We start from the raw sequence: 250,295 nt of genomic DNA on the forward strand, positions 1-250,295 counted from the left end.
GATTCCGGCAGGAAACAGGTGTGGGCTGAGTGGCCTCCTTGTCAGCAGGAGCTACTGCAGCAGTTTGACTTTTTGGGTGAAGAGGGACTTAAATCTCAAATAGCATCCATTGACCTTGAGCCCAGACCCTTGGATCCATCAATGCCCTGTCAATCATCTTGGGCCAAAGAGAAAAAAAGGCAGGGCTGGACATAATTGACTCGCGCGTGACACCATGATGCGCGTGGGGGGCGGGGCGAACAGGTCTGGAGCTTTGACATATGCTGTTGTCAATCAACGGTTCATCAAGACCCACCCTTCACACTGGCCCCGCCCATTCCCGCCCCCATTCAACCAAAACCTCGCACACCATGCCGCACTCCCATGAGAGCCCCAAGCCCACAGATTTCCCCATCCCGAGCAGGTCCCGCCGTGCCCCGCCCCCATCGTCCGACTCTTTGTCCCTCCCCCAACCCCCGCGAAGTGAGACGATGCTCGCCGAGCTCTGTTTATAACTCGCTCGCTGGCAGGTTGTGCGCAGAATCATATCCAGCGCGAGTGGTACAGGTTCGAAGCTCGAGCGTTAGTGACTAACCGACAGAGTGACCCAGGTGAGATGTGTCCTCAGTGTGGGGAGGGGGAATCGGTGCACAGGTAAAGCACATACATAGACCAAAACGATCAGGAAACTTTATGCCTTACAGTTTTAGAAAAAAAAATGTTAGCCTCTTCATCTTGTCTCTGACACGTCGATTTCACTTCAAACCAGGAAACTTTTATTTTTCGCTGTTATTTCAAAACTCAGTCTGGTCCAATTCCTGAAGTTTGCAGATTTGGTGTTACTTTTTAGGTCTTTTGCAAAGTTGTTTTAACTTTTTTTTATTGACTTTTGGGAGTGAAAAGTAACTCTTTCGAATGTGAATGACGACATTCAGGTCCTGTGTTGCTTAAAGGAATCCAAAGGCAGTTTTTTCTAGAATTAGAATTTCTACAGTGTTTGGTCAGTTCCCTTTCTAAAGCTGGACTGCAAACCCCATTAAAGCGATGTTGATGCTTCTAATAAGCTAAAAATCACACAACACCAGGTTATAGTCCAACAGGTTTAATTGAAAGCATGAGCTAGTGCTTCCAATGAACCTGTTGAACTATAGCTGAAAATATGTTACTGGAAAAGCGCAGCAAGTCAGGCAGCATCCAGGGAACAGGAGAATCGACGTTTCGGGCATAAGCCCTTCTTCAGGCTTATGCCCGAAACGTTGATTCTCCTGTTCCTTGGATGCTGCCTGACCTGCTGCGCTTTTCCAGCAACACATTTTCAGCTCTGATCTCCAGCATCTGCAGTCCTCACTTTCTCCTGTTGAAGTATAACCTGCTGTTGTGTGATTTTTTTTTAAACTTTGTACACCCCAGTCCAACACCAGCATCTCCAAATCATGACTTGTAATAAGCCTTTCTGTTTGTTAACATGATCTGCAAAACGAAGAAGGATATTGTTAAGCTGGAGGAGGTTCAAGAGAGGATTTTGCTGGGAGTGGAGGGTTTGTGTTACAAGGATGGGCTGGAACATTTTTTACTGGAGTGTAGGAGGTTGAGGGGTAACCTTAGAGGTTTATAAAATCATGGGTGGGAGGGTGGTGGTAAAGATAAGGTGAACAGCAAGTGTCTTTTCCCCAGGATGGGGGATTTCAAGATGAGGGGGCATATTTTTAGGTGAGAGGTGAAGGATTTAGAAAAGACATGGACAGTGTTTTTACTGAGTGGTTCATGTGTGAAATGAACTTCCAGAGAAAATGGTGCACGCATTTACTGTTGCAATGTTTAAAAGACATTTGAATACATAAATGAAAGCAAATATTTGGAGGGATATGGGCCAAGTTCAGGCAGGTGGGACTAGTTTAGTTTGGGATTATGGTCAGCATGGACTGTTTGGACCAAAGGGTCTGTTTTCATGCTGTATAACTACTGTATATGACTCTGAATGCATTTTAAACTTTTAACTGGTCAGGGTTATGTTTTCAAACTCCAAGAGTCAGATGCTATTAAATGTAACTGCTTGAGTAAAACTGGGAGAGGCACTAACAAAAAAAGATTGTTTTAGAGGTGGGGATATTAACCCGCTAGTGATATAAACTTTAATGTAAGCAAAATATTGTGTAAGAAATTTCATCAGAGAAATTGGTGATTAAGCTGCTTTTGAATAGTTGCAGAGTGTGTGGTGTAAGTGTTCCCACAGTGCTGTAAGGCAAGGAGTTTCCATGATTTTGTCACAGTGGCAGTGAAGGAACACTTATTATGAATCCAAACCAGAATGAAATGTGGTTGGAGATGAATTGCCATTGGTGGTGTTACCATGAATCTGCTGCCCTTGATTGTCTAGGTGGTAGAAGTCTCTTGTTTAGAAGGAGCTGTCAAAACAGCCTTGTTGATATGCTGCAGTGAATTTGCAAATGCATTTTGTACATTGCTGTGCAGGAAGTTGGAATATAGTACAGTTGATAGATGAGTGTATCCCTACATCAATAAATTATGCTGTCTTCCAAATTTACAATGCTGATATGAAATAAAACTTGTATTCGACATGGTGCATTCAACACTGCTACTCATCATTGGTAGTGGAGGGAGTGGAGGCTTGTGGATGTGGTGCCGATCAAGTGGGCTGCTTTATCCAGGATGGTGTAAAGCTTTTTGAGTGTTGTTGGAGCAAGTGCACTGTTGACTTGTGTCTTGTAGATATACCACAGGCTCTGAGGAGTCAGGAGTGGGTTACTTGCTGCAGTGTTCCTAGCCTCTGATCTCCCCTTATAGCCACTGTATTTATGTGGTGAGTTCAGTTGAGTTTCTGGCCAGTGATAATCCACAGGATGTTTATAGTGGGGGATTCAGTGATGATAACACCATTGAATGTCATGGGGTGGTGGTTAGATTATCTCTTACTGGTGATGGTCATAAGCTGGCATTTGTGTGGCATGAATGTTATTTGCCACTTGTCAGCCCAAGCCTGGATATTGTCTAGATCTTTTTGCATTTGAACATGGACTGCTTCAGTATCTAAGAAGTCACGAATGGTGTTGAACATTGAGTGATCGTTGGCAAACATCCCACCTCTGATCTTTATGATGGAGGGAAGGTCATTAATGAAGCAACTGAGAATGGTTGAGCCTAGGATACTACTTAGGGATTCTTGCAGGGATGCCCTGGAGCTGAGATGACTGACTTCTTCCTATGCGCCAGGAATGAGAGGTTATCCCCTGATAGCCATTGATTCCAGTTTTGCTAGGACTCCTTGATGCCACACTGAGTTGAATGCATTCTTGATGTCAAGGGCTCTCAATCTCATCTCACCTCTGGAATTCAGCTCTTTTTGTTAATTTGCTCGCTGAGCTGGTGGGTTTGTACTCAGACGTTTCATCGTCATGCTAGGTAACATCATCAGTGAGCCTCTGGTGAAGCACTGGTGTTCTGTCCCACTTGCTGTTTATGTGTCTTGGTCTCTTAAGGTGGGTGATAGCATTTCCGGTTCTTTTTCTCAGAGGTTGGTAATTAGGGTCCAACTCAGTGTGTTTACTGATGGAGTTCCAGTTTGAATGCCTGGCCTCCAGGAATTCCCATGCATGTCTCTGTATTGCCTGTCCTAGGATGGATGTGTTGTCCCAGTCAAAGTGGTGCCCTTCTTCGTCTGTGTGTAAGGGTAGTAGTGATAGCTGGTCATGTCTTTTGGTGGCTAGTTGGTGTTTGTGTTTCGTGGTGGCTAGTTTCCTGCCTGTCTGTCTGATGCAGTGTTTGTTGCAGTCCTTGCAGGGTATTTTATAAATGACATTCATTTTGCTCTTTATTGGTACAGGGTACTTTAGGTTCATCAATAACTGTTTCAGTGTGTTGGTAGGTTTGTGGGCTACCATGATGCCAAGGGGTCGGAGTAGTCTGGTAGTCATCTCCGAGATGTCTTTGTATAGTTGTGTGGCTAGAGTCTTTGGGTGTGTTGTCGTCTTGTTTTGGTTAGTTGTTTAAGAATTGGTGGACTGTGTTTATCGGGTATTCATTGTTCTTGAATACACTGTGTAGGTATTTTTCTTCTGCTGCTCGTAGTTCCTGGGTGCTGCAGTTTGTTGTGGCCTGGTTAAATAATGTGCTGATGCAGCTCTGTTTGTGAGTGTTGGGATGAATGCTCCTGTAGTGAAGTATCTGGCTTATACAAAGTTTAAAAAATCTCACAACACCAGGTTATAGTACGACAGGTTTATTTGGAAGCACTAGCTTTTGGAGCACTGCTCTTCATCAGACAACTACCTGATGAAGGAGCAGTGCTCTGAAAGCTAGTGCTTCCAAATAAACCTGTTGGCCTATAACCTGGTATTGTGTGATTTTGAACTTTTGTCGACCCCAGTCTAACACCGGCACTGCCAAATCCAAATGTGTGTGTGTGTGTGTGTGTCTTTCCTGTGGATGCTGGTCTGCAGTTCTCTATTGCCTGTTCGTTCCACTGTGGATGCTGGTCTGCAGTTCTCTATTGCCTGTTCGTTCCACTGTGGATGCTGGTCTGCAGTTCTCTATTGCCTGTTCGTTCCACTGTAGATGCTGGTCTGCAGTTCTCTATCGCCTGTTCGTTCCACTGTAGATGCTGGTCTGCAGTTCTCTATTGCCTGTTCGTTCCACTGTAGATGCTGGTCTGCAGTTCTCTATTGCCTGTTCGTTCCACTGTAGATGCTGGTCTGCAGTTCTCTATTGCCTGTTCGTTCCACTGTGACATCTAAGAAGGGGAGTCTGTTGTTGTTCTCTTCCTCTTTGGTGAAATTTATGCCTGTGAGGATGTTGTTGACAATATTGTAGGTTTCTTCTAATCTGTTTTGTTTCGTGATGACAAAGGTGTCATTCACATAGCAGACCCAAAGCTTGTGTTGGATTTTGGAGAGGGCTATTCGTTTGAGTCTCTGCATTACTGCTTCTGCTAAGAATCCTGATATTTGTGATCGCATGGGAGTCCCGTTAATTTGTTTGTAGGTCTTGTCTTTGAAGGTGAAGTGGGTAGTGAGGCATAGGTCTACTAGCTTGAGTTTGCTGTCCTTGCTGATGGAGTTGGTGCTGTCTGGTGTTTGTATCCTTGGTTTGTCTAGGAGTGAGATCAGTGTTTCTTTGGCCAGGTTGATGTTAATTAATGTGAAGAGAGCCATTATGTCGAAGGAGACCATTACTTCATCCTCTTTATCTTGGTGTCTTTTGATCATGATGATTAGGAATTCTTGGGTGGAGTGGAGAGAGTAGCACAGTTTATGGTGAAGTTCCTTTATTAGTCTGTATGTTGGTGTGCCAGGGACTGAGACTATGGGCTTGAAAGGGGCCCCTGGCTTGTGTCCGTTAGGTAATCCATGGAAGTGGGGTGTGTTGGATCCATCGAGTTTCATTCTTTGGAGATCTGTCTTGTTAATTTCGCCTGATGTATAGATTTCTTCAGTGGTGCTGTGATATGGGTTTTTAGCTGTGGAGTCAGGTCTATCGTCTATTGGTAGGTGTCAGTATCTGTGAGCAGTAAGTTCACCTTTTCAAATAACTGTTCTGTTTAGGATGATGGTCATGAGCCTTTTGTCTGCAGGTAGGATTCCAATGTTTCTGTCTTTTCTGAGTCCTTCTAGGGCTTTCCTTTCCTGTGTTGAGGGTGTTCCATTCTTTTTCCCTGCTTAGTATTGTCTGTCTGGTGGTCTGCTGGGTTTCTTCCGTGAGTCCGTTGTCTTTCAAGGTTGGTTCTAATGCTGCTAGGAAGTCCTTTTTTGTCTGTGTCTCTGTAGTTGTAGTTCATCCCTCTTGCTAGGATAGCATTTTCTGTGTCTGTTAATGGTCGGTCCGATAGGTTCTTAATCCAAGCTTCTGAATTGTCTGCGTTGTTCTTTTGTGAGAGCTTGTCCAGTTTTTCTTGGAGGGATAGTTTTTTTTTTCCTTTTCTTGGTCTGCTGTTGTTTTGATGCTGATGGCTCATTTAATGTGCTTATCGATTCCTGTTGCATCAGTCGTGCTGGTGTACAAAGTGTTTTTTGGCATGAAATTTCCCATTCATACTGATGGAGTCGGCTGTGGGCATGATTTATCATTTCTCGCAACATTCTGTGGCTGTTCTGTTCTGCTATTCTTCTGGCTTGTGGGGTGTTGAGCGGTGGTTTGTACTTGACACATTTTGCTAATAACCTGTTTCCTGAGGCATTCATGTAGGAAATATAGATGTTTGTTGGTGGCACTCAGTCAGGTGGCATTGGGTTCCCATCTTCAGGCTAGTTTTGAGAGTATTGTCCCCATAGGTGGGTTTGCGATTTTTGAGAAGGTTTGTGTTGTAAATTTGCTTCTGAGCTGGTAGGTTTGTTTTCAGTATCCTTACGTACAGACAAAGAAGGACACCGCTTCGACACCACATCCATCCTAGGACAGGCAAAACGGAGACACACATGGGAATTCCTAAATGCCTGGCATTCAGACTGGAACTTCATCAATAAACGCATCGATTTGGACCCCATTTTCCAACATCTGAGTCAAAGAACCAGAAATGATATCACCCACCTTAACAGACCAAGACACATAAATAGAAAGCAGGACAGAACACCAGCGCTTCACCAGAGGCTCACTGATTATGTTACCTAGCAAGGTGAAATGTCTGAGAACCTACAAGCTCAGCAAGCAAACCTACAACCTACAACCTGAACCTCCACCTGAGCTACAAATCTTCTCAAAAAAATCTTTTGACAGTTTTTGAAACAAGTCTGTAATGAGGTCAGGAGCTGAGTGACTCTGGCAGAACCCAAACTGGGCGTCACTGAGCAGTTTACTGCTGAGCAGGTGCTGCATAATAGCGCTATTGATGACACCTTCTTCCTAACTTTACTGATCAAAATTAGACTGATAGGGCAGTAATTGGCTGGGTTAATTTCATCCTTTTTTATGTACAAGACAAACCTGGGCAATTTTCTCAATCCCCCTATCATCCTCCGTTCCCGGGGGAAAAAAAAAATTCAACACATGTTGTGACATCGAACACTTCTTCTGCTACCTCTGCCTCTGAACTTACTTTTTCTATCAAGACTCCAGCCCATCTTCTGAGGGCCCCTTCGCCCACCTCCAACACATCCCACCCACCTGGACAATCCGTGCTGGTCTGTTACCTCCCTTTGACCTCTTTATTTCCAATTACCACCAGGACATTGACTGCCTCAACCTGTCCACCCCTCTCACCCATTCCAACCGCGCAGCCCTCAACTCCATCTGCTGCAACCCCAACCTCACCATCAAACCAGCAGACAAGGAGGGGTGCAGTGGTAGTTTGGCGCACTAACCTCTACACCGCTGAAGCCAGGTGTCAACTTGAAGACACCTCCTTCTACCATCCCCTCGACCACAACCTCACCTGCCATACCAAACCGTCATCTCTCAGACCATACACAACCTCATCACCTCAGGGGATCTCTCACCCACAGCTTCCAACCTCATACTTTGGGAACCCCGGTTCTACCTCCTTCCCAAGATCCACAAACCTGACTACCCTGGCCGACCACTGTCACTCTAATTAATTTGGCTGAACTGGCCCTCACCCTCAACAATTTCTCCTTCGAATCCTCCCACTTCCTCCAGACAAAAAGGGTAGCCATGGGCATCCGCATGGGCCCTAGTGATGCCTGTCTCTTTGTCGGCTACGTGGAACAGTCTGTCTTTTGCAGTTACATCGGCACCACTCCCCACCTTTTCCTCCGCTGCATCGGCGCCACCTCGTGCTCCCACAAGGAGTTGAACAGTTCATCAACTTCACCAACACATTCCACCCCAACCTTAAATTCACCTGGACCATCCCTGACACCTCTATCCCCTTCCTGGACCTCTCCAATACCATCAACAGTGATCGACACAACACCAACATTTTCTACAAACCCACCAACTCTCACAGCTACCTGAATTACACCTCCTCCCACCCTGCCTCCTGCAAAAGTGCTATCCTTTATTCCCAATTCCTCTGCCTCTACCACATTCTCACAGCGCCAGAAACCCGGGTTGGATTCCTGCCTCTGGCGACTGTCTGTGTGGAGTTTGCACATTCTCCCTGTGTCTGCGTGGGTTTCCTCCAGGTGTTCCGGTTTCCTCCCACAATCGAAAAATGTACATGTCAGGTGAATGGGCAATTTAGCACGGCCACTAGTGTTAGGTGCATTAGTCAGGGGTAGGGGAATAGGTCTGGGTGGATTACTCTTCAGAGGCTTAGTGTGGACTTGTTGGGCTGAAGTGCCAGTTTCCATACTGTAAGGAATCTAATCTAATCTAATCTAATCTAATCTACTCCCAGGAGGACCAGTCCCACAGAACACATCAGATGACCTCCTCCTTTAAAGACCACAATTTCCCCTTCCATGTGGTGGTTCATGCACTCCAGCATCCAGTTGCTGCACCGCCGCGCTCACACCCCACCCCTCCAACCACAACAAGGACAGAACGTCCCTGGTCCTCACCTTCCACCCACCAACCTCTGTATACATCGCAAAATCCTCTGCCATTTTCACCACCTACAAATGGACCCTACCACGAGAGTTATATTTCCCTCCCCATCCCTATCCTCTTTCCATAAACACCATTCTCTACGCGAATACCTTGTCAGGTCCACTCCCTCCAACACCCTCCTCTCCCAGCACCTTCCCTGCCACCGCAGGAATTGCTAAATCTGTGCCCATACCTCCCCCCCCCCCCCCCCCTTCTCACCTCTGTCCTAGGCCCCAAGGGAGCCTTCCACATCCATCAAAGTTTCACCTGCACTTCCACATGTCGTTTACTGTACCCGTTGCTACTGATGCAGTCTCCTCTACATTGGGGAGACAAGACACCTACTTGCAGAGCGATTCAGAGAACATCTCCGAGACACCCACACTAACCAACCCCACTGTTCTGTGGCTGAACACTTAAACTCCCCCACCCACTCTGCCAAGGGCATGCAGGTCCTGGACCTCCTCCATCGCCACTCCTTTACCACCAAACGCCTGGAGGAAGAAAGCCTTATTTTCTGCCTTGGGATCCTCCAACTCCATGGCAGTAATGTGGATTTCACCAATTTCCTCAATTCCCCTCCCCCCACCTTACCCCAGTTCCAACCTTATAGCTCAGCGCTGCCCTCATGACCTGTTCCATCTGTCCATCTTCCTTCCCACCTATCCGCAACACCCTCCCCTCCAATCTATCACCATTACCCCCACCTCCATCCACCTATTGCACTCTCTGCTATCTTCCTCCCCGCCCTCCCAGCTCCACCCCTCTCCCAGTTATCTCTCCACCCCCAAGGCTCCCAGGCTCATACCTGATGAAGGGCTTTTGCTTGAAACGTCGCTTTTTCTGCTCCTCAGATGTGCTTTTCTAGCACCATACTCTTGACTCTGATCTCCAGCATCTGCAGTCCATTCTTCTGCTCAATTTTCCACATTGTCAGGTAGCTGTACTGGAAGAGCTTGGCTAGGGGAGCAACACGTTCTGGAGTGAGCTGTCAGTACTTTTGTCAGAATGTTGTCAGGGCTCGTAGTCTTGATCGCCAACCATTTCTTGATATATTGCGTGAACCGAATTGGATGGGGGAGATACTAAATGAGTATTTTGCATCACTATTTACTGTGGAAAAGGATATGGAAGATATAGACCGAAGGGAAATAGATGGTGACATCTTGCAAAATGTCCAGATTACAGAGTGCTCGATGTCTTGAAACGGTTAAAGGTGGATAACTCCCCAGGACCTGATCAGGTGCACCCGAGAACTCTGTGGGAAGCTAGAGAAGTGATTGCTGGGCCTCTTGCGGAGGTATTTGTATCATCGATAGTCACGAGTGAGGTGCCGGAAGACTGGAGGTTGGCAAACGCGGTGCCACTTTTAAGGAGGGTGGTAAGGACAAGCCAGGGAACTATAGACCAGTAAGCCTGACCTCGGTGGTGGGCAAGTTGTTGAAGGGAATCCTGAGGATGCACATGTATTTGGAAAGGCAAGGACTGATTAGGGATAGTCAACATGGCTTTGTGCATGGGAAATCATGTCTCACAAACTTGATTGAGTTTTTTGAAGAAGTAACAAAGAGGATTGAAGAGGGCAGAGCAGTAGATGTGATCTATATGGACTTCAGTAAGGCATTCGACAAGGTTCCCCATGGAAGACTGATTAGCAAGGTTAGATCTCATGGAATACAGGGACAACTAGCAATTTGGATATAGAACTGGCTCAAAGGTAGAAGACAGAGGGTGGTGGTGGAGGGTTGTTTTTCAGACTGGAGGCCTGTGACCAGTGGAGTGCCACAAGGATCGGTGCTGCATTTGGATGCGAGCATAAGAAGTACAGTTAACACCAAAATTGGAGGTGTAGTGGACAGCGAAGAGGGTTACCTCAGATTACAACAGAATCTTGATCAGATGGGCCAATGGGCTGATTTTTAAAGAACCATTTAATACAAAACCCATTTATACCGTTAAGAGGGAAAAGCTACACTTCACTGAAAGAACAGCCATAGACAACTAAAGAAGTAATGGATAGCATAAAAACTAAAATGCTAAAAACTAAAATGCAAAAAACAGCACATATCCTGCTGATGGGGAAAGATACAAAGACCAGCAAAGGGCCACAAAACAGTTTATAAGAGCTACTAAAGGGGATTAGATTAGATTAGTTAGATTCCCTACAGTGTGGAAACAGGCCCTTCGGCCCAACAAGTCCTCACCGACCCTCCGAAGAGCAACCCACCCAGACCCATTCCCTACATTTACCCCTTCACTTAACATTACGGGCAATTTAGCGTGGCCAATTCACCTAACCTGCATATCTTTGGACTGTGGGAGGAAACCGTAGCACCCGGAGGAAACCCATGCAGACACAGAGAATGTACAAACTCTACACACACAGTTGCCCAAGGCAGGAACTGAACCCAGATCTCTGGTGCTGTGAGACAGCAGTGCTGACCACTGTGCTTCCCCATGGCGATTATGAAAGGAAATGTGCAAGAGACATCAAAATCAATAAGAAATTTTATAATTATGTAAAAAGAAAACAGGTGATGAAGAGCCATGTTGGCCCACTAAAGACTGAAACTGGGGACATTGTCAATGACTACAGGGAAATGACAGAATAATTACTTTGCCTCAATATTTACAGTACCAAAGGAGGATAGCTTACCAGAGGTTCAGGGCAAATTAGTAGTGCAATGGAATCAGGGACTAAATAAAATTAAAGTAAATATTGGCAATGAGGAAATTAGAGTTTAAAGAGTAACAGATTCTTAGCAGTTTCCATGTAAGGGTATTAAAAGAAGTAGGGGAGCATATTGTAGATGTTCTAACTACAGTTTTGCAGACATCCCTAGATTTTGGAGTCCTCCTTTGGATTGGAAAATTGCAAGTGTACTCTGCTTTTTAGGAAGGCCATAAGAAGAAAACCAGGAATTACAGGCCAGTTAGCCTAATATCTGTGGTGGGGAAATTGTTGGAGTCTATAATCAAGAATGGGTAACTAAATCCAGCAGCACATTTTTCAGCTCATGCTAAATTGTCCATAGTGTTAGGTGCAGGGGTAAATGTAGGGGAATGGATCTGGTTGGGTGCGCTTCGGCGGGTCGGTGTGGACTTGTTGGGCCGAAGGGCCTGTTTCCACAGTGTAAGTAATCTAATCTAAATTTTCAATTAATTGTGGATTTGCCTGATAAATGTCATTGATTTTTTTTAAAGAGGTGACAAAGCTAGTGGATAGGAGAAAGCCAATGGATGTATTTTATATGGATTTCCAGAAGTCATTTGATAAAATGAGAGACTGTTAAGGGCAAATTACTGACATGGCTGGGAAAATAGTTGAGTGGCAGGAACAGCAATGAGAATAATAGGTGTGTTCTCACATTGGCAGGATGTGACTAATGGTGTCCCAAAGGATCTGTGTTAGGGCCTCAATTATTCACATTATTTATTAATAACTTGGTTTTCTGATGACAAAGTTAGGCAGTGTGCAGACACATTACAGAGGAACCTGGGTTACGCAAAGGACTAGGGTGGGGCGTTTTTCATTCAGTTAATTGGATACCATCAATAGAATGCAAGATAACAACATTGTTAACCAAGCATCAGGACCTTGCATTCTTGTTCAGATAATCTAAAATTCAGTTAATTGAATGCTGGATAATCGAGGTTCCTCTGTAGATGATAGCATAAAATTACAAAGGGATATGGATAGATTAAGTGAATGGGCAAAATTCTGGTAGATGGATTTTAATGTAAGCAAGTGTGAGGTTATCCATTTTGGACTGAAAAAGGTTAGATTAGGGTACTTTCTAGATGGAATGAAGTTAAATACAGTGGACTTCCAAAAAGAGAATTAGGGATTCAGGTGCATGGATCTTTCAAATGTCATGAGCAGGTGCAGAAAACAATCAAGAAGCTAATGAAATGCTGGCCTTTATATCAGGAGGACCAGAGTACAGGGATACTTGAGTAATACTGTTTATAATTTTCTTCCTTTTTTGAAGAAGGATGTCATGTTTGCAATTTTCTTGTCTGCTGGAACCCTCTTGAAATCCATGGAGTACTGGAATATTTCTACTCTACTATCTCTACAGCCACTTCCTTAAAAACCCTTGGGTGCAGGCCATCAGAACCTGGAGAATCGTCTGCCTTTAATTTGTCAAATACTTGACCCTTGGAAAGAGACTGTTACAAGATCTTTCCTCCCATTAGTGCCTTGATTATTTGTAATCTTTGGGGTGTTTGTAGTGTCCTTGACCTTGAAGATCAATGTATTGTTTTAAATTATCTGCCATTTCCTTGCAACCCAGTTATAGAGTCCTAGAGTTGTACAGTATGGAAACAGACCCATCAGTCCAACTCATCTATTCTGACCATATATCCTAAATTAATCTTGTCCCATTTGCCAGCATTTGGTCCATATCTGTCCAAATGTTTCCTATTCATGTACCCATGCATATATCTTTTACATGTTGTAATCGTACCAGCCTCTGCCACTCCTTCTGGCAGTAAATGCACCAACCTCTGTGTAAAAAAAAAAAAAGTTGTCCCAAAGATCCCTTATATATTTTTTCCCCTCTCACCTTTAAACCTATGCCCCCTAGCTTTGGACTCCCCTACTCTGGGGGACAAGACCTCACCTATTCCTGCTCTCCATGCCTGTCATGATTTTATAAACCTCCATAAGGTCACCCCTCAATTTCTGATCCTCCAGGAAAAATAGCCCCAGCCTATTCAGCGTCTTTCTATAGCTCAAACTCTCCAACCCCAGCAACATCCTTATAAACATTTTCTGCACCATTTCAAGTTTCACAGCATCTTTGGTATAATAAGGAGACCAGAATTGCATACAGTATTCCAAAAGTAGCCAAACCAATGTTCTGTACAGCTGTAACATGACATCCCAACTCCCTGAGTAGCTCTAGTAAATCTTCCTGCCAAGATATTTGTCCCTTTCCAATTCAGGAGAAAACCATCCTTCTTATACAGATCACGTACACCCCAGAAGAGATTACAATGATCCAGAAATTCAAATTCCTGCCCCTTGCACCAGTTCCTCAGCCATGCATTCTTCTGCTCTATCCTCCTTTTCCTAATCTTTCTAGCCTGTGGCACCAGGAGTAATCCAGATATTACTACCCTTGAGGACCTATTTTTTAATCTCCTGCCAAATTTTCTATGTTGTCTCTTCAGAACCTCATCCGTGGGGTGGCACGGTGGCTCAGTGGTTAGCACTGCTGCCTCACAGCACCAGGGTCCAAGGTTCTAATCTATGTCATTGTATACCAATGTATACAACGATCTGCTGGTTGCTCTTCCCATTGAGAATATTTTGCACCCTATCTGCGACATCCTTGTGCACCTGACTAGAGAGTCTCCTATCACGATCGATCTCTTGGAACCCGACATACTCCTCATTAAAATAGTGCCAGTCTCGGTACCAGGAATCTGGCTGCCAGTGCTACATTCCACTGAGAGTCCATCACCCCCTACATTTTCCAAAACAACATACTTGTTTGAGTTGGCACAGAAGTCTGCTGCACAACCCATCTACCTATCCTACCTTTCCTCGAGTTAACCGACTGACTGTGTCTGCAGTTTTTCTACTTTCCTGAAGCTTCCATCCATCATACTCCCTGGTTCTTTTAATTTCCTCATTGTCCCAAGCTGGCACTCCAAACAATCGATGTGCTCCAATAAGATTCACAGCCAACACTCTTCCTGCAGACGTAATCATCAGGATCATTTTAAATTCTTTCTCATCTCCCATATCAGACAGATAGAGCACATCACTTTACTAAAGGCTATCTCTGCACCTTAATCTACAAAATAGCACAGTCTTATTGTTCTTAAAAAAAAAAAAAATTGCTGATCAATGAAATTCTGACACTCACAGCATCGTTCAGAGGTCCATGCTTACTTCAGCTACTTCAATTTGAGAGAGAATGAGGAGAATTTCTTCCTCTATGTATTTTACAATTTTGGAGTGCACTGCTTTCCGTTTTGAACTTTCTTGCTGAAAACAAACCCAACAATTCACCAGACTGACTCCAAAGATGAGAGGTTTTTCTTATGAAGACAAACTGACCAGTTTAGGCCTATTCTCTGTGCTGCTGCACGAGTGTACTCCTTGCTCTCTGGTGGTGGAGTTCACAATAAATGTGGCCAATGGCAAAAGATCTTCTAGGAATCAAAGCAACAAGTGAGATTTGTGGCAGATTTGGGTGAGGCCTATCTTGATGTTGAGTGCAGTGAGGCCCATCTTGATGTTGAGATTGTTTTGCTCCATCCTTTATGCTTTTCACAAGTGGTGTGACTCTTTAGAAAGCAATAACATACTAATTAATAGTCATTAATAACACCGCATGTCTCATGATTAATATTCACACTCCCATCTAACCATATTTATCAAAGAAGGTGGTTGTTGGGGAAAAAAATTGACAAGGAAGCCAAAGCATGTACCTAGTGGATTCAGTCTACCTCTTGCTCTGAACCACCTCCGTGTTGGATACCGGGCAACGACATCTTGGGTCACAATGTGAGGACACCAGCAGAACGCAATGTCCTCTATAGATGTTTGCATTCACTGTCTGGCAATGCATGATGACCATCTGGCATTTCTAATATGCACTGGCAGTGCACTCTGGAAGTAAAGTCTTGCATTGCAAGGCACATTGGTAATTTGCATTGAAAGGCTGCACTGGGGCCACTGAGCACCAGGACAAGCACAATTTGCAGACTGCACTAGGCTGCATCTCGGGCTCTTGCTCCTTTAGCACTTGCTCACTCACTTAGATCCTACCAGCTTACTCACAGCATCTCTGCTTGACATGCTATGCCATGTCAATAACCGCAAATCACAGAAACTGACAACTTGCATTACCGATAAGCAGTTCTCAGTTCCAAGGGGTGCACATCTTATCGGACAGCTGTGAGCTATATCAGTCTTATACCTGCTTCCTGTGCTAGTAGCTTATATGGGAAATACCCTGAAGTTGTAGCAGGTGGGCAGTCATATATGCAACTCCAAAGAAAGTACTGAGTAATGCAGTCTGTGAAGTGACCGGTGAATCAGGCGCATCTTAGCACAGGAAGTTAAGGGGAGGGCAAGTGCAGCTGATGTGTAGCACTGAGCCACAGCAGCTTTCTGGTCAGGCTGGAGTTTAGTTGTGAAGAGGGCTGCAGGATTTTGAAGGAGTTGATACTGTAAAGCATGACTGGGAGGGTGTAATAGAGGAGGGATGTTGTCAAAAGGGAGACAGCGAATGTCCACCCCAGGCCTGTACACACCATATACCAGTGTCTGGATGGGAAGAGTTGGCAAATCTGGACTGGTTTGGTAGAGAAGCGTGATTCCTATGGAATTGATGGAATGGGCTATTAGGAGGGTACAGGGATATTGCTGGAGGCGCTGGTCACTGACTCAGTCAGGCTGAGGCTAGAATCTGCTGGAGTGGAGCTTGCAGTGTCACTTTGCATCGTGCTTGAAATCAAAAATGCACAATGGGAAGAAGGTGGTTGCAACCGCACTCTGAGTGGGTGGGGTAAGTAACTTGTGCTGTGAGGAAGGTAGCTGTACCAATGACTGCACTTGGGGCTTTAAAAGGGCAACAACTTGGGTTGCGGGCATGCAGCCTGCTTACTTTAGGGCACTTTGCAGCGTTGACCCTCCCTGGCACAGCCACTGCTGGACAAATCTGTCAAAGCTATATTTTTTTTTTGAGTAAAGAAGTATCCAGCCATTCAAGAAATTGAACCAGGAGGGCCAAAGGTGTCAGCTGGCTGCACGGACCTCTATATTTTTAGGCTCCGTGTGTCCCTGAACAGCTGCCAGCGAGTGTGTAAACACATAGTATTCATACAGGGAACGTCAAAAGCACATGCATGAAAATGAAAACCGTTAGTATTTATATACATCGTGCTATTTACAAATAACCTTCTTCACCCGTGCCATCTAAGTACCCTCAATATGTTTTATTCTTTTTCTGCCTCCCACTGTGTTTCAGTGAACTCCCTGTATCCACAGCTGGGGTGGGGGAACCCTGCTCTGAAGCAGAGGCAGTTGGCTGTGGAGGTTTGGTAAGGAGACTTTGGCAAGGCCTGTGAATAGACAGGCCAGCCATGCTGACGGTCTTTTTTTTCCAGATGCAAGTTGACTCTCGGCTATAACTTCCAAGCTGGTGGTGGTGGGCCTAGTGAATGTTTGTGGTGTGCTGACTGGAAACACCTGTGGAGCCTGTATGTGTTTCCACCTGTGCTTCCTGGCACTATTAAATCTCCTTGTGAGGATGGGTCACTTGGAGTGGTGTCAAGATGTTTCCTCTAATACCTCAGCACTATCATCCTTGGAGGTCTAGGAGTGCGATTCTTCCTCAGCCAAGCATACATAGGAGCAGAAGTGGATCATTTGGTTTCCTCAAGCTGGTTCTGCTATTCAATAAAATTATGATTGATCTCTGTGTTTCAAATTCCATATTCCCATTGACCTCCTATAACCTTTGATTCCCCTGCCTGACAAAAATGTGTCTACTTCTGCCTTTAAAAATATTCAAATATTCCTATTCCATCACCTCCTGAGGTAGACTTACACAGTCACATAACTAGCTGAGAGAAAACAATATTCCCTCATCTCTGTCCTCAAAGGGCATCCCCCAGTTATACAACAGGGTGAAACATCTGTCCCATGTCCACCTTGACAAGATCATTCAGGATCTTATGCACTCCATCAAGTTATCCCTCAGTATTCAAAGCTCCCATGAAAACAAGCCCAACTTGTTCAACCTGCAATAACTATTTAAATCCTGTCTGGCACACAAATAAAATGGGAAAGGTGGCTTGGCCATGGCTAACAAGGGAAACTTAAAGATGGTATTAGGTCCAAGGGAGGGCATGCAAAATTGACCAAAAGCAATAGCAGACCTGTGGATTGGGAGCAATTTAGAATTCAGCAAAAAAGGACAAAAGGATTAATTAAAAGTAGTACAAGTGAGCTTATGGGGAGCATGTAAATTGATTGTAAAAGTTTCTATAGCTATACAAAGAGAAAAAGATTAGTGAAGATAGATTTCTTACAATTAGAAATAAACAAGGTTATAATGGGGAACAAAGAGTTGGCAGATCACCTACGACATATTTTGATTCTGCCTTCACAAAGGTAGACACAAATAACATTCCAAAAATGGTGGGGAACACATGGACTAGTGAGAGAGAAGAACTGAAAAAAATCAGTAGCATTGGTCATGAAATGGTTTGGGAAATTGATGGACTGAGACCAACAAATCCCCTGGGTTTATTTACATCCTAACTTACTTAAGGAGTGGCCCTAGAAATAGTGGATGCATTGATGGTCATCTTTCAAGATTCTGTGGACTCTGAAACAGTTCCTATGGATTGGAGGGTGAGCAAGGATGCTCTGACTATGGAGGATGTGTATTGAAAGTTTCAGACAGACTGATCTCTGAAGAGAGACTAGCTCAATTAGGATTATATTCATTGGGGCTTAGAAGAATGAGGGGGAATCAAAAGAATCGCAATCTAAGGATAAAAGGGTAGGCCATTGGGACTGAGGTGAGGAGAAATTTCTTCACCCAGAGTGTTGAACCTGAGGAATTCTCTGCCACAGAAAGCAGTTGAGAACAATACAGCAAAGGCACAGGCTCCTCAGCCCTCCAAGCCTGTGCTGACACATTTTGTCTTTCCATACTAAACTGTTTTCACTTGCAGGATCCATATCCCTCTATTCCCTTCCTATTCGTGTATTCGTCCAAGTGCTTTTTGAATGCTGCTTTTGTGTCTGCTTCCGCCACCTACTCTGGCAGTGCATTCCAGGCACTCATCACCCTCTGTGAAAAACTTGCTTTGCACATCTCTTTTAAACTTCCCCCTGCATACCTTGAACCTGTGTCCCCTAATAATTGACCCCTCCACCCTGGGGGAAAAGCCTCATACTTTCCACGCCATTCACAATCTTATGTAATTCTATCATGTTGCCGCTCAGTCTCCTGCGTTCCAGTGAAAACAAATCCAGTCTATCCAACCATTCTTCATAGCTAAAATCCCCCATACCAGGTAACATCCTGGTCAACCTTCTTCTGTATCCTCTCCAAAGCATCCATATCCTTCTGATGGTGTGGTGACCAGAACTGCACACAATATCCAAGTGTGGCCTAACTGAAGTTCTATAAAACTACAGCATAACGTGCCTATCCTCATACTCTATGTCCCTTTCAATGAAGGCAAGCATGCCATTGGCCTTTTTTGCTACCTTATCTACCTGCGCTGCCACCTTCAGTGATCTCTGGACCTGTGCACACCCAAATCCCTATGCATATCAATACTACAAAGAGTTCTACCATTCACTGTGTAATTTCCACCTGTACTTGACCTTCCAAAATGCATCACCTCACATTTGTCTGGATTAAATTTATTCCATTTTCTCTGACAATTCTCACTATCTGCAACTCCACCAATCTTTTTATCACTTGCAAACTTACTGATTAGACCAGTCCCATTTTCCTCTGAATCGTTTATGCAGACCCCGAACAGCAGAGGTCCCAGCACTGATGCCTGTGGAACACCAGTAGTCATAACCCTCCATTCCGAAATCCTTCCACTGCTCCCCTCTGTCTCCATTTGAAGCCAAATGTTTTCAAGAAGCAGATAGGTATAATTCTTTGGACTAAAAGGATCAAAGTGTATGGGGAGAAAGCAGAAACAGGGTATTGAATAGTATTATCAGCCATGATCATATTAAATAAGCAGGGTATTTTCAGAAGAAGCAATTTTATGTAGTTTCCTTGCTAATTGCAGCAATGTGTAATGCCTTTGTTTGATTTTTCCCTTTTTTTTCTACAGGCACAATGTCTCAATCTAAAGGCACAGTTGTCTTAGCCTACAGTGGTGGATTGGACACCTCATGTATTCTGGTTTGGCTGAAAGAACAAGGATATGAAGTTATTGCATATCTGGTAAGATATTTGAATTTTTAATAAATTATGTAATTTATTTCGAAGATCAGCGATTTAACATAATTGCCCTCTGTGACTGAAAAATAAATTATACTGTCAGGTTATGGAAGTTAAACAATTATACTGCAGAATAAATTTACTGAAAGGTAATGTGAAGATGGCAGTTGGAATCAAACGCTAGAAGCATGAATACTGACCTATTTGTAGTAGGTGTGCTGCTGGAAAAGCACAGCAGGTCAGGCAGCATCCAAAGAGCAGGAGAATCGACGTTTCGGGCATAAACCCTATTCCTCTTGAAGGGCTTATGCCTGAAACATCGATTCTCCTGCTCCTTGGATGCTGCCTGACCTGCTACGCTTTTCCAGCACCACACTCTCGACTCTGATCTCCAGCATCTGCAGTCCTCACTTTCTCCTATTTGTAGTAGGTACCAAGTTCACTTGCACAGATACAAGGGTCCTTGGTACAGGGGTGGCATGGTAGCTGGCTCAATGGTTAGCACTGGTGGCTCAGTGGTTAGCACTGCTGCCTCACAGCACCAGGGACCCGGGTTCGATTCCAGCCTTGGGTGACTGTGCAAACTCCACACAGACATTCTCCCAGTGTCTGCATGGGTTTCCGCCAAGTGCTCTGGTTTCTTCCCACAATCCAAAGATGTGCCAGTTAAGTGAATTGGCTGTGCCAATAGTGTTCATGGATGTGTAGATTAGATGCAATAGTCAGGGGAAATGTAGGGGAATGGGTCTGGGTGGGTTACTCTTTGGAGGATTGGTGTGGATTTGTTGGGCCAAATGGCTTGTAGAGATTATATGATACTAGGTTATCTACATTTGAAAACCCTGAAATCAAAGAATCCCGACAGTGTAGAAGTAGGCCAATTATCCCTCCGAAGAGCATCCCACCCAGAACCACCACCTTACCTTGTCCCTGCATTTCCCATGGCTAACCCACCTAGCCTGCATATCCCTGGACATTACAGGCAATTTAGCATGGCCAATCCACCTAACCTGCACATCTTTGGACTTTGGGAGGAAACCAGAGCACTCAGAGGAAACCCACGCAGACACAGGGAGAATGTGCATACTCCATGTAGACGCTTGCCTGAGTCGGGAAATGCGCCCAGGTCCCTGGCAACGTGAGATAGTAGTGCTAACCACTGAGCCACCAGGCCGCCCCAAAGTGTAAAGTGGTTGTTGGGATGAGATCACAAGAGCACCTGGTCTTGTATTTGCTTGGCACTGATTATTGAAAATCACCAGACCAATACTTAAATTTACAAATTGATTACTTTTGTGGCTCATGGTGTTACTTTAGCTCCTTGTATTCTGCCTCACAAGCTGGTTAATTAGTCCTTTTCTGATTTATGAGGCATTCTCCTGCAGCCTTCAACTCCTTTTTTTTTAACAGAAAAGTACCATATAAGTTGCTGGATGTGGGAGCTGATAATGATACAGCTATAGCAACAGGCATCTAGTATATGTGTGAATGAACAAACAGTAAGTATTATATGCAAATGAGACGAACAGATTGAGAAATCAGCAAAATGCAAACTAAGTGGTTAATTCAGTTCACATAAAGAAGCTAAAAAGACAAAATTGAGAAAAAAAAATTACATCCATATATTTCCAATACTTCACAGCTGAAGGAATGAGAATGCAGACTTTTCATTGTTCACTTTCTGGAACAAAGTGTTTGCTTTTAATTCATTTAAGGGACATCTGTAATTGTCCTGGACAAGGTGCTGGTAAGTCACTTTGCAAACTGTATGCCTTACTGGTCATTTCAGAAGGCAGTTAAGAACCAAACACTCTGATGGGCATCTAGAGTTACATAAACATCCGATCAGGTTATGTTGCTGAAATAACTTCAGAGAGGCTGGCATCTCTTTACTTACACGTGGAGAGTTCTTGGCACTGGTCCAGCTCCCTCAGAGCCAGCTCTCCGAATGAACAGAATGTCTGACACTCCTGTTCTTTTTTTTTTATAATCTCCTGCTTTTTTTCTTTTTCCCACACTACCGCCTAACTGACACTCCTGTTCTTATCTGTCAGACAAGGCTCCCTGATTGGATCAGATTAGCAGGCCTACTCAGGGAGCTCCTATTCCATGAAATCCTTCTGGCTGATCTCATTGCAATCATTACTGTTACTGCAGATGTCTTTCCCCAAGGTACTTCACTGAAGCAGATGGGTTTTCAGGAAGCTCTTACGTGGAATGATATTTTTACTGCCAACAATATTGGGATATAAAACTGTGCATGGAGGATTAAGTAAAACAGCAGTATTGCTGGGACTATTTGAATAGTGGGTAGGGGGATTCCAAATTAAGAAAGGTAGAAAGGAATACTACATTGTTTGCCCTATCAGAGTTATGGGAGCTCTGCAGCCTCAGCAATGTCACTGAGAAAATGGTTACTGTTAAGGAAAAGGAAACGTGAGGACGCCTTTACTTTCAGTAGAGATTTGTTTTCTTGGCTAGGGCTGATTAACCAGCATGATCAGGTGTATGCAGCATTGAGGCCCGCAGTTGACTTCCTGCCTGGGCCATTGAGTCTCTGTCTCTGTCCCTTTTCATCAAGAAGCAGCATGGAGGCTGCTGCCTTGCAGTTGATGACCTTCCTATGTGGCACTGTCTGTGCTGCCACTGACATGATGCCAGCCAAGAAAATGCCACTTAAGTGTCTAAGATGCTATCTGCCTTCAGTTAGTGGACAGCCAAGCTGGTTTTTAAGAAAATATTGACTTGTTTGGTACCCTTTCAGTAATACCACTGGCTATGGAAGGATTTGTATTAACTGTATGTCAATACTTACTGAAGATTGAACATTTCCTTCTCCTGGTCCCACAGCTTCTTTCTGGACCAAATCTTGCTTTAAGTTTTCCTTCAAAAGTAAAGCTTTGACTAGACTCTTTTTGTCTAATAGTGTCTGAAGTTCTTAACCTTTTCAAATTATGCCCACTGAATACAAATCTTGCTCAGAAAAGAGTTATTCATGGAGTTTTAGAAAGTGACTAACTTTTTTTTTAAGATGGTCTACAGTGTGGAAACAGGCTCTTTGGCTCAACAAGTCCACACCAACCCTCCAAAGAGTAACCCACCCAGACCCATTTCCCTCTGACTAATGCACCAAACACTATGGGCAATCTAGCATGGCCAATTCACCTGACCTGCACATCTTTGGACTGTGGGGGAAACCGGAGCAAATCCGCACAGATGCAGGGAGAATGTGCAAACTCCGCACTGATAGTCACCCAAGGCTGGCATCAACCTGGGTCCCTGCTGCTGTGAGGCAGCAGTGCTAACCACTGAGCCACCTTGCCGCTCTAAATAATATCAGATGTCATTAATACTGCAAGGAACTCAGCCTCTAGAACTACAAACCTCTATGCTCCATATATGTTTAGCTTCTCAGGTACCTGTAATCTACCAGTATATCCCATAACTATTTTACGTCCTATTTCACAGCCTATCACTGTGTCCATAATCTTATTTGATCGATATCAAATGTCAATTTATTTCACTGTAATCACCAACAGTCAAACCTATGGATGGTGTTTGGTACGTTACCACAGATTTAAAAATATGTTAAATATGGTGGCATAAATGAAAAGACTTGAATTTACATAGTACTTTTCACAATCCCCAGACACCTTCAAAGCACTTTACAGCCAACAAAATACTTTTGAAGTGTAGCCAGTGTTGTAACCTAGGAAACATAGCAGCTGATTTAGCTCAGAAAACTCAGACATCTTTGTGAAAGTGACCAAATAATCCATATTTTGCCAAGTTCATTGATGGGTAAATATTGAACAGGATACCAGGGATAACTCCCACACACTACTTCACAACAGTGCTGCCAGATTTTGTTTTATATCCATCATGAAACAGGCAGATGGAGTCTTGGTTTAACATCTCATTTGACAGACAAGACCCATCAGTGCAGCGTTCACTCAGTGTTGCACTGGAGTGTCAATCTTAACTTTTGTGCTGAGTCTCAAAAGTGGGATTTAAACCTAGAATCTTGTGACTCAAAGGCAAATGTGCTCTGAATCACTGCTGACACCAAAAGAACGTGTGTCTGGGCTGTATTTTAATTACTCAGTGAAGGGGTGTGAGAGGGTTGCCGGAAGGAGTAGCACGCATTTCAGTCAGTGCTTTTCACAGTGCTGCAGTTAACACAGTTTGGGTATTCACTAATGCAATGGGAAGGAAACAGTCCAAACTCAAGGAACTTCCACATCTTAGACAAAAATCATTGTTCCGATTTAACATAAGCACGTATGATAGTGGAGCTTGAGAAGAAATAGAAGAAAAAAATATGCTAACATGTTCTATTTATGTACTGGAATTCCCATTTAATAAAAAGTGGCAGTAAAATGCCACTTCTAAGAAACATTGAAGCTCAATAAGAAATTAAGGATTTTGCAAGTTGCTATCTTGTTTGATGAAATTATTGATGAAATAAGACATTAGAGTTCCAAGGATAATACTTAAATTCATTTATCTCATAATCTCTCTTCTGCAATCTCTCTTTGAAAGATTTAATAAATACTATTTTAAGTCCCAATATGTTTATTTGTTCAAATGTTTAATAACCAATCTTATACTACTGTGTTTAGAAACAGGCACGAAGATAGTGCTTACTGTGGTGAAGGTTTTTTTTCAGTGATATCATGCTATCAGAACTACTCTGGTTTGAAATGGTTGTAAAATATGCAAAATATGATAAATGATTATTCATGATAAATAAATATTTAGGCTTTGTGATTTCTTAATTTCTTTTTGCTCCTTTGGTAGACTGAAATTTGATTAGTTAATTCCTTAGTATTGGATCCAGTAGCTGCATATCTATATTCTTAATATACAAGCACTTCAAGGAAATGAAATGTGATTCTCTTGAATGAATATTGGCTAAGTATAACACATTGCTGTGTACGTATAGAGATACATTCATGGAAGCCATCAGCATTTGTTTGCTATTAATAATCTCAGTCAAAACATCTATAAACATTTCAATGAATATGTGGAATAATTCATTTGAAATTCATGTTTGGTAATTTATTTTATCAAAAGTATAACTTTTTAAAATTTGTTTTGAAGTCACCAAGAATACTCACGGTATTAATACACACTTTTTTTTTCTAATTTTGATTCTTCTTCACCTTACATGTTCTTGAGGAACATAGACCTTAAATCTAACTTAGCAGCAGTGATTTTAATTGCTGAGTGAGAATATCTAGTGAGCAGCTGGCAGTGGGGATCCCCAATAGATATTCAAGGAGAAAGTGAGGACTGCAGTTGCTGGAGATCAGAGCTGATAATGTGTTGCTGGAAAAACGCAGAAGGTCAGGCAGCATCCAAGGAACAGAAGAATCGATGTTTCGGGCATAAGCCCTTCTTCAGGATTCTTGAATAGATATTCAAGCCTGGCCATTCTCAGCATGCCATTGACTAATATTCTGAGTTTACATTTACCTGCCCATTAACGATAGTTGCTGCCAGGGACCAAAGAGAAGGTTTCTGGTATGGATGGAAGACCATGAAAGTCTATTATTCTTTTGAAAGTACCAGAGGATTTCTCCTGGCTTACATTAAGACACATTAAATGGCAAATATTTTGCTATCTATCTTTGATCCCATGTCTCTTTTCTGAGAACTTTGGCCTGACTCTGAAACTACTCCTAATGTTTGCACTATGGTGTTCAAAGATATGATCACATATTAAAGAACGACCTCACTGGCTTTGACTGATATGTTTGCTGCCACTAATTTAAAATTACATAAAGGCAAAGTACAGCAGATGCTGTAAACCTGAAACAAACAGAAAGAATGCTGGAGAAGCTCAGCAGGTCTTGTAACATTTGTGAGAGAGAAAAACAGAGTTGATATTTTGGGTTCAGTATGACTTTTCTTCAGAACTTTTTAAAAAGCAGCTGACCAAATCAGAACACAGCAAGCCAGGCAGCATCAGGAGGTACAGAAGTTGACGTTTCGGGTGTAACCCTTCTTCAGGACAGGTTCTGATGCTGCCTGGCTTGCTGTATTAATCCAGCCTTCTGCTTATCTACTTTGGATTACAGTATCTGTAGTTTGTTTTTGTCTGATGCCAGATGATGTTATTGCCAGACAAGTCAGATCTCATGCAGAAATCTAGCCGAATAGATCATATTTTTATTTGTTTTGGTTTTAACAAAAACTGAAATATAAGCACGCAATGCTGTAGGCTTTGCTTTAACAACAAAACAGATTTTTTTTAAAAGAAGAAATGAATACAAAATAAAATAATCTGAACTGTCTACTTAAGCTTGCAATGAAATAATAATTCCAAAATGCTCCTTTACAAACTGAAAAGAACTCAACTCAAACAGCTTTTATATAGTCCTGAAAATGCACAGTACACAAAACGTGACTCTGGCATCCCTGTATCTAATGCCTTGGTTGGTTTTAAATAACTTCAATTTTTAGACTGGAACTGAAGATATATTCTTCCTGAAGCTATCACACGTCTACTAAATGTGGACAGCTTTAAGTAATCTCTCCATGGTTTGATCCCAACACTTCTGGTCTGATGGTAATGCTAGCTCTTCACTCTAAAGTAACTTAGTTCACTGTATAGCCTTCCTTTCTTTGGAGGTCTTTACAGAGCCATCAGATTCAAAAGACTTCACAGGATTGTCCCACTGAAAGTCAAAAGGAAACTAAAAGTTATCCCTCTTTGCTTTGGGAGTTTCTCTTAAACTGTTTTTTCTTACAGAAAGTTCCTGAACACTTGAAAAAACATTGAGGCCCCATTACCTACCGATCAATCTAAATAAATGAGAGTCCATTAGTGGTGCACAAAACCTACTCATTCTAAAGGCAAGCCCTAAAACTTGCTAAAGAAAATCACTATAGCTACAGAAATACTTACAAATTAAATTTTAACTTCAAAGATACATAAAACCCAGCAGTTGCAAAACTCAAAAACCAGAAACCCAAACTAACAGCAAACAATATTTTAAAAGTTATACATATAAATCCAACAGGTTACATTACACTCTGACCGGTTTGTGTTCAGGAAAGGAGGTTTACATTGCCCCAAACTGGTAGGCTGAAGCTGTGGTGTAGTGACCAATATAACTGTATCCTACTTTATCAATTCTGAAGGAATACTTTTACCTTTACCTCATTGCAATACCAAAAGTGCATTGTTGGAAACACCTCTTTCAGATGAAATATTAAACTGATACTTAGTGTCTGTTTAAGTGGATGTAAATGGAGCTCCAACAGTATATTTTTTTTAAAAACTGAAGGTTTTCATGCCAGACATTGGTCCAGTTCTTTCTTTCTTTCCACCTATTGAAGGTGACAAAGTATCCCTAAAGGAAATTAAGAATAGGAAATACCAACTTTTAGGAAGGATTACGACAGCTCAAGAAACGTGACACCATCCAGATAAATCAACCCATTTGATTAGCACAACATCCATAAACCAAAAACATCTATCACAGCAGTGTGCACTGCAGAAATTCACCAACATTCCTTAGACAGCCCCTTCCAAACTCACAGCCCCTTCCAAACTCACAACCCCTTCCTTCTAGAAGAACTAGGGCTGCCACCTGCAAGTTCTTCTGTAAGTCACTCACCATCCTGAGGTGGAAATATATAGTCTTCCTTTCACTGTCACTAGATCAAAATCCTGGAATTCCTGCTCTAAACGGCATTGTGGGTCTACTTACAGCACATGGGCTATAGCAGTTCAAGATATAGCTCACCACCACTTTCTTGAGGGCAACAAGGGATAGGCAGAAAATGCTGGCCCATGCAGTGACATCCACATCTATGACAAAATTTTAAGAAAAAAACTCCTACCAATATTCTGATTTTTTTTTTCCAGTTTATATCTGGAAAAAGGTTTAGGAGATGGCAATTTAGTATATTTCTGGTAGGAGAGCAATGTATAAGGTTTGTCAAAAGAAACGGTTGAAAGGCTATAAGCTAACAAAGTATACAAGATATATTCCTGAAAAGTTTCTTGTAGGAACAATATTGTATGAGCTATGAACACTTCATTATCAGTTTATTTGCAATTATATTCTGAAATGCATGTGGTGGTAACTAAAACATAAATACATGGCATTTTCAGGCAGAAAACTTGCATCTGTTGTACAGAACAATTTGATTGAAATTGGGAGGAGTTACTGAGAATAATTCTGCCATTGAGTTTCCAATGCGTGCTGTAAGCAGATTGCCACCTAGTGCACAACTTCCTTGCAGCAGATTCGATAGGAGAAACCAGCCAGTCTACCAATATTAGAAGATGAACACTCAAAGTTCAAGACAGGCTCTTGTTCTTTATATAAATTCAAATTTTTGCTTAAGAAATCCCGAATGCTAAACTGCATGCATTTTATAAAATATTCTTGCAGCATATTTGCAGAGGAGACAATATTTCTGAGTTCATAAAGTGCTAAGCATATACTGATGAGCAATAAAAAGCTGCCTGGCTTTTTTTGACTGGCAGCTCTCGGTGGACAGGACTTCTTCTGTCATCCTTGGTTTTATATATATGGTTGAGATCCCTATTGTTCTGATTGAATCTAGCCTCTTGTTTTCTTTGCTCTATTTAGTTGTCACTTGTTGTATGTAATTCATTATACAGTCAAGTCCACTGATTTAAAGTATTTTTTTAACGATATAATATGAGGAAATTTAGGATGTGGGTAAAATGATGGACAGAATAAAAAGGCATTCACTCAGTTTTATGGGCAGTTTTATGGAAAGTCAGCCAGTGTTTTAGAGGCAACTGTCAGTTATAATGGTTAGGGCCAGGCTATTGAGCTGATAAAAACCTGTCAAAGTTTGGAATGAAAGTTCATGGAATTGGTATTTCTAAAGGATGAGTTTGAATGGCCTGAAGTCTCAAAACTAATGATTTTGAATGGCTTCTTTTATCTATTCAATTACCAGAAACTTTAATGAACTTTCGGATCTCTATATTGTGTAGATTGTAATAAAGGTAGATAGACTTTTAAAAGCCGGATTCTTGGCAATATGGAGGAACAGAGGGATCTTGGAGTCCAGGTCCATAGATCTCTCAAAGTTACCACCTAAGTTGATAGGATTGTTAAGGCATTTGGTGTGTTGGCTTTCATTAGCAGGGGGATTGAGTTTAAGAGCCGCAAGGTTATGCTGCTACTCTATAGAGCCCTGGTTAGACCACTTGGAATATTGTGTTCTGTTCTGGTCACCTCATTGTAGGAAGATTGTGGAAGCTTTAGAGAGGATGCAGAGGGGATGTACCAGGATGTTGCCTGGACTGGAGGGCACGTCATAGTCATAGAGATGTACAGCATGGAAACAGACCCTTCGGTCCAACCTGTCCATGCCAACCAGATATCCCAACCCAATCTAGTCCCATCTGCCAGCACTTATCCCATATCCTTCTGAACCCTTCCGATTCATATACCCACCCAAATGCCTTTTAAATGTTGCAGTTGTACTAGCCTCCACCACTTCCTCTGGCAGCTCATTCAATATACATACCACCCTCTGCGTGGAAACGTTGCCCCTTGGGTCTCTTTTATATCTTTCCCCTCTCACCCTAAACCTATATCCTCTAGTTCTGGACTACCCCACCCCAGAGAAAAGACTTTGTCTATTTATCCTATCCATGCCCCTCATGATTTTGTAAACCTCTATAAGGTCACCCCTCAGCCTCCGACACTCCAGAGAAAACAGCCCCAGCCTGTTCAGCCTATAGCTCAAATCCTCGAGGAGAAAGTGAGGTCTGCAGATGCTGGAGATCAAAGTTGAAACTTTATTGCTGGAACAGCACAGCAGGTCAGGCAGCATCCAGGGAACAGGAGATTCGACGTTTCGGGCACAGGCCCTTCTTCAGGAATGAGCAGAGAGTGTTCAGCAGGAGAAGATAAAAGGTAGGGAGGAGGGACTTGGAGGAGGGGAGTTGGAAATGTGATAGGTGGAAAGAGGTCAAGGTGAGGGTGATAGGTCGGAGTAGGATGGAGGCGGAGAGGTCAAGAAGAAGACTGCAGGTCAGGAAGGCGGTGCCGGGCTGGAGGGATCCGGCTGAGACAAGGTGGGGGGAGGGGGGATGAAGAAACTGGTGAAGTCCAAGTTCATCCCCTGCGGTTGGAGGGTTCCCAGTCGGAAGATAAGACGCTCCTCCTCCGACCGTCGGGTTGTTGTGGTTTGGCGGTGGATGAGTCCAATGACCTGCATATCCTCGGTGGAGTGGGAGGGGGAGTTGAAATGCTGTGCCACAGGTTGGTTGGGTTGGTTCGTCCGGGTGGCCCAGAGGTGCTCTCTGAATCGCTCCGCAAGTAGGCGGCCTGTCTCCCCAATATAGAGGAGGCCACACCGGCTGCAGCGGATGCAGTAGATGATGTGGGTGGAGGTGCAGGTGAATCTGTGGCGGATATGGAAGTTTCCCTTGGGGCCTTGGAGAGAAGTGAGGGGGGAGGTGTGGGCGCAAGTGTTGCACCTCCTGCGGTTGCAAGGGAAGGTGTCGGGAGTGGAGGTTGGGTCGGTGGGGGGTGTGGATCTGACAAGGGAGTCGCGGAGGGAGTGGTCTCTACGGAAAGCTGATAGGGGAGGGAAATATATCCTTGGTGGTGGGGTCTGTTTGGAGGTGGCGGAAGTGACGGCGGATGATGCGCTGTACATGGAGATTGGTGGGGTGGTAGGTGAGGACCAGTGGGGTTCTGTCCTGGTGGCGGTTGGAGGGGCGGGGCTCAAGGGCGGAGGAGCGGGAAGTGGAGGAGATGCGGTGGAGGGCACCGTCGACCACGTCGGGGGGGAAATTGCGGTCCTTGAAGAAGGAGGCCATCTGTGTTGTACGTATTTTGAACTGGTCCTCCTGGGAGCAGATGCGGCGGAGACGAAGGAATTGGGAGAATGGGATGGCGTTTTTACAGGGGGCAGGATGGGAGGAGGTGTAGTCCAGGTAGCTGTGGGAGGTGGTTTCTACTACAAACCAACCGACTCCCACAGCTACCTGGACTACACCTCCTCCCATCCTGCCCCCTGTAAAAACGCCATCCCATTCTCCCAATTCCTTCGTCTCCGCCGCATCTGCTCCCAGGAGGACCAGTTCAAAATACGTATAACACAGATGGCCTCCCTCTTCAAGGACCGCAATTTCCCCCGCGACGTGGTCGACGGTGCCCTCCACCGCATCTCCTCCACTTCCCGCTCCTCCGCCCTTGAGCCCCGCCCCTCCAACCGCCACCAGGACAGAACCCCACTGGTCCTCACCTACCACCCCACCAATCTCCATGTACAGCGCATCATCCGCCGTCACTTCCACCACCTCCAAACAGACCCCAGCACCAAGGATATATTTCCCTCCCCTCCCCTATCAGCTTTCCGTAGAGACCACTCCCTCCGCGACTCCCTTGTCAGATCCACACCCCCCACCGACCCAACCTCCACTCCCGGCACCTTCCCTTGCAACCGCAGGAGGTGCAACACTTGCGCCCACACCTCCCCCCTCACTTCTCTCCAAGGCCCCAAGGGAAACTTCCATATCCGCCACAGATTCACCTGCACCTCCACCCACATCATCTACTGCATCCGCTGCAGCCGGTGTGGCCTCCTCTATATTGGGGAGACAGGCCGCCTACTTGCGGAGCGATTCAAAGAGCACCTCTGGGCCACCCGGACGAACCAACCCAACCAACCTGTGGCACAGCATTTCAACTCCCCCTCCCACTCCACCGAGGATATGCAGGTCATTGGACTCATCCACCGCCAAACCACAACAACCCGACGGTCGGAGGAGGAGCGTCTTATCTTCCGACTGGGAACCCTCCAACCGCAGGGGATGAACTTGGACTTCACCAGTTTCTTCATCCCCCCTCCCCCCACCTTGTCTCAGCCGGATCCCTCCAGCCCACTGAGGTCAGGCTCACTGGTCTATAGTTCCCTGGCTTGTCCTTACCACCCTTCTTGAACAGTGGCATCATGTTAGCCAACCTCCAGTCTTCTGGCACCTCACCTGTGACTATTGATGATACAGATACCTCAGCAAGAGGCCCAGCAATCACTTTCCTAGCTTCCCATAGAGTTCTCGGGTACACCTGACCAAGTCCTAGGGATTTATCCACCTTTTATGCGTTTCAAGACATCTTGCACTTCCTCCTCTGTAATATGGACATTTTTTAAGATGTCACCATCTATTTCCCTACATTTGATACCTTCCATGTCCTTTTCCACAGTAAATACTGATGCAAAATACTCGTTAGTATCTCCCTCATCTCTTGTAGCTCCACACAAAGGCTGCCTTACTGATCTTTGAGGGGCCCTGTTCTCTCCCTCTTTACCCTTTTGTTCTTAACATATATTTGTAAAAACCTTTTGAATTCTCCTTAATTATATTTGCCAAAGCTATTTCATGTCCCCTTTTTTGCCTTCCTGATTTCCCTCTTAAGTATACTCCCACTGCCTTTATACTCTTCTAAGGATTCACTCAATCTATCCGGTCTATACCTTACATATGCTTCCTTTATTTTTCTTAACCAAACCCTCAATTTCTTTAGTCATCCAGCATTCCCTATACCTACCAGTCTTTCCTTTCACCCTGACAGAAATATACTTTCTCTGGATTCTTGTTATCTCATTTCTGAAGATTTCCGTTTTCCAGCCATCCCTTTACCTGTGAATATCTGCCCCCAATCAGCTTTCGAAAGTTCTTGCCTAATAGTGTCAAAATTGGCCTTTCTCCAATTTAGAACTTTAACTTTTGGATCTGGTCTATCCTTTTCCATCACTGTTTTAAATCAAATAAAATTATGGTCGCTGGCCCCAAAGTGCTCCCCTACTGACCCCTCAGTCACCTGCCCTGCCTTATTTCCCAAGAGTAGGTCAAGAAGGGCTTATGCCCAAAACGTCGATTCTCCTGTTCCCTGGGTGCTGCCTGACCTGCTGCGCTTTTCCAGCAACACATTTTCAGCTCTGATCTCCAGCATCTGCAGACCTCACTTTCTCCACATTTTGCACCTTCTTTGGTAGGTACATCCACATACAGAATCAGAAAGTTTTCTTGTACACACTTAACAAATTCCTCTCCATCTAAACCCTTAACGCTGTGGCAGTCCCAGTCTATGATTGGAAAGTTAAAATCCCCTACCATAACCACCCTATTACTCTTAAAGATTACAGATTTGTTTCTCAATTTCCCTCTGACTATAATACAATCCCAGTAAGGTGATCATCCCTTTCTTATTTCTCATCTTTATAAAGAAAGATTGAGGGAGCTAGGGCTTTTCTCATTGGAGCAAAGAAGGATGACAGATGACTTGATAGAGGTGTACAAGATGATGAGAGGCAGAGATAGAGTGGAAAGCCAGAGACTTTTTCCTAGGACAGAAATGACTATCGGAAGGGAGCATAATTTTAAGGTGATTCTTTATGCAGAGAGTGGTGGGTGCTTGGAATGAACTGCCAGCAGTGGTAATACAGTCAGATATATAGGGACATTTAAGTGACTCTTGGATGATAGTAAAATAAAGGGTATGTAGGTTAGTCTGATCTTAAAGTAGGATAAAAAACATCGAAGGTCAAAGAGCCTGTACTGTGCTGTACTGTTCTATGTTCTAAACCGCTCTTTTTTTTAATCACAAATAGGCTGACGTAGGACAGGATGAAGATTTTGAGGCTGCTCGAGCAAAAGCAGTATCGCTGGGAGCTAAAAAGGTGAAGTTTTAAAAAATTCATTCATGTTTTGTTCATTCCTAATAGCCCTAGAGAAGAAAGTAGTGTGCAACTTTTTGAACTCAACTACGTGACTTGCTAGGCTAATTTGGAGGGCACTAAAAGTCAATCACATTTCTGTTAGTCTGGAGTCTCACAAAGACAGAACCAGTAAAGGCGACATCATGTAGAATAGTAAGTCAGATGGCTTTTTATGACAACCTGATAATTTATGATCTTCATTACTGATACTAGCTTTTTATTACATGTATTTTTAATAAACTGAAATTTAATTTTCCAGCTGTCACGATGGGATTTAAAAAGCCTGTCTGTGGAAAATTATTTCAGGTCTCTGGTAACATAACCACTGTGTTATAGTAGTCATATTGTCATATTTAAATAATCCAAAATAGAATGACTTTTGTGGCAGTACCTTGGTATTTCAAGTATGTTGCACTATGGAGTGGCAGAAAAGGTGGTTGCTTCCATAATAAGAACATGTGAAATAGAAGGTGAATGAGCTCAGATGGCTCCTCAAACCTGCTCAGAAATTGAATGTCATCCTTGCTATCCTACATCAGTCCACTTTCTTCCTCTATCCTCATCTCTTAATTCCCTTTTTGTGCAACAATATATCAATCTCATTCTTGAATATATTCCTCAAATTAGCATCCCCACAGCTCTCTGGGTTAGAGATTTACACCCTGAGTCAAGAAAATCTTCCTCATCCTAGTCCTAAATGACTGACTGATTCCTTTTCCTGACATTAAAACCCCTTTGCTTGAGAACTCTCAAATTGTGCAAGGGCAGAGATCTGAGAGCTCAAAAACGTGAGACGGGAGAAGTTCAAGAGCTCAAACTGCATGAAAAGGAGAGTCTGAGAGCTCTCAGTCATGTTTTTGAACTTGCACAAGAGTAATTAAAAGGCACGAAGATGCAGCTAGCTCCAAGTGTTGCCTGTCTCTGAGACACAACAGTAAATACATAGATGAAGTACAGCAGAGACACTTGGAGCTCTAAAAAAACCACAATTCATTTATTAAATAAACAAATAACACACCCTTTTAACTGAGATAAACCTCAATCACTGACTTTTACTACCCTGACTTCTGTAACTAAACCCAAATGTTATTACCCGGGAGAGTTTGCAGCTGGCCAGACTAAAACTCTGCTTGACATCTTTGCCACACCTCCTGTTGTACGATACTTCTTGTACAATGTGAATCTTTTGAAGTCCTGATGTGGAGGTGCCCTTGTTGACTGGGGTGGACAAAGTTTTAAAAAAAAATCACACAACACTAGGTTATAGTCCAAAGGGTTATTTGGGAGTACAAGCTTTCAGAGTACCATTCCATCAGGTAGCTAGCAGACTCTTGGCAGACCTAATTTCCTGCAGACTCTTAGCAAACCTGACTGACTCAGCATAACAGCCCACTGTTACGCTTCTTATCAGTTCCTGTTATCTTCAGCCTTATCCAAAACAAGTGACATTTTAAGGAGATAATTCAGAACACTCCGAAAAGTTACTTTGCAAAATAAAAGATTCTAAGGAAGGATCACAATCTGTGACCTACTAAGGAAGTGAAAGAGCAAATGAAATTGAAGGAAAAGATGTATAATTCTACAGAGATGAATATTGCATCAGAAGATTGAAGCAAATAAAAATAATGGCCAAGAATGACTAAATTACTATTCCCAAGGGGAAAACAATTAAGTACAGGACACTGGCTAGTAATATTAAAAATAAGATAGCAAGAGCTTCTGCAGGGATTTAATAAGGAAAAAGGTAACAGAAGTGACCTGGAAATTGAATTTGGGGGATTAATAAAGGAAAGTAAATGCAGATAAATTTAAGACATTATGCATCTATCTTCACTGTAGAGGATTTAAATTGTATCCAGAAATGATTATGAATCAAGAGATGAAAGGGAATGAGGAGCTACAAACAACTAAAATCACAATGAAATACTGAAAATTATGAGAATTAAATTAGGCTGACAATTAAGTCTCCAAATCTTGATGGACTGAATAATTAAAGAAGTAGCTGCTGCTATAGCGGGTACGTTGATTTTAATTTTCAAAAATCCCCAAGATCCCAGAAAAGGTTTCAACAGTTTGGAAAAGAGAGGGGAGATGGAAAACAGAACACTGCACATCAGTTAGTTTAATGTCTGCCACAGGAAACTGCTGGATTCTTTTAATAATGGAAGTTATTACTGGGCGTTTAGAAAACCTCAGTGCAATCAGGCAGAGTCAGCATGGTTTTGCAAAAGTGAAATCCTATTTTAAACAATTTGAATAAAGGGGTATCTGTGTTTGGATGAGCTAAGTACTGAGATTCCCCGAAGTTTATTACGCCAAATAAAAAATTGAGGGGTAGGGAATAAGACACGATCACAGATAGGAGATAGAACATTACAGTGCAGTGTCAGGGCCCTTCAGCCCTCAATGTTGCGCCGACCTGTGGAACCAATCTGAAGCCCATCTCAGAGTCATAGGGATGTACAGCACGGAAACAGACCCTTCGGTCAAACTCGTCCATGCTGACCTGATATCCCAAACCAATCTAGTCCCACCTTCCAGCATGCAAACACTTCCAAACCCTCCAAACCCTTCCTATTCATATATCTATCCAGATGCTTTTTAAATGTTGCAATTTACTAGTCTCCACCACTACTTCTGGCAGCTCATTACACACCCCACACACCCCACACACCCCACACACCCCACACACCCCACACACCCCACACACCCCACACACCCCACACACCCCACACACCCCACACACCCCACACACCCCACACACACACACACCACCCTCTCTGTGGAAAAGGTTGCCTCTTAGAGTCATAGAGATGTACAGCATGGAAACAGACCCTTCGGTCCAACCCGTCCATGCTGACCAGATATCCCAACCCAATCTAGTCCCACCTGCCAGCACCCAGCCCATATCCCTCCAAACCCTTCCTATTCATATACCCATCCAAATGCCTCTTAAATATTGCAATTGTACCAGCCTCCACCACTTCCTCTGGCAGCTCATGCCATACACGTACCACCCTCTGCGTGAAAAAAGTTGCCCCTTAGGTCTCTTTTATATCTTTCCCCTCTCACCCTAAACCTATGCCCTCTAGTTCTGGACTCCCCGACCCCAGGGAAAAGACTTTGTCTATTTATCCTATCCATGCTCCTCATAATTTTGTAAACCTCTATAAGGTCACCCCTCAGCCTCTGCCGCTCCAGGGAAAACAGCCCCAGCCTGTTCAGCCTCTCCCTATAGCTCAAATCCTCCAAACCTGGCAACATCCTTGTAAATCTTTTCTGAACCCTTTCAAGTTTCACAATATCTTTCCGATAGGAAGGAGACCAGAATTGCACGCAATATTCCAACAGTGGCCTAACCAATGTCCTGTAAAGCTGCAACATGACCTCCCAACTCCTGTACTCAATACTCTGACCAATAAAGGAAAGCATACCAAACGCTTTCTTCACTATCTTATCTACCTGCGATTCCACTTTCAAGGAGCTATGAACCTGCACTCCAAGGTCTCTTTGGGTCTCTTTTAAATCTTTCCCCTCTCACCCTAAACCTGTGCCCTCTAGTTCTAGACTCCCCCACCCCAGGGAAGAGAATTTGTCTATTTAACCTATCCATGCCCCTAATGATTTTATAAATCTCGATAAGGTCACCCCTCAGCCTCTGACACTCCAGGGACAACAGCCCCAGCTTATCCAACCTCTCCCTATAGCTCAAATCCTCCAACCTTGTCAACATCCTTGCAAATCTTTTCTGAAACCTTTCAAGTTTCACAACATCATTCTGATAGGAAGGAGACCAGAACCTGCACTCCAAGGTCCCTTTGTTCAGCAACACTCCCTAGGACCTTACCATTAAGTGTATAAGTCCTGCTAAGATTTGCTTTCCCAAAATGCAGCTCCTCACATTTATCTACATTACACTCTATCTGCCGCTCCTCAGCTCATTGGCTCATCTGATCAAGATCCAGTTGTAATCTGAGGTAACCTTCTACACTGTCCACTGCACCTTCAATTTTGGTGTCATCTGCAAATTTACTAACTCTTACTAACTACCTCTTATGCTCTCATCCAAATCATTTACATAAATGACGAAAAGTAATGGACCCAGCATCGATCCTTGTGGCACTCCACTACTCTCAGCCCCCCAGTCTGAAAAACAACCCTCCACCACCATCCTCTGTCTTCTGCCTTTGAGCCAGTTCTGTATCCAAATGTCTAGTTCTTCCTGGATTCCATGAGGTCTAACTTTGCTAACCAGTCTCTGGACTCTAGTTATCTCATTTCTGAAAGCTTCCCATTTTCCAGCCATTCCTTGACCCACGAACATCTGCCCCCAATCAGCTTTTGAAAGTTCTTGTCTAATACTGTCAGAATTAGCCTTTCTCCAATTTAGAACTTCAACTTTTAGATTGGGTCAATCCTTTTCCATCACTATTTTAAAACTAATAGAATTATGGTCACTAGCCCCCAAATGCTCCCCCACTAACACCTCCGTCATCTGCCCTGCCTTATTTCCCAAGAGTAGGTCAAGTTTTGCACCTTCTCCACATACTGAATCAGAAAATTTTCTTGTACACACTTAACAAATTCCTTGCCATTTAAACCCTTTTCACCATGGCAGTCCCAGTCTGTTTGCAAAGTTAAAATCCCCTACTATAACCATCCTATTATTCTTAAAGATAACTGCGATCTCCTTACAAATTTGTTTCTCAATTTCCCTCTGACTATTAGGGAGTCTATAATGCAACCCCAATCAGGTGATCAACCCTTTCTTATTTCTCAGTTCAATCCAGATAACTTCCCTGGATGCATTTCTGAGAATATCCTCCCTCAGCACAGTTGTAATGCTATCCTTATCAAAAATGCCACTCCCCCTCCTCTCTTGCCTCCCTTTCTATCCTTCCTGTAGCATTTGTATCCTGGAACATAAAGCTGCCAGTCCTGCCCATCCCTGAGCCATGTTTCTGTAATTGCTATGATATCCCAATCCCATGTTCCTAACCATGTCCTGAGTTCATCTGCCTTCCCTGTTAGGCCCCTTGCATTGAAATAAACGCTGTTTAATTAATCAGTCCTGACTTGTTCTCTGCTTTGTCCCTGACTGCTTGACTCGCTTATTTTATCAAGTGTAGCAGTTTCAGATTGGTCTCTTTCCTCACGATCTCCCTGGGTACCACCACCACCACCCCACCTCATACTAGCTTAAACCCTCCTGAACAAATCTCCCTGCCAGTAAATTAGTCCCTTTCCAATTCAGGTGCAATCCGTCCTTCTTGTACAGGTCACTTATACCCCAGAAGAGATTTCAGTAATCCAAAAATGTGAATCCTTCTCCTATAGACCAGCTCCTCAGCCACGCATTCATCTGCTCTATCCCCCTATCCCTGCCCTCACTGGCTCACAGAACCGGGAGTAATCCAGATATTACTACACTCAAGGATCTTCTTTTTAAACTCCTGCCTAACTCTCTATATTCTCCCTTCAGAATCTCAACCTTTTCCCTTCCTGTGTCATTGGTTCCAATGTGTATAATGACCTCCTGCTGGTCCCTCTCCCCTTTGAGAACATTCTGCACCCTCTCTGAGACATCCTTGATCCTGGCACCTGGGAGGCAACACACCATTCTGATTTTTCATTGCTGGCCACAGAAACATCTGTCTGTACCTCAGACTAGAGAGTGCCCTGACACAATTGACATACCCCTCCTTGCATTAGAGCCTGTCTTGATACCAGAATGTTTGCTGTTTGTGCTACATTCCCATGAGAATTCATCACCCCCTACATTTTCAAATACAGCATACTTGTTTGAAATGGGGATAGCCACAGAAGACTCATGCAATACCTGTCTTCCTCTCTTCCCTTTCTTAGAGTTAACCCATCTATGTAACCAAATCTGCAATGTTTCTTTCTTCCTATAACTGCTATCCATTACACCCCCCTTGCTCTTGTAAATTCCTCATTGCCTCTAACTGTCTCTCCAACTGATCCATTTGACATGGTAGGATTCGCAGCCAATGGCATTTATTGCAGATATAATCGTCACCTAACAGGTAAACTCTCCCTAAACTCCCATATCCAACAAGAAGAGCATATCACTCCACTAAAGGCCATTTTTGCTTCTTTCAATCTACAGACCCAGAAAATAGCACTATCTTATTCCTCTACAAAACACTGCTCCAGGCTAATGTAATACTTATATTTTTAAGTTTAATCAAGAGACATATCTCAATGAAACATATATTCAAGAAAGAACCCACTCTACTCACTACTGCAGACTTACTGTAAGGCCACACTTAAAAATGTTCACTTATCTGTTTCTGTGCTGTGACCTCTCCCAAATAGGTTCCTCGAAGATTAGTTGTGAATTTCATTATTTGTTAATTTTCCCATATGCTCTCCGATGTCCAGCAATACATGAATTCAAACAGCAAAGGCAGCAACTGCATAGATTCACTGCTGTGTCAGTTAGCAGTGTGGGTTTCTTCTCTCCTACATGAGTCCATTGTCATCCATGTGTTTTTCCAATGACCATTTAAATGCCTTTAAGGATGGCGAGTCTGCTACTGTTGCAGGCAGGGCTTTTCACGCCCCTACTACTCTCTAAGTGAAGAAACTACCTCTGACATCTGTCCCATATCTCTCATCCCTCAATTTAAGGATGGAGGGTTAATTAGCTAACTTTATGTTAGATTAGATTACTTACAGTGTGGAAACAGGCCCTTCGGCCCAACAAGTCCACACCGACCTGCCGAAGCGCACCCACCCAAACCCATTCCCCTACATTTACCCCTGCACCTAACACTACGGGCACTACGGATAAAACAGTAAACATAAATGGGTCATTTTTCAGGTTGGCAAGAAGTGATGAGTGGAGTGCCACAGCAATCTGTATTGGGGCATCAACCACATTTACAATTTACATCAATGACTTGAATGCAGGGATCGAGTGTATGGTTGCTACATTTGCTGACGATGCAAAGATAAGTAGGAAAGTAAGTTGTGAAAAGGAGATCAGTCTGCAAAGAGTTGTAGACCGGTTAAATGAGTGGGCAAAAGTTTGGCAGATGTCATATCATTTGGGAAAATATAGTCTTGTCCACTTTAGTAGGAGAAATAGAAAAGCTGCATTTTAAATTGAGGGAAATTGCTGAACTCTGAGTTACAGGGGATCTGGATGTTTTGCTGCATGAATTATGATGTAGGCAAGTATTTCAAATGAGTATGAAACCAAATGGACTTTGATTTTTATTGCAAAGGGAATATAACAGTAGAGATGTTATGCTCCACTTGTGATTTTACTGCCTTATGCATCTTGAGTACTAAGTACAGTATTGTAACTTTGATCAAAGTTTTCAGTGCATTTGAAACAGTGCAGAAAAGTTTCATTAGACTGATTGATTGCTGGAATGGGGGTGTTACCATAGAAGGAATGACTGAACAGCTATATCCATTGGAGCTTTGGAGAATGAGAGGTGATCTTTTTGGAGCATTCAAGGTTCTGAGAAATGTATTTGGAAACAAATTTTGGTTCACAAAGAATGGAAGTTCACCAGATTTCATCCTGGGAGAAGAGTCTCTATTTTAACGTGTGTTGTCTGGCAATTGATGCTTTGAAGGCCATCGTTTTGGGAAAGTTGTTTCCATTTACCGCAGCCAGATTCACAATTGTGATCTGAGCATGGAGAGCAAGATAGAGAAAGACCAGATAAACCTTTTTTTTGCAAAACACTTGCATTTGCCTGATCTTGTAAGGGCAAGGCGATTTTTCTACGCTGCTGTGACCCAGCAGTCATTATAGATCATAGGCAGGCATTTGTTCTGTGTTTCATCAGGCCAGTGGGTTGTGTACAGTGTTTACTGGAAACTCCTGTCAGCACAGGTAGGGCCTTAGTACCTGGTAACAGCCAGTTGTTCCAAGGTAGTGAGTTGATGTGACTATCTTTTTGCTATTAAAGTAAAGGCATTCAAACAGAAATTGGACAGCAGGTTTTCTTCTTTTTATGCTATTCTTACAAAAAATACATTATGAGTAGAAATGTGCTTTGTGCTTTGGTTACAGGTTTTTATTGAAGATTTGCGGAAAGAATTTGTAGAAGAGTTCATCTGGCCATGGGTTCAGTCAAATGCTGTTTATGAAGACAGATACTTCCTCGGAACATCACTAGCTAGACCCTGTATTGCTCGAGGCCAGGTTAAGATTGCAAAACAGGAGAAAGCTCAGTTTGTGTCCCATGGAGCCACTGGGAAGGTGAGTTGATGCCAATCCATTCCAAAAAAGTGTTACTCTCTCATTTTCTCCTCAAAGTTATAGTCTGTCACTATATCAATCTACCTTCATATCCAATAGCTCAAAATACTTGTTTTAGTATAACTACAACTGGTTTTCATGAAAATATTTACTTTAGTGGGTTTATAGACAAGGCTTGGTGGGGAAGGGCTTGAACCATGTAGATAACGAGTCTCATCCGATAAGGTATGGTGTTAGGGGAGGAAATCACTCTGAACTTTACAGGTATGGCATTGGTCATTGTAAATCTTCACCACTCCTTCCAGTTAACCTCACATATGCAGCTGATATTTCTTGTGGTTTAGTTTCTAATGGATAAGGATACTCTACAAACCTTTTTGCAAAAAGGAAAATGAGTAAAGCTAGTCAATTTTGGATTTGGACCTGATAATCAGATTGAATTGCTACATAGATAGTTTGGATGTCTTTGGTTGCAACAGGTAGTTTTAAAAATCTGATCCCTTCTTTTGTAGATATCTTTCTTCCACACCCAAATTAACTTGCTTTTCAAAAGGAGTTAGTTTCAATTAGGCTTAAATTAACAAGAAGAATGAGTTTATTCATTGCCATATCTGAGAAGAAATAATAACGCTGCACACAGATTATAAATAAGAGATGAATTCAAAGAAAATGTGATATGGAACAGTCTAAATTTTTCATGAAGAGCACAAAAGATGGATTGTGGTTGTTATTGTGTTGTATCAGTAATGCTGACTTTGACAGTTGAATAGTCAATTTCTCAAGATTCTTGATGTTGTGGGCTGATTGAAATTCCTTTGTCCTGATTCATTTCAAAATGGCTTCCAACACTTGGTGTGGAAAAAGATCTTTTCTTTGTTGTGGTTCTATTCATCGAGCTGGGAATTTGTGTTGCAGACGTTTCGTCCCCTGTCTAGGTGACATCCTCAGTGCTTGGGAGCCTCCTGTGAAGCGCTTCTGAGATCTTTCCTCCGGCATTTATAGTGGTTTGAATCTGCTGCTTCCGGTTGTCAGTTCCAGCTGTCCGTTGCAGTGGTCGGTATATTGGGTCCAGGTCGATGTGCTTATTGATTGAATCGGTGGATGAGTGCCATGCCTCTCGGAATTCCCTGGCTGTTCTCTGTTTGGCTTGTCCTATAATAGTAGTGTTGTCCCTGTCGAATTCATGTTGCTTGTCATCTGCGTGTGTGGCTACTAAGGATAGCTGGTCGTGTCGTTTCGTGGCTAGTTGGTGTTCATGGATGCAGATCATTAGCTGTCTTCCTGTTTTTCCAATGTAGTGTTTTGTGCAGTCCTTGCATGGGATTTTGTACACTACATTGGTTTTACTCATGCTGGGTATCGGGTCCTTCGTTCTGGTGAGTTGTTGTCTGAGAGTGGCTGTTGGTTTGTGTGCTGTTATGAGTCCTAGTGGTCGCAGTAGTCTGGCTGTCAGTTCAGAAATGCTCTTGACGTATGGTAGTGAGGCTAGTCCTTTGGGTTGCAGCATGTCCTCGTTCCGTTGCCTTTCCCTTAGGCATCTGTTGATGAAATTGCGCGGGTATCCGTTTTTGGCGAATACATTGTAGAGGTGTTCTTCTTCCTCTTTTTGCAGTTCTGGTGTACTGCAGTGTGTTGTGGCCCTTTTGAGCAGTGTCTTGATGCAACTTCTTTTGTGTATGTTGGGGTGGTTGCTTTCGTAGTTCCGGACTTGGTCTGTGTGTGTGTGGTTTTCCTGTATACCTTTGTGGTGAATTCTCCGTTCGGTGTTCTCTGTACCATCACGTCTAGGAATGGGAGTTGGTTGTCCTTTTCTTCCGCTCTAGTGAATCTGATTCCTGTGAGTGTGGCGTTGATGATCTGGTGTGTGTTCTCTATTTCTGTATTTTTAATTACAAAGGTGTCATCCACATATGAGTTTGGATTGAATTTGCGGTAAGACTGTTTGTTTGTTTGTTTGTTTGTTCTAATCTTTGCATTACCGCTTCTGCTATGAGTCCAGAGATGGGTGAGCCCATGGGTGTGCCGTTGATTTGTTCATATATTTGGTTGTTGAATGTGAAGTGTGTTGTGAGGCACAGATCCAGTAGTTTGAGTATGCCGTCTTTGTTAATAGGTTCACCGTCCTGTTGTCTGTTCTGTATGTCCAGCAGGTTGGCTATTGTTTCTTTGGCTAGGGTTTTGTCGATAGAGGTGAACAGTGCTGTTACATCAAATGAGACCATGGTTTCTTCCTTGTCTATGTGTGTATTTCTGATGATGTCCAAGAATTCCTGTGTTGATTGTATAGAGTGTCTGGATCCGCTGATTAGGTGTTTCAGTTCCTGTTGTAGTTCTTTAGCCAGTTTATGTAATGGTGTCCCTGGTAGTGATACTATGGGTCTGAGTGGGATGTCTGGTTTGTGCACTTTAGGTAGTCCATAGAATCTGGGGGTGTTGTTGCTTTCAGGTTTCATTCTTTGTAGGTCCGACCTGGTTATCTGTCCATTTTTGTTTTTGTAGGTTCCTCAGTGTGTTGCTTATCCTATTGGTGAGCTGTGGGGTGGGGTCAAACTCCCTCTTTTGGTAGGTGTTGATATCTGCAAGTAGTTGTTGCGCTTTTTGAATGTACTCTGCTTTGTCTAGGATGACCGTCATTCTGCCTTTGTCTGCTGATAGTATGATTATGTTCTTATCGTTTCTTAGCGAGTTTAGTGCTTCCCTCTCCTTTGTGTTGAGATTATCTGTTTGTCTTTTCCTTGTTATCAGAGGAATGATACTTTGTCTCACTGTCTGTTGTGTCTCTCCTGTCAGTCCATTGTTCCGGAGTGTGCATTCTAGTGCTGCTAGGAAGTCTGCTGTCTTGGCGTCCTTGTGGTTGTAATTGAGTCCCTTGGCCAGTATTGTTCTTTCCATGTCTGTGAGCTGTCTGTGGGAGAGGTTTCTAACCCAGGTGTGTGTTGTGGTGTCCTCTCTGTTGTGTGTTAGTTTGGCCATTTTTTCTTTTAGTGCCATTTTTTTTGCAGTGTGTGGTCCTGTTCTGTCCTGTGGTGATGGCCTGTTCTATGGTCCAGGCCCATTCCTGATTGGTGGTTTTTGAAATTAACAATTTTTGGTGCGCAATTTCTTGTCTGTATCTGTGAAGTCACCAACTCACCAGAACAAAGGACCCGATACCCAGCATGAGCAAAACCAATGTAGTGTACAAAATCCCATGCAAGGACTGCACAAAACACTACATAGGACAAACAGGAAGACAGCTAACGATCCGCATCCATGAACACAACTAGCCACGAAACGACACGACCAGCTATCCTTAGTAGCCACACACGCAGATGACAAGCAACATGAGTTCAACTGGGCCAACACTACTATTATAGGACAAGCCAAACAGAGAACAGCCAGGGAATTCCTAGAGGCATGGCACTCATCCACTGATTCAATCAATAAGCACATCGACCTGGACCCAATATACCAACCACTGCAACGGACAGCTGGAACTGACAACCGGAAGCAGCAGATTCAAATCACTACAAAAGCCGGAGGAAAGATCACAGAAGCGCTTCACAGGAGGCTCCCAAGCACTGAGGATGTCACCTAGATAGGGGACGAAACGTCTGCAACACAAATTCCCAGCTCGACGAACAGAACCACAACTACGAGCACCCGAGCTACAAATCTTCTCACAAACTTTGAAGATCTTTTCTTTACCTGCAGTGCAGGGGTGCTTACGCTTCCTGGCCATTCTCTAACTGTGACTTCCATGGCACAATAACTAGTATTGAAGCTCTCTTTTAAAAGCACAAAATGTCTGAAAGATGAGTTGGAACAGTCACCCCTTAATTATCTCAAGTCGTTCTTTCACTCTCTGTTTGAGGTTTCTTTGACATCTTTAGAAATCGCATTCCATCATTACTATAAAGAATATTTGCCTTTGAAACACTGAATTTATATCTGCAGTCATTTTGTCTTTGCAGCAGTGCACTTTAAAAAACAACACATTTTGGAATTAAAGGGTAAACATGCTCGTAGCATTTGAGTGTCTCCACCTGTTATTCTATCAATTAAAAAGTGGTTTTTGCTTCTTGTTTTGATCACCTAAATCCTTCCCATCAATGGGAATAATTTTTGCTGTTTTCTCTAGCCAGATTCTTCATGGTTTGGAATCAAATGTCTGAGTGGGTTTCCTCCGGGTGCTCCAGTATCCTCCCACAGTCCAAAAGATGTGCAGATCAGGTGAATTGGCCCTGCTAAATTGCCCATAGTGTTAGGTGCATTAGTCAGAGGGAAATGGGTCTGGGTGGGTTACTCTTCAGAGGGTCGGTATGGATTGGTTGGGCCGAAGGGCCTGTTTCCACACTCTAGGGAATCTAATCTTAAAAAAAAAAAAAAATTCTAATCTAATCTAAAATCTCCTCAACCTTTTCTTCTCTGAGGAAAACAATCCTAATTTGTCTATTTTTTCTGCAAAATTGAAGTTCCTTGTCTCTGAATCATGGTTATGAATCATTTCTGCACTCTTTCTAATGCTCTCAGACCCTCTTTTAATATGTGGTTCTCAGAATTTACAGAATACTCCAGTTGATTCTGAACTAGTGTTTTATGTAGTTTTATCATAATTTCCTTGCTTTTATATCTTTATAGTCTATTTATAAATTCCAGGATTCCAAATACTTTTTTTTAAACTGCTTTCTCAGTCTTCAACAGAAAGTGTTTCTCTTGGCTAAATTGTAGTTTTACTCAGTTAAAAAGTAAAGCTGCAATAAATTAGGACTTCAAATCTTTTACTGTTTTCATCTCCATTTTAAAGTTAGTGTGGTTTTTTGTATCCTTCATGACATGTCAGTTGAATGGATAGTCAAACTTTCGGAGCTGAGGGTCAGACTTTTGCTAAGTCAAGAGACCTTTAAAAATGGTGGGTGGTACCTGAATATAGAGGATCCAAAAACTTCTTAAATAACTGGAATGAAGTCCCAGAGAAATGAGGTTGGCCTCTTAACAAGCTTGCCTACAACTAGCTTGCAAAACTCACCTATCCCCATGTCTGCTTTGCTTTTGGGCTTTACTATGTCAAGTTAATGATGATGGTCGAATGATCAATCATTCATCAGGTATTGATGATAAACTCCCTGGGTTAGCTTATTTAAAATGGCAAAACATATTATTGGAGAATATGAACATTGGTGTACTGAAAATTCAAAGACCTTTCCCCAACCAAAAGTTGAGATCCAAGGACCGAAAAAAATGAGACTACTCACTCATGCATATTGATACTTACTTCTGTCCCTCACAAAGCTAAACAAGGTTTATTAAATGTATTACCCTGTATTCAAAACTTTCAAACTATTGTATATGAAAAGTTGAATTTTTAATTGTTTTTCTCACTGTCTGTTGGATTTGGCCGATAGATTAGCTCAGAGTGCACAGTACTGCTTTCCTGTTGAGTAGTATTGTGCTAAAGAGTGTGCCTGTTTTGTGTCATTCCACTTGGTGGCACTATGTATCCAGAGTATTCTGCAATGCAAGTGCTAATTGAGCAGCATCCAATTGCATCCTCAGAACAACACAATATTCTCAACAGCCAAAGAATGATAATCAGATTAAAATTGTACCGGCAAACTAAAACATTAGGATGGAGTGGGGCAGTTAAAATTCATTCATGAGGCGCCCTTCCACAGTTTCCTTCTTGCTTCTCACTGATCCTGATTTTAGCCTTCTCCTTTAAGTTGTCAACAAAAGCACCTGCAGGAAGCTGGTGTGACAATTCTTTAGTATATGTATTGGATCCATTAATAACATTGGGCCCCTTGACTAATATTTCAACTGTGGCTTTAGGATTAAAATCTAGCTATTATAAATTCAGCAGTTTTATCACCAGCTGCAGACAGCTACAAGCAGACTAACCGATGATATTTAAGATCTGCTCCCCTGAGTCCTCTAAGGATAATTCAGGCCTCTGTTGCCAAGTTCCAAACCCTCCCAGTAACCTAATTCTTGTTGAGCTTTTGGTGTCAAATTTCCACATCTATTCCTCACCAGCCAATGCATTCCATTCATTTCAGACAGGTAGTTAAGGCAGAATTCAGAGGAGCCCACCAGTTACCTTCAGACCATAAAATAAAGCAACAGACATAGGCCAGTCAACCCATTAATCTGCTCCACCATTCCATGAGATCATAGTTAATCTGCTAATCATCAACTCCACTCTCCTGTCTTTTCCTTATCATTTTTGATTTCCCCTACTGTTTTAAAAAAAATTCTCAAGGTCAAGTTCGTAGGAGAGTAGTCTGACACAGAACAAACGACCAAGAGGCGAGTCTGCTAGAATATGGGCATTTTATTCCCCGCAGCGTCGCCACAACGGGTCTGGCTTATACTCACTCTACATGTTACCGGAACTGGGAGCCGTCAGTTCTCGTAGAGCGGTTGCCAACAACCCACGCTCGGCGGTTAAACGTAACCCCGGAGCAGACTCACCGAACTGGAGACTTTTCCAGCTGATATACTCTTTTCCAGATATAAACATTCATGTGAACAGCAGAGCAAGGCTAAAAAACACATTCCATTCTGGTTACATACAGATAAGAAGATTCACACGGGGAGGTGTGTAATAAGATTCACACGGGACTAAGCAACACCTCCATTCCGGTTAGATTCACACATGTATTGGGACATAATTTTTAACCGTTTCACCACATTCCACTGCTTGGCCCAATACATGTGTTACATTATGATTCACACATGTATTGGGACATAATTTTACACCACACCTACTGATTAAAAATCTGCCTATCTCAGCCTTGAATGTATGTCATGACCCAGACTTGATAGTCTTCTGCGGCACAGATTCACTATCCTTCAAGAGAAGAACTTCCTCCTCATCTGTCTTTAAATAGGTGATCCCTTCCTGTCAGATCATGCCATCTGGTCCTGGACTCTCCGATCAAAAGAAACAACCTTTCTGCATCTGACCTGTCAAAACCCCTAAGAATTGATTATGTTACAATAAGGTTGTCTGTCATTCTTCTAAATTCCAATGGGTGTAGCCTCAAGCTACACAACCTCTCCTCATAAGACAGTCCCTCCTTAACCAGGATCAGCCCAGTGAACATATATATTTAAAGTGAAGTAATTCTGTTCTTTGCCACAACAGATAAGTTACGAACTACCCCGCCACCACCACCACCACCATCTGCCACTCATTTGAAACACCTTGGGCAGAATTTTTCATACCCTTGAGCAACACGGGCAATGCGGAGATAGTTGGGAGAATATGACGAAAGTGCAAATACAGATGTTATGAAAACGATTTTCTGATGTTCCCTTTAAGCTTTAAATAATAAGCTCAGTATCTGATTTTTAAGCAATGACTACCTTGTTTCCATGTATTCTCATTATTAGCCTGACTCCCTTTATTTATGTTCCACTTCCAATCCTCTGCTCCTTCCCTGAAAATCCAGTTCCCAGCTTGAAAGTCAGAATGATTCCCTGGCAGCAGCAGCTTGTTCTTGTGTGCATCATCCAACTCTGTTTTCTTCACAATTCCCCACCATCCTCCTCCAACCATTGTCCATGCAAGTCAGCATTGGCAAGCCACTACACCATCAACTGCTTTTGGACCAAATCTGGCAGACTCTGAGAACCATCCTTAGAGACAGCCAGGCATGCACATGCTGAAGCTAGCATAATATAGAAAATGCTCGTGGACTCTTCCATCTTTTGATGAAGTTTGCCAGTTCCCCCTCACAAACCCGCTTGCTGCCTCTGTGTTTGTCTTTGCATTTTGACAAAGTCCTGAATGGCCAAGCCCACGGGATTGTCTTCTGCCAGGTCTCCTGCAGTTCTGACAATGTCAGAGACCTGGGTATTTCTTCCTCAACCAGCTGATATCTGTCAGTGATGTGCTGACTAGATTATGCTCCCTAGTCTAATCTAGATAAAGAACCCACCAAGTGAAAGTCTCTGAGCTTGTGAAAGATCCAGGTGAAGGCTTTTTTGGTGCATATTCCTCTGTGGCCCAGGTGGAGCTGAATGTCTTTGGTACTGGTCACTTTTAGTGGAGATTTACTGGATGCAACTAGTGCCTGCACATGAAAAGAGAGACAGTTAGTTGTTTCAGAGGGGTAAAAGCTTCAGGATAAGAATGGGTCAGCTGTGGTAGGAATGCGATAGCCGAGTAGCATAATACAATGAAGCTTCCTGGGTTGGTTGCCCACGGAGGCCTCCCTGTCCCCGTGTGAATGGTTGCAGTCTTCTCTGGCTGCATTGAAGAGTTTCTCCTTGTGTCACGAGGGGCCTTATGGCACCTCTGGTCTGGTTCGGAGTTGTCTTTTCTTTCTTGCAATGAGCTAAAAGAAAGAATTGAGTGTGGTGGAAGTAGATAAAAGAACCGTTAGTATGAGCAGGAGAAATGATGAGGTGTCACGAGTGAGTGAATAGGAGCACAGATGACAGAAATGTTTTGTAATTTGGGAGGATTGGATTGTTGAGAACCATTGAATGGGCATAATTCTTGAAATATTGAGATGTGTAGTGTGTGTGTGTGTATGGGTGTATATATTAAGCCACTATCTTGGTTCAGGCCAGCTGAATCAGGTGGCATGGCTTCCTTTGCTAGTCAACAGGAGCACTTCTCCGCTCCACCACCTCATCCATCAGCGCCTTCAGCTGAACTGACTAGCCTGCCTTTCTGGGCCATATCTTTAGTCATGTTGGGTGAGCATGGTAGTAGAAAGCTGAAACAGTGTGCAACTATATTTTAAGTATGATGTCAGCAGCATGAGCACTGGAATAACCTGGAAGTAGTGAGCATTTCTGCCTCCTCTGTGTGATTCTGTGAGAACAGGTACCTTAGAGTCAAGATGCATAATCAATGGGATGATGAGCCAAAGATTGCACGTGAAAAATTGGTCTGAGCAACACTTTGCCTGAAAATGGGAAATTCAGTCTCTGGAGTTTAAAGGAATGCTGCAGCAGTGCAGATTAACCTATCGCTGAATTATATGTTGTCATGAACAGTATATAACTTAATGATCTGAAACTCTTTGTGTTGATTGAGGGTAGTGACATTGTCCTTTTGTTCCCATTCCTCTCGGACTGACCCATCTTGTGCTCTTTACTAGATACCTCCCTGTACATAGTTTGAGTTCTTGATCCCAACTAAGGGTTTAATAGTTCATGTTACTGTGGTAATGCTATAATATTGTGGCAATGGTCTTGTTTATGTAGGTGCTTATGCCAGTGAGGACAAGGCCTAGAAAGGTAGTTTAGTATTTATTACACATTGACATTAGAGACTGATGAACTGGAGTTGAGCAAAGCTTATGACAGTTCCCAAAGTATAAGTTATTCAAATTTAAAATGGAGGTAAACTTGCTGGCCTTTCAGGGTGTGAGCCATAGTGAATCCTGGCAAGTTTTCTTCTGAGTTGCATTGGATTATGTGGAATCTATGTGGCAAGAGCTGACACCACTTGTATCAGTCTAAACCACATCAGAACAGATTTGAGCCAAAATTGACACTTCTGTTTTAAACTATGCAAATGAATCAATGCAAGCAAATGAAAGTTCAAGTTAATAAATTCAAAACAAATAAACGGACTGAAATCTCACCCGAAGTGCTTTAAGTATCAGGGCATATATGAAGCTAATTATTGCTGTTAATACATAGTTTTGGACGTTGTTTCTCCATGCAGTTCAGTTATTGTACCTAATCAAGGGAAAAAGAAAAATACTGCCCACTCCTGTGTTTTTTGCTCACTGCCTATTTAACACTAACTTTGAACGTGTATTTGAAAGGTGAATTTTTCTCCAGATATCCTTGAGGTTTGACTGTATGGCATGTTTTCTTGCTGAGAAAAGATCCAACAAAATATGCCTGTTTGATGTGTCGTCCCAATGTGTAATTTCAGCAGGTTTTTGTTCCTTAAATGAGTAATTACATTAAATTTATTTGATCCTCACTCACTAAGCCCAGTACTAACAGGTATGTCTGCCCTCTGTAAGCTATCCTGAGGCTGCTGTGACTGGTTTTGCTGTAGAGAAGTTTCTCTATCTGTAGTGTTGGTACATTGTGGGGGAGCAGATGGGCATGTTTTGGTACATTGCAGAGGAAAAAAAAACAAATTGCCTCTGTACACTTATGATTCTACTAAAAGCACATATGTACAATGCTGAACAAGTTGGCTACAGATTAAATACAAAAGTACAATGAATCAAGTCTGATGCTGCCAGTATTATCAACCATTCAGCATTAATGAATATGTTACAAATAAACTATTGAACAGATGATGCAACCTAATCATCATGTGCTGTGCAGCAGGTGAGGCTTATTTCTTCCATCTGCTGAATACATAGCTCCTAAAATTACACTATGGGAAGCTGGTGCATGGATCTCAGACTCATTTGAAAAATTCCCTGCACACTATATCTGTGAAATATTTAATTGTTTAAAATAAGCAGGTGACAATTTCTGTTGAAGTAATGGAGTGAGTCATTTCAATTTATAACCATTTTATAATCTAGTAATTTCAAGACCTGGACACACAGTACGCATGTGCATGTCACTTTGAAAATGGCCTGATTGAAGTTGGTTTGACCATTCTAATATAAACAGTACTGGACAGAAACTGGCTGCTTTCATTCTTGCTCATTTACTGGAAAGGAAAAAGAAATGCAAAATATTAGAGAGTCACTTGTGAGCTGTTCATTTGAGTTCAAAGTAGCAATGGTGAAGGGCTGAAAGGTAACCTGCTTCTTGCATTGCTGCAGCTTCAATTATATTTGTTTTCTATATAAACTTAACCTTTACGTAAAGCTTCCTTTTGTGCTGTTTGAATTTTGGAAATTCTGGACAGTATTTATTGCTAATCCATACTGCACTGAGAGCGGTAAAATGTCACTACAAGGCTAGCCAGGCAAGGGCATTTGTGAATTAGTGCTACTTTTATGACAGCCCTGTAGTTTCCAAGTTTTTTGTTTTCATTCCTGGCAGCCCATAATTTATCATTTGTCTGGCAATTGAGAACGACTGACAGTCAGTTACCATGGGAACCAGAAAAAGGGGAGTTTATTGATAAGTTTTGTTGATCAGATAAGCTTGAAACAAATAGGAGATTGAGGAGGAACGGCAGAGAAAGGGAGTATGGAACTGGTGAATTGGAGAGGCTTAAATTAAGAGTAGTGAGGCACGGGAAGGATAGCGAAAACAATCACATTGATGCTCTCCATCTTGTAAATGAGCAAATATGAAAGTTTCTTGAATGTGTTAAATTTGAAACCGGAGCACTAAGAAAATAGGACTTGAGAACTGATTCTACAAATAAGAAGCTGCTTGGTGGCAACTCTACTGTTCAGTAAGATCCTGAAATGGTGGCTCTTCTAAGTTGCGGAAACTTAAGCATGGCATTGTTTGATAGGGTAAAGCTAATTCTAGTAATTACTAAGTTAGTTATACACTAACAACACACATATGTGTCTCCAGACTTGTAAAAATGAATTTGGAGACTGTGCATTTATATAGTAGAGAAGCAATAAGAGCAAGGAACTGATCATTTTGTGAGGGAACAAGAGAATCAAAAGTAAAGCTGAGGGAATATATTGCAAGTTAGCAGCTGAGGAATTGTCATGATGAGCGAGGGCTTTAAAATGATGAATTTTGGAAGTATTAAGCTTTGATCATAAATAACCTGGGGTTGTTTTTTTTTCTAGGAGAGTTGATAGATGTAGTGGGATTGTAGGAAAGCGGTGTGAGAAGTGAGTATAGTATTTTTTAAAGTTGAGAGAATGGGTGTAGGTAGGCGAAGAGAGATAGGCTGGGTATAAATTTGGGTGAATTAATTTTGGAGACTAAGATGGAGAGTGCAAGAGAATGATTAAACTTGCTGCCAGTCTCCAAATTCACCACAGTGCAAATTAAAGTTCACTGAGCAATCAAGCTGTGACTTTTGTTGTTATGCTTGGCATTTGTGGATACTTGTATTACTTATCCTGTGATTAAATAACTCATAGGTATAATGCTAAAAGGTGTGCAGGAGCAAAAAATTCACAGATCTATGTTCACAAATTGCTGAAAGTGGCAAAATAGATTGAAAACATAGTTAAAAAAGATGTGGGATCTTTGGTTTTATGTAGTGTAGAGCATAGAGAGGTCACACTAGATGGAGTATTCTGCTGTCATTGGGTGTGAGCTTGGAGGTGGGAAGGCTTTTAATTACATGATTATATTCTATTCAATAACTAAGAGCAAATTCCACCAGTGGAATAGTTTGTAGCAGTCTTGCCTCTGACTTAAAAGGACTTGCCTGTGTGTATAGTGGGGCATTAAAAAGTGTTTGAGTTTTGGGGGAGCACGGTGACTCAGTGGTTAGCACTGCTGTCTCACAGCACCAGGCACCAGGTTCAATTCCAGACTTGGGTGCTTGTCTGTATGGAGTTTGCACATTTTCACTGTTTCTGCATGGGTTTCCTCTAGTTTCCTCCCGCACTGCTATGATATGCACATGAGGTGGTTGGCCATGCTAAATTGCTCATAGTTTCCAGGTTAGGTGGATTAGCCACGGAAAGTGCAGGGTTACAGAGATAGAATAGGGGTTGGGATGGACTTCAGAGGGCTGGTGTAGATTTGATGGGCCAAATGGCCTGCTTCCACACTGTAGGGATTCGATGATTCTGACAGCATGGCGGCTCAGTGGTTAGCATTGCTGACTCACGTGCCAAGACCCAGGTTTGATTTCACCCTCCAGGCGACTTGCCTGTGTTGAGTTTACACATTCTCCCTTTTACTTATAAATTCTGTGTCCAATGTATTTTCTCTCATGAGCTATCTGAAGAAGAATCAGGACTCTAAGCTTGCGGTTTCAAATAAACCTGTTGGACATAATCTGGTGTCATATGATTTTTGACTTGCCCACCCCAGTACAACACCGGCACCTCCACATTATGGAACCATACTGGTTAACCTCTGCTTAAAACAATAAAAATGGAATGCCTCATGAAGCCGTTGTTAATCTCCTAAAATCTCAAATGTAGTTTCATACCTAAATTTTTTAGTTAGGAGTAAGCAATTGTATTCCTCAGTTTGCAAGAAATAAGAAGCTGCTTGCAAGTTTTGAAAATATACTGAATATTGGTGTGTGCACTTCTTTTTAAACTTTAGCATTTATTCCTTTGTCTTTCAGGGAAATGATCAGATTCGGTTTGAGTTGACTTGCTATGCTCTGTATCCTGAAGTCAAGGTAAGATATTTGTTCCATGCTGTTTATATATATTTCTCGTATCAAATGTGTTGTACCTTAATTTAATGTTCCTTGGATAACTTTGAATTATAAATACTAACAGTGATGAAAATGTTGCTAATGCACAGTAAGGAGTTGATTTGGAACCTTTATTAGAATTGGCAGCTAAAATATTAATTTTTTTCTTTCAGATGCTGACTATCTTGCTGTGAATTTTATAGCTTATTTTGTTTGCTTTAAAAATCTAGTCTTGTTTATTACTGTTTAAAAATGTGTTGCTGGAAAAGCGCAGCAGGTCAGGCAGCATCAAAGGAACAGGAGAATCGACGTTTCGGGCATAAGCCCTTCTTCAGGAATGAGGAGGCTGTGCCAAGCAGGCTAAGATAAAAGGTAGGGAGGAGGGACTTGGGGGAGAGGCGTTGGGAATACGATAGGTGGAAGGAGGTTAAGGTGAGGGTGATAGGCCGGAGAGGGGGTGGGGACGGAGAGATCGGGAAGAAGATTGCAGGTCAAGAAGGTGGTGCTGAGTCTGAGGGTTAGGACTGAGAAAAGGTGGGGGAGGGGAAATGAGAAAGCTGGAGAAATCTGCATTCATCCCTTGTGGTTGGAGGGTTCCTAGGCGGAAGATGAGGCGCTCTTCCTCCAGGCGTCATGTTGCCATGGTCTGGCGATGGAGGAGGCCAAGGACCTGTATGTCCTCTGCAGAGTAGGAGGGGGAATTAAAGTGTTCAGCCATGGGGTGGTTGGGTTGGTTGTGTGGGTGTCCCAGAGGTGTTCCCTGAAACGTTCCCCAAGTAGGCGGCCTGTCTCCCCAATGTATAGGAGGCCACATCGGGTGCAGCGGATGCAGTAAATGATGTGTGTGGAGGTGCAGGTGAATTTCTGATGGATATTCTCATTTCCCCTTCCTCCCCCCCCCCCCCCCCCCCTCCCCACCTTTTCTCAGTCCCAATTCTCAGACTCAGCACCGCCTTCTTGACCTGCAATCTTCTTCCCGACTTCTCTGCCCTCACCCCCTCTCCGGTCTATCACCTTACCTTAACCTCCTTCCACCTATCGTATTCCCAACACCCCTCCCCCAAGTCCCTCCTGACTACCTTTTATCTTAGTCTGCTTGGCACACCCTTCTCATTCCTGAAGTAAGGCTTATGCCCGAAATGTCGATTCTCCTGTTTCTTTGATGCTGCCTGACCTGCTGTGCTTTTTCAGCAACACATTTTTAAGCTCTGATCTCCAGAATCTGCAGTCCTCACTTTCTCCTTGTTTATTACTGTTTCATGTAAAATGAATAAATTGTAACTTATTTATCTCGATTAAATGATCCTTATATTAAGTCATATTCAAAGGGTATAGATAAGTGAGTTGGGTTTTTAAAATGTCATTTCTGTATATTGGAGGAGGGAAAGAGAAAATGACTCTCTGATGATGGAAAGTGAAGATTATGACCCTGCTTGGTTTCGCTTTGCATATAATGAGAAGCTGAAACATTTTTAATTAATCTTGCCCAATAACATTTAAGACAATAGAGCCTGGCACGCAAATGTTTGAGAACTACTGACATGGTAGATTCCTGCAGTTGCCTAAAGTAGGCTGTGTGATGTTCTTTGCTTGCAGCCTGAATAATCCTCCTTTTGTTTTATTGGATTTAGTTTTTAGAAAAGGATGGATTATCCCACTTTGAACCACAAAATTAATGTGCAGTTTATTTATCAATGCCGCCAGTCCTGAACCATGTAAATGAACAGACAAAAAAAGAAACACTTTGTCCGACTGGTTGACCTGATTCCTTTGCATTAGTTTATTTTCTCAATTCAAGTGACAAAGTTTGAGACCTGCTGTGTTTCTTCATATTGAGAAACCAAGGCGACAGACCAAAAACAATTTTTGCAGGATACCCAGCTTTGTTGAAAAGTTATATATAAGGTAGCCATAAACTGATGCATCGTTTTTAAAATGCTGAAGAATGAAAGGCTGAGTAAAACTTTATTGTGTAATTGACACAAACTTTTATATAAAAGTTTTATTTTACATCCATTTAAAGAATCTACTTTTCAATTTAACAAGAATTTAGTAGAATATCCTTTATCGTCACTTCCCGTACAGGAGTACAGTGAAAAGTGTTTACAATGGTTGCCTCTAATGGCACCATCTTAGGAACAAATACCTCGGTACAAATCTTGGATACAAATGAGGAATAAAAGGAAAAGTAGTAGCATTACTTACAGTATCTAAAACATAAGTTAGAAATAAGATAGTTATAACATAGTTAAAGGATTGACATTACAATCCAGTAAAGAATTTTAAACAGCAGCAACTCAGCACATGGTCTCATCGCCCGCGCCAAGGCCCAGTCCAACAGCTGTCGCACTCTGCTCTGCACCGGTGCTTAGCTGTACCAAGGTAGGTTGCGCTGCTCCGGGACTCTCTTCCCCTCGCGCTTCTCCAGGACTCTACTTACAGGTTTGAAGATCCTATGGTCATTCAGGCCTAAGTATTGGTGACGCTAGACTCTCTGACCCAGGACAGACCTATCGGCTTCCCACAGGATCGAAGAGGACACCGACCCTACCCGTGACCCTGCAACGATCCAGAATTGAATCAGCTCCAGCAGCTACTCAACCCAGCCTGGGCCCAGTCCCTATCCCCTGACTATCAGACCCCATGGAGGGCCCTACCCGACCAGATCCAAGTCACTGACCTGCAGGAAAAGAAGACTCGCTCCGGGATGGCCCAGTAACGAAAATTCCACCCGTCCGTGAGGAGACGAGCCCAACCCAGCCCAGGCCCAACCTACAACCTTGAGGCATTCTGCCCTGGGGGAGGCCCAGCCTGACAGGACCTGACTCACCTAGCTTCAGACTTGCACCACCAACTCCCAGGACCAGCCAGATGCAGGGAGCCTACAAGGAAACAGGGAAAATATTGCTGGCCTGAAGATGAGTTTGAAACAGCATGGTTTCAAGAACCTCTCCCCAGCGTACTCCAAACAAATGGCCAGGCTATCGAAAACAAAATGGATGAACTCTGATCTAGACTTAGCTACCATAAGGAATTGAGAAAATGTGTATGCTCTTTTTTAGGGAGACTTCACCTGAGCTATTTCCAATTGCACCCTAGAAGCTGGCAGGTTCTCTGTACATCACATGGACTACATGCCGTCCTCTGTTAAGGCAAAGGGCGGTAGGGTATCAACACTTCCTGGTCATTGGACAAAGCAACCCTCTCAAGCCATTGCTTCCTGGACCTAGAATACTTTACAGTAAAATGCTGTCTGTACCACCTCCTGTGAGAGTTCACCTCTGCCATCCTGTCAGCAGTCTACATACCACCCCATAGGGATGTGAAGAATGCCTTGGATGTGATTTACACCGTCACAACTCTCTACAGATGAAATTTCCAGAGGCCTTATTCATTATGGCCGATGACTTCAACCAAGCCAACCTCGAGGGTGCTGCCAAAGTACCACCAACACATCTCCTGCCCCACAAGAGGATCTCACATTCTGGACCATGCTATACAACCATCAAAGATGCCTACAGCTCCATCCCCTGCCCACACTTCTGAAAATCTGATAACAGCGCTGTGTTCCTCCTCCCGTTCAAAATGGGAGGACCCTTCACAAAAGGAAAGACAATGCTGGTCTGAGGCTGTAGCATACCATCACCAGGACTGCTTGGAATTGGTGGACTGGACTATGTTCAGGTACTCAGTGGAAAATCTGGATGAGTAGGTCACCACTGTCATGGACCTCATTAGCAAATGTGTGGAGGACTGTGTACCAAAGAAGTTAATGCAAGTGTTCCCCAACCATAAACCTTAGATGAACCAGGAAATCTCGTCATTACTGAAGATGAGATGTGCAGCATTCAAGTCAGATGATCCAGACCCCATATAGGATATCCAGATATGACCTCCACACAGCCACCAGGGATGCAAAGAGGCAATACTGGACTGAGTTAGAGGCCCAACCTACCAAACCGATTCCTGCCACCTCTGGCAAGGCGTAAACAACATAATCGAATACAAAATGAAGCAGGACAAGATAGTGAACAAAGAAATAACCCTCTCTGATATCCTCAATGTTTTCTATGCTTGTTTTGAGCAGAATGCCAGCGGCGCTATGATGCCTGCCCTGATAGCCGTGGACAAACCTGTTCCCTCGGTCACTGCTGCAGACGTCAGATCGGTCTTCTTGGGAAAGTAATGGGTCTGAATGGTGTCCCCAGCCAAACACTCAGACCCTGTGCATACCAACTGCTGGAGGTATTCACCGACATCTTCAACCTCTCCCTCCTACAAGCCAAAGTTTCCAAATTCTTCAAGAAGACTGCCATCATCCTGGAACCTAAGAAAGCACACGCAACACTCCTGTGGCTCTGACCTTAATAATCGTGAAGTGCTTCGAGAGGCTGGTCATAGTCCACATTAACCCCTGTCTCCCAACCTGCCTCAATCCCTTACAATTTGCCTATTGACATAACAGGTCCACAGTGGATGCCTGGCCCTGCACTCATCCCTGGAGCATCTGGACAACAAGGACATCTATGTCAGACTACAGCTTGGTCTTCAACACCATTCTCCCTTGCAGACTGATCTGAAAACTCTGTGACTTTGGTCTTGGTTCTGCCCTCTGCTACTGGATCCTCAGCTTCCTGACCTAGAGACTGCAATCAGTGAAGATAGGTAACTGCGCATCCTCTGTGATGACCCTCAGCACTGGACCCCCCTAGTATACTCCCTGTCCACCCACAACTGTGTTGCCAAATTCCAAATGAACATCACCTACAACCTCTTCTGTTGGGCAGAAGATAAAGTAGCCTGAACACACTCACCAGTAGGTTCAGAAACAGCTTTTTCACAGCTGTTGTTAGACTGATGAATGGACTCTCTAGCCTCAAATACTGCTGATCTTGCAAACATTGATCTCTCCTACGTGTCCCCTATGCAGTGTGACTTGTATACCTCTAAGTCTTTTTACAACCTCTGATCAGGACATCCTTGCTCACGATGATCTGCCTTTACTGTCCATAACCAAACCTTTCCGCTGTACTTTGGTACGTGTGACAATAAATATATAAATTAATCAATCAGGTCGCGCTTTCCATCAGCTGCTTGAGGACTCGCTTCCCCTCACATGCTGCACTGGGACTGGGTCCACCCGCACTGCCCCAGGATTGGTTCCCTCACATGCTGCACCGGGACTGGTTCTCCCCCTATCCCTGCACTGCACCAGGATTGGTTCCCCTCCCATGCTGCACCAGGACTGGTTCCCCTACCACGCTGCACCGGGACTCTGATTCCCCCCACACGCAACGCAGGAACAGATTCCTCCCAACCCCCCATGCGCACGCTGCTCCAGGATTTGGTTCCCCCTGCGCTGCTGTCTGATTCATTTACCTCCTGTTCTGCTCTGGGACCCATTTTCCCCCTGCGTTATTCCCACCCCCGCAGATTCTGGATATCAGAGTCGAGAGTGTGGTGCTGGAAAAGCACACCATGTCAGGCAGCATCTGAGGAGCAGGAGAATCTATGTTTTGGGCATAAGCCCTTCATCAGGAATGAGGCTTGTGAGCCAAGGGGGTAGAGAGATAAATGGGAGGGGGGTAGGGCTGGGGGAAGGTAGCTGAGAGTGTGATGGGTAGATGGAGGAAGGGGCAATGGTGATAGGTCGGAGAAGAGGGTGGAGCAGATAGTTGGGAAAGAAGATGGAGAGGTAGGACAGGTCATGAGGGCGGTGCTGAGCTGGAAAGTTGGTACTGGGATAAGGTGGGGGTCGGGGGAAATGAGGAAACTGGTGAAATCCACATTGATACAGGGGCTCAGGTTAGCATAGGGTTTATAAAGAGCCAGGCTGATAGATACAACCTTGTAAGTTGGCATAGGAAATATAAGGGACCTTGGAGGATTTATAGAAAATATGAAGGATCATGCGGTTAGTTGAGGGACATAGATATGGACTGTATCGGTTGCATGGGCATGGAATAAATGGCACATTGAGTGTGAAGGGGTGCAAGGGTTGGAAGAATATTGTTGGGATTTTTTTTAAACCAAACTGACGTATTGTGCTGGTGCAGGGAGGCAGGCCAGTAGCCTCATTCTATTCCAGGTTTGCCTGTCCTTTATCACAAGGAATCCTGCTATGCCAGAGCAAATATCCAGCCTTCCAGAGCACTTTTTCCCAGGTCAGGCTTGTGGAGCTGGGAAACATCCCAACTCTGTGCTTCTTTCTTGGTAGTAAAAGTCAGCGTCTGGTTTTCTAAAATGCATCGGACACTAATCGCTATTGATTTATTTGAACCCATGTGCTTTAAAGATAGCTGCTTTTGCAAAACGATTGTATTTCTTTTCCTAAAGCTTCTAGGGCTGAATAATTCTATTGCCTCACTAATTCTTACAAAGTTTGATATTAGAGGCAAACTGAATCAGGAAATAAAATTCAGTTTATATGGAACGGCATAAGTCCTTACAGGATGGTTTGATAATTCCAGGATCCTTAACATTGATTCATACAAACTTGAAAAGTAACACAGAACTTTTGTTGATTTCTTTTTATATCTTTTCTTTTGTATTGTTTACAGATAATTTCACCATGGAGGTTACCTGAATTTTACAACCGATTCATGGGCCGCACTGACTTGATGGAATATGCAAAGGTTTGTCAAAATGCTAACAATTGCAGAATATATTATTTTGGGGGTGTTAGTATCGTTAGTGGCTAGTAATCCAGAGGCCTAGAGTGGTTTCAAATCTCACCACAGTAGCTGGGAAATGTAAGTTCCATTAATTTAAAAAATCTAGAATAGAAAATGCAGAATCAGTAACAGTGAACATGAAATAAGTGGGATAATCATTTAAAACCATCTTGTTCAAGGATGTCCTTTCTCTGGATGAAGATCTGCTGTCCTAATCGTGTTTAACTTGCATCTGAATCTGGAACTGCAGCACTGTGATTGACTTCTAAGTGCCTTAAGGCCCTAGCATGTTAGCAATAGAGAAACAAATATCTTGGCAGGAATGGCCATATTCTCTGAACATGTTTGTACAAATCAGAAACTAGTTTGGGTTTAGATTTTATTGATGTAGAGAAGAGGTACCCCTGCCTTGCTCTCCTAATAATGACTGAAGGGTTCCTGTGTAAAGGCTTTGCAAATGGAAGAGTAATTAAAAAGCAGCCTTGCGTGGTTTTAGTATCAAGACTGTCTTAGATTTGATACAATTTGGGGGATATTTATCATTTGCTCGTTTGTGTAGTTTTAAACCTAAGACTGCCTATAGTTTTATTTCTAGTTGTCATTTTCACTTGGAGACCATAAGCCTATTTGATGTGAAAAGCTATGCAAAAATTGTGGTTTTGGGGCATTTACAGAATGTTGTGCTCAACAACTAACATGTGCAACAACTAACATGTGGTAACAATGATATTTGGAAAGAAAAATAAGAAAATATAAATGGTCATTCTTGCCCTTGACGAATGGGGTACGTCTCCAGTATTTCTCCAAATTCGAGGAAACATACTGTACACAAATTATTGGTCAGTTTTGATTTTATCTTGTGTTTTGAGTCAAGTTATAAATTCTTATAGGGTGCGTAGAATGGGTACCTGTGAGTGAGTTACAAACTTGTGGCATAGAACTCAAATTAAGTGTATGGTTAAAGTTGGTTATAAATCCGTAGATTCAAATGCTATGTCCGCCTGTGCACTCTGCTGCAAACCATCAAAATTAGCGTTTGTAAAGAGAGGTCATTTCATTTAAACAAAGCAGTTGGGTATTTCTTGCATTTCCAACTGCCTCAGGAGGCCACAACATGTGGTAAATCATGCTATAGAGTGCTAGATCAATTAAACAAAAAGTTATTGAACATTGGTTTGAAATTATAGAAGGAAAATAAGGGTACACTTGGAGCTGACTAGAAGTAGATGATTCCTAAAGAAGTAAATTATAGGAAATGATTTTGGTTTAAACCAAGAAGTCCTAGTAAAACAAACTCCAGGACAAAACATTAAGAGCTTTTTAATTTTGTAAAAACTGGGAAAAGTGAAAATGATTAAAAGCTGCAAATGTTGGAAATCTGAAGTAAAAACACAAAATGCTATAAATGTGGAACAGTCACACGCCATCAGTAAAGAGAAAAGACAACTTAATGCTTTAGGGGTATCAGAACTGTTAGCTAATATCTTTTTTCTTTCTAAAGATGTTGAACTGATCACTTTTTTTTGAGAATTTTGATCTTCCCATTTACTTGGTCATTGGACTGGCTGCGCAGGTCTTTGTGTAAATCTCTGAGCATTGGGCCAACATCATTATTTTAGATAAAAGCAGCAGGACAGACTGTATTCCATGTAATTTCAAACCCCATTATTTACACCAGCTTTTGGCTCCATATTGAGAGCATCAATTTATAAACCTCTTGTAGGAAAAAATATGATTTTGCTAAAATGGTAAAATTTTAGACAAAAAAACAAAAGGGTAGAAAATTGACCACTCATTATAGATATTCTGTAAACTGTATACATTCTATCACTGGTTGATTTATTTTGAAAACAATGAATAAACCGATCAAATTCTTGTTCCTGCCATTTTAAGCTCAAACAATGGTTTAAAAAAAATCAATAATTCTTCTTGCTCTTTCAGTGCCAGTTAATTGTTGAATATTGGTTTAGCAACGAGCTTGGATGTCGCAGTTTAATGAAATTGCTCAAGGAATGACTAAATCTGAATGAACTGCAGCTATCTAGCAGTTTTAATCTACCTTTACTTTACTTGTTTTAATTGCCATGTTGATGCTGTTGGCTGCTAATGTGCCATAATAGTCTGTTTACTTTGCCATTTTTCCTGATTATTTCACCCTTGATGTAATCAACACGCATAAATGTACTCTTGAAAATCACACTTGTTGACTATACTTACGAAAATCTTCAGTCTCTATAACTGGATGAAATTTTGATTTAGACCAACTTTTATGGCAGAATAAACTTGCATTGAAATCACAATGTACTGTAGCTACTTACCTCTAAAAGTCAGCTATAAAGTCTTCACCAAGACCTATTTGAATTGACACTCTAATTACAATAAACTGGGTCGAGCAATGCATATTAAAGATGCAGTGCACTTAATGGCAGGATTACAAAAATCATTATCCTCAGGCTGGTGATGTGCCAGATATAGCACAACTGTTATTCGGATTAGATGTGTTGAACTTTTCCTCTAAATCCTGAAGTACTACATTGGATTAGCAGTATGCTTGAACAAACTTAAGTTACTAGATATTACTTGTCATCTAGTTCTAAAATATTTTAGCAGTTTCCATTGACTTAAATGAAATGGTAAGTAAATGATCAATATACATTGTTTAATGTAATGGACTATTGTCTTAAATATTAAAAGTAGTCAACCATAGATACATTGCAGGTGACATTTCATTAAAACTGTTTTGTGAAAATCCAAAGTTAATCGACTGAATGGACCATTGCAGATTGGAATTCAAAATTGCAATCTTCGAGTCCTGACACTTCCAGGACAGTTTTGAATCTTCAAAAGGCTGATAAGGATGGGGAGGAGGTTGGCAATGTCTCAGTTGCCTATTAATGCCCTTTTAAGCATTTTTAAAGCTAACAAGCTTTGAAGGAACTGGTTATGAAGCATCTGGTAGATGCTGCAACTTCCAATGTTTTGCTCGCATGAGCCCTAAGAAATTTGTTGTCAGATTTGCTGCAAAGCCTACCTCGGTTTCCTTTTCATTTTTTTCCTTTTTGTATAATTGGAAATGTTATCACACACAACCAGTAGATTTTCCCACCAACAAATCAATGTGACTTTTTTTTTGTTTTTAAATATTAACCAGCACCACCAGCCAATTAGAAGTTTACATACAAAGCCCATTATGGACAATGGAAACCATCAAAAATGAGGGGTGGGGTGAGGAATGGGTGGGTAGAGTCAATTAAGCATTTTTGTAGTTGATCTGTATTCAAAATGTGGGAGCAATTAATGCTGACGTGAGTGATCCTTTTGTCTGTGTCCCCCATGGCCACATTCAATCTGCCTTTATGATAAGCTGCATATTTTAATTGTAAAGCAGTGGCAGCCGCCAACAAGGCCTCCATTAATTAGTTGTCTTTTAGTCTTTTCGGCCATCGCATTTCAAAATGGCATCCTGACAACCATACAGTTGATTGACAATTCAACTGCCTGTCAGATCCCTGATGCCTCTCTTAAATCCAGCCCACATGGCTCTTGTGGCCAACTAGTAGCACCCTTGCCTCTAGGCTAGAAGGCCTAATTCAAGTCACACCTGTCTCAATCACAACATGATTGAGCCAGTTAATTCAAAATTAAAAGGAAAAAGGAAGGGTAACTTAGGACATATCCTCATGACTTCCATCACCTCTAGTAATAAGAAAATTAGCATTTAGGTGCTTTATCTGAATGCTCGTAGTATTCGTAACAAAGGTGAATTAACGGCACAAATCATCGTGAATGATTATGATGTGGCAGGCATCACAGTGACATAGTTGCAGGGGGTTCAGGACTGGCAGTTAAACATCCGAGGATTTACAACTTACCGAAAAGACAGTTCGGTGGGCAGACAGTTAGGTGCCTTGTTAGTTAAGAATGGAATTAAATCTATGACACTAAATGACATAGGGTCAGAAGGTGTGGAGTCTGTGTGGGTGGAGTTGAGGAACCAAAAAGGCAAAAAAACCATAATGGAAGTTGTGTACAGACCTCCCAGCAGTGGTCAGGACCACGGGCGCAAGATGTACTAGGAAAAAGATAGGGCATGTCAGAAAGACAAAGTCACGGTGATCATGGGCTGACAAAGAAAGTCATGAAATGTATCACAGAAAAAGAAAGAGCCTATAAAGTGGCCAAGAGCACTGGGAAATCAGAAGATTGGGAAGGGTACAAAAACAGAGAATAACAAAGAGAGAAATAAGGAGAGGATCAAAAATGAAAATAAGCCAGCCAGTAATATTAGAAATGATAGGAAAGGTTTCTTTTAATACATAAGAAACAAATGAGAGGCAAAAGTAGAAATTGGGCCACTCCAAATTGATGCTGGAAGGCTAGTGATGGGCGATAAGGAAATAGCTGAAGCACTTAATAAATACCTTGTGTCAGTCTTCACAGTGGAAGACATGAGTAATATCCCAACAATTAAGGAGAGTCAAGGTGCAGAGTTGAGTATGGTAGCCATTACAAAAGAGAAAGTGCTAGACAGGCTAAAAGGTCTAAAAATCGATAAATCTCCTCGCCTGGATGGGCTGCATCCTAGAGTTCTGAGGGAGGTGGCTGAATAAATAGCGGAGGCGTTGGTTGTAATTTTTCGAAAATTACCGGAGTCAGGGAAAGCCCCAGATGACTGGAAAATTGCTGTTGTAACCCCCTTGTTCAAGAAAGGATCAAGACAAAAGATGGAAAATTATAGGCTGATTAGCCTAACCTCTGTTGTAGGTAAAATTCTAGAGTCCATCGTTAAGGAGGAGATTTCTAAATTGTTAAAAGTACAGGGTCAGATTAAAACAAGTCAGCATGGATTTAGTAAGGGGAGGTCATGCCTGACAAACCTGTTAGAAATCTTTGAAGAAGTAACAAGTAGGTTAGACCAGGGAAACCCTGTGGATGTTATCTACCTAGACTTCCAAAAGGTTTTTGAGGCTGCTGAGTAAGGTGAGGACCCATAGTGTTTGAGGTGAGCTACTGGCATGGATTGAGAATTGGCTGTGTGGCAGAAGGCAGAGAGTTGGGATAAAAGGTTCTTTTTCAGAATGGCAGCGAGTGACAGGTGGTGTCCCGCAGGGTTCAGTGTTGGGGCTGCAGCTGTTCACTTTATACATCAATGATCTGGATGAAGGGACTGGGGCATTCTGGCAAAGTTCGCTGATGCTATGAAGTTAGGCAGACAGGCAGGTAGTTCTGAGGAGGTGGGGAGAATACAGAAAGATTTAGACAGTTTAGGAGAGTGATCCAAGAAATTCAACGTGAGCAAAGTCTTGGACTTTGGAAAAACAAATACAGGCATGGACTATTTTCTGAACGGTGAAAAAATTCCAAAAGCCAAAGTACAAAGTGGAAGTGCTAGTCCAGGATTCTCTAAAGGTTAACGTACAGGTTGAGTCCATGGTTAAGAAAGCAAATGTAATGTTGTCATTTCTCTCGAGGGTCGGCATGTAAAAGCAGCAATGTGCTACTGAGACTTTATAAAGTTCTGGTTAGGCATCATTTAGAATACTGTGTCCTGTTTTGGTCCCCACACCTCAGGAAGGACATACTGGCACTGGAGCATGTCCAGAGGAGATTCACACTGATGATCCCTGGAATGGTAGGCCTAACATACGATGAACGGCTGAGGATCTTGGGATTGTATTCATTAGAGTTTAGAGGATTGAGGGAATACCTAATAGAATCTTACAAGATAATGCATGGCTTAAAAAGGGGGCGCACTGGGAATTTATTCCTGTCAGGTAGGGAATACTCGGACCCATGGGCACAGCCTTAGAATTAGAAGGTATCAATTTAAAACTGGAGTGAGGAGGCGTTTCTTCAGCCAGAGAGTGGTAGGCTTGTGGAATTCATTGCCACGGAGCGTAGTGGAGGCCGGGACGTTCAATGTCTTCAAGGCAGAAATTGATAAATTCTTAATCTCTCAAGGAATTAAGGGATACGGGAGAATGCAGGTAAGTGGCGTTGAAATGCCCATCAGCCATGATTGAATGGTGGAGTGGACTCAGTGGGCTGAATGGCCTTACTTCCGCTCCTATATCTTATGGTCTTAAAATACTCAATTCCAGCTGAATATGGCTGCAGTGAGAGCTGAAAGTCACAAGAGGGCAAACTTGCTGTATGATTCTGACTTGAGATAACATACAATTTGTCTAACAAGGGAAAGATGAGAGAGAAAAGTGAGTTGCATGTGTTATTTTACACTGTAGATTAAATTCCTGTTACCACAAATTAAATCTTCAGGAATCATGTGATACAAATATATTATTATTGATGTATATTGCACAAAAACAAAAGGTAGAAATTTCAATAATGGTGATTTCAGCATGGTTCAACTACTTTTGTTGTAATTTTGGAACAGATCATTAGACTTAGTTTCTTATATTCACTTCTGCTTACCTATTACTGTTTCTTTGTACTGAGGTAGCCATTTGTTAGCACCAGTTGGCCTGGCAGAATGCTGTATTTTTAAATGTTAATAATCCTTTTCCTTTGTTTGCATACTGTAGATACAGTCATGTGTGAATCACAAGCACTCAGCTATTCATAATGCCACCAAAGAATAAACCACCGACTTAAAATAGTCAATATTCTGAACCATGACATGAGTGAAAACATTTTTTGAGACTCTGATGGAGTCATGCCATGTTGATTTATTTCTTACAGATTTATTTTTTAACCCATGATGGAAAGGAAAACATTTTGGGGAAATCATTTAATATAGAATTTATTCAGTGAAGACCTGGGTCTGATTAAATATTAGGCAGAGGTGAGTACTGCAGATGCTGGAGGTTAGAGTCAAGATTAGAGTGGTGCAGGAAAAGCACAGCAGGTCAGCAGCATCCGAGGAACAGGCAAATCGATGTTTCGGGCAAAGGCCCTGCATCAGGAAAGAGGCTCAGAGCTCTCAGCCTCATCCTGACTCTGAAAATTAGATTAGATTAGATTAGATTAGATTAGATTACTTAGTGTGGAAACAGGCCCTTCGGCCCAACAAGTCCACACCGACCCGCCGAAGCGTAACCCACCCATACCCCTACATTTACCCCTTTACCTAACACTACGGGCAATTTAGCATGGCCAATTCACCTGACTTGCACATCTTTGGAGTGTGGGAGGAAACCGGAGCACCCGGAGGAAACCCACGCAGACACGGGGAGAATGTGCAAACTCCACACAGTCAGTCGCCTGAGGCGGGAATTGAACCCGGGTCTCTGGCGCTGCGAGGCAGCAGTGCTAACCACTGTGCCACCGTGCCGCCCACAAAATGTATTGCCTGTCTTTCTTGTACCTTTCACAAAAATTCCACATTTCCATAACTGATGATGTTACCTCATATGGTGACGAAATGTCTGAAAATGAACCTTCCAGCTCAGCAAGCAAACTTACAACCCATTTCCATTAGTTTTCAGTTGCTACAGTAATACATTAATAACATTGTACAGAAATGTATGTAGGTTTCTTAAATAATATTTACTTTTATTATTGTACTTTTAATTTTTAAATTTATTTGATATGCTGATGCACCTTCACCATGCAAATTTCACATTCATACCTTAACAATTGTAATGAAAAAGAACTCCGCTAAATCTGATCGTTCCCACGTATCAAATACTTTTTGTCATCTGAAAAATGTTCTCTTCAATTTCACTGTAGCCTTAGCTGTTTTTTGACTTAAACCCATGAATTCTGCCAACAATCTGAACACACATTGCATCAGATACTTAAAAATATCTGACAACTTGACAATTGATAATAAAAATTACAAGCAGTTAATAATTTCATTTATGGGAATAAAGATGTTCAATATTAACTTCAAATTGCATTTTGATTAGGGTGAGGGAAAGGATACTTTTTTTTTGTTATGCCATATTCAAAACCTATAATATATTGTAAATAACCTATTGGTTAGTTTCCTTTAACTGATTATTGGGAAGAGTTTAGCACACACCACAAATTGTGTATTTATCCCTCTCGCCATTGCTGAACCAGAATTTTTTTTTTATTCTTGATGTTGTATTCAATATGGAGTGAGTTCAGTACCACGCATCTGCTCTGCCACAAGATTACTTTCATTTCCATAACATTGCCTTTCTACCCTGTCACAGTTCATTTGCTGTTGAAATCCTCATTCATGCCTTTGCTTCTCAACCTGACCGTTGCAGTAAATAAAATTAAAATCTTGAAGATGCTGGAAATCTGAAACAAGCATAGAGAATGCTGGAGAAACTAGTTAGGTCTGGCGTCATGTGTGGAGAGAGAAACAGGAGTTGATGTTTCTAGTCTGGTCCGACTCTTCAGAACTGACAATTCCAATGCTGTTTTAGATAATCAAATATCTTCCAATTGGCATAAACTGAGAGCTCATTCAAAACTCGACTGCCCGTATCTTAACTCACAGCAAAACTGTCTTGTCTGTCACCCATTGTAATGACAGATAACGCTGCTCTGGCAATGCCCATATTTTAAAACTCTCTCATCCTTGTTTTCTAAACCCTTCATGGCCATTCTCCTTTCATCCTCTGTAATTCGTCCAAGCTCTATATCCTGTTCATAGCTGTGCTGCTTCAATGCTGATGGCTTGCAAGTACTTTACTTTCAGTAGTTGTGCCTTCACATTCCTGGCCCTAAGTTCTGGAAGCTGCTCTTTCGGTCGCTCTCTCGCGCTCTCGCTCTCGTTTTAACATAGTATTTCTCTCTCTCTCTCGCTTTAACATAGTATTTTGATCCAGCTTTCATGCACCTGTCCTAATTTCTCCTTATGTAACTCAATACCAAACATTGTTTCATGACACATCTGAAATGTCTTGACATGTCTTACAGAGTTAAAGGCACTGTATGAATGCAAATTAATATTTTGTAATCTGTTTCTTAAGTATTAGTTGAAATGTAGTAAATGCAAAATTTCTCATTGATTTCTCAAACTACAGTGATTACGTTAGAAGTACTCATTTTCAGTGGTTTTCATTGGGTAGAACTTTTGTTCTCTGGTTTTGACCTTGATGTTGGGATGAAACAGAGCTTACACCTAGATATGTTGGTGGAGTAAACCTGAGGGTGATTTTAAATGAGACAGTCAATTAAGTGGCTGTCCTGTCCAATCAAGGATAGCGGTCAGCAAAGAGCTCCTGCTGCAGCTACATGCCCTTGCCTCCTTCCCACGTCCCAATCTGCCATTGAGCCAAACAGATAGGGAGTACAATTCTATCTCCAAGGTGCCCATCATCATCTATCTAGTCTACAGAGTGCTGAGCCCAAAATGCAAACTGCCCAATAGTGTGTGTGTGTGTGTGTGTGTGTATGTATGTATATATATATATATATATGATTATGCAGGGTATAAGCAATAATGATTTCAATGCTGATATTTTAGTTAATTAGAATAAATTGCTAAAGCTTTTCTTCCTGTTTAGTAGCTGTACCCTAGAATTCACTCACTGCCTTGCAGTCACTTTTGGACATCCATTATTTTCTATATAAGCAATATATCAGTGATCGATTATAGGTTGTAACTCACTCAAAGGTGTACATAATTCAAAAACCATCGAGACTATATCAGTAATCATTCTCAAATAGCCATTATTTTCTAAGAAAAAATTGCTGACATGTCTGATTCAACTTCGTTACAAGACTTTCAAGTTATTAAGCCTTATAGTAAGAGCATTCTATTATTGCGTTGAAGAACATACATTGGTTTTCTGTCAACTAATTAATAAAAATATTTTCCATAAATTTCTAATATTGAATGTTTATAAATTACTTGAAGGCAAATATACTGAACTATACAACATGGCTGCAAGCAGAAGATGGACAAGAGAAAGAACTAGGAGAGTGTAGAAATATTTGACAAAGATAGTTCGACTGAGCTAGGCGAAGAACTGACATTATTGGTAAGATATAATGTAGCTTTTTAGAAAAGGAAATGATACATTGAGTAGAAATTTATTAACTGTGTAGAAATGGGTAATGGATTATTGAGGCAACCTTTGGTGAAACATGATTAAAATAAATTTAATATCAGGGATAAGATTGACAGATCTGACAAGTGAAAGAAATGTTTGCTGACACAGTTTGAACTTTGAAGAAGGAGGATGCTTTATGCAATCATATGCCTAACTCAATTCAATTTTTAGCAATAGTCTTACTGGTTTAGAACTCAGTAGCATTTTTAAAAGCGAGGGCAGAATAAGAAAACAGGCTGTGGAATGATAATGAGATACAATGTGGTTGAATTTAATTTAATGAATATCGATGCACAATAAATCCATAAGCGTATGAGAAAATTTTATCCAGTCATGCTGACTTGTCTTTTGCACACTACCATATCCCCAACCTGGAGTACTGAATTCAATTGCAATATCTCGCCTCAGAAGGAATGTTAATCTTGGAGAGGGTGCAGTTTATGCTCACCAGAATCATACTGGGAGTTAAATCATGTAGCCTGGTTAGATAAACTTGGTTTGTGTTCCCTAGAGTATAAAAAGTTGAAGGGTACTCTGATCAAGGTATATAAAATTCCAAAAGCATTATAGGCAAACTGGAACAAGGTGGCATAATCTTAAAATTAGAGCCAGGCATTGAGAATGTAATCAGGAAGCAGTTCAAAGAGTAGTAAGATTCTGGAACTCCCTTTCCCCAAAGGCTGTGAATACTAGGTCAGCTGAAGCTTTCAAAATTAAGATCAATAGATTTTATTGAATAAGGCTATCAAAGGATATTCAGTGTAGCCAGCAGCATGCTCATGTAGTACTCTTGCCACCAACATAAAGCTATTAATGCTAAAGGAAAAACATATCCCAAACCAGTCCTTTCCCAATAGACCAATATTACAGGTGGCTTGTTATTAAGGAAGTAATAGAAATGAGCACAGAGAAGTAAAACAATCCAATCGGAAAAGCTAATGTTCTATCAATGAACAGCATTGTATACAAAAGAATTGTATAGATATCCAGTCAAGAATGGAACTGAAAATACAATTCTTTGCAAAACGCTTGATCCATTGAAAAACCATGCCAAAAAATGCCAAGTGGTGCAGGAGGTTGCAAAGGTACATGAGAAGTCCACTCAGTATACCAATAGAAGGGCTTTATGGAGGTCTACAAAACCTTTTTAGGAGCAGGAGCAGGCTCTTCATTATCCCATCATTGTTCCATTCCTAACTGGACCACGCTACCACTGTTTTGAAACAAGCTCAGCAAACCGTAGTCCTGCACGAAGTAGAGAAGGCCGTCCACCAGCTTAAGAGCAACAAGACTTTTGGAGCAGACAGTATCCCTGCTGAGGCATTGAAGTGCAGAGGCAAAGAGCTCCTGCTGCAGCTAAGTGCTCTTGTCTGCCTTATCTGGAAGGAGAACATCCCAGGAGAGCTCTGAGATCTCACAATCTTGTGCATTTTTCAAAAAAGGGAACAAATCTGACTTGGTAACTACAGGGGAATCTCCCTGCTGTCAATATTTTGAAAAGTCATTGCCAAGGTCCTCCTTAACTGTCTCCTCTGTGGCTGAGGAACGTCTCCTGGAATTGCCGTGCAGCTGTCAGCCGCGGAGGGGCACAACGGAAATGATATTCACCACACGACAGCTGCAGGAGAAATGCAGAGAAAAGAGCCTACCCCTGTACAGGGCCTTCTTCCACCTTACAAAGGCCTTTGACACTGTCAATCGGGAAGCATTATGGAGCATCCTTCTCTGCTTTGGTTGCACCATGACGTTTTTCCCCATCCTTCGTCTACTCCACAATGATATGGAAGTTGTGGTAATGACAAATGGCCCCACCACTGACCCATTTCTTGTTTGGAGCGATGTCAAGCAGAGCTGTGTCATCACCCCAACACCGTTCTCGATCTACCTCGCTACAATGCTTCATCTCACCGCCGACAAGTTCCCCATTGGAGTGGAGCTATCTTACAGCACCTGTGGGAAATTATTCAACCTCTGCCGCATTCGAGACAAAACCAGTCACCCCAATCAATGTCATTGAGCTGCAGTACACAGATGATGCTTACGTATGTACAATCTCAAAGGATGTACTCCAGAACATTGTCAGCACCGTTATGGAGGCATACGAGAGCACGGGTCTCACCCTGAACATTCAAGACAAAGGTCCTCCACTAACCTGGCCCAGCAATGTGGAAAGAACCCTAATCATCAAGGTCCATGGGGGACCTTATAGAATATTGACCATTTCCAATACCTGTGCTAAAGTGGCTATTGAAGGAGAGATCCAGTACCGCTTTCAGTTTGATAGCGCAGCCTTCAGCTGCCTAAGGAAGAGGGTGTTTGAGGACAACAACATCTGATTCAACACCAAGCCCATGGTTTACAGAGCCGTGGTGGTTCCAGCCCTCCTATATGGCTCTGAGACATGGACTGTCTATAGCAGGCACCTAAGGGTGTTGGAGCAGTACGGCCAACGCTGGCTGCACAAGACCCTGTGAATATGCTGGGAAGAAAAACGCACCAACACCAGCGTCCTCAACCAAGCCAATATCCCCAGTATCGAGGCACTGACCCTTCCTTGATCTGCTGCAATGGACCGGGCACATTGTCTGTATGACCGACATAAGACTCCCCAGCTCTGAAATGGCAGGCGAGCCCTAGGTGGACTGAGGAAGCGCTTCATTGATGCCCTCAAGGCCTCACTGGCCAAGTATGGCATTCCTACAAACACCTGGGAATCACTGAAGAGCATCCAGAAAGGCGTTGAGCACTTTGTTTTTGCCTGGCTTCTGCCTTTACCCAATGGCAACTCTCCATGTAAGGAGCATGCTGCCATACCAACATCTCATCTATTCCTTCCTGCGACCACCTTTTGTCCCAAATGTAACAGTGCTTGCAGAAGCTGCATCAGACTGTACAGCCACCTATACACTGCCCCTGAGAATGGAAGAGGGTTATCCTTGTCTGCAAGGGGCTGCCAATGATGATGATGATGAATTGGAATGTTGTACCATGACATAACATTAACTGTTCTGGTCAAAGTTGCTTACTCTGAGCTCACCTTCTACAATGATTAAATTTGCCACCTTTTTTTTTTAAACTCAGCTCTCCTCCTTGGATGGTATTTAGTCTTTGAAACCTCAGTCCAAAAGCTTTAACTTCATGAGTAAGCATAGATGCCAGATGCTGGTGGTTTGATGTAAAAAGTATCACAATTGTGATGTAAATGCGCTCGCAAGATGCACATACGTGGCATCTTTTTGTTCAAGATGCCATTGGCAAAAGTTTTTGTCTTGCTTCACGGTAGAAGTGTCCAGTTTGCAAGGAATCAACATCACAACGAGATTCTTGCCCTGTTTTCAGCACACTGAAAATTACATAGTTCACTGAAAATAACCATAAACTACCATCACTGGGGATTAAAATTAATATTTCTTGCTAAGGAGTTGAAATAGCATTCTTAATTTCTAATGATCTGCCAATTTTTAAATTTATGCAAAGCTGCCATGTATTTTCTCAATTAAAATTTTTATAACATCTTAATACACAACAGTAGAGAATGAATGACTGAGCATTTGATTTGAATAATCATTGCTTGAATAAACTGCCAGAAACATAGTTTGATCTGCCATTACCCTATTTACTTTCTTACTGGCTAAAGATGTCTTGATTTTATACATGCTAAATAATGCTGTTTGTGAAAAACCACATGGTTGTAGTTGGTATTGTGGAAGATGTGGCAGTAGTTAATTCAACTGCCTGTACAGAAAAGATTTGATCAACACTGGTGCTTTTGTTTTCTGAGTGTAGATCAAGAACAATGTGGGGTTATATGAAAGGTATTGCATTAACCATGGATAATTTTAATTTTCACACAGTTTGGACAAATTAAAATGGCAAAAGGTAACATGGAGGATGAATTCATAATATATTCCGGACAGTTTCATAGAACACTACATTTTGGAACTAACCAAGAGGAAACTTTATTGGACTTTGTAATGTGTAACGATACAGGATTCATTAATTATCTAACAGTAATGGATTCTCTAGGCAAGAGGTATCATAACGTGATAGAATATCTTTTTTATTTGAAGGTGAACAAAATTGGTCTTAAACTTTTAAGCAAATTGCAAAAGTACACAGACAAATATGGCTGAAGTGGGCTGGGAAAATAAGATAAAATGATCGAGAATTATTGGCAGACATTTAAGGAGTTACCTCATAACTTTCAATAAAGATACAGATATTAAGAAAGAAAGTCTCGATGGAAAGGATACACCATCTGTAGCTAACTAAGGGAGTTAAGGATGGTAAAATTTCTCTTTTTCAATGTCCTGTTTTTCCATTTCTCTTTGCCATTCTTTCTCTTCTTTTGCTGATCCAAGTTTTCTTACTTCCATTTCTCCATTTTTTTTTCTTCTTTGTCCATTACTCTTCACTCACTACATTTTTAATTTCTCTTTTCTTCTCCTTTATCTTCTGTTTCAATTTTTTCTTTCGTTTCTAACTTAATTTTAGATACTTCTAGTGATGACATATCAATTTCAGATTTCTCTCCTTATTTTAATTACTGGACAATTACTTTAAACTTCTCATGCTTCCAACATCCTGTTTTTCTTTCAATCTACAATTCATCCACTAATTTTTCTAGTTTGGCCTTGGTCAAAGGTTTAAAATAATTGACAATTACATTTTTTAGGGGAGAAAGTGAGGACTGCAGATGCTGGAGATCAGAGCTGAAAATGTGTTGCTGGAAAAGCGCAGCAGGTCAGGCAGCATCCAAGGAACAGGAGAATCGACGTTTTGGGCATAAGCCTGAAAGAAGGGCTTATGCCCAAAACGTCGATTCTCCAATTACATTTTTTACTCTGAAAAATGTCATCAACAATCAAGCCATTTTGAAATTCCAATCTATGTAATATACTTTACAACAATTCTCCCAGTTTTATGATCAGGTCCTCCAATGTATATGCTTCAAATGATTCATAGATTCCTGTTAAATTCAACCAAGTTCTAATCCTGAAAGACCCCCCCCCCCCCATTTGTTTTGTTTTTGAATTTGATCACTGTGGTGGGCAGTCACTGAACAAGAGGATGTTTATGGATGTTTAACAAAATAACATTAAAGTTTATTACACAAAAAGGAACAACAACATATGCCATTTTCTGTTATACAAGAACTATTTGAAATGGTTTTATTACTCCTATCAGAATGAAAGAGTCAACCCTTTTACCCTCATCAATAACCTTACAGATGTTTGAGCCTCACTGAAGGGTCACTCTGGTTCTACTTTACATTTTGTTGTTCACTTGGTTTCTTTCTGGCAAGCTTCTCCATTCACTTGATGTCATCTTGTTTATTCTTTAGACTCAATGTGCTGCTAATGCAACTGATTTGCTCCTTAACATGTGTTTCTTAAATTTATGCAGTCAATGTATCTTCCTTTTTCACACCTCAAGCCTACTCTTTCTGGAGCTTTTTCTTATTAATTTATAAACTGTAACTTTGTAGTCCCACTTTGTATTCCTCACTCTATTCAATCGCCCTAGGATCATTGCATGTTATGATCTGCCTGTACTATGTATAAAACAAAACCTTTCACGAGGTACATGTGACAATAATAAATAAAATCAGACTGTTTGACTGACTGGAAAGATAGAGCAGGCCAGGCCCAAACTCAGTTTCAAAGGCTGAGATGTAATCTCAATGAAACTTACAAGATTTTGAGGGGGCTGCATTAGGAGAACCAATAGGAAGTTACGCCACATGGTGAATCTAGAACTAGGGGCATGGTTTAAAAAGTAATGGATCTCCAATTTAAGGCTAAAATCAGAATTTGTCTCTCAGAATGTTGTTAGATTTTGATATTTACTCATACGAAAAGCAGTGGTGGATATGTCATTAAATATATTTAAAGTTGAGTTAGACAGACTTTTGATCAACGTTGGTGTCAAGAGTCATGGAGAGCAGGTAGGAAAGTGGAGAGTTCCAATCAAATCAGCGGTTAACGTATTGAATGGCGGAACAGGCTGGAGGGGCCAAAGAATCTACTCCTGCTTTTTTTTTGTGTTTTTTGTTTACTGCATTTAATTAAGCAGAATAGGAACAATGTTCAAAATACATTCTCATGGAAATAAACCATATTTGTCAAGGTGCAGATTGATTTGTGGGTGTGTTCACTTGCTTCAAGAATGGAAAATCACAAGAAGGGTGCCCATTAATCCCTATTCTGAACATTCTTAGTATTGATTGAAGAGTTGCTAGCATAAATGAGATAAATGGAGAAATCATTGTGTGATGGCCTAGGTGTAATGCAATGCTTATATTATTATCAGATAATGAGTAGGTAATGTGTACATTCAGATAAATATTACAGTCTGAAAAATTCAAATCTGTATTATCTTAATGTTTTAGCCTATAAAGTTTAGTTTAATGCATGATGCAGATCCATGAGATACTAGAATCTTTACTGACAAAATTATAATTTAAGAAGTTCTTGTCTGCAGAAATTTAACAAAAGGCTGGTCTTGCCATCCTTGAAAAAATAAAATTCATGTTTGGAGCACTGCACAATGAATTTATGGCAATGGAATGAATGACTGCTGTATTACATGTGGTTTCCTGGAATATAGGAGAAGCATTCCAATTAAAAAGAATTTATTTTACCCTGAAAAACAGCTTTGCATTTGCACTTGCCTGAAAACCGTGCTTTTGCATGGCAAGTTATTGTTGGCTGATGATCCAAAAAGGGCCATACCTTCTATGAAATCTTTGGGATGTATGTGAACCAGGCAAGCAACTTTACATCTCCTTTAAACAATCAGGTTAAAAATTGTATGTGAGAAATGCAGAGTCTCAATCAGCAATTGTCAGTTAGAATATTGGATTTGATGTCAATCACATACAAAAACTTGAAAGAGAAAGGGAAATTGGAGTTAGAGGAATGAAGAAAAAGCATTCTTTAAAAAAAAAACTTCTAAAAATATCCAGCAATAATTTTAATTGAAGCAATCTGACTCCACACTTGATAATTTTCAGTGCAGGAGAGGTTTTTGTCTGCCAACCAACTTGCAATTTTAATTAAATTTACCTTTTAATTTGCACTTGAAGCTTATAATAATTTTTGTCTGTGTTCTGTCTAGCATATTGTGAAATGAAAACAGTGCATAAAGTTGCACAGGAAAAAAATTATGAATGCCAAATAGTAGAGCTAAACTTGCACATTTGTTATTTAACTAATTTTTCTATTAACAGAAATACAATTAAAATGTACAAATCCTTCTTGAAAAAAAATCATTTTTCTAATAAAGAATTTTCATTTCTATAGTGTCTTCTGTCTTTCCAGAATGTCACAAAGGATTTCATGAATAATGAGTTAATTTGAAGTATAGTCCACTGTTTTAAAGAGTAAATGTGAGAGGAAAAAGAAAATTTAATTTGCGAATGCAAATTTTAAGGTCTTTTAAAATCATGAATTCATGCATTCAAATACATTTATGAAAATTCAGTGTTTCCTATTACTCACCTTCATTGTAATTTCCAGTTTGTTTTATTTTGCAGTTATTTGAATTTTCTTTTGAAATGCAAAATGCCCATGGAGTTTATGAAATGTTTAATGCCTATAGATTACAACACTCCACATTGCCTACAAAACATAGAACAAATGAAAATTACAGAAATTGGATGTTTCAGTTTTCAATAAGCAAAAAGAGTGGAAGCAACTGCTAACAGTCTTTGCCCCAGACTATATCTAACATAGGTCTGAGACCACCACTTTGGGGCTGCACCCTGTGCTAATGATAACAACCCATTGAAGCTAAAAGGCATTCAATGAAAAAACAACCTCTTGAAACCTAATGAACCATTCAATGGCTTGGTTGCTCAAGCATTAACGATTGCTCCATCTTCTTGTGACATGAGGAAGACACTTTGTAACAGTGGGTAACCTGTTGACACTGCTCAGGGCTGATACAGAACTGCTTGAGGGAAGAAACATTTAGTCCAGGTAAAAGCGTCAGGTAAATAGCTACTAATTTAACATTTATTGTTGAAGAACAATAATACATAACTGCATTTGTCCAACCATAACTCATTAACCACTCATTAGCCATTATTGACCTTATCTTTTCATGTTTATTCTAGAACAAACCTATAGGATATTACTGACAGCAGCAGTTTATTATAGAAGTGAGTTCATGAGTGCAAACGACCCATAACGGCAAGTGAGTTATGCAGTCTTTCAAACTAGTGAGACCCACTGAAGCTTAAATCACAAGGCTCTCCTGTAAACTATGGTGCTGTCTATTCCATTGTCATTGATCAGCGCTGATATAAATCACAACATATATTGTTCTAGTAACATCAAAGATCCACTTTTCATGAGTTTTCACATGTATATTTTAGATTAAGAGAGTTAGTGGTAGGAATGCAAACGTGGACATCTACTGAGAGAATTACACTTCCTTTAATTTGAACTAAACAAATAAACATAGCTGAGGGGAAAATGAATATGAATCATGAGTCTTTCCAGTTTAAATTGTAGGGAGAAAAAAACATTTCTACCATGAATGCATCCCTTAAAAGCAGAACATTTCCTTAGTGACTGCTATCAGGTCACTTTATTGCTTCTGTGCTATTTGTTGAAGATGGTTCTATTTCATTTCTGTATTGCTCTGAAATATCATTTCTGCTTGCAATAGCATGGGAGTCCTAAACTGACAATCAAGACACCTGGAATAGGGTTTGGAATGGTTTAGAATGGTTTCTATTAGACCACTATTTTTGAAACATGGAGAAAGTAAAACAATTTTGTCGATCCAAGACCCATCCCTCTGTGGGTCAACTTGGTTGTTTCAGTAGTTCAGAAACTCTTCAGTTTTCCTTTTTCAAAAATGTATATTTCTAACCACTCATGGCAGTAAGATTATTGCACCCTATTAGTGCCAATTAGTGGAAACATTCTAGCATTCATTCATAACATTTATCTTCTCATGCTTTTGCCCTAAAATTGACCATTTAACCATAGAGTCCCAGAGATTTACAGCACGGAAATCAATCCTTTGGTCCAATTTGTCCATGTTGAACAGATATCCTAAATAAATCTAGTCCCATTTGCCAGCATTTGGCCCATATTCCTTGAAATGCTTCCTATTCATGTACCATCCAGATGCCTTTTAAATGTTGTAATTGTACCAGTCTCCACCGCTTCCTCTGGCAGCTCATTCCATACATAGATTCCTTTTAGATCTTTCCCCTTTCACGTTAAATCTATGCGCTGTAGTTGTGGATTCCCCCCATCCCAGGGAAAAGACCTTGTCTATTTACCCTACCCATGCCCCTCCTATGACAGTAAGAAATATGAGAAATTAAACCATTCGGCCCATAGAGTCTGCTCTGCCATTCAATCATAGATGATAAGTTTCTCAACCCTATTCTCCTGCTTTCTCCCTGTATCCTTTGATCCCCTTGACAATCAAAAACCTATCTATCTCTGTCTTAATTATACTCAATGGCCTGGCCTCCACAGCCTTCTGTGGCAATGAATTACATAGATTCACCACTCTCTGGCTAAAGAAGTTTCTCCTCATCTCTGTTCTAAAGGGTCTTTCTTTTACTCTAAGGCTGTGCCATCTGGTCCTAGTCTCTCTGCTAATGGAAACATCTTCCTAATGTCCTATCTGTTCAGCTGGTTCAATATTCTGTAAGTTTCAACTAGATTCCCCCCTCATCCTTCTAAACTCCACTGAGGATAGATGCAGAGCCCTCAAACATTCCTCCTATGTTAAGCCTTTCAGTCCTGCGATCATTCTTGTGAACCTTCTCTGGACCCGCTCCAGGGCCAGTACGTCCTTCCTCAGGTATGTGGCCCAAAATTGCTCATAATACTCTAAACGTGGTCTGACCGCAGCTTTATAAAGCCTCAGAAGTCCATCCCTGCTTTTATACTGTATCCCTCTCGAAATAAATGCCAACACTGCATTTGCCTTCCTAACTACCAACTTAACCTGCAAGTTAACCTTAAGGGAATTCTGGACGAGATATCCTAAGTCACTTTGTACTTAAGATTTCTGAATTTTCTCCCCATTTAGAAGTGCAAAGTGCCAAGACCTCTCACTTCCCTATGTTGTATTCCATCTGCCACTTTTTTGCCCACTCTCCTAACCTGTCTAGATTCTTCTGCAGCCTCCCTGCTTCCTCAATGCTACCTGTCCCTCCAACTATCTTTGTATCATCTGCAAACTTAGCCAGAATGCTCTCAGTTCCTTCATCTAGATCATTAATGCATAAAGTGAAAAGATGTGGTCTCAACACAGCATCACTTGTCACCGGCTGCCACCCTGAGAAAGACCCTTTTGTCCCCACTCTTGCTTTCTGCCAGACAGCCAAGCTTCTATCCATGCTACTACCTTGCCTCTAACGCAATAGGCTCTTATATTACTTAGCAGCCTCCTATGCAGCAGTTTGTCAAACACCTTCTGGAAGTCCATGTAGATAACATTCATTGGCTCTTTGTGGTCTAACCTGCTTGTTACCTCCTCAAATAATTCTAACAGATTTGTTGGGCCGAACCTCCCCTTGATGAACCAATGCTGACTTTGCCCTATTTTACCATGCACTTTCAAATATTCAAAAATCTCATCCTTCACGATGGACTCCGAAATCTTACCAATGGCTGAGGTCAGGCTAATCGGCCTATAATTTCCCATTATTTGCCTTACTCCCTTCTTAAACAGGGGACTTACATTAGCAATTTTTCCTTTCCTCTGGGACCCTTCCTGACTCCGGTGATTCCTGAAAGATCACCACTAATGCCTACAGTATCTCATCAGTTATTTCCTTCAGAACTCTGGTCCAGATGATTTAGCCACTTCAGACCTTTCAGTTTTTCTAGCCACTTCTCCTTGGTGATGGCTATCATACTCACGTCTGCCCCTGACTCTCTCATGATTTTATAAACCCCTCAGCTTCCAACTCCAGGGAAAATAGCCCCAGTAAATTCAGCTTCTCCCGATACTCAGCCCCTCCAACCATTTCCAAAATAACTGTAGATCTCATCCACTGACAATAGACTTTACAATTAAGCTGTTTTGGTGCCTAAATTAACTTTGTGTAGAACTCTGATACAATTTTGATTGAATGAAGAATTTTTATGTACCAAAAATGAATATAGATGTGTATGTATTTACATAATGACCTAATTTGGAATGTAGAACCTTGAAATTTGAATCTTAAAATTTTGAACAAATTTGGACCTGAAGTTTGACTACTTATTCTTCTTAAGCAGTGATAATAACTTTATCTGGATGTTGATGTAACAAGGTAAAACTGATTATAAAATAAATTGTTACTAAGTGGGTAAATGTCATGTGTATTGCACTAAGCTTTGTAAACTAAAGGTTTCTCAGTGTAGTCTGTTGTCAGACAAATCAAAATCAGAAAATGCCCAAAAAGTCGACCGTCCTCGTCCTCGTCCTCGTCCTCGTCCTCCTCGTCCTCGTCCTCGTCCTCGTCCTCGTCCTCCTCGTCCTCGTCCTCGTCCTCCTCGTCCTCGTCCTCGTCCTCCTCGTCCTCGTCCTCTTTCCCCCCCCCCCCCCCCCCCCCCCCCCCGCCACCCCATGCTGCCTGAGTGGCTGTGCTTATCCGGCGCCACATCCTTCGACTCTGGCTGTCCAGCATTTGCTTCCTAACGTTCAGTTTTTATTTTGTATGTTCTCAACACTAACCTAGATATATCGGTGCATGTGTAGTTATACTCTTGGTATCTTACCAGCATAGAATAATAGTTGGTGTTCTGAGTACATGGGTTTATCTAAGTAGGTTTAACTGGATTGCGATTTTACAAACTCAGTTTATTCAGAAGCCAAAGCTTCTGAAACATGTCACCTTTTCTGGGCCTGTGAAACTCCCAAATGGACGGCATCTTCTGACTATATTTTTAGAGGCAAACAAGAGAAGTCAAACCCCTAGTGTACTCTTTAAAGAGGAGTATACAAAATAAGATAATATTGAAATTTCAGTTCTTGTGGGAATTATTTCTTGTCTTATTTCAATAAACAAAACACCTATTAATTCTTAGACCACATAGAACACTGCAGTGCTCCATCTTGCATTGATATTTATCATAAATGCAGCCAAAATAAAACCAATGTCGGTCGTCCCTCCTGGCTGCATTTGTGGATGACATAAATAGAAGAGAAATGATGCACAGCTCCTAAGAATACATTTTCCAGTAGCACTTTTTTTTTAGCTTGTGAAGAGACCTCTATTTAATAAATTTGATTTGATTTCAAAGGAAACAAACCAACTAGTTTATAGAATGTTCAGGCTGGAAATATTACACCTTTAACAGGGTATGAAACTCTATTTGACTTTCCCCATATATTTAAAAAAAATTCAGAAATGCCTAAGTAGTGAAACCTGTTTTTGAAATTCAGTGAGTTTAGAAAAGCCTCTGGAAGGATATTTTGTTTTTTGAGTGGAATTTATTACTCTGAAAACAAAAACTAATTCTTTCACTTCAACACAGATCTCCATGAATAGTATCATTGTTTTGAGTAGTTTGAGTGTTATTCATTGCTGGAGCTTGTTTTCACGTGAAAAGTTCTATACTAAAGTTTTCTTTATGTTGGCCTAAGTAGCTGGTGGCATTTCTGCAAGACTGAGTTTCAGGAGCTGATGGTACTGGTCACCAGGGGTACTGTTCTGTTGAGGTGATTAGAGATAATTAGGGCTAAAGTAATGAATTTCTTCATAATGTTGTTTGTTATCTATGCTTCAGTGTATTGTGTATGATCTGAAGGAGGAGTCTCGCACTTGGAGGTTGGGAAATCATATCAGTTCACAAGAATAGATACTCCTCTTCTCTGCATCATTTTTGTCTCTTCTCCTGCCCATAATTCTTCCCATTTCCCCCCTCCCCCAATCCCTGTAAACCGATATTGATTGTCTCTTAGGATCTTAAATTATCCCTACATTTGTATAAAAATGACTCGGAAGTACCAGAAATATTAAATAATTCAATTGAAGATTCCTCTTTAATGCATTGATCACACATTAAGCTCCCCTGTGTAATCTTTTGTTCAGTCTTGAAGCTTGTCTCTAATTCGTTGATCATTTCTTACTAGTTTGTTCCCAGCGCAGCAGTGAACCTTGAGGGGAAATTGATGAGCAGTGTGTGGCTTTTAAAGCTGAGCTTAATTTGACAGCTGGAAATGGCACATGCCGAACAATTAGTCAAAACTACCATCCACAAAAAAAAAGTAGCCCAGTCAGTTTGAGCAATTAAAGTTCTACAAGGTGCTGCAAGATGGAAAAGCAAATGACTAGGTGCAGTATAGATAGTGCAGGCACACGTTGAACATTATCTTCAATGTATTTATGTAACAAAGAATTTGGAAGAAATTTCTTTATCCAGAGAATGGTTGAATTTAATCCTTGCTGTCAGGAGAGGGTAGAACAAGCAACATAAATGCATTTAGAGGGAAGCTTTATAATTACAAGGAGAAAAGATTAAAAGAATATGTTAATGGGGTTAGATGAAGTCAGGTGTGAGAGGATATTAAATAGTGACATGAATCAGTTGGATCAAATGGCCTGTTTCTGTGTTTTAAGTTTATAATAATTTATTATAATTATTTTTGTTGTTTGATCTCTGTGGTGATCTCAAAATAGTAGTAAAATTCTAAAATAAGCAGCAGCAAGGGATAATATATACCATGGGGACTATGAGATAAGATAGAAGCTTGAAATTATGATATTTCAATGAACTCATTAGGGTCTGTTACCTGTTAACATTACACTGCAATGTTAGCAAAAATGTGAAATGTTTATGAAATTCCTCTGCTTTTTTAAATGAAGACACTAACATTATTTAAATACTTTTCTGCCGTGAACACTTTTTGCGTCTGTAATTGGATTGTAGAAACATTGAGGAATATTTCACTGTAAAGAATGTTACTTGCATTTAGCAGAATTGTACAGTGGATGATGGCTTAAAATATCCCAAATGATTGGTAATTTGCTTTTTTTGATTATAGAGACACGGCATTCCTGTTCCTGTTACTCCCAAAAGCCCTTGGAGTATGGATGCTAACATCATGCATATCAGGTAAAATGCTGAATAGTGAAGTGAAAATTGGGACTTCACAAATATCCATTTATATCTGAAAGAGAACATACAATTTAATATTTTGTATGAAGTGTTTGTTAGAACCTGCCCGATGATGGGACTCATACTGGCAAACCAAATGTATATTTCCAACAATTTTCTGTTATTTTTATATTCCCAGCATTCATTTTAATCCATACTGAGTAATGTATATGTTTCAAATGCTTGTCATCTTAATATTGTTTCGTTCTTGCATGTTAAATATTTCATTGTTTACTTTTTAAAATTTTCTTTTATATTTTCCCACAGCTATGAGTCTGGGATCCTGGAAAACCCCAAGGTAATATATCATGACATTGAAATACTTTCAAATATGCCATTAAGGTTATAATGTGTTATGTGTGTGACCCATAATTTGAAATTTCATGGGGGTAGGAGGAATGGCAAGGCCAAGCCCTGGTAGTATTATCATTTGTGTTTTAAAGCTTTTTATTGCTGCTGAGATCAATGGGGAGGGAAACATTCTATGTGACATTGTACAATACAATGTCACATCGAAACAATAAAGAAGCAATTAGACAGATGAGCCACATTCACAGAGGAGCGCTTCAAAGTTGGCAGCTTGCAGCAGTGGTTTCTCTCATTGTGAAATGTAGGGTCTTGTTTGATCGAAGGTCATGAACTAATACAATTTTCAAAGGCAGTAGCAGCCAATAGACTGGCTTTTCCATTGCCATTAGCCATTTTCAAGTCTTCACTACAAGCTTTTATCCGGTTTTACTAGCATGTTTACTCATTTATATTAGAAAGGGGAAGCTAATGATGGGTTTTCTATAATCTGGAGGAAAGTACAATTTGCTTTAATGAAACTTTGCTTGAAAAATTTACAATGTTAAGTTTGAACTCAAATGATGTAACATGTTATCTTTTGATCATTAAACATTTAGGGACGGTTTTTACATCCCAGTCTGTGTGATGCACTTTGTGGATCTGTGCAGCCGCACTTCAAAAATTCATGGGAAGGCACTTGGTTTAAGAACTGTATTTGTGTTTACATGCTCATGCTCAATCTAGACTATATCGGAGGACTTGGAGTTTACCTCTAAGCTGATGTATTAGTACAAAACACAAGAATGAACTTGAATGCTGTAATGTCATCCCAACCTTGAGATGTTTACTTGCCTTGAAACACATCAGTCTACAATATATCCTAATTGAGAGAGAATTACTGATTTTTATTTTTTTTTTGCTGGTGACAATTGTCAGGTTTCTTTTGTGCAGTATGATTTAATGATAGTTCCAATATTTATTTTACTGACCTTAATTCTTGATATGAAGTTGTCCATACTGATGTATAGTGAAATTGTACTTTCATTGTAGCCTTTGAGTTCCTTTGTTTGCTTTTTGAAATGAAGCCATAACCCATCAAGGGATTTAATAATACTGTCATAATAGAGATCAACTGCCTGAGTTGATGGCGAACTACTGGACTCCCCAAATTGTTTTCCCACCATTAATTGATACCTTGCTTTGGCTGAGCAATTCAAAAGAAGCTATTAAATAGGCTATAAAGGTTACACATCACTCTGATTCTGCGTCTTGTTAGCCAACCTCAGTCTGGCAGTTATAGCTAACTTAAAATTTCAGGTTTAGTTAAGAAGTTGAAACTCAACCAAAGTTTTTGTATCTAACAAGTCGGTGGTCTTTGCTACTGTGAGTATAACTACTAGGGACCAGAGTTTGGTTTGGCTATGATGTCACCTTGGATTATATAGAATATAGACAAATGTCAGGTAGGAAAATAGTCGCATAGAACTCCAACAAGTTGCCTGATCCATGGAAATATCTTTCTCGGACTGTGGAGAAGAGGAAAATTACCCATCATAATTATATCTAATTCTCTCCTTGCATGATAGCCATATATTTTACCATGACAATGTCTGGGATGGAAGAACTAATTTTTTTTTCTCTCTGACCCTTCCTCAGGCTGAATGATGTAGTTGTCCTGTCATGTTAGAACAGATGGGAGACTGACTCTTATTGAAAGATATTAATAGCTGCTTTGACCATTTCACAAGGATTATTAACTGCTGAAAGGTGTACATAGAATAACAAAGGCTCCACAAAAACAAACCATTTGGGCCAAATATCTTATGCTGGTGTTTGCACCTCATACATGTTTCCTCACACCTCTCTTTATCTGATCCCATACCTTTCACTCTAATGTAATTATTTACTTTCCCCTGAGAGCCTTCTCATCTACTCTTGTGGTAGCATGATGCCACTTTCTTACCATTCTGGTTAAAAATAAAACATGGGGAACGTGATTCCAATCTGCTGCTTGGTGCCAGCTACCATTATTGATGGTACCAGTGATGGATGTGGAAGCATCTGATTGTTCTGACATGAAGAGGTGGGTCTCTTAGTCAACATATTTTAATGTGGCTCCCAAGGCACATTTGGAACCCCCAGTTAAAACTTGTACTCTTGCATTGTTTTCCAGGGGTTTTAGGAGATTCTACAGTAAAATTAAGATGGGAACTGTCAGGTCCTCAAGTAACAAAGAGGCTTCAGCACTCCTTTTGTACCAGAAAAGGCAGGCGTGCTCACCTAGGCCGTGCAAAGAAGCCTTCAAACTCTCCTTTGTCCCGGCAGACCTGACCTCCTGAAGGAAAGTGGGAATTAGTGTGTAATCAGTGTGGCACAAATAAGCACAGTGTTAGGATGCATGATCAGCATATGTCTGAAGTAAAAGTGCCAAAAATCAAAATAAGTCAATCCTCTGGCTTCATTATGATGTTTTACACAAGCTTCCACCACTGGCCATGGCTCCACAAATTACCATCAATTTCTAGCCTGCCACTGATAACATTTGAGTCAGACAGCAGAATATTCCCAGTCCCTGAACAATGTGGAACATAGTGAGAAGGTTGGGAAACACAGTGAGGAGCATCTCTACATTAAGTGTACAGTCCCATTCTGCACCTGAATATTGAAAGGCGAGAAGCCTATTAGCATGCACTAGCATTTATTATCACCTTTCATTTGTTGTTTAACTGCCTCATTAATATGCAGTTTTCTATTTTCCCATCAGCTGAATATAACCTTGATGCCAAGAATTCCTGCCTTGAAAGTCAAAACAGTTACTTGAAAGTCAAAACAGTTACCTGGAAACTTTATTTCATTGTTTTCTCCTTCAGCCCTCTATCTCGAACACCAAGCATCAACATCTCAGAGCACATCTGATGGGCGGTGACTGGATATACTGTATCCCCTGTTTCCAGACATTGATATTCAACGCATACCAGGCTCAACATAGCTCATCCCTGATCCACTTGCAAACTGTTCTGCATTTTAGTGCTGCACTTGTACCTCTTACTTTGCAATGCTGCAGCAAGGACATGATGTATGCAGTGCAAGGCACTCAGTTTGGACCAGGTGCATCTTGGGGATCCTTACTTATTCTCTTAGTGCTTGGTTTCTTAGCACTCATTCACTTTGAGCCTACTTGGATGCTCTGAAGGTTTGAAAGTGGATAAATCATCAGGACCAGATGGGCTATACCCTAGAGTTCTAACTGAGATAGCTGAAGAGATAGTGGACGCATTATTAGTGATCTTTCAGGTATCACTGGAGTCAGGGAGGGTCCCAGAGGACTGGAAGATTGCTAATGTAACCTCCCGTGTTTATGAAGGGAGCAAGGCAAAAGACAGGAAATTATAGGCCAATTAGCCTAACCTCAATCATTGATAATATTTTGGAGTCCATTGTGATGGATGAGATTTCTGAACACTTGGAAGTGCATGGTAAAATAGGGCACAGTCAGCATGGTTTCATTAAGGGGAGGGTATGCCTGGCAAATCTGTTAGAATTCTTTGAGGAGGTAACGTGCAGGTTAGACAAAGGGGAATCGAAGGATGTTATCTATCTGGACTTCCAGAAGGCCTTTGATAAGGTGCTACACAGTAGGCTGCTGAGTAAGATAAGGCCCACGGTGTTAGAGGCCAGGTTCTAGCATGGATAGAAGATTGGCTGTCTGGCAGAAGGCAGAGAGTGGGTATAAAAGGGTCCTTCTCAGAATGGAAGCCAGTGACTACTGGTGTTCCAAAAGGGTCAGTGTTGGGACATCAACTTCTCACTCTATACGTTAATGATTTGGATGAAGGAACTGAGGACATTCGAGCTAAATTTACAGATGATGCAAAGATAGGTGGAGGGGCAGGTAGTATTGAGGAGGCATGGAGGCTGCAGAAAGATTTAGACAGGTTAGGAGAGTGGGCTAGGAAGTGGCAGATGAAATACAATGTTGGAAGCCGTGAGGTCATGCACTTTAGTAGAAAGATTAGAAGTATGGACTATTTTCTAAATGAGAAAATTCAGAAATTGGAAGTGCAAAGGGATTTGGGAGTCCTAGTCCAAGTTTGTCTTAAGGTAAACTTGCAGGTTGAGTTGGTAGTTTGGGGAGCAAATACAATGTTGGCATTCATCTTGAGAAGACTATAATATAAAAGCAAGAATGTACTTCTGAGGCTTTAACTGGCCGTGGTCAGACCACATTTAGAGTATTGTGAGCAACTTTGGGCCCCATACCTCAGGAAAGATGTATTGGTCCTGGAGCGGTTCCAGAGGAGGTTCATGAGGATTACGCCAGGAATAAAAGGCTTAAAATATTAGGAATGTTTGAGAACTCTGTATCTATCCTCAATGGAGTTTAGAAGGATGATGGGAGATCTGATTGAAACTTACAGAATACTGAACCATCTGGACAGAGTGGATATTGGGATGATGTTTCCATTGACAGGAGAGTCTAGGACCTGAGGGCACAGCCTTACAGAAAAGAGAAGATCTTTCAGAATGGAGATAAGGAGAAACTTTTTCAACCAGAGAGTGGTGAATCTGTGGAACTTATTGCCACAGAAGGCTGTGGAGGCCAGGCTATTGAGTATATTTAAAACCGAGATAGTTAAGTTATTCATTGTCAAGGGGATCAAAGGTTAAGGGAGAAAGTAAGAAAATGGGTTTGAAAAACCTATCAGACATGACTGAATAGTGGAGCAAGCCCAATGGGCCTAATGGCCTAATTTCTGCTCCTATATCTTGTGGTCGTATATCTCACAGCATCTCTAGTTTGCCTTGTTTTGCCCACTTTTTTAATATCTTGTCACCTCAGCCAGAGCTGATGGGCTCACATGCATCTTTCTTGGCGCACACAAAGCCAGATGGCTAGTCATGTTTGTCAGCAGTCAACAGTGGTCTTTTTTTTTTTAGATTAGATTACTTATAGTGTGGAAACAGGCCCTTCGGCCCAACAAGTCGACACCAACCCGCCAAAGCGCAACCCACCCAGACCCATTCCCCTACGTTTATCCCTTCACCTAACACTACGGGCAATTTAGCATGGCCAATTCACCTAACCTGCACATTTTTGGACTGTGGGAGGAAACCGGAGCACCCAGAGGAAACCCACGCAGACTCGGGGAGAATGTGCAAACTCCACACAGTCGCCTGAGGCGGGAATTGAACCCGGGTCTCTGGCGCTGTTTGGCAGCAGTGCTAACCACTGTGCCACCGTGCTGCCCTTGTTGCTGTATGGCACCATGTTATATCAGTATCACACCTGTGGCAAACACATTGCATATGCTTCAATCAAACATGTTCCAAAGTCTAAGAGGAGTGGTCCTCAGTCAACACAGGGGAGACACCGTTCAGGCAGGGATTCCCAGTACGGTAAGTCAAGAACAGCTTCTGATATCAGTCCAGGGGCTTGGACAATCAGTCAGCCACTTGGAGCAGTCAGAGTCAGGATTCTTTCTTCACAGAAGTGAGGAGGCATATGTTGGACACCCCAAAACCTCTCCTTGTTCTTTGACCCTGTTATGGAATGACACTAAAGGAGGAATTTGTGAGATGAAAGTGGTGGTTGTACAAATGATAGTGTTGATGCAGGTGAGCTAGAAGTACTGAAGCATTCCAAATGAGTGAGTAGACAACATAAAGGCCATGGAGAAAGTGAGGACTGCAGATGCTGGTGATCAGAGTCAAGAGTGTGCTCGTCTGAAAGCACAGCAGGTCAGGCTGTCCTTGACTGAGTGGGGTGGGGTGGGGGAGTTGAAATATTCAGCCACAGGGCAGTGGGGCTGGTGGGTGTGGGTGTTCCAGAGATGTTCTCTGAAATGATCCGCAAGACAGAGTCCTGTCTCCCCAATGTAGAGGACACCACACAGGGTGCAACAGATGCAGTAGATGACATTGGTAGAGGTACAGGTAAATTTCTGACGCATGTAGAAGGATCCCTTGGGGCCTTGGACGGAGGTGAGGGGAGTGGTGTGGGTGCAGGTTTTGCACTTCCTGCAGTGGCAGGGAAAGGTGCCAGGAGTGGGATGTGGGCTAGTGGGGGGCCTGGACCTGACTAGGGAGTCGTGGAGGGAATGGTCTCTTCGGAACGCTGATAATAGTATCCTCCACCACCTTCACCACCTCCAAACGGAATCATCCTCCGCCACCTGCAAATGGACGGCGTATCTCCTCCACTTCACGGACACCGTCAAACCCCACCCCTCCCAATGCAACAAGGACAGAACCCCCCGTCCTCAACTTCCACCCCACCAACCACCATCGAATATATCGCATCATCCTCCGCCACTTCTGTCGCCTCCAAATGGACCCCACCACCAGACATATATTCCCCTTCCCACCCCTATCAGCATTCCTGGAGATTCCATTGTGGGTGAGCACTACCTGGTCATCAGGTTTTGAAAAAGGTGCTCAAGTGGGTGTTGAGACTTTCATTTAGGTTTTCAAGGGTCACCCAACAGTGGATTCCACATGTATAGCAGTGCAACTAGTGCCTGTGTAGTTTGTGTACACCCCATCCCGTTGTTAAATTGATGTGTAAGAGTGCAAAGCTTGGAATTTCTCCCCAGTTATAAAATCATTTAGGTTTACCTGAATCCAAAAATTGATAAACAGTTACTGATTCAATACCAAAACAGAAATTGCTGGAGAAACTTAGCAGGTAAGGCAGCATCTGTGGGGAGAAAGCAGAGTTAATATTTCAACTCTGGCGATTCTTCATCAGAACTGATTGGTTATCTTGTGCAGTAGTTTGTTTCTAATTAATCTTGGTGTGGGGCCAATTGTTAATCTGAATTTGTGGTACAAAAAAAACAATTTTTTCAAAACTTACTCTACGTGTACATTTTTAAAAATCTACTTGTTTCCATTTGATCACGCAAGTTTTGGTAACTACTCCGATGTAAGGATTCAAATTTTCAGAAGATCTGTTTTTGAAAAAAAATTAGAATGTCTTCAATTTATGTTTTGATTAAAAACCAGTCACAGTTACGCATTTGGAAGAATTTCACTTAATGCAGGTCCAAGTACAAAATAGTACAATTAAGCTCCTGTTTTAATGGAGAAACTGTTGCTCTTAGCACCCCACACTTGTCTGCTTCCATTTGAGATTTAGTAATTTTTGTTAAATGTATTGGGATAAAAGAGTGGAGTTAAATTGTTTATACTTTTATAAATCCAATTGTAATTCATCCTAAAAACAGAGTTAATTTTTTTTGTTATAAAGACAAACTTCTTTTAGCCAGGCTTATTTACTTTGCAATAGGCCTTTAGACATACCCAGAAGACTAATACTTGGTGGTGAGGGTTTTGGAGGTGGAGGGGGGAGCTAGCCTGAATGTGTGCAGTGGCGCAACAAGAACATTTGGCTACAGAGAATTGAAAGCAGATGGTATAACCATTTTCTGCTTTTGTGAGGCCGATTGAAGAGCAATGAGGCAGCTAATGCAGAAAAAGATAGAAATTTACTTGCTTTAACTTCATGCAGCACCCTGAAAGACTTCATTCAGGCCAAGCTCAACAATATCAGGCGATTGAATAAATGTTATCAGCATCGATAGCTCTACATGATGGTTTAGTTCACGGCCCATTTGCCTCCAATTTCTTCTGTTCACCCCTTTCTGGGTAGACTTTCTTCAGATTCTCTGAGGCTGACATTGCAGTCTGGCCTCCTACAGTGAGGGCTAAATGGAACGCAGTGATAGTGTACAAAACGATTTGTTTTTTTTGAACTAGAGCAAGCAGAACACCGAACAATCAAGGAAAGCTGATCGAGCGGTGGTATATTCTCATTTAAGAAGTAGTTGAGGTCAGATTCAAATTGGAGATGATTTGAATTTTTCTTTCAATGTTTGGTAAAGAGGAAAAAATAATTTAAGTAAACGTACTATATGCAGGAAGAGACTGGTTATTGTGTTTAAATAAAACAAAATATAAAGTATTTCAATTCAATATGTTCACATCATTTCTCTTTAATTTGTTTTTCTTGGCTCAGTACATGGTAACATTAACCCTGTATTTGCCTGTGAAGGTCACTGGTAGTAATTGTTTAACATTTATAAAATGACAGATTGGAACCTTAAACTGATACAATCAACTGAGTAAGTAAACTGCCCACTTCATTCTCAGTCTGAGTCTTTTAAACGTTACAGTATTTAAAAATTGTTATTTAGCAATTATCTTAATCTGTAAAACAATTAAAATCTCCAATTGAAGTCACAACACGGTCTAAAGTATCCAGGTAAACTTTCCTAAACGTAGATACTGCCACACTGCCTTGTAATGTGGCATTTGCTAAAACTGCTTTTCTCCCTTCTGTAACTTATTCATTGTCTGCCTTACAAAAATACATCAGGTAAACAAATTATGACACTCTATTGCTAACCTGAACATGTAACCTGGTGTTTTTATAAATGCTGCTTACTGCAGTTGGCATAGTGTCAAAAGTGTGAACAGCTGGAAAGTGGGTATCTCAGAAGAAAATAAGAAAGCTAGTTAATGTCAAGTTGCAGAATGGAACTGAACCAGTAGGTAGAAAACAGCATTGTATTATTTCAGTTGAAAGGTATTTTTCAAGGCATAATTTTGGAGCTATTTCTGATTTATTTGGTTTTTTGGGGAAAAATTTAACATTCCCCTGAAGCTGTCCGGGCATCCTTGATGCTACCACCATCTTCCCAACTCTCCATTACCAAGTTTTGGTAAGAGTTGAGAGCAGCCTTTCAACTGGAGATGAATTAAACCCCTCAAAAGTCACTGGCATTCTAATTGCAGCAGGCAGGTTTTCCTGCAGCATGGCGGGAAGGGCAGTAATATCCCTCATATGCAGTGGAGAAACCTGGTATCAGCAGCATACAGGAAACAATCCCCTGCCTTTGCTATTGAATAACCCCTACCCCTCTGCCGACACCAGGTCCCCTTTCTTCAGGTCCAACCTTGTCCCATGTGCCTGTCCCCTTAGGCTTTAATTTCAATCTATTGTGAAAGTCCACGTACAGTGTTGACATTAGTCAGTGCTTCATTGGTATTGCTGGTACTGGGGAGCTTTTGCTAACTTATCATCCAGCACTTCTTGGGGGTGGAATTTCTGCCTTGTAATGAACACAATTCCTTGAGAGATTTGCACTGTTCAGTTGGATGCCCGATTAGGACTAAAGTTTATTGGCCCACCTGAATAGGGCTGTGGTGGGATTGGCACTTGTTCTCAAGCTGATAGATGTACCCTTCCACAACAATTAAATTCTAGCCATGGTAAGCAGTGGTTTGCTCCTGTTTAAATACACATGATGTGGAGGAGCCGGTGTTAAACTCGGTGGACAAAGTTAAAAATCGCACAACTCCAGGTCATAATCCAACAGGTTTATTTGGAAGCACTAGCTTTCGGAACACTGCTCCTTCATCAGGTATTCATTCATTTTTATTCATTGATGGGGTTTGGGTTTCTGGCTTGGCCAGCATTTATTGCCAGAGGTTAGTTGAGAGTTAACGACATTGCTGTGGGTCTGGAGTCACATGTAGGCCAGACCTGGTAAGGACAGTGGTTTCCTTCCCCAAAGGGCATTAGCGAACCAGATGGGTTTTTCCAGCAGTTAACAGCAGTTACATGGTCGTCATTAAACTCCTAATTCCACATTTTGTATTGAATTCAGATTCAAATCTGGCTCCCTAGAACATAACCTGGGATTCTGGATTAAAAGTCCAGCGGTAATACTATTAGGCTATTACCTTCCAAATTGGCACCAGTTATTCCATGTCTCTCATTTTCAAGTGTGATGAAGCAGAAGCCACTTATTGCAATGGAGGGGGGGGAGGAAAAATTTGCAATAGTGGTGTCAGCAATTTAATGTTTACTGATGAAACACCTAAGATTGGCATAAAATAAAAGTATTCTGAATTCTTTATTACTATTTTGTTTTCCAAGCAATAGATCCCTCTGATTTGAAAATTCAGATAGCATCTTATTTGCTGCTGTGCTAGATTCTGTTAAAATATTTCTTGAGAACACGTCTTATTTATAAGACCCGTGGAAGGCTTTTTGGAATGATGGGCAGGGGATAAAAATAACAATACCAGTTGCCATGCCAGTCTCCCTTTGCTGTTGCTGGCAAGTTTCACCAAGGGGATGAGAGCTCAACCCTGGGAGCCCACCTGATTCAGTGATAATGGTAGTTAAGTTTGTCAAAGAGGCAATTGAGAGCTCATTGATGGCCATGTTCAGATTTTGTTGGTGCAGATGGGCAGCATGCAGAGTATGAAGCAAGTCAGAGGCTTGTGAGTTGGATACACAGTAGGTAACCAGATGTAACTGCTACAACAAATTTGGTAGACCTCATGAAAGGGAAAACGGCTCAGAGGAGGAATTGGCCATTGGCACACAACTGACATTGGGAGTCCAGAGCTTGCAGGGAAGAAGTGAATCATTACCTTTCTAATGTTGAATGGGAATAAAAGGAGAAGGCAAAGTTATCATAACTAGTTGGTCACCTGAGCAAAATGATGCTAACAGCAGGCAATGGTAACATGACTCTCAGATATTGGGTCCAGTGACAAAAAGGAACAACATCCAATGCAGGAAGGACAGAGTATAGGGATGAGGGACAACAAGCACAGAGACCATATTCTCAACACAGAATCTCCTTTTGAAGGTGGAGCTACCTTCACATAATTGAGAACCAGTGTGAGAAGAGATTACAACTCTCCAGAAAGATAGTCACAAATTTATGCCTTGTTGTGGAAGGTATGACACCGTGCATTACTGCACAATGTGTCTTGCTGATCAGCAGCACTGTAACTTTGAGATTTTTCTCCTCTGGCTCCTTCCAAGGATCAGCTGTGAATCTTAACTTTGGGTTACACTTGAAGAGATGGCTACTCACCCCAGTGCAGGAACCTGATACAAAGGCACACAACAATAGCAATCTGCTCAATGTGATAACCATTAAACAGGTTATCGGACTTCTAAAGATACAATTCTGGTGTCTAGAATGGTTAGGTAACATCCTACTGTACATTCGCAAAAGTATCTTGTACAAGCTGGTGGCACTGCTCATTGTAAGGCCCTCCAGAGAGGTGTCGACCTTTACAAGGGTGTAACCGTGACAGGAGATGACTAATTGGAGAAATTTCATGTTTTGCACTAAGACATTAAAATAAGAGAAAGGTGCAAAACATATGGGTTGTGCACAAGGAGGTGATAGCCACAGATATGGCACTCCAGGACTCTTCAGAAAGCTATTTGTGTGAGGAATGATCTGTTTTAGCTGCTCACTTTGTGTCCTCTGAGGAAGTGGAGGGTCTCAACTCCTGGCTGAAATGCACATGGTGATCAACCTCATCATTGTAGTGGCAATGGCCACACTGCAGAAGTGCCAGAGACCATTGTTATTGTAGGAGACACCACTGGACTTTTCAGCACAGATGCTCCTCAGAGGGACAAAAAATGTAGCTGATGATAATTGCACTTTGTGAGGGGTGACACCATCAGTGTCTAAGTGACTGCCTCTGCCTTTGGATGGCACTTCAGATGGGTGGAAAGGATTGCCAAATGGGGTGCAAATGGAATACTATCTCACATCCTTTGCATCAGATGTACCAGTGAACTTTCAAGGCAAACTTTGTGGCATGTATCCTGTGAACATTAGTGTGCAATTTCTCCATGCATTCCAGTTGCTGCTGCTGCCTTTATCTCTCCACGAGGTTGGCCATTCTATCAATGGAGGAAGTATATGTTCAAAGCTGTTAGCCATATGGAAATTCCTCCATTATCTGGTATGTCCATGACCCGGCATTGCTTCAGGGCATCTGACATGGGAGTACATCTGCTGCTGTTTGAAGCAGATCCTCCTTTCCTGTGACTCCAATGACCCTGTGTCTTTGCCCAGCTGAGCAGGCTTCTTGTAATCCTCCAATTTCCTCACATTCTCCTGTACACTCATGTGCTCATCACTCAATACCCCATATCTAATGAAGTGAGGGTATACAATATCTACGAGGAGAAAGTGAGGACTGCAGATGCTGGAGATCAGAGCTGAAAATGTGTTGCTGGAAAAGCGCAGCAGGTCAGGCAGCATCCAAGGAACAGGAGAATCGACGTTTTGGGCATAAGCCCTTCTTCCTGAAGAAGGGCTTATGCCCGAAACGTCGATTAACCTGTTCCTTGGATGCTGCCTGACCTGCTGCGCTTTACCAGCAACACATTTTCAGCAGTATACAATATCTATGCTAGTGGAGGCTTCACTTATAGGTTATAATGTTGCTTGGCCTGATCTCTGCTCTGAAATACTTAGGGTGGTAATGATGGATTCAAGATTAGCGCCCCAGCACTGGTACCTGTGAAAGACAAAATACATAGTCATATCACAAGAAATAACCTTTTAGAGTAAAAGCTTCTACAGTGCTGATGTTTCCTAAGGCAGCTAGGCCTTCAGTATGCTGTTGGATAGCCTGGAATGTAATGAACCCATTTAATGTATGCATTGTAGCATCTATGGCCATCTTGTCCACAGATGTTCATCTGTTCTTCCCCAACTTGCTTTTAATCCCATTTCTTCCTCTTCCATGTGGTGATGACGTGGACAGGAACTCTTCCTTTCTGCATCCTCTTGTAGACCTCCTTATTTTGTGACAAATATGATCAGGCACTGCTCATCTTGCTCAGGGGTTCTCGGTACCATGGCCAGACATTCATCCCATTTCAGGAGCAGCCTGCATCCTCAGGCTCTTCAGCTGGTGTGGCTGTTGGAGATTGATTACCCAGAGCTGTGTCCTGAGAATGGCAGATTTAAGTCAAGCCCACTTACATTCAGTCCCACCTCCATTCCTGTTCCTGCTGCCAATAATTGGATGTTCATTCTACCATCTCACCAATTAATAGTGTACCCTGTGGGTGCTGTGGCTGTTTGCTTCCTAAGGGCAGGATCAGGATTTTGGAACTCAACCACACCCCAAAGAAAAATCCTGGCCTTGATCACAATTGACCAGGTTTAGGAATAGTTCATGCTCTGCTACGTTGTAAAGTACAATGCATGAATTGCACATTTTCATGTTTTTATGCTCCTTAAATATTGAAGAACGATATGTGTCCTGCTGTACCTTTCAGAAACCTTCTGAAATTAATTACAAGGTAGAGGAGCAGCCTGTGTGCATGATTTGTGAATCAGGTTTTGCTATGCAAGAACACCATTGATTTGTTAAACTTATAGGTTATAATTTGCTTGGTCTGATCTCTGCTCCGAATTATTAGGGCGATGATGATGGAGTCAATCTTAGTGCCCCCTTAGTGAAGATTATTTTCTCAGCTAATGGAAAGGGCAAAATTTTACATAAGTGGACAGCTTTGACCCTACATGCTGCTAGTTAGTGTCGCAGTTTATTGGCACTAACCCACCTAGGACCATCTTCCCAAAGCCAGGATCTGAGTGAGCAAGTCTAGTGTTGAAAACCTATTAATGCCTATTTTCGGAGAGCAACTGGAATTGGTATGATATATAGATTTAATGAACAAAGATTTTATTCTGAAGAGAGGTCACTGGACTCAAAGCCTTAACTCTGTTTTCTTCACACAGATGCTGTGAGATCTGCTGAGTTTCTCCAGCAATTTCTGTTTTTTGTTTGGAATAGATCTCCAGCATCCACAGTTTTTGCTGTAGAAAATTACTTTATTTGTCAATTCATTTTAAACAATTTAATTATTTAGTTCTTCTAGATCTGCTTTGAAGATGATTTTTGGTTTTCAGTAAATTCCCAAAATGCTCATTATCATCTATTATTTTATTGCTTTGTTTATTCCCTAGTCATTTCATTAGAACCATTGCTAATGAAAGGATGTTTAATGTTTGCTTCGTGTTTGACACAACTTGCAATGGAGATTCGTCCCACACAGTCAAGCTATTAGTTTTTTTTAAAAGATGGTCCATCCCCCATGCTGTGATTGATGTTGGCACCTCAATAAAGCATTCTATTCTGTGACACATACTGTCCTTAATGGCTTCATCTTTGATATCCTATCAGAGGTGCACAAAGTGCCCACTTTTTTTTTAATAAACTTGGTGGTCAGACATCTGCCAAGATCATAGATCTGCATTGGTTTTCATTCAATACCAAATCAACTCAAATTTTATATCAACTGCAGTCTTTGCTTCTTGCTTGACTTGCTCCTCTAAGACTACTTTGACTCCAGCTGAGAACATGTCAAAGGATGAGATGAAATCAACTTGAGGGGAATTAAAGGCATGATTTTGTAGCCTTTAATAATGGCACAGGGATACCAGTTTTAAAGAAACAATTTATTTTTAGAATTTAAAACTGATATATTTAAGGAGATATTTTCAGCTTGAGGCAGGGTTTTTGCTTTTGTACTATGAGCACATTGACAGGGAAGAAAAGATCCTCTGAATGAATGATTTAAGTTTTTACAAAAATAAAGTTTTCATTTCTCTTGTTAAAGCAGAAAGTGCCAGGAATTACATTTTAGTTTGACATGATAGATCCTGATTTTTAGGGATAATAGTTTTTAAATTGCAGTAATTACTGCAACTTAATCCAGAATTACTGCAATGAAGATTTTCCTACAATTAAGTAAGCATGCTTCTGCTTTAAAAGGGACTAAAACCAATGAATCAAAATTTGTATTTTAGGTGAGTATGGTCAACACATTAAACCCTTATTAAACTATTGCCTTCTACAATTGAAAACTGTTCCTGCTGACAAAATTGTGGTTCAAGAGTAGGACTGAAAAGGCTAGAGTACACAGTTGGGATATGTTTAAATCTGTTCTCTAGTTTCAGTGCTATAGTATCATGAAGTGAGAAACCTAAGAATACAGAGAATTTTATTTAAAACAATTTTTTTTAGCTGATTTCATTTAAACTAGGAATGGGTCTTTCATATTTATTTCTACTGTCTTCTGAAAATAAATAGCATTTGTCACTAGATCACAAATAAAAGTAAGGATTAAACTACTAAATTAAACAAAATGTGCTTTCCCCCACCCCACCCTTTCCAATTTTGATGGTTGTGATAAGGTGCATAATTATTTCACCCAAGCTTTCCAGGTCACAATGCCCCAGTAAAGGGCAAGAATTCTGCTGAGACTTTGACAGCACTGTTTTTCAAGCTCACTGCTACAGAGGTGTAGAACAGCCTCTGGTGGGTGTTTTTATTTCCTCGTTATGTCTGTATTATTCTTTCCTTCTTCCCTTTTCTTTAATTTTCCCTCCTCATCTGTGTTATTTTCTTTCACACTTTGGCCTTTCTCTTTTTCTCCTTGGGAAAACATGTAAGTTTTGTTTACACTTTCAAAGTAACAGGAAGTTTGAATTTTTCACTTCTTTATAACTGCATATATGAATCTGCATCTCAACATTCCAAGGCATCGCAAGTAGGGTGCCAAGCAACATTGCAGAACTTGCACTGCATGGGGAACCAAATTGAAAACTACAAGGAATTTATTACCCGACACAAATGTTTTTCTTGTTTTTGTTTCATTACTTTCGGCTTATTTTGAACAGAGCAGCACCACAAGTGATGTAGAAGACTTCGGAGTACTGCATCTACTAGTCACTACATCTTGTACATAAACCTGGATTGTGACAAGGTTCCAAACTAGCTTTCATATAGGTCACTGCTGAGGATTTAAATGTGAAATCAGCTAAGCTAGCACATAAAACTGAAAGCAAGTTCTAATTATTGAAATCCATTTTAAGCTTTGCACTGCGAATGATATTTGTACTCAAATTTTCATAAAATAGTTACGTGAAAATTAATGGAATTCATTCATTATATTGCAAGGAAAGTGAATTGGAAAAATGCAGAAATTCATTCTTTCTGAACTATGTTCTGGGCTCCTTTATAACTGCTTTTTAAGGACAAAATGTATTTTTGCAAATGGGAGGGCTGGAGTATGGATAACAGTTGGTAAGGTACGTAAAACCCAGAATTCAGCATGATTTTCATTAAACTCAGCCCTTGTCAACTTACATGATTTCCATTTTGGAGAGTGGATATTTTCTGTTCATGTTATACAGATGCATATTACTGAATAAACCAAACGAGTTTGTGTTGCCTTCCAAAGAGGAAGAATGTGGAAAAATAAACAAAGAGGCAAACAGGATTGCTCAGGCAGCAACTAATATCATGCTATGGAGCAGCATTTTTAGAGACCTGACAATAAGCTTAAATATGCTTTGCAATGAGCAGTTGAATTGATTTTTGTTTTTTCAATAATCTGACAGAATCATGCACCAGATGGAATGTTTATGATGACAGTTGACCCATCGAAGTCTCCGAACACTCCTGATGAATTGGAGATTGAGTTCAAAAATGGTAAGTCCTTTTTCATCTTGGGTTGACGATGAGTAATGAAGGAAGAAATTAATGCAACCAAGAAACAGTTGGGCCATAATAAACTTCAGAATTGCAAGATCAAAATTAGCTTTGTTTCTTTGTCATGGAAGAATCGAACAGCATAATTGTCTGAATTATTGCTTGGTGGGTGTGCCAGTTAGAAATTTGGGCATGTATTGTCTATGATTTTCTGTCCATTGAAATTAATAGCAAGAACTGCAATTTGCATTTATATAGTATAATGCCCAGAACTAGATAAAGTACTCCAGCTGAGGTCTAATCTGTGATTTATAAAGGTTTGGAATAACTTCCTTGCTTTTGTATCCTATACCTCTAATTACAAAGATCATGATCCCACGTGTCTTTTCACCAAGTATCAATTTGTGCTGCCACTTTTAAGATTTGTATACGTGAACCTTGAGATCCATCAGATGTGACGAGTGGAAATCCACAAGGGACTCAAGTAGGGTTTCATTATTTACAATTTACATCAATAATTTAGATGAGAGGATTAAATACATAGTAGCTAAATTTGAAAACAGCACCAAAATGGTCAGAAAAGTATGTTGTGAAGAAGACAAGGAAGTAGAAAAAGGATCTAGACAGATTGAGTGGGCAAAAATCTGGTAGATCAGGTAAAATGTGGGAATATGTGAAGTTGTTCACTTTGGCAGGAAGAATAAAAAAAAAGCAGAGTATTATTTAAGCGGAGAACACCTGTCCAGTTCTGAGGTGCAAAAGGATTTGGGTGTTTTGGTGCTTGAGTCACAGTATTCAGATACAGCACGTAATCGAGAAACCTAAGGGGATTTTATTCTTCATTATGAGAGGAATCGAATACAAAGGTAAGTTGTGAAGAAGGCTTACTGTTAGTTAGAAAGGGCATTGGTGAAACCAAATATCGTGTGCAGCTTTGTTCTCCCTGAATGTAGTGGAGGCAGTTTGAAAGTTTATGATTGACACCTAGAAGTGCAGGTTGTCCTATGAGAATAGATTGGACCAGCTGAGCTTGTTATCACCGGAGTTTAAAAAAGTAGGAAATCACTTAATTGAAGTTGTCCAGACCATTTAGGTAATTACCAAGGTGGATGTGCAAAGGGTGTTTCTGTTTGTGGGTCAGTCCTGAACTGGTGGGCACTGTCTTAAAATTAGGGGTCATCCTTTTAGGAAAGATGTGAGGAAAAATGTTTTGAATGTTGTGCAACTTTAGAACACCCTGCCTCAGACGGTAGTGGAGGTGAAGTGATTGAATATTTTTAAGACGGGTGGTTGTTAGGCAAGGTCCTCGACGGTTATTGGTAGGTGGGAATTTGGAATTTGAAATGCAAACAGACCAGCCATAATGTTATTGTATGGTGGAGTAGGCTCAAGATGCCAAATGGTCTTAGGTCTCTCTGTTCTTCCACACTTTAAGATTGTACCATTTCTCTTCATTCTCTTTTTCAAAATATTTTGCTTTACATTTCTATAAATTAAATGTCTATAAGCTAAATGCCACTTGGCTCCATTTCATTAGTCCATGTCCTTCTGAAGTTTTTACTATTCTTGTCATGTGCACATTTTGAAACCATGCCCAATATGACAAAATCTAGGTCATTAATATATATTGAAAACTATAATGGTCCTAATACTAGTTTCTGGAAAACATCACTGCATTTTACCTTCCAGATTGAAAAACAACCCTCCACAATTTCTCTCTGCTTTGTGACTTGGCCACTTCCATATCCATGCAGGGCTTCAATTTCATTAAAATATATTTTTTATCAAAGGCTCTTTAAAGTGCATATACACTCCATGCAACATTTTCCCTGTGGATTTCAGAACCTTACTGTTACAGGTCAAAAGAAGGTAAGAAATCTGTACTGTCTGGTGAATCATAATGTGATTTTCTCCAGATCGGCAACTAAATGGGTAGTTCAGACTCATTATCCAAAGACAATGGTAGATGGATAGTTGAATCTGGAAAGCTAATTACAGACTATGCGACCCTGAAGAAACAGCAGACTGTCTTTCAGGCAGTTTCATATGAACTGCCCTTAGCGTCCAGGGCACTTTAAGCTTTGGATGTCCTTCCATTCCTCCACACAGTTTAATGTATACCTGAACTATCTTAGATTCGATTACTTACAGTGTGGAAACAGGCCCTTCGGCCCAACAAGTCCATACCGACCGCCGAAGCGCAACCCACCCAGACCCATTCCCCTACATTTACCCCTTCACCTAACACTACGGGCAATTTAGTATGGCCAATTTACCTAACCTGCACACATTTTTGGACGGTGGGAGGAAACCGGAGTACCCGGAGGAAACCCACGCAGACACTGGGAGAATGTGCAAACTCCACACAGACAGTCGCCTGAGGTGGGAATTGAACCGGGGTCTCTGGCGCTGTGAAGCAGCAGTGCTGCCCATACCACTGTGCCACTGTGCTGTCCATACCACTGTGTCGCCCATACCACTGTGCCACCATGCTGCCCATGCCACTGTGTCGCCCATTACCACTGTGCCACCATGCCGCCAAATCTTCTCAAGGCAAGCTTGAGGATTCCATCTCCAACACTTCAATTCCTTACCATTGGCCTAAGGCCTGGCCCTTGCACTCGCTGAGTCCCTATTATTATTATGTTTTCAAATAGTCTTGGGGATCTCGCTTCTAACATTTATTGAGCTCCTTATCATTATTTTGGACCCCTGCCTTGATGCCTTTACGTGGGTTCAAGGACCACAGCCTTAAAAGTTTTTTTTGTGTGACTGGATAACCCAGCCCCAAATGCTGTCACGTGGGCTTTCTTGAATTACAATATCTGCTTTGTATTTGGTGAAAATAATGTTGACATAATATATCCAATATAAATGATAGTATTATCATTATTTAAATTTTTTTATTAAAACTATGATGTCAACTTATTTTGTCATAATAGTTAAATAAACCTTGTTGCTACTGATGTGAAATAGAAACAGATATACATCTTGAAAGTGTTTCATATCGTGCTTTTCCTTTTAACACTGCATTTTATTGTGTTTTTATTTCAAAAAAGCAATGCATTGCTTCTCTACAGCACTATTATGTTAACGGTCCTTTGTGTCTGGGAATAGATGCCCTAAAATCTAATACATTTTAATGGCTGTAGTGGACTAAGCCCCCCTGCGATAACTATTCAGCTTAGAGTTAATTTATTTGAAGTTTTAATCTAATTATTAACTATTTTCAGACTTAAGTAGCTTTTTGGACAACAGAATGACTATGTTGGTGCTCGCGAGGCTGAGTGGAGGACAATACAACAGGCGCAAAAATTTGTCGGGGTTTAGTAATCATTAATGTGGAGCTTACATTTTATAGAGAAAAGGCTAAAAAGGCTATTTTACTCTGATTGGCAACTGATTGCTGTGCTATATGCTAATAAGGTAGACAGATGGATGTGAAGGAGATTAGAGACTGGCTTTCTGCTTCTCCTCCTTCCACACCCCCAACTGCTTCCTGTTTCATTTATTGCTCATTTCGTGCAGCTAATAAGAAGGCCAATGACATCTCCTTTTTTGCCTGTTTTGGGCAATGATTAATTCATGGGGTTATTCCTCTTGATGGACTACTACAGACATTCACCTTTGTAGGGCAGGATAATGTGGAGCATGTGTGCATGCCGACCGTGCAATGTGCGCTCCCCTCTATTTATCAGCCTGAAAAAGCCCATTCTATTCGCTCATTTGTCCAGCCTGCATGAGGTACTGGTGGGACAGAAGGTGCTGTGGCATACACAATGCTGAAGTGTGAAATTTAATTAGTAAAGGGCTTGGTCATGATTTCACGGCCCGAAAGAAAGGAGTTTTTATGTCTCTTGATGCAGCTTCCTTAGCCAAGGCCCACTGTGCTCTTAGTTACTAGGGTGTATTCATAGTTCATATATGTCAGCCCCATTTAATGCAACAGCCATGAAGTTAGCGATCCTTTGCCTTGAAATGCTTTCCTCTTTTTGCTCTGCTGCAGGTGTCCCTGTCAAGGTCACCAACCTGGGGGACAAGACTACTCACACCTCGCCCCTTGAACTGTTCATGTACCTCAATGACATTGGGTAAGTTTATTGCAAAATTTGTTTCCCTTAGCAATTTTCTATTCCTTGTCTTTGGGACTAAAAGGATTGATTGACTTTATTTAAATTTCTTTGTCTCCATATAAAATATCACCATTACCATGCTCCTGTGAATTCTATGTTCATTCTCAAAAGTGGTAAAATAGGTTGAGAATAAGTTCCACGTGAATAAGTTCTAAACATCAAGATTTGGAATACTATTTTCAAGTTTCTATCTGAGTTGCATTTTAAGTCATGCATTTGAAATCTATAAAATATCAATAATTTATACAGTAAATATGATACTTGACAGAGGTCCCTATGATTTGAATGAAAAGTATAGAGGCAAAAAAGGGTAATGTTAGCAGTTTGCTGGTACTATCCTCAGCAAAGTGAAGAAAATCTAGATAGAAAGTTGCACGTGGGAACAGGTCACTGTTTTACTCTGTGCCGTAGGTCAACTTGCAGAGAAAGAAAAGAAGGCTGGGAATTCAGTACACCAGAGCATTACATTTTTCATAAGGGTAACTGTCAGCTGAGATTTAGAACCCAAAAATAGTCGATGGTAGTCTTGAGTGGTGTGGAATGAAGGGCAGATTGTAGAGGTTAACCATTTTACTTTTGAATTCGTAGGCCACAGCAGGGTTAGAAACAAAAGATTTTAGTTTGTTTCCTAAATGTTGGGGCAGCTTTAAGTATCCCATGTCAGAAACTCCTAATACTATAGGGTTTCCAGTTCATGTTTGAATGCAGTGGTCAAGTTTATCTAACCAGCCATGCAAACGCTATTCAGATGCTAAATTCATTATTTTTAGACGCAGTGTACTTCATACCATATCCCAAAAACTGTGCGCTGAACTTTCCCTTTGGGGTAGGGGCTTCATACAGTTACTCCCTTTCTCCTGGAAGAAACCTCAGTCCTGAACTGAAACATTACAAAATGGCTGTGGGGTAACCTAATGTACTTCAGGCAGCCTCAAAAAGTTGAAGATCTGAATTCCACTCCTCACTGAGAGCAAGTCCCACCTGTCAGCTAATCAATGGTGACAGAACTCGGTTGTGGGTGCTGCAAGGATTGCATGTAGGCCTCAGGATAAAATTTATTTGAATCCGAGAGAGCTATTGCAAAGAGAGGATTTGGGAACACCAGAATTGAGGGGTGGGTCTGGTTTTGGTAACCAGCCCATAAGGAAAACCCAATAGAACTTGCAAATGAAACATATTGGTCCAATCAATCTTGTATATCTCAAAATGAATCTCCAGAATGACCAGAATATGACTTTTTTTAAAACTGATTTTTCCCTCTAGGATACAGAATGTAACAGAGGGGCAGGAGTGGGTGTGGGGATGTTGCCCCCACCAAGGGATATATGATCCCAACTTCTCTTCTTGTCTTTTTAACTAGTTGAGTTTTAAAAATAGCATTCCTAAACCCACTCATCTGCCCAAGTCGACCTTCTTATATTGTGTGGTCAGTTCAATATTCACTTAAGTTGACGTATTAACAAACTTAGTTGCCTATTGATTATAATTTTTTTTAAAATGGCCTCTGGAATGCCAGGTACCAAATGTACACCCAGCAAAGGGCAAATGAAAAAGTTTTAACTGAAAATGAAGAACACCCCTGCATCTTTGGCGCTGTAACTTGGGCCCCAGTTTGTTGACCACCTAACACAACTGCGGTGGGAAGTTGCAGTTGTTGCAAGATGTCATTAGTTACGCAAGATCGCTGCAATTTCTCAGATTTTCCAGAAGATAGAGCTTCTCGCTAGCACAGCTAGTAGCTGGTACTCTACCTGAGCATGCACAAATCCAATGACAGCACTCCTCACACAATAAAGATGGCATTACTTAATCACTCACAATCTAATAATTGGCAAATTCTATTCAGTGCATGTTTGCTTTTCATATTAATTCAGTTAAAAATTCCTTGTAATGTCCACCTGTCCCTTACACGATATGTGTGGATAAAAGGCTTCCAACTCAATTATTTTCTCCCATACTAACTCTTTGATTTATACAGTATGATTAGATAGGAGGAAGAGTACCCCACTGTTGATAGGTGGGTCCAAGTTAGACAAGTGGTCTGGATTCTGACCAATTTTTTTTTTAATTGTGAAAGTGTTTGGGTCTTACAGGTTGGAAAACCACAAGCTCCGACTGACGAAGCAATGGGTCATAGTAGCAGTTATACCTCAGTTTTATCCTACTGTGTCACAGCTACTACACCAAACATATCCTCAGATCCATGAACTGCAAATTTGTATAGCTCATTGTTAGTCCCATTTTTGTTTTCAAGTGTTTAAATGTAAAAATAGCCTACTGCAAAGCTTTCTGCTTTCAGTAAGACACAAGGTTAGGTTTTACAGGAATGTTGCTGAAAGATGTTTAAGGATAAAAAACTCAAATACAAATATAAAGATTCAAAGTACATGGGCATAAAAGTTATGTACAAAAGTCTGTATTACCATTGCTGACCTTGCTAAAGATTCTGTGCCTGAAATGAAGTGTTAAAACTTGCGATGAGATTCAGCGGCTATAATGGCTTCTGTAACCAAATAATTGGAGTTGGCCAAAATAATGATTATCGATGCTCTCAACATTTTGTTTTTTCCTTCTTTACATTTCTTTCCTTTAACTTTTTTCTGTCCCTTAGATTAGGAAAGACCATCCCACTCAACAGGTTTCTGGTTATGGTTCACATGAGCCTTCCACTACCTTACTTCAATACATCTGTCACCATACCCTCTATTCTGTCTGTCTTTAAGCACTTAACTAGTTTCTTTTTTAATATGTTGACACTTCTGCTTCAGATTTTAAAATGCCGATTTTAATCTGAGATGCCAACATATTTTAAAGCTATGAATTTGGTCCACAATGTGATATTGACCAAACAATGGCTATTTTTTCCTACTGCTAAGGAATTCCAGCAATGGTACTGAATATATGTGCTTCATAATTTGCTGCACCCTTAGCCAAGCTGTTCCAGTACAGCTACCCATGTGGAAAATTGCCCTGTTATGTCCTGTACACAAAAGTGGTGGTGAGCTTTCTGTTGGGACACCTACAATGCCAAAACCAACCTGGCAAATTGGCACCCATCAGTGCTCTTGATCATCAGGAAAGTATGGGAAGGTGTCATGCACATTGCCATCAAGCAGTATCAATAACCTGCTCAGTTTGGGTTCCTTCCACTCAGCTCCTGAACTCATTAGCCTGGAATCAAACATGAACCGAAGAGCTGAATCAGGGAAAGATTTCTCCATTGGTTGTCACCTTAACTGCCACAAAGGAAGATAGTTGTGGTTGTTGGAGGTCTGTCATCACAGCTTAAGGACGTCACTCAGGAGAGTGGTGTCCTCGGCCCAATCATCTTCAGCTGTTTCACCAATGACCTTCCTTCCATTGTTCGGTCAGCAAACAATGTTCAGCACCATTTATAGCTCCTCACCTGCTGAGGCAGTCCATGTCCAAATGCAGCAAGACTTGGATTATATCAAGCTAACAAGTGCAAGGCAATGAAAATATCCTACAAGATCGAATCTAAGCAGCACCCTATGACATTCAGTAGCATTACCATCATTGAATTATCCACTATCAATGTCCTAGGGGTTACCATTGACCAGAAACTGAACTGGATCAGCTGTATAAATGCAGTGGCTGCAAGAGCAGACCAGAATCTTGCAGTGAGTAACTCAACTCCTGACTCTCCAATGCCTGTCTATCATCTACAAGGCGCAAGTCAAGAGTGTAATAGAGTACTCCACACATGCCTTGAGAGTGTAGCTCCAACAACATTCAGGAAGCTTAACACCATTCACTCCCTCCACCACTGACCCTCAGTAGCAGCAGTGTGTACTAGGTTCTGAGAAAGGGTCACTCAAACTGAAATGTTGACTCTGATTTCTCTTCACAGATGTCACCTGAACTACTGAGCTTTTCCAGCAATTTCTGTTTTTGTCTATGATTTACAGCATCCCCAGTTCGGTTTTTATGTACCATCTACAAGATGCACTGCAGAAATTCATACAGTTTCTTAGATAGCACCTTCCAAACCCATGACCACTTCAAATAGAAGGGAACGGCAGCAGATGCACAGGAATACCACCACCTGCTTCCTCCTTAAGCCATTTTCCACCCTGATTTGGAAATATGTCTCCTTTCCTTCAGTTTCAAAATCCTGGAATTCCTTCCCTTGTGGGTGGCCCTACAGAAAGCTCACTACCACTTTCTCGAGGACAACTGTGAATGGGCAATAAATGCTGGCCCAGGCTGCAATGCTCACATCCCATGAATAAATAATGAAACAAGCATGGGTCGCCAATGAATCACTGGAAGCAGCAAGCTGCATACAAATTTAGCACAGCTATCTCCTCAACAGCCACAAAGGTAGGATGACCATCCACCTCTTTTGGGTTGCAGTCCTGTGCCAGTACTGACATAGTTCTTTTACATTGTCTTGGGACAGCTTGACTATGTGGCAGCAATTCACCTTGCTCATAGGAGGTAATAGCGTTGAGAACAATAGACTCTTGGCCTCCCCTATCTGCTGTGAATACTGAAGGGAACTTCCAGGTGAAATTTGCTCACATAGAAGCTGTTTGGCATCCACTAGAGGTTAATGCTGGTCCTGGGCTTCCTCCTCCATTTCTGCATCTTGGTATCACCCTGGCCACAGCAGCAATGATCCCTGCTGTGGCTGGGTGCATTTCTCAGTCCAATGAATCTATGTGGAAACATCAGAAACAGAGCATTTTCTTAGTAGTGTGAACAGTCAGCATTTGCATCACACACAAATGACAGTTTAGCATAGTTCTCCATGTAGTGTGACATGGGAGACTCTGACCAGAAGGGTCATGGATTACCTGTACTTGGGCCTTTGACATAGTGGCATTATTCCAATGTATGCAGCACAGGCCATCTTTTGCAATTACAGTAAGAATTGTATGTATACTGGGATAATTAATACCTTTCCCCTCCCCCACCCTCCATGAAGAAAGTCTGCATTGCATATAAGAATGTTGGCAAATAGATACAGGGGAAATCATTTCTGTGCCCTTGCTTTGCCTATGAGGTCTTGGATTTTCTTTGTGAATTGTGGCCCACAGTGAGACTTTTAAGATCACTTGTGATTACTCCTACTTCCCAAAGATGATTATGATCAATCTGTAATGGCCAAGATTGCTTGTGGATTTGTGTCCTGCACAGGTAGATACTACATGCATTTCACATGCAGAGTACCACGATTGCAAACTTCTTCCATCTGTATTGTGAAAGGACCAGATTAATGCAGTTGTCTCTTGAAGGGTCTTGCACTGCTCACAAGTCGAGCCTGGGCGCCCAGACAGAGACAAAAACAATTTACTCCATCCACTACAGGTACAATTGCAGAATTTCTATTGTATAATTACAATTTGCATGAGGCTGAAACGCATCATGCATCACACTTAGCAGAGTGAATTGCAACCTCACCCTAATCAAGGGGCCTATGTGGAGCTCCATGTACCTTTCTTGCATTCCCTGTCAATCCATCAGTACTGAGCTTGCAGATTTTCCCACTGAATTCTTTCATTTACATCTTCATCTCCCAACATTACATTCTGAACCCCAGTTATACAGCTCAGTGATACCAACGATCATGTTTAACTATGAAGCCAGGATGGTTGCAACTGACAATGAGATTCACCAGTAACCCATATCCTCCTGTGCACTATAATCTCTGACCCTTGTATATTGAGTTCCACCCTTTCACAATTATTGCTCCTTCTACATCCCAGTGATTACTTCCATTATCCTCAATTTATCTTTCCAGGTTTCTACCACAGCAGTGGTCCTTGATAACCCTCCTTGACCTTTATTGAGCACACCCCCAAGACTGACTATGGCCTATCCCCCTAACTGACTTGAACAGACACCCTGAATGATGAGAAAGCAGACTATGACTGTCCTCCGTACACCTCCCAGACTGACTTCCCAAACTGATTGCACTGGGCTGCAGGATTGACTGTGGCCCACTCCTCCTTCTGTAGTGTTATGGAAACCTTAAACTAGACCATTCCAAGCAGCTGACTGACTGCCCAGGCCTCTAGACCACGATCACGTGCTGTGCTTGATTAACTTTGGCTAAAACCCCCTGACTGTTGGGAGTCTTCCTTAATTTGACCAAGGATTACTCCCTTAAGAATTGAAGGCATGGCCATTTGGTTGAAACATTTGAAGCATGTTTGATGCATATGCCGAATGTGTGACATTGACATAGCTCAACATCGACTTGTCCATCTCTTGACTGATTACTGCTGACAATCATGACAAGCTTTGTATCTGTACTAAACAGCAAGACAGGGTAGAAGTACTGTGGCCCAAATTCAGAATGAAGTGGCAAAGTACAAAAAAGCAAGGCAAGGAACGCAAAGGTGTTGTGAGCATCCACGTAGGCATGCATTGAGTGAGTGATAAGAGAACAAATGAGAGGTTTCCTGAGGTGCACACTGGTCTAATCAATGAGCTGGGTGTTGTCATTGTGGGCAAAGTGACCTGACAGCAGCAATACGGTGCACAGTGCTGGTATTATTTAAAGTGCATCACAGAAGTGGAGAACTGTATCCCATGTATTTTGGAGATGTGGCAGGATGATTTGGTGAGACATCTACCTGTCTGAGGAGAAAGTGAGGACTGCAGATGCTGGAAATCAGAGTCAAGAGTGTGGTGCTGGAAAAGCACAGCCGGTCAGGCAGCATCCGAGGAGCAGGAGAATCGATATTTCGGGCATAATTCCTTCATCATGATGAAGGGCTTATGACTGAAATGTCGATTCTCCTGCTCCTCGGATGCTGCCTAACCAGCTGTGCTTTTCCAACACCACACTCGACCCCCACTTTTACCTGTCTGATGCCAGCCTCCTTAGATGGAGTATGGGAGTGCTGGTGATAAGTGGCCATAGAACATTCCACGAGATGTTGGAGAGTGCTGTCCATGATGGAGGCGTGGAGAAGCAGGCAACAAGCTTGAACTGCCCGGTATCCACTCTGCCTTTCATGTCGGGAATTGTCGCTATCTAGTTTCAATCTGGTGTGTGGGAGAATAATAAATTGCATATCAATCAGGCAAGATCAACTTGTAATACATACAAACAGGACTCTCACCGCTAACTGAGATTCTCATCTCACCATTTAATACTTGGTTCAGAATCTGACTTCTTGATTTTTAAAATCTGTTTTCAATAATTTTGCCATATTTTCCCAACTGATTTACTATTGCCCACATTGTTCAGGGGTTGGGAAAACTCAATTGTAAGTGCTCACTAGTAGGAGATCTCTGTATTCCTGGTATGACATTTTAATTTTATTCTCTTTTTAGCCCAAATATGTATATTTTAAAATAGTAAAATATAATTTAAAATTCAGTTAGTCTCCATTTGAAACTGATGTGATTTTAATGACGGCTCAGTCTATTGAAGGATAAAAGGCCTGGGAAAAGGTTTATGCAGTGTTAAATAAAACAAGCATCAACTGAGTTTTGTTTAGATATTACTTTATTGTTTTGTTTTCTTCATTAAAGAATGCGTGACACAGCAATTATGTGTTGTATTGGGACAAAATAGTACAATGATATAAAACTTTGCTTTATCCCCATTTAAACTGGTATTTAAAAAGATTGGGCAAAATGACTTCACACACACAATAAGGCTTGTATGAATACAGCTGTGATGTTAAAAAGGTTTATTTTTTTAAAAAAATCTTGTCTCCTGGTTACTGTCACTTTTAATTGTCAACTTCCTCGGTCACTATTCTTCCTCAAAAGCCACTTTAAGTGCTGTGAGCTTGCAAGATGAAAGCAGGATTTGCATTGCAATGAGTTTTTATGTGATGCTGAATAGACATATATAAATGAGATTGGATTTACTGTATTTTTTTTCTCCTGTGGGCCTACTGTGATGGTCCTGAGTGTCTGCCTATAGCAGACTGGACTGTGAGAATTTTGCATGGATTTTTGTCTGTGTACCCTGAATGTGGCAGCCTTGGAGGTCTTCTTCCGGATTTAATCAGCTGCTCCTCATATTGCAGAGCTTCAACAGCATGCTGTCGACCTGGAGAATTGCCTCTTTGTGCACTGCTCGACATCTCCCTTCAAAGTGTGTGAAAAGATCAGTCTCATTTTATTCTAATCTGACTTCACTCCCATTCAGGGCCCGACAAAGTGCCAGGCTGTGTGCCTTGGAATTGTGCAGCCATCCTAAAAAATTTTGACATCCTTTAATGAGGCAGAATGTTTATTGTGTGAGTTTATCTCACTGTCTCTCAGTTGACTGGCCCTTTTTAACCTCAACCATATTAATGTCTACATCACTTGAGCCAATTACTTTAATGCCCTGTTGTACCTTTATGGGGGTGATTCACCCGCCTGAAAAGGAAATTGAACTATATCATTCGTCTTCTGCCTTTTTCAGAGGTAAGCATGGGGTTGGACGGATAGACATCGTGGAGAATCGCTTCATTGGCATGAAATCGCGTGGTAAGGGACTCCTCGTGCTTTATTTAATATTTTTACATTCATTTTGTTCCTGTATTTTAAATAGCAGCCAACTTGATACATCAGTGTTTTCTGATATTGTGACAGGCTTTGTCTGTCTGCAACATTAAAGAGATTGATTTCTCAATCAAGTGGTGTCATATCTACCTGCAGGCATATATTTAAAGGAAAACATGTATGAGTAATGTTTAGAAAATTCAGTGGAATAATGAAGTTTTTGTTTGTTTCCTTTAAAATGTTTCGAATGGATTCCATTAAATCCACCAAATGAGAATGCCAGTCACTAATTTTTGTGATCAGATTGTATTCCTTCACTTTTACATTGATTGCATACAGGGAAATTATCTTGATACTAACGGATGTACTGTGCCAACCAGGCTTTTCAGATAAAGCCTGATTAATCATCTGTTTCTACTGTAGTTTACAACTGAAATTTGCTTAAATTCCAACCCTCCCCACCAAAACACTTTGGTGACTGATCTGTGAGTTAGACCACACAAATTATAGTCTAATTCACCTGTTTGCTTTAAACTTAGTTGGGGCAATAATTTATTAAAGATTATTTAAAGAGCTGCACAACCCTATATTTCAGTGTTCCACCCTGCATATAGTGCAAGGTGGAATACTGAAATACAGGATCATATCAACATGGTGAATTACCTATCCATGGCATACCATCTGAATGATGCTAACTGATAGCCACCCACTTCCTATATGGATAAACAATCTAAGCTGCACCTCTCAATTGTGTCCTACCAACTAAATTTCGAACCACATTGGTGCAGGCCTACAAGCAGACAGTCTACCCAAACGTCAGGATGATGCATGACATGGTGAGGGTATACATAATACCTTCAATTTAAAAAAAAGTCCTGGAATTTTCCCCATGCATTCTCTCCATTATGAAGGTTGACTACTTTTTTCAGTATAAAATTGTAATCATTCTTCAGTATTGCAACCACTTGGCTGTTCTTCAGTTTCAGGACTTGATGGTCAGTACCAGCAGGTTAATTGACTACTGGAACCATCATTTGTCAACTTATTCCTCCTTTGCTTGAGATTCATGTACATGCACTACCAGCAGAGGTCACTGGTCTGCAATAAACAACAGAAATCCATATTGATAATTTTCTCCCTCATTAACTGCCATTCAACAACCTGTCCCCCACCATCAAATAAAATTTGTTTAGGATCCCTGAAGTCAGTTTCACCTACTGCACGATAGAATATGGGACTTTTCTGAATTCACAGCTGAGCTACTCCACTGGATATACCCATAGGCTCATTATAGGAATTTCATAGGATTTTACTTTCTTTAAATCATTATTTCAGAAAACTGGTCAGGCTACATTCAAATGGCAATTACTCCTGACCAGAAATATATTTAGTGGGAACTTATTAATTATTATAAATTAAACTGGTAAGGCATCTGGTTTCATCAGGAACTTTATAAAGTTTGTAATGGAACTCCTTCTCATCAACTACCTTTGCTTTTCTTGATATTAAAAAAATCTAGTAGATCTTGCATTGCAGAAAACAGTTTCCAAATTTGTGAATGACATGAAACTTGACAGCATTGTAAACAATTAGAGGGACAATCGGAACTCCAAATGTGTGTAGACAAGTCAGTGGAGTGGGCAGGCAGGTAACAGATGAAGCTCAGTACAGAGAAGTGAGACATGATACACTTTGGTACAAAGAATATGGAAAGACAGTATAGAATAAAAGGTACTAGTCTAAAGTGTGTGCAGGTCCCGAGACTTGGATGTTTATGTACATAAGTCATTAAAGGTGGCAGAACTGATAGAAAGAGCTATTAATAAAGCATGCAGTATTCGAAGTTTAATTAATAGGGATGTATATTGAGACTGTGTTTTCCTTGGAGAGGTGAAAGCTAAAAGGAGATTTGCTACAGGTTGTCAAGATGGTGACAGACCTGAACAGAGTGGATGGGAAGAAGTTGTTCATGCTTGTAAAAGCAATGAGAACCAAGTTCTCCCCATCCACTCAGTTCAGGTCTGTCACCATCTTGACAACCTGTAGCAATTCTCCTCTTAGCTTTCTCCTCTCCAAGGAAAACACAGTCTCAATATACGAGCCTATAAATTAAACTTTGAATACTGCATGCTTTATTAATAGCTCTTTCTATCAGTTCTGCCACCTTTAATGACTTATGTACATAAACATCCAAGTCTCTGGACCTGCACACACTTTAGAATAGTACCTTTTATTCTATACTGTCTTTCCATATTCTTTGTACCAAAGTGTATCATGTCTCACTTCTCTGTACTGAGCTTCATCTGTTACCTGCCTGCCCACTCCACTGACTTGTCTACACACATTTGGAGTTCCGATTGTCCCTCTAATTGTTTACAATGCTGTCAAGTTTCATGTCATTCACAAATTTGGAAACTGTTTTCTGCAATGCAAGATCTACTAGATTTTTATAATATCAAGAAAAGCAAAGGTAGTTGATGTGACTTTTATATACAGCAAGTAGGATATAGAATGCACTGCCTGGAAGTGTGTTGGAAGCGGGTTCAGTTGAGCTAATGAAACCATTGTTCTCATTCAAATAATCACTTAATCACTTTTACATGCGTAAAAAGCAGGAAGTACACAATTTGGCAAAATGTTCAGACAGCTTGTGTAGACATGATGGACTGAGTGGCCTCCTGCACATTGACAGTCTGTTATTCTTTCGTACCATGCTTAACCTTTACAAGTGTGATCAAAATGTAATCATCTCGTGCAACGTTTTGGTTTACATTTCACTTCAGTTTGTTGGCTGTATTAGAATTTTACAACAATCTCAAAGCCAAAGCAATGCTTCTCATCACACCATACTTACATGAATAAATCATTGAATTTGTGGTTAAGTAAGCAATAATGGCCGTACTCCTGTTAAGGAGGCAAGAAGTTTGAATCAGGAAATTTCCTGACTTGACAAACATTTTGCATCAAAGGCCCCCATATTCACTGTTTTCCTTGCTTCCTAGCCCCCTCCATGCACTCCCACCCAGTATACACAATGTATAGAACCAATGAGTAATGTAATAGCAATTAAATGCTCATGAAAAATACAATCATTTAAAAATTTGTTCTGAAAATTGATTTTAGTCTGAAGAAATCTACTACTCTTAAAACCTGATAAAAGTGTTAGACACTACATTTCATACTTTCCATACTGGAAGCTTAATCCCACTTCGCACCACATAATCTGTCCAGTAAACATCCACTTATTTGATGTTTTTTGAATGTATAATTTATTTTCTTCACATACAAATGTCAATCAAAGTTAACACTCCAGACTTTGTAAATTGACTCCACCTGAGCTAATCCATTTAAGAGTCCTGGAGTTCAGTCAAGTATTCATAGTGTGGTCATCTGGAGAAACCAATATGCTACCATCTGTTTCTGTTGATGCAGTTCCCAGAATAAGTTGCCTTTTCTTTGCCTTGTTTTTCTCATATCTGTAGGCTTACTTGGACAAGATTAAGAGGTGAGAAATAAAGTGAAGCTTCCTTTGTTGAAGGATAGTAGTATTAGCACATTCTCAGTTGTGAGAACAACAGTTTTCTTTTAAAAGCAAATTTTAGAACAGTAGCTTTCTCATGTGCACTTCAAGATTTGCCGTTGTTATTATATAGCTCCTTTTGTTCTGTACTTTGCATGTACTGAATGATTGGACATGGAGAGGACATGGCAGAGGCGTGGATAAGATATTTTAAACATATATTTCAAAAGGTTCCTAAATCCAGAATATACTCATGACTACTCTTTGGGACGTGAACCAAGACTCCTTGAAGCTGGTCCAAATCGATGAAAATTGTGAAAGTGGTCACAGTTATCTACCCTGTTTGAGAGTGTCGAATGGCTATCCGCATCCATATCTCTCATCGGCAAAACTTGCTTGTGCTGGGTATCCAGGAATCATGTTCCATACAACATTTTTAAAGGTTTGTAGAGTCAGCCCAACTCTGCAAGAATTCAACCCAAGGCATCTTTCAGTCGGGTGCAAGGTGAGCTAATCTGCTGCTCCCATTTCAGACAGAGTGTGTGATATTCCTCTCTATTTTTACCCAAACCATGAATAAGTGGAAAACAGAGTAATTCCTAAAATCTGAGATTTAAAATAAGTCAGAAAATGGAGGAAAGTTCTTGGAGGCCTTGTCAGTAAAGAGAGCCAAGACCACTTAACTGTCTAAGGGTTTCATATTCCTGAAATATTAGCTTGTTTTGTTTTTCTTTTTCAGTATTCGCAGATCTGCAATGTATTTCTAGAAATCTGAGTTTATGATTTGTAGTGTCTATTTTGAGTCTCTGTCTCATAATCAGATCTAAAAAATCTGTTTTTCTCCACTTACTTCATCCAGATATATGTATTGGTGGGCATTAAACACTTTAATGTTTGAGTAGGTGTATAATGTTGGTTAACAGATTGTATAGAGAAGTAATAGTGTCTTACAGAAGAAATTACATGGGCACATCCATTATATATACCATTGTAGGTGATATAATGTTGACGACAATGATATCTTTCCCCTCTCTGCATTGTGTGTAATGGTAAGGAGCTAGTAATGAACACTTTGAATTGAGAACTGGCACTGAAAAGCTATTACACCAAATTTATTAAAAGTATTAACATTTATATAATACTTTATTTTGAAACTTTAAATGAATTCCTCACAATCTAATGCCACATACTGCGGCCATTCCAGTCAATATAGATGTATTGATGTACAATTGATCTGCTATCTCTAGAAAATAACATCTTGTGTTTGGGGACAAAAAACACTTTGAATGTATTTTACCTTAAATTTTAACAAACACCCAAAAGATGATCAAATATCACTTGAATTTGTTGGCCATTTGTCAGTGCTTGTTGCTTATATGAGGAAATGGATGAATAAATATAATGGAAAAGGGAAAGATTAATAAATAATAATAATTTGCTGAGCATTCCAACAAGAGGAAAGGAATTGGATATGAATCACACATGAGGGTAACCTAAATCTAGCAGAGCCAGTTGAACTTAATATTGAGAGCAAACAGACCTCAGTTTTGATGTTGTAAGGGCCTTAACCAGACTGTGGAGATCACCAGTTGATGAAGTAGATTTAAATATTCAAAGTGTGGATAAGGTTATGTATTGTCACCTGAAGTGTTTCCAATCCCTGCTCCTCCACACGATAAAAAGAGGCTGATACTGTTAACATGCAAACATACAAAGTATTAGCATAAGTAGAACATCCGGCCCATCGAGCATTTTTCACCAGTCACTGAAATAATGGCTGATCTGCTTGTGCTTTAGTTCCATATTTTGAACTATTCCTAATAATCTTTGATTATTCTACCTGACAAGAGTCGATCCACTTCTGCCTTAAAAATATTAAAAACCTTCCTTCTCCACCTTCTGCAACAGAGAGTTTCATCATTGTAGAAAAGGTTTCTCCTCATTTGTCCCAAAAGGGCAGCCTCTAATTTTAAAACAGTTCTCCTGGTCCAGACTGACCCACAAGAGGAAACATGCTTTCTCCATCCACCTTGTCAAGTCCATTCAGGATCTTGCATACTTCAATCAAGTCATTCCTCAATCTTGTAAATGCTCGTGAAAACAAGCCCTGCTTGTCCAACACACAACCTAATAAGACAACCCACCAATTCTAGTATCAGTCCAGTAAACCTCCTCTGAGCAACCTCCAATACATCATATTCTTCCTTAAAGAAGATCAAAACTGCACACATTATGCAAGATATGGTCTCACTAATGTCCTGTATAACTGAGGTATAACACCTTTACACCCTTTTATGGTCATTTCCACTTGGAACAAAAAATATCATCTGTTTAGCCTTCTTAATTATGTTCTGTGTCTGCGAACTATCATTTTATGATTCATGCACTGGAAAACCAAAATCCTTCTGCACCTTGGATTTCTGCAGTTCTCCATTTGTATAAATTTCTTCTTTTTCATTCTTCCTGCCAAAGTTAACAGTTTCACATTTTTCCAAATTACACTCCACCTGCCAGATTTTTGCCAATTGACTCAATCCTTCTATATTCATCTGCAACTTCCATGTGTCTTCTTCACAACATGCATTCTCCCTATATTGTCATCTGTGAATTTAACTAAACAGCCTTTGCTCCGTTCGTCTAAGTCATTGATATAAATTGTAAGTTGAAGCCTCAGCACAGACTCTGCCATAACTCCTTTTGTTATGTCCTGCCAATCAAACAAAAATCCATTTATGCGTACTCTCTGTTCTTTCTGCCAGCCACCCAATTTTCTATCCATGCTGATTTGTTGTACTTCATACCATGAGCTTTTATTTTCCACAAAAGCCTTTGATGCAGCATCTTACCACATGCCTTGTGAAAATCCAAGTATAGTATGTCTGCAAGCTCCACTTTATTCTCATCCTTTTATTCATAGGGCTCCAATAAGTTAGTTAAATATGATCTCCCTTTGTCAAAGCCATATGGACTCTGCCTGGTTCCTCAGTGTCTTTATGTGCTCAACCATAATTGTACTAATGTTCAATTCTAATGTATCCCCCATGACAAACAGTCTAACTGGCCTGTAACTGTGTGTCTTGTGGCCTGTAATTGTAACCCTTCTGAATAGAGGGGTTATATATCAACAAGTGTTTCTAAAAAAAACTCTGTTGAAAGTTTCAATTGATATCTTATCTTTGTAGGTTAGAAAAAGGACTTCCATCTGATTGTGCAGTTTCGTTCGAGTTTTTTATTGACATTCCCTCAAAGTCTATTATCATACCATTGTGAATGCTGGGCTAAGTTTCAACATGGATTTCTAAGTTCACAGTTTGATTGACAAGAGTCTATTGAAGGATTATCTGTCTTTCATATGATGACTCAGTATAAGTTTTTTTTTAATGAGATCTACCACTTGAGATTTGAATGGGTTTCTTGAAAGATAATTTTTATTTGACACTGTCAAGTGTATATGAGTTACAACTATATTAGATTGCTGGAAGTTTATTTTCTGTCATCTTCACATTCTCCTGATATCTGCCTATGGTGAACACAAGGTGATTGGTTATGGGGATAAAAGGGGTCAGGGCTATGAATTGGTATGAAGATATTATGGGGGTACGAAAGGGCATAGGAGTGAGTGTAGGATGTTAAAATGGAAGAGTTATGCGGTAGTCGTGGAGAGTGAGTGAAAGGGAAAGTAAATGTGAAGTTTGAGAGCTAGAGTATTTAAACCAACTGGAATCAGTAGTACCTCAAAACCAAGTCGGCCCTTCTAACCATTCACCTCAGTATTTCATCATGCCCGGATCCACCAAAGCATTGCTTTTGTGTTCAGTGGACCCAATCCTAAACTGCCCTCGCCTCCTGCAACAAAAATTGGGTCTCATGGATCCCATGAAACTGAAATGGACCTGTCAAGTTGGGAAATTTCCCAACTTGTCCTACCTCTTTCTGAGCAAAATATCCAACCAAACGTGTTCACTAGAATCCCTCCTCTTTTAATATAGATGCACTAATATTCTCTTCAACGTCTATAAATCTTTTGGAACACTGTATATCAATTGAAGCGGAAGTCTGCCTACCGTAATTTCAACGTCATGAACATATGCTGTGCAGAATTATTCCAATTGAAAACATTTTATGTTTCACTGAGAATTTTATTTCAATCAAAATATGTCCCAAATGCTATAAAGGACTAAAAACACTCCCTTTGTTTTGTTTTCTGCAGTTGATTAAAACAGCATTAGTATTGAAGGATTTGAGATTTTAGATTTGTTTGAAGCTATAGGTTGGGCATGTTTTTAAATACCTGGGTATCCAATCACCTGTTTTGTGATTCTGCTATAGATTTTGCAAGAGTATTCATCGGGGAAAATGCACTGAAAGTTCTGGTTTTGTATGTTATGACTACATGCTTTCATTGGGAGCAATACAAGTTTCTGAATCAAATAAATTTGTTCTTGGCCTCAGTATCCATTGAGTCTGATACTAGGTAATTGGAGGGTTTGGCTGTGTCCATCTGTCGGCAGTGATTTGGGTTATCCACTTCTGGTTCATGAAATTGAATTTCACAATTTCAGCCAAAACAAAATTTTCCTTAAATTATAAATAATACAGATATGAACACACCGTTTCTTGGCACTGAATGGGGATTTGCAGTCAAAACACAAATGGAGGCCCAATTGATGGGCATCAGATTGGAGTTGGAATTTTAATTTGTGTGGCTTATTTCAACAAACAAATGTGGGTTTAAACTGATAATATCTGGGATCTTTTAATGTTGTTATAAACAGCTGAAAGAAGAAAACCTCAGTAAATTGTGGTTAATATTCAATCACTAATTAGCTTGTCCTGTTAATGGCAATTAATGTAAGCTCCATTGTGCCCCTCAATGTTTTTGATCATTCCATGATATAATAGCTAGAAGACCAGTTGAGTAAATTTCTCAGTGGAAATGATGTGCCATTTGATTTCTATTAATATAGCAGGGAATGTTAACTTTTCATTAACATCAATGCAGCTAGGTAATGACATCTAGTGAACCAATTGAACTCTAATGGTTACCTTATCTGTTATCAAAATGTTGCATGCCTACAATTATAAATTTCATTCCTGTGTAAAATAACCTCCATAATAGCATCCATTAGGCTGCAAGGCAGACATCTCATAAATTTTCTTTTCAGGTAATATGTCAGGCACGTCAATTGAGAAGTAATGAGCATGTTACTTTATTGGCATGCCATGGTGCGTGGTGCAGGACAGTTGGCAAGGTCATCAATCTCCTCGACTTAGTTTCATTGGCTGAATTTTAGCCATGGTTCCCATTTAGCCTCCCATTAGAGTCATGTGTGGATCCTGAGCCCATAATTTTCATTAAGGCAAGCACCAGTACAACTTTATGAAGTAGGCTCCGAAGTGGGGATCTCAGTATCTTAATTGGAAATCAGAGGACCCACAGCACTGGCCAGTCAGTAATCCACTGGGAGTGAAAGGCACTACTGAGATAGAAAAGTAAGTGCAGGGAGTTTTTGGAAACATGCTAAAAATTTAAAACTGAAGAACGCCCACAAGAATGGTGTAGCTGTGATTATGGCCTTTTCATAGCAGTTGCTTGGTCCAGTGTCAGGAAAATGCAGGTAGGTTTGGAAAATGGCCCTTAAGAGTAGCCTTGATTGGCTGCTTGCCTCAGTGGAGGAAATGACCAATCCCTGTGTCAGCCTGCCTCTGGGAAACCTTCTCAGAGGCAGGACAGCACAGAGAGCTGTTCCAAGTCACTTTTTGTCTGCCTCATGCCTTCATATGTACCTCCATTGTACTTTATGGTAACATTCATCCCAATATTTATCAGACAATTAATATATGTGGGAAGAAATATCTGTTGAAATCTAGGGCTCAAGTAGTCAGGCATGAGAAATAGCCCCAGATTGCCAATTCCCAGTTCCATCCCATCCCTGGATGGAGTGTAGCAAGATTACCTGACTATTAGGTTTAAAACGTTTGACTTGGTTTCTCTCTCCACAGATGTTGCCAGATCTGCTGAGTTTCTCCAGCACTTCCTGTTTTTGTTTCAGATCTTCAGCATTAAGAGTAATTTTGCTTTTATTTCACTGTTTAAGAACCTATTGAGACCAAATAAAGGACACACACTAAGATTTTGCAGGCTGGGAAGCTGCTGCAAAAGCCTGGAGGCCCTTGTAATGGATGTCTCCTCCTCACCATAGTGGTGAATTGACTACACAAACTCTGTCTTAATTTTAAGTTGAAAAGATTTAGAGAGATGCATCTGTTCTCTGCCCAAAGGCAAATCCCACCCACAGTGCTGCAAATTCCATTATGAGTGGGGCAAGGCATTAAGTCCCAAATCCCCTTCAACCAATATAGGGATCAAAACACTGTGCTCATGGCACCAATCTGATCCACATCAGCCATTCAGCCCACTGATCTTCCTTACCCAAGTTTTAAGATTTGCTGAAGAAGGATGCATGTTGTCGTCCCATGCGTGGTGTTTCCCCTTGAGAGAGAGTCTAGGATCATAGGGCATGATTTCACAGTAAGAGTTCACTCAGTTAGGACAAAGATGAGAGGAATTTCTTCTCAGAGGGTAATGAAGTTGTAAAATTCATTAGCACAGAGGGTGGGTCATTAAGTAAATTCAAGATGGAGTTTTAAATCAGTAAGAAATTCAATGGTTATGGGAAAAGCAGTATAGTGGAGTTGAGAATTATCTTTGAATGGCAGAATAGATTTGATGGGCCAATTGATCTGTTTATGCTCCCTGAAGCTCAGTTTGGATTCCACCAGGGCCAATCAGTTCATGACCTCAATATAGCCTTAGTACAAACATAAACAGAAGAGCTGAATACCAGAGGTGAAGCAAGAGTGACTGCCCTTGACTTCGAGGCCACATTTGATGAAGTGTCACATCAAGAAGTGTTAGAAAAAATTGGAGTGAATGAGAATTAGGAGAGAAACTCTGTTGGTGAGATATGCACCCATATTCCAGGAGTGTAAAACTTCTCATGGTAATCCAGATTTACAAATAGCATAAAGGAAGATGGTTGTGGTTCTTGGAGATCAGCCATCTAGGCTCCAGGACATCTCTGCAGGAATTCCTCAAGATAGTGTCTGAGACCCAACTATCTTCAATTGCTTCATCAAAGAGCACCCTACATCATAAGGTCAGAAGTAGAGATGTTCGATGATCAATTCACAAAGTTCAGCCCCATTCACAACTCCTCAGATACTGAAGCAGGCCACATTCAAATGCTGGAAGACCTGAACAATATCCAGGTTTGGGCTGACAAGTCAAAGTGTGGTGCTGCAAAAGCATAGCAGGTCAGACAGCATCTGAGGAGTGGGAGAGTGAACCTTTCAGGCATAAGGCCTTCATCTGACCTTTCAACTCTGACTCTCCAACATCTGCAGTCCTCACCTCCTCCTTGGGGTGACAAATGGCAAATAACATTTGTATGATACAAGTGCCAAGCATTGACTATTTTCCACAAGAGACCATCTAACCCAATGCCCCCTGACATTGAACATCATTATCATCACTGAATCATCCGTTATCAATATCGTGGGGGTTATCATTGGCCAGAAACTGAACTAGACTAGCCATATAAATACTGTAGCTACAAGCGCAGGTTAGAGGCTCAGAAACCAGCAGTGTATAACTCACCTCCTGACTCCCCAAAGCTAGTCAATCATCTACATGGCACAAGTCAATAGTGTGATGGAATACTCCCCACCAGCCTGAATGAGTGCATTTCTGACAATGCACAAGAAGCTTGACACTATCCAGGACAAACCCATTTGAATGGCACCGCATTCATGGCAGCCATTTGTACCATCTAAAAGATGCACTGCAGACATTCACCAAGGGTTCCTTGGCACCTTCCATCCTACAGCCACAACTGGAATAGTGCAGATACATGGGAACACTGCCATCTGCAAGTTTCCACTTAAGCCATCTACCATAATGATTTAGAAATATATTGCTTCGTGTTGCTGGCTCTAAACCCTTCCAACACACCCCTAACAACATTGTGGATGTACCTACACCAAATGGATTGCAGTGGCTGAAGAAGATAGCTCCCTGCCACCTTCTCAAAAGCAATTAGGAATGGGCAAAAAATGCTAGCAGCACCCATATTCCAGGAGTGAATTTAAAAAAAACTTCTCATGGTAATCCAGATTTACAAATAGTGATAATAGAGGCTCCACTTTTCTTTCCATTATGTGGTTGACCAGGAATTTTTCCTGCATTTGCCATTGGTGTGTGAGGGAAGAGTTTGCAGGTCGATACACAACCTGTTCAGCTATATTATGAACCCACCTCTTGAAATGGCATTCAAACTCCGAGCATCTGGTTAAGAGAGAATGGCATTACCCATTGTAGTGCAAAACATTTCACCTCTCCTTTACTGACCATCTATTGCAATCTATTGTTCCTTTTCAGCTAGAAAATGTTAGTTCTCCGGGTTCAAACGTCCACCCTTATTTGTCTGCTAAACCCATCTCTGGACCAATTAAGGGAGCACCCCAGTGAAAATTGGAGCCAATAACTAATTGTCCCCACAAGGACAGGTTCAGGATCTAGAAACTCAACTTCTCTTCCTGGTTCCAGAGGAAAATTCCTGTCTCTAATATGGATAATTCAATTCTAGTCAAAGAGATATACAGCAACGAAACAGACCTTTCATTCCAACTTGTTCATGCCAATCAGATATCTTAAATAAATCTAATCCAGTTTGCCAGCATTTGGCCCATATCCCTCTGAACTTTTTCCATTCATTTACCCATATAATTAGAACTCTTCTGAAACTAGAATCAAACTGCATTATCTGGTTTTGTACAAATATTGCTTGAAAATGTAATGGAATAATGTGACATGTCGCACAAAGAATGTTTGGTATTTTCTTTTATATCCGAAAGTGCTATCACAAATAACCGACTGACTTTTTACCCACCATCAAATCACTTGTGATATTTTTCATTTATTAACCACCATCGCTAAATCACCCATGTTCCGACTGATTAATTTACATGCAAAGCCTATTAGTGACCAGGCAATAATACCAAAGATGAGGGAAAAATAGGAAGGGAATGTTTGTTTCTTTTTTTTTAGGGAATGTTTGTTATAGAACTAGAGTAAATAAGAGCAGCTGATTATACTTCTGGGTTCTGAGTTTGAATTAATTTAACTAGTAATCAGAGCTAAATAGAAATCAATAACAACTGTGAAAACCATAATTAACTGTCTCTCAAAGCTTCTTAAGACCTAATGGGATAATTTACATCCCTTCGTAAGTCCCATTAATTGTACACTAAGCATAATGAGCTGTATTTTGTGAGCCAGTTTTTTTCCATCAGAGAAAAATAAAACAATGGGAGTAAAAAGGATGGGTAATCGAATTCACAAAGGGTAATAAGAATAGTTATGGAAATATTCTTGGTGATGAGCTTTGAAAAATGAACTAAGGAACTTTTTTTTTACTAAATTGAGGAAATCCAATGAAGGGTTGCACAAGGCACTGTCAGAATTGAAAGCCAGAGGAAAGAACATTGGATGTAAGAGGAAGCATTGAATGGGTAATAGCAAACCAAAGATTAAAATTGTTAGAGGAAAGTTCAAAAAAGACGAGTTTCACATTTTGGAGGTGTAAAGAAAACATTTTATATTAGACAGCTCACTGTTCAACCTAATCAATGTAAGGGGACGTACTTGCAGCTAAGGGTAAACGATTAAAGAACTTTTGAGTTGTGTTGACATTGTAGCACCTTTTTTTCCAAATGGAAAGAGACGAAAAGATTGTAGTGAAAGATTATGAGACAGTAGTCATGGTAGCTCCGTGGTTAGCACTGCTCCCTCACAGCACCAGGGACTCAGGTTCGATTCCAGCGTTGGATGACTGTCTGCCTGGGTTTCCTCCGGGTGCTCCGGTTTCCTCCCACAGTCCAAAGATGTGCAGGTCAGGTGAATTGGCCATTCTAATTTGCTCATAGTATTAGGTGCTTTAGTCAGAAGGAAATGGGTCTGGGTGGGTTTCTCTTTGGATGGTTGGTGTGGACTTGTTGGGCCGAAGGGCCTGTTTCCACACTAGGAAATCTAACACATCTAATCTAAACTAGTCTACATGGAAAAGGCCTCTCAGATGATCAATGGTTTCTTTATTTGGTTAAGATGTGACCCTCACTGACAAGGCCAGTATCAGTTACCCTTCTGTAATTGTCTTCTTGAACTGCTGCATTCTATGTGAGGTAGTACATTCACGATTAAGAGCATTTTAAGAGCACGTTCTAATTTTTTGACCTAGCAACAATTAGCTATGGCAGTTTAGTTCCAAGTAGGGATGGTGTGTGAGACTTGGAGATCAACTTGCATGTGGTGATGTTCTCCTGCATCTGCAGCCTTTGTTTTCTAGATAATATAAATGCTGTTCAAGGAGCTTTGGCAAGTTATTGCAGTGGCTTTTGGAGACCGTACACAATGAATTCTTTGTATCGAAGTATAACCATACTTGAAGAGATCCTTCAAGATATACAGTGCAGAAACAGACTTTTCATTCCAACATGTCCAAGCCAATCAGATATCCTAAATAAATCTAATCCCGTTTGCCAGCATTTGGCCCATATCCCTCTAAACCTTTCCCATTCATATACCCATACAATTAGAACTCTTCTGAAACTAGAATCAAACTGCATTATCTGGTTTTGTACAAAAGTTGCTTGAAATTGTAATAGAATAATATGTCATGTCGCACAAAGAATGTTTGGTATTTTCTTTTAGATCCTTGAGTATGTTTCGTGACTTGAGCCATACAAACCAGGAGGTTGTAGTTTTGATAACTCACCTTTGCTGAGATCACATAGCTTGTATCTTGACACAGTGCAAGTTGTCGGTGGGTTTGGATCAGAATGCTACAATTCATGAAAGCAAGGAGGAAAAAAGTCAGCTAGGACATCTGTCTTTGGATGCACATGTGCATCAATCAAATCTTGCACACAAACATTGCAAACTGATTAATAATCTAACCAGCTAAAGGCTGGCCTCACTCAGGAATAATGATTACTTGGGCATGCCATTAATTGAGCCTTATTTCAGCCAGGAGTTGTTGGCTTCAGGACAAGACGAGTAGAAAGAAGACTGGCCAGCAAAAACTATAATCATGCTGTCATTTCCATTTGTCGGAATATCTCTGAAACAGTTTTATAATGTTATTTTCTAGTTCTACCTTTGTTCATACTGCAGTACCTTTTCTGTAACTCAATCACGGTGTATTTGCAATTCCCACAAAATTTTAAATAGTGAATACTTTGTTCAATATGGCAACAATTAACTGTGGCAGTGAGTGATCTGTAAAGGCAGTGACATAAAAGTGATTTCCTACCCTTTACAGAAACTGATAAAGTCACAGGTCACTCGACCTCCCTTTGGACATATTGGCTACTTCTGACAGCAAACCATTTGGCATTTATGTTACCATTCAAGGTGGCTAGAGAGGCAGAGATCAAAACTGTCCCTTTTAGTTGTGGTTATTCACATTAACAATTTCTTGCTGACTTTGAAGCTGAACTAGCTGTAAATAAATGGACTATTTTTTAAAAATCTAAATACCATGTAGACGCGAACCCAGGAAAAGAATAAGAAGGCCAGGTGAAACTGTTGACAGCTTGCCTTTGTTACAGTTGATGTGAGGTTTGTGTAAACAGTCCCATTTAAACCTTTTTCCAGATTGTTATGCAGTTGTGAATAGACAAACAATGCCATAAATGGGTTTCTGTGTTTATTAACATTTTAATCGCCTGTGCTTTTGTTTACACAGGCATGACATTTAAAACAAAATATTTTGTATTCAATTTATTTTGTTTTGTATTCCTTACTCCTGTTCTTTCCTGGATTAGAGAAAAAGGAAATTGTGAACAAATCCAAAAATTAGCATTAACACCTCAAGCTTCACAGTTCTTTCATTGTGTGCCAGTCAAACAAAAGCCCTAATTAAAAAGCTTTATATCTGCAACCTCACTTTAAAACTTGATGCATCATTCATTTAATAAAGATAAATTCACTTCATATAAAATACATCAATGAATACATTGTGTCAGGATTATCAAAGAATTGTTAGGCCCATTATAGGTTATTGTTAATTGACAAACACAAGGTTTGTGGGTAGAGAGAGATTCTGATCTTCCAAGGCTACTTTTGAAAATAATAGTCACATATTGATTTTTGTTGAAGCCTTTATTTGAGTTTGTGCAGATGATTGTGAGCTGCATTAAAACACAGGCACAATAATGTTTGAAAATTGTCATGACTGCTATTTGACTGGCAGTTTGTAAAGCAAACCCATGATCAAGTGAGAAATAAATACCACATATTTTCAGAAGATAACAGATACAGGACATGATAGAAATTCACGGAATGCAGATGAGGCAACTCTTTAGTTGACTAGTAGTAGCTGGCAAAACTAGCCCTTTTAAGAACTTTTCATATTAAGTGCCAGAAAACCAGCCAACGTTTATCCTACAACCAAATCAATAAAACAGATTGTCTCACAAACAGCATTGGCATAAATGATCAGACAATCAAGTTCAAAGCCTTGTTTCCAATGTTATAGCAGTGATTGCTTGCATACTTTGGGATCTTTCCAAGAATTTATTAATACATAAACAATAATTTGTTTAGAATGGCAAGTGGCGATGTATGATCTATAAAGGTCTTTATGAACAATGGGCAGATTGTTGCCAAGGAGGCATCTCCTATCTGTACCTGTGGTTGAAGAGCTGTTGCTGTTGTTCTGAGTTCTTGCAAGTGGGTGAGCGAAAGATCCTTGAAATGTCAGACTTCACGTCATCTATGAACCAGATGTGCAGTTGCCAACACTTTGCCTTTGCAGCCCTGTATTCACTAGTCAGATTTGTATCCACAACCTTTTAGCATCAAACGCCTGTCAAAGCAAAGTGCGCCTACATCCTGATCCCTATTGCTGACCAAGGACTAGTATTGCAAAACCTTAGAATTTCGCATTATTGTGATATTTAGCTTAATTCTGCTATATTTAATTTAATACTTCAATTTAGAAGTCATAGAAATTGCAGCACAGAAGGAGGTCATTGTGTCTCTGCTGGTGCTAGTTCCTCAAATTGGAGTTATTTACTCTAATTCCATTTCTCTCATACATCCTTTCATATACATTTTTTTCAAGTACTTGCACAAATTCCTTTTAAATAATGCCCTAGACTGAGCTTCAGTAGTCACTCATGGTAGAACATTCCATATTGTAATAACAGGCTGTGTGAAGCCACTTCGAGCTTCTCCGTTTGATCTTATTATCAATTTGTCAAGCACTAGCAAATCATTCAGTATTTATCCTTGGAGAAGCTATTTGTAATTTTGAAAATCTCTTAAATTCTTCCCTTTACTTTCTTTGTTGTTGTGAAAAATAAAAACAAATTCTCTTCATAATTATAACTTGGAATACTTTTCTATAATGGATTGCAAATAGCTGCACACAATTTCCAACAATAATATTACCAATCTTTTGTACAAATTCAACACAACTTTGTTCCTTTATTTTCACTGCTGAGGCGTTTTAAAAAAAAGATGTTTTTCTACCTTTACTTAAAAAAAACTTCATAGCTTTAGTTTCTGTAATTTTACATTCTGAATCTTACAATCCTTTTTTAAAAAATCTACTGACTTTTGCATTGAATTGAAGCTGCCAACTATCATTTATCTTATTTCATTTGTTACATTTTTCTTAATTTCACCTGTAAACTTCCATATTTAATCTGATTTCTCTCATTTAGTATGTCAACAACTCTGGTAAAGTTTGTTTAGTGTCTAGGTTTGGATCAGTTATTAAATGAGAAAAGTGCATTCCCAATAAATGGTAAATACTGTAGGTTTAACTATAGTTCAGTATAAATTTAGCTAAACTGAACAGTTTTCATGATGTGAATGTATAATATTATTAACTATAGGAACCTATAATATGGAATCATTTCCTTCTGTATTTTTGCTATAATGAGACTTGGTGCCAGTGTTTAAGATACTCCGATCACATTTGTCAACCCAGGCTTGATGTCGAGATCTCCCTAATGATCCATCTTAATTCCAACTTGCATCTTCCCAAGGAGGATAACAGGCACTCAACCCAATCAGGTTTTCTATTACCTTCGCATTGATTAAGTCAGACATTTCAGCTCAGTTTCTTAGTGAGACCTTATCTTAAAATACAAGGTTGTTTTGGTACTTAGTATATTCCTTTCAGAAATCAAAGCAGTCAGATTTTTTTCCATATCAAGAATCCGAGTTCCACAGCCCCAATACACCTGAAAGAGCAGAGGGAAAATTCAGGGTATTGGAAATCAAGTTATTGTAAGAAACTGAATATTGAACAATGTAGGAGCTTCAGAGAACAAGGAAATAAAATACAGCAAAGTACTGGCCACATACAAAAATTGAGATGGGTACGAAAGCTTGTGAGGGGAAAGAACTAGATGCTAAACATAAAAGTACAAACATTTTTAGAGTTTTGAATAATGCTTTGCTGTATGAGGTGTGTCTTTAGCACAGATTTCACATTCCTAGTCAGGTCAAACTGTCGAGCTGTTATTTTTACCTATATTAATTGATTTATTAATGTGGAGTGGTGGCATAGTGGTAATGTCATTGGATTAATAATCCAGAACCCTAGGCTGCTGTTTGGAGAGCATGAGTTGGAATCCTACCATGGCAGATGGTGAAATTTGATGCAATGACTTTTTGCATTGAAAACCTAGTCTAATAGTGACCATGTACTGCGATCATAGAATTCCAACAGGTTCACTAATGGCCTTCCCAAAGCAAATCTACTTCCCTGGCCTGCATGTGACTGCAATATGGTTGACATTCACTGACATATTTACATACATAGAAGTGATTGCGTAATTAATTCATTTTTTGTGAAAGTGTTTGGGGACATGTCTGAGACATATGATAAGATACAATATTTCTTCTTAACTTAATGCTTAAAATATGGTCCAGCAAATGTATTTGTCTTGATTGAGAAAATGAAAATATGTGTCACTCAAACTGCAGAGAAAAGAACCTGACCTGACTGTTGGCATGTCTGATTGCTTAACCGGACTGTAACAGCTCTGAAAGGCAGCTCATTATTACCTGTTCAAAAGCAATTAGAGATGAGCAAGAAATGCTGGCCTTGCACGTTTATTTTTTCAGATATCATTAAATTTCATGTGAAAGCAGAGGCATTTGAAGCAGTTTAGTTGCTGTACACCTTCTGTTTCCCTGAGCAAAATTATGAATTTTGTGGATTTTTTTCCCTTACAAAGAATTGAACTGAGTGAAACCAGGTATTACTCTTGCAGCTTTTGGTCTCTTACTATATCCTTGCTCATTAGAGAACATCAGGGACCTGCAGTGCATAAAATCTGCAATAAAGCTGAGTGCCTATCAGCATGAAGTGAACAGATTATTTGACTTAGTTCTGACAGGCAATTACTTAATTTTTACACGTGTCATCCTTCATTTCCTGATGGAAGACTACAATTCACATGCTTTATACTGAAATGCAGGAAGATTACAAGCTTCCAAAGTTTACTTACCCATCTCTTTTTTTTTTTGTTTATCCACCAATAAACTAATTGTCAGATTCACTCCGTGTAATGAGTAAGAAAGCTACAATTTAATAGAATATTCATTTTTTTATGCTCTGTTGACTATGATAGATGTGACAAATTTGGCTGAAAACTGCTTAAACAATTGTTACTATTGCAATTGGCAGAAATTTCCCCTCTAAGCTTTGAAGAAAAAAAAATGTAAAAATTGGAAGGAAAGAGAAAACAAATTTCAACGTTCCAAATGATGCCATTTTCCAGTGACTGCCTTCAATCTGCTTCCACTCTCTCCTAACTCATGTTGCTTTTCTGCTGATTAATATCCTGTTAGAGTCTAAGTGTCTTTGCTAAGTCTGACTGACTTCATCAGGCATTCCTCAGTTCTCAAGCCACCCTATCCTTAACAGAAAAGAGTATTAAAAATCTCCACTATTGCAATAAAGGAATAATGCTCTGAATTGACTTGTGTCCCTGGCACAATCTTTAATTCCTTACAGTGTTGGATTTCAGCACACCACTAATAATTGTTTTACAAAGCATTACGAGTTTGTAAAAAATATTATATTTGGAATTTCAGGTAAAAAGAACAGTTAGAAAAACATTTAAAATTCATTTAGCATGTTATGATGAAACTAAAAAACACACTACCTTGCATAAATGATTTTCTTCCTAGAGTGTTTGACTGTGTTTAGGCTTTATCTACAGTGAATTACTCCAATTTGTAGTGTTAAATAAGATAGATATTAGGAAAGCATGTACTTTTTTAAAAACCTTGTGTATATATAGGATTGTAACCTCACTTGTCACAATCAAAGTAAGTGCCATATGTTGTAAGAATTTTGAATTTATTATGCTCATCAGGAAATGGATGCCATTTTGAATGAAAGACTTTTCAAGTTTATTGAATCTGGGTGGAATTTGATATCCTCCCTTGGTGGGTGGGCACTTAACCAGGCAGGAGGGCTGCAGATGGGTACCTTGCCACCTTATCACCTTCCTGTCTCAGCAGTTAAGTGTGTGAGAATTAATGTAAGGGGGAGACAGGACGCCAACTTGTGGGACTTTTCAGATTACGTCTCCGGGACACCTGCAGTAAATAACCACACTGTCCTGTGACTGACCACTTCAACTCCCCCTCCCATTATGCCAAGGACATGCAAGTTCTGGGCTGCCTCCACCACTAAATCCTAGCCACCCGACGACTGGAGGAAGAACACTTCATCTTTCACCTTGGGACCCTCCAACCAGATAGAATCAATGTTGATTTCACCAGTTTCCTCTTCTCCCCTCCCTACACCTTATCCCAGATCCAACCCTCCAACTTGGTACCGCCCTCTTGAACTGTCCTACCTGTCCATCATCTTTCCCACCTATCCGCTCCATCCTCCGCTCTGACCTATCATCATCATCCACCCCCACCTTCATCTACCTATCGCATTCCAGGCTACCTTCTCCCCAGCCGCACACCCACTCTCATTTATCTCTCAGCCCCCTTGGGCCATCTCTCACATTCCTGATGAAGAGCTTATGCTCGAAACGTCGACTCTTCTCAGATGCTACCTGACCGGCTGTGCTTTTCCAGCGCCACACTTTTTGACTATGATCTCCAGCATCTGTAGTCCAAAAAGCAAAACCTGGAATGTTTATTTGCAGTCATTCTAAGAAGCATCAAGAAAAAAGTGCTCATTGTCATTGCTGCTGACAACCAAACCTCCCCCACATGACCACCTTTCTACAACTCACCTGTGCTTGGGTCTGTGTTGTCCTCGAGCCAAGATTGATAGAACATCACTAGAAGACACCAACTTCCCAATGACCTGATCAATCATTGAAGAGATGCCAGTCTCTGATTTATTGGAAATTTTTGGCAGGTAGGACACTTAACTCCAGGAGCTTTACTTCTGGGATAGGCCCAGAACTGTATCAGTGTTATGCATTCTTCAGTCAGTCATATGGCCAGATGCAGGGTAAATAATGTTCCAATTCTTTCTTTCCTAAAACATTGCAACAGTGTCAATCTCTTCAGTCCCATTGTATCAATATGACTTTTTAAAATATAAAGACAGGTATATGAGGTTAAGGATATTGAAACAGGTTTGGGGACTGAATGTGCCCTACTCCTATTCCTATGAGTGAGTTGAAGAATTTCAATTTCACTACCCTATTCATGAGGCCATTCCTATGACTGATTATTGATTGTGTGATGGAAATGGAAAAGAAAATTTATCATTGTGGCTGCCAATTCACTATCTGTCCATTTTGTGTTATTAGCATATACAGGTGCCAATTTCACTCCTAGTGTGTGGTCATCTGGTATGAATCCACTACAGATCAAAAAGAAGAAAATTTCCTCATTGACCTGGATGCAACTGTCTTTTATGAAATGAGTTTGGGCTGTCTCAGCACAGTTCCTTGTACTTACTGGTCTATGTTGCAAAACTGCCTATAATTCAGTACAAAATTGGCACTAAATTGCCAGTCTCCAAGAGATTACAAAGATATCGCTCTATCTTGAGAGCAAGCTGTCAGACAGAATATGCTCTCAGACTGAGAATGTGGGTTGTGAAGGAGGGGTCTTAAAATCTGTGAGGATGAATTCCTCCTGTGCTGTGTGTCATGAAACTGTAAACAAATTTAACTGGCTTGTGATTTTCCTATGTATGAAATCTTCCTACATCAGGGAGAGAATAATACATTTTCAAGTAGGATTTTAAAAGAAATATTTGAAATATGTGGTCATTATAGAAATAGTACTTTACAAATCATTTTACAAGTCATCTTTTTTTTTGTTTTTTTTGTTGAGTTGCAGGTCAGTCTTTGATGACCTGTGCCTCAGCACCATGGAGCAGCACCTTGTACACCTCCCACTTAATGGGCTGGAAATGTTAGAGTCTCTGCAGAGTTGGTTATAAATAACATACAGTTATCATGAAAGTGTTACCTTTCTATTAAGCTAACATTTTCTGTATTATGCAGAAGCTTTCAAACCCCCCAGAGGTCCCAGCTTGAAAAGACAAAGTGGTTATAAAGTAACACTTACAATTGTAAATAATAGTAGGAGAGGATCCAATTTGCATTGTACAATGAATCACAGTTTATAAAGTCCCACTCTAAGTGAGGATCACCCACTGTTCTGCCAATTTGAAGTTTCGACTGATTGTTTCATACTGTAGCTTGTAGAATATGATTCAAGTTTATATTCTCTGCATAATTTATCATAAGCATCATGTTAACCCTCCTGAATATTTGAAATATTGAAGGTAGAGATTGTAAAAATTTAAATTAATGCCGTGACCTCCCTTAATTCTTAGCAACATAGTCCATTTTACTGGTGGATCTCAATTCAACGTGTTCACATTGAAATTTGTTGTCTTGGAGGAAAACTGGTACGCAAGATGTAATTTAGGAATCCATTCATCTTAAAAAATACATCCACGTCCACTTTAGTTCAGTACTGTTAAGGCATCCCTAGAATTGCACAATATAGCTTTTAAGCTTGTTTGTGGTAGTATTTGTTTTATGTTTAATGTTTGTTTTAAGACTTGCAAAAGAAATTGGTTCACTATGGACTAGGTGCCAATGTGCTTACTTCATTCAATACTTATCAAATGAACAATCCAATTTCTAAATAACAGCAATAATATCTTCATATCACCAGATGGGCATAAGCAAAGTAGCTTTTGTCTTTTTTATGTCGACTTTGAGAATGAACATAAAATGTGAATTTTGTTTTAAACCCAGTTCTAAGCATTTATGATATATTACAATTGCATGTAATATATTTCTTTATTTCACCTTTACTGACTTCATTGGGATAACAGGTAATAAAGGTGACTGTGATCTGAATTGAAAATGTTTGACACCACATATTGTTACTTCTGCCAAGCTTGCTCCTGTTGATACAGGGTTATTTTTGTGTTAAGGTAAATGTGTGAATGAGGTCAGAAATGTACATATCGGCGATGCTTCATGCAGTTAAATATTGTGCTGATCGTATCAAAGGAAGCTGACGCATAGTGAATGGTCAGTTGGGTGAGGTACCGTTGTATAACTGGCTGTAGTCAAACTGTATCTCAACAAGGAAACCAATAACTTTAGGTTGGGGTTATAAATACTATCTAGTTTTGAAATTTGTGGGGAATTCTTTATCTGTGAGAATACTGGTATAATAGTCCTCTTGCTAATTAAATTATCCTATAATTATAAACATAACAATAGTGAACCTGCCAGAAATAAAAGAAAAATTAAGATCAAAAACAAACTCGGGAGCTTTAGTCATAAGGCAGTTAATATTTTGTTAGTAGGAATACACAAGAATATTGAGAAATATAAAAAATAATATCCAAAAGTTAACAAATTGATTTGTGGGATGTAAACTGTTTTTTACATTAAATTATGAAGATTAGGATTGAACGGAGCAGAAGAATATTTTTATACTTTTTCACCTGTGAAGCATTTAAGGGAACTAAATAAACTGAATTGTCACAACTTTCCATACCAAGAGATAAAACTACTTGGTTTTGTTTTATCTCCTTATCCGCTACTGACTGTAAACCTAGGAAGCAGTTTAGAGCTGTATTTTACAAACCTAATCAGATTTTTCCAAGTGCTTTCCCTTTGAACGGATAAAGAGGAGATCCTGCTCTGAGGACTTGGTGACAGCTTAATTTTCACAGCTGAGTTTCTCTCTGCTCACTGGCAGTTGTTTAATTACAGGCTTTCAGGGAGGCCACTGGGCATACATTGAGGGGATCAGTGCTTAAACCCTGTCATTTAGTCAGAATGAGTGCAGATAGAACAAGGAATCTGGAAATTTTCACTGCAAGGTGTGAAGTGGACTGTCTGAGTCCCAGTGAGCAGATAATGACAGATGCATTTTAGAGCAAGCTGGGACTGAATGGTGCCCAACTCTGTTTCTGTCAGAAAAGTGATTATTTTTGTCACTCAACAATAATTTTTTGTGCTGCTTTTCCTTTTTTCTTTCTTCTCTCGGTAAATGGTTAGGTATCTATGAGACCCCAGGTGGGACGATTCTGCATGAAGCTCATATGGACATTGAGGCCTTCACCATGGACAAGGAAGTGAGGAAAATCAAACAGCAACTGTCACTGAAGTTTTCTGAGCAGCTGTACAACGGTAAGCAAGGAAAATTGTGGAAAATAATCAAATTTAAGGGCTAGAAAGCTTTTAAGATTAAACTTCAGTTCTATTGGTACGTATTTTCTTCTAAAATCTATTTGAGAGACTCGAGTGGAAATCAGAGGACATAGAATTATTGGTGTTTGTCTCACATGTGCACGCCACACACAAATACATGCACACACAAACTCAACTGCATAAGGACATAACAGGTCAGATGACCGAAAGCTTGCTGAAAGTGAGGGGTCATAAGGAGGCTCTGAAAGGAGGAGAAAACAATAGAGAGATGGCAAGGTATAAGAAGGATAATTAAGACCTTGGGGCCAAAGCAACCTAAGGTAGAGGAGTAATTAAATTTGAGGATGCTCAAGAGGCCATAGTTAGAGAAATATAGATAATTTAGTTGGAAGAAATTAGAAATAGTGAGGGGCAAATCCATGGAGGAGTTTGAATTTGACTGTGAGCCAGTGAAGGTCAATAAATGTAGGTGATAGGAATATAACTTGTTGGAAATTAAGACATATTAAGACGGCAAAGTTTTGGGTCATCTCAAGTTTTTGTGGAGTTTAATTCGGGAGAACAACTGGGAGTATGTTGGAGTATTCAATCTGGTGATAAAAACATAAATGATGATTGTGGCTGCAAATAAGCTGAAAGAGATGTGAGATTGGTTAATATTACAGAGAGGAGTTGGACATTCTTAGAGAAGATGTGAATATATGCTCAAAAGTATATCTTGAGGTCAAATATGATAAGGTTTATTGTCTGGTTTATTGTCAGAGGAATGCAGCTAAGAACAAAATACTGCAAATTATGCAAATCTTGAAATAAACTTAGAAAATGCTGAAAATACTCCATGAATGTAACCGCCAATGAGAGGCTTTGGTTAGCATCCCCACCAGCTGAGCGGGAAGCTTCTGAAGTGAAGATGGGAAGGCAGGGAAGAGACAGGGAAGGCCCAGATAAATTGTTTTCACTGTTTAAAAAAGTTACATTTGTTGTGATGGGTGGATATTGGTTCTCTCAGGTGATCCATCACCCCTCCCCATCTTGGCCTGAGCTCGTCACATTGGTCTGGACAACAATGTCTAGATCATTGCCAATTGAGAATCTCAGTCAACATGAGAAAGAGGCTTAAATAGTGCAGTAACTATCAAAAATTGACCCCAGTTGCCCTCATGGAAATTAGTTCAGGATGGGGATTGTGGCAGTGAATCATTACAGAGGCAGATTGCACTAAACTTTGAGTCTGTCTGCCCTTGATATGGATCCCACTTAATTTTAAAATCTTAGCCCTCACATCAGCTCTGGATGTCAGCAGTGCAATAATCTGTGAAGACTCTCTAAGCAGTGATCTGAGATTTTAGTGGAAGAATATTTGCACCTTTCTTTTCCTTCTCCATGTCAAGAATCATGTTTTTTTAAAAGATGAGATTGACCTAGAATAGCTCAGAATGGTGCCCCCACAACTGGAAGATGAGCAGTTCTCTGTATGAAGAATCTTTCTAATTAAACCTCCCAAAATGCATCTAACAAGTATCAGGATATTGAAGAAGTAACATGTATGTGAATAAAGAGGAATCAATGAATTTACATATTACAAGAAGGCAGTTCAGAGGAGTTATGGCAAGTGGTGTGGTGCTAATGTCACTGGACTAGTAATCTGAAGGCCAGGCCACTGCTCCAGGGATATGGATTCAAACCTGACCACTGCAGCTGAAATATAAAAGTGAGTGACAGTAATAGTAAACATGATTTCATCATCAGTTGGTGTGGAAAATCTGTGGTTCGCACGTTTTCTTTCGGGAGGGAGGTCTTCCTTCTTGACCGGTCCAGCTTATATGTGACCCCAGACTCATACTAACATGGTTGAATCAAGCCAATCCAATTCAAGGGCAATATGGCTTGCACTCCTCTTGCCAGTGACTCCCATATCCCATGAAAGAATAAATAATTTGATAAGGTCCTGCATCAAAAATTATCTTGGGGAAAAAAAAATCATTTTGAGAATAAAATATTGGCATAGTTAGATGATTGGCTGGCTGGCTGGCTGACTGACAGGAGACAGAGAGTAGGCCTAAATGTGTAATTTTCTGGTTGGCAAGATGTAATGAAAGTGTACCTTAGGAGTCAGTGCTGGGACCTTAACTTTTCACAATTTATATAAATGAATTGGATGAACAGACCAAATGCATGGTTTCTGAATGTACTAATTACACAAATATAGGTAGGAAAGTAAGTTGTCAAAGTGACATAAGGAGGCTACAAAGGGATAAATTAAGTGAGTGAGTAAAAACACAGCAAATGGAGTATAAAATGGGAAAATGTGAGATTGTCCATTTTGTAGGAAGATGAGAAAAAAAGCACAGTATCTACAAGATGTACTGCAGAATTTCACCAAAGATCCTTAGACAGTACCTTCTAATCCCATAACCATTTCCATCTTGGACAAGAACAGCAGGTACATGCAACATCACCATCTGCAAGTTCTCCTGTAAACCATTCTGAACTTGCTGTTCCTTCACTACCACCAGGTTGCAATCCTGGAATTCCCTTCCTAACGGCATTGTGGGTCTACCTACAACAAATAGACTGCAGTGGTTCAAGAAGGCAGCTCACTATCATCATCTCAAAGGCAATTACGCAGTAAATACTGGCCCAGTCAGCAATATCCACGTCCAATGAGAACATTTTTTAAAATGCTACAATTTACCTCTTGCTTCAAGGATTATTTGCTTTTGTCAGTGCTCCCTGTTGTTGAAGTGAATGCTTTAAAAAGATTTAAGAACTGGTAAATCCTCCTCCTAGGGTTTAGCCAAGGTGTTTAATCCTATTGTCTTTTAAAGAGCTGCTTGAAGTTAATAGGATTTATTTTTATTAATGTTTGGATGTTGGTTACAAAGAAATAGCACAAGCCTTGGAAAAGGAAGATTGAGATCATTGATAGAAATAACTTGTTTAGACCTGGAGATCTAACCTCCGTACGTGTAAATAAGCAAACCTCCTCAGCACACACACACACATATTTTCTTTGTAGTGAAGCAATTGTTCATACTGCAGTGAACTGCTACTGCACAATGTTCTTGCTGGGACAATAGTAATCACAGAAAAATGATCTTTCTTTAAGACATTTGTGAAATCGTGATATAATGTCAATGGAATGATCTTGTGCCCTGTCCTTGTTTCTGGGCAGTTGATAAAGGCCTGTGCAACCTTGAGAAGTAGTCTCTTCTCACACAAAGTTAAATATTCCCATGTATCAGCCTCACAACCTAAACATTTTTTTTCTTATTTAATCATGCAATGTTAGTATAGCAAGCAAAAACAACATTTAATGCCCATTCTGAATTGCCCTTAAGGAGAATAATGAGCCATCTTCTTGAATTGCTGCAGTCCATCTGGTATAGATACACTCAGTATTAAGGAGTGTTGTGATGCAGCAGTTGTGTCCCTACCTGTGAGCCTGGAGGCCCTGGTTCAAGTCCCACTTGCTCCAGATCTGTGTCATAACATCTCTGTACAGGTTGATTAGAAGATATCCAGGGACTGTGATGAATGACCTTCAACAATCGCAACCATCTTCCTCTGCACTAGGTATCATTCCTACCAGTGAAAGGATTCCTCCTTACACCTGTTGAATTCAATTATACAAAGACTTTTTGAACTATGCCAAATTCACTCTTCATCTCTATCGTCTATCCTCAGCATTGAGGAATGTTGAATTATCAGCCAATGTAGGGCTGTCAGTGATCCATCAGAAGGTTTCCTTACCCTCATGATTCACTTGATGTCAAAAGCACCATTCAGTATCCTTGGCCAAAGTTTGTTTTTTAGTTGCAAAGTTCTCATTTCCATCGTCAAAAATAGAGCATAGAACATTACAGCACAGTACAGCCCCTTCGGCCCTTGATGTTGCACCAACCTGTGAAACCAACCTGAAGCCCATCTAAGCTACACTATTCCCTTTTCATCTATATGTCTATATGATGACCATTTAAATGCCCTTAAAGTTGGTGAGTCTACGACTGTTCCACGTCCCTACTACTGTCTGAGTAAAGAAACTACCTCTGATAGCTGTCCTATATCTATCGCCCCTCAATTTAAATCTATGTCCCCTCGTGATAGCCATCACCATCCGAGGAAAATAGTACAATGTTTTCATTATTTTAAAAATCCTTTTTGTCTGCAAAGGATTAAAATACTTTTTGTCTCTTTCTAATTGCTATTGCTGGGAAATAAAACATTTCTCCAATTTGATATTCAATGCAAAGTCATGTTAAAATAAAATTTCTTTTACCCTTTCCTGATAAACCCATGTGGAAATTATATCTGCACTACATCACTGAATTTGTTTCATTCAGCAGAGGATGTGTACTTGAAATTACCGATTTTGTCATTATCAGGGGTCTTTTGAACTGTCGACCAAGCTTAGGATTTGAGTTGAGACAGTCCCATATTTACTTGAGATTCTGAGCCAAAGGTTGGAGACTTACCTGGATTTCAACAGCACTAGGGTGATATACGTTGGCTTCTTTTGCCTTCTCTGGAAAAAAAATGAAAGGGAAAAGGTTAAGTGGGTGATTGAAGGATATGAGAGGTTAGTTGAATGGCAGCGCCTTGCATACCTTTATTATCTAAGAAACACTAAATACCTAATTACTTTTCTCCATTAGTAACAGCAGACTGGACAGGAATGGTGTTTACAAGTGTGTGGAAGGTACTCTGGTTCATGTTCTGCCTCTGCAGACTCTTTGTCAGAGATTCCCTGTTCTGTGTAACCAGTGCTTCTACTTAAGAACAGTGTCAGAACTACAGAAAACTGAGGTTTGAGACACAAAAGTAATTGTTTTCTTTTGCTATGGCCTACTGAAACTTAACTGTGTAATAAAGGCACCATGTTGATACAACTTGGAACATGAGAGTGATAGAATTTAGTTTGTCACACTGCATTTAATGAATTCCCCTGACGTGAAGCACAATACCATTTTGCCTCTAGGTTTTGAGCTTGAATAATGTCCATACTGAGAAGAAACAACTGTAGTTCTCCAAGCTCAAGTCTTAAGTGAAATAATTTATAACCATTTCCCTTACTGCCTCTGTGTCTGTAACACAAAACAATTTGTCAATTTTACTCAAATCAGAATGATAGGTGATGTGGGGAATTGAAATGTCACACCAGCAAAGTAAATGTTGTTGTTCTGAACTTAATTTTAACTTGTATTTGCATGTAACTGCCGTAAAAGTGCTTGATAGATGAGAAGAATGAAAATTGTTCTATTCCCAGCATGAATATTCCTCAGTTTGAGTGTGAAACAAAAGTGAGTCTTACAGTTTATTGAAAGTTGCAGATGGATTTTTCCACCACTACCAGCAGAACTGTTTCCAAGGTAGAAATCCATTTTAGTTTAAATGAGAAATTCATGTGCCACTATTAATCTATTTATCATTTTTTCAATGGGAAGTGTTGCATCAAAGATGACAGGTGAAAATTTCAGGTCTTTGCTCAGAATAATTGTAAGCATTGTCTGATGTTTCCATGATGCTACTAAAAACAAATTGTATTGTCTCTGTCTCAAGGGAGCTGAACACCAGAGAATATGTTGCCAAGGTGTACTTGAGCCAGATAAACAGACAGATGTGACAGTGACAGCTTCTTGTGCAGCAGGAGAAAGAAGGAGAAAAAAAAGAGAAATTGGAGACTCGTCAGTCCTTTTTGAGCTCTGATTAGAGATGTTATTTTGGAAAGAGAGTACCGTTGAGCTGCAACAAAAACGTGCATGTTTCAGAGTGAAACATATGGACCTTTGATTCCAATCCTGATAAATACTGGGTCAGGTCTCAGCTATTCAGTTAGATTTACTAGAAGGTCTGAGGAGCCCCTCATGGGACTGTTCAGCAAGCTATCAGGAGGCCACGCCAGGCTGTTCATTCAGAGCTCAAAGGCCTGCAGGATGAATTTGAACTGCCCTTTGTGACTTCATTGTCAGGGTTGGTAGGACTTTATAAAGTTGAAAGAAGCCATTTTTCAGCCTTTTCTTTCCTGAGAGGCCCTCTCTTGTAATGACTTTAGTGAAATGCAGCAGGTTGTGAATTTTTTCATGTCATGTCATTTTTGATAGATGTTACCCCCACCTCAAAAAAAGTAAATAAAAAAATGTAAATAAAGTAAAACCTTTGAAAATCAGTTTTGTAAATAAAGGAATCAAGTAGTTGATTCAAGTCACACAATAATTAGTGTTAGTACAAACTAAATGAAAAGATTCCAGTTTATTAGTAATTGAAGACACATTTGCCGTCCATCACTAGATACAATTATGGAACGAAAAAATAAAACATGACATCTGTTGCTGAGAGCAGTTTTTATTTGTTACAGCATGTGACAAATTATATTCAAAGTTTGCCATGTCGGTAGTGTAGTGTCTGTCAAAGTAGTAAGCTTTATTGTGCAAATAAAAATAAAATCCTGCTGATTCTAGAAAACTGTGATAAGAACAGAAAATGCAGGAGAAACTCAGCAGGTCTTTCAGCATCTGTGGAGAGAGCAAGAGTTGACGTTTTGATTATGATAGGAATCAGCTTCTTCAGACTCGAGGCGTTATCGCAGTTTCTCTTGCCACAGATGCTGCTGGACCTGCTAAGGTTTTCCAGTTTTTACCAGTTTAATTAAAGCAACTGGGGAGATGGTAGTAGTATCGGAGTGTACCACTGTGCTTGCCTGTCCAGTTAGTGCCAAATAGATTGGAAGTAACTCTTGCCACTTAACCTAGTCTATTTCCTGGTTAATCCTCATTTTATCTATAAATCAGGCTAGTTATGCCCATTGAGCTCTAAAGTCAGCATGAAGCTGTTTTGTTGTGAATACTTGATCTAGATGGAGTATATTATGCAAGCCGAATTGTAAGAGTTACAATGGTGTTCAATTGTACACGTCTCTTAAAAAATGAAACTTATTACAACATGGAGTTGGCTCTAGAAGATAGCGCACATTTGTGACCTAGTGTCACATTATCGCTGATGTTACTTTATTACTTTTTTTTTGCGATAGTTACAGCGGCAGAGTGACGTGTCCTGGTAACTAAACAGGAAAATGCATGTTGGCACCAGTAAGCAGCTCCATAGCTGCATGGTCCCTGCGTTTAACTTTTGAGCATTTATGCTGGAACCTCAACATTATTCATTGTAGCAACAACAGAGCAAATAATGGGATTGTGCCTTTGATTAACTATGCAGTGCAAATTGACTGGGTGTTGGATGATTCTTTAGAACAAAAGAGGAGATTGGACCTGTTACAATATTGATAGACAAAATGAAGAGACTCTCTTAAATTTAAGAGACAATGTCTTTTATAAGTAGTATTGTGTGTTGCTGTGTTCCCATTTCATATCATTATCTGGTTTGGGGTAAGACTTGTTCAATGCTGCAACATTATTATGGATTATAAATATTGTGTTTGGTAGAAACAGTTCAAAAGCATACAAATTAGGATTACTTTGGAAAAAAAAACAGATTTTTTTATTGCAATCATTCTTGCTGCTGAAAGCTAGAGATATGTTGGAACCATGAAAATTAGTTCTATCTATTAATCGGGGGCTATACATGTACCTTGCCTTAAGCATGAGGACTGCGGGAGAAGAGTGAGCATTGATGCACTTAAATACCGTGAAAAGGAACTCTTCTATACTTTCCTAAATGTAACAATACTATATCACTAAAATGTTTTGTCTGATATTTGGCACCAGACTTGGTGTGTTGTAGGGAGTGGAGCCTCACCATTTCACCACCTCAAAGTGCAGCCCAGATACATATGCATCTTTAAAGTGAACTTGTATTTGTTTGTGTCATATACATCTTTGGGATTTGGATGGTATTTATGAATTGCATGATTATTGTCATCATGGTTTATAATGTTTTCTTGACCAATGAAATTAATGTTTTACAATCATTTCAGATTATCTACTCAATATTTATTTACTTTGTTGTTCTTCATGTTTTGAAAGGATTTTGGGATAGCCCTGAGTGTAAATTTGTACGGCACTGCATCAACAAATCACAGGAACATGTTGCAGGGACAGTTCAAGTATCTGTCTTTAAGGGGCACGTTTATGTTCTTGGCCGTGAATCACCTACTTCCTTGTACAACCAGGATCTTGTCAGGTATATGCCATCACATTCCTTATTAATTGATTTCTAATTTTGTTTGTATAGTGTGAAAACTTGTACCACAAGGTCAGCTCAGCTGATATAAGAGTGTTGGTCTCGTTGCAAAATGCCCACCACAAGATCTTTCTAAATCAACACCTATCCTTTTATTGTAAAAAAAAATCTCGGGTTTAGACTTGAATTTTTCTTCCTGTCAGGCCATTTCAGCTGTTGGTAGTCATGACATAAGTCATTAGTGTGTAGTGAGCAAAATGCACCAAGCTGAAGATGATGCCAAAATAAGAAACCAAGTATTGAAAAAGAGCAATACAATTGTGGCAGAAGATTTCTATCTTCAGCTAAGAAGATCAATTAAAAATCATGACACCATAAATTCATAGCTGCTGTGAAAGTCAAAATAGAAGCTCCTTATGTGTTAGTTTGGTCACATCAGAACTCCTCATAAAAGGACTGTAAACAGCTTAAGCCACTTGATTTCTAGTAGAAGAGGTCCACAGGTGCTAACTTCTTAAAATGCACTCCCAGCATCTTGAGATCATATTTTTAATTTGTCAAAATTGATAGCTTTACTTGTCATAGTCATGGAGTCACGGAAACTGACCCTTTGGTTCAACTCGTCCATGTCAACCAGATATCCTAAATTATTCTAGTCCCATTTGTCAGCACTTGGTCCATATCTCTCTAAACCCTTCCTATTTATATACCCATCAAGATGTTTTTTAAATTTTGTAATTGTACCAGCCTCCACCACTTGCTCTGGCAGCTCATTCCATACATGCACTACTGTCTTCCTGAAAACATTGCCCCTTAGGTTCCTTTTAAATCTTTCCCCTTCACCCTAAACCTATGCCCTTTAGTTCTGGATTTCCCCCACCGCAGAGAAAAGACCTTGTCGATTTACTCGGTCTGTGCTTGAAATTTCATTCATGAACTTGGTTATCACAACACAATGTTACATGATATAAAAGGAACTTTAAACTTCGGGATTGAAACTTTAAATCGCATGCTTCTGATATGATTTGAAGAAAAGGTATATGAAATGCCGAGATATTTACCATACTGAAACATTCGGTGTGCAACTGTTGGTTGAGTTTATGAAGCTCTTATAACTGCATAGTACATGAAATCTGGCAAAATGAGTTGTTCCTTCGGTGACTCCCAATGAAATATATCAATTCAAGGGAATACGAGACTTAGGATTGAGTTTTAAAAGAAATAACATTTTGTGTCAAGCAGTTATATGCTGTTGGGGTTTATATTGCCACCCTGACCCTTCAGATGGAATTATTTCCTTTAACTCTCACTCATTCATCCATACTCTTGCTGTGTATCATGTACAATGTATATTAGATACTGCCAGCAGAAAAACTCAATGTTTGTTACAGTATTGAAGTTGATGTTTTGTAAGTGGGTAAGTATGGAAAGGCAATGCAATGTTCTTGATACAGTGAAAATAGCTATTGACGGTCTCATGGCCCAAAAAATGCGTACATCTGATGCACACGTTACAATCTTGTAGTCTTTATTGATTTTAAACCACCAATTACAGCCATACAAAAGATCAACAATAACACATACAGATCAATAACCCATGGTACCATTCAGTGGATCAATACAAATCTGTCTTAAGTTTCTTGTAGTCCACTCAAAAGACAACAAACTGTGTCCTTTATCCTTGTTTTTAAATAAGTAAATACAATTACTCATGCAGAGTTAGAATGGTATTGTGTTACACATGCAGTTTACTTTCTTATTGTCAAAGCTACATTTTGAGATTGTAAAGACATTGAAATGTTTTTATCCCTGAGAAAAAAGGTATCGGGTAAGATAAATACCTCAGTTGATTTATCTCTTTTGTAGGCAAAATGTGTGCAGAGTAACCCTTAATAATCCCCTTCTTTATGGCTTACAGTCACAGAAGGAGCTAAATGAATAAAGTAAAAGTAATCAGGAGCATTTATTCCCTGTCAGTTCCAAAGTGATTTCTCTTTCAATTTCTACATCAGTGCCTTTAAAATGTTTGAATGATGATGGAATCATACTAATAAAAGAATAGCAGTAAGCAGTACAGGAGACTGGAAGTGACTGGTCACAGTAGGTATAAAGTAATGTAATTATACGGCATACAGCCCACTCGACTGCACAAAAATAAAAGCATGGAATTCTGGAGAGACATCCAGCACCATTGTACATTCTTCCAAATTGCTTGTTTTTTTTATTCTCACAAATAATTCATCAATCGCAACATGGATTGTAACTGTTGTGGCGTTTTGAAACCTGTATGGAGGGAGACATAGACAAGCAGAAATCTAAAAGCATAAGCTAAGACAGAAAAAAAAATTAAAGAATTATATTAGGGTATTTCATCTGAATTTGCTCTCTTTGGTTTTTCTAATTATGCATTGCTGACAGCGGAGATGACCTTCTCCTGAGCCACTGCCAGAATATCTCTGTATTGCTGCTAAGAGAACTATACAAAAATTTTTACAACAATATTTTTTCTTGTTTGCATTCCTATGAGAGCAGGGTGGCAGACTTCAGTTCAATACTCCACAACAGGATGTAACATTAAACATGTGCCAAACAATTTGGTGCTTGTGCTCCATTGTGTTAGGCAGCTCAAACTAGGAGGAGAGGTTTTCAAAACTGCACTCTATTGCTGTATTAATGCCACAATGAGAGGGAAGCCAGGCCTAAATAGTGTCTAACTCATAAAGTGGCACAATATATAATATAAAAATGAAATGCAAATTCAGCAGCTCCAAAAATCGATTTTTTTTTTTTTGCTGAGCAATAATTGTTAGAAAGGTATGACAAACATGAATATTTCCAAATGCTAATTTTATTTTCATTATAAGGAGCTTGATTATTACTGATTTAATACGATTTATAAGAGTTTCTCAAAAACCATGACCCAGTAAATCCCCAACTTGGTTAAAATCCAAGGCATTCACTACATGCCTTGCTGTTTGAGCAGATGATTGGGGTGTGATACCCAGACGAAAGCATTGTGATCTTTTTCAAATATAAAAATTCAATCCAACTATGTTTTCAGGACCAGATCTTCAATTTTAGTTGGAAGCCTAAACTTTGATGCAGTGTCATCCTGCCAGTTGAAATCTGTCAAGAGTCAGTTCATGTGTCAGAGTTTTACTTTTGGTGTTCTTGTCAGCCATAAGGAACAGATGTACGCATTTGGGTTAAGCAAGTCTTGGATCACTTTTGCTCTGAGCTTGCATCCCCACAGACCGAAGTATGACATCGAGATGCATGACGTTTTAGACCTGTTGACCAAAACCTGGTCAAATGATTAGGTTTCAAGAAATGTCTTGATGGAGAAAAGTGGTGAGGTATAGGAGGGGCATTCCAGAGATTAGGGCCTGGAATGGAACAATTACAGTTGGGAATTCGCAAGTGAACAGTCTTAGAAGATTATCCCTGAACCGAGGGATGGAAGAGATTACAGAATTAGGGTGAGGTTAGGACATGGAAGGATTGAAAGCAGGCGTGAAAATTTTAAAATGATTGTCAAGGAGCCAGTATAAGTTTGAAGCACCACGTGATAGGGAAATGTGATTTACTGAGAGTTGAATCCATAATTAGAAATATGTGTCAGCCAGGACTTCAGAAGTGTTTATTCAAATGAGGTTGTATCCTAGTCACTAACTATACTGAACACTTTGGGGACTGGTGCCTACAATATCAATCCTTTCTTAATAAACTGAGCCAATCGCTTTCTTCTGTTGTCTTTGCCTCTTATTTGTTTTACTTAAAATAGAGAAAATCTTTGGGGAAAATTTCATCAGTTTGCTATGGAAGTAAAACATTTGCATTTGCAATTTTTCCTTTAATAGTGCACAAAGGAAAACTCCCCGATAAATGTAAATGCCTGTTTTGCTCATCAGATCCGTGATTGGTTCTGACGTCAGCCACTGCAGAGTATAATATTCTATAGAGTTGTCAGGAGCAATTTTTGTACTTTGAACAGAGGGTGCACAGCAGTGAGCCATTAAGGAGAGAAATTGCTCAGTAATGAGCTAGACTGGATAGCTTGAAGAGGCAATGTATGAGATGTGACTGATTAGCATTAATTTTAATTTTTGGGTTTCTTCCACCCTCCCCTGAAGCTTCGTTTTTCATCGTATATTTGTGGGCATTGCAATCATCTGATACCTTGTCCAGTTGTCCACTTTACATGCAGTCGCCTAGATAGTGAGCATCGTCAGGCTACTTCATTCAGGAGGGATCACCAGTACCAGTCTTACCCAACCATGAATTTCTCATAGATATGTGTGGATACTTAATGCATTCTTCAGTCCAAAAGCATCGATACCAACCTCAACACTTACTGCCCCATTAACTGCCTTAGTCGTATATACACAAGTTAGGAATCAAACTGAATGTCTTCTAACGTCTATGACCTGGTGCTTCTGGATACAGGTCTAGCTTAGTCATAGGAGATAGAGGGTAGCGGTGGAAGGATGCTTTTTGGAATGGAAGGTTGTGACAAGTGATGTTCCACAGGAATCAGTGCTGGTTTATTTTCTGTTCGTGGTCTACATAAGTGATTTGGAGGAAAATGTAGCTGGTCTAATTAGTAAGTTTGCAGATGATAAATAAATTGGTGGAGTTGCAAATAGTGAGGAGGATTGTCAGAAGATGCAGCAAGATGTAGATCGGTTGAAGGCATGGGCAGAAAAATGACAGATCGAGTTTAATCTGGATAAATGTGAGGTGATGCATTTTGGAAAGTCAAGTACAGGTGGAAATTGTACTGTGAATGGCAAAACCTGTAGGAGTTTTATATGTAGAGTGATCTGGGTGTGAGGTCCACACACCACTGAAGGTGGCAGCGCAGGCAGATAACATAGTGGAAAAGGCCTATGGAATGCTTGCCTTCATATAAGGGGCATTGAGTATAAGGAAAGGTAAATTATACTACAGCTTTATAGAACTTTAGTCAGGCTGCAGTTAGAATATTGCGTACAATACTGGTCACCATACTACCAGAAGGATGTGTGTGCTTTGGAGAAGGTACAGAAAGGGTTTACCAGAATTTTCTGGTATGGGGGATTTTAGCGATGAAGAAAGGTTTGTTTGTTTTCACTGGAAAACCTTTCTAAAGGTTTGTTTGTGTTTGTTTTCACTGGAACGCAGGAGGTGGAAGGCCAACCTGATAGAAGTTTATAAGATTGTGACTGGCATGGATGGAATGAAAAGTATGAGGTCTTTTCCCCCCAGGGTGGAGGAGTCAATTACTAGGGGGCACACGTTCAAGGTGTGGGGGGAATGTTTAAAAGAGATGTGCAAAGCAAATCTTTCACACAAAGGGTGGTGAGTGCCTGGAACGTGCTGCCAGAGGAGGTGGTGGAAGCAGACACAATAGCAACATTCAAGAAGCACCTGGACAAACACATGAATAGGAAGGGAAGAGAGGGATACGGATCCTGTAAGAGAAGACAGTTTTATTACGGAAGGGTAAAATGTGTCAGTGCAGGCTTGGAGCACTGAAGGGCCTGTGCCTATGCTGTATTGTTCTTTGTTCTAAGTGCTACCTATCTCCAAACTGCCTTAGGAGAAGCCATTAAATTCCATTCATTAACTCTGCTTTCTTCTACACAGATATGAAGTATTTCCACCAGCAATTTTTATTCATCTTGAAGACTTAGATATTTTCTTCCCATTCCTCCCCACACCTTCACCTCACCATCCTGCTCACAGAAATACATTACATTATTGTGTAATTTGTTGTACTGAGAACTGAATTCTAAGAGATTAATATTAACCTGCAGATGTAAATTATAATAAGAACAAATTGGGTTGTGTGGTAGGTTGAAGCGTACTTTGGTTAATACCGCATGTTTTTGTTGTGAAAATCTGCAGCTGTGAGCATGAATAGGCAAACTGAAACCAGATCAATGCCAATGGTGCTCCAGCAGCCACTTGTAGGTGAGTTAGAGTGTGATCTGGGAGGATTTATCATATACTTTATTTACTTTGTTAAACATCCAAGTAAGTGGCTTGTTATGTGCCTTGGCTTAAGATACAGTATTGCTGTAACAGCCATGTGACCTGATTAGATTTTAATTATATTGAATGGTAAAGGTTATTAAAAAGTGATTATGTTTGTATTACTTGTACACATACACACATATTTAATAAACAAGATTCTAAGTACATTTAATTAGCCAGATCGCCTTGAAGGTTCTCTATATGCTTGACATTGTCAGGTTGCAACTGACAACCAAAGCTGCTGTTGATAGATGTTCTCTACTTGTTAAGTTTGTATTGTATGGCAGCGTTCAGTGCAGCTTGCATACTCTAGGTCAACAAAAGAACAATAACTTGGCTTTTAATTTTTCTTTTTAAAGTAAAACTCTGGTGGTTTAACCGAGAGATTTCATTTTATTGCCCCTGAGTGTCAAAGAATAATTAAAAAAAATCAATTTGTTGAGCAAATGTTTTCCATTGAAAAGGCTGTGTCAATATGCTGCGGCTTTTTTAGACTTGCCTTCTAACACACTATAGTAAAGATCTGAAGAGTAAAATTAACATGATGCATGTTTCATGGACATGTTGCTGTCAACCTGCATTATCCTTGAACCATTTATTGATCCTAATTTATCTGTTGAAGCAATTGACCCAACATTTAGCAAGGGTAGAACAGATGTATTAGTGTAAGCAAAACCTTGGATAAAAACACTATTTAGTAAACAGTAGATACCATAGGGGTATAGGTACCCTGGGGAGTTATGCACATCATCAATCTGCTCATATGGTATTCATGGCAAGAGGAGTTAAATGTAGCTTTTAAAATAAGCAATAGGTTTGCTCATTCCATTGTGTGGAGTGCTACAAAATGCATCGTAAACCACTTGAGTCCACCTATGTAGTGAAGTGTGCATGCTTTGCTAAGTAAACACTTCAATGTATCACTTACTGCTTCTAAAATATTAGTTATACAATCATAATATTTTCTCTAATATGCACCGTTGATTACACAATGGAAATCACAGTCAAATGTAAAACTTCAGTGTAAGGTTACCATTGCATTCACTAAAACTTGGGAGGGAAAGCCACTCTTCCCTTTTCAAAGTTAGTTTTACACAAAAGTACATCTTACATGTACGTTTCCAAATATCTACCAATTTCACCGTATAAATAGCTACAAGGAAATATATTCTCATTATGCTGCCATGATCTTGATCACAAATGATGTTCATCTCCAAGCACTCCTATTGCCACCTCACCAATCACATCTTCCACAAATCTTCCAACCAAAATTCTTTTCTGCATCTGCCTGGCGAGAAATGCTTTCCCCATATCACAACTATGCTGAGAAATTTTCAACTACTTAACCTTTGAGCCTCCCTTTGTATGTTGCTTATGCAGCCCTCCGTCTGCTCAAACTTACTTTAACCTCTACCTTTAACTTTGTTTCTAGTAAAATATTTCCTTCCTCAAGTGCAAATGACATAGATTTGAATGTTTCTGGCACAAATTAATTCAACCATCTATCACCTGATCTAGCTGCTTCCAAAGGATTCTTCATTCATTATCTTGAACTGTCTTACTGTCCACGTCAATTCCAAAATGAACTCCCAATCCTGAATCCTTTCCACCACAAAGCCGTATAATTTCACTTAATAAGTTAAATAGAATCACATAGAATTTGCTGTATAGCAACAGACCATTTAACCTAACTGGTCTTTGCATATAGTTTTGTTCTATTTCACCTAACTCAACCTGAAAACTCTTTATTCCTTTTTTCCTCGTTTACTTATATAACTTTCTCTTAAGGGTATCTGTGTTACCTTAACTATTCCAAAGTGACACCTTCTGACTACTGTCTGAGCAAAAGAATTTTCACCCAAATTCTGTTGGATATATCAGCAACTGCTTCAGCACCTAACTGATTCATTCTGCTGTTGAAATGCGTATTCATGCTTGCACTGCCTTTGAATTTAATCATTTCAGTACTGTCCTGGGTCCTTCCAACTTCCAATCTGCATAAACATCAACTCATCCAAAATTCTAGCTTTTTTTACAATAACTCCCACTTACCTATCACCCCTGTTCTAGCAAATTTGCATCGGCTCCTTGTATCTTCTCATGTCTGGTTTAAAATCTCTGCTATTACTTCAAATTGCATAACCTTTCTTGCAATGCTATAAACACCACCTCTTCCTTAAGATATCTTCCGACTTTGCTTCATTATTGATAAGTCTGATTCAGTCATCGAGAAACAAAGGGACAAAGCATTCACCTAGATCAAAATTTATAAGTAAAGCATCATTTCCTCTTTTGTTTTGGAGATGTCGGTTTTGGACTGGGGTGTATAAAGTTAAAAATGTCACAACACCAGGTTATAGTCCAACAGGTTTATTTGGAAGCACTAGCTTTTGGAGCGCTGCTCCTCATCTGATGAAGGAGTGGTGCTCCGAAAGCTAATGCTTCCAAATAAACCTGTTGGTCTATAACCTGGTGCTGTGTGATTTTTAACTTTCCTCTTTTGTTTTGCATTCTAACTGACCCTCCTTCCCAAACACTTCATTGATTACATTTCCTATATGACTGCTGATTTTTAAAAATGCAAGTATTTGGTAATCCAAAGCACAGTTCTTGGTCACTTACCATTAAGAAACTGTTCTAATTTATCTTTCTTTGATGCAAACTGGATGACCTCAAGCCTCCCCAAATATTGATTCATGTTTGATGCATGTGTTTATCTATCGGCTTTGTCTCTGTCCTTTTTGCCTTGTTCTCCCTTCTAAATAACTTACTATACTTCTTACAGGCATCTGCAAATTTGGACACCTAACTCTCTGATCCTTTACATCAGATATTACAAATGTATATTATGGCCCCAGTACAGATCCTGGAAGCATTACTTATCAAAACCTGTTAATGGGATAACATGCCCTTTATCCCGACTCCTCTCTCTCTCTCTCTCTCTCTCTCTCTCTCTCTCTCTCTCACGTAATCAGCCAATGTTGATGAGAGTACCAAGAGATCTGTGCTCTTTCATTTTTGTTATTTATGTAGGGAACTAAAAGATATAAATTTCCATTCTGTTCTCCATTTACAGCACTTTATTTTCCTAAATGCATCAAAATGAACTTGTGGAGTGATCAAACATTTAGCTATATGGTGAGATACTGCATTAAAATAGTGGTTTCACTGAAAGCACTTGCAAGGAGACACTGGTTAGTTCAATTGGTCGAATAGTTCATGTATAGTTTAGAATAACTCCAACAGAAGGGTTCAATTGCGTTAGTCTTTGTCCTGTCTCTGAGAGTGGAAGGCAATGGAAAACTACTATAAGAAATATTTGTCAGTAAAGTAGTTCAGGAAACGGTGTCAGCAGGCAATGAGCCAAGGACTTCTCTTTGGACAAAGCCCTCACGACATGCCTTAACGGTTTTAAAATGCAGCAGAAGAATTGATAAATGTGATTAATTGTTTTCTTTTTCTTTCTAGCATGAATGTGCAGGGTGATTATGACCCAATTGATGCAGGTGGATTTATCAAGATCTGCTCTTTGAGGTGAGTGACATTATAATTTTTGCTGCAGACATTTTACATGATGTCAAAAGTTGTTTTTCATTTTTCTTTAATTGCGGGGACCATCCTCAGAATATTGTGGTAAATTATGAGCCAAAAGTTTGCAAACCTTACAAGCCAATAGTTGGATACAAATATGGCTCGTCTTTCTTTATTATCTTAGTGAAGATGTGCTGAGTAAATGATCTATCTCAGCCTTGTCCTCAGCATTACTGATGCCAGAAATTATCCAATTCTGTTTACTCTCCTTGATATCAAGAAATAGTTGGAGATACTGGATACTGCAGAGTACGAGCCCTGACAGCGTTCTAAAATAATGCTCGAAGACGTGGTGCTCCAGCGCATATCATGCTTAAAGGCAAATGGTATCTATCCAGCAATTGTGGGCGGCACGATGGCACAGTGGTTAGCACTGTTGCCTCACAGCGCCAGAGATCTGGGTTCAATTCCCGCCTCAGCACCTGGAGGAAACCCACGCAGACACGGGGAGAACGTGCAAACTCCAGAAGTGGGAATACTCACTGATGATTGCACGATATTCAGCATCATTTGTAACTCCTTTGATAATGAAGCAGTGCACATTCAAATGCATCCAGACCTGAACAATATCTAAGTTTGAGCTGATAAGGGGGCTTTGGACAGAGTGCAATGTAAGTTTGCAAGAATAATATCTGGATTTCAGAGGCTTAGTTACAAGGAGAAATTATATGAATCAGGCCTGTTTTCTCAAGAACTTAGAAGGCTAAATGGTGATCTGGTTGGAGTCTTTAATATATTAACAGGAAAAGACTGAGTAGGTAAAGATAAACTATTTCCACTGGTTGGGGAATTCTAGAATTAGGGGGCATAGTCTTAAAATTAGAGTCAGACCATTCAGGAGTGATGTTAGGAAGCACTTCAACACGAAAAGGGTGATAGAGGGTTGGAATTCTCACCCACAAATGGCAGTGAATGGTAGATCAGTTATGAAAGTCTGAGATCGATAATTTATTTTGTTAAACAAAGGTAATAAGGGATACAAGCGAAAGATAGTTATACGAAGTAAAGGCACAGATCAGCCATGATTACATTCAATGGCGGAGCAGGATTGAGGGGTTGAATAGGCTACTCTTGTTTCCTATATTCCTACTCCCTACTTACCTGGATGAGTGTAGCTGCAGCTACACTTGAAACTTTATATAATCTGCAACAAAGCAGCCCGCTAATTGGCACCATGTCCACAATATTCACTCCCTCCATCACTCAGTAACATGGGGGGTGCCACTAAATAAAGTTCGGAATTTAAATATTCTAGTTGAAACATTTAAAAGCCCATCCAGCATGACAGTTGCAAAACTCTCTCCATACTGACCAATTTAAAGGTTAATGCCTGTATTTCTAGACACTAAGTATGAATGACCCCACCATTTAAATAACTCTCTACACAGGCCGGTATCCCATCACCAAGTCCCCCTTTATTTACACGGGAGAATCCTTGACTCTGATCCAGCTCTCTCAGAGCCAGCTCTCAGAGCAGAACCTCTGACACTCTTGTTATATCCGTCATCCAGGGCTCCCTAATTGGACCAGATTAACCGCCCTAAGCAGGGAACTCATAATCTTTGAGGCCCACCTGACTGACCTTGTTACTATTACCACATCCCTCCTGCTCTAACAGTGAGGACATAGGCCGTTTTTTTTTTAAAATATAGCTCCCCACGGAGCGTTTTAGTGCCGGCTCAGTTTCTTTCGATTCTGCCCCTGATGGAGGCGGGGTGTAACACACACCTGTTGCACCCGGAGTGTCTCAGAAGAAGTTCATTCTCTTCTTGGGTGCCAAAGGCATTGAGGTGGTGTCATCCACCCTGTCCATCTCAGATTCCGAAGTGTCTTCAGTGCTTGACAGAGAGGTGAAACCCACTGTTTCCATTCTTCGAGATGGATTAAACAAGTCAAGCTTCCCAAATAACAGCATGATGCCAGAAATGCTTACTCCAAATCAAAAACAACTGTTGCGAGCAGATTTCTTTCGGAGCATGCTTTTCTCTCATCACCAAGTCCCCTCTTATTTATATATGGAAAGTGACTGACACTCCTGTTCTTTTTCTTTATTTTCATTTCTCTTTTTTTCCTACCCTGCTGTTAGGCGTGCTTATTTTTTCCCCAGCACCCATGTTGTCTGTGTGCAGGTGTGAGACACAGTGAAAAACAACAAGTGTACAAATCTTTATTCATTTTCCACCATCCGGAAAAGAGGAAACAGTGGAGTGGCCAGTGACAAGCAGTGCCCTTCTCAGATGATGCATGATCAAACAGTGAAGGGGAGGGCAGGGATTAAATCAAATAGAGTTGAAGGGGGAAATAATCCACTCCACTCCCTGCAGTGCCCACCTCTCCCTGAAAACCTCGAGAGTGTTGGTAGAGACACTCCTGTTTTTTTTTATATACAAACAAGAGATAGTCCTTGACACTGATCCAGCTTCCTCAGAGCCAGCTCTGAGTGAAGCCAAAGTCTGACATTCATGTTTATTATTTTTATAGCCCCCACACTACCACATAATTGCATTAGTGCTTATTTTATTTCCCCAGCACCCATGTGTGTGTGCAGGTGTGAGACACAGTGAGAGACACGAGGTGCATGAATCTTTATTCAAAATTTCCACCACCAGGAAGAAAGTAAACAGCCAGGTTGCCAGTGACAAGCAGTGCCCTTCACATCAAAGGGCAATACTGTGTGATCAAACAGTGAAGGAGAGGGCAGGGATTAAATCAAAATAGAGTTGGAGGGGGAAATAATGAACTCCACTCCCTGCGGCGCCCACCTCTCCCTGAACAGCTCCAGGGTGTTGGTAGAGACACTCCTGTTCTTTTATTTTTTTTTTCTTCCCACACTACCACCTGACAATCCCCTGTTTATGTTTTTTTGAACAGAACCTCTGACACTCCTATTCTTTTTTCTTTTTTTTCCTTTTTTTCTTTCTTTTTAACCCCCACACTACCACCTAAGTGCGGTAGTGCTTATTTTTTCCCCAGCACCCATGGTGTGTGTGTGCAGGTGTGAAACACAGTGAAAGACACAAAGTGTACAAATCTTTATTCAATTTCCACCACCAAGAAGATAGGAAAACACCCGGGTGGCCAGTGACAAACACTGCCCTTCACACTCCACTCCACTCCACAAAACAGAGTTGGAGGGGGAAATAATGCACTCCCTGCGGCGCTCACCTCTTCCTGAACAACTCCAGGGTGTTGGTAGAGACACTCCTGTTCTTTTTTTTCTTCTTTTTTTGTTTTTCTTTTTTCTTTTTTTTTTCTTTTATCCTTTTTTTTGCAAGGTGTTGACTGCACCCACCCAGCCTATGCTTGTAAAACATGCAACGTAGTGTCCAATAAAGTGTGGTTTTTTTTAAACCCCCACACTACCACCTAAGTGCGGTAGTGCTTATTTTATCCCCGGCACCCATGGTGTGTATGTGAATCTCCTGTTTATTTTTTTTTCTTTTTTTTTATTTTAACCCCCACACTACCACCTAAGTGCGGTCGTGCTTATTTTTTTCCCCAGCACCCATGGTGTGTGTGTGCAGGTGGGAGACACAGTGAAAGACACAAAGTGCACGAATCTTTATTCAATTTCCACCACCAGGCAGATAGGAAAACACCCGGGTGGCCAGTGACAAGCACTGCCCTTCACATCAAAGGGCAGTGCTGTGTGATCAAAACAGTGAAGGGGAGGGTAGGGACTAAATCAAAATAGAATTGGAGGGAGAAATAATGCACTCCACTCCCTGCGGCGCTCACCTCTTCCTGAACAACTCCAGGTGTTGGTAGAGACACTCCTGTTCTTTTTTTTTTCCCTTTCTTTTTTAACCCCCACACTACCACCTAAGTGCGGTAGTGCTTATTTTATCCCCAGCACCCATGGTGTGTGTGTGCAGGTGTGAGACACAGTGGAAGACACAAAGTGCACGAATCTTTATTCAAATTCCACCACCAGGAAGATAGGAAAACACCCAGGTGGCCAGTGACAAGCACTGCCCTTCACATCAAAGGGCAATGCTGTGTGATCAAAACAGTGAAGGGGAGGGTAGGGACTAAATCAAAATAGAGTTGGAGGGAGAAATAATGCACTCCACTCCCTGCGGCGCTCACCTCTCCCTGAACAACTCCAGGGTGTTGGTAGAGACAGTCCTGTTCTTCTTATTTTTTTCTTTTTTTTTACTTTTCTTTTTTTTTTGTTTTTTCTTTTTTTTTAGTGCTGTGTGATCAAAACAGTGAAGGGGAGGGTAGGGACTAAATCAAAATAGAATTGGAGGGAGAAATGATGCACTCCACTCCCTGCGGCGCCCACCTCTCCCTGAACAACTCCAGGGTGTTGGTAGGGACACTCCTGTTCTTTTTTTTTCTATTTTTTTTTCCTTAGTGACCAACACTGCCCTTCATTCCTCTGCTTATTTTTTTTCTTTTCTTTTTCTATATATTTTTTTAATCTTTTTTTTTTCTATATTTTTTTTTTCCTTAACCCCCACACTACCACCTAAGTGCGGTAGTGCTTATTTTATCCCCAGAACCCATGGTGTGTGTGTGCAGGTGTGAGACACAGTGGAAGACACAAAGTGCACCAATCTTTATTCAAATTCCACCACCAGGAAGATAGGAAAACACCCGGGTGGCCAGTGACAAGCACTGCCCTTCACATCAAGGGACAGTGCTGTGTGATCAAAACAGTGAAGGGGAGGGTAGGGACTAAATCAAAATAGAATTGGAGGGAGAAATAATGCACTCCACTCCCTGCGGTGCCCACCTCTCCCTGAACAACTCCAGGGTGTTGGTAGAGACACTCCTGTTCTTTTTTTTTGTGTGTATGTGCAGGTGTGAGACACCGTGAAAGGACCAGATGGGTTTTTTTTTTTTTAATTTTTTTTTATTTTAACCCCCACACTACCACCTAAGTGCGGTAGTGCTTATTTTATCCCCAGCACCCATGGTGTGTGTGCAGGTGGGAGACACAGTGGAAGACACAAAGTGCACCAATCTTTATTCAATTTCCACCACCAGAAAGATAGGAAAACACCCGGGTGGCCAGTGACGAGCACTGCCCTTCACATTAAAGGGCAATGCTGTGTGATCAAAACAGTGAAGGGGAGGGTAGGGACTAAATCAAAATAGAATTGGAGGGAGAAATGATGCACTCCACTCCCTGCGGTGCCCACCTCTCCCTGAACAACTCCAGGGTGTTACACTCTTGTTCTTTTTTTTTTATTTAACCCCCACACTACCACCTAAGTGCAGTAGTGCTTACACTCTTGTTCTTTTTTTTTTTTTTTTTTTTTTTTTTTTACCAATCTTTATTCAATTTCCACCACCAGGAAGATAGGAAAACACCCGGGTGGCCAGTGACAAACACTGCCCTTCTCATCAAAGGGCAGTGCTGTGTGATCAAAAACAGTGAAGGGGAGGGTAGGGACTAAATCAAAATAGAGTTGGAGGGAGAAATGATGCACTCCACTCCCTGCGGCGCCCACCTCTCCCTGAACAACTCCAGGGTGTTGGTGGACACCACGTGCTCCTTCTCCAAGGACACTCGGGCTCTAACATAACCGCGGAAGAGGGGCAGGCAGTCGGCCCTCACGACCCCCTCCACGGCCCGCTGCCTGGACCTGTTGATGGCCAGTTTGTGAAGCTTTTTATTTTTTTTTATTTTTTTTTATTCTCTTTTCTAACCGCCACACTACCACCTAATTGCGGTAGTGCTTATTTTTTGGCATTCCTTTTTTTTTTTTTTTTTTTCTTTCTTTCTTCTCCTGGTTTTTTTTTTTTTTTTTTTTTCTTCTTTTTTAACCCCCACACTACCGCCTAAGTGCGGTAGTGCTTATTTTATCCCCAGCACCCATGGTGTGTGTGTGTGCAGGTGTGAGACACAGTGAGAGACACAAAGTGCACGAATCTTTATTCAATTTCCACCACCAGGAAGATAGGAAAACACCCGGGTGGCCAGTGACAAGCACTGCCCCTCACATCAAAGGGCAGTGCTGTGTGATCAAAACAGTGAAGGGGAGGGTAGGGACTAAATCAAAATAGAATTGGAGGGAGAAATGATGCACTCCACTCCCTGCGGTGCCCACCTCTCCCTGAACAACTCCAGGGTGTTACACTCTTGTTCTTTTTTTTTTATTTAACCCCCACACTACCACCTAAGTGCAGTAGTGCTTACACTCTTGTTCTTATCTGTTAGCCAGGACTCGTTGATTGGACTAGATTAACAACCCCACTCCGCTACGTCACATCCTATGAGGTCCACCTGGCTGACCTTATTACGAGCATTGCACCCTTATAGTGCTAGAGTAGAGAACATCATGTCAGTCTACCTGTGCAGCCTTGCTGTATGCAGCACGCCCACATCAACAAAACTACAAAAATGGATTCAAGCAGGCCATCTTCAAAGAACTGGCAGAAGAGTTTTGATTGGAAGATTGTGGATTTCTGTTTATCTATGTAAGGCCTAATTTCTACATTTTTGCTGTTTCTCTGTTTTTGTATAAAAAGCTAAGTACCCCATTTTATTTTCAAACAGATTGAAGGAATACCATCGCCTCCAGAGTTCCATGGTTCCAAAATCTAAGTGAATCAGGTTGGACTTTGGCTATCGCATCGACACATTTGAATTTTGCAGGATTTGAAACTTTCTCAAAGGAAAGTGTGGATTTCCCTGAATGTTATGGTTTTAGTTTAAATAAACTAAATCATCTTAAACACAAAAATATTAGGGTTGACTTGTTTCACTGTGATTTTTTTTCAAGTAACAATGAAGGGCAAGATTTCTTAAATAAAAACAAAGTACTGGAAAATACACATCAGGTCTGGCAGTACCTTTGGAGATGGAACCAAAGTTAATATTTTGAGTATGATATGATTTTTGTCAGAATTCTTAAAATGTGCTTCGTCATTAAATTTTATGGTTTTAAATATACTTGGTACATTATTTTGATTCATGTTATGATACAGCTTAAGTAAAGGTTTAAGACCAATTAGCATTGAGGTGAAAAAGAAAATGGCACCTTGGTTGCTTGAGGTGAAAGTTGTAAGAAATAGGAAAGAAAGAAGTCTTGCAGGGAATTTTAAAAGGATAGGCCATGCCTGATGAAGATGTTTATAGTTTTTGAAAAGGCCACAAAAGTAGTGGAAATAAGAAAGTCTCTGATTTTTTTTATTCCTAGAAGGCATTTGGTGTAGTTCCTCATAAGAAACTGTTAGCTAACATTGAAACTCAAAATAAAGGAACATTTTTTAACTTGGACCAGAAGTTTACACAGAGACAATAGCCCCACTCCTGATTCAAAAGCCAGAGGTGAGCCAACTTGCACCAAGCATGGTTCCCTCAGCCAAGTTTATAGCCACTGAATCATTAATAGACACAGGGCAAGACATGTACCTCACCTGGGAGGAATGCCTTTTCTGCAAACTACTGGACAATCAGCTGGCTAGCAGTTCTCAGCTCTTTATGGTGCCAGCAGTAGCAGTGGGTACTGCTGGGATTGCAGGCTGAGCTTACTGACAAATGTTAGCCAAGCTGGATTCAAAAATAATTTGGCATCTTCCACTGGACCAGTCTGTTAGGCTGCTGAGAAGGGATGGAATTTATGGTCAGGAGGATGATGAAACAGATTGGGAGAGTTGGCCTCCATTGGGCAGTGTTTGTCCCAACAGGAGCCTCCCCAGCCCACAAAAATGGTAGCTGGTGGGGCAGCCTTGCTACCTGGTATGGACAATTTGTACCACAGGGAACATTACAATAGTGAGGGCCAGGTTATTTAAGAAATTCAAGGATGAATGGGCCACCCAATGCCTCCCCACCTCTGGTGGAGGCAGCTGGATGAAGATATGATGTTGCTGCCATGTTACGTAATCTTATAGTGCACTCATTTGCCAACCTGTTCCCAAGGGGGCCATCAAATCCCACTAGGAGATTGGCTCAACAGCAGGAGATGCAGACTAAGGAGAATAGGCAGGGGGTGTGAGTAGGGATATCTCAGAAATAAAGTTCACTATATTAATGATTTACATGACAGAATAGAGAGTGACATTTGCAAGGTTTTCCATTCACATGAAGATGAGCAACACTGTAAGCAGTGCAGAGCAAGGCATGACACTAAAAAGAGATAGAATTAATGGATTAAATGAATGAACGAAGTTGTGGCACTGGGTCTGTGTAGGCATGTGTGAGGTTATCCACTTTGGACAGCAGTGCTCAAGAAGGCAGCTCACTACCTCCTTCTCAAGGGCAACTAGGGACAGGCAATGAATGGTGCACCAGCCAGTGAAACCCCCTTCCCATAAGTGAATAAAAAATAAAGGGTAGAATAAGGTACTTCCTAAATTGTGAAAAGCAAGAGTGCAGATTTGAGATTTAGAAGGACTAAATTTATAACTAAAATATCATTCACAGTTACAAAAATTATTGGAAAAGCTAATGGAGCAAAAGGACTAGAATACAAATGGTTAGAAGTCCTGCTACATCAGTACAAAGCTTGAGTCAGACCTTAGATTCAGTACTACATTCAGTTCTAGATGCACAGGATCTACTTGAAGTGTTGGAATGAACCAGAACTTCGAAGATTAAATCAGTGATATTACTGAATCGCTCATTTTCTCTGGAGGTTACCATTGACCAGAAACTGAACTGGACTATCCCTATAAATACAATGGCTACAAGAGCAAGTCAGAGTATAGGAATCATGCATCAAGGAACTCCTCTCCTAACTCCCCAAAGTCTGTCTCCCATTTATAAGGTACAAGTCAAGTATAGTAGAATACTCACTGTTTGCCTACAACTCCAAAAACATTCAAGAAAATTGACACCATCCAGAACAAAGCAGCCTACTTGATAGGCACCACATCTGCAAACATTCAGAACTGTGACCATATAGAAGATTTTAACTAGAAGAGGCTCCTTTATTGAGCAAGTAGTAGTTTATTACATGTGACCTTAGAGGCACAGCAGCAAGCAAAAATTACAGGGAATATTGGTGGGTGGTGCTTTCAGACCCAGATACAACACCAACCAAACTGTGTATCTGACTGCCTGCTTTTTATTTGCCTAGCCTATCACAGATATCTACTTAAATTTACCACCAATGGAAATCAAGAGAGTTAAATTAGGTCAGGCAGTACCAAAGTTTACAGTGCTGTGTATCTTCCTAAAGCTACAAAATAGCCAAGAAGAGTGCACTCTGACCAGGTGCTTGTTGGCTGCCATATTAAACAATGCCAAAGTATTCTATCCATCTGTATGCAAGAGTCTGTGCTCATAAAGCACACATACTTATCTCAACAGCAAATTGACTGCAGCCTTAAAAACAAACCCATTACCCAAATGCATTGATTTCATCCTCATATTAGCCACTTCTAAGGACGTTAGCTGAGACATATTTGTTCACTGGTGACAAGTTTTGAACCGTCATCCTCACCCTTCTGTCAGGATTTGTATGGTGCACTGCCCAGATTAAATTTATCAGAAATCCTATGTTCTCCAACAAAAATATTTCCCTGCTGTTGGGTGAGGCACAATTTTTGATTCCACCGCTGAAAGTATGAGGCTTTAACCTTCACCATTCAAATTCCAAAAGGCTTATTCTCTGGATCCAAGAACATAGGTGCAGAAAATCCCGCTGTTCCTCAAAAATGAGAAGCAAAGAGGATTTAAAAAGTTTTGGGAGAAAATACATTTGACTGGGATGATGAGGTCATCTTGTTGAATAGCAGAGCAGGCCCAAGGGACCAAATCAACAAGGTAAAAACAATGACTGCAGATGCTGGAAACCAGATTCTGGATTAGTGGTGCTCGAAGAGCACAGCAGTTCAGGCAGCATCCGAGGAGCAGTGAAATCGACGTTTCGGGCAAAAGCGCTTCATCAGGAATAAAGGCAGAGAGTCTGAAGCGTGGAGAGATAAGCTAGAGGAGGGTGGGGGTGGGGAGAAAGTAGCATAGAATACAATAGGTGAGTGGGGGAGGGGATGAAGGTGATAGGTCAGGGAGGAGAGGGTGGAGTAGATAGGTGGAAAAGGAGATAGGCAGGTCGGACAAGTCCGGACAAGTCATGGGGATAGTGCTGAGCTGGAAGTTTGTAACTAGGGTGAGGTGGGGGAAGGGGAAATGAGGAAACTGTTGAAGTCCACATTGATGCCCTGGGGTTGAAGTGTTCCAAGGCGGAAGATGAGGCGTTCTTCCTCCAGCGTCTGGTGGTGAGGGAACGGCGGTGAAGGAGGCCCAGGACCTCCGTGTCCTCGGCAGAGTGGGAGAGGGAGTTGAAATGTTGGGCCACGGGGCAGTGTGGTTGATTGGTGCAGGTGTCCCGGAGATGTTCCCTAAAGCGCTCTGCTGGGAGGTGCCCAGTCTCCCCAATGTAGAGGAGACCGCATCGGGAGCAACGGATACAATAAATGATATTAGTGGATGTGCAGGTAAAACTTTGATGGATGTGGAAGGCTCCTTTAGGGCCTTGGATACAGGTGAGGGAGGAGGTGTGTGCGCAGGTTTTGCAATTCCCTGGCAGGAGAAGGTGCCAGGGTGGGAGGGTGGGTTGTAGGGGGGGCGTGGACCTGACCAGGTAGTCATGGAGGGAACGGTCTTTGCGGAAGGTTGAATAGCAGGGGTGGGGAGGGAAATGTATCCCTGGTGGTGGGGTCTTTTTGGAGGTGGCGGAAATGTCGGCGGATGATTTGGTTTATGGTAGGATGGAAGGTGAGCACCAGGGGCGTTCTGTCCTTGTTACGGTTGGAGGGGTAGGGTCTGAGGGCGGGATGTGGACGAGATGCGTTGGAGGGCATCTTTAATCACGTGGGAAGGGAAATTGCGGTCTCTAAAGAAGGAGGCGATCTGTGGTGGAACTGATCCTCCTGGGAGCAGATATAGCGGAGGTGGAGGAATTGGGAATACGGGATGGCATTTTTGCAAGAGGTAGGGTGGGAAGAGGTTTAATCCAGGTAGCTGTGGGAGTCGGTGGGTTTGTAAAATGGCTACTCTTGCCCCAAGATGATATGTTTGACATTACCTTGTTCAATTCTATTTAGTGTTTATGGCATGACGATGTTCAGCTCCATGTTTGTCTAATAAAGTGCACTTGATGTACCACATAAGGCAATGGTAGCACATTATGGAATTAGTCATTTAGAATTTTTGGACTATTCACCCAGTTACTGCTGTTCAAATGCCACCACAGCAGTCGTGAAACTTAAGTTTAGTCAATTAGTCAAACTTGAAAGTTAAAAGTTACATCGTCACTATTACCAATATGTAATTATCAGGTTGTGTTCTTAAAGAAAATAATCTCTTGTGTTTACTTGGTCTGGCTAGCATGTGACTCCAGACCCACAGAGAAGCGGTTGAATCTTAACTGCCCTCCTAATAACCAGGCCAGCTATTGGCTGGTCCTGAAGGGAGGTGTCTTTACCACCAGCTCCTCATGGACAATCAGGGCTGAGCAGCAATTAACCTCTGACACACACAACAGCTTGTGAATTTTTTTTAAAAATTGATTCATCCACATTTTCTCCAATTGAAGATATTGGAAACAGGATGTAATCAGTTGGATTCGTGTGATTTAGCTAATGTGTAGCAGATGAGGTAAGTTCAGCTTCCAGATCTTTGCGGTTCGTGGTAGTTACTTAAAAAAAAATGGTGGGATCTGAGCTGGAGAGAACCAATGAATGAATCAAACGTCTGATTTTCATCCAAACACAATATACTGAAGTTTAATGATTTTCTTCAGAAACTTTCAAATTAACTTTGAAGTACAATAATGACAAACCAGCATGTGGTACACTGCAGTGAAAAAATTTGATTGAATTCCCTTGTCAGAACCATGTATCCTTTGGGGCAGGTTAGTATGACCCCAATTTCTATGATGTTAGGAACTCAGCAAGAAGGAGGTCAGTCAAGATAACCCAAGGCCAGAAGAGCTTAGAAGTAATCATATATTGATAACTATTCTGTTTTGAAAGATTTAACCCACCAGTTGCTGCAGTGCGAAGAGTTACTGAAGTGTATAGGCCCCAGGCTAGCTGTTAGGCCCTCCTGCAGGCCGTCAGGATCAATAACTAATCTACTGAGTCTTATAGCGGAAGTGATGATCAATTCGAGGCCTTTAATGACTCCACTCATGAAGCAGGGTAATCTCTGTCAGAGTTACTGTCATCCAGCAGGTGTGCTGGTTGCTGGTGCTCCTATGGATAACACCAGCTTTATGTCTATGAGCACTGGCTTTTTTTTAAAGCTGAGGCATCCTTTGAGAATATGGATATGTGGGCCATGTTCAGTGTCTCATTGATTTAACGTTACCCCAAGTGTGTTTCAGTCAGAATTTTCCTCCCTCCAGTCCAAGGTCTCAGGGTTACGGTCTCAGGATACTTAAATGTTGCTAATTTCTCAAACTTTCCCATAAAGAAGAGAAAGAATTTGCATTTATAATAGCACCTTTCATGCCTTTGCAAACTTTCTTACAGCTAATGAAATACTTTTGAAGTGTAGTCACTATAGTAACCGCAATATAGAAAACATAGCAGTCAATTTTAGCCACATGCTCAGGGTAAGAGACCCATTTTTTATTTTTGGACTGTAGTCTGAAAATAAGGAAAAAGATGAACACGGTCTTTCAAAGGGGAGATGTTTGTAGTTGGGAAAAAAAAAGTGTAGCTAACTGATGCATATGAAATTTGGGAATATTGAGTCCAGGTGACCCGCCTACATTTGCCATGTGATCAGGAGTGCTCGGCACAGTAACACACTCTGATTAGTCATGTTCAGTTTAGCAAAATCACATGAGGGAAATGAAAATCAAGAAAAAGGAAATCCCACAGGTTGGCTGCATCAATATATATCTCTCTCTCTCCCTCCTTCCTCTGTAAAAATGCTCACTCAAATTCTTTGTCGGAAAACTACCTAATGCTGAGTGAAACAGTTCAACAACACAAAGGAAGAAGAGCCAGCCTAGATCCAATCTATTAACCAGTGAACTAGAGACTGATATTATTTGTACAGACAGCATTGTGGCATCATTGAAGAACGGGAGGAGTGTTAAACAAACATATCTAATTTTTGAGATTTGGACTGATGATCCCAACCTGTATTTCGTTAGCGTTTTCTCTATAACATCTGTTCATCTGTTCATCTTTGTTTGTGTTTGTGTGGGAGGGAAGATTTAAAAGGGGTAAAGTTCAAGTTATATACATCGGAAATCCTTTAGTTTACCATTCTTGTTAAAGTTAGGTGTGTTGCAATAAATAGACCTATTTAAAGTGAACACCTAGTGTGGTTTGTTTTTGCCTTCAGTAACAGTCAGGCAGGCAAATTGGGATTTTTGATTGCTTTATGTAAATTTTCACATTTCTGGTAAATGCTGCAATAGAGGGGGGTGATATTAGGACACACTTCCAAAATGTTGTGCTATCAGTACATTCATAGGAATCAGAGGCTGCAATCCCGCAGTGAGTAACTCACCTTCTGACTCCCCAAAGCCTGTCCACTGTCCATAAAGCACAAGTCTGGAGTGCGATGGAATACTCCCCACTTGCCTGGATGAGAGTAGCTCCAACAACACTCAAGAAGCTTATACTACACAAGACAAGTCCACTTGATTGGCAACCACATCTACAAACATTCAGTCCCTCCACACGCCCAATGTTCAGTAGCAGCAGCATATGCCACCCATACGATGCACTGCAGAAATCCACCCAAGACTCCACAGATAGCACCTTCAAACTCACAACCACTACTACCTAGAAGAACAAAGGCAGCAGATATATGGGAGCACCACCAGCTTGCAAATTCCCCTCCAAGCCACACACCATCCTGACCTGGAAATATATTGCTGTTCCTTCAGTGTCACTGGGCTAAAAATCCTGAAAATCCCTCTTCAGTAACATTGTGCTTCTATCTACCGCCCACGGACTACAGCAGTTAAGAAGGCAGCTGAACACCTTCTCAAGGGCAACTAGGGATGGGCAGTAGATGAAGGTGGAAACTGTCCATGAGTTACCACAGCTGCACCAGGAGTTGAACCTGTACCGCCACTCTGCATGTCATTTAGCCAATTGAGCTAACTGACGCCTACTATCAGCTATATAGAATTGAACAGCGACAAAGGGAAAACTAGCCATTTGGGTACAGAACTGGCTCGAAGGGAAGAGATAGAGGGTGGTTGTGAAGGGTTTGCTTTGCAGACTGGAGGCCTGTGACCAGTGGTGTGCCACAAGGATCAGTGGTAGAACTACTGCTCTTTATGACATGTAAATGATTTGGATGTGAACATAGGAAGTATGGTTATTAGGTTTGCAGATGACACCAAAATTGGTGGTGTGGTGAACAGCCAAGAAAGTTACCTCAGAGTACAATGGACCCTTGATCAGTTGGGCCAATGGGCAGGACCCAAATGGCAGATGGAGTTTAATTTAGATAAACGCAAGGTGCTGTATTTTGGAAAGGCAAATCAGAGCAGGACTTATACACTTAATGATAAGATCCTGGAGAGTGTTCTGAATAAAGAGACCTTGGAGTGCAGACTCATAGTTCCTTGAAAGTAGATTTGCAGGTAGACAGAATACTGAAAAAGACATTTGATAACCTTGTCTATATTGTGCAGTACATTGAGTATAGGTGTTTGGAGGTCAATTTGTGGCTGGACAAGACATTGTTTAGGCCACTTTTGGAATACTGTGTTCGGTTCTGATCTCCCTGCTATAGGAAGAATGTTGTGAAACTTGAAAGGGTTCAGGAAAGATTTACAAGGATGTTGTCAGGGTTGGAGGGTTTGAGATATAAGGAGAGGCTGAATAGGCTAGGGTCGTTTTCCCTGGAGCATCAGAGGTTGAGAGGTGACCTTATGGATGTTCATAAAATCATGAGGAACATGGACCGGGTGAATAGCCAAGATCTTTTCTCAGGGTAAGGGAGCAAAGAGGGGCATAAGTTTAGGGTGAGAGGGGAAAGATTCAAAAGGAACCTAAGGGGCAACTTTTTCAAACAGAGGATGGTGCGTGTATGGAACAAGCTGCCAGAGAAAGTAGTGGAGGCTGGTACAATTGCAACATTTAAAAGGCACCTGAATGGGTATATGAATAGGAACAATTTAGAGGGATATGTGCTAAATGCTGGCAAATCGGACTAGATTGGATATCTGGTCGGCATGGACGGGTTGGAGGGAAGGATCTATTTCTATGCTGTACATCTCTATGGCTCCTTAATGACTCCATGCGCAAAGTAGGAAACATTTTAGACAACTCATTATCTGACATGAGTCTCCTAACACAGAAATGACTTTCTGAGTCAAGGCACCTTTTTATTTGAAAAATTCTGTCGATTTACAATGAGCCTCTCTGATGGGCATGTTCAGCAAACAGACACAAACGATAACCTCCATTCATATGACATTTCTTATCTGCTCCAGAAATACCAAGGTGCCTCACATCGAATGAAGTACAGTTTGATGTTTTAATATCAGAAATGCAGCAGCCCCTTTATGCACAGCAAGATCCCACAATCAGGCAATGGGCTAATGACCATAACATTTGCTTTTGGATGCAAAGGGGGTCAAGGAATATGGGGATAGCAAAGGAAGGTGGAGTTAAGGTCGAAAACCATTGTTCTGAACGTCAGAGCAACTTCAAAGAGACAAATGGCAATGTCCTTCTCATCTGCCTGTGTTAACATATTGATAGCACACTGCAGCCTGGTCTGTATGGAACAAAAATCAGCTTCATATATTCTTATTCAGGGAGAGATTTCCATTTGGAGGTCATGAAATTGCACACACGCTGTAACCTGGATTCACTCTTGGTCGACAATAGTAACAGTGGCTGCAGCCAATTCCATGTCTGGGTCACAGTGTCCTTGTGGGTGGGGGAGATAGAACAGGAGGCAAGGCATAGGGCTTGGAGAGAGAGGTAAGAGATAGGCTGGGGTGGACAGGGAGAGAGGAAGAAAAACAAGTGGGTGCTTGAGAGGTGAAGGGAGGGAGAGAGTCGGAGACAGATGAGAAGGACAGGTGAGAAAGATGGAGTCAGATGAGAAAGATGACAGATTACTGATGAGAAAAATAGAATCAGAGCTGCAGCCAGGGAGTTGCAGAGAGAAGCCAGGGCCATTGATTCTGACACAGCCACAAACACACACCAGGCATTTGCTTTCACTCCCAGCTCCGAGACCCTCCGAGAGCCTTCTCAGTCATCACGCTATCTTCGTTGTTTCTCAGATTCAGAACGTCTGCAGACTCTTAAATTATCATGGTGCCTGCTGACCGTGTGGTGCACTGAAACGTATACTTACAGCTCCCCCCGCACAGCAAGCAGAGCTAGTCATAGCTGCACAGAGGCTGTGTCTCGGCTGCTACAGTTTTTACCTTCCTTTCCCTCCCTGCACCCAACCACATCTGGTCTGAGCAATTCAGGAACTATTGTGGGCCCGCTAGACCAACTCGAATCACCCATTCAATAAGTAATTGGCTAAAAGGACCACGTTTGGCATTCCCGTGGCAAGACTGGTCAGGATACTGTGAATCCATTTTAATATACCAAAAGCAAAGAAAGCAGAATGCTACAGATGCTGGAAATCTGAAACAGAGTGCTGGAGAAACTCAACCAGTCTGGCAGCATCTGTGAAGAGAAAGTGGTGTTAACGTTTCGGTTCCAGTGACACTTTGTCAGAACACAGATGCTGCCAGACCGGTTGAGTTTGGAGTTTGAGCATGTCTCCTCTCCTTAAAAAGACACATCCTGGTCTCAAACCGTTAACTCTGTTTTATACTAGATTCATACTGATCCACAAAGATTTTCCTCCTGAGGCACTTGATGCCATTTTGAACAGTGGATTTCATTTATATAGAACCAGTGAGCTACAGTCAAGCTGGTATCCAAGTGTATCCCAGCAGCTTTGGATTGGACGGCCCAGAAGTAGCTGACTGGCTACAAGAGTAGAGCTTGGCATGGGGGAATGGGTTTTGGCCAGTGGTTAACAATTGTATGATCCGGCACTGGGTCAGCAACAATCCAGATTTTTCCCCTGGAGAGCAGAGGCATTGTCCACCCCACAAAAACTGTTTAATAGTTGCCCACACTGGGCCTCTCCTACTACCCTGCTAGTGAATTTGTTCAGTTAGAGAGTGCCCAGCACACATGCTGCTCAGTGCTGTCTGAAGATGGGAATTGATGTTTTATGTACATCATATGAACCCTAATTTGCCAATGCATGAAATGGACAGACACTTTAACAGACCACGTTAGCCACATGTCATATATTATAGTGGTGGAAAAAGAGCTGGATCTAATTAGCCAGCAATTTGTTAGAAGCTATTTGTGAAGAACAAACCAAGCCTGGAATGCTTTCAGGGAAACTGTTTATTGCTTGCCACAGAGTTTAATTCTCCACTCCACAAACAATCCCCACTGGCTGGCTGACTTTATATCCACATCACAGTATTCTTTTGAGAACATCAGATTAATCAAATCAAACCAAATAAAAGCAAAATAAGCCCTTAGGGGCACTGGGACTTAAATTGATATTTTTAAAGAAACTTAGAGAAATTTAAATCAAAGTGTCCTCAGAAGGGGTAATAAAGCACTGCAGCTATTGGAGTTCCCATCAGCTATTGCATTTAGTTACACCCTGCATAAAACCAAATGTAAACAAAATGAAAACAAAAATGATACAGCGTCAGGAGGGGGCACTGTAACTTAATGTTTTTAAAAATTTTTAGAAAAATTTAGAATTTAGAAAATCTTTAATCACAATGTCATTAGAAGGGCCAATACGACACCTCCAACCCAGAGATGTCCATTTGTCACAAAAACAAACCTTAGCACATTCACGTGTAATAATTATTAACTAATCAATGCCCAATATGTCACCTTCAACAACGAGATACTAAACATCCATCAACAGAACCTATTAGATACAATCAACCAACTGGATGTGGAAGTGTTCCAGTGGGGTTATGTTCATGGCTGTACTGGAGAGTCAAGATTTGTGTGTAACATAACAGATGTCCCCTAGGGGGCTCTTGTGGTGCAGCAGTAGAATTCCTACCTATGGCATCAAAAGCCTGGGTCTAAAGTCCCACCAGCTCCAGATGTGTGAAATGGTATCTTTAAACAGCTTGATTTGAAAAATAGTTTTTTTTTTAAACAAAGCAGTAGTGCAATCAACCAGTTTTAATTAAGCAAAGGAACTCTCATCTTTCTGAACAAAGTGAGATTGTTTCAAACATTTGGGAATCAGAAGACATCAATGCCAGCTGGTAAGAGGTCCTTTTCATAACTTGAATAAACACTGTCACAGCCATCATGTTGTTCAAGCCTCTGTTACTGGGAGTGATGTTGCTGGGTTTGATTAGTAAGCCTTGTTCACTGGGTGGATAATAGCCACATGCACAAACATCTGCATCGCGCCATGACTGCCTGAGCTTTCAAGCCTCCACGACAAGGACAACAGCAAGCAAGATATGAGGATAGTGGACATTGATACTGACCCCTGGGAGACTGCCATCTGCGACCTCAGGAAACTGACTGCTTGGAAGGACATTGGAAAGAGACAAACAGAAATGAAAAGTTCAGCCATCAAAATAGAGGCCTGTAAACTGTGCTCCTTCTCAGCCCCCTGTCTTCCTCTGCTGTGATTGCAGCAGAGTCTGTCACAGAGAGGAATGGGAGTGCTGAGCCACACTAGCCACTGGCTCCTGCAGAGGGGACCACTGGGGCTCAATCCATTGAGTAACAAGACAGAAGGCTGCCAGAATGGACCATGTGGAGGTCAGTTCAGTTATTGGTGAGCTACAGCAAATTGCACATTGTCATTCACTGTATTGCTGTTGTAACTATAAATCTCATTAATGACAGTGTTAATAAATGTTACAAAGCCCAGCCTTTAGTGCTAGCAGTGGTCAGAATATTGATGTTAGTTTATAAGTTCCCAACTCATTAACACCAGTTTTGCCAAATCCCTCCACAAACAACAGCCTGCTTGTTCTTCAGTGCAGTACATATATGGAAGGAGTTTTATACCATAAAGATTTCTGTAAGTCATCAAAATAAGAAAGCACCAGAGCTGTGTCTTATCCATGACCCTTCATTTACAGGAAAGACCATCTCAAAGTACAAAATAACCAATTCCTTCCCCTCTCCTGTTCGGTTTTTGTGACCCAGCTTCATTGTAAGTTGAAAGGTAACATTATATGTTCTCTGATACACAGGCTGAGGCTTAGACCCTCTTTAACCCAGATCACAGCGATGGAAAAGACAAGTGGCCTGAGGGGACAGATAGTGGAGACTGATGTAGCTAAAGCGAAGAAAAAAGGCTAAACCAAATAGGACCCTGAAAGAGCAATCCCATCTGGTCAAAAACTTAATGGTCAGTGACCCTGCTGGCCATTCCAGTACTTGGCTTTACACAGTGGACAATTTGAAAAGGCTGCATTCAACAATACAAAAAGGGAAGGTGAATGAGCTGGAGTCACAGGCCGCGGGCTGGGGAGGAACAGGTGACTGCTGTGGACTTTAGAAATTCAAAACCACTGACTATTCACATCCTCCGCAGTCCCCTGATACGCAAAGCATGAAGAACAGATTTAGGATAATAACAGAGCTGTGACCTCTGTGACCTTGTGGCTGAGAATTGTCATGTTTGGCCAGGATGGTATCAGGCTGCAGGACCTCAGGGAGCACCTTTTCCCAGGTAGGGGGCTGAACGCCTGAGCAAACGCTCAGCCTGGGAATGTGCAATAACAGAGCTTAACTGATCTTCCCAGGGTCAGCAGGCTGCTCGGGTTTAACCACTGAGACTTTGTGACTTTTTGTTTAATCCGACTTCCCTTCACTCGGTCCGACTTCAAATGCTTCAATCTGCAGTACTTTGGTTACTGGCTAATAGGATGTAAACCTAACGTTACAGCTGGACCAATTAGGAGAGAAGGAACATTTCTTCAGGCAACGGGTGGTTAAAGCAATCAGACTCTGTCCCGCAACAAGTGCTTCAATCAATATGTTCAAATCTGAGATTTGAGAGATTTGTTTCCACCCAAAGGTGTTCAGGAGCATGTTGCTAAGGCAGCTGATGGAGTTAAGACGCTTACTAAATTTCAAAGAATCTGTTTGAAAAATGTCATTGGATCTTTTCCATTCACCTGAGAGATTCAGTGTAACATCATTTCAAATAAGATGTGGAGGTGCCAGTGTTGGACTGGGGTGGACAAAGTTAAAAATCACACAACACCAGGTTATAGTCCGACGTAGCTGTCAGGTAGCTGTCTGATGAAGGAGCAGCGCTCTGAAAGCTAGTGCTTCCAAATAAACCTGTCTGACTATAACCTGGTGTTGTGTGATTTTTAACTTCAAACAAGATGGCGGCTGAGTAGGGGAACTGAGCCCAGGCCCCAACCGCTCCCATCAGCTTTCTTTCTCTTCTTTTTCCTTTTACTTTCTCTTTTCATCACTTTCATTCCTTTAAAGCCTGGAGAGTGTCGGGTGAAGGAGGAGGCTTCAGGCAGCAACCCCAGAACATAGCTCCACGCCAACCTGGGGTCTCCTGCTGAGTGAGGAGCAGGTCCTGGGCTGACTCCCCCTCGGTACAGACTCGCAAGCTGGGCCGAGGCTCAAGGTCCGCAGCTAGGCCCGGACCCCTGAAGGAGCAGAAGCTTCGGCAAAGGGGATGGACAACGGATTGGCAGCTGTGTCTGGAGGAGGAGGGGAACGGGAGGTTTCTCCTAGCCCAGTGGTGAGGTGGCTCCCAGCGGACAGGCATCGCGGTCTTCTTCAGTGGAGGCTTCTAGCCCAGTATTCTGGCGCTCCGGAATGGCGGGCTCATCCCAGTTTCTTCTTTAGGGTATTCCATCCTTCCTTAATTGGTTTTCCCCAAGCCCAGGAACTGTTAACTGGACTGCGATGAACTTTGTCTTAATTTTACTTCTTCTTATTATTTATGTATGACTTCTGTCATTAATATAGGCGTCGTGGTGTGATAGCTTATAGAACGTTTCACTGTATTTCTCATGGGGAAGTACACATGACAATAAATTTCTACTCGAAAAGACAGTGACGGCTAAACGGGGCTGTAGTTTTGCCGCTATAGGTGTCATGTTGGCACTAAAATGATGTGTATTCCTGACACCCACCATATAGAATGGAATCCAGGTGAGGCCATTAATGTGGGCAGTAGGCGATATGTCAGAACAATGTGCTGTAGGCTGGTTGCAGTGTCAGGAACCAACACCATTGCTTTCTGACTTTATCATTCCAGGTAAGAACCTTTCTCCAACACTGAGCAGTGATAATACATTAAGTTGCAGGAAGGATAGCACCACAAGCTCCCACCTCAGGCGGTGCTATTTAAAGGAAACAATGACTATTCTCAAGTTAATGGGTACTTGTTGAGTTTGTGGACGTGCCGGTGGGTTGGCAGAGTTGGCCAAAAGTTGTTGAAGGCCTGACAGAATGAGACTACCTGTGGAGAAGGTCATGAGGTTCAGACCCTCCATGGAATGTGGAGAAGGAGAGGACTTGTGACCCTGTCATTTTCCAGGAACCTACACCAGGAACGGTGTGTGAATTGACTGTGCTTCTCACAGAGCTCTGCCACTGCTTTCAATCATACAGCCACAGAGTCCTGGAGTCATATAGCATGTACACCCCCCAGTCCTGCGGTTATGGTTGATACAAATATTTCTGCTGGGGCCCCGCAATTGCCTCCCTAACTTCCCACAACATCCTGGGATACACTTGATCAGGTACCTGTAGATTTATCCACGTTTATATTTTCTAAGACCTCCTGAACTTCCTCTTCTATAAAGCAAACCGTTTTCAAAACATCAATATTTATTTCCTTGAGTTCTCTGGCCTCGATTTCTTTCTCCACCGTAAAAATTGACGCAAAATATCCATTTAATATCTCTCCTATCTCCTGAGGTTCAACACTAAGACAACCTCGTTGCTCTTTGAGGAATCCTACTCTCTCTAGTTGCTCTTTTGCTCTTAATGTGTAGTAGAAGCTTTTTAAACTATCTTCAATCTTAACTGCCAAGGCTATCTCATATCCTCTCTTTGCCTTCCTGATTTCCCTCTTAATAGTACCCCTACACTCTTTATATCTTCAAGTTATTAATTTGATTCCAGTTGTCTCTACCTAGCATATGATTCTTCTGTATTCTTGACTAGAACCTCAATGTCTTTATTCATCCAATGTCCCCTACTCTTACTAGCCTTATATTTTACTCTAACAGGAACATAATGCCTCTGTATTGAAAACACAAATGCTAGAGATCACAGCGGGTCAGACAGCATCATGGAGAGAGAGCAAGCTAACATTTTGAGTCTAGATGACTATTCTCTGATTCTAATAGGATGCTGTTTGAATAAATACAAGTCCCACTTCTACAGCGAAACAACAAATTAAAACTTAGTCCCTCAAATTTCACACAAAATGTATCTTCCAAAATGCTCCCCTGTCTCTCCAGTCTTTCTTCTGCTGATTCTGCTGTCAGGGATGTTTCTTCTGTAATTTCTTCTGTTCTGAAAGCCTCTCTCCATTGAATTCTGCTGTCAGGAAGATTATCTGTGAGTGCTGTGTACCTTCGTGAATAGGTGGTGTTTTTTAGAGAGCGTGGAGATATCTGTTTTTCTCAGTGGTGAGTGTGCTCTCACTTCAGATGGCAGTTGGCTCTCTCCAGTTTTCAAAATGCCTCCATCTTTTCTATCCTTGATGATGTATTAATTTCTTTACAATCAACTGGTTCCTGGTTGTCAAAACCATCAGGTTTAAATGTGATAGGTTTTCAGTATCAAATGGCTTTAAATTAATCGGTTAATTCAAGCCAGTTACCAAAACACAAAACAAGCCCAAAGTTCTCCAATCACAACTAATTGTTACATGTTTCCATTTTAGAACTGTCTGTGCATTTACAGCTGCTTGTAAACACTTTTTGTTAAAATCTCCAAGCTTTGAAAAACACTTTATCTCTTAAAGGGATCACGCACTCTGTTCTAAACAAATAAACTCGAGGTCCCTGTCTTCCACTACACAAGTACTCTACACAACTCTGTAACACCCTCCTCTCTTGCCTCCCTTTCTATGTTGCTTCCTATAGCATTTACAACCTGGAACATTAAACTGCCAGTCCTGTCCTTCCCTCAGCTAAGTTTCAGTAATAGCGATGACATCCCAGTCCCATGTTCCCATATATTACCTGAGTTCAACAGCCTTACCTGTAAATCCTCTTGCATTGAAGTAAATACAGTTTCATTCTTCAGAGTTACCTTGTTCTTTGACTTGCTCTTGACTGGGCCTGTAGATTGGAAGAAGCAAAAATGGCCTTTAGTGGAGTGATATGCTCTTCTTGTCGGATGCGGGAGTTTAGGGAGAGATTCCCTGTTACTGAGGATTACATCTGCAATAAATGCCGTTGGTTGCAAATCCTTTCAGTTCAAATGGATTAGTTGGAGTAACAGTTAGAGGCAATGAGGAATTTACAAGAGCAAAGGGGGGGTGTGATGGATGGCAGTTATAGGAAGGTAGGAAAGCTGCAGATATAGTCACATAGATGAGTTAATCCAGGAAAGGTAAGAGAGGTAGATAGGTAGTGCAGGAGTATTCTGTGGCTATCCCCATTTCAAACAAGTATGCTGTTTTGGAAAACGTAGGGGGTGTTGGATTCTCAGGGGAATGTAGCACGAACAGCCTCGGGATGATTTAACCTAGTAAGGTGGGGGAGTGGAACCCAGGGAGATGGTGAGGTAAGAGATCAATCTGAGACTGGTACAGTTGAGAAAAGAATGTAGCACAGATACAGGTTTCTGGTATCGTGACTGGCTCTAATGCAATGAGGGGTACGTCAGATTTCAAGAGATCAGTTATGTTAGGGGATTTTCTTGTCCGAGGCACAGACAGATGTTTCTGTGGCCAGCAGCGAAAAAGCAGAATGGTGTGTTGCCTCCCTGGTGCCAGGATCAAGGATGTCTCAGAGAGGGTGCAGAATGTTCTCATGGGGGAGAGGGGCCAGCAGGAGGTCATTGGACACATTGGAACCAACGACATAGGAAGGGAAAAGGTTGAGATTCTGAAGGGCGATTACAGAGAGTTAGGCAGGAATTTAAAAAGGAGATCCTCGAGAGTAGTAATATCTGGATTACTCCCAGTGCTATGAGCTAGTGAGGGCAGGAATAGGAGGATAGAGCAGATTAATGCATGGCTGAGGAGCTGGTGTATGGGAGAAGGATTCATGTTTTTGGATCATTGGAATCTCCTCTGGGGTAGAAGTGAGATGTACAAGAAAGACGGATTGCACCTGAATTAGAAGGGGACTAATATATTGGCAGTGAGATGTGAGAGATCTGCTTGGGAGGATTTCTAGGGAAATTGTAAGAAAAGAGATCATTCTGAGACTGGTACAGTTGAGAAAAAAAGCGAGTCAAACAGTCAAAGCAGGCAGTAACAAAGCAGAGAACAAGATAGGACTGATAATTTAAACTGCATTTATTTCAATGCAAGAGGCCTAACAGGGAAGATAGATGAACTCAGGGCATGGTGAGGAACATGGGACTGGGATATCATAGCAAGGGATGGACAGGACTGGCAGCTTAATGTTCCAGGATACAAATGCTACAGGAAGGATAGAAAGGGAGACAAGAGAGGAGGGGGAGTGGTTTTTGATAAGGGATAGCATTACAGCTGTACTTAGGGAGGATATTCCCCAAAGTACATCCAGGGAAGTTATTTGGGTGGAACTGAGAAATAAGAAAGGGATTGTATTGTAAACCCCCTAATAGTCAGAGGAAAATTGAGAAACAAATTTGTAAGGAGATGTCAGATATCTGTAAGAATAATAGGGTGGTTATGGTAGGGGATTTTAACTTTTTGCACATTGACTGGTTCTGCCATAATGTTAAGGGTTTAGATGGAAAGGAATTTGTTAAGTGTCTACAAAAAAAAATTCTGATTCAGTATGTGGATGTACCGACTAGAGAAGGTGCAAAATTTGACCTACTCTTGGGAAATAAGGCAGGGCAGGTGACTGAGGTGTCAGTGGGGGAGCACTTTGGGGCCAGCGACCATCATTCTTTTGTTTTAAGATAGTGATGGAAAAGGACAGGCCAGATCTAAAAGTTGAAGTTCTAAATTGAAGAAAGGCTAATTTTGATGGTATTAGACAAGAAAGTTCAAAAGCTGATTGGGGGTAGATGCTTGCAGGTAAAGGGACGGCTGGAAAAATGAAAGCCTTCATAAATGAGATAACGAGAGTTCAGAGACAGTGTATTCCTGTTAGGGTGAAAGGAAAGGCTGGTAGGTATAGGGAATGTTGGATGATTAAAGAAATTGAGGGTTTGGTTAAGAAAAAGAAGGAAGCATATGTAAGGTATAGACAGGATAGATTGAGTGAATCCTGAGGAGAGTATAAAGGCAGTAGGAGTATACTTAAGAGAGAAATCAGGAGGGCAAAAAGAGGACATGAGATAGCTTTGGCAAATAGGGTCAAGGAGAATCCAAAGGGTTTTTACAAATACATTAAGGACAAAAGGGTAACTAGTGGGCGGCACGGTGGCACAGTGGTTAGCACGGCTGCCTCAAGGCGCCAGAGACCCGGGTTCAATTCCCGCCTCAGGCGACTGACTGTGTGGAGTTTGCACGTTCTCCCTGTGTCTGTGTGGGTTTCCTCTGGGTGCTCCGGTTTCCTCCCACAGTCCAAAGATGTGCAGGTCAGGTGAAGAGGCCATGCTAAATTGCCCGTAGTGTTAGGTAAGGCGTACATATAGGGGTATAGGTGGGTTGAGCTTCGGCGGGTCAGTGTGGACTTGTTGGGCCGAAGGGCCTGTTTCCACACTGTAATGTAATCTGTAATCTGTAAATCTGTAGGGAGAGAATAGGGCCCCTCAAAGATCAGCAAGGCGGCCTTTGTGTGGAGCCACAGGAGATGGGGGAGATACTAAACGAGTATTTTGCATTAGTATTTACTGTGGAAAAGGACATGGAAGACATAGAGTGTCGGGAAATAGATGGTGACATCTTGAAAAATGTCCATATTACAGAGAAGGAAGTCCTGGGTGTCTTGAAATGTGTAAAGGTGGATAAATCCCCAGGACCTGATCAGGCGTACCCAAGAACTCTGTGGGAAGCTAGGGAAGTGATTGCTGGGCCTCTTGCTGAGATATTTGTATCATCGATAGTCACAGGTGAGGTGCTGAAAGACTGGAGGTTGGCAAACGTGGTGCCGCTATTTAAGAAAGGTGGTAATGACAAGCCAGGGAATTATAGACCAGTGAGCCTGATGTCGGTGATTGGCATGTTGTTGGAGGGAATCCTGAGGGACAGGATGTACATGTATTTGGAAAGGCAGGGACTGATTAGGGATAGTCAACATGACTTTGTGCATGGGAAATCACATCTCACGAACTTGATTGAGTTTTTTGAAAAAGCGACAAAGCAGATTAATGAGGGCAGGGCAGTGGACGTGATCTATAGGGACTTCAGTAAGGCGTTCGGCAAGGTTCCACATGGAAGACTGGTTAGCAGGGTTAGATTTCATGGAATACAAGGAGAACTAGACATTTGGATACATAACCGGCTCAAAGGTAGGAGACAGAGGGTGGTGGTGAAGGGTTGTTTTTCAGACTGGAGCCTGTGACCAGTGGAGTGCCACAAGGATCGGTGCTGTGTCCTCTACTTTTTGTCATTTACATAAATGATTTGGATGTGAATCTAGGAGATATAGTTAATAAGTTTGCAGATGACACCAAAATTGGAGGTGTAGTGGACAGTGCAGAAAGTTACCTCAGATTATAACGGGACCTTGATCAGATGGGACAATGGGCTGAGGAGTGGCAGATGGAGTTTAATTCAGATAAATGCAAGGTGTTGCATTTTGGGAAAGCAAATAGAGTCATTGAGATGTACAGCATGGAAACAACTCGTCCATGCCGGCCAGATATCCCAACCCAACCTAGTCCCACCTGCCAGCACCGGGCCCATATCCCTTTCTATACATATACCCTTCCAGATGCCTTTTAAATGTTGCAAATGTACCAGCCTCCACCACATCCTCTGGCAGCTCATTCCATACACAAACCACCCTCTGCATGAAAAAGTTGCCCCTTAGGTCTCTTTTAAATATTTCCCCTCTCACCCTAAACCTATGCCCTCTTATTCTGGACTCCCCGACCCCAGGGAAAAGATTTTGTCTATTTATCCTATCCATGCCCCTCAGGATTTTGTAAACCTCTATAAGGTCACCCCTCAGCCTCTGACGCTCCAGGGAAAACAACCCCAGCCTATTCAACCTCTCCCTGTAGCTCAGATCCTCCAACCCTGGCACCATCCTTGTAAATCTTTTCTGTCCCCTTTCAAGTTTCACAACATTTTTCCACTAGGAAGGAGACCAGATTTGCACAATATTCTAACAGTGGCCTAACCAATGTCCTGTACAGCTGCAACATGACCTTCCAACCCTTGTATTCAATACTCTGACCAATAAAGGAAAGCATACCAAACGCCTCAGCAGGACTTATACACTTAATGGTGAGGTCCTAGGAAGTGTGGCTGAACAATGAGACCCTGGAGTGCAGGTTCATAGCTCCTTGAAAGTAGAGTCATAGGTAGATGGGATAGTAAAAAAGGTGTTTGGGATCATTCCTTTATTGTTCAGAATATTGAGTACAGGAGTTGGAAGGTCATGTTGCAGCTGTACAGGATGTTGGTTAGGTCACTTTTGGAATATTGCATGCAATTCTGGTCTTCTTCCTATCGGAATGATATTGTGAAACTTGAAAGCGTTCAGAAAAGATTTACAAGGATGTTGCCAAGGTTGGAGGATTTGAGCTATAGGGAGAGGCTGAACAGGCTGGGGCTGTTTTCCCTGGAGCATCAGAGGCTGAGGGGTGACCTTATAGAGGTCTACAAAGTCCTCAGGGGTATGGATAGGATAAATAGACAAAGTCTTTTCCCTGGAGTGGGGGAGTCCAGAACGAGAGGGCAGAGTGAGAGGGGAAAGATATAAAAGAGACCTAAGGAACAACATTTTTATTTAAAGGGTGGTGTGTGTATGGAATGAGCTGCCAGAGGAAGTGGTGGAGGCTGGTACAATTATAATATTTAAAAGGCATTTGGATGGGTATATGAATAGGACCGTTTGAAGCGATATGGGCCAGGTGCTGGCAAATGGGACTAGATTGGGTTGGGATATCTGGTCGGCATGAACGATTTGGACCAGAGGCATCTATTTCCGTGCTGTACATCTCTCTGACCCCATGACTCTATGACTGTCTTTTCTAATTAACTTGATTTTTCTGATTCAGAACCATTTTCACCTGGCTTCCTACTTTCACTGCTATTTAGGAAACCCCCCCCCACGCCTCCCGTCTAATAGTTTACTGTCTCCCGAATTACAGCTTGCAAATCCCACCAGGATATTGGTACCTTTCCAATTCAGGTGAAATCCATCCCTTTTGAACAGGTCTTTTCTATTCCACAAGAGATCCCAATGATCTAGGAATCTGAATCCCTGCACATTTCACCATCTCTTCAGCCACTGGTTTATCTGCTCTATTCTTTTACTTCTTTCCTCATTAGAACTTGGGAATAAACCAGCGATTACTGCTTTCGATGTTCTGTTTTTAACTTTCTTCCTAACCTCCCATATTCACTCTGGAAAGCTTTACCCCTTTCCTGAATGATGTCATTCCTATTAATGTGTACAAAAGATTCCAGCTTCTCCTCCCTCCTTGTTGACAACATCCTTCAAATGTTTGGGGGTGTCCTTAACCCTGGCACCAGGAAAGCAATGTACTATCCTGGATTCACGCTCACTGCGGCAGAAGCCCATGGATGTGCCCCTGATCTGTAGCCCCCGGGGTGGGGAAGGATGATGTTGCCATTGGTTTGCAGTGAAGGTGAATTTCCTCACCTCCAATTCAGTGTCATTGACTGCACAAATACGGTTTTATGACTGCTATCCGCGAATACTGAAATGTACGGCAACTGTTGGCTGTGCTCCTGGTGTATATTGTACTAGTGACTGCCCACTCTTCTGTCTCATGACACTTTCACTTTTGGCAGTTAGCCCTTCATCCCAGTCTTTCAGCCACCTAGGAGACTGGGACCTTTCACTTTACACCATGACCACACTCTCCAGTCAGAGCACACAACATCCCATCAAGCAGGGTGCTGAAACAACAGCTCTGTATCCTGGACCACTCCGGAGGAGCCCGACAGAGAGTGTGTCTGGCTCTATCCAGCATGAAACTGTAAATGTACAGTGAGTAATTCTTGACAGGAATCTTTGGTAGTTGAATGATGGGGCTGTGGGTCAGTGCCTTAGGCTAATTGTAATGCTATGGCATTGGAAGATCAATTCACTGACCTTGACTGTTCATGTGTGTGATCATTGAATGCACCATGTCATGTTGGTTTCCAACGTAACACCATTCACATTGACCTCTGTGATTGCCTGCTTCCATTCCCTTTGAGTGCTTACCTGGATGGTCTTCTGACCCCTTGTGGTTACAATACATCTCTTTCCATGTGCTGCAGCCTGATCTCATTCACTAGATTATATGATAATACCATATGCTAACGCAATCTGGGAGCCTGCTCACAGCAATGTTACAGCATCCAGCTCCTTCCTGTGGGTCAAACTCCAGCAACCTTCCAGGAGCTGTTGCAGTCAGAGTGCACATTGCCTTTCAGAGGTGTAGGCTGAGAGATACTTACATGGTACTGGCCTCACAGGAACCAGGGGCCCTGCTAAGTACACTTGGAGCTGGCTAGCGGCCACTATCATTCAAAACATCATGAAATCTAGTTTGAACAGGCTTTGGTGAATTGGACATGGCAAACCCTGCATGTGATCCTGAGAGCTTTTCAGCTTTTAGCTCAGCACCTCTGGGAGTGCAGCACTCCCTCAGAACTCAGATGTCAGACTCGACCGTGTGCACAAGACTCTAAGGTGGGACTTGAATTTGAACAGAATCTAAATTCATGGTAATTCTGAATGGCTTCCACCCCAGTTGTTGTCTGAAAGCTTAAGGTTGTGATCGTAAAAATTACTGCGAAACATGTATATGGTCTTCTGATTAATCTCTCCTAAATCTAACTTTCTGCAGCTCCCTCTTACAAGCCAAAATCCACCCTGAACAGACAGATCAGTTCAAACTCCATCCGATAAAACCCATTATAATGACATTTCGTGGGAAGACCATAGAAAAAAATAAAATGATTTAGGAAAACCAGGGAATATAATCTGTTTCATTTCAATAAACAATTTTAAAAGGATGTTTTAAAAAAATAACGAATATCAAAGAACCTCTACTTACCAACATAACACAAGACAGGACCTGGTTCTACAAACAAATCCCTTTCAATAGAAAGAAATGTGTTAGGAAAAGGGGTTAATGCTCATGTCTTTTAAAGATGTAGAAAAGGAGACTGCTCTGTGTGAAAGTACTGGCCTTGCCCTGAGCAAAGCTTTTGTGAATTGTAGATTTTCTAATCGATTCCTGACTCCAATGAAAAGATCTCTTGCCATTTAATGGAAGAATTGGACAATAACCCTGTATTGATGACTTCTGCCTAAATACCACTTTTGAAAAAAAAAGTGCTTTCGAGAATTTGAAACATATTGCTTTGTAAGTACATTCTTTTAAAAATTAGATTTTTCAGGCAGTACAATGGGTGACGAGCTATGCTAAACTTCACGGAATGATGTGCTTCAGCTAATGTTTTAACCCTTTCCTCAGCACAGCTCAGTCCAACAGTCTATTTTTTTAGTCGCAACTAACACTTAGACTTTCAATCACATAGGAATTCTCAGGACTACCAGATGTGTCAAATGAATTTACAGCCAATGAATGATTTTTGAAGTGTAGTTATTGTTGAAGAAACTGAAGGTGCCAATTTGCACATAGCAAGCACCCTCCTCCAAACAGACATGTAATAGTTTAATGTTGATAGATGGGTATGGCTTGAACAAGACACCAGGCGAAAGTTTGCTGCTTCTTTGAGATAGTGCCATGGAATGTTTTTGCTTCCTTCTATCAAGGCCTTTATTTAATATCTCATCTAGGAACACAACTCTTGCAACAGTGCGGCACTCCTTCAGCAGCACATTGGAGTGTCAGCCTTGATTTTCAGGCTCAAACCCTGACATGAGACCTGACCCCCAGTGGCCATTGGGGTTGCCAAATGGGCCACATAAAGGACATAACAAGCTGTGAATCAGACTCCATCTCAGAAACAGAAAAGCGACAAAATCATCATCTTTTTGCATTATTGACCAATCAAACCACATTGATGAAGGCAATGCCTGAGACCCTATCACAGGTTGTCCCTAGTTCTAGGGCAGAAGTCTCAAGGCAAATGGCGGCGCTGAATTATAATGAATAGGAACCTTTGTTCATAATTAGTGAAATAGCATCTTCAGTATGTAAAAGAGAGTAATTCAGCATAAACATATTACAGAGAGCAGAACACCAAGTCCACATTACAAACAGTGCACCCTCTATATTCTAATTGACTGTCATGGGAAAATACCATTCACACTCTTCTGTGTAATACTGAGCTATAATGATCAGGATTTCTGCTCCACGTTATCATTTTGAGGAGAGTATTGCAGGGAAGTTCTTGGAGTAAGTTTTTGTCTCATTGCCTTGACATGAATTTGGTAGCATCAATCAACACCCTGTTTATATTTAAACCCGTTGGATGGCCAAACCACAACCCCCACTTTCATACCAAATTGGCAAGTTGGAGAACTACTGTCACCGAATCACAGGATAGAATGAAACTGGACACACCTCTTGGCATCAACATGGACACTGGAAATGACAACGGCAAACTCAGCGTTCTCCTTGCTACCATCTGGGGCTCGTACCACAGGTTGGGAGAGCTGTCTAGATTAATGAAACAACAATCTGACATAGCCATACTGCAGACAATGTCCCAGGAACACCATCACCATCCTGAGCTACATCTTTTCCCTTAGCAGGACAGAACTGGCAGAGGTGGCGGCACAGTGAGGATGGAGTTGCCTTGGGAGATTTCACCATTAACTCCAGGCCCCATGAAGTCTCATGGCTTCAGGCCAAACATGGGCAAGGAAATGTCCTGAAGGTTGCCACAAACAGTGCATATCAGTGCATTTGCAACAAATTTCAGTCAGAAGTGTTGAGAGGATGATCCAACTCAGTATCCTTCAGCGGTCCCTAGTATCAGAGGCCAATCTTCAGCCAATTTGATTCACTCCACATGATATCAAGAAATGGTTGGAGACAATGGATACTGCAGACATTCCAGCAATGGTACTGAATTGTACTGTAATTGTGCTCCAGAACTTGCTGTTCCCTTAGCCGTGCTCTTCCAGCACAGTTACAATGCTGGCTTCTACCAGATAATGTGGAAGATTGCTCAGGAGTGTCCTGTACATAAAAAATCGGACAAATTCAACTCAGCCAACTACCGCCCTGTCAGTCTGCTCTCAATCAGTAATGTGATGGAAGGTGTCACCAACAGTGCATTCAAGCAGCATCTGTTCAGTAATAATCTGCTCAGTGATGCTCAGTTTAAGTTTTTTAGGGCCACTAAGCTCCAGCCTTCATTCAAACATAGACAGAAGGACTGAATTCCAGAGGGGAGGTGAGAGTGGTAGGCCTTGACGTCAAGGCTGCATTCAACTGAATGTGGCATAAGGAGCCCCAGCAAAACTGAAATCAATGGCTATCGGGGTGGGGAGGGCAAACTGTCCACTGGTCAGAGTCATACCTGGCACATAGGAAGATAGTTATGGTTGTTGGAGGTTGGTCATCTCAGCTCGAGGACATCTCTGCAGGAGCTCCTCAGGGTAGTGTCCTAGGCCAAAGCATCTTCAGCTGCTTCATCAACCCCTTCAGCATAAGGTCAGAAGTGGGGAGGTTCACAAATGTTTGCACAATGTTGAACACCATTTGCTACTCCTCAGATACTGAAGCAGTCTATGTTCAAATGCAACAATTCTGGACGATACCCAGGCTTGGGCTGGCGAGTTGGAAGTAATACTTGCGCCATGTAAGTGCCAGTCAATAACCATCTTCAGCAAGAGAGAATCTAACCATTGTACCTTGATGTTCAATAGTAATACCGTCACTGATTCCCCCCTTATCAATATCCTGGGGGGCTTACCATTAACAGGAAATTGAACTGGACTAGCCGTATACATACAGTGGCCATGAGAACAGGTCATGAGAGAAAGGATTACTAATTGCAGCAGTCCCAATCTTACCCATAATTGTGTACATTGCTCCTGATTATTCATCCAATTTCCTCTTGAAAGGTACAACTGAATCTGTTTTCAGGCAGTGCATGATCCAGATCAGAATAATTCAGTGCTTCAACCATATTCCCCCTCATTTCACCCCTCTTCCTTCTGATTTTCTACCAATCTAAGTTCTTCTTGGGAAGCAACCTTCCTGCTCTGCATGTTCTGCAATCTCTGGCATGATGCCCTACCTGAGCTTTAACATGAAATGATGGGGGAGTTTGCAGGGGCTCAGCAATGGCTGTGGGGTCCCATGCCCAGAACTTCCAGAGAGAAAATAAAAAAAATTACAAATCCATAAGGATTGAACATGAGCACAGAGACAACAGAAGGCACTAGAAAATAAATGGTTCATGTGTTTAAAGAGGGAATGAGTAATCTAAGGAGAGGACAAAAGAGTAAAATACCAGTGGGATTATCATAACATGGGGGGGGATTAATCGGATAGAGACCCTCTCAGTCTGCCTCATTTGACAGACGCATCGAGCTCTCTACTGAAGCTGGTGATTCATTTCTTGTTTTGGCTATTACTGCAGCCTAACCACCAGCGGTATAATTACCATCATTACCAAAGTGGTAACTGGCAGGTCCCTGTGTGTCAGAATTACCTCTCTGGTAATTTCTCCTGCTACAGCTGTCACCCACCCAGGGTTATTTGTTGATGAAATTGTTGCTTGCCGATGTCTGGGAAGCAGGCTGCTATTTCAGGCTTCTTAGATACACCTCTCTCTCAGGCAGTCAGTGCGAATTGTTTTAATTTTTATTTTATGTCTATATTTTTGCCTTTGAAGGTCCTGACAAGCCTGTTGTGATTTGACACATTGTGTTGAATGGAGGTTGTATCAAAGCAATGTTGTTTCTCTTCCTTTTCTTTCTTTGACTGAAGCTGTATTTTAAAATACTTTCCAGAAAATTGAATATTTGCACGTAGACAATAGATTGTCTTAAGGTGCCTCAAAAGTCTTTTTTAACCCCTTATGCTCAGTGACAAACACCATCTTACGGTGATTTGCCAATACAACAAAAGCAGCAACATATTTAAATCAGGTTGTAAGGATAGTGACCTTCTTTTAGGTTTATTCCATTTTTGTCCCTTTAGTTCTCCAATTGCCATCATCAAAAGCTGCAGCTTATGCTTACCCAGTGCCTTAAACATAATCAAATATCCCAAAGCCCATAAAGAAAAGATTGGCTGCCATTTTACATAGGATAGATGACTATAAGCTTGTTCAGGGGCAAGTGTTAAGAGGCATGTCAACAGAGGGGAGAGAGGTGGAGAGGTTTTGGACAAGAATTCCAGAGCTTAAGGCTCAGGCAGGTGAAGGCATGGCGACTGATGTTGGAGGGATTAAAACTGGGTTTGTTCAAGATGCCTAATTTAAGTGAGTGTATCTTTGTAAACAGATTAGCCTGTCACTCATCTCATTGTAGTCTATTGGATATTGCTGTACACAACCACAATAACCTGACCTCACTACACTCCAAAATGTGTGCATTGTTTTGGGGAATTTAGTAAGATAAGTTCAATATAAAGTCTTTCTTTTGTGTTCCTTCCCTGCTGAAGGTCACAAGATGAGGCTTAATGATGGCCCACTGAAGCGGCCTGGTTTCTACCACAGGACACTTGTGTTGCTGCCTCCAGCAGCTCACTCAGGCTGTATCTCAGAAACCCAGAGGGACATTGGGACACCACCCCCAAGTCACACACAATCACAGCTTGGACATGTACAAGTATGCCTCATTCCCACTGTGGCTCAAACCTAGATCCTTCTACCCAACCACACAATGCAGAAGCAACTTCCCCTTGGACAATGCAGCCGTTCACAAAATACCACTGCCGTCTTCTGGGACAAGGGGCTAGTAAGTGTGGAGATTTGGCCAATGCTTCCTGGAGTTCAGAAGAATTAAATTGATACTTCTCATTGTAAAGGTGGAGCTGCTTAGAGGTTCCTTCTTGTAGTGGGGAGTCTAGCACACCGGGACTCTGTGGCGGGGAAAAGGGGGTCGGGCCTGGGGGTAGTCACTCAAAGAATACGACTGAGGGCACGTGCTCATTACTTAAAGTGTGGTGAACTGGTGAATGCTCACTCTTTGGGTACATTCAAGGTGACCCAGATTCTTGGATACTAAGGGGAGCCGAGCAATACGAGGGAAGATGGAGTTGATTGAAGCAGAAGGTCAGCTGTAACCTTATTGAACTCAGGAGCTGGCTCAAAGAAGCTGAATCCCCCTGCTCCTGTGTACTGTGTTCTCAAGGGCAATCAGGGATGGTCAGTAAATAGCCGGCTTTGCCAGTGATGCCCACGATCCAAAGTGGAGTTTTGAGAATATACCAGTGAGATTGATCCTGTTCTAGTGTCATAGAGTCATAGAGACGTACAGCACGGAAACAGACCCTTCGGTCCAACCAGTCCATGCCGACTAGATATCCCAACCCAATCTAGTCTCACCTGCCAGCACCCGGCCCATATCTCTCCAAACCCTTCCTATTCGTATACCCATCCAAATGCCTCTTAAATGTTGCAATTGTACCAGCCTCCACCACTTCCTCTGGCAGCTCATTCCATACACGTACCACCCTCTGTGTGAAAAAGTTGCCCCGTAGATCTCTTTTATATCTTTCCCCTCTCTTCTCAACGATTTCTATATCAGTACAGCCTGCTGCCACTGAACCTGGAGCACGAACAGGAACGTTCATAGCCTGACCTCACTGTGTGCCTGTGGTAGTGAGATTAGTTGTGACGCCTCCATCACAATGTTAATTGAGATCACAAATTTAGCCCAGGCCAGGATTAAACCTGGATCTGTACATATGCATGTTGACCTTCATCAAGAGGCTTGTGGAGATTATTTTATTGAGAACCCTGGTGAAAAGCACAAATTCATAATGTAGGTTTAACTCCAAGGCTGAATGGGAGAAATAACAAACTAAGACAAGAAGGAATGGTTACAAAACCAGCCCCCGAGCTGAGGGAAGGCACCTTAAGTTTTCCAGCCTTATGGAGGTAAGGAAGATACAGTGGCAAGTCCTGATTTCAATACAGCAAGAAGGCAAAGAGGAGAAGGTGTCGAACGACCAAGAAAAAGGAGTTCAGAGAAGCAATGATCTAATGCATTCCCAGTAAGAAGAGGACAAAAATATATCCTTATTTGGAAAAGAAAAGGCATTGGAGCCTTCGAAGATTTGCTTATTATTTGTGGTTACTGCACAACGTTGTGTTAGGCTGGGAGCAATGTTTTTGTATCATTTGAACTTACATTGCAAGGCAGGGAGGCTTTAAAGATATTATATCACGGAGCGTGTTAGAAAGGGTAACTGCAGTCTGCAAACGGTGAAGCATTGGGGGATGGGTGAAGAAGTGTAAAAATAAATGCTCTCTCTCTGTAAGCAAAACCAAATCCCCACCCCCCACCCCCACCATTATGTTTTGCCTAGTAAGTGAAGCAAATTGTTTGTGGACACTGTGAGGTTGGCTACTGGTTTAAAACAAATCTCACACCACTGGGAACAGAAAGACACCTTGGGGGGAAATATTGATTGAGGTAAACTGAATTCTTAATAGCCTCTAAGGCATAGGGGGATAACGTGGCTGTACTTAAGAAACAGTGGCCATCTGCTTACAGCCTACTCTTCACTTTTTAAATATTGACCGGGATAGCAGTCTCCAAGTTTGTTTTTAGAGAGATGGTGAACTCATCTCTGAATCTCAATATTCCTCAAGAGGTTTTGCCAAAGTGCTAAAGTGAGGGTGATAAGAAATTAGACCCCGGCTGCTGCTTGTGACTTTTTGACCCTGTTAAGATCATCATTTGTTGAGGTCTGTACTGTAAAGGAGTGTTGTGGGGACTCATGATGCTGGTTAAAGTACTAACAATGGAAAAAGCATAATTGAACACAGAATTAAAAAGCCTAGGAGCCCAGTTATCTCCAAAGTAGGATGTAAGTGGATGGATGATTATGAAAACATGTTGATTCCAGAATTTATTTCATGATGTTAATTTCAAACCTTAGAGTGCAGCCTCTGTATTCTGTTGAAAAGTGTTGGTGGGCAATATTTGTCCTGATAGATTTTTCTTAAAGCTGAAGGAAGATCTTATTTTGTGTGCGTCAAACTCCAAGAGAAAAGACATGTCAGAAAGCAGCTGTCAGTTGATGCCATAAGACCGTAAGAAATAGGTCATTCAGGTCCTTGAGCCTGTTCCGCCATTCAACAGGCTGATCCGACATTTCTCACATTCACATTTCCTGCCTTTTCCTCAGATTCCCCTAATGATCAAGAATTTGTCTTCAGTATACACAAAGACTCTTCCCCTACAATTCCCTGCAGCAAGCAGTTCCAAAGACTCATAGCTCTCTGGGAGAAGAAATTCCTCCTCATCTCAGTCTTAAAATGGTGTCCCCTTTAACATAAGACAATGGCCCTCTGGTCCTAGACTCTCCCCTGAGGGGGAACTACCCTCTCACCATTTACCCTGCCAAGCCCCTTAAGTATCTGGTATGTTTCAATGAACTCACCTCTCATTCTTCGCAGGGTTGGTTTAAATGACAGCGACGAGGGTTTCTCTGCACATGCTCTGTTGGGGAAGGCTGCCAAATTAGGCGCCACTCAACAAAACAGGGGGCTCGAAATCAAAAAATGCTGAAGATCACAATGGGTCAGGCAGCATCCATGGAGAAAGAGGAAATGAATGTTCCAAGTCAAGATGACTCTTCATCATAGAATAAAGAACATTTGGGCAGAGGTCCCACTCACCAAAACCTGCCAGCCAATCAGAAGCTGCCAGGTCTATTGAACAGCAGTGCCACCAGGTGGTGACTGCTGCTGGTACAACATTCACCTGTGGCTGAATCCCATCCAACACCAGTTCGCATGTCAGCCATCTCTCATGGCAAGGCCGCTGTATGAAGAGCCCCTTAAGTAGGCAGCACATGCCCATTTAAGGACTATTAATTCATAGTGGGCTGGGAAGTCCACACAAACATGTTTCTGCTTTGGAGTTAACCTGGGTGGTGATGGGAAGTTGACAGGATTCCCACATGCCAGTCTCCCAACCAATATAACCTCCCGCCCCTTCTGCCTGCAGACTCCCCACTGGGCAGAGCATTTAATTCTGCCCCAATTCTTGGGTATCATGAAAAACGCATTAACCCAAAGGGAAACCATTGAAGAAATTAAGATAAAATAAAGTCATAGTAAGTATAATGAAAAGCAGATTATCTGGTCATTGTGACATTGCTGTTTATGGAGCTTGCTATGTGCACACTGAATGTTCTGTTTCCTAAATGACAACACTTTTCAATGGTTGTTAGGTACTTTGAGATAGCTGATATTTGTGAAAGGTGCTATATAAATGCCAGACTTTCTTTTCTTGATCATGGTAGTGTATCCTTGCTTATATAGAATGCACATATAGTAATGCATATGAACAATTTAACAATTGCGGCCTGATGTGATTTAAGCTAAATAAATCAGAGTGGCCATTTACAATTTACAAAAGGAAAATCCATCTATAAAAACATGGTTTGTATGGAGCTAGGTCGGTGTTTCTTAAGTGGGTTTTAAGTGTGTAGAATGTTGACTGTCAGCCAGACAATGGAGAATGCATTGGCTTTAAAGCATACAGTTTCCAAATAGCTGACTTTCTTACTATTGAGAGGAAAAGAAAGGGAGATATACAGATGCTACAAACAAATGTGCTCTTAATGGGGAGCAACATTCAATAATTTTCCTTCTTCTCCCACCCATTGGCACCCCATCTTCACTGGCTCTCTCCAAGCTTCGAACAACAGAGGGGTCTGTGTGCTTTGTTCACAATAACGACAATACAATAAACCTGTTCTGAGGACTGGTACACCTTGTGCTAAATCGACTCTAGTTTATTCAATGCATTCTCGCTCAGGACCACTCAAGGGCAGAAGTGGGCCAATTTAAAGGGATTGTTTTATTGGCTTCACAATCATTCCCACCAAGCATTCACAGCCTCTTAATATTTAAAAGCAGAAGTAAAATATTTACCTCTTGTCTGTGCTGAATGGGCTGTAATAATTATTTTTAAAACAGCATTGTGTGTACTTTACATTTGTAACAGATGGCCCACGTGGATAGCTTCCACTCCAGTTCTTCTATTGGAGCATAATGGTTTATATTGATGTGAAAATCCCTTTAAGAGAGAAAGTATGAGAGAGTGAGGTGGGTGAGGGTGATGGGAGGGATATAACAATTCTATGGCAGATATAAAGACAGTTTGAGTACATTAACTTCCATTAAAGCTTAAAAGATACATACAATGGTGGTGGGGGGGGGAGGGAGGGGGAGGAGGCGTTGAAATCAGGCGCTTAATTGAACAACTGGTCAAAGCAAACTGCTGTATTACAGGTCTGGAAGATTTCCTGTGTGTAGTGTGTTTTTAAGCATACTCTTATTAATGGCTGGTCAGGTCTCACTTTTACCTCTGAGAGTTTCAGGGGGCAGATGGTTCCATCCATTTAAAATCATTAAAACCCCTTTGAGCAATTCCACTTCCCTCTCCCAACTCTCCAGTCTCTTCTAATGCAGTCATGTGCGTGTGTAGGTCTCCATCTGTATGTGCATGTGTGTATGTCCAACTGTCTGTGTATGTGTGTGTCTATCTGTGTGTGTCCCCATCTGTAAGTGTATTGTATCTGTACGTGTGTCTGTCTATGTCTGTGTGTGTGTGTATGTGTGCACATGCGCGAGCGCACCGATCTGTCAGTATGTATATCTGTGCACATGTATCTGTGTGCCTATCTGGGTTTGTGTTTCAGTATATGTATGTGTGGATGTGTGTCTATCTCTCTGTGCGTCTCTGTAAGTGTGTGTATCTGTGTGTGCCTCTGTGAGTGTGCGTATCTGTAAGTGTATGTATCTGTGTGTGCACCTCTGAGAGTGTGTGTATTGCTGCAAGCATGTGTGTATCTCTCCTAGTGTGTGTGCATCTGTGTGTGTGTGTCTCTATGAGTGTGTGTGTATGCATCTCTGTGAATGTGTGTGTCTCTCTGTGTGAGTGTGTGTCTCTCTGAATGTGTGTGTGTCTCTGTCTCTCTGTGAGTATGTGTGTGTGTATATCTCTGTGAGTATGTGTCTCTCTGTGAGTATGCGTGTGTATCTCTGTGAGTGGGTGTGTATCTTTGTGAGTGTGTGTGTCTCTGTGAGTGTCTATGCATCTCTGTGCGTGTGTGTCTCTCTGTGAATGTGTGTGTGTCTCTGTGAGTGTGTGTGTCTCTGTGCATGTGTGTCTCTCTGTGAATGTATGTGTGTCTCTGTGAGTGTGTGTGTCTCTGTGAATGTGTGTGTGTCTGTGAGTGTCTATGCATCTCTGTGCGTGTGTGTCTCTCTGTGAATGTGTATGTGTCTCCATGAGTGTGTGTGTCTCTGTAAGTGTGTGTGCATCTCTGTGAGTATGTGTGTCTCTCTGTGAGTGTGTGTGTGTATCTCTGTGAGTGTTTGTGTATCTCTGTGAGTGTACGTGTCTCTGTGAGTGTGTGTCTCTCTGTGACTGTGTGTCTCTCTGTGAATGTATGTGTCGCTGTGAGTGTGTGTGTCTCTCTGTGACTGTGTGTCTCTCTGTGAATGTATGTGTCGCTGTGCGTGTGTCTCTCTGTGAGTGTCTATGCATCTCTGTGCGTGTGTGTCTCTCTGTGAATGTGTGTGTCTCTGTGAGTGTGTGTCTCTCTGTGAGTGTGCGTGCATCTCTGTGAGTATGTGTGTCTCTCTGTGAGTATGTGTGTGTATCTCTGTGAGTGTGTGTGCCTTTCTGTGAGTGTGTGTGTATCTCTGTGAGTGTGTGTCTCTCTCTGTGAGTGTATGTGTCTCTGTGAGTGTGTGTGTCTCTCTGTGACTGTGTGTCTCTCTGTGAACGTATGTGTCGCTGTGAGTGTGTGTCTCTCTGTGAGTGTGTCTGTATCTCTGTGAGTGTGTGTGTATCTCTGTGAGTGTGTGTCTCTCTGTGAGTGTGTGTCTCTGTGAGTGTGTGTCTCTCTGTGAGTGTGTGTGTATCTCTGTGAGTGTGTGTGTCTCTGTGAGTGTGTGTCTCTCTGTGAGTGTGTGTGTATCTCTGTGAGTGTGTGTCTCTGTGAGTGTGTGTCTCTCTGTGAGTGTGTGTGTCTCTCTGTGAGTGTGTGTCTCTGTGAGTGTGTGTCTCTCTGTGAGTGTGTGTCTCTCTGTGAGTGTGTGTGTATCTCTGTGAGTGTGTGTCTCTGTGAGTGTGTGTCTCTGTGAGTGTGTGTGTCTCTGTGAGTGTGTGTGTCTCTGTGAGTGTGTGTGTATCTCTGTGAGTGTGTGTCTCTCTGTGAGTGTGTGTCTCTGTGAGTGTGTGTGTCTCTGTGAGTGTGTGTCTCTCTGTGAGTGTGTGTCTCTGTGAGTATTTTTAAGAAAGCAACAGTCAAAATCTAATGAATTCACTAAATCCAAACCCTCTATTGTCGAAAGGAAGGCTTTAAATCACAATGGGATAAGCCTATTTTTTCATTCAAGGGTAATTGAATATGTGATGGTGTCAATACAGAGCTATTAAAACTTTATTATACATCTTTTATGCCTGGATTTAAACAAAATGGGCTGCCTTATATAATGCTGCAGACAGATTTGGTTTGGCAGCTTCCTTGTCCTTTCCTTTGAGACTTACTCCTTGTCAGCACCTTCTGAATCTGTCTAGTGTGCCTCATTAAACTTCATCATTGCTGATACCATCAGAACTCCCCTGAACCTAATACAGAATAGCAAAGTTACCCTCTTCAATTGAGTAATACAAATCTTTCAAACCTTTAAAGTCGCTAACCCAGGTCTATTAAAAATGGGAAAATCGCTACCATCACAGCCGTTCAAAATCACAGAAGGAGGCCATTCAGCCCAACTATCTGAGCACTTTCTCCTTAGCTGTGTCATTTTATTTTCCCTTTAAAGAATTCACCAAATCCCTCCTTTTTGCATAGCCCATGGGAGCTTCTGCAAAAACCAGACAGCATGGGTGGGACCTCTGTTTAATGTTTCGGCCTAAATCAAAATCCCTGACGGTGCAACGGTACCTTGATTTGTCTTCTGTTTTCTACCACCCTGAACAACGTTTCAGTCTGAGGGTAATTCTCATGCTTCAGGAGGGCTCCTCGTAAGAAAAGAAGTTGCATTTATATAACACTTTTTGCCACCTCAGGATGTCCCAAAATGCTTGGCAGCCCCTAAAGAATGAAGTGAAGTCAGGACAAAAGGGAATTTAAGGCCACTGCCTGTGCTCTCTAAGCTGCCTTTCAAATCTGGAACTATTCTCAGATTGGTACCTGACACACCCCTACTGGAATTGAAATACATAGTCCTGCTTCTACCCATCAGCATCATGACACCAGTCACCAGGACTGAATCAACGTCACTTCTTATCTCATGTTGTCCACACTTGGCAATATATCAATGAGCAAATGTGTTAAATTTAACTCATCCTTAATACAAACTAGTCTGTGGGACGTTATTGAAGTGTTGGGTGGAGACATAGCAAAATTTGTCTCTGACCTATATCACACCCCTATTATGAAAGAGGAAGAATGGCATGTACCTGAACTTGTCCCCTTACCAATCTCAGATCAATCACTGCCATCTCTTAGGATTGTGGATTCAAACCATTACCTTCAGCTCGGTTTATTAACCACTCCAGTATAAAGCAGCCTCCAAAATCTATTAAAAACAGTAATTGCTGGAAAAGCTCAGCAGGTCTGGCAGCATCTGTGGAGAGAGATCAGCATTAACGTTTCAGAGTTCTGATGGAGGATCACTGGACTTGAAACATTGACTCTGATTTCTCTCCGCAGATGCTGCCAGACCTGCTGAGTTTTCCCGTAACTATTGTTTTTGTTTCTGATTGACAGCATCTACAAAATATATACCCAAAAATATATTGTTTTGTCCTTTGTTTAAAGTTCCTTTCTCTCCCCTTCAATAACTCTGCATAATTGACCGCAGATTCTAATCCATTTCCGTACCTGGGATGACCTTTCTAAAAACTTTGGACCAGATTCAACAAAATCTTGTTAGTTGGCAGTCGGTTTCTTTTGTATCTCTAGGCTCTGAATCCACTCTCAAGTGCAGTCCTCAATGCTGGAAAGTCAGTGCTCTGCAGACTTCGTCTCTCGTATTTCTCTTGAGGTGTAAATCTGCAAATTCAATCTCTCCTGGGTAATGTGACCAATGAGATCAAGAATCAAGCACCAAAGTCAGCCATCCAGCTCATTTTGCATATGCTCTCCAAATGGTCCCACTCCTCTGTTCCTCCCTGATAGGTCACCATAATTCTTTAATTCCCAAATATTTACCCAATTGCCCTTTTGAAAGTCATGAATGAACCTGCTTCCACTGTCCTTCCAAGCAATGCATTCCATGTTGAAACAACTTTGGGACATGTTTGGTTCATCACTTTGGGACATCTCCTTTTTGGTTGTTCCATTGATTATCATAGATCTGCACCTTCTAGTTACTGAGCCACACCCAGTTTATCCTTATTTACTCTATTAAATCCCTTCATGGTCAATTAAATTTCCCTTAATGTTCTCTGCTTTAAGGTGCATATTCAGAGCAGATTTAAACTATCCACTCAATTAAATTCCCCAGTACCAATCCGGTAAAGAGCCTCCAAGGCTTTACTTGCTTGGCACTGTGCCCTGCTGTATCCGAAATCTCTGTCTGCTGTCCACCTCCCAGCACTGATCACTGACTAGTGTTGAGGAGCCCAGTTGTTTTCCCTGTTTGTGCACCCAGCTCCAGTTTAATCCAGCAACACGATGGCCAACTGAGGTCTCTACTGTCACTCCAATTAAGATTCAGAATTTCGCTGACTGGTTATAACACAAAGCCCTGCTCACCCACTACTGTTATCTGTATTGTCAGCGCTTGGTCCAAATCATGGAACCCCCCTCCTAACATCACTGTGGATGCTTAGGAGAATACAACTCATTAGCACCTTCTTAAGGGCAAATGGGGAGGTGTAATAACTGCTGGCCTAGACAGAGATATCCACATTCCATGAATAAATACAAAAGCAGCCCTTGTGCTCATTGACCTACATTAGGAATGCCTCAATTTTGATAGTTTCATCATTCTTGAGTAAATTCCTCTCTAGTACACCCCTCCCTGTCTCTGTAAACCCTGACAGATTTTTGGATTTTGTTCCTGCAGTTTCCTATTTCTGACCAAATACATGTCAATGATTTTACTAGCTACATGATTAATGATCGCTCCTCATCTTGTCTTGACCCAATTCTGAAATTCTCTCTCTAAATGTCGATGGTTATCTGTCTCTGGTTTTAAGAAGCTCCAAAACTTTTGGGCAACAGATTAATGTCTTTCTTTGACTCAGTGTTAAATTTTGCTTGATAATGCTCCAATGAATTCCCTTGGGGATACATAAAGACACTCTATAGATGCAAGCTTTTGCTAATGTTTCACATACCCAGAACATGACATTGAAACTTTGAGTCTGTGAGAACCTGTCTTAAGAAAAAAACATACATCTATCCAGATTCATTTTCGAACGTATGTTAATTCAAGTGGATCACATACAGGGGAATCACTTTCTCCTTGTGAGTGTACCGAAACATTGTGAGCTCTGGGAGACAGCAGTTTCTTCTATTTCATGTGATCATTGTTTTTAAACCATATTTGTGATGACTTTCTGAGCTTATAGAGTTCATAGAGGTATACAGCACAGAAACAGACCCTTCAGTCCAACCCGTCCATGCCGACCAGATATCCCAACCCAACCTAGTCCCACCTACCAGTACCGGGCCCATATCCCTCCAAACCCTTCCTATTCACATACCCATCCAGATGCCTTTTAAATGTTGCAATTGTACCAGCCTCCACTACTTCCTCTGGCAGCTCATTCCATACACACACCACCCTCTTGTGTGAAAAAGTTGCCCCTTAGGTCTCTTTTAAATATTTCCCCTCTCACCCTAAACCTATGCCCTCTAGTTCTGGACTCCCCCACTCCAGGGAAAATACCTTGTTTGTTTATCCTATCCATGCCCCTCATAATTTTGTAAACCTCTATAGGGTCACCCCTCAGCTTCTGAAACTCCAGGGAAAACAGTCCCAGCCTGTTCAGCCTCTCCCTGTAGCTCAAATCCTCCAACCCTGGCAACATCCTTGTAAATCTTTTCTGAACCCTTTCAAGTTTCATAGCATCTTTCCAATAGAAAGGAGACCAGAATTGTACGCAATATTCCAACAGTGGCCTAACCAATGTCCTGTACAGTTGCAACATGACCTCCCAACTCCTGTACTCAATACTCTGACCAATAAAGGAAAGCATACCAAATGCCTTCTTCACTATCCTATCTACCTGCGTCTCCACTTTCAAGGAGCTATGAACCTGCACTCCAAGGTCTCTTTGTTCAGCAATACTCCATAGGACCTTACCATTAAGTGTATAAGTCCTGCTAAGATTTGCTTTCCCAAAATGCAGCACCTCGCATTTGTCTAAATTAAACTCCATCTGCCACTTCTCAGTCCATTAGCCCATCTGATCAAGGTCCCGTTGTAATCTGAGGTAACCTCTTCGCTGTCCACTACACCTCCAATTTTGGTGTCATCTGCAAACTTACTAACTATACCTCTTATGCTCACATCCAAATAATTTATATATGACAAATGGTGACATGAGATAGCTTTAGTTAATAGAGGTAAGGAGAATCCAAAGGGTTTTTACACATATATTAAGGATAAAAGGGTAACGAGGGAGAGAATAGGGCCCCTCAAAGATCAGCAAGGCGGCCTTTGTGTGGAGCCGCAGGAGATGGGGGAGATACTAAACAAGTATTTTTCATCAGTGCTTTCTGTGAAAAAGGACATGGAAGGTATAGAATGTGGGGAAATCGGTGGTGACATCTTGAAAAATATCCAAATTACAGGGGAGGAAGTGCTGGATGTCTTGAAACGCATAAAATCGGATAAATCCCCAGGACCTGATCAGGTGTACCCTAGAACTCTGTGGGAAGCTAGGGAAGTGATTGCTGGGCCCCTTGCTGAGATATTTGTATCATCGATAGTCACAGGTAAGGTGCCAGAAGACTGGAGGTTGGCTAATGTGGTGCCGCTATTTAAGAAGGGCGGTAAGGACAAGCCAGAGAACTATAGACCAGTGAGCCCGATGTTGGTTGTTGGAGGGAATCCTGAGGGACAGGATTTACACGTATTTGAAAAGGCAAGGACTGATTATGGATAGTCAACATGGCTTTGTGTGTGGGAAATCATGTCTCATGGACTTGACTGAGTTTTTTGAAGAAGTGACAAAGAAGATTGATGTGGGCAGAGCAGTGGACACGATCTATATGAACTCCAGTAAGGGCGTTCGACAAGCTTCCCCATGGGAGACTGGTTAGCAAGGCTAAATCTCCCAAAATACAGGGAGAACTAACCATTTGGATATAGAACTGGCTCAAAGGTAGAAGACAGAGGGTGTTGGTGGAGGGCTGTTTTTCAGACTGGAGGCCTGTGACCAGTGAATGCCACAAAGTGCTGGTACCAATTGCCTGCATGTGGTTTTTCGGCTCCATGCTCTGAGTTGTAAAGCTACATCCCCTTTTTTGAAAACAATTGCAAATTTTGAAGGTGTTTGTTTTATGGAAAAGGGTTAAAATTTGTGTGTCATTTTGATTCTAATTGTGTCAGATAGTAACCAGCTAGTTTATGTTTCCAAGTGATTTATATCATTACATTGCATGTGGTTAATGAATGTTTATTAAAAGAAATGGCAATCCCTAATTGATCCAGACCAAATCTCTTACTCCGAACAGTCACTTAAAGCAAATAGAAACTTTAATTGTGCGGCCTGCATTCAAAGAGAGCTCAGAGTTGAGAGATGAAAGAGCTTCATGCTTCACTGACCAACAGGTTTTTCTCCCAAAGCTCATTTTGTTGGGTGTGCAAGCTTGAAATTTACTCTTCCAAGTCAATGCCTCAAAATGTACTTTGCAAATGCAATGAAGCCCATTATCTCCTCGGTTTTTGTCCAGTTGCCTCCCCCTCCCCCAATTTCTCTGAAGAAGTCACTGACTGGGATTGGGTCAGCTCTACAGTTGTAAGAGACCCTTATCCAAGCGAGATCCTCTCTGTGTTCGTGATGTGAAATATTGCTCAATTCTTTCAGCTGAGTATCATACCTGATGCTAAAACTCTTGCAGTTCCCAATAGGAAACTGGGAGGTTCAAGCTAATAGGAAAGACTAAACAGGCTGGAGAATCCTCTTTGAAAGAGAAGACAGAGCAGAAATCGAATCGAGGTTTGTAAGGTTATGAAAGGGTTTTATTGGTTTGAAGTAGAGACAATGTTACCATTTGTAGGGGTACTAGAATTAGAAGTTGTAAGTGTAAGATAGTCTCAAATAATTCTGCTGGGTAAACAAGGAGAATGGTTAAAATGTAGAACTCACTTCCACAGAGAGTACTTGAGATGATTAGCATTGTTTCTAAGTGGAGTTAGATATCCATATGAGGGAGATAGGAATATGTTGATCGGATGCAGTAGGACAGCAGCGGATTACTTAGAGCATAAATGCTGGCACTAACCATTAGGCTGAGAGGCCTTGTTCTGAGCTGTTCTATTTCTACAGGGTCATTAGGTATCAATCAGGAGGGATCAAGTGGCTTGGTCTTCTTTCTCCATAGCCTGAGGAAATGCTGGGGCCATTATTGGTAATCTTTGAGGAGAAAGTGAGGTCTGCAGATGCTGGAGATCAGAGCTGGAAATGTGTTGCTGGAAAAGCGCAGCAGGTCAGGCAGCATCCAGGGAACAGGAGAATCGACGTTTCAGGCATAAGCCCTTCTTCCTGAAGAAGGGCTTATGCCCGAAACGTCGATTCTCCTGTTCCCTGGATGCTGCCTGACCTGCTGCGCTTTTCCAGCAACACATTTCCAACCATTATTGGTAATGTCCTTCCTACCACTCAGATCGGTTCATTGAGTGTCAACCTGAGGGTTTTCTTGTTTATGTGACACAGCTCCACATGTCAAGTATATTTTCGTTCTTAGTCATTCTGAAGATGTTAACATCATTAATGGGATCAGCAGTTATTGCCAAGCCCTAACTGGCTTCAAGAAAAAGGGAAATGGGATTGCTTTCATTCCCGTTGCAGTTACAGTGATGAAAGTGCTTCTTCCATTTGCTTTGAGGGTGAGAGTTTTACACAGCACCAAGGAAGATGCCCTGAACCGTTTTATTAAATACTGACCACAAGCTGGGGAAACATTCTCTCTCTCCCAGTACCCAGGAGCTCGGAACATTACCTCTCCCCCTGTAGAGACTGGGAACATTCCCTCCTTCCATGCACCCAGGAGCACCCAGGAGCTGGGGTCATTCCCACCCTCCCTCCCTCCCTGTATCCAGGATCTGGGAACATTCCCTACCTCCCTATATCCAGCGAATTACAGCTCTCACAATCTCTCCTGCTGTACCAGGGAGAGCTCCCTCTGCCTGTGTAACCAGGAACTGGGTCTTTCAGGTAATAGGACATCAGCATCATGACTGGATCCTGAAATATTGGGGAGACTGAGCCATGTTCCTTCATTTCTGGACGTTAGGTTCTAATCACCTGACAACTGTTTCAAATCTTTTGCTGTTCTTCAGTAAGCACTACATCACCCTGGATACTCAACAGCAACAATTCCTATTTCTGTAGTGCCTTTAACAAAATAAACAATATTAAAAAACAATATGTAACATGAGTCGCAAAAGATTTTATTTGCACAACCAAAGTCTGAATGAAAGAGAGAAGTTTAAAGGGGTGTCTTCAAGGTTGAAATAGAGACAGAGAATTGAAGGTTCCAATGACAGAATGATTAAAATGAAGGAATAGGCCAGAATTAGAGGAGATCTCCCAGTTACAGTAACACTAAGGGTGATTGGTTAGTGGGAGTATGAAATAAGTGGCTCATAAGCTCTGACAGGATCTTGTGCAGATGAGCTGATACCAGTCTCTCTGTTGCTGTAATGTTGTTGCTGCTCACTCATGACCTTAAGTTCATTAGTGCACTGGTTAAAGTGATTGAATGTATTGCTGTATGTATCACTTCTCCATTTTGCACTGATCATAACTTTAATTTGGATCCAGAACTCCAGGCAGACTAACAACGGGAACAATAGGAACTGTGTCTCAGACTCCTGTCTCTTCACATATAAATGATACAAGTAAGCGATGAGAAAGTGGTTTTCAACATAGACATAAATCCCTTTGAAAACAGATTGGTAAAGGACTGCGTTTAAACTGATACAAATTTCAGATAGCAGATGAAACAGCTGACAGAGACCCATCAGCAACTTGCCCCTACTCACGGTTCCTTGTTTCAGGTTGTTTTCACTTTGTGACACTGGCTCTTTAGTCAACAAAGCAAGGGACTGACACATGCACATTTCAGTAACTTTGCAATGGTATAACATGCTGCATGGGAATCTGTGTGCTCCTGATCATTACAAACCTGAGCACAAAAATCGAGGCTGGCACTACTGTGCAGTACTGAGAGAGTGCTGCACTGCCAGAGGTGCTATCATTCAGAATAATATTAAACTGAGGCTTTCCTGCCCTCTCAGGCGGATGCAAAAATTCCACGGCACTATTTTCAAGAAAGGAAGGGAACTATCTTGTGTATCCTGCTCAATATTTATCCCTCAAACAACATGTTTTCAAGAATCTGATTATTATCACATTGTTGTGGGGGGGAGCTGGTTGAGTGTAAACCAGCTAGGTTTACTTACATTTTATAGCACCTACGTTTCAAAATGACTTCAATGATTGTGAAGTGCTTTGAGACATCCTGAAGTAGCTGTACAAATGTAAAACCTTCTTTATGTCAATACAGCCTTGCTAAACTCTGCATTTTTGGAGGATTTGGTGCTTTGTCTGATTTTACTTAGAGTCATAGAGTCATAGAGGTGTACAGCATGGAAACATTCCCTTCGGTCCAACCCGTCCATGCCGACCAGATATCCCAACCCAATCTAGTCCCACCTATCAACACCCGGCCCTTATCCCTCCAAACCTTTCCTATTCATATACCCATCCAAATGCCTCTTAAATGTTGCAATTGTACCAGCCTCCATCACATCCTCTGGCAGCTCATTCCATACACAAACCACCGTCTGTGTGAAAAAGTTGCCCCTTAGGTCTCTTTTATATCTTTCCCCTCTCACCCTAAACCTATGCCCTCTAGTTCTGGACTCTCCCACCCCAGGGAAAAGGCCCTGCCTATTTATCCTATCCATGCCCGTCATAATTTTTAAAAACTTTTTAAGGTCACCCCTCAGGCTCCCGATGCTCCAGGGAAAACAACCCCAGCGTGTCCAGCCTCTCCCTATAGCTCAGATCCTCCAACCCTGGCAACATCCTTGTAAATCTTTTCTGAACCCTTTCAAGTTTCATAACATCTTTCCGATAGGAAGAAGACCAGAATTGCATGCAATATTCCAACAGTGGCCTAACCAATGTCCTGTACAGCCGCAACATGACCTCCCAACTCCTGTACTCAATACTCTGATCAATAAAGGAAAGCATACCAAACGCCTTCTTCACTATCCTATCTACCTGCGACTCCACTTTCAAGGAGCTATAAACCTGCACTCCTAGGTCTCTTTGTTCAGCAACACTCCCTAGGATCTTACCATTAAGTGTATAAGTACTGCTAAGATTTGCTTTCCCAAAATGCAGCACCTCGCATTTATCTGAATTAAACTCCATCTGCCACTTCTCAGCCCATTGGCCCAACTGGTCAAGATCCTGTTGTAATCTGAGGTAACCCTCTTCGCTGTCCACTACACCTCCAATTTTGGTGTCATCTGCAAACTTACTAACTGTACCTCTTATGCTCGCATCCAAATCATTTATGACAAAAAGTAGTGGACCCAGCACTGATCCTTGTGGCACTCCACTGGTCACAGGCCTCCAGTCTGAAAAACAACCCTCCACCACCACCCTCTGTCTTCTACCTTTGAGCCAGTTCTGTATCCAAATGGCTAGTTCTCCCTGTATTCCATGAGACCTAACCTTGCTAATCAGTCTCCCATGGGGAACCTTGTCAAATGCCTTACTGAAGTCTATATAGGTCACATCTACTGCTCTGCCCTCATCAATCTTCTTTGTTACTTCTTCAAAAACTCAATCAAGTTTGTGAGACATGATTTCCCACGCACAAAGCCATGTTGACTATCCCGAATTAGTCCTTGCCTTTCCAACTACATGTACATCCTGTCCATCAGGATTCCCTCCAACAACTTGCCCACCACCGAGGTCAGGCTCACCGGTTTATAGTTCCCTGGCATGTCTTTACCACCCTTTTTAAACAGTGGCACCATGTTTGCCAACCTCCAGTCTTCCGGCACCTCACCTGTGACTATCGATGATACAATTATCTCAGCAAGAGGCCCAGCAATCACTTCTCTAGCTTCCCACAGAGTTCTCGGGTGAACCTGATCAGGTCCTGGGAATTTATCCACCTTTAACCGTTTCAAGACATCCAGCACTTCCTCCTCTGTAATCTGGACATTTTGCAAGATGTCACTATCTATTTCCCTACAGTCTATATCTTCCATATCTTTTTCCACAGTAAATACTGATGTGACATATTCAATTAGTATCTCCCCCATTTTTGTGGCTCCACACAAAGGCTGCCTTGCTGATCTTTGAGGGGCCCCATTCTCTCCCTAGTTACCTTTTTAATATATTTGTAAAACCCCTTTGAATTCTCCTTAATTCTATTTGCCAAAGCTATCTTATGTCCCCGTTTTGCCCTCCTGATTTCCCTCTTAAGTATACTCCTACTTTCTTTATACTCTTCTAAGGATTCACTCGATCTATCCTGTCTATACCTGACATATGCTTCCTTCTTATTCTTAACCAAACCCTCAATTTCTTTAGTCATCCAGCATTCCCTATACCTACCAGTCTTCCCTTTCACCCTGACAGGAATATACTTTCTCTGGATTCTTGTTATCTCATTTCTGAAGGCTTCCCATTTTCCAGCCATCCCTTTACCTGCGAACATCTGCCTCCAATCAGCTTTTGAAAGTTCTTGCCTAATACCGTCAAAATTGGCCTTTCTCCAATTTAGAACTTCAACTTTTAGACCTGGTCTATCCTTTTCCATCACTATTTTAAAACTAATAGAATTTTGGTCGCTGGCCCCAATGTGCTCCCCCACTGACACCTCAGTTTGTTTGTACTGTAACATTTGAGCGCTAGTAAGGAAATGTAAGATTCAAAGGAAGAATCATTTCCTAAAAGAGTTTGTTGTGTGCACAGTGTGAACCCTGAATTGGGCTCATTGTCTGCCTCTTAAATCAGTTCAAATTGGCGTACATTTAACTCTTGCCACTAGAGGGCAGAGTCACAGTTCTATGGATCCTGTCATTGGGCTATATTTAATTGTAGGGACCAGAGTTAAAATTAGTGAATACTTTATAAGCCCAATTTTCAACTAGATCACATTAACTCTTTCAGAGTTTCTAATTTCTGCGCTTTAATAAATATCTATTTACAATTTGTCTTTTGGTTGACTCTTCAGGTCCAATTATTTTTATTCATGGACAAGCAGTTAAGTGGTTGTTAAAGTGTGGCGTTGGGAAAAGCAGAGCAGATCAGACAGCACCTGAGGACCAAGAGAGTCAATGTATTGGGCAGGACCCTTCATCAGGACTGGGGAGGGAGAAGGGGGCTGAGAGGTAAATAGGGAGAGGGGCATGGGGTTGGGGGAAAGATAGTTGGGATGGCGATAGGTGGGTGGAAGTAGGAGGTGATGGTGATAGGTCAATGGGAAGTGTGGAGTGGATAGGTGGGAAGGAAGATGGGCAGGTAGGTCAGGTCAAGAGGACAGAACTGAGTTGGAGGGTTGGATCTGGGATGGGGGTATAGGAAAGGGAGTTACCCTCCCTATGAACCACGAGCAGTTAGTGGTCAAATATAGTTGTCAACAACAGTCAATAAGCTGGACACGATCCAAGACAATACAAGCTTTGTGATCAGCACCATATCCACCATCTTCAACGTTCACTCCCTCCACCACTCTTGCTCAGTAACAGCAGTGTGTACCAGCTGCAGGATGTGCTGCAGCAACTCAACAAAGCTCCTCTGACAGCAGCTTCCAAACCCACAACCACTACCATTGAGAAGGGCAAGGGCAGCAGGTATATGAGAACACCACCCTCTGCAAGTTCCTCTCTAAACCCTTCAGCATCCTGACTTGGAAACATAGCACCGTTCGTTCACTGTCGCTGGGTCAAAATCCTGGAACTCCTTCCCTGACAGCATTGTGGGTATCCCTGTGTTACACGGACCACAGTGGTTCCAGAATCTACTCCGCTACCACTTTCCCAAGGGCATTTTGAGGATGGGCAATAAATGTTTATCTAGCCAATGATGGCCACATTGTGAAAAAACGCTTTTGTTTTGTAAACCAGTGCGGTATCAGTACAGCCCTTAAATTCAGGGTGTTGGAAGTGGCTATGGGGAAGTATGGGTAGGGGTGTAGGGGATGTTGTGGCAAATGGAGGCTCCCCTGCTTTGACTGACCCACCATTAGGTTGGGTCATCCTATGTACGATGCCCACTTGGAGGGGCGGGTATAGTACGCAATGCTTTGCAGTTTTAAAGCATGAATACACAGACAGATGCACTCACAAACCCACAAGCACCAACACCAGCGTACAACACGTGGACATATTGCACAGATTTTCTACTCCATTGCTCTGGATGAAATCTACACATTAGTGCATCAGTGTGGAGTCAGTAACGGAATAAACAGTTTTACCTGTGATTACTTTTGTAGTTGAATAGTCCAACAGTCCCATCTTGACTCAGGTGAAGAACAGCTGTAGTGGTCAAAGCTGAAAGATTGCTTTGTGATAACAAGGACCCTACAAAGTAGCCTTTTATTCCACATCAGTGTAGACAAGCAGGAGGCTGGAAGAACACAGCAAGCCAGGCAGCATCAGGAGGTGGAGAAGTCAATGTTTCAGGTGTAACCCTTCTTCATTCCACATCAGCTGATAGTACCCAGCCCGACCAGGCTCTTTCTGTCGACATAATACCCCAATGGGCAGGTTTGTCTCAGCTAGTTGGTTGTGTCACTGCATTATGGTCCAGTGCTACAACTCCCATCTTCACAGTTTGAGAATCTGTATCCAAATTAAAATATCTGCAAAGGTAAAGCTGATATCAGTAAAAGGGTCCACAAAGCTGCCAGACGATTGTAAAATCCCTGGCTGGTTCACTGATGCCCTTTAGGGAAGGAAAGCTGTCACCACCTGGCTGTCACCAACAACAACCTGCATTTATATAGTGCCATCAACATCAACATCCCACAGTGCTTCAAAAAACGATTATCAAACAACATTTAATGCTCAGGTCATGAGGTGAGAGGCGAAAAAAGCTTGGTCAAAGCAGTCAATGTTTGAACATTTTAGATGAGGAGGTTCAGGGAGGGAGTTCCAAAACCCAAGTAATGCTAGATAACATCTGAGCTGTACAGTTGGCTATGATTTGAGGAGATGAATGACTATGAGGTTCAGGGAAAATATTGCAGAGGAGAAGGGTGCTGAGGCCAGGAGAAGATTTTGGGAAAAAAAGGATAAGAATTTCAAAAGTGAGAGGTTGCTGGACTGGGAGCTAGCGTAGGTCTGTGAGCATTGGGTTGATGGGAGAATGGGGCTTAGTGTGAAGCACAGTACAGGCAGCAGAGTTTTAAATGGGCTCAAGTTAGTGGAGAATGAATAATAGGAGAAGATGGAAGTTTTCAAGACTGGAGATGACAAAGACATGGATGAAAATGTCAGTCACAGGGAAGATGTCAATCCCTCAGTTGGACCAACACATTTTTTCAGGACAAGAAAGATGGTCTATAAATAGTGGCCCAGCCAGAGAATGGAGGTAAAGGAATTTCTAGAATCAAAGTAGGTCCAGAGATCTGTTGGGTACAATAACACATTCACTACTGCCTGAGCCATTTGCTCAACATTACATTAGAAGTCTGTATATCAGTCATGTCTCATCCAGTCGCACTCTCATCTCTGAATAAGGGTTTAACTGGCTTCAAATCCTACTCCAGAGATTTAGGCACAAAGCATCAAGGCTGACATTCCAGCACAGCACTGAGAGAATGCTGCATTGCCGAAGATGCCACCTTTCAGATGAAATGTTAAACAGAGGAACTGCCTGCCCTCTCAGATGGATGCAGAAGATCCCAGAAGAGCAGGGAGCTATGCCCTTGTGTGGAACTCTAAAGGACATAGTCAAGTTGATGGAGTGGGCAGATGGGGTTCAATGCAGAGAAGTGTGAGATGATACATTTTGGCACCAAGAACATTAAAAGACAATGTCAAATAAGGGGTACAATTCTAAAGGGGATGCAAAAGCAGAGGGACGTGGGTATATATGTGCACAGATCATCAAAGGTTGCAAGAGAGGTGGCGATATCTGCAAGTAAGGCACACAGTATCCTTGGTTTTACTAAAAGGAAGATAATCCAAGAGCAAGGGGGCGATGTTGAATTTGTACAAACATTTGTTATACCTCAACTGAAGTATTGTGTACAGTTCTGGGGTGTCACATTACACAATGTGAACACATTGGAGAGAATTCACAGTTCCAGGGACGAGAAACTTCAGTGATGAGGATTGATTAAAGGATCTGTGGAGAATGAAGGCTAGGAGGAGAGCTGATGGAGATTTTCAAAATCGTGAATGGGCTGGATAGAGTGGAGAGGGAGAAATTGTTTCTGCTTGTAAAAGGAGCAAGGACAAGAGGGCAAAAATTTAAAATGATTTGCAAAAGAAGCAAGGGTGATATGAGAAAATTCTCTCCTACTCTGTAAGTAGTTAGGGTCTGGAAGGCCCTGCCTCGAAGTGTGGTGGCGGCAGGTTCAGTTACGGCATTCACGATATTTGGATAGAAATAATGTGCAAAGATATGAACAAAGTTAAAAATCACACAACACCAGGTTATAGTCCAACAAGTTTATTCAGAAGCACTAGCTTTCGGAGCACTGCTCCTTCATCAGGTAGCTGTGGAGCATAGAACATAGAACATAGAACATAGAACATAGAACATAGAACATAGAAGAATACAGCGCAGTACAGGCCCTTTGGCCCTCGATGTTGCGCCGATCCAAGCCCACCTAACCTACACTAGCCCACTATCCTCCATATGCCTATCCAATGCCCGCTTAAATGCCCATAAAGAGGGAGAGTCCACCACTGCTACTGGCAGGGCATTCCATGAACACACGATTCGCTGAGTAAAGAATCTACCCCTAACATCTGTCCTATACCTACCACCCCTTAATTTAAAGCTATGCCCCCTCGTGGAAAAGGTTCTCATGGTCAACCCTATCTAAACCCCTAATCATCTTGTACACCTCTATCAAGTCACCCCTAAACCTTCTTTTCTCCAATGAAAACAGCCCCAAGTGCCTCAGCCTTTACTCATACGATCTTCCTACCATACCAGGCAACATCCTGGTAAACCTCCTCTGCACCCGTTCCAGTGCCTCCACATCCTTCCTATAGTATGGTGACGAAGACCGCACACAATACTCCAGATGCGGCCGCACCATAGTCTTATACAACTGCACCATGACCTCAGGACTCCGGAACTCAATTCCTCTACCAATAAAAGCCAATACGCCATATGCCTTCTTCACCGCACTATTTACCTGGGTGGCAACTTTCAGAGATCTGTGTACATGGACACCAAGATCCCTCTGCTCATCCACACTACCAAGTATCCGACCATAAGCCCAGTACCCCATCTTTTTGTTACTCTTACCAAAGTGAATCACCTCACACTTACTTACATTGAACTCCATTTGCCACCTTTCTGCCCAGCTCTGCAGCTTATCTATATCCCGCTGTAACCTGACACATCCTTCCTCACTGTCAACAACTCCACCGACTTTCGTATCATCCGCAAACTTGCTCACCCAACCTTCTAGCCCCTCCTCCAGGTCATTTATAAAAATGACAAACAGCAATGGTCCCAAAACAGATCCTTGCGAAACACCGCTAGTAACTGCATTCCAAGATGAACCTTTACCATCAACTACTACCCTCTGTCTTCTTCCAGCCAGCCAATTCCTAATCCAAACCTCCAACTCACCCTCAATGCCATACCTCCGTATTTTTTGCAGTAGCCTACCATGGGGAACCTTATCAAATGCCTTACTAAAATCCATATACACCACATCTACCGCTTTATCCTCATCCACCTCCTTAGTCACCTTCTCAAAGAATTCAATAAGGTTTGTGAGGCACGACCTGCCCTTCACAAAACCATGCTAACTATTCTTGATCACATTATTCCTATCCAGATGTTCATAAATCCTATCCCTTACAATTCTCTCTAAGACTTTGCCCACAACAGAAGTGAGACTCACCAGCCTATAGTTACTAGGGTTATCCCTACTCCCCTTCTTGAACAAGGGAACCACATTTGCTATCCTCCAGTCTACTGACACTATTCCTGTAGACAACAAGGACATAAAAATCAAGACCAATGGCTCTGCAATCTCCTCCCTTGCTTCCCAGAGAATCCTAGGATAAATGCCATCAGGCCCAGGGGACTTATCTATTTTCACCCTTTCCAGAATTTCCAACACCTCTTCCCTACATACCTCAAAGCCGTCCATTCTTATTAATTGTGACTCAGTATTCACATCGGCAACAATGTCCTGTTCCTGAGTGAATACTGACGAAAAGTATTCATTCAGTGTCTCCCCAATCTCTTCAGCCTCCACACGCAACTTCCCACTACTATCCTTGACTGGACCTATTCCTACCCTAGTCATTCTTTTATTCCTGACATACCTATAGAAAGCCTTTGGGTTTTCCCTAATCCTACCAACTAAGGACTTTTCATGTCCCCTCCTTGCTGCTCTTAGCTCTCTCTTCAGATCCTTCCTGGCTACCTTATAACTCTCAATCGCCCCAATTGAACCTTCACGCCTCATCTTTACATAGGCCGCCCTCTTCCATTTAACAAGGGATTCCAATTCCTTATTAAACCACGGCTCCCTCACATGACCCTTTCCTCCCTGCCTGATGGGTACATACTTATCAAGGACACTCAATAGTTGCTCCTTGAACAAGCTCCACATATCAATTGCGCCCTTGCCTTGAAGCCTACTTTTCCAAGCCATGCATCCTAAGTCGTGCCTCACGGCATCATAATTTCCCTGTCCCCAGCTATAACTCTTGCCCTGCAGTGCACACTTATCCCTCTCCATCACTAGAGTAAAAGTCACCGAATTGTGGTCACTGTCCCCAAAGTGCTCACCTACCTCCAATTCTAACACCTGGCCTAGTTCGTTACCCAGAACCAAATCCAGTATGGCCTCACCTCTTGTTGGCCTGTCTACATATTGTGTCAGGAAACCCTCCTGGACACATTGGACAAACACCGACCCATCTAACGAACTCGAGCTATAGCTTTCCCAGTCAATATTAGGAAAGTTAAAGTCCCCCATAACAACCACCCTATTACTTTCACTCTTCTCCTGAATCATCCTCGCAATCCTTTCTTCTATGTCTCTAGGACTATTAGGAGGCCCGTAGAAAACTTCTAACAGGGTGACCTCACCTTTCCTATTCCTAACCTCAGCCCAAACTACCTCAGATGGCGAGTCTTCATCCATCGTCCTTTCCACCGCTGTAATCCTATCTTTGACAAGCAATGCCACACCTCCCCCTCTTTTACCCCCACCTCTGACCCTACTAAAACATTTAAACCCTGGAACCTGCAGCAGCCAATCCTATCCCTGTTCTACCCATGTCTCCGTAATAGCCACAACATCGAGATCCCAGGTACCAACCCACGCTGCAAGTTCACCTACCTTATTTCGTATACTTCTTGCATTGAAGTATACACACTTCAAGCCACTTTCCTGTTTACAGGCACCCTCCTTTGAGATTGATGCCATGTTCCTAACCTCCCTACACTCCAGGTCCTGCACCCTAAAGCTACAGTCTAGGTTCCCATGCCCCTGCAGAGTTATTTTAAACCCCCCCCCCCCCACCAAGAGCACTAGCAAACCTCCCCCCAAGGATACTGGTGCCCCTCAGGTTCTGGTGTAGACCATCCTGTTTATAGAGGTCCCACCTTCCCCAGAAAGAACCCCAGTTATCCAGATACCGGAATCCCTCCCTCCTGCACCATCCCTGTAGTCACGCATTTAACTGTTCTCTCTCCCTATTTCTCGATTCTCTATCACGTGGCACGGGTAACAAACCAGAGACAACAACTCTGTTTGTTCTAAGACCCAGAATTTATCGCAAAAGATCACAGTGTCATGCAACTAAAATGATATATTGAACAAACTTAGATTGCTGATTATTCTTTCATCTTTTAGAATGGGTTTCAGGTTTCAGTTCATTAACATGTAAATCCCAGAACTTCTTTTAAGTCACATTCTTGAGATAACTTAAGGAATTCGTAAAATATTACATGGATTGACTGCCTGCATTGACTGTCTGCAGGTTGTGTGCTTTTTGAGCAAAATAGAATGTATCTGCAAATATAATTCTGCAAATGCAAATTCACCCCATAGACTTACATGTTTGTGTGTAAGCATGTGAGGGAGAGAGAGAGAGAAAAATAGAGAGAGAGAGAGAGAGTTAGTGTGTGCATGTGAGTGTGAATGCATGTGAGAGACTGTGTGTTTGCATATGTGCATGCTTGGTAAGGTGTGTGTGGGTATGATGCTGTATAAGCCTGTGAGAGGGTGTGTGCGTGGGTGTGAGTGTGGGGTGTGTATATGTGTGGGTGTGTGTATGTGAGAGAGCATGTGTATGAGAGAAGGAGTGCATGAGTGTTTGAGTATGTAAGTGTGTGTAGGTGTGCTTGTGTGTGTGTGAGAGAGTGTATAGTGTAGTGGGGTGACCTCTAGTGTGACATGAACCCAAGGTCCCATTTGAGACCATCCTTATGGGTTCCGAATTTGGCTATCAACCTCTGCTCGGCCACTTTGCATTGTTGCCTGTCCCAATGTCTGCCTTGGAGGATGGTCACCTGAAGATCCGAAGCTGAACATCCCTCACCGTTGAAGTGTTCCCTGACTGGGACGGAACACTCCTGTCTCTTGATTATTGTGCGGTGTCCATTCATCTGTTGTCATAGTCTCTATCTGGTCTTGCCAATGTACCATGCCTTGAGGAAACCTTACCTACAGTGTATGAGATAGACAGCGTTGGCCGAGTCACATGAGTACCTGCCACGTACATGGTGGGTGGTGTACCCACATGTACTGGTGGTATCTGTGTCATCACTCTGGCACATCTAGCAGTGTCTACCATGATAGGGTTGCACAGTGTTGTGGTCCATGTTGTCCTGAAGGCTGGGCACTTTGGAACCCAATAGGATGGCTTCAACCAGAATCTTGGGTTCACGTCATACTTTCGGTGAGCAAACTGCATCTATACCATCTCATACACACACACCCTTACATGCTCACACACTCACGCAGACCCTCTCTCATATGCACACTCATACAACCCCCACTCACACCCACACACAGACCCTCTCACAGACTTATACTCCATCACACTCACACACACACTTTACCAAGCATGTACACACGCAAACACACACTCTCTCATGTGCACTCACACTCACATGCACACACTCACTCTCTCTCTCTCTCTCTCTCTCTCTCTCTCTCTCTCCTGCACGCACACACATGTAAGTCTATGGGGTGAATTAGCATTTGTGGAATTATATTTGCAGATACATTCTATTTTGCTCAAAGCACACAACCTGCAGACAGTCAATCCATGTAATATTTTATAAATTCCTACTTTGGAAATAGAATAGATTTAAGATTGGGACACAGACAGATTCTAACCTCACATCTTTAATGCACTGTCAGAGTGAGACATCACCTTTTATTAAAAAAATCTTAAGTTATCTCGAGAAGGTAACTTAAAAGAAGTTCTGGGATTTACATATTAATGAACTGAAACCTACAACCCATTCTAAAAGATGAAAGACTTAACAGCAATCTGGGTTTGTTCAATATATCATTTCAGTTGCACGACACTATGATCTTTTGCTAAAAGTTCTGTATCTTATGATCCTGCTCCACAGCTTCCTGATGAAGGAGCTAGTACTTCCAAATAAACCTGTTGGACAATAACCTGGTGTTGTGTGATTTTTAACTTGTTCACTTCAGTCCAACACTGGCACCTCCACACCAAAGATATGGCGGCAAAGGAGGCGATTGGCATTAGGTAATGACATTCACTTGACAAGCCAGTATTGACACAATGGGCCAAATGGCCTTTTTCTGTGCTGTAACACTTTCCCTGTGATCTTTCTTCAATACCTTAACCAACATCACAACGATAAATTTTCTGGTCACTGTCACATTGCCATTTGTGGGAGTTTGTTGGATATAAATTTGACTGCTGCAGTTCTGACACTAGAACAGTGATTTTCCTCCTAAAGTAGCTGAAAAACAATTGGGTACATCCTGAGGTCATCAAAGATGCTGTAGAAATGCAAGTTCTTCCCTTGAAGTGGAATCCAGGGCTCAGAGATTTGAAGATAAGATTGGCACAATTTCTGTTCAGGAAATGGTTAAATCCGTCCATGGTTTTAAAAAGAAGTGCAAGGATTACTGTTGTTATGGGAGCTGCCCATCTGTCACCAAGATAGCTCAGTAACTACTGACTAAACTGGCACAGCTCGCTCCCTAACATTAAAGCTCCATTAGGACAAAAAAAAAAATCATGGAAAATTTCTCCTCCTGTCAAACCAGTCTGTTACACAGGGAAATATACACTTCAGAGCTCTCCTAGTAAAGGTAACCATTCTGAAGCCTGTACTTATTGAGAGCTTTTGGATTCTCATCTCCTGTGCTTTCAAGGCCAGATTATTTCTGGCAGTTTGTAAGAAGAACCAGTTAGTTTTATATTTTCTTTCTTTTTGCTCACAGTCAAGGCACAGTTCTTGTGTGAGAGTTCTGGCATGCATTCTCTAAATGCCTTCACTAAAGCTCAATAACAATTGTAAGTCTTTATCTGGTCAGGAGGATTGTATTTTGCAGCAAGAGTTTCTTCCAGCCCCTCTCCCTACAGCTTTCAACCCAGCAGCCCCTCATGTTTGGGAACTTCCGTGTCAAAATCCTGCCCGTGGTGTGAATATCCTTGTCCCCTCCATTGACTGCAGCGGTTCAAAAAAGGCAGTTCACCACCACCTTCTCCAGGGACAATAGCCTTGCCAACAGTGCTTTTATTTAAAGCTCATCTTCCATGGGACATGGGCACACAGTCAGCATTTGTTGCCATTCTGAATTGCCCTTACAGACAGTAGTTGAGAACCAACCATATTTCTGTGGGTCTGGAGTCACATGTAGGTCAGAATGACAGAGAAAGTAACCCAGAGGGGTTTCTATGGGCATTGATGATAGCTTCATTGCCATCATTACTGTGACTAGTTTTCCATTCCAGAATTACTGATTACTGAATTTAAATTCCTCAGCTGACACGTTGGTAATTAAATCCCTACCCTTGGACCATTAGCCCAGATGTCTGGATTCCTAGCCCACCAACAGTACCATTGTGCCACCATCTTCTCAAATCCCATCTCATGTACAAATAATTGGAAACGTTTTGATTAAGAATGTTCTATTGGGGTCATCCTGTGCAAGAGCATGCTCCTGGGTTTCAATGGTACAGGAGCTTACTTTTGGGAACCTGTGGCAACTTGCACTGTCAGTTTGACAGCACAAAGGGAGGAGGTGGTGATGGTGACTAGACTAGTATTCAGGATACTGGGGCTATCCATCAGTTCAAATCTCACCGTGTCACATGGATTCGAATTTTTAAAAATTGTAACCATGGTGAATTGTTGCTTGAAAAAAACATTCATCTAGCCCATGAAGGAAAGAAATCAGCCATCCTTACCTGTCCTGGCCTACACGCGACTCCAGACCCATAGCAATGTGGTTGACTTGTTTCCTAATAAAATGCACTTAAATGGTGGCATAAATTGAATATAAATGGGAGATATTATTGGAACGTAGGGATTTGCAAGGGCAATGGGGAAAAAGCAGAAGAAGTGAGGCCAATTAGAAAGCTTGTTCATGAAGCACTGTCATAATGTGTTATATTGTTATTTTCTGTGCTGTTTAAATCTATGAATAAATGTGTCCATTGTTATTCACCTCTGACCCTGGCGCTGCCACTCATTGTGTGATATGTACTGTTTACACTGTCCATTACTTTTCCATGATACAGCCTTCAATGTATTCGATCTAAAGGACAGTGTACAGGATGGTCCTCATTGGCCTGTTAGGTAAATGCTGGAAAGCACCGTGAGTGAATGTTGGGTGAGGTCAGCGTGAGACTCATCTGTGATGCCTCCTGTGGTTAAACAGCTTTCTAGCATACATCTGAGGGCCAGTGAGAAGATACAGGGGCTTTAGGTACTCATGGATAAATCCCATTACAGGGTTTGCATGGACAGAATGGGACGGAAGAAAAGTGGTGGGAGGAATGGCTGTCAAATGATGGTGAAAGGTTAAAGAAATAGTCTCTTATCCAATGATAGATTAGAATAGGATTGCAGACACAGAATTGAGATGTATCATTGCTGAACATACTTACCTTTGGGAGTTAAATCTGGTGTTGTCTGATTATAAAAGTCATCTGTCGCTTCACCTCTCTGCATTGAATCTGGGTTGTCAGGTTTCCATGTTAACCTTTGCCGTACCTGACCTAAGACCCCTGGTCCAAGACCCCTGAAACATACAGAGTTTTCCATTCTCCCCAGCTGACACCCGTCAGAGGGAAATGACGACCTAGCAGAATATGTCAAATCTGGTGGTGACTTGTCAGTCAAAGCAATGGCAAAGAACATTTCAGAGACACCCGAGGAATAGTGAATTAAAGGGAGAAGTTTACTTTGTTCAGCAGCTGGGGGCATAGCTTGAAATCTTGGGTGTTAAGTCCACAGGCATAGACAAAAATGCTCGTTAAAAGAGGGTTGACACCCCTTTGAAGCAACTGAGTAGCACACTGTAGTTCTGGGAGAAGCTGACGGATAAAATAGGCCATTGTTATCACAGTGGATGGCTGGAATTAACCCTGATACGACCTTTCTCTTGGCAGATTATGTAATGATACGGTGTGAGTGTAGATGTTCCTGCCCTTCAGTCATTGTCAGACTGCTAAGTGGACAAAGCCATGCAAGCAGCTTCTAACAGGAGAGCACCGCTAATAAAATGACAGGCTGCCTGTCCAAACTAAAAATCAACACAGAGCAAATGTTCAGTACTCCAGATTGTTGGGACCTTCTATTAGCGAGCTTCAGAGAGCTACCAGTGAACTCAACACCACACAGCAGCCTCCTTGATTGGCATCCTGGAACCACCTCCATTCGCTTCAATATTGATGCTCGGTATTAGTGATGTGTACCATCTAGAAGATGCACTGCAGAAATTCACTGAGGCTCATTAGACAACACCTTCAAAATGCACATATGCTACCACCTAAAAGGACAAGGGCAGAGATTACATGGGAAGCACCACCAGCTGCAAGTTCCTCTCCAAATCACTTACTGTCCAGAATTGGAAATACATCGCCGTTCATTCAGTGTCATTGAGTCAAAATCCTGAACTCCCTTCCTGGTGGCATTGTAGGTCTACCTACCCCTGAGGACTGAAGCAGTTCAGGAAGTTGGTTTGCCACCACCTGCTCCAGCTTAAGTAAGAATGGATCTTGCCAGCTATACTCTCAACCAATGGATGAATTTATTTTGTAAAACTGTTTGATACTTAGCCACATCTAGAGACATTGGCAGCAGACAAGGCACATGCTTCTGTTAGTTTTACATAGCTTGCTTTTCCTGGAACTGGTCGCTAGCCCGAAGCCAGAGGCTATGCCATGAGGGACGTAATACTGCATTAAGGAAACCCTAAGTACTTTCAATGCCAACAATCTGAAACAAAGAGAGGAAGTGCCACAGATCCTACTCAGCATTGAGCTTGGCTAACCAGCAGTCTTTCCCACTCTTCCTGACTGTCATAGGTATATTGCACTACGCCTCACCGGGATACTGTGCTGGAAATCTGACCCTGCTAATCCTGGAGTCATTGCAAAAGTTAATGGTTTTAATAAGTACATAGAATTCCCCAGTTTACCTAACTTTCAAACCCACACTGATGGAAAGCACAGACCGGGTTTCTGTATTTAACAAAAATTACTATTTATTACAATATAAACATCTAGTTATGGGCAAACCACTATGAACCGCTGGCATGTAACTCTGCTAGTTTTTTATTCACTTGAGGGACTTGGGCATCGTTGGCCAGGCCAGCACTTATCTCCTGTCCCTCATTGCCTGGAGAAGTAGTGAGCTGCCTTCTTGCACTGCTGTCGTCTATGTGCTGCTGGTCTACCAGTTAAAATTCTAAGCTCCTTCAAAACTCCCCCTTACACAGACATACAGCCAGACAGAGACAGAGAAACACTATGAATACTTTGGGCCAAGGGAAAAATTGTACCACATGGTCAAGCAGACAGATAGCCTTTCCTGAAAATGTGTTGCTAGAAAAGCGCAGCAGGTCAGGCAGCAGCATCCAAGGAACAGGAGAATCGACGTTTCGGGCATAAGCCCTTCTTCAGGAAGGGCTTCTGAAGAAGGGCTTATGCCCGAAACGTCGATTCTCCTGTTCCTTGGATGCTGCCTGACCTGCTGCGCTTTTCCAGCAACACATTTTCAGCTCTGATCTCCAGCATCTGCAGCCCTCACTTTCTCTCAAAGATAGCCTTTCCTGACAATATTGCACATTGGGTAATTGGACTTCAATAATGATCAGTGATTCAGAACAGTCCAACGTAATAAATTGAACATATTTCTATAACAAACTTTATTTGATCATTTTCAACTGGACAACAAGTTTGAAAGAAACTGCACCAGGCAGCCTGTTGAAGTTCAGGTTGTGTTGAACCTAAAATTGAACTATTTGTGTCTGATTTAAACTTCATTAAAAAATTATTCAGTATTGGCATTCAGTATGGGCGGCACGGTGGCACAGTGGTTAGCACTGCTGCCTCACAGCGCCTGAGACTTGGGTTCAATTCCCGCCTCAGCCGACTGACTGTGTGGAGTTTGCACATTCTCACCGTGTCTGCGTGGGTTTCCTCCGGGTGCTCCGGTTTCCACCCACAGTCGAAAGATGTGCAGGTCAGGTGAATTGGCCATGCTAAATTGCCCGTAGTGTTAGGTAAGGGGTAAATGTAGGGGCATGGGTGGGTTGCGCTTCGGCGGGTCGGTGTGGACTTGTTGGGCCGAAGGGCCTGTTTCCACGCTGTAATGTAATCTAATAAACAAATCCTAAAATCAGATTAAAAATAAGGAAGTGTACCGATTGGTCCAATTGATGAAGGCAATTAAAGAAAAATCACAATTGAGTGGGTCACAAGGAAAACAAAATCCCTCTAATTTACAGCAATGGCTCCCAAAAGTGCTGAAACACAAAAATGATAGAGAAAAGCCTGCATTTATATTGCACCTGCCATGACATATGAAATAACTGCACAGAGGCCAGGTCCCGTCACCAAGTCACCCTTTATTTACTAGTGCACAGTACACTGGCTGTGGCCAGCCAGCTCAGAGTCAGTCGAGAATGTGGTGCTGGAAAAACACAGCAGGCCAGGCAGCATCCGAGGAGCAGGAGAATATCATCAGGAAGGGTTATGCCCAAAATGCCGGATTATCTGAACAAGATCTCAAGATCCCATTAAAACATTATCTGTTATCTGAACAATCAGTTATCTGAACAAAATACTCCCAGTCTGTCTTGTTCGGATAATCGAGGTTGCTTGTAGCTCAAATCCTGTATCCCTGGCAACATCCTTGTAAATCTTTTCTGAAACCTTTCAAGTTTCACAATATCCTTTGTAGAGCAGAGAGACCAGAATTGAATGCAGTATTCCATAAGTGGCCTCATCAATGTCCTGTAGAGCTGTAACACGACCTCCCAAATCCTATATTCATTTGACTGACCAATAAAGACATTTAGTTCTAAAATTATTGAACTCAATATTGAGTCCTGAAGGCTGCAGGGTCCCCAAGTGGAAAATGAGGTGCTGTTCTTCCAGCTTATGCTGTGACTCACTGGAGCACTGCAGCAAGCCTGAGACAGAGATATTGGCCATGGAACAGCATGCTGTCTTGAGGTGGCATGCAACTTGGTTATCTTTGTGGACAGAATGTATGTGTTCTGCAAAGCAGTCACCCAGTCTGTATTTTGTCTCCCCAGTGTAGAGGAGATAACACTGTGAACAACGAATACAGTAGACTAGATTGAGAAATGTGCAGGTAAATTGCTGCTTCACCTGGAACTGTGTCTGGGGCTTTGGAAACTGAGGAGGGAGGAAGTAAATGGGCAGGTGTTACACCTTCTGCAATTGCAGGGGAAAGTGCTGTGGGGCTGTGAGGGGTGTTGGGAGCAGAGGATGAGTTGACCAAGGTGTCCTGGAGGGAACAGTCCATGCAGAAGGCTGACATGGGAGGGGAGGGGAATATGTGTCTAGTGGCAGCATCCTGCTGGAGGTGGCAGAAATGGTGGCCTATGTTACCTTAGATATGGATGCTGTGGAGTGGAAAGTGAGGACAAGGGGGGGCCTGCTTTGGGGGGAAGAGAGGGGGTGGGGTTGAACATGGCTGGCGGCCCTGTCAACCGTGGTAGAGGGAATTTGTCAGTTGAGGAAGAAGGTGGACATTTTGAAGGTCCCCTTTTGGAAGCTGTAGAATCATCGGAATAGAAGTGACAAAGTTGGTGAAACTTGGAGAATGGAATTGAGTCTTTACGGGAAGCAAATTGCGAGGATGTATAGTCAAGATAACTGTGGGAGTTGGTGGCTTTATAGTGCATCTGGTGGCCAGCCTGTTCCCAGAAATGTTGAGGAATAGAAGGGAAGAGTCAGGACCAGAGGAAGGTGAGAGCATGGTGGAAATTGGAAGCAAAATTGATAAATTTTACCAGCTCCAAATGAGAGACAGAAGCAGCACAGATGATGCCATCGATGTATCTGCGAGTGGTAGGGAGAGACCGTGTAGGATTGGAACAAGAAATGGTTCACGTACCCAACAAAGAGACAGGCATAACTGGGGCCCATCCGGTACCCATGGACATACCTTCCATTTGAAGAAAGTGAGAAGAGTTAGCGGAGAATTGTTCAAAGTGAGGACGAGCTCAGGCAGGCCTCTGTACTGATACTGATCATTCATGTATTGAAAATGAAAGGATTGAAATAATACTCTTGAACTTGTATCATCTTATCATTTGATAGGAAAGTGAAATCCACTGTACCAATTTGTTCACATTACTGTTTAGTTGTCTGATTAGCTTCGGTTAAGGATATGACAAGAGGGTTGTACTGCTCATTCCTTTTCTCCCCACCCACATATTCCAAGGAATCTTGTAGGTTTCAGCCATCTGAATTTTCTTCATTGACAATAGGGCTATGTAATGACAGTTTTCAAATTGATCTCAGCCACCAAATTGCTGAATTTTGGTTGTATGTAAGGCAATGCCAAGTGTCAATGGTGTATGCTTTCCAAGATATCTTCCCAAAAGGAAGCTGGAAACATTAGTCTTCAGTCAGATATGATTTTGAAATGCTGTGGGTGCTCAAAGTATGTATTCTGAGCCAACTCGCTGGACCTTTAGTCTGGCCATCCTTTTTTTATAATACGGTGTATCGGTTACTTTTTTGCCCTGGTTTAAGTTTCTGGAGCTTCTTTTGCTTGCTGGTGACTCAGCTATATGAAACATTGTAGGTAATCTCAATAGACTCTTTTATTTCTTTTTGGGTTCCATCATGAGTCTAGGAATCTCAAAAGACGTCTTCCACCAGTTGTCCCTTGGCTAGCTGGTTGACAATAGTTTAATCCTGGACAAGCTGTTCCCTTGGGACGAATTGAACTCCTTCTGTTCAGTTAAGGATGTTGAAATCAATGAATGAATGTATGCAGGATCAAAAGTGAGCAGTATTTATTATGAATTATGTATACATTTTCAACCCCATTTCACTCTTTGTGTTGCAGTGTTACTTGCAGCCCACCTTTAATGTGAGCCTTTATTCCATGTATACCATGTGGGTTAATCTCTATGGCATGTAACTTCTGTTTATTCAGCTATGATATTTGACCTGGTAGGACAGTGATAGATTCCCCTGTATCAAGCATAAATTTAACACAATGTCAATTGACATAGACAGGGTCTGGCATACTTGAGTCAGTTGCCTCACCAATTTCCTCTAGGAATGCCTCAGTATCTTTCCTGTTGGTGTTAATTCCATTAACGTGCTTGTATGAATAAGCATGTGGCTCTTTGCTGCTCAGACATTGTGTCTACTTCTGTATATCTCTGGAAGTGACCCATAGTTTTACAGATGTAACATTCTTTTTGTTACTAGCTGTGCCTGTGAGATTTTCTTTAGGTTCCACAGCACTGACACTGACTCTTAGTATTGGATCTTCGGCCTGATCTTTGTGTTGACTTGTCATGTCTCTCTTTAGAATATTTAGCCCTCATAAAATGGATGGATTCTGTTGCTTTCCGGTACTAAGGTTATCCTTCTTCTCTTGGTTAGTTAGTTCTAGTTTTGTCTCCAACACTAGTTGAATAGCTTTCTCCAAAGTTAAGTTTTCTTTGGACTGTAATAGTGTGAAAAAGACTCATTAATAATTTTAACAAGAATTATGTTCCTTATTTCAAATGTGCATAGTGACACTTCTACTAATCTGTAGGGATTATTAATTAAACTATCAATGGATTCCTCTGGATAATGAACTCTTCTGTTACATCTTGTCCTTTCAAGTATTGTATTTGTTCTCAGGTTAAAATAATTGTCAAAAGCTTGTTGAAATTCTTCAAAACCATCTGCATCTTCTTCTATGTTTTGGTGATTTATAGCACCATCCCTTATAGGCTCTATCGAATGCAGTAGTATATTTACTTTCTCAGCTTGAGATTTAGATTTAAAATTCTGTGTCTTAAGGCAAGTTTTCTCCACTTTTACACAATCTAAATATTGCTGTACTTTTAGACTTAAAGCCTTTAATCCTTTATTGAGTTAAATTGAATTGAATTTATTGTCATGTGTACCGAGAGACAGTGAAAAGCTATGTCTTGCGAGCAATGCAGGCAGATCACAGAGTTAAGTAGCATAGGTAAGTAAATAATAAGTAAAGAGTGGCAAAGACAAAAACTCAGGTACAGGTGAATATTAAGAGTTTGTGAGTCCTTTCAGTACTCTAACAACAGTAGGACAGAAACTGTTTCAAAACCGGCTGGTGCATGTGTTCAGGCTTCTGTACCTTCTCCCTGATGGTAGAGGTTGTAGAAAAACATTGTCTGGGTGGGATGGATCTTTGAGAATGTTGGTGGCCTTTCCTTGACAGCGGGCCTGGAAGATGGATTCTATAGATGGGAGGTTGGCCTTTGTGATTGTCTGGACTGAGTTCACCACTCTCTGTAACCATCTCTGATCTTGAATAATACAGTTGCCATACCAGGTAGTGATACATCCAGACAGAATGCTCTCGATGGCGCACCTATAAAAGTTGGCAAAGGTATTCGCCGTCATGCCAAATCTCCTCAGCTGCCTGAGGAAGGAGAGACGTTTTTGGGCCTTTGTAACCAATGCGTCCACATGAAGAGTCCAAGAAAGCTTGTTGTGGATGACCACGCTCAGGAGTTTGACACTCTCCACTCATCCCATGTCTGTGCTGTTAATGTGTAGGGGGGGGTATGAATAACATCCCGCTGAAAGACAATAATGAGTTCCTTGGTTTTGCCAGCATTGAGAGCTAGGTTGTTCTCAGTGCATCATTTTTCCAGGTCTTCCACCTCCCGTCTGTAGTCTGTTTCATTGCCATCTGAGATTCAACCAACTATGGTGGTGTCATCAGCGAACTTCTAAATAGTCTGATATTTGGCAACACAGTCATGGGTTTACAGTGAGTACAGCAGGGAGCTCTAGTGTTGAGTGTTAGTGAAGATGAAATATTGTCCCCAATCTTCACTGATTGTGGCCTGTGAGTCAGGAAACTGAGGATCCAGTTGCAGAGAGTGAAGTTAAAGCTGAATTAATCTTCATTTTAGAAGACTGTTTCTTCCACAAGTGGAAATGTTGTTTATTTTTTCTTAGATTAGCAGCTTTTAAAATATGCAATACGCCAATGCAATTTTTCAAAATTATTTTAAAGCATTCAATTCTGAATGGTATCTCTGTCCTACCAGCTGGGAATTTTTCCACAATTTTTCAAATAAAGTTCTTTGGCTACAGCCTTATATATGTTGCAGAACCAATCGCTTCCAACTAATAGTTGCCCTCAATCCTTCTTTCTATATCAAATCTAAAGTCCTATTTAGTTAACAGTGTTAGAGGATAAATCACTTATAAGTCTTAATAAGAAGCATGTATCAGCAAGATATCATTTATTGCACAGTGGCAATAGGCACATTACATTGGCTAGTTGGATGTAATAACAGAGACGGTCAGAACACAATGATGATACATTTGATTCCAACAGGATCTCATTCCCTCATCCAAGATCTTATGACATCATCAGATTGGGTGGATCTTAATGCAGTCTCCAACATTAACCCTCTTGGAACTAGTACCTTATGCAACAGGAAGCATGTCCCCAACAGTTCCTTAGTCCTGTTAGTCTGAAGAGGTAGGGATGCAACTTGAATCCACAACCATCACTCAAAGGAGAGAACACCACAATACAAGAAGCCCAGACACATAAACACTTTGCAATGTGCAGTTGCTGGATATGTTTGAAGGCTGGGAACCTGGACAATTCCTTTTCAATCCAATCTAGAAAGACTCTGTTTGATTGAGACTGCTCAGTACAAGTTTTGTTTCCCTTAGGCATTCCCTCAGGCTTAAGGGCAAATTGCTTCCATTCCACTTTGATGGGCTTGGGAGTTGGGATGAGTCCACCTACAGATTCTGCCACATACAGGGCAGCTGGTGCTTGCAAGGTGGGGTCGATGGCTTGTTTGAATGCATGTGCTCAAATGTCTCCAATGTCTCCATTCATCTCAGCCTGTTCCTGACAAAGTCTCTTGATGCATTTGGTGCCTTTCCAATTATACCTTATCCATTTAGATCAGCTACAAATCAGGGATTCCCTCACTGAGTGAGTGAGTGCTGGACAAATTGGTCTTCTTGTGCGTTCTTTCGGACATTGCCTGACAGGGTTATACCTCTGTGTTCTGACTGCGATCATATCTTGTGATTTGACTTGACTTTGGGGATGCTTAATCTCTTCAAAGATACTTTGAGGACATCCAGACAGCATTACTATTGTCTTCCCATGAATCTCTTGTGAGGCTTAATACAAGTAGACCAGAAGTAAATGCAGAGTCCATGTGTATGTTTCTGTGCGCATGTTTGCGTCTGTGTATATACTTGTGTATGTGTGAATCTCTGAGTATGTTCATTTGTGTATATGTGAGAATGCATGTATATTTGTGCATGTATGTGTGAGTCTGTGTATGACCTAGGCTATATAGGAGAGAAAGTGGGGGCTGCAGATGCTGGAGATCAGAGCTGAAAATGTGTTGCTGGAAAAGCGCAGCAGGTCAGGCAAGGGCTTATGCCCGAAACGTCGATTCTCCTGTTCCTTGGATGCTGCCTGACCTGCTGCGCTTTTCAGCAACACATTTTCAGCTAGGCTATATAGGAGTGAGTCTGTGTTTGCCTATGTTTGTATGTTTCTTTATGCATGTGAGTCAGCATATAGCCTGTGTGTAGATATGTGTTTGTATGGCTGTGTTTGTGTGTATTCGTGTGTGAATCTATGAATGTTTGACTGTGTAAGTTCGTGTGCATGTGCCTATGTAAGAGTGAGTCTCTGTGTGGGTGAGTTTTCGCATATCTGTCTGTGAGTCTGTATATTTGCGTGTGAGCGTGATTTTGTGCTTGCAAGAGATTAAAGGGGGTAAGGGAAGTGAAATTGGTCGACATGACTAATATGAAACCAGCACACATTGAATTAACAGTCTTTTTTTTTTAACTGAACTCAATCTTCTTTTGAGAAGACTGGTTCAAACTCTTTCTCCAGGCTTATTTCCTCATCGCATTGTCAATTTTGCTTGGGTTGATAATAAAAATCTTGGTGATATTCTCCAAGTCAATGGAAAATAAAACTGGTGTGGTGAAAATTCATCTGCCAATTCACTCTGAGCTTGTTTCATACTGCTGGCAGAGACCAATTTCACCCCCCTTTGGTCTGTCAAATACACTTGACGGATTCTGTTTAATTATTCCTTTCTGTAGCTTAAATGTGGAAACATCACAAGATGTGATTACAACCGGAACACGGAGGTATAACTCTGTCAGGCGATATTCTAATGATTGCACAAGAAAACCAATTTACCTATTACTCACTCGCTCAGCGAGACACAGTATAATCGTCAAGAGATTTGAAAGCCAGCGCCTTTATCATGTTAAAAGTGAAGTTGCTGTTGTCCAAAAAAAGCCAGAAAAATACTGGAAAACATCTGTGATTATCACCATGGGGATGGCTGTAATTGGGCTATTTGTTAAAAAAAAGAAAAAGGGAGAGAATCAAAAAAACTATCAGCAGGCACTAGTGTAAAGAAAACCTGAAACCCAAGAAGGGCAAACCAGGCCTTCTCTTGAATATTTAGACCCAGCAGGACATGAAATCATTTTTTTCTACTGCTGCCTTCACCAGTTTTGACAACTCAATTCAATTTTTGAACTGTCAAAACTAAATTAGATCTTCCAATTTTAATCCCCTTCCCTCCCACCTCACCATTTAAGAAACGCTTTTTTTAAACGTCAAAAATTTGTTTCTGCAAGTGGTTAAAGGCCCCAGTTTCACGTTCTGCCCTTAGCTGTTGCAACAACTCGTTGCCTCTGCTCTCAGATTCACACATTAACCATTTACCAGTATCTGTGTTGTTCTCGGTGGTACAGGCTTCAGTCCTGGGTACAGTATAATCCCAGCATTTCAGACACATTATTGAGGGACCTGGGTTCAATATAAGGCAGAGAGAGCCCTTTTTAATGAACACCAGGAGAGCTGTTCCCTCCAGTGTTTAATGTATAATGAACTGGTAAACCTACTTATTAAGAATAGGTCTCTAATTTCATTGCAAACAGCGCACAGGGGAAATCTTTCCTACTCCTTTGGCTTCCTTCATTAATGCAGTAACATCAGTACCTGGTTTCCTGGCCCCCAATTCATCCCCAGTGACCCTGCAATAAACCAGATCTGTGTGGTTTCTAGATATGATCATTGTCTACAATGTCCCCATTGTTTAGCAATAGCCCAGACTGTCTAAATTCAGATATTAAAGACCCAGGAGAGCCTTACTCAGGGGGTGTTGCTGGAACTGTACCCAGCAAAGAGTTTGGGAGCAAAAGGAAGAAGAGAGCACATATCATAAATATAACACTATCTTAACAGATTACCACCTGATAGGAGGGGTGCTTCTGCATTAGTGGGAGAACCATTGAATCATACAGCAATGGAGAAGTCATTTGGCCCATCATTCCTGTGCTGGCTTTTTGATGGACTTATCCAATGGTTCCACTTACCTCTCTCTTTCTCATAACCCTGCAGAGTTATACTTTTCACATATCATGGTCAATACCCCTTTTGAAAGTTGATATTGAATCGGTTTCCACCTCACTGACAGATTATGGTGCATTATGGCATCGTTGAGTGAAATAAAATCTCTCATACACTTTGCAGTCCCACCTCATTCCAAGTTGCCCCTTGAGAAGGCGGGAGTGAGCTGCCTTCTTGAACTGCTGCAATCCACCTGCTGTGGGTTGACCCACAAGGCCATTATGCAGCCAATTCCAGGATCTTGACCCAACGACACTGGAAAGGAACAGCGATATATTTCCAAGTCAGGGTGGTGCGTGGCATGGCGAGGAACTTACAGAGGGTGGTGTTACAGATGGTGGAGAGAAGGAAAGGGTATTTGTCTGACAGTAAAGAATTATCCAATTCGATAATAAAGGGTCTGCTTACTTTTCAGTTGCCATGGAAACAAAAGGCACCATGACAGTGGGCAGGTCAGAAAACCAATAGTGGAAGGCTGGGGGCTGAACAATTGGAAGTGGGTAAGACATGTCCAACGACAGCTGGCAGCCTTCCAGCGTTGCTTAGATCACACAGTAAATACTCTGTACGGTTTTGGTCACCTTATTTTAGAAAGGGCATAATTGCACTGGAAGCAGCTCATAGGAATTTCACTTAACTGATTCAGGGCATGAGAAAGTTATTGTATGAGGAAACGTTGGCCAGATTGGGCCTGTATCCATTGAGTTTAGGTGATCTTATTGAAAGAGAAAATATTGTCTTGCGAGAAAGACAAGACCTGCAGACACAATTTAAACAAAAGGGGTCTTCCATTGAACCAGAGATAAGGAGAAATTCATTTCTTCACAGATAGTCATTTTTCAGAAATTCTTTTCCCCAGAGAGAAGTGTGTCATTAATTATTTTTAAGGCAGAGGAATATAGATTCTTGGCTAACGAGGGAGTCAGAAGGTATCAAGAATAGGCAGGGAGGTGGAGCTGAGGCCACAATCAGACCAGTCATGATCTTATCGAATTGTGAAGCAAGCTGAAGGGCCTGAATGGTCTACTTCTGCTCCAGATGGTCTTATGAATCACTGACTCTTGGCCAGGGGCAAGGACCTTAACTGAGTATTAATTTGTGGTGTTTACCAACACTAGCTGAGCACAGGGTCTGAGAATTACACTTGGGGCATACCCACTCCAGAAGTATTCGACACAGCATTACATAACTCTCTCCTGGTTTATTTCTGTTTTGATTCTTTGATGGGATGTGAGCATCAATGCAAAGCTAGCATTGATTACACATCCCCAGCTGCCCTTAGGAGGGGTCATTCATTCAACACCTTTGTACTTTCTGCCCCACATTGATCTCACTTTTAGGATTTTATTACCTGCTGACCTGTACCCCTCCTGACACTCTGTAGAACCCTATGTTCATCTGACTGATCTCTCACATAATCCTTATTTCCTTCCCTCCATTAATAATAACCATGACTCAGCTATCAAGGTTAAAGGGGTCATTTTAATGCTAGTTGTTGGTTTTACTGAATATTGCACAATGTGCAGTTGCCTTAACTATTCAAAGTTTGTGAGAAGATTTGTAGCTCGGGTGCTCGTTGTTGTGGTTCTGTTCGCCGAGCTGGGAATTTGTGTTGCAGACGTTTTGTCCCCTGTCTAGGTGACATCCTCAGTTCTTGGGAGCCTCCTGTAAAACGCATCTGTGTTGTTTCCTCCAGCATTTATAGTATAGAACATAGAACAATAGAGCACAGAACAGGCCCTTCGGCCCACGATGTTGTGCCGAACATTTGTCCTAGCTTAAGCACCCATCCATGTACCTATCCAATTGCCACTTAAAGTTCGCCAATGATTCTGACTCTGCCACTCCCACAGGCAGCGCATTCCATGCCCCCACCACTCTCTGGGTAAAGAACCTACCCCTGACATCTCCCCTATACCTTCCACCTTTTACCTTAAATTTATGTCCCCTTGTAACACTCTGTTGTACCCGGGGGAAAAGTTTCTGATTGTCTACTCTATCTATTCCTCTGATCATCTTATATACCTCTATCAAGTCACCCCTCATCCTTCTCCGTTCCAATGAGAAAAGGCCTAGCACGCTCAACCTATCCTCGTACGACCTATTCTCCATTCCAGGCAACATCCTGGTAAATCTTTTCTGCACCCTCTCCAAAGCTTCCACATCTTTCCTAAAGTGAGGCGAACAGAACTGCACACAGTACTCCAAATGTGGCCTAACCAAAGTCCTGTACAGCTGTAACATCACTTCACAACTCTTGAATTCAATCCCTCTGCTAATGAACGCTAATACACCATAGGCTTTCTTACAAGCTCTATCCACCTGAGTGGCAACTTTCAAAGATCTATGAACATAGACCCCAAGATCCCTCTGCTACTCCACCTTACTAAGAACCCTACCGTTAACCCTGTATTCCGCATTCTTATTTGTCCTTCCAAAATGGACAACCTCACACTTGGCAGGGTTGAACTCCATCTGCCACTCCTCAGCCCAGCTCTGCATCATATCTAAGTCCCTTTGCAGCCGACAACAGCCCTCCTCACTATCCACAACTCCACCAATCTTCGTATCATCTGCAAATTTACTGACCCACCCTTCAACTCCCTCTTCCAAGTCATTAATAAAAATTACAAACAGCAGAGGACCCAGAACTGATCCCTGCGGAACTCCACTTGTAACTGGTTTGTCTATGCCGCTTCCGGTTGTCAGTTCCAGCTGTCCACTGCAGTGGCCAGTATATTGGGTCCAGGTCGATATGTTTGTTGATAGAATCTGTGGATGAGTGCCATGCCTCTAGGAATTCCCTGGCTGTTCTCTGTTTGGCTTGTCCTATAATAGTAGTGTTGTCCCAGTTTTAGTGTACAAAATCCCATGCAACGACTGCACAAAACACTACATAGGACAAACAGGAAGACAGCTAACGATCCATATCCATGAACACCAACTAGCCACGAAACGACACAACCAGCTATCCTTAGTAGCCACACACACAGATGACAAGCAACATGAGTAACCACAAGGAAGATGTAGTGATAAAAATGGGCTGATTAATTTTGAGCAAGTTGCCTGAAAATGTTCAGAGTATAAACTACTTGCACCAATTAGATAACAAAAGATGACAATTAATAGTTTATAATTGCCGTGTACATTTCACAAAATAATGAGGATTTATAAAAGGAGGAGGAGGCATCCAGGAGGATGTATGGACAAACAATCGTACAAATTAATAACAAGCAAAAACAGAAATTGTTGGAGAATTTCAGCAGAATCTCTGGAAGAATCTGTGGAGAGAAAGCAGAGTAAACATTTCGAGTCCAGTGACCATTCTTCAGAACAGTTGGCTATTCAGGCTATTTGAAAAGATTGTAGATATTGGCCCCTACTCTCAAGCTGACCCCTATATCCTCTTACTCCCTCATCATTCTAGATTCTATCTAACTACACATTAAAAATATTCAATGGTATCCCCTTCCACAGTTCTGGGGAAGCAAATTCACAATAGTGTCCCTCTGGGAGGAAAACATTTTCATCTCCATCTTAAATTATTTGCAATATGTATTAATGACTTGGATGAGGAAAGTGAATATACAATAGCCAAGTTTACGAACGATACAAAATAGGTTGGAAAGCAGGTGCTGAGGATGACACAAAGAATCTGCAAAAGAGATACTGACAGATTAAGTGAGTGGGTCAGGCAGCATCTGAGGAGCATGAGAATTGATGTTTCGGGCCCAAAACTTTGATTCTTCTGCTCCTTGGATGCTGCCTGACCTGCTGTGCTTTTCCAGCACCACACACACAACTCTGATCTCCAGCAAATGCAGTCCTCATTTTCTCCTCCAGGTTAAGTGAGTGAACAAAATGTTGGTGAATGGAATATAATATGGAGAAATGTGACGTTATGCACTTTGGCAGGAAGAATAGAGGAACTGAATGTTATTTTAATGTTTAATATTTTCAATATATAAAAATTTTATAGCACAGAGGGATTTGGGATCCTCATGTAAAAATTACAAAAAGCTAACATCCAAATTCAGCAGGTAATAGGGAAGGCAAATGGAATGTTGGCATTTACTTCAAAGGGAATAGCATATAAAAGTATGTGATTTTGCTAAAACTATACAAGGTACGAGTTGGACCACAACTGGAATGCTGAGGATTATTGAATGCTTTGCTTGGTTGAATGGTCTACTTCTGCTCCTACATTTTATGGTTTTATTATCTAAATGGGAGACCCCTTGCAAGTGTCTAGCTCTAGTTTCTCCATGGCATTCACCCTCTCAAGTCCCCTCAGTATGTTATCAGTTTCAGTAAGATTGACCCTCATACTCCTGTGGATACAGACCAAACCTGATCAATTTTTGCTCATAAGACATTCCCTTCATTGTGGGAAGAGGTTCAGGGAGGTGCTCTCCTGTCAAAGAAGTCAGTTTTAAGGATGATTCTGGAGATGAGGAGTGATAGGGTGAGAATTGCAGGTGTATGAGGGGCAAAGCGGCTGAAGGAACTGTGACAGTGGTTGGGACAAGAGAGATGAGGCAGAAACACTCAGCAGTTCATTAATGTAGGCGCCTCAACAATGCTGTTAGCCAGGGAGGTCTAGGCGTTTGATCCAGCGACATTGAAGAAATGCTGATGTCAGTGGAAATGACAAGCTGACAACTCTTTTCTGGCAGAGGTTGCAGGTTGGAATGACATCCAGCACTTGGCTCTTGAACCTTCTTTTACATTGTCTTTTCTCTGTTTGTAAGGTCCATAGGGGCCTTCCAGTGATTTATCTAATAATTGTCTACAGCGTAGAATGAAAAATAGGAGAGAATTCCATCAACAAAATAAATGGCCTACTTCTATTGACCCACTTCTCTAGTACTGAATGACTCTCTACTGGCATCTATATGTGTACCGGTATCAGGTCAAAGCAAAGATTTCCTGAATAGCTTCTACCAGTCTGTGACCTGTGGTGGTAGCTGATTAAGCAAAGCCTCTGTTTTAAAAGTCTCATCCTTGATTTCAAACCCATCCATGGCTCTCGCACCCCCACCCACCCCCCAATTTCCTCTGTAATCTCCTCCAGCACCACATCCCTGTGACACATCTGCTCTCCTCTTTATTCATCATTGCTCCACCATTGGTACCAAGCCTCTCTTCTTTTCCATGCACCGCTGCAGTGCCTTGGGAAGTTTAGTTACTTAAAAGATGCTTTATGGAAACAAGTTGTTGATCATCTGTGAAATGTGGTCAACTGAAAGCTTTCAGTCCAGTGAAATGATAAACCAGTGGACATCAATGTCTTTAACGGGGAGAACAACAAATACTAGCATAGAGTTAAAGGTATGTTGATGTTCCTTTTGGTGACCAGATTATATAGAACAAGATGGCGGTGGAGCAACAATACAGCGTTTGGGGTCCTTAGCCCAGAAGCTCAGAGCTCGTCTACTCTGTCTGCTTTTACTTTTTGATCATTCTGTACTTTTTTTTTCATGTTTCCAGTTATTAGTTATTAGTTCTTATCAAGTTTCAACTTGTCTTCTTTTAACAGCTTCGCAGAAGGCTTCTCCCAGCCCAGTGATTAGGTGTCTCCCTGTGGCCTGGTGTGGTGGTCTCCCAATGTGGAGGTCTTCTTTGGCATCTGCTCCCAGGTATTCCAGTCAGGTGGTCTCATTCAGGAGTGGCGGTCTTGGCCCAGCGGAGCAGTTTTCCGGCCTAGTATTCCAATGGCCCCGTGTGATGGTCTCATACGGGGTCTCATAGCAGTCTCTTCCCGGGGCTGCGCCTTCTGGGTATTGTTCCTAAATCGGCTTTTCCTGAGCCCAATGGCTGTTAGCTGAACTGTGATTAACTTTGTCTTAATTTTACTTTTTCTTAATATTATGTATGATTTTTGTCATTAACATTGGCACTATGGTATGGCAACTTATAAAACTTTTCACTGTATTTTCCTGTAAAAGTATATGTGACAATAAATTTCTATTCTCTTATATTAATATTCAAATGTAGATCATAGATTATCAGGAAATTCTCAAATCCTGACAGGTATCTCAATCGAGGTTCACAGGGCAGGATTTATTCGATATGTATCTTTTGTAGTACAGCCTTTAAGCATTATGAAAAGGAAACTCAGAGTTAGTTTTTTTTGTCTTACACGCATCAGGGGCAAGGATACAAGAAACCTGTAAAAAAGAGACACCATTTTACACAGCCTGGGAAGAGGGTGCTGATTGGTTGGGCCATGAAGTTACAGCAAGTACTGTTAACTGTCAATCTTAATTCTCAGACCAGGCAGGGCGATTCTGATTGATCAGGGTGTTGCCAAGGGGATACAGCAGAGGTTGGCTGTCTCCATAAATCTGTTATTGAAAGAGGTGCAAGGTATGTACAAATTTCTTTTCCTGCATAAAACAGCACCCAAAGGTTTTGTATATGTAGCCTCTAGCACCACAAATGCATCACACTGTGCGCCCAGCTGATAGTCATAAACTGGTGTCCAGTACAATCTCAGTCCAGTCTGGGTTATCTAATAAATGATTGCCCATTGCAGAATCATACCCAATAGTGGATATACTTTTCTGAGGCTCACAAGCGCAGGTTGGTTGAGCACACAATGTGAATGGCCAATGGGGTTCTGTTGTTTCATTGGCTCTGCCAGTTGGTGTTAGTATAATGTCATACCTGATATCACATTGGAAATGGAACTCATCTCCATCCCAATGATGGTCCAATCAGTCAGCACTGTCACCTTACTCTTTGCAAAATGGGCACTTTTTCTTTCAAGTCTGTTTCTTCCACCCAAATTCTGATAAGGACAAAACATGAAGCTTCAACTTCCAGTCTCCTTTTAGCAAAGTTTAAGTTCTGTATCTTACATATCCCAAAACATTCCTGGTCAGCATTTTGAAAGAATCGCAATGAGCCAGGAAGGAGTTAAATCTGTGCAAGAAAGATTGCTGCAGGCGATCCCTCCTTGGGAGAATGCATTACAAGGGCACCTGGACGTTATAGCAGCTAAATAGCACACAGCTGGTCAGAGTGACTATAGGGTTACCTTTCTCTCAGCCCCTCAGCCTACCTTATTCAGATGTGCAGATGTTAAGTGCTCAACACCCATCCCCCCTCTAGAAAAATATGGTTTGTACCTCTGATCCTGCGCTACTCACTGCTTTGATCAATGTGAAGAAGTTAATTCTCATGTATCTGTTGCAATGTTAAATGGGGACCCACTGAGTTGCGGAAAATTTTAAGGTCATCTTCTTCTCTCTTCTCCTGAAAGCAGTAACTCTGTGTATTTCCAGACAAAACAAAGTTAACACAAAATGTTAATTTCAAAGTTTCTTGTTGGCTTGGTGAGTCGATCCAATTTTAGGTGGTCCCATACACACAGGACAGGCCTTATCAAGGACCGCAATGGGATGTTAAAGTTAATGTCAACACCCTGGGGTGATGTGGGAGGTAAGTCTTGGAGCATTGGGGTCCTGATCAGGAAACATTGATCCCTGATGGGAAGCATGCACTTCAGCCTGTGAGGTGGGTCTTTGCTGTCAGCAGGCCTGCTGGAACTCACTCCTCAAGCCTTGCACCTGCTTTGTGGCCATTTCAGAGTATGTCCGAGGGAGTCTCTCATGTCTGGGAAACATCAGAAAGTGTAGATGGGCAGAACATTTGTGGAGGAATTTTGTAGAAATGAAACATACTGATAACATTCCTAAAAATTGCCCAATGAGACCAATACCTGCAGTCAAGGCTAAGAGCATATGAAATAGGAGCAGGAGTAAGCCATTCAGTCTATCAAGCCTGTTCTGCCATTCAATAAATCTTGGTTGATCTGATTGTGATCTAAACTCCACATTCCATCCTGCCACCCTGACTCTTTGACCCCTTTCGTGATCAAAAATGTGTCTGAGCCATGAATGTATCCAATGATGCAATAATCCACTGCTCTTTGGAGAAGAGAATTCCAATAATGGTCTGAGAGAGAAATTCCTCCTCATGTCCATCATAAATGGGAGATATCTACCCTGTCAAACTCACTGAGAATCTTCCGATAAACTCGCCTTTCAGTCTGCCAGACTCTGATGATTAGATTAGATTCCCTACAGTGTGGAAACAGGCCCTTCGGCCCAACAAGTCCACACCGACCCTCTGAAGAGTAACCCACCCCTCTGATTAATGCACCTAACACTATGGACAATTTAGCATGGCCAATTCACCTGACCTGCACATCTTTGGACTGTGGGAGGAAACCGGAGCACCCGGAAAAAACCCACGCAGACACGGGGAGAATGTGCAAACTCTGCACAGACAGTCGCCCAAGGCTGGAATCGACCCTGGGACCCTAGCGCTGTGAAGCAGCAATGCTAACCACTGAGCCACCGTGAGTATAAGCTTAATCTGTACGATTTCCTTGATTTTATATCTCTTTGTTAATGAACTAGTTTACAAGTTTATTCATGACCTGGTTTTGTCCAGTAATTAACTATTTCAATACAAATGGATTATTTGTATTAAAATAACACAGAAAGAAATTCTCCCAATGGCTTAACCGTAGGAAATGAAACCCCACAATCTGATTGGTTCAACTCCATCACTGGACGAGTTACTTAACTATCTGAGGTGGTGTCAATGCTCACTTTATCACTGTATGAAGAGCAAATTTTAACATGCAACTTGTATTCATATAAAACTTCTACTGTAGTAACCATCCTGTGGCATTGCATAGAGAAAAACAAAATACAGGGAGCCAAAGAATGAGGCATGGTGGTACAGTGGTTAGCACTGCTGCCTCACAGTGCCAGAGACCTGAGTTCAATTCCTGCCTCAGGCAACTGTGTGGAGTTTGCACATTCTCCCCGTGTCTGTGCAGGTTACCTCCGGGTGGTCTAGTTTCCTCCCACTGTCCAAAAAGGTGCAGGTTAGGTGAATTGGCCATGCCAAATTGTCCGTAGTGTTATAAGAAGGGGTAAATGTAGGGGAATGGGTTTGGGTGGGTTGCTCTTCAGAGGGTTGGTGTGGACTTGTTGGGCCGAAGGGCCTGTTTCCACGCTGTAAGTAATCTAATCTGAGACATTAGGACCGATGAACAAACATTTGATTAAAGAGGTGGATTTTAAGCAGCTCCTAACTGAATGAACTGTTGATTTATTAACATTCTGATTAAGTAATTACACTACAGACACCAGTTAAAGCAAGCAGAAAGGACAGAGCAAACTCAATCACAACACTGGTCCTGGCTGTTTACTGTTTGGTGCAGGTCACTAACCTGGGTTTCATTCACAGTGTTGCTTCCCTACTCCTGTTCAATCAGTAAATGCATTCAGTTCTGAGAGAAGCTTGCACTATGTACAATGATCCTGTCCTGTCCGGCAATACTGTCCATTTTTCTTCACTTGTGATAACTTTTATCTTTAAAGGACCTAGGTTTTCCAGACCTGCTTTCTACCAAATCAAATTGCATGCTTTATGTGAACAGTAATGTTTACTGGAGACACAGCAAGAGAGCAATGCTTTCGACTCCACTGTATTATTGATTCTACAGAGAGGAGTGTTAGATGAGCCATAGTTGGATTCAGTCCAGTGCTGAAGTGCAGGGAGCGGGGCATGAGCAGGAAGGACTTATATTTATTTAAAAGGGAGTTTATTTTTTCTTTGAAAAAGAATGATGTGAAGAGTTAGAGGAAGGAGGCTGGAGATTGACATTAAATGAAATGATTGTTTCAAGAGCTGACAGAGACACGATTGGCTGAATGGGCCATATTTTGTAACAATTGTGTGAAAAAAATTAATTCCTTGTCTTGCCAAATCTTTGGGATGTCCAAAAGCACCTTGCAAGCAGCAGATTATTAAAGTATTGTTAAACACTGTAGCTTCACACAACAGCTAATGGAGGCTCACTCATGTCCCACAGGAAGTTAAAGTGATGAAATGCCAGAGTTCTGGATGGAATGGGAATGTTGAAAGCAGGGCACCATCAACATTTTCTCTCACATAGTCCCAGGTGATCCTTCTGTCTCCACATGAATGGTAAGATATAATTCCTGCTTAACATCTAATCGACAAGATGGTACCTTCAACACTGCAGCAGTCCTGATACAATCAAGTTCTGGCGTGGTGCTTGAACATGTGACCTCAAATTCAAAGGAAACAGCATTACTGTTGTGTCAAGTTTCCACATTGGGGTGTTAGAGAATGAAAATTGAACTGGGCGGCATGGTGGCTCAGTGGTTAGCACTGTTGCCTCACAGCACCAGGGACCCGGGTTTGATTGCCGCCTCGGGTGGAGTTTGCACATTCTCTCCGTGTCTGCATGGGTTTCCTCCCATAGTCCAAAGATGTGCAGGTCATGTGAATTGGCTGTGCTAAATTGCCCATAGTGTTAGTTGCATTTGGCAGAGGGAAATGGGCCTGGGTGGGTTACTCTTTGGAGGGTCGGTGTGGACTTATTGGGCTGAAGGGCCTGTTTCCATACTGTAAGGAATCCAGTCTAATCCAAATTAACTGGAGGATAGCATCCTGAAAAACAATATGAAGAAAAAATATTAATAGAGTAGTATTTTGGTAAGGTGATAAAGATGAGAATTATGATTTTGGGAGCAGACAAATAGAGCTGAATGCAAATTGATTGATAATTCATGGATGAAAAATTACTCACTGTCTTGGCAACTGAAATGATATGTGTTAAGTCAATTAGCACTGACATACTGGGGCTTACTCTGATCAGAAACTGATTTAGATCAGCCATATAAATAAATACTGTGGCTTAAGAGTAGGTCAGAGGCTAGGATTTCTGGGCAGTGAGTAACTCACTGCTTGATTCCCCGAAGCCCGTTCACCATCTCCAATGGCAAGAGTCAAGATTGTAGCAGAATAGGCTCCACTGCCTAGTTGAGTGCAACTCCGACAGCACTCTAACAATCTAAACTCCATGCAAGACATAGCAGCCTCTTGATTGACACTCCCCCCTCGCCCCCCCATCCCCGAACCCATCCATCATCAATACACTCCCTACATCAGCAATGCACTGTGACAGCAGTGTTCACCATCTAGAAAGGCACTGCAGCAGCTCACAAAGGCTCCTCCAAAAACATTTTCCAAACACATGATCATTTGCACCTAAAAAGGCAAGAGCAATGGACAAGTTTCTCTCCAAATCACACACCACCCTGAATTGGAACTATACTACCGTTTCTTCACTGTGGAGTGCAATCTTGCAATTCCCCCTCTAACAGTATCATTAATGTACCCTCTCCAGTGGACTGCACTGGATCAGGAAGGCTGCTCCCCAGCACCTTTTCAAGTGCAATAAAGAATGACAACAAATGCTGGCCCACCGAGCATTAATCACATCCCAAACACAAATAAAGATGCTGGAGGCTCCAAACAGCTCAGCTGAGTGTTCATGAGAGGTTTATGAAACTGGAAATGGAAGTATCTTGGTGCTGCTAAAAGATATTAACAAAGAATCATTTTTATCCAAATGACTGTTAATGTTTAGACCGTGTCTATATTCCCATCTCTCCTTTCTTAAAATTGCTGAGGTTAGGTAATAATGGGTAGGTGGATGAAATGGACAGTACCTGCTAGTGTCAAGAGCTTGCTGACACTCAGACCTCTGGGAAGTGACAAGAAGCCTGTGGGATAAACTAATGGAAAAAACTTTAGGAAACAGCACGACTGAGTGAGTTGGGTTGACAGCCAATTGGAGGAAGGTCTGATTTCAGGAATAGGGTTTCAGCAGGTTTTGAGTTGCTGGGTGTATCTAGTCTCTCAGTGCTCAGTGAGCATGTCAGTGTGACTAAATGCCCTTCAATTACAAGCTAATCAAGAAACTTCCTATGGCCGAGAAATATCAGGACGTCATTCCACAACAAACAGTGTGAGCAACAGAGGTCATGGAACAAAGATACTTTTCAGAACAGGTTAGATGGTAAACTTGTGCAAACAGAGTTTAAGGATGCTAATGCTAGTGCTCCCCTTAAAAAAATATAATTTAAGAAAAATTCCATTCATAGAATTCCGACAGTGTAGAAGCAGGCAACTCAGTCCATCAGGTCCACGCCAATCCTCCGAAGAACATCCCACCCAGACCCATCCACTTTAACCCTGCATTTTCCAAGGCTAACCCACCTAGCCTGCACATCCCTGGACAATTTCCCATGGCCAATTCACCGAACCTGTACATCTTTGGACTGTGGGAGGTAACAAGAGCACCCAGAGGAAACACACACAGACACAGGGCGAACATGAAAAATCCACACAGATAGTCGCCCTGAGGGTAGAATCAAACCCATGTCCCTGGCACTGTGAGGCAGCAATGCTAACCATTGAGCCACCATGCCACTCCTCATTTCCTTCTTTCCAGTCCCCATTTCCCTCTTCCGAACTGTTTGTCTTTCTCCTCTCTGGCCTTATATGGACTATAATACACTTCAACATAATATCAATGCTAAACATGGAAGCAATACATCCGAGTCCAAATCCATTCTCTAATCTGTGTTATTGCACTGGTGGTGTCAGGTAAACATAAATTTAAGCTCAAATGCAATGCACCCACAGTCAATCAGCTTACTGAAATCCACTATCAGAGTTTGCACAAAGAAGGTTACTTGACAGTTGAATGGGAAACGGGCAGTGCTTATGGAAATAAATCTGAGCATGGCGTCTTCAGGAGAGATGATAAGAACATTAGAAAGATAGATAGAGACAAAGTAAGTACCACATTTAGAATCAGTTCAGCTTACCCTGGATGAAACTAGAAATAACTATTGCATTGAGTGCTGGTCTTTCCCATGGCTTGACATTTTATGAAGGTTAGAGTACAGCAGAGGTTTACCTGGATGCTCTCAATGATGGTGGAAATCACAGAATCACAGAATTGTTACGGTGCAGAAGGAGGTCATTCAGCCTATTGTGCCTGGATCAGTTCTATTACCCAGTGTCAGTCTTCTGTCTTTTCCACATACCCCTGATTACCATTTCTGTCCAAATAATTATCCGATGCCCTCGTGAATGTTTCAGTTGAACCTGCCTCCACCATATTTCCAGGCAGTGTGTTTCTGACCTGAACTACTCACTGTGTGAAAAGGTTTTTTTTCTCAAGTCACTCTGGTTTTATTTGCACTTCACTTTAAATCTATGCCCTTTCATTCTCTTTTTCTTTTATAAGCGGGAATAGCTTTCCCCTACCTACCCTATTCAGTCCACCTTTTGTAAACTTCTATCAAATCTTTTCTGAACCTTTGTCTCTCCAGGGAGAATAGTCCCAATTTCTTCAATATGTCCTTATAACTGGAACCATCTTATAAAATATTTCTGCACTCTCACTAACGCATTAACATCCTTCCTTTAATGTGGCATCCAGTACTGTTTACAGTATTCCAGGTGAGATGTAACAAGTGTCTTGTAAAAGTTCAAATCACCTCCATGTTCTTGCACCATATGCTCCTATTAATAAAACTGAGAACATTGTATGTTATATTAACTGCTCTCTTCACCTGTCCTGCCACTTTCAATGATCTGTCTACAAATAACACACAGATCTCCCTGCTCTTGAACTCTCTTTAGAATTGTGCCTTCTATTTTATGTTGCCTTTCAATGTTCTTCTGACAAATGAACATCACCTCACCCTTCTTTGCATTGAAGCTCATCTGCCAACAATCCATCAAAATCACCAACTTGTGCTTGTCCCTTCAGAGTTCCACGCTGAATTCCTCAAAGCTTATTTATGCAGAGAGGTTGGAGAAGCTGAAATAAAAACAGAACATGATGGAGGAACTCAGCAGATTTGGTAGTACCTGTGGAAAGAGGAACAGAATTAACATTTTGAATCAAATATGACTCTTCTTCAGAACTCCACTAACCTTCATTAAGAGGGAGATAAGGACATTTTTTTCTCTCTTAGATGGTTGTCAGCTTGTGGAATTCTTTCCCCTGACAGCAATGGAGGTGGGGTGATATGTTTAAGGCAGAGGTGAATAGATTATTGACCAACAAGTGTTGCATTAGGGCTTTAGGACCCTGGAGCAGCTTTGCAATGATGTCACAGAGCTGTGCATAATTGAGCATAAATACCACAGTATGGATGGAAAGTTAGAGACAAAAAATTACATCAGGCCAAACTTGATTAGGCTACAATACATGAGACCAGATCTTTGAGAGACTTAGTAGCACATAGACATGAAGATACAATGAAGGTAGGTTAGTCCTTACCTAATGTAAATATAAGATCAGAGCCTTATTTAACAGTTTTTATTAATAATGTAAAATAAATAATGTTATTTTGAAGTCTAATCCTGAAGACAGTCCTTGATTTTGTCTCCTCTTTGAGCTGTCTGTAAAGTTCCTAAACTTGAACTGAATTGAATTGAATTGATGTATTATCACATGTACTGAGGCACAGTGAAAAGCTTTGTCTTGCTAGCAATACAGGCAAAACACAGAGTTAAATAGCATAGATAAGTAAATAATTGGTTAAACAGCAGCAACAACAAAAATACAGATGCAGATGAATGTTAAGAGTTTGTAAGTCCATTCAGTATTCTAACAACAATAGGGTTAAAACTGATTCCAAACGGGCTAGTCCATGTGTTCAGGCTTCTGTACCTTCTCCCCGATGGTAGAGGTTGTATAAAAAACATTGCCAGGGTGGGATGGATCTTTGAGAATGCTGGCGGAACTTCGTTGACAGCGGGCCTGGTAGATGGATTCTATAGATGGGAGGTTGGCCTTTGTGATTGTCCAGACCAAGTTCACCACTCTCTGTAACCATTTCTGATCTTGAATGGTACAGTTGCCATACCAGGTAGTGACATATCCAGACAGAATGCTCTCGATGGCGCACCTATAAAAGTTGGCAAGGGTATTTGCCATCATGCCAAATTTCCTCAGCTGCCTGAGAAAGAAGAGACATTGTTGGGCCTTTGTAACCAGTGCGTCCACATGAAGAGTCCAAGAAAGCTTGTTGTGGATGACCACTCCCAGGAGCTTGACACTTTCCACTTGTCCCACCTCTGTGCTGTTAATGTGTGTGTGTGTGTGGGGGGGGGGTATGACTAACATCCTGCTGAAAGTCAATAATGAGTTCCTTGGTTTTGCCAGCATTGAGAGCTAGATTGTTCTCAGTGCACCATTCTTCCAGGTCTTCCACCTCCCATCTATAGTCTGTTTCATCACCATCTGAGATTTGACCGACTATGGTGGTGTCATCAATGAACTTGTAAATGACATTCGTCTGGTATTTGGTGACACAGCCATGGGTATACAGTGAGTACAGTACCCCTGGGGGTCTCCAGAGTTGAATGTTAGTGAAGATGAAATATTGTCCCCAATCTTCACTGATTGTGGCCTGTGGGTCAGGAAACTGAGGATCCAGTTGCAGAGAGTGGGGCTTAGTCCAAGATCACTAAGTTCAGTAATCGGTCTTGGAGGGGATAATAGCTTTGAAGGCTGAACTGTAGTCAATGAGTAGGATTCTTATGTAGCTGTTCTTGGTGTCAAGATGTTCTAGGAAGGAGTGAAAGGCAAGTGATATGGCATCTGAAGTGATCTGTTGGTTCGATAGGCAAATTGGAGTGGGTCAGGTTTAGTGCACTTTATGACCACTGAAATTAGGGCCACTAGGCGGTAGTCATTGAGACATGCTGCATGAGCCTTCTTAGACACAGGGATGATGTTGGCTCTCTTGAACCAGGCAGAAACAGTGGCCTGCTGCAGGGACAGGTTGAAGATGCCTGAGAAGACCTCTGCTAGTTGATCGGTGTATGCTCTGAGTGCACAGCCTGGTACTCCGTCTGGTCCCATCGCTTTCCTTGGATTCACATGAAGGAAAACTGATCTGGCCTCTGATGCAGTAACTATTGGGATAGGATCGTAAGGACTTGTCAGAATATGTGTTATCTCTCCACTGAAATTCTGCTCAAAGCGAGCATAGAAGGCGTTGAGACGATCTGGGAGGGATGTGTCATCATTGGCTATCTTGCATTGTCTCTTTTTAGAACCTGTGATGTCATTCAGTCCTTGTCATAGTCGCCAGGTGTCTGTCTGGGTTTCTAGTTTGGATCGGTGTAGTGTGGCATCAAGCAAATAGCAGAAAATGGCTGCTGTGACTGCCTAGACAATTGTGGAAGTGGTAAAGATCAAGAAATAGATCTGAGATCATTTGGAGAGGAGAAGAATTCAAAAAATCTTTTTCAAGAAATTGTCAGTACAGCTTTAAGGCATGGTAGCAGCCAGAAAAGCCATAGAGCAGAAGAGCTGCTGTGAAGGAAGCATTTCTTCCAGAGAAGCAACCTGAACACAATAAATGTCAAAAGCCTTTTGCAGCCAGTAACAGAAGAAACTAGCTTTTAAAAAGGCTGCCCATCAGCAGCAAAGGGGATAACGCTAGATCGAGTGCCTGCAAGAAGCCGCTGATTATGCACACCATAGCAAATTTGATAGCTTGGAGAGGCTTCATGTTTCATGTCCACTTGAAGATCTAAACAAAGGAGCAACACTTCCTTTAAGCTATGTGGCTGCAAGCACAAACAGTCCCACTGGATGGCATCGTGGTTAGCATTGCTGCGTTGCTGGGACATGGGTTCAATTCCAGTCTAGAGTAACTACCTGTGTGGAGTTTGCACATTCTCCCTGTATCTCTGTGGGTTTGTTCCAGGTGGTCTGGTTTCCTCCCACAGTCCAATCTGGGTTAGGTAGATTAGCCCTGGGAAATGAAGGGTTACAAGGATAGGGAAGATGGTGGGTTTGGATAGGATGACCTTCAGAGGTACAGAATGGACGAGTGAAACAATCTCTTTCCACTCTGTAGGGATTCTATGATGTTCTGCGCACAGCAATTGGCTTTGGCATGCTGGTCACAGTTTTGGAAGTTACCACTACATATGGGTCTTAGAGGCTTCACAACCAGTATTAAAATTACAGGTAAAAATTGTTGAGGAGCACAGTTAAGACTTATAACAGTGAGTTAACAAATTTTCAAACTATTTACTTAATGACAAAGGTAACAACAGTAAGTTAAAATAGTCACTTAGATATAGACTTAAAGAACATTAATTGAAAAATTGGAAAAGGTCAAACAGCAATGTTGCAATTTGAAATATCAGAACCCGGACAATAAAGTTTGTGAAATCTTTATCGTTTCAATGGGCTGAATGATAAATGGAAGGTGTTATTTGATAACTATGTTTTATTGACTTTATTCATTAAAAGACAAAAACATTAGATAAAGAAGAATGACAATCTGATCACATGATGTCAACTTTGGCACAAAAATACTTTGAATTCAGAAACATCAAAAACATCAAGGCAGACCTTGTATAGTCAAAAAAAAATCTTTGAATCTTATTGAGTGAATTGAACATATTTCAAAGGGAATGGAGTATAAAACAGGGAAGTCATGTTCAAACTACACAGGCATGATTTAGACCACACTGAAATACTGTGAACAGCTTTGTGCCCTTTACCAAAGGAAAGATATACCAGAATTTGAGGCAGTTTGGAGAAGATTCAGTAGGCTAATCCAAGGTATGGAGAGACTTTTTATGAGGAGAAGTTTGAGTAGACTGGGTCTGTGCTCATTGTGATTTGGAAGAACTCCAGGTGACCTTATTGAAACATACAAGATTCTTAGGGAACTGAACATCATTAGAAAAAAAAAGAACTGGAATACTGGAAATCTGAAATAAACCAGAAATTGCTGGAGAAACTCAGCAAGTCTAACAACATCTGTGGAAAGATAGCTGTGTTAACATTTCAGGTCCAGTGATCCTTCTTCAGAACTGATAGTTGCTAGGGAAAGGCGGCATATATGACAGGGAATGGTGAGGGGAAATGTGATAGTTGGAGATGAAGCCCAGAGACAGAGAACAGCAAACAAAGGGATGCGTAATGGTGAGCCAGGAAGGAAGAAAAACTGATTAGAAGGACCGTTAGTAGATGAAAATAGGCAGGCTTAACAGGATAGTTCTGGAAAGGTTATTTCCCCTTGTAGGAGAGTTTAGGACCAGAGGACACAATCTCAGAGTTAGAGGTCATCCATTTAAGATGGAGAGGAGGAGGAATTTCTTCTCTTATAGGGTAATAAATCTGTAGAGATATTTAGCACAGAGGGCTGTCAGGACTGGATTGTCATGTATATTCATGGATGGGAAATACAGATTTTTAACCAGTATATGAATCAAAGGCTATAGGAAAAAGGCAGGAAATTGGAATTGAAGATTATTAGATCACCATTATCTCATTGAAACAAGGAGTAGAGTCTACAGGCTGTATGCTTTTATGTCTTGCAGTCTTACAGTCCAAAGTCATGTTGTTGGAAGGATGGAATAAAAGCTGATCCCTGGAAAACAAAGTCAATCAGTGACTTCCCAAATCCAAAGCTTGATACCATCCAGGACAAAGCAACCCATCTAATTGGCACTGCATCCACTGCTCAGCAGCAGCAGTGTGTACTATCTACAAGATGCACTGCAGAAATTCACCAAAGATTCTCAGACAGCATCTTCTAAACCTATAAACACTTCCATCTAGAAGGACAAGGGCAGCAGGTACATGGGAACATCACCACCTTCAAGTTCCCCACTCACCATCCTGACTTGGAAATATATTGCTGTCACTGTCACTGGCTCAAAATCCTGGAATTCCTTCCCTAAGGGCATTGTAGGTCAACCCACAGCAGGTGGACTGCAGC

General features: G+C 41.5%; 1 protein-coding gene across 1 annotated transcript; it reads left to right on the top strand.

Moving 5' to 3' along the window:
• The first annotated feature begins 445 nt into the window (after positions 1-445).
• ass1 (argininosuccinate synthase 1) lies at positions 446-163,613 on the top strand. The gene is made up of 15 exons (XM_043720419.2): positions 446-590; positions 19,321-19,433; positions 33,060-33,128; positions 41,224-41,412; positions 54,566-54,622; positions 61,201-61,275; positions 85,323-85,393; positions 85,703-85,733; positions 101,977-102,067; positions 106,074-106,158; positions 114,602-114,666; positions 138,809-138,940; positions 146,941-147,097; positions 156,584-156,649; positions 163,218-163,613. Exons 2-15 carry the CDS (start codon positions 19,326-19,328, stop codon positions 163,267-163,269), a joined length of 1,248 nt encoding a protein of 415 aa, XP_043576354.1. The 5' UTR covers positions 446-590; positions 19,321-19,325; the 3' UTR covers positions 163,270-163,613.
• Positions 163,614-250,295: the final 86,682 nt, after the last annotated feature.

The sequence above is a fragment of the Chiloscyllium plagiosum genome, unplaced genomic scaffold (genome assembly GCF_037043375.1).
Source record: "Chiloscyllium plagiosum isolate Xiang-an unplaced genomic scaffold, Cpla_swu_hap1 HiC_scaffold_21, whole genome shotgun sequence".
In the NCBI taxonomy this organism is placed as follows: Eukaryota; Metazoa; Chordata; class Chondrichthyes; order Orectolobiformes; family Hemiscylliidae; genus Chiloscyllium; species Chiloscyllium plagiosum.

Bases quoted from the DNA above. Each gene is read 5' to 3' on its own strand.
- ass1 (XM_043720419.2), top strand. From the start codon at position 19,326: ATGTCTCAATCTAAAGGCACAGTTGTCTTAGCCTACAGTGGTGGATTG. The intron at 102,068-106,073 runs GTAAGTCCTTTT...GCTCTGCTGCAG, and splicing joins GGAGATTGAGTTCAAAAATG to GTGTCCCTGTCAAGGTCACC. The intron at 156,650-163,217 runs GTGAGTGACATT...ATTTTCAAACAG, and splicing joins ATCAAGATCTGCTCTTTGAG to ATTGAAGGAATACCATCGCC.